Here is a 288358-nt window from a genome sequence, read left to right as displayed (position 1 = left end):
CTTTCAGTGATGACTATCTGTTTTTAAGTTTGTCCTGTAGGTTTTCACAGACCAAATACAGATTTCTAATCTGTTCCACATTCTCTGAAATCAAAAGTTTCCAGGAAGGTCATATCTTGTCTTTTACAGTTAGTGCATCATAATGGTGTGGAAAAAATCATATTTTCTTCTTAAGAAACAGACTGAGATGAAAGCGAATCGGATGAACCTAGACATTTTTCAGTAATAGACACACAGAGTTGTAGCTTCTTAATTGAGGTTTAGTTTTTGTTAGTTAGTTAGCTAGTTAGTTAGTTAGATAGTTAGTTCATTAGAAAGACTGCTCTCCAAAGAAGTGATCCATGCTGGGGCAGATTGTAAAGAACTGCAGTCCCTGGGAAGGACTCACACTGGAGAACTTTATTGAGGACTCTCGTGTTTTTTGTTTTTGTTTTTGTTTTCCTTTTTTCCTATTTCTCATTATCCTACTCCGGTAATGAATGAAATAATATTCCCCTGAGTCTGTTTTCCCTGCAACAGTAACTGCTGAGTGATCTTCCCCTCTCATCCCAATCCAAAATGATTATTTTCTCTCACAATTCAGCTAAGGAAGGAAGTCATAAAGCAGCTTTGTTGGGCACCTCTAATCCAGCCAGGGGTAACCTACCACAGCTATCCATTTACTGTTTGTCTTTTTACATCCCCATAGCAATGGATAAGAATTTGAAGGTGAGGGAGGCTATAATTTCACTCAGGTTCCTCTTAATCTGTGTGGAGCCAGGTGCAAATGGGAGCTAACCAGTTCTTAGCTCAGTTTCTGAAGTTGCTTCATTGAATCTTATGAATGTTTTCACTCCCTGAAAGATGTCTGTCTTGAAAGACACAGAATTGTAAAGACACAGAATTGTCCAGAGAGAATATTTATGCTTAGAGGATCACTATCCTCTCCTGTGACCCAAATCCTCTTGGGTTCCAAGACACAATAGAGCCAAAGCCTGGAAGCCCCCAGCAGTGTCTATTCTGTGATAGATTAGTGAGTTACTGGGTGACATGGCTGTTAGAAGGTGACTGACTATGTCTCTTTAGGGACTAAGCACCTGTTTAACCTGCTTTTTACTTTCTGTAAAAATACTGCCATTACAAGAGTCCTAGCAGACACTCTGTTCCTTAAGGACAGTCTAGAGTGGCCTCATCAGACTTGAAGAGATAAGTTCCAGGCAAACTGGATGCATCCAGCTTCTGCAATAGACAAGCTGTGGGGAAAAGAGTGAAGAGAAAATGATGCTGGCAAGGAACCAGACTGCAACAGTGACCTTGGCACAGACACAGATAGCTGTTTTGCCCTACACCATAAAGATCTTCAGCTGTGATTAGATAACAAATACATTGACTGTAAACAGAAACCATTAGAGAATGATAAAACTTCTTTCAAGGAAAAGGTTCAAAAGTCATTTAGAATAACATGAGTGCACATTATTTTAATGAAAAGGCCATGTAGTTACATCACATTTTCCCACATCAAAGACACAAAGTCATAAACTCCTGAGATGTGGGCCAAGGTTTTCAAGATGAAATTCAAAGTCCTCTTCTCATATAGAGGAACAAACTGCTCCTCTGTGGTGTTGAGATCAGAATTGTACAAAAAGGCAATTTAGCTAAATCTTTTCAATCACTGGCTAAAATAATTATTGTTTTCAAAGGATGCTAAGCTTGAAAACTATTTATTATCTTCCTGATGTCTTCTTAGGATAAGGAAGAATTTGGTTGGTTCAGAGCAATTTGCCTCATTTCTGGTGCTATGTAATGAGAAAGCCACCAGATCACTGTACAGGGAAGGACGTGACTTTCTATTTTGCAAAAAAACCCTCCTTTAGGAAAGGGGAGCTTTTCTTACTACTGACATCCTTCACCTTTGCTCCACTGAACTAATTTAGTCCACAGATGGAAGACCTCCCTGATAGCAAGTGAGATCTTTTCATTGGCAAAAACATTCAAGTCAAAAACTGAGTAATGAAAGAAAAGAACTTGAGTTCAGGCACTAAAAATGATTTCAACTGCTGTTGGAAGCCACACTGTGGAGAAGTTCACGTGAAAGACATCATTTATGTGGAAATAAATTCGGAGATTTTATTTTTGAATAAACCAAGTTTTGTATAGGATTTGAGAGCAGTTATAAAGAATTTATTCTAAATCACTTTCTAGGGGATCTGTGAAATATTCCTGTTTACATTTTGATTTGAATTGCAATGGCATACTGGTGTTAGATACACTTTAATGACCATTTTAATGGAATTATCGATCTAAAATATTTTGTTCTTAATTAGTTGTATTTTATCATGTCCCTGTGTGATTTGGTAAACAGAAATTAACATAAATGTGTTAGAACTTTGTTAAACCCTAAACTTACTTTACTTCTTGGTTACTTGTTAAATAATATGGATGGTTTCTTGAACAAGGCTTAAACAAGTAATGCTCACCTACATTATCAACTCAGAGTGAAGGAGGGAATGACTTCTTAGCTTCTCAGCTTTTTGGGAAAAAAATCACAACCAAATGTATTTGGTAGGAAGAAAGGAGCTTCAATCCATCAATCAGAAGGATCAAAAAACGGTTTGGCATTGGGCTTGTTTGTTTGTTTGTTTTTTATTTGTTTTTGTTTTCGGTTTTAGGGGTTTTATGTTTGTTTGAATAAATAACCACATAAATAAATAAGTTATTAAAAAACATTTTACCTCCAGAAATACTGGACATACAGAGGGATAAAACTGCATAATCTTTCACCATTGAGAAGGTTACTTGTTGACCTCAAGTCAATGGTTTGAAAAAGCTCTGAATTCTGCATTACAGCAGGTTACTTTAAATCCAGCCCATGGATACACCATGAGAGGTGTCAACTCAGAAGAACACTGTTTTATAATTTTTTCAATAACTATAAACAGTGATTAAAAATATATGCCTATTTCCATTAGTACTTTTTAGGCAAAATAAAACATACCTATTGAATACACATTGCATTGGATAATTTCATGTTGTATCTTTTGACTGGTACAGAAGTAAATAGCAAATTTGCAGACTAATATATCTTTTAATTCATTCTGAAAGCCGTGAGAAGGGGGAATACAGAATAATAATGTAGAACAAACAGTGTTCTAAATATAGCACTTTTTTCAACTTACGTTGAAAATTTATGTGTTTGCAATTTATAACTGATTTTGGATAAAAGATGATAAAGTCAATGATCTGTTAGATTCTGTGTTTCCAGTAAACTATCTGCCAGTTCCTTGAATGTGTTATAGCAGCACAATGTCCCCAGATGCTGGCTGGAAAGCCAACTACCATTACTTACCAAGCAGAGAAACTAATGAGACACAATGCAGCATTTCCTCTGATTTTTTTGTGGCAAATTATTAAAGGCCATAACAGAGGTAGGGGCTGGATAATAGTTAAGCTATCCAAGGATTACATGTAATTCTTCCTGTCTTTCCTTCTGGAAGATGTCCTTCATATTTATTTTGACTTTTGTAACACTGCTTATAAAACAGAATCCCTTCTAAAATATTATTTCAACAATCAGTTCCATTGTTCCAGTAAAGCCAGGTTTTCCTAAAGGTATTAGCAACTGTAAAGGCTGTAAGCAAGAAGTCTGCTCTGCACACACATGGATTTTATACTGTCTCTGCTCTAAAAGGCAGCAGGTCTTGGGTGTTGAGCTAATGAGGTCCCCAGGGTCTCTGGATACTGACTGAATAATGTCTCAGTATCTAGGATCTCTTTCTCATCTGGAAACAGAACTGAAATCACTGCTGGATTTTCTTTAAATTTCCTAATGGGTTTAATAAGTCTGTGCTACTGTACTACACTTACAGTTAAGCTGATATATTTTCAGATGTTTGTACAGTATTTTCTTTTCTGTGAAAATATTCTGTAGTGGGTCTCAATTTGAAAAAGATATTCACAGCAAGGTCATGGTATTGAAGTATGATCAGATGGGATAACGAAGGGAATATGCACTCTTGGAAAGGTCTGGTGGGTGTTGTGGCAGGTAAAGGCAAAGCAGCACTTCGTGGAAATCAGTGTAATTTATTTACTAGTACATAATCCACCTGAATAGCTCATTTCAGAGCCTGCAGAGTGCTTGGACACATTTGCTAAATACATCTTGATGTTTAAGGCTTTTGTTCCTCTTACCTTTGATTGAGGGCATTAGTCTCAAGAAGTAATTTATGGATTTTCTTCTCTAATCTAATTAAACAAAGGGAGGATTTCCATTGTTCTTTTATTTTTAAACTGAAATATGCATCTTTACTTTCCAGATGATTTTGTGTTTTGGTTCTCACAAGATACCAGCATCTCAAGAGACTTCTTATGGGACACATTCTCGGCCTGTTGAAAGCCTTCCTTATATCTTCACTTCCTACCTGCCGCTCACCAGGAGACTCCCATGGTTCTTGTTCCTGCTGAGCTACTCCCTTCCCTCTTGCTGCACAGTGCAGGGAGGGAAAGAGGTACGAGAGATGTGCCCTCCACCTGATTTGTTCATAACTTTCTTTTCAGTGAAGAAAGAAACGCCTTGTTATAGGGCTGGTTTTGACTGGGATAGAGGTAATCACACTGTTAGGTGTGATGGAGCCCTGCTTTCCTACGGACAGCAGAACACCTGCCTGCCCATGGGAAGAGCTGAATGAATCTCTTGTTTTTCTTTCTCCTGTGCATGACTTCTGCTTTACCTATTCAATCATGAATTCTCTCACTTGTACTCTTTTGGTCCTGTCACATCCCAGTTTTATGGCTTAGCAAATGTGTGTTCAGTGCTAAAAATTAGCACTTAGCAGATTAGAATACAGATTTGAAGGCAGAAAGTGATGTGACATCACAGTGACTGGACTTTGGCAGAAAAGCACTTGGTTCATCTTTGCCAATTTCTGACACTTTCTTCAGCTCGTCTCTGGTTAAAATCCACAGATGCTTCCAAAGGGAGTTTTCGAATGAAGAGGTGTCCTGGTATGCATTATGGACTTCCTGTGCAAATGGAACAGCTGATCTGCATGGCAGAACATTTATGTGTGCAATTAGAGACACATATACCGTATTTTCAACCACTTGGACAAATCTGTTCTGTTTTATCCTAAGAGGTGATGAAGGAAATGAGTTTGAGGGGAAACTATTTGGTGAAATTTTGTCTTCCTGAGTGAATGTAGAAACCTAGCAAAGCACTGGTATGGTCTGGGTATTACAGCTTTGGAGGGTAGAATTTGATCTGTAACATGAAGGCTTAAAACCTGCATAAAACCTGTCATAAAACCTCCCATAAATCTGAATGGGAAACTGTTTCTTTGGAGAAGATGATGTGTGTCTGTATATATATATATATATATATATATATATATATATTTCTTTTTTCTTAAGGAAGGAACATTCTGCAATCCAATAAAGCTGTTAAGAGTAAACTCTGATCCTTGTGATTTTCCTTTCTAGAGGACCCCAGGGAAATAATAACAATTGTTCATTTTTATTTATTATTACTAAAAGTTGCTTTTACCTTAAAATCTACTGCCTGGTAGAGATTGTGGTTGCTCTTTGTATTCCTTCGAGAATCTCAGATATAATCCAATTCCACTTCAATCTACTAAAATACTGTTAATCAAGAATTTAAAAAAGGGAATTTCTGCGATCCTTTTGATTTTCCTTCTCATTTAAATTTTCAAAGAGTCCAGTGATAGCATAAAAAATAGGATTAAAATTCAAAAGTATTTGATTTTTAAAAATACTTTTTATTTCTGTAGAGTTTTTGTTTTACATTTTATATCAGAGTAAGACTCATCTCACCTACAAATGAGAAGTCTATCTGCTTAAGTTAAGAATATGCAGAAATATACTGAGGATTTAGGAAGTTATTGCAGGACCCCATTATGTTCAGCATCCTTGAATTGGTAATTGTGGATGAGATACAGTCCTTTTTCCTGTTCACAGCATAATCACTGACACAGAGAAAGAGGATCAGTCTCTTGTCTCTGCAAATGAATTAAAATTAAAATATTCCAAAAGCTAAATCTTTCAGAGCACAGGAAAGAAACACTGGCTTTTATACACTGCTTTCATTCTCTGTTGTATTGTCTTTGTCTGGGAGCAAAGATGGTAGGTAAATCTGATGTTACCTGGAATTCCTAAGTGTTTTGGATATTTTCTGTATCACTTAATCTAGTAGACAAAAAAGTTAGCACATAGTTGAAAATTAAACCATATACTTTCACATGAAAAAATACTTCTGCAACAAAGAATTTCAAATTTCCTTTTTGAGCGTTCTGAGCAGCTAAAGTTGGAATGATAGTTTATAGTCTAGGCTTTGACACCAGCATATTTCATATTTATTTCATATTTAATTTCCTGAAACATGCATTTCTGCTCTTGATGGTATAGAATGAAAGCAAAATTAAGTACAAAGGCCTTGGACATAGCATACTGCTCCCATAGTCCTGGAGTGGTCTCTGCAGGCTCCAGGTAAGTGCCAAAATCTGCCATGATATCAGCTACAGCAATATGCAATTAATTTATTCCATATTGCTCCCTTTAATGATCTTTCAGTAATACCAAACTGATTTCATTTCTAAAGCTACTGTTCTTCCCTATCTCATCTTGATTCTTTCTCCCAGTTTGAATTAAATGAGAGAGGTGAAAGATTTATTTTTGATGGTTCATTGTTATAAAGGGGATAGCTTTGTAGCATTGTATAATATAAAATCTTCATTACAAAGAAACATTTGAGTGCATTCTTCTCTAAAGAAAGATATATAGTTGAATTAACTCTTAGTGTTCTCAACACTTAAAGTATCACTTTGATTGTGGTACAGCTCAGTAAGCACTGCTGGATGGCAACAGGGATGGAAAGGTTGCCAGTACTTTCAAAAAGGTATCAGACTAGAAGCTTGCTTCCTGTAGTCATCCTGACACACTGCAATAAAACTCAGCAGTCATAGTTCTGATTTATATTTGAGTGACCACACAGTTCTACAGAGACATTTTAATATGCAATCACTTGACCACACACTAAATTCACATTGCGAATGCTTGTGTATTGTGTCCTATGGAGATTTTGACTCAGAGGTGCCAGCAGCTCACTCCTAGACCATTAAAGCTGCTGGATCTTTTCTGATGCCATCTTCAAAGAAATATAAAGTGCTTTTGGAAGACTGTAGGGAGTAATTGCTTTTTGACATATTGGATGGATTGAGACAGCCAGGGAGTTGTATTTTTCTGGGGATAATTTTATAATTTACTTGTGTGTATATATCCAAATTAATTAATATTCTAAATCTGTAAATCATTAAGGAAAGTACGCACATCCTGTTTACAGCAATGAATTAGTGATTAGTCCAAATCACTAATAACTTTGTCCAAATTTGCACACACCAGAGCAGAGATGTAAAAAAGGGTGGGAGAATTCTGGGAAGCAAGAGGCAGGAACAGGCAGAGCAAAAGGCTGTGATTTGCCCCAGCTGCATGGATTGCTGTGAGGAGTGGCATTGCACTGACAGCAAAAGTGGGAAATAGCTCATTGCTCTCCATATTGAGCAAAGGAGGTGGAAGCACATGCCGCACTCTTCCTGCTGAAACAGTGAGTTCCAATTCCCCATTTTGGTCTACAGGAAGCATTGCAGCTGTACTCTGCCCTGTGTGCTCCTAGTGGGATAGTGTGGTCATATCACATTTCCTTCCTTGAAACATACTTTGAAAATCCCATATCAACCTTTATTTGGTTTTAATTGGAGTAAAAATTTTCTGAGCACTTGTTTCTATTATTAAAATTGCTTGTATTATCATAGGCACCAGAAGCTCATTCAAGGTGCTTTGTGGGTAAAGGATATAAGGTTAAAATGATAGATCTTTCAAACGGCTTTCAATGGAAATGCAATAGAAAATTCATTAGATGTGGATAGATCAGTGTGGGATGACACAAACTGCTGATTGAGAAAAATGAAGAAACATCTTCATGCATGGCTTTCCATGTGTGAAAGGAAACATGCAAAATCCCAGCAGTGTCTGTTCCAAAATGTAATCAAACTGCCAGATGTAGGGCCGACCTTGCTGTTATTTCAAGCCAGAGTTTGTAGAGTGAGAGTACAGCTAGAAGGACTTTGACAGTTAAGACTATCAGCTTGTGTTTGACATGAAGAAAGGACAAGTAATAGCAGGACTCAAAGGGAGAGATGAATTTATTAATCATCTTTGGAGCAATATTGCTCCACATACTGTTAGGAGAATATGGGCTGTATGACAAGGTGGGTTTCTGTGTGGAATAGAGAGATCCTAGAGATAAAAGAATGTGTAGATTATAGTCTGAAAGCTTGAATTGTCACTGAAGCTTGAGTCAAAGACAATTGACCTGAAAGACAAGCAGAAGGACAACCTCATGGAATAGATCTGAAAAATTTAAGTTGTAAAACATAAAGAGGAAGATATGAGCTCATCTGGTCTAATAAATATTTCCTGATATAGGAGTAGGAATGGAGGAAATTGAGGAAATGTCAAAGGTGAGCCGCATCTAAAAATATAAAAAGAAATACTGTAATAGGAAAGATAACTGGAAGAGTCAAGGGGGAGATTTATAGCTCAAAGGGAATCAACAGGTCCAACAGTAAAAGAGAGGAGTAGAGGAGGGAAAAAGAGAGGGGTAAAAAGGAGTGGAAAGTGGGAGATCAGGAAACATGATATGGCAAAGGCACGAAGTGGGGGGGTGAATGTCACAGGAGAAGAGTTAAAGTCATCAACACACACAAAAAAAAAGGTGTTTGGTGAAGACCAAGGGAATAACAATTTTTGGTGAATAACAAAGCTCCAGGCTGAAGGATGTGATTAGAAAGAGAAAAGGAGTTACAGGCTGAGATGATTTATGGACTGATTTTAGTAATGCTGGTACTCAAAGATGGTTTTATTTTCTACCCCAAGGATGATTTTAAATAGTTTTAAATTCAAACCAGCTTTAAGCATATAATGCATAGATAACTTAATCAGGAGCTCAATTTCTCAAAAAGACTTTAATCATACACTCCTTTTACTACTTCTGATCTCTTCTTGTTTTTTAAAATTTATTTTTAGTAAAATGAATGAAGATGGTACTTATTCAAGCCAGGCAATTCAGTGATCTTGCCTAAGCTTGGATCATATTAGAAATTCAGATATTAGCATTCCCAGAACCTACAATGTAGATGATTGTATACAGTTAGGCAAAGTCCAACAAAGTTTGGAACTAAAGAGCACAGTATCTAAATAGCTTATCTGCCTAGAGAAGGTGGCAGGCCTAGAAGGAAGGAAGGTAGGTAGATGAGACACATGATTAAGACAGCATCCCATTCAAAGTTTTTGTTGACTATTTCACATGTGATCTCAGATGGGTGTGCATGACCTATTATAAATAGTTGTGAAGTAGGATTTTGAAAGTTACTGGTTCATATATTTTTATAATTTTAATTATTTAAACAAAGAAGGAAAAGGATCATTGTCATTGAACTACACAAGCTAAGAAAGTAGTGCAATGTTATTAAGCTTTATAGCTTATAATATAAATGAATTGCTTGTGCAGAGCAGGAAGATTTTTTCTTTCTATTATTCTGAATAATAAGTACTGGCTGCTGCCCAAGGAAAGGTAATAAGCAAGATGGGACAGTGAATTTATTGGATTTGTCAAATTCAGGTTTCCTTTGAAGGAGGGAGCTCTAACCTGTGTCTCTCAACTCCCATAAATAAAAGGAGCCATATATTTAGGAACTGAGCAGTTATTTTTCTCTCCTTGAGTATACAGTATGGCATCCTTTTGACATTTTTTTCTAAATACTTAAATCAAAATGGTTGTCACAAGGTATCTGCTACTCCCTGCAGCACAGGGGGGGATTTGTGTTTTTCTGATGTGGTAAAGTTGTTAAAGAATCCCTTTTTAGTTTAAGTATATTTAGCCATATGGTGTAACAACTAAACTTTTCAAAATGCCTTGAGCTTTTAACCAAGTGAACATAAAACAAGATGCTCAGTAAACAAAGTGATCAGGTGTATATCTATACCTGTGTACATATATGAGGAGCAGCTGAGGGAGCTGGGATTCTTTAGCCTGGAGAAGAGAAGGCTCGGGAGAGACCTTATCTCTTTATAACATGCTGAAAGGAGGCTGTAGCTATGTAGGGATCTGCCTTTTCTCCCAGGCAACCAGTAACAGGAAGAGGAAATGGCCTCAAGCTGCATCATGGGAAGTTCAGGTTGGAGATCAGGAAGAATTTCTTCACTGAATGTGTAGTTACACATTGGAACAGGCTGTTACAAATGATTAGAAGCCAATCCAAAATAAAAGAATTTATATGGCAATTTTCCAAGATCAAATTAAAAAGCCACAACAAAATCGGACAACGTCGATCGAATGTTGGGTGGAAAGGGTGAGGGCAACAAAGGTGCCATCCAACCTTGCTCATGAATGCTGGGTCTCGGCGTACAGCTTCTATACAGTTTTTTTGTCCGGAGGCTAGGTCGATTGAGAGTCCAAATATTCATGTATTTATTTATTCTCAAGTAAGGTTTTGAAAGGGTTTCCCGTAAGTATGAAAAGACATCTCAAGAGTCTTCCTGGATTCTTTCTTTGGGGTGCTGATTTGATCATCCTCTGGATCCTCCACCAAGACCCATATCAGGTCTTGAGCAGCCATGAAGGGGAGGTCCATCCTTGATGAATGGGCCATCTGCAGTCCAGCCCTGTTGTTTCTGTTGCAAATTTTGTGGTTTCACAGCTGCACAATGGACTTTGAAATTCCAGAGACACCCCCGAGTAGCTTTTTAATAGTTCAAGCTTTTAATACAATATTTTATAAGTGAATTTATACATTACATCTATCACAAGGCTCTCCAGGGAGGTGGTGGAATCACCATGCCTGGAAGTGTTCCAAAAGTGACTAGAGGTGGCACTTAGTGCTACGGTTTAATTACAAGGTGGTGTTTTTCACCAAACAAAAGGCTGCTTTGTTAATTGACCCAAATATCCTTTGGAATTGATTATCTTGGAGGTATGTCTATCTATCTATCTATCTATCTATCTATCTATCTATCTATCTATCTATCTATCTTCTCAGATCAGCTAAAACCATAGTAGGTATTTTTTTTTCTGAAGACTGTCTACATGAATGGGATTTTTGTTTTACTGCGGGGACAATGAAATAGGTATGTTTCAACGTATTCTTACACTTAGTTCTTTCTTTAAATTACGATTGTGATTTTCCCTTTGTCAATTCATTTTTATTATCTTATGATTATCCATGTTTTCTTTCTTGATATGACTATCAATTCATATTCACTTATACTATCTCTGATATTCATTGCTTCACATCCTTTAGACTACAGCTATGAAGAAAAGTACCAATTGTTTTAACTTTTTTTTCTTCATCTCCTCTATATTTTTTAAACTCAGTGTTGGAGATATGAAATAAACAGTCCTAATCTCTGTTAAGACTACTGACAAGCACCATTATATTTCATACTCTTCTAATTATATTATACCCAAAACAAAGACAGAAATATTCTTTGGTTCTCTAAAAATATAGCAAATTCATAAGCAGAAATAGGATAATTATTTCCCCCTAATTTATTTGACTTTCATGTTTTAACTATTGTAGCCTTCCTTACCTTCTTTTGTAATATCTCTGCACAGTGGATGTGGATGGCTATTTTGTACAGGAGCAGTCCCATAGTCCCATGTAACACTAAGGAATCTTGGAATTGCCTCTCTTCCTACCTGCATCTCCAGTGCAACGGCAAATCTCATTACTTTTAGCAAAAAGTAATACCTTGTGCCAAATTTAATATCTCATAATCCATTCACACCGCCCCGCCCCCCCCCCCCCCCCCCAATGGATTAAAGAGCAAGTTAGGGCTGCTCATAGAAAAGTGATCAGGCTGTTGACAATTCTGAACCCCTAATGCTGGAAGTTAATCAATCTCATTACCTTCTCAGAAAGGGCCTCTGCAGGAAATGGAAGAGACTCTGCTACTCTGGTACCTGGTAGCTGTGTCTTTGGTTGTCTGAAGCACAAAAATATAGGACTGATTTATGTCCAGGCATGGGTAGTTTATCTTTTTCCACTGAAAAATTGAATTTCCTGTGAAGTTTAATTCAGCCCCTTGAACGAGACTGTGGCAAAAATGGTCTTCTTGGCAATACTGCAATGTGTAATGTCAAAATAACCGACTCAGTTTACTGCAGTAGAAAAATACATATATCTCCTTTTATTCTGGGAAAATGGTAAATAATTTTTGTGAAAATGATAATGTTTTGTGAAACCAAACCTATGTGTATGCATGTATTGGTTCTTGCATGGAATTCAGCTTTAATTCTTAATTACAGCTTCCACTACTTGTTAAAGCAATAATTATGAAATTTACTTATGTGATTATATTTCAAGGTAGAAGGCTCTTATGTAGAAGGTAGATGATTACTGACAGAGGAAAGGGAAGAATTTCCAAACAAAGGAAAACAGTGCTCCAAGCTTTATCCTGTCAAAATCTGTTATGCAACAAAGATCTTCAGAAACATGTGATATTCCTGTTGACAGTTCTGAGTGTTTATACATGGGCTGATTACTCTCCAGTGTCCTCTGCAGACAATAGTGACAACAAATTTTCAGCATTTGTTTAAGTCTCAGTCAATGTTAAATTCCATCCTTTGAGTTCAATGAATCAAAATTCAGTGCTGATAATTGTTGTATTTGCAATCACAGATATTTTACAGCTCTTGAGACCAAGCAGTACCATTCACCTAAAGAGGAATGAGACTCAGAGAGCTGCCTTTTTAGTTGACCCAAATATCATGCAGTTAATGAAGTGTTTTTAAGGATTCTGTTAGTTTATGAGATGTCTGAGTGATATTGGATGCCCTTAAAAAGCAGAGATTCTTTATCAACGCCAATGAAGGAAAATAGTCTAGGCAAAAATACTGGCACACGTTCCCGTTGTGGAAATGAACATAACCCTGATTCTCATTTTATCAGTGTCTTCATAATGTTTTATATGACCTCCTCCTTATAAATATTTTTAATGCAGCGGGGAAGGTGTGTGGCAGTAAAACCTTCCCACGGTACAAACAAATTAAATGGCTGCGGACCCTCTCACTGTTGCTTATAGCCCAGCATCAAATACAAAGATATAAAATATCAATAACTGCAGAAGACTCTCCAGCCTTGCTCTTTAAAAGATGATCTGCAATACCTCTGACTCTGGCGGTGATTGTTTGCTTTCAAAGAACGGGAATAGGTGAGACTGCAGATTTGCAAAGGGAAATACAGATGGATCTGCTTTTAATGAACAGCAAAAGGCACCTCACCAAGAAGTTTAAACATAAGAGAAAGATTGAAAAACTTGGTGCTTTGTGCTTTTGTCTACACAGTGTTTTAAAAACGTGCAACAGTTCAAAATCAACTACACAACCCCTGGTGATAACCATTGGCTAATATTATTTCTGTCTTTTTTTGGCAGGCATACTGTACAAGCGCATTTGGTGATATTGAGAATATAACCATCAGTTAAAGAGCAATTGGAAATGGTTATAAAGAGGATTACTTTTTAGCCGCTGGTTAAAGATATATGATCCATTTCCAAGAAGTAGTTTCAGTTATTGAAATGTACAGTCTTGCCTCTTAAAATAAAATCTTCCCTTTCTTAACTGAACACAACTGTAAAATACTGCATAAAACAACTTCGACAGGAAAGCAGTATTGATATAAACAAAAGAAACCATCAGACTGGTAGAATATTCCTAAACCTGTAATATCTGCCTAATTTTGCTCCCATGAATATAAATTGCAAAAATCTTACTGCCTTTTCTTGGAGGTGAAACTTATCCACCACTAAACAGCTTTGATAATCCCATCTTTTCTGCCTTGAAATTATATTATTGAAGGGCAGAAGAAATTGCTCATAATATAAAGCTAAAATTGAATAGTAAGAAAAGATGTCATTTCAAACATGGTCAAAACACTGCTTAGAAGAAAATTTGGAGTAACTTTCTGAGTTGAGGATACAAGTTTCCAATTTCTGAGTACACCAACGGTTTATGCTTATAAAATTAATTGCAATTAAAAAAAACCCCCAAAACCCAAAACAAAACAAAAAACCCCAAACCAACAACAAAAAACCAAACCCAAAACCCTAAACTAAAATCCACCAAAATGCATCCTGTAAGTAATTAAAAGTTTAGTCTATATATTGATTTTTAAAACAATGTTAATTTGAACTTTGTATCTCTGTGCTTATGACAAGTATTCATCTGGAATAATTAAACACTTTGAAATGCAATTAAAATCAATGTCTTTCTTTGACACAAACCCGTTACATGCATTTCTTTTTGTTTGTCTTAAAAACACAGTACTTTCTGAGAAGCCTCAAACAAGCATTTGCAGTTGAGTGCTGTTTGAAATGTTTTGATAGCAATAGCTTCCCTCTTACAGGAGAAGATATTTTATCATTTTCTCAATTTTTGTCCTTTTTTCATATTTAAACCTATTTTATTATTTTTTTTAATTTTGCAGCATATTTTATAGTTACTTATTGCACATTTCAATCAAATTCACAAGCTGCCCAGCTGACTGCTTAGTGAAAATTGTTATTTAATGTAAATAAGGGTGTCTCACTTATTCCAAAGTAATAAGGCTCTACCTCATAGATATTTTTTCATTGACTGTGATCTAAATCACATGTGATCTAAGGCAGATCAGCCACTTTTAGGTATTTATTGAACAGTAAACATTATTTGAACTTGCAATAAAATGCCATTTTTAAATTTTGCACCCACATAGATCAATAAATTTTGCATTCATAGATCAATAATTTTATATCAGCCCCACATATGATGAAAATTCAATGAAAAAGGCAAGACTGCGTAAATTAAAGATAAATAATTCTAGGTGAAGTGACAATCATGTCTCGCCTCCACCCCATACCATGTGGCAACCTCTAGTTCACATGCTGAAGACTAATCTAAGTGGGCACAAATTGTTCAGTTGCACAGCAGAACACTTACATTGCCTAACTGGCATTTCAGTCAGGCAAACTGTCACCTCATCAAAGTCTCTTACAAAATGTCAGCATAACAGTCTGCTTGAATGTTAGTCTCCCAGTCATTTTGGGATCAAATATGTCCTCTTTTATGCCACTTTGTGTATTGTTCCTTCACACTTCATTTTCCTATCCTGTTAGCACTTCTGAGGGACTCTTGACATTTTTGGTTTGCCTTGTGGTCTGAAAAGTAATTTTTTCCCATTTCCTGGGGCATGCTGACACTTTCCTGCAATTTTTTTTCCTTTTAATCCTGGAAGAACATTTGTTGAAAGAGAGGCTAAGTTCTAGAGGTCCCTTAGCCCCTGGCTTTAGAGGTCAGTGCTGTATATATCAAAGGAAGAAGGAATAAATCCCTGTGGACAAATACAGACTCACTTTCTGCAGGAGTAGTTTCTTCCTATTGCATCTAATGTGTACATTGAAAGAGGAAATCTATATCCCAGCCTTTTTCTTTTTTATTTTCTATTTTATTTATCTGTGTAACCAGACAATGGTTATTTTATAATGTATCCAGGCTTTGAGTAATTTTAATCCCTTGGCCTACTTTCGTGCTTGATATCTTATTTTGTTCTTTCAGTGATCTCATTATAGAGCTTAATAATTTGTGCACCTGGGTATTTTAAATGTTTTACTTCACTGCTTCTCATAGAAGAATATCTAATATAGCATTACATTAGTATTTGCAATAGGCTCAGGTGGATTTATTTATTGAAATGCAATAGAAAATTGAATTTTTCTATATAATTATGTAGAAATATAATAGAAAATTATATCTATTAGAAGAATTCAGACATAACCATCATAACAGACAGTCAGTGTATCTGTAGGAATTTTGCCCTTGCAAGGCAAGTATTCCTTAGCCAGGTATAATTTAGTCTGAAAAATCAAATCTTTATATAAAGAAAGAATGGCATTTGATTGTCTCCTAAAGAGTGGGTACAATTTCTTTCCTTCTCTCTTTGTCAGTATTCTCTAGGTCTGTTCAGGGAGAAATTTGTTAAGGTTTATTGGAGAGCTGTTTGTTAGGTGGGGTATGTTGTCGCTTTTCTTTCCAAGTAGAGGCTATTGCACTCACTGAGAATTAAAAACTTAAGAAGATTTTTAACCATTTACACAAAGTAGAGACCTTAGGTGAACAAACTGAACAAACTGAAGAATCTGAAATAAAAAAGAAACATTTTTTTCTTATATTTAGAAGACATCTGATACTTTTTGAGATAAAGCTGGGAAAAAAGGAGCCAAGACCCAGATTGGGTGATAGTTGCCTGAGAAAAAGATGTCCTGAAAAATGGCATCTTAGTAGTGGGAAGAATATCTACTAGTCTTTGCAAACAGTTCAGAGACATTTCTTCAGAGAACAAGTCAAAGGGAAATTCCTTTCAGAAAAGGACAGATTGATTTTGCTGCATCAGAAACTGGATTATGCAATAGGAGACACAAGGCAGAAACTGAAGCTAATATCACTAAATAAAAGGAAGAGGAAAATTCAGCAGCTCCGAATCATCATGAAAAGGCAGAAAACATAAGAACAAAAAGCAAACTTCTTCCCTTTGTCTTCAAGGAAAGAAACTGAAAATTGAGTCAAAATGATAGAATCACAAACACAGAAAATAAGGTCAAGCAAAATAAAAAAGTAAGATAGAATGCAAGAAGTCTCCCAAAGAAAAAGCAATATGGCAGAGCCTTATTTTAATGTATGTGATATTTCACTATTGTTGTTCAGGATGCTAAGAAACGATGCAGCATGGGAGACCAAGAACTGAAATGAATGAGAGAATAAGAACTGAACTTTGTTCAGTTCTTAACAGCTCTTTCCTTACTCAGAATGCTTCTGGGAATTGACAGCCATTTCCAAGAGCAAATCAGCCTTTCTGCTTCTGTTTACAGCAGGGGTAATGCACTTGTGTTCTGGGCTATTACACAAGCTCATGATCTTGTGATGGGTGGCTGCTGTTTTGTGCATGAATGTTTCACACCAACTTCCTAGGTAATACCTTTATTTTACAGATTTTCAAAATAAGAAATCAATGATTTCTAATGGAAAGTCTTTTCTGTCAATCCAATCAACTAAATTAAGGCACGCATTTAATTTAAAATTGGTCTTAGAAAGTATTTATATTTTTTTTTCACCGTGCCTATTTAAGTTTGCCATGGGCTAGAATCTTAAAACTTGTGTTCACAGCATTACTGTTAATGTTTTCCTACTTAAATATCAGATTTAGTGGGGAGGGGGAGTGGAGACTGCAAAGAAAGAGGAAGATCTGCATTCATTCCTATAGGCTTATACATAACTCTAGTCATATGTCCCCCACAGAAATGTACTTGTCCTTTGCCTCACTGCTGTATAAAACTTCCTGTAATAGAGATATTTTCTTGCTACTGTCATGAAAAATTCAAAATGTGTTTACATCAGTATCTCAGTTCACTGATACTCATGTTATCTATGTCATATCACAGTTTGCCATGTACCAACTCAGCTTGCATAATTCTTCATTGCTGCCTCACTGCTGCCTTTTTGAAGGCAGAAGTCTTTTCCAAGAGGCAGCGTGACTGAGAGGGAGCTTGTAGACTGAGGTCCTCTCAAAACCTGTGTGTTGCTCAGAACTGTGCTTGGTTACTGTAGGGGGTGGGAAAGAATGTAAATTCAAGTCAGGTAGAAAGTTACATGTTTTAATTATTTATTTAATGTTCTTTTTTTGGCACAGAAGGGTTCTTGAAGAATATCTGGGATTGTTTGCATGTATCTCTTTTAAATAGTGGGAAGTTATACCAAAGATGCTAAATTACCTTCCTGCTCATATGCAGTCTTCACTAATCTTGGTTATGCTCTGGCTACACGTTAAGTTGCAATTGTTTTTGTTTCCTTGACTGAACTGTTGCTACATCTTTAACAGCTTTTGGCTTATTACAGAAATTGCAGCATATTCTTCTTTCCATAGCAGGAATTCTGAGTTTTCTGAATAAGTGAATAAACTGAATAAGCTGAATAAGTATGTTCATGAGAAAAGTTGTGGACTCAGAAAATCTATTATTAAACTGTTCTCATATTGCTAATGAGGTGCTGGGGTAAAAGAGGATGCATCTGGCTGAATAACATCTCACTTGAGAGCAGTGTACAACAGCTTGTTAAGCTTACAGTCACAGATAGAGACCCACAATGCTCTCCCTGCTTCTCTTCCTCATGCTTACCAGGCCCCTGTCCATCTAGCTAAACTCTCCATTTTAGAACTGAAGAGGTCATCAGATCTGGCACCAGGATCGTGCCAACTTATGGGGCTCCAACCTATTGGCACTTGGCTCATCCACAGTTCCTTCCCATGGACTGTCAGGGAAGGCACTTTCTGAGAAGAAATTGTAGCTGGAAGGTTAAAACGTAAGGAGGTACAGCTTTGGAGGTAGGATACATTGGTAGCTTGGGTGTAGCAAACTGTGCCTTATCCTGCAGTCTGAGACCTAGCAAAATAATGTCAACTTTCCTTCTGAGTCCCTGAGAGCCCCAGCTCCTGTGTGAAAGCCTCTGTCAGTGATTGCTCTGTGGGGGATAATTTCTGAGAGAATTGTGCAAGCAGTAAAAATAGGAAGAGTTGATGTAGCCCCAATGAAAGGGAAGCAGGCAGCATCCCCTGAGGGGTTGACTTGGCCCTAACTGCAGCTGGTGGCAGAGCTGCTGATGCTTCTTCAAGCCACCTCTTGGAGCTAATGTTGGATGGAGGTGAATGAATCTGTCTTGATCTTAACTTGAACTTCCATGAAGGGTGAGGAAAATGATTAAGGAGGTTAATATTTCTCCAGCTCTACTCATCTGTAGGTAGATTTCTCACTTTTTTTTTCCCCACATTGTCTTTTATTCTATTTGAAAACACTTGCCTGGTGTCTGTTTTACACTCATCCTCACTTTTGCTGCTGAGCTGGTTCTTACCCATTTCTCAACAATTATAATTAAAGAAAATTAAGACACTTTACAACAGTCTGCCAAACAGAACTACTGGAAACAAAGGGAAACAGAAAACCAATCAGGTGTGACAACAGAGGTTTATATAAATAAATACTAATTTAAAATAGGTTAAAAAGCACACCAAATATATAACAGGCGGAGTATTACAAGTACCGATTGGATGGAGCGCTCCTAAAAGCAGTCAGTCACTGTCACTTACAATGTTAAAGAAACAGGAATGGGTTGACAGAAAAAACAAAGATGTCGCTGTGGTTACCTGGCCTTTCCTGTTCATTTTAATTTGAACTCTGGCAAGTATGTGCAGTCTAACTAGTGATGGTTCTCAGGTGGAGTCAATAGAGCATCGCTTCAACACAGCCTCAAGGGTAATGTTGGCAACCTGTTGGTAACACAATGTTCTTGCTGTATACCAAGAATTAAAAGCAGCTGATCTATGCAGAGTAGAAGGATAGATGTAAGAGAGGGGTTAATTTGAGGCTTTGACAAAGAGGTCGCATTAGTTGAGTAGACTTTAAGCCCTCAGTGGCAAGAAACAAACACTGTGAGACATGTTCATTCTCTTAATATTGATGTGCAAAACAGATTGTACCATTCTCTTAATATTGATGTGCAAAACAGATTGTACAAGTTGTATTTTAGATAGTCCTGTTTTCTTATGCTAATTATAGGAACACCCTAAGGTAAAGGTAGCTATTTGCCTTGCAGATATTAAATTAGGTGAATATGATTCTATAGATATCATCTTCAAGGAAAAGAAATTATGGTCATTGGGGGATGTCATCTGGTTAGCCGGGGTAAAGGCTTTGGGAGATCAGCTTGATTTTCCATCTTTTTATATCAGAACGCTCAGGAAGAAAATATGAAGAAGGCAGAAGACATTTCCTGTGAGGAGTAATTGAGGACCTTGGGGTTGTCTAGTTTGGAGTAAAAGAGCAGTTGAGAAAAGACGTCAGTCCTCCCTACATTTTTGTGTGGAGAGGAATGTGCTGATCTACCTGGGATCTAGTAGTGTTCCAGTCTCATTCCCTGGAACATTGCTCTGTGGACAAGTGTGAGATAACAAGGAAAAGGACAGAGCTGACCTTGTCAAAGTTATGACTTTCATGAAGTACATACTCTCCCAGCCAGGAGAGTAGAGTTAGATGCCAAGGTAGCATATATGCCAAGGAATGCTTGTCCAACTGTCTCCTTTGCCTTTGTTTCTACCCTCGCAGGTTGGCTAGGCTCCATATGCCCTTGCCTGGTTTCCCAGCAGCAGCAGGAGGTCTGCTTGTGCAGGAAAGGTGTAGTGGTGGGGGAAAAGCCGACCTTAATAAGGCATTCACTTTAGGAAACACCTGAATCAGGGTTTTCGTGGGAGAGACAGCTCTGCTGAAATGCTGCCATGAAAACACATGGGAAAAAGAGTTGGTGAGCTTGAGTTCACTTCTGCAGAACCCAGAGAATATAAATATAGCCATAAGCAGGATAAGGCAATTTTGGATCTTCATGATCTTAAAGCTGCTTCACTTATTTTGAATACTCTTAACAAGAGGAATAATGTCAAAGACTGATTCAAAACTGATTGCAATTTTATTTTTTAAACATAATGCTCTGTTTTTATAGCTGTGTCAGTCAATTTAGAACAGTCTGTGGTTTTGCTTTTGCAACAAATAAAACTAATCACTGACTGAATAATAATCTTCTAAAAGTTAGTCGCAGAAATTTCATGAATGAGCACAGAAAGATTATAGAATTTATTTCATCTAACATGTTTACGTCTCTGAGAATGGCTTCTGTGGTAAAATGAGTCCATTTTCTTTATAAAAGAGTTTTGAATATAGCTCAAATAAAAATTAAATATTCTGACAAGTGTTTTGAAAAAAGAAAAAGAAAAGAAACATACCGGAAGTGGCCCAGCAGCCACCTATGAAAGAGGCAGCTGAACTGGGAATAGGAGGTAACTCATCTACAACTCAATGACACATCTTGCCCAATCTCACACTGTAAAATATCCATGATTGTTATGCTGCATCCTCCAGAGCAGACATTGCTTTACTCCTGTCAAAATATTATGAGTCATTCTGAATTGTCTTGTAGAAAAGGTTAGTTATACAAATCTGATCTCTTTAGTTCAGGAATCTGGTACTTATATTAAGTGGTCTCCTCACCCACTCAGTCTAAACTTCATTTTGCCTGAATTAATTGAAGGAGTGGGGTTGAGGTCAGTGTAAAATATATTCCAAGATTCTTACAAGTGTATTGCAGTCTCTGGAGGAAATGTTTTGTGAAAATGCTACAGATACTTAGTACTGCCCATCATAGCCTACTCCAGGTCTACTTCTAGCCTAGTAAATACACATGAAAAAGCTGAAAACATCTGAGAAATTATATCTACAAGGGATTGAATTAAATGCACTATTCCATTTCAGTCTAATGGTTGATGTTCAGAGCTACATTCCAACTAATCCTTGGAACCTGTGAGAGAAACAGTTTTTGTGCTGCTGTTAGGATCTTTTCCTTCTTTTCCTGTATTTTCTTAGTACAGCAGGGAGCATGGGAGGCTTTGCGGTCCTCTAAAACCCAGAGTATTTCATGCAAGGAGCATATACACCATTTACAAATATGTAAGATATTAAAATTTCTATTATTTTACTACTTGTGACATAAAAGAACCATGTTAAATGCAGTGATATTTACACTTTTCTTCAACTGCTTGTAAGATTGCCTAAGCAGTAAAAGTGGAGTTGTAAACACATTTATTCATACATTAACAGTTATACCCTTGAGAATATTTCAAGCAAAACTGCATTCAAATAGGCTGTTTATTTGTTTTAAGGACTTTTTTAAAAAATCAACAATTAAATAGTCCATCTGTTCCCCAAACACTTCTAGTTAAACATTTGACTATACCGTTTTGAAATGGCAATTTTGCTAAATTAAACATTCTGTGTTGCTTGCGTACAAATCCTTGACTGCTACAGGGAAGCAACAGAGTAGACAAAAGCTTGGATTTGCCAAATTAAAATATGGTGTATATCAGCAGAATTACACCCACTTATAGTACATTAGGTTACTCTTTTTCTCTTTCTTCTTAGAAAACTATGCATTTAAAATATTCCTTTATGAAAGCTGGGTTAATCTTACAATTAATGAACACAACAAATGACTCTAAAATCACTGGGAAAGTACTTTCAGCATGTGTTTGTGGAAATAGCTTTTCAAAGTGTATCTATATCCTTAGATTTCTTTCCCCTGCATTTTATTGTTGGGCTAGAACCTGCTGATATTCCTATTAAAATGAGCCTCCACTCTAAAAACCAGTGCAAAGATTTGCTAATGTTAAAAATGCATACAGAAAAAAAAGAGTGATTAAAGAGAATTTATATTTTTCATTAAATGAATGTACATTATTCTCAGAGCAAAGTGCTTTATTATTAATGACAATTCATGATTGCCATTAATTACATATTTTTAAGTGCTTTCGTTTTAATCTGTCATCAATTCCCATAGTAAAATGATGTGTTCCAGCTTCAAATATTCTGAATTTTACTTTGCTCTTAAATTGTGTCAAGATTTTCCTTTGGACAATCTGGGTTTTGGTGAAAATTTCTTCCATTTGACAATAACATTCCTTTCAGTCTTCATTTTGCTTCCTCAGACTACTACTTTTAAGCTTGTTTTGTTTTTTTCTAGAGTAGAAATACCTTGGGATACAGAATAAAATTTTAAGCTATTATTTTATTGCTCCTACTATTATTGCTAATTGTGCAATTCGGTACTGGAGATGGATTCAATATGCTCATATGATTTCTTTGCATGCAAGTTAATTAATGAATTAAACTTTCCTTCAGGAATTTATTTTCTTTTACATGGGCTGGCAACTTCAAGAAATAATCCCTTGAAATGATTGTATTTTGATTCATCAGAATATATGTTCAAAAATCAATCTGTATATGCAAAACTGACATGGAGACTGATCAACTTTGTAATCACAGATGGCAGGACAGATGCTCCACATCAATTACACTTATAAAGAAACATTAGAACTCAGAAGAATGAGTATTTTGTCTTCAATGTGTCCTGAAGATGCCAAATAGAGGTGTTCCATCACTGTGACTAGGAATACTGTTTGACTCAGCCTGTCTTTGAATTCCAGTAGAGAAATTAAAAAATATAGGAACCTGCTCAAAAAACAAGCAAACCAATCAGAAATATTTACATAGGAAAAAAGTTAGATGGTCAAATAATATAATAACATAAAGTAATATGTTATTACTAATAAAGGAGCTGAGTTTTAAACCTGCGTGGCATCCATGTGTTTGTCTCAAACCTTCCTTCTGCCTCTGTGAAATTGTTCAAATCTTAGAATGAATACTTATTGCCAAGTACCCTTATTTAATTTTAATGTTTATTATATTTTTACATTCCCTTTCTTAAACACTCTCTTTTGTTCTGTCATGTTGTTTGGGATTTTCATTCAATGCATTTACTCTTTTGCCCTTATTAAGACCTCGGTGTTTGTTTAACTCTTTCTAGCCTGGGATTCTCTTTGCAAATAAATAGATGAATAATCCTTTCTTCCTTCCTTCCTTCCTTCCTTTCTTCCTTCCTTCCTTCCTTCCTTCCTTCCTTCCTTCCTTCCTGAAAAACCCAAAGGAATAGTCAGTCTTTTCTGAACAGAATACAGAAAGATTTGAAAGCTGAGAGGCTCTGGCAGAGGAAAAATTTGAAGTGATACACAATAAAGTAATTTGCAGTGTGAATAGGATAATTCAGATTTAGCTGGAAGTCTAGGAAGGAAAACATGTGTTTTAGCAAGGATATAAAGAAAGAAGAGGTGATTTAATGGGAGATTGCAGGCCAGGAAAGAAAGACAGAATTAAGTCCATGGGAAATCAGAAGACATTGTAAATTGAATTAAGTCTACAGAACATAGAATCTGTAGGAAGAAATATGTCTTGTATACTGTGATGACATCACCTGTTGTCATAGCACTGGATTTAAAGATGAGTCACCAGGGATGAATACTACCTTATTTGAAAAGGGTAAAATGTTAATACTGATGTCAAATGGATGAACAAAATGATCTTTATGGATCCCTTCCAGCTCAGAATATTCTGTGATTCTGTGAAATCAAGTTTAAAAAATCAGTTGCAAGCTGTTCATACATATTAAATTAAAGGATATGTTGCTGTTGTGTCTTTGGAGAATTGAGCAAAGGAAAATAAGAAGTAATTATTTTGGAGGCTTTCTTTTCTGTGTGGATTATGATTGTTTTAGAATGCTGTAATTGTTTTAGAATGTAAAAAAATGTTTTTTTACACTTTTTTTGGCTTCCTTTGTAGCAATAGTGAAATTAATTGGACTGCTGGCCAAATAGAAAAAAGTCAGCTAGCTTTGAAAATTCATTCTCCTTCTTCTTTTACTTTATTACAATGAAGATAACAGACTTGAGCCCAAACAAAAATCTAATCTCAAACTCACAGCAAAATACCTGACAATAGACAAACTACAGGTAAAAAGATGTGTTCTGACTCTTGCATAACCTACATTTATAGACCCATGTTATTTCATTGTTATATATGTTTTTATTATTGTTGTGCAAGTGCTTTATGAAGCAGATGAAAGGTACAAGGTTCCCGCTATGAGAACCTGTGGCTCTGCTTCAAGTGTGAAGCAGAAAGTGAATAAGGGAGAAGAAAGGGGATGTGAGAAGAGCAAACCAACAGAGAAGGCAGGTTGTTTGGCTGCACTGCACCTCTAAGGTCAGCTGTCTTAAGTTATGTGCAAGAAGAAAAAGTTTGCCTGTGTCCTAGACTCAAAACAGAACCAGACAGTGCTAAACTGTCCATTATATTATCTTCCTTTCTATAATGTTTTATAAATGTGCTAGAGTGTATAGGCCTTCCAAAACGTGCTACCTTGGCTAGTAGGTGTTAAAACCAATGGGCTAATATTTTGCTGGCCTATTCAGTAATGAATTAGGAAAAAATTGCTTATCTCAGTTACATAATTAGTGATCTCTTGACATGGAGCAGCCACTATCCGTGACCCACCCAGCACTTTACCTTCTTTTTTGCCATGGATGCTCTAGACCCCTGGCATTTTGCACCATTCTTGGAAGTTATCCATGCTGTTTCTGATCAATGCAGGACACAAGTTTCCAAGTACTAAGATTCTGCCTGCACCCTGATGCCAACAGACTTCTTTTGTAATGACAGGTTTGCTTTCCTAGAGTGATGAAGAGGTGTTCTCAATGGAGGAGAGATTATAGGCTGTCCTAAGTTCTAACTGTAGTCCCCAACATCAAGAGATTTGCTGCTGTGCCAGTTCCAATTTTGAGACAAGAAAGAGGGGAAGAGTCTTAAAAATAGAATATCATCATGGATTTCACAGTAAGAATTTCCTTGAGCCTTTAACATTCATAGAGAAAGATGTTAATTCTTAGTCACTATAGAGAACACAAGCTTTTCCATATCAACAGGTAAATGGAATTAAGAACTTCTTATGTTTCTTTTTTTCAAATCAGAAATATTAATGGAATGGTACTGGAAAAGTACAGGAAAAAAAGATACAAAATGAGTGTTTTGGAAAGATATTAAAAAAAAAAAATTCTGCCAAAGCGAGATTGCCGATGCTGCATCCAGAGAAGCTTTATATTAATTATCTGTGTTCATAAAGTAAGAATGATTGCATCAATAAAGGGTGATTCATAGTTAAGTGGTGCCTTTCAACCATACGACATCTATTGAGAACAAACACTGCGCTCCAGATGGAAGCCAACTAATGCACTAACAACATAATTACAATGATTGCAGCTGTGACAAAGGATATGAGTGGCTTTCAAACACAGCATACAACAGCTTACAAGAAATGCTTGTTCATGAACTTTCTTGCACTTTTGGTTATGAGAAGAACCAGAATGGAACTGGACATGTTGGCTGATACTAGACACTATAGAAATTGATAAGGAGGGAAGCAATTATTAAGAGTGCAAGAGAAGAAATAATCTAAAACCAAGATAGAATTCTGCTATTATTTTTATCATATTCTTGTGCATATATGAGTGTTCATGTGCATACATGTGCTGAAAAGAAGGATAGTTCCTCCTCTCAAATGCTTACCCATGAGAAAATAGATTCAGGGATAGGATTCTTTCTGCTGGAGTTCTGACTTTTGTCTCCCTGTACAGGCACCTGAAATGAGCAGACTTTTCCAGAGTGTACTTCATTTTATCGTATTTTAAACTTTGATTTTTGAGTGGGATTATTTTTGAAGTAACTGTTCTGCTCCGAGTAAAAGGGACTTGACTACATATGCACATATACATATTGTAAAAGTCTTTATGAGACCAGATGTATTACACCTTTGAATACAGAAAGACCAATGAAACAGCACTGACATTAATAAGACCATGCATTCACGTTAAGAATAATCATAATACCCCAATATATGTTGTCTTTTGTAAGTAGCAAAGCAAAAATGAACTTTCGGAAAGGCAAGATTGGTGATTATGTAAAGATTACTCATTCCAGAAACAAGGCAACACTTGGAAAGAAGTGGAAAATAGTGAAGATTTAAAGGTATGTTTAAATAAGTGGAAAATAGTGAATATTGCAGGTACGTTGCAAATGGAACTCTGCCTAAAAGGTGACAGTTTGTGAAGGGGTTCCAAAGCAGATGAAAATGTGGTGCTGTGTGAGTTTGCAGAAAAGTTGCTGGTGAGTAAATAGAAGAGGAAGGTTTATCCTAAAGCCCAGCACCTAGAAGTGCAACCACACAGATCTTTGAAGTTTGACATGACCCATCCATAAGTTCTGCCTCTTCCAAATCCACCATAGACACAAGTCTGCATTGCTGTCTCTGAAATCTCTGTTTCTGAGGAGACATTCACTCACAATCTGCTATCTTCATATCACTACATATACTGCAACACTACTGAGCAGGTTGAATGATAAAAAGAATAGCATTTATTAAATAGAACTTTAGGTCAGATACTTCATTAAAGACCTGTGAAAAGTTTGACTAAAACAAAACATTCTATTTTAGCAATATTGTGCTAAATTTTATTAAAAATCTGGGACCTTTGGTTCAAAGAATAACCCCCCTTCCCTCTTTCCTACCAGCAGCTATCCCCCATCCACCCCTCCTCCCAGTTAAAGAGAGGTGAGAATATCTTCTCCCCATTGGCACCACCTTCCTGTTGATCCCCTCTAAATTGTTTTTACACCTTCTAAGTTCAAAATAGATCCTTCTTCCTTTCTTTCTCCATCCTAGAGTCTTACATTTGAGCTCAGTGAAACAGAGCACTGATAGCTTATCTAGCAGTAGAGGCAAAAATTAACTTTGCTATTTAAAGCACTTTCTGCCTTATTACAGCTGGAAACCTTTTTCAATCTGCAAATTACATATTGTAACAAGAATTAGCTATGCATATGTTCTATTAAATTAATAATCTTCATTGTGGCCTTAGCGTTTGGCAGGGACTACTCATCGCAACCCATTATTACTTGCTGACACAGGCTTAAGAAATGTTCTGTCAAAACCACCTTCTCCCTCTTTTATCTCATTCTGTTATTTTCAGAGGTAACTATCAGTGAAATAAGAGGCTAGAAAAATCTAAAGAGAATTTTAGGTACTGTTTTGAAAAGAACAGAATAAATTGGAAAGCATCATTACTTGCCTGCATACATCCAGGATGTCCCTCCTGCTTTAGCATTATTTTCAGTTCTGTTCATCATATTTCTAAGGGATAGGGGATAAGTAGAAAAAGTGCAAAGAGATGTCACAAAAGTCACAAGAAACATGGAAAAACTTCTGTAAAGAAGCTGATTAGACAAAGTCTCAAAAGTCTTAAAACTGGGGAAAATCCATTAAATGTAAATTTATATAGAAGGTGGAGATATAATTTATTCAGTAATTACCAAAGGGAAAAAAAAGAGAACACTGTCTGAAATTATCGTGCAGTGTGTTTAAAGCAAACTGAAAATATATCTAGTGAAAAATCAAACTTAAGTTACTTCTCCTAAAATTTTGTGCTGTCCATGGTATAAGCATATATAAAAAGTTAAGGAAAATTCAAGAGAACAGAAGTTGCCCAGGCTTTTTGGATACCACAGTCTCAATGGTATCCAGCACAAGAATTCTCTGGATATTTGCTTTCCAGTAAATGGCAGGATTTTCATTGGAATGGAGGGAGTGGAAAAACTTTTTGTATATGCTGGTCTGCTAGCCTCCAGTTCAGCAGGCCTTCATCAGAAATTTCAGGTAAACTGTCTGGATTAAACCTGACCTGAAAAAGTTCTGCCTTATTGAATATTCTGAATATTGAAGTTCACTTGGCTCAGACAAGTTGATTTGAGTTTGTAGGTGACTCCATTTTAATCATGTTATTTTTTGTAGTAAGACTATAAGTTATACTACCTTGAATTAAAAGTTAGTATAAGAATGTCCACTGAGTGATTTCACCAGTTTATAAAATCTTTAAAACTCATTTTATTAAGTAGGCAAGATCTATGAAAACGTGAGCTCATAGAGGTTATTATATTTTTTACAAGATCACATTTTTTCAAGTTCACCAATGGGCTAGAAAGAACATGATTAGATAAAAAAGTACAGGCAGATTATATTGGAGCATTTTAAGAATAAAAAAATATTCCTCTTCCAGTATAATGTCTGCTGATGGGGACAGCTGGTGGTTTAAAGCAGAGTGAAGCACAACAAAACGCTTTTCAAGAAGGTTTTTGTACTCTTCTAGGAAATTCGTTTTTGCTATAATTTAAATCTATGATCCAGAACTAAAAGAAACCTTTACACTTCATTAGTAAACCAAATACGACTGTGCTACTAATGCCTTGAGATAACACTGATGATGAATGATTTTCTATGCTGTACTTTAATGGTACCTGGCTGCTTCAAATTTTAGAGGTGGAGATACACATGGCTAAACTGAATTTGGTAGATAGTTTACTTACCTCTGGAGTTGCCATGTTGACACTTTACTGCTTAGAGTTTTCATGCTTTCACCTGAATTTATAAGCAAAATCTTGGGCAAAAGCTTGTAAATGTGATTTGTCCATAATCTCTGCATGACTTAGATCAGGTGCCTGTGCAACAGAAGAGAATTTAAACATCAGTACCAGTGGCAGTCATAATCTGCCAAAGTGCAGAGATTTAACAGAAACCTAAACATGAAAATTCTGTCAGCCATTGGGTATGCATATGTTGCTCATTTTGGTGTTTTAGCTCTCAGAGCAGTCAAACCTGACCTCAAAGCTCAGATTATCTACAGGATGAAATGCTCATCTTGTTAAATTGAGTGGCAAAATTGCTCTTGTCAGAAAAGCCATCTTTTCAGAATAGTTTTCCTTAGAAAGGTGAACTGTTCTGAGGTTATAGTAGTCTCACTACTGAATAATTTTGTTACACATAGAGTTCATATATTTAAAATTTATTTCAGCTGTATTTTGTATATTTTCGACTTATTGTGACTTGTGCTTTATCTTTTTTTTTTTTTTTGAAACCTGTTGGGAAATAAATCACACTCCCATTTGAAATTGGTAAATGCAGGAACTCTTTCCACTTTTTTCGATGATGAATCTTTTGCTGCTTCTTATCCCATTCTTCCTTAGCTGAAAGCAACTTTTGTAACAACAGGTTTAGGGACTTTGTGTTTCTTGGCGATTTTGCTGATTAATTTTAATACAGCCTGTCTTGTACTTCATAAAACTGATAATGTTTAAGTGCTACTGTACAAGCCCAGTGTTACTGAGGTAATGTGTTTTATGTATTTGGTTAATATCTAATAGGGGTTTTTTCAACATTTATTCCCTCCCCTCAGCACATCTTCTGATTCTTGTCCTTATAGAATGAAACTTGGTATAATGTATCCCAAATAAAACATACCTCAGTTGTTTTATCTGAATTTCTGTTTGAAATTGCAGTTTTGAGAAACAGTAAAATTTATGCTGGATCCTCCTTATTCAAGTGGTTGTATTTAGACCTATCAACTATGTCAAAATTTGATCTATCAAACAGGATATTATGACTCATTATAGCCTGTTTTAAGGGAGGTATCAATTTTTCAGTATTACTGCTCTGCAACAATAACAAAAATGACATGGTTTGTTTCCTATGTACCTCTGGAGGTTCAAAATTTTCCTTCAGATAAGCTTGCTGACTTTTGGATACCTATCTGAAGGTTATCCAATTAATTTTGGATTGAATTACTTAAAAATAAGATTTGAAAAATTTTTAAAAATAAAGGTCAATATTTAAAATTATGCAAAAAAGTTGACAAAAGTGAGTAGTTTCATATTCAGAAACTGCAGGAAAAGTTTCATCTAAAGCAAGGTGCTGGGAGATGAAAAATGAGAACTATTTTCCTCTTATTCAAGAGTGGCTTTGTGATTTTTTGAAGCATCTTCATTTTCTGTTGTTAAAACTGAAAGGATGCTCCAGCTGTCTTCAGAGTCCTTGCCCAATAGCAAGTGTTATGGAAATATGTTTTTTGCTGTACTTTTATTATAAAAAATAACTGCAGTGTCTCTTACAAAATTACCTTCATTGGAACAGCTGGCAAATTCTAGTTTTTAAAAAGAGGAGCCCTGTTGAGCACTCCAGTTGCAAAGAGGATATAAATTACAATAAAAAATCATGTCACATAAGAGACAAGACATATATGATCAGTTGTGGTATATCAGAGGGCTATATCGCACTTTTCTCGATACTTAATCAATGCTAATAACTATATATTTGCACCTGTTTTCATTTAGGAAAGATTTTAAGGATACACTTGACGTTAAGCTCAAGTTAACACTCTAGCTTACTAAGTCCTCCATAATTACATAAATACCCTTTTTAGTGTAAGATGGGAAGCATAGATCAGTATTTTACTGGATTAACATATATGTTTGAAACCCAGATTCTGATGAAAAATATAATTTTTAGAATATATCCTTCTGTCTCCTGTCAATATCCTTTTGTAGGACAGTTGTTGATAGTTTACCTGAAGGTAAAAATTGCCTTGAAAATACACATGGGAAGTAGCATAACACTTTGACAATTCAAGACATGAGCCAAGAGATCTGGGGCTGTTTTGAGCATGCTATGGATGTACAGCTGCCGATACTATCAGCTTTTTGAGGTGATGCAGGGAATCTGGTTCTTCCTATGGGCCAGGAAAGACACAGAAATATTTATGTACCCATACATCCCATGGGGAGCACTGTGGCGAAACAAATGAATCCCAGACACAGAGATGGAAAAAATACTATACGGTACAAACACATGGAGCCTCTCTCTCAGTAAAGCTCTTACAATGTTAAATTGTCTCACATCTCTCAAATTTATTTTTTTTCTGCAAGATTGAAATAGTCTGACTTTTAGGCTGCAGGGTGGGAAGGCTGCCTACCCTGGTTAGCAAGGTGGAAAAAACTCCCATAGGCCATACAGGCCTTTCAGTGTGCAAGTACATTCACCCAGCGGTGCCTTCACAGTCTCTTGTTAAACCAGTTGAGCTCTTTAATCCTCACGTTTAAAAGACTGTTTTTCTGCTTGGTCCATTTTTATGTCTTTCTTTTGAACTTTTGTTTATACTTTATATCCTTCTTAATACATTGTGAGACCAGTTGCTTACTTTCTAGTGTCTTATGTCACTCATCAGGTCACATTTTACTTTTCTGCAGTCTTCTTGGGAGTGTGCTGGTGTTTCAGGACCACCTGTTTCTGAACAAGGACCCTGGGCAGGATGCTGTTAAGAGGGGTATTTTCTGCCTCCTCTATCTCTCATATGAGTCTCTTGGTTTTGCATGACCTTGTTTTTGGTAGCAGGGGGGGCCACAGAGGTGGCTTCTACAAGAAGATGCTGGAAGCTTCCACCATATCCAGCAGAGCCAATCCCTGATGGCTCTGAGGATGGACATGTGCCAATTACAGATCGTGGTAATGCTTCTATGATTACAAATTTAAGAAGAAATCACACCAAAAGTAGTGGCACAGTGTCGATTTCAGCCAGAGAAGAGGAGGAGGTGAGAACATATGAGGGAAACAACATGGAGATACCAAGGTCAGTGGAGAAGGAGGGGTGGGAGCTGCTCCAGGTGCCAGAGCCGAGGCTCTTCTGCAGGCCGTGGTGGTGACCGTGGTGAGGCAGCTGTGCCCCTACAGCCCGTGGGGATCCACAGGGCATGCAGAGATCCACCCACAGCCCGAGGAGGAGGTGCCCATGCCAGAGTGAGTGGATGAGGCTGGGGTCCAGCGGAACACCCGGTGGAGAGAGAAGACCCTTGCTTGGAGCCTCCTGTCCTTGGAAGAGAAGCCCACACCGCAGTTTCGGGAGGACTGTCTGCCCGTGGGAGGGACTCATGTTGCAGCAGTTTTGGGAGGACTTCGCTTGTGAGAGTAGAGCCCCCACTGGAGAAATTCACAGAGAACTGTCTCCTGTGGGAGGGACCCCCATAGTGTAGCAGGAGAAGAACTCATCTCCCAGAGCAGTGGAAGAAAACCTTGGATGTCAAACTGACCAAAAGCCCCACTCCCTGTCTCCCTACACTGTTGGTGTGAAGGAGGGAGGAGGGGAAGGTATTTTTACGGACTAGTTTTACTTCTCATTATCATGCTCTGATTTTTGTTAGTAGTAAATTCACTTAATATCTTTCAGTAGAGACTGTTTTAACCTTGGAGTGTTTTCTCCAGTCCAAAACTCATGAACCCTTCGTTATATCTTCTCCCCTCTGTCTAGTTGAAGAGGGGAGTGAGGGAGAGGTTTTTGTGGGTACCTGGAATTTGGCCAATGTCAAACAACAAGCAGTTTCCAGAAAGGAAGCTGAGCAAGTGCTTGTGCTTTCCTTGAGAAAAAAAATTAAGGTATAGCGGAGGAAAGTTTTCTGACAAGTGAAACAGAGGGTTTCAGCTCAGACAGTGCTAGTGAGAGGAAGGAAGGAACAATGACAGGCAGTCAGGTCTGTGGGTGCAAGGACAGAGGTGGGAGGTGAGCATCCCAGAAATCCAGAACCTGAGGACTGCTCTGCCTGACCAACACAAAAATCTGTGAAAAAAGCCCAAGAAATCCGTGATTTCAACATCCAGTCAGATGATGAACTGGATATTTATCTTCTGCACAGTCCTGGATATGCTTGCTTTTTTTTTTTTTTTTTTTTTTTTTTTTTTTTTTTTTTTTTTTTCAATCTTAAAGGCCCTCCTCCTGCTTTTTGATCACACTCCGATGTCACATTGAAGTGGTGATGTGATGTCACACATCAGCAGTCTCTGGCTTACCAACTTCTAGTCTTGATGCCAACTGTATTTAAACTTTCAGGGGGTTATAAGCATTTAATTAGGAATACAGTATTCTGAAGCAGTTCATCTTCCTGATTATTTAATGCTCCAATGAATTTTGTGTCATTTGCAAATTTTATCAACAATGATTTTATGTCATCCCTCAGCTTCCATAGCTGCTGTATTTTATAGTACAATGCAATTATGAGGCAATATTCTGTTGTGAACTACATGAAGATATTTGTTTTGATTACTTAAAATAAAATGCCCAAATTGTCATGGGAGGTTTTACAAATAGTGCAAAAGAAAGGATAAATAATGCAATAAAACTATGAAACCTGAAATTTGCTCCAAACCATGGAAAATCTGTTCTGCATTGCTGTAAAAGATACTATAAAATTCTCTTTTGGCTTCTCAAGAAACAAGAGTGTATAGCTCTCAGTGTTACTCTGCCCTCCAGATAAGCCAGAATGGGGTTCCATTAGGTCAGATGAGAGCAAATCCAAGACTGCTTTGCCACAAGGACTCAGTGAAGCACGTAGTGTTCAGTCTGAGTGCTTCTGCCACTCGTATGTGACACAAACCAGCTCACTCTAACTTTCCTGAAAAAAGCTCAAGGCCTGTGAGCACCACAAATTGGTTCTGCGCCACACACTCTAATGATTTTTCTTAAAGAGAAGATCTTTCCATGAAAAAAAAACCAAAACAAACAAACAAACAAACCTCCTCCAAAAAACCACCAAAAACCAAAAAAACCTTGCAGTCAATTCAGGACTGCTGGAGTGCTTCCAGAGTTGCCTGTGTCTTGTGGCCCTGTGCTTCACAAACCTGGATAGTGTTTGGGGTGCTGTTAGGATCATGATTCCAGGTGTATGGTGAGAGCAAGGTAGCAAGGTTTCCCTATGAAAGGAACCAAGGTTCCCATGTTACTTTGCAACTACAAGTGTTTTATGACTTACCTCAGAAGGCATGTTTGCCTGTATAGCAGGTCATTTGGGAAGGTCCTGAGAAAACTCCATATTAATAGGGAAAGGGAGATGTCATAAACCTGTGCAAGCCAATCCTTTTCCTGACTGCTAATCCATGTAAATACAAATCTAGGCTTATCTTTTCACTAAAGAAAATGCAAAATCAGGACCTGAAAACACACCAGCACAAAGGAAATAGAAGTTAAATATCAAAATTAAACTCCTAGCTTGTAAGAATCAGAAAAAAACATAATAAAATGTAGCCTGAAATGGAAAATAGTCCTCTGAGGACTGCAGGCAGTGTTCATGGGGCACCTGCACAGCAGTGAGTGGGCTCTCCATGTTCTCATAGCTGATAAACAGGCAGCATGCTCCAGCTGTGAGTAAATTCTCCCAGAAATGAGTGATAAATTGGATAATGGGAAATACAAGCAATGGGAAAGCATAAAAGCCTTTAGACCCTCCATCTGGTTGGCATGGTTGAGATTGGTGAGTTTCATTAAATGACCAATTTTAAAGGCAAAAAGCTACACAGTATTAAGGGCTTGCAGAGAGATGCACAAGCAAGAGCACTAAGGTGAGGAGCTGATTTAAAACAGTTCTGAGAATAACAATAACCAAATAAATGTCCTGAGAGGAGGCTGGATGTTTTCCTCGTCAGCTGTATTCCTCACTATGGTAGACAACCAAGAGAACATCATTTCATTTCATGGGTGTTTTCCACATCAAAACAAAACCCAGATACTTTCCAGGGCTTTCATGAAATATCCATCTTTTGATTGAAAAGATAAGGGGATTTTTATTATTCTCCTTCTTTACCCCACCCTCTGCTTCTTTTTCTCTTTTCTACTTTCAAACAAAAATTAATAGACTGCTGCTCTGAGAAGTCTCACAAAAGAGAAAAGGTGAATTTACTGTGTCCTCATGAAAAGCTTTAGCTAAGCCCAAGTTCCAGCAGAAATATATTTCTCTGAAATTGCTCCAATCAACGCAATGCTCTTCATCTAGGCCGTGTACAAAAGAGGGCAGCTCTGGCTGACCCTGCTCCAAGAAGGCAGCAGCAAGGGAGGAGCTTTTCTGCAGAACCACCTTTACAATGAGTGGAAGCCGGTCTAGTCAGCCAGAGATGTCAGTGAAAATGAGATAAGAAGGGAGTCAGAAGAGAGCTGGGACACTGCAAAATAACTGCGTGAAGACCCAGCTCTGAGACAGTTTATATTTGTTAGAACACTTGTACTTTTAACATTGTGGCATATGCTAAAATTGAAGGCAAGGCAAAGAAGCTGAAATTCCCCCATTTTACACATTTGTATCACACTATATTTGCGCATACTCATGACTATTACTTGGCGAAGGGACATGATTTGGGTGTAAGCATTCTCCAGGAAAGTCACAAGGAACTTAATTTCTGAATGTTATCTAACACTCCATGTTTTTTTTTGAATCACCAAAACAAGAATATATATTTTTCAAGTCTACATTGGGAGCCTAATCCTGAAGGGACTGTATTTACTTAAATTATACAGTTTGACTCTAATGAAAGCAGAAAATATCCTTGAGTGAATGATTAAAAATAAATTATCAGCTAACAGCATATACAGACTGTATTGTCACTGCAGTGGGAGGAACAGTAATTCACAAGATTAAATGGCTACATATCCAGCATTCAAAATTCACACAGAACCTCATTAAGATTTTGTCATGAACAAATTCTAGTGTATTTGTAAAATCAAGCAAAACCCAAGCTCTTCATGTTTGCTCTACACAAACACAACTGTTCTATTTTTTCAGTTGGCAAGGCCACAGACATTTCAGGAGATTATTTGCCAAAGTGAGGGTTTTTTTTTTTCCGATTGCCTGACAGAATGAACTTCTGGGGAGAGATTTTGAGAGGGGCATTTCCAGATCTTTATGTGCTCCTAGTGTTGCTGTGGATGCAGGACTTGACACTGACTTTTCAAAGCTTGGCTTTCCACCTCATCTGCTGTTACTTTTGACTTATAGTGAACGAAATCCAAGAGGAAAGAAAAAACCCCCACCAATTTCTCTGAGTCCAGGTGGATTCCTAACTTCTATTTTTAGAAGCAAGGCCGACAGAAACCTCTTTGCATTTTTGGTACTGGGCAACTCCACCTAAGGCCACGTGTTTGTGCTGGCAGGGTGGGAGTTGAGCCAGTGAGGCAAAAGAGAGAAGAGTGGCATTTCAACAGACGCATCTTGACAGTATTCCTTGCAGGTACAATCTTTGGTACTTAAGGTGCTGTGCATGCAACATGTCATCTCTCCTGATTTCCTTTCTGTGTGCTACAGAATAGGATGCTGTGAGTGTCCTCATTTTCCACTGAGGGCTTGGCACAGGTACAAAACACTTCCATGACTCTAACTCCATGGGAGAAGAAGCTGACAAGATACAGGACACATGCTTCCCCCTGTGAAGAAGGGTAGGCATTCAGGCCACAGCCCATTGTTGTCACAATTTTAGAAATCTAAGATCAGAGTATGATGGAAGTACAGGCAACCTGGAGGCAAAGTGGTTCCTTAATTCACAAAAGATGCATAGATAAAGCCCAAATGCATTAATTAAAAGAGTGAGGCTTTTGCCCACACCTTCTTCACTCCAAATATCTTCCTATTGCAGTTCAGGTTGCCACTCAAATAGCCACAGGCAGTATAACCATGTAGAAATTATTCATCTCAGTGTGGGAAAGAATATTCTACCTGAGCACAGAGCAGAAGCAGTAGAACTGACGCTTACACCTGCATGTTTGGTGAGCCAGAACTTCTGCCATGGTACCCAAGTTGTCCCCCAGTACATATTCAACAGTTACAGCCAGTTCTGGGTAAATGTGGTGATGCCTGTGGAAATCAAAATCTTGTAGAAATGGAGAAGAGGGAAATTACTTTTTACATTATAAATACATCTTGACATTAAATGAATTATCCTTCCATGTGTTGGTACTTATGGTTTTATATATGTGTACTCTGGTGCTGGAGAAAACTAGATTTAAGAGGATAATAAGGAGAGGCAAAGCTGCATTATGAACACCATTCTTGAGAAGAAGCAAAGCCGCTGAGGAAATCATGTCAGTGCACTGCAGACCATTTTTTGCCTTGTGAAGAAGTTAATTTGATGGATGTTGATGTTTAAAATAGAAATGCAAGTTCCATCTACACAGAGCTTTATATATTGTACTGGGAACACTGGAACCATATGAAGAAATCTTTTTCCAACCATGAAAAATAATCAAGCAGGAGAAGGATGTTTCCTTTCACTGTAGGATGATGAGGCCCACAAGCAATTGCAATGGATACTCACCAATGACATGACACATTACACCATGTCCTTTAGACATGTTCATAAAAATCCCCTTCTCATGGACTGACCTTTGCTATATGTTTTGGGCTATTGGACAGATGCATTTTGTCTATTGCTTTCACTGTCTTTATATCAAAGGACATGTTTCATAGCATTGATAAAATTCCCCTCTCACTTCTCGTGAAATGAACTTTTCTGTAATATGTTCACCTTGTGAATAGGATTGTGCTCAACAGTGCTTCATGGTCTTCAGTGGTGTCAAATAACTGTAAAAAATACACTGCACCAAGACAATCTCTATTTTGTTGCATCCTTTTCATTTTTCCTCTAGCTAACTCCCTCTTCAAAGAGAGATAACAAATTAACTAAGTGATTAAATGAAAGGTCATCCTATTGTAGACAATACTCTATGAAACTTCTCCAGTCTGCAAATCACAACCTTCTCTCTAGCAAGTGTTTTGTGCAGTGTACATCCACTCAATCTGATTATATGTGACTTTGAGCAGTGGGCGGTTTTGTGCTTGTCTTTATGCGTAAAGGTAAATGTCAGCAAAATGAATGGAGCTTTGGATATTAGTTATGTATTTGATGAAGCCCTTGTATTCTCTCTACCAAGTATACTGTAAGTGCTTGACTAGATTTATCAACTGCTTTATAAGGAGCAGCAAGAAACCCAGATTAAAGGTTGTTAAGTTACAAACCAGATAAAGCATAGGCAAATTTCCAAATGTATATAAGCACCATGGTAAATTCAAGAGGAGTGTGAGAAGTGGTTTGATCCCCAGCTGCTTTGCCCTGGAGGGAGCCAAGCTGAGGAGTTAAGAAAGAATTTCGAAACTTCACCCAGAGCCCCTAAGACAAAGACAAACCTCCTAGCCACGGCGACCTGTCCATAGACCCACAAGACCCCTCGCGAACTTATGCAGATCTGTTACAATTGATTGGTTCTGTACCCTTTTCCTCCCACCCTGGTGTCCCATAAAAACCCCTGGGTTTCCTCTGGTCGGGAGAGGTTCCTCGTCCCTGGATCCCCTTTGCTGGTACCATTCCAATAAAGTACCACCTGCGGAAATTCCACACGAGGCCTCTCTATCTCTCGCCATGGCCGGCTAAAAGAGGGGCAAACTCACAAGGGCAGGAGCTAAGAGCACTGAGCTGAAATCACTGAAAGCTGAAATCACTGAGCTGAAAAATCACTGCTCTGCCCTCCTCCTGAGAAGCCCCTCTGTCCAGCTGAGGAGCGCCCTGACCCCCCAAGGAGCTGTTTCTAGCGAGACATCCTTTGGTGTGGCTGTGGCTCTCTGGGTCCCAAGCGGCAGACCCCATCTAACAGCTGGAACAGTTTGAGCTCAAGAACAGGTTAACATGCAAGATGGATTTTTTCTCTCTATTTCTTTCCATGGTTTTACTTCCAGCAATTTTTCAAAGAGGTATTGCGGCATTCAGAACCTATTACAATATGCCAAGTATGAGAGAAGTAATGTCTAATACCGAGCATGGAGGCTTTTTAATGGTAATATAAAAATATTACAATTTATTAAAAAATCATATTATTAAATTAATGATTGATTATTTTAATAATTAACTAGTAAGTAAAAATTAGTATTATTAAAATAACATTACAATAAAAATAACAAAAAAAATAAGTACAATGTGTCAAAATGAGGAAAAAATCCTACTGTTTTCAGTTTTTCTCTTTCTGTCTCAGTGTTATAAGGTATGTCTATAAACCCACCCTCATACCTTTCTATGACAACAGATACAATGCTGTATCTGTTTCAGAAGAAACACAATAAACTATTCACACAAACAAAAATATATTTGTGAATACAAGACAGTCACTTACAGTTTGTTATACGTCCAAATTTAACACACATACAAAATGTAAAGGAATTCATCAGCTCATTCCTTTTTTCCTGACAGACTCATTCTTTACACTGACTACTAGCAGGAATCACCTAAAGGATTTAGGGCAGAACAATAGTAATAGGGAGGCTAGTCAAATCCTGCTGTAAAGACTATCAAAATGTCTAGGATACTTAATCTTATCAAAATCACGAGTCAAAATCATATTGTGAAAAAGTCTATTATTGCAGTAAGTCATGGACATTGAAGGAAGTAATTTCCTCATTACTAGCCTGTCTCCAGATCATGTCTTTATAAAGCAATATTCATAGGTGTTCTCTGAAAAGATGTCACTCTTTTGTTTCTCCATCTAAGCAGAGTGTTTTTCTTCTCTGGGAGAAGCAAGAGGGGAGATTCTACTTGTAGGTCTTCTACAATGTTTTTAAGGACTCTGTTCCCAGGAGCCACAAACTTACTGTACTAATAGCAGTAAGGAGAATAAAAATCATATCCTGTTTAGCTAGCTTGGGAGAATTATCAATGCTCTCTTTTACACACAGCTAAGCTCTAGAAACAGAAGTCTGAGTAGCAAAAAAATTGAAACACTCTAGTTCACTGCCTACTGTGTACTGAGTTCTGGTCAGAGCAGAAATAAAATACTGCATTCTTTATAAATAATGTTTTCTTTATGTGTGAAAACTTGCTGTTGGAAGCTGAAGTCTTGTGTGAACATTGGTTTTTTAACTGGTGAAATGCTGTTGGCTTGGTTAATTTTTCCCTCTTTATTGAGATATATGCAATTAAGCATTTGTTTACATAAGTTCTACTTCTTTGAGAGGAAGAAATAAAGTACTAATGAACATAATTTCAATCAGTAAGCCAGTAATCAAAACCACACTTAGGAAATTGCAGTGTATAAATCCTTTGATATAGTCATAACAGTACAAGTGTTGTGCATAAACCTTTTGGAATACAGCAAGTATCCTGCTGATCTGTATTGTTTACTGGGATTATTGGCACTCTCTGACAGAGCTTTAACAATATTTGTAATGTTTCTGTTTGTGTTTTATTACTTACCCTAAATCGTTCCTCCCCTTCCCCCTTGATATTTCTCTGTCTCTGTTCCCCTTGTTCAAATCCTTTTTCACAGTAACGTAAAAAACCACAAATGGAACCTTCTCGGCATATGACCACATACGTTTTCCTGACGAACACAATCAAAAGGATGTGGTTTGCATAGTGTTCAAAACTAGAGAATTGAACTCACATCATTCTGTGGTGGTTCTTTCCTAAAAAAAAGATAATTTTTTTAATCCTACTTTTTTATTTATCACATCTTTCTGAAATGTACTGGAGACAGGAGAGTATACATGATGCAGTTATTCCCCATATTTTCGCTCCCATATGAAAAAAGGGCTTTAAATTATTAAGCACTAAATTGTGTCACAGTATTATGCAGAAATTGTCAGGAAATTTTTTCCTGAACTCAGTCTCTGTCCTAGCCCAGGTTCTCTTTGTAGCTCATAGAATGATGGGAGGAGGTCAATCAGCTTTGCTGTTTAGGCCATGTCTCAATGTAGCTCACAGGGCTTTACATTTTCCAAACACTGTCTAAGTGTTAACAGATCTTCATGACACATCAGTTAGGTAGGTAAAGATTAGCAGCTTCCTTTTTCTAGGAGAGAAATACCTTGGGAAGAAGTGAATTTGTGATCTCATATAAGGATGCAATGACCCAGCTTTTGGAGCTGAGAAGTCCAATGCTGCTAAAACACAGTACTTTGGGCTCAAAAAAAAAAAAATCAAGCTGAATAATTATTCCACTGGTGACAGTGTTAAACCAGATAATTAATACAGGTCTGGTGTAGGATGCCAAGACATAATGATACTGTCATAATGTATTTTTTAAGGCCTTGAAATAAGTGGAGTCCGAGAAATTGTAATTATCCCTCACTTATATTTTTGTGGCCATTCTGATTTGACAAGTTGGAGATATGTTTCATTTTGTAGAAACAAATGTACTGAACTCATGGTTATGTGTGCACTGTGTCTAGACACCAGAGCAATTATAAGGAAAATCACATTTTCATTTCTATTGCAAATTGTCTTGTTAATCTGCTCAATATTTCCTTGTCTAATCATTTTGTTCTGCACTTCTCTTCCTTAGAGAAGGTCAAACAAGCTCTTTTCAATGTTCCTACTGCCTGATGCAGCTATAATATGAGCAATAAGAATCATAGTTCAATATTATCATACAAAAAAATCTCATTTTTGTACTGGATCTGGATCTAGCTGATTCATGTTTTATTTTTCCAATATTTACAACAATAAATTTATCGGGAGCAAGATCTGTTAGTTCTCTTCCCTAGAAATACATGTTGGCCTTCATGGTCACAGCTTTTCTTATACCCGTAAGAACTGCAGAAGATTACTAAATATTGCCTCCTCCTTTCTCTCCAGCTGTGGAAGAAACAAAGAGAGAATTTTGCTTTCAGGACCAAACAGAACTATTACCACTGCCAATGCAGTGCATAAAGCTCCCAATTCCAACATGGATATAAAACTTAGTGGCTTGGGAACTGAGTCTTTTAAGAAACTGGGAAATGCTGTTTTGGATCTTTGTCTGGTAATGCAAGTGAACCCCAGATATCTGCCTTCCTAGAAAGCAATATAATTGATATAATCATTGTGATGAAATCATGAACCCAATCGCCTGGAAGAAGAAGAGCGCAATTTTCATTAATGACACACAGTGTTGAAGAACACAGGTATGGAAAATGGTGCCTTGCCCTGAACAGAGCATTCAAGGAGGTGCATCATTCTAACTTCCAGAAAAGTGACCAGGTCCAAAAGCAAGACAGTGCTTTTTCTTTTATGGTTTAGGCATTTTCTGCTGGCAGTTGTAGGTGTCCATTTGTACAGCTGACTGTGAAATCCTTTTGGAGATGCCTAAACCCCATGGGATAATAATGAATTTTGGCTTTACCCCCATAGAAGGACCTGACTCAGCACTTCTGGAGCTGAGTCCCTCTGTGCACATTTATCATCACAGGACTGAGAGGTCTGAGTGTACAATGACTGAGAATAAGGGCCAAGATTTTTTCAATCTGAGCCTAAACATCTTCTACTCTTGCATAATCTTGCAGACTTAAATTATTTATTGTGAATTTTTACAGCGACTAATAATACCCTCCTTAGAAAATATAGTTTTGACTTGGGAAGTGAGAGGCTGCCTGAGAGTGAATAAAAATGAGGAAATGACCACTGAAGAAAATAGAACAGTGGGTAGGGAATAATTTAGTATGACAATTATGCAAACAAATAATAATCTGAACTACTCAGAAGGTATTTTACCACTGGAAATTGTTAGCATTGTCAACAGTTTTTGAAATCACAAGCTGTTTGCTGAATTTCTGAATTGTTCCTATTAGGGTGCATATTTCTATGTAAATGAATGCCATTAAACAACTGCTCCTGTGGCGATGATACAAGTTCCTTTCCACATTATCACAAATTCTTTCCTTAGGCAAACTGCAGGGAGAAAAAACCCTAAAAAGCCATTCATATTATTCAATGTCCTATTTGTTTCTAAGATGCAGCAAATTTTAAAAACAGTATTTGTGTCTGTATTGATATGTATAACTCTTAGGGCATATGCTTTTTCCTGATTCTTAGAGAATATGGTAAAATGAAGTCCCCATATTGGTGCTGATTCTAGTCAACCTTGTTATGCTAATACCTTGTCCTTGTTCTGTTCATGAAATTCAGGGCCTTTGTTACCCTTCAAATTAACCAAAACATGCAAAGACGTGGTTCTGAACATTTCAGGACATTTTTTAAACCATGTTGCAAGTTAAGCAAAGTTGAAACTTTCTCTGTAAGATTTTCCTATGCCATTTCAAACACAGCAGTGGTTATTTAGGAGGTCCTGAAACAGCGTTATAACATAAAGGGTAAATACTTTAGATTATGCTGTTGGCAGATTGTGATTATGTCCTGTTCATAATCTAATACCATTTATCAAAGAACACAAATTTACCATGTACAGGAAACTCCTGAGTTTCTTTAAGATACCTGGTTTCAGAATTTCAAGGTGTTATGTGCATTTCTCAGACCTAGAAATAATATGATGGGCTTGCTCTTTTTTAAGATGTTGGACCTGAGCTTAGCAGAATGTAAGGAGAGACAGACAGGAGGAAATGGGTTAACAAAAATGTTTCTAATGTTATCTGTGAAGAAATATCTTGTACTAAATAAACAATCAATGGTATCTACAGGAGAAAATATCCTACCCACATTTTCATCCTTTGCTCCATTTGGCAAAAAAATGCCTGTTGTAGAGGTTTGTTTCCTTTTGATTCAAGCACTCAATTTTCTTGATTATGGAAAAACCTACATTTTTTTACTAATGCAAAATTAATTCCAAAAATATTATTCATTCTAACTGAAAGAAGAGCTGTGAAATGTTTAGTTTAATAGGAATTAAGTAGAGAAAGTTTTAGTAGTGAAACACTGCAGTACTCAGTATTTTTACAGTATTTTTTCTGCAAAGTTTCTGTTGGATGAGGTGAATGTAAAGGCTATGATGATAGTACAAAGAATAAGAAGAATTGGTAGATAATTAATGATTCTGGAATTTTCACAGTGTAGCAAAAGATTTGGAACAAATACTGAGTCTTCTCTTACATTTGATTTGCATTCAGGGCAAACATTCAAGTAGAAAAATAAAAGGATTTCAATCAGATAGATGCCTGTTTCAACTGAGAAATTTCTGAAAGTGATTTTGTTAACATAGCACGATTAGTTTTAAATATGCATTAATTTTTTTTGAGATTTTTTATTTTCAGACTGCTTCTAATGGTACAAAATAGGATATGCAGAAGGAAAAATAAAACCAGTGTACTGTACTTTCTTGATTCCTTCCTTTTCTGCTCTAATTCTTAAAAAAGGCCTGTGTTTCAGATTTACCAGATACTGTTGATTGCATTCAGTACAACCAGAAAGTTTTTTTGCAATTACACAAAAGGTTGTGAAGTGGTCAGTCATAAAAGCAACCAATGTCCAAACAGTATGTCAACATTTATGGACTGATTTTTTTTAATAGATCATGCTGTCCTAATCTCCATCTATAGAAATCTTGGATAATCTTTCACTCAGATAATTTTATATTAGAAAGGCAAATACAACTATATGCTTTCTGTTTACCCAGCTGGAGTTTTGTGTTTATGAGGTAGAAGCAGTATCAAGTTGTCTTTTGAGAATCTGCTGAAATCTGGTTGACACAGACTGGACTTACACCTTGCTGTCTCCTGGCAAATCAGCATTTACTCCTTCTAGATGCCTTTTATTTTCAGAAAGCATTAAAGACAGCAAGCACGGAATATACCTTCAGTATATTTTAAATGCAAATGGTGAAAAAGTTTGCTTTGCTACCTCTATCACCTCCTTTCCACCACCTTTTGTCTTCACAGAATCAGTAAGGCTGTGTTTGCATCTTATGTAAACAGACATTTACAGTTGTATCTAACGGTTTAGGAAAAAAAAAATCACCCTTTGTAATTTTTGTACACTAAAGGAGCTTGGTCACCTACTCTTCCCAACAGTACTGATGTTTTTAGGGAAGTTTCTCAGCAGGAAGTGTAAGGTTTGAAAACTTAGAGGAAAGGGCAATGGCAAATATTAACTTCTAGTGAAGATGTAAAGGCCACATGAGTAAAAGAAACAAAGAAAGAACTGAGGAAGGAAATAGTTCTGTTTTAAGAATATTAGAATATCATTCTGGCCTTCACTCAGGTAATATTTGGCTCTTTCAATTTTCCTTATGTTTGTGAAGGATACACTAAGACTGAGCTACTTCTTTTATAGAGAAGTGTGCATAAGTAATTGTTTCCTTCAAGAATATATACATGGTTTTACAAAAAACTGAGGAGCTGAAGTAGATTCTAACTTTAAACATAGATAAATTTTCCCTCTTTTTGTAGTAAGGCAAGATTTCAAATGGAAGTTCCCAGTTATTATTTGTGTCCTTTCCTTTGTCTATGTGCCTTAAAACTTACTTAGGTGAGGAATTAGAAAAATTAGAAAAACAAGAAAATGTGAAAATAAATGAAGGACTACCTTAATTAGGTAATTATTTTCCTTCATTTTAATTTACCTTATTTAAGCTGCAGTTCATTCATGATTTTCACAACAAATGAAATGTTCCCCCTTTGAGACCAAGAATCAAAGAGGCATTGTCAGCTTGAATTTGGTCCTAGATTTAAATTTAACAAAAAGGAAGATTTAATTAAATCTAACAGTGACAGGAAAGCTTTTGCAATTAAAAAGACTTGAACTGTCCCATGTTGGTAAATAAAGATTTTCCTGCAGTCTTTGAGTCCCAAGTGATGCAACACAAAGAGTATGACTTTAAAAGAAAATTGCTTAAATTGAATTAAACAATAATAAATTGATTTTTGCATTCCAATGCCTCAGCTGTAGAAAATTTAAATCAATATGAAACAAAAATGAAACTATTTTTCTCTGTCTTTGAAAATCAATGATCATAGCAGATACATAGGATCATAGAATCCATAATGTTGGAAATGGCCTCTAATATTTAGTTCATCATTTTACCAAACTCTGCATTGTCAATCAAGCCATAGCGCTAAGTGTTATATCCAGTCATTAAATATAAATTAGTTTATAAAGTATTCAACAACCTAAATAGTTAAAATTCTGGATAATAATAGTGGAGAAATGGTTCTTGCCAAAGCTTATGGAGCTAGAAAAAACATTTTCAGGGCTAAGTGATGAATGTTTTTTACCAGAGACATGCAGTCTTATTTAAACATGCTGTTTAAAGCTGTCTTCTCTTGAAGTTACTGTTGCTTGCTGATAAAGGGTCATATTTCTTCTCACACTGAGCATGTTTCTAGCTTAGTCATCTTTTTTTTGTGCTTAGTTGTTTAAATATTATAGGAGTTATTTTGACATTATTTTCCATTCTGCTTTAAAAGTAGTTACATACAAGTTGACTAATTCTTCACTATCTGGTGTTATTTTCCAAATATTTACAAAATTTTCTGATGGTCTTGAGTTTTAGGCATCTTGAATGAAAAGAACAATTTTGATAAAATTTAAGTAGTAACTTGTAGTAGCATACATTAAAAAATACATGTATTATCCTTGAGAGAAAAAAATATATTACATTTCTATAATTTTATTATTATTATATTTGTTATATTTATTATAAAATAATATAATACAAATATAGTCTATCAAAGCTTTGTTTTAAAGTTTAGAACTGGCCTGACGAATCACTCTTCTAGAAAGCCTGAACACAGTGGTTTCCAATTCCCCAAACTCCCTCTAATTCTTAACTCCTAAATTCCTAAATTTCTCTAACTTGTCTACAAACATATTCACTTGCACCCCATTCTGTCTGGGACATTCAGCGTCCCTTGAGGCTGAAGAAGGAGTATCCTGTAAGATTTGAGCTTTGAAGGCTCTTTGGATTTTCAGCACTTGGACTACCAGGAATATTTTTTGAACATTAATTTACCTTTTCCTCAGGACTTTGATTGGAAAAAGAATATGAATTTTGGCCTTGCTTAGAAATGTTAAGATATTCTTTCTTCTCAATAGGCAGATTGTGCTAATAATGAGTATGCATTTCACATTGCTGTCATAATGAGGCCTAATAAAATTCATACCAGGTTTAAATTGACAAAGGCATCTATAGCCATTGCTCTCCTTGGAAGTTCTCCAATCACTGGTGTAAATTTGGGCTCCCTCTTCTCCCCATCCCAGACAAGGATCTCATTCCTGACTGTCGGTGAACTTGTAAATGAGGATTTTCACTCTCATGTAGGAGCTGCACATTCAATGCCTTTTGCACAGAGGAGAATCTAAACTCTAGTTTTCTGCCTTGAGAATGGAAACTGTGTATGATACTTTAGTCCCATAATACATATTTATCACAGTTACATTTTGGAAAACTGTATGTATTTATTTAATTATATATGTGACAGGAATCTTATTTACATTTTTTCTCCTGAAGTGAAGGATTGAAGAAATGAGGCTGGGGGCTGACTCGTCCTTCATATTCATCTTTCATCTTAAACCATTAAAAGCATTTTATAAGGCATTTATTATCACTGAGTGCTGGTCAATACACCTTGCTGGTTTCTTTTCTCTTTCTGGAGGAGCTGTGAGGAGTTCTGACCCAGCATTACTTGGAGCTTCTGTGTCCTTCTGTCCCTCTCATTCAGATACTGCTTTCTGATAAATATGTATTGTTTGAGTGATCTGATATATGATGATTCTATCTGCAATCAGGAACCTTGATATTAGGACTATATTATAAAAAATATCCAGATTAAAACCAAATTTCTGGTTTACAGATATGTGAAATAAAATATTACTGGATGTCTGAAGGGAATAAGCAAGAAACTGGCCCATATTCATTAGGTTTGATTAGAAATCCTATGAGTCCTCTGAGCTTGGTGGATTACACTTTTACTGAAGAATATGAAAATATGTCTATGTTTGGTACATACATTTGACAGAACTATGAGAAAATATAATCCTTTTTTTTTTTTCCCTGGAAAAGCTTTATAGAATTCAGGCTTTATAGAATGAACATTTACCTACCAAATGAATAATTAGTATAGCATGGACATTTTCATTTGCCTAGAGGTGAATTTTCAGATGATTTACCTGCTGAAAGATAGCTGACTCAGTTCATTGCTTAAGGCCTTTGATTCAACATCAGATAAGTTCAGTTTTACATTTGTAATTATCAAACAGTTTACCTTTGCCTAGCAATTACCTACATCTTATTTACAACATTTAAATTATTTTTTTCAAAGCTACTTTTAATAACTGGCTTTAACATCTAATTAGACTGTAATTACAGTACACATTCAGAAAAGTAAAATATACAACAGCAAAAGCCTTACCTTGAGAAGGGCAAGAATTTTGAAGTAATAGGAACAAATAGAAGTGATAGATATTTTCAATTTGCTCATTGAAATTGAGGGGATGAAGGTCACCAGATTATTTTTTTTCTCTCAGTGATAATTCACATGACACCTCCTAAGGTGTTAGAAGCCTCAGCCCTAAATTATAGTATTTTAAAGGGTAAGAGGAAGGGGGAAGTCTCAAATTAAAAAAAAAAAAATTCTCAACAATCTTGGCTGTAACTGCTGTATTCCTTCAACCCCACATTTAGGTAATGTCAAACTAAATGAAGTGATGAGTCCTCACTGTCTTAAACAGGTGCAGTATCAAGCTCTTTGTGAACCAAATGTTCTGTTCCATATGCTGGAAATGTAATGGGAGAAACAAACCCCCGGTCCTAAGCAATTCATAGTAGCACTGGATCTGTTTAATTTTTAACAATACGTGTACTAGGGCATGGATACAGTTTGAGAGACCAGGCTGTTAATGATTAATGACTCAAAATATTTATTCATTTGTGGAGGCACCAGTGTGCTTTGGTGGAGCTAGGCTTTGAGGCTGACTAGAAAGACAACAGTATGTTGCTCTTTATCCTGGTAATTGTCCTATGTGCAAATGTAAAACCTCCCCCCGACACAGGGGGCATTACTGGCTCAACTCCACTGACATGAGAGGCAGCTGTTGTGTCTTAGGTGTCCTAAACCATCAAAGACCCTTGAAGTGCTCCCAGACTAATTTCTGAGGCCTTCAACCAGAGGACCAAAATATCCTCCCCCACACAGGGGGGCTATTTCCACCTGAACCCATGTGTTTGTTAACCCATCAGGCTGTATTTCATGGACTTCTTCCCCCAGTCCAAATGGATGAAATCAGAACTTCTACAAACAGCGCCATTGTAGATCCCATGGTGGTGATCATATACCTTTTCCTTTTCTTTTTCTTCCTTTCTTTTCCCTTATGCATTTTCATAAGTAGTATTTTTGTGCACTCGTATTGCTTATTACAACAGATAATAATAACTAAAATGGATACATAGCTGCTTTCCATTGCAAACAAATTATTCCAAAATAAACCCTACATATATATATTTACTGAGATATAGATAAGCACAGACCACTCAATGTCACTTCGCTCTAATCTGCCCCAGGGCATCTACTAACAAGAACCTGGATTGCTCTTACCTTCTGGGGTGTAACACACAGCTTTTTCCCATCCTCTAGGAGGCCAATTTTTATTATCCTGTAGCCTGTGTCTCCTGTGGCATGCCTTTTCAGTTTTCCAATGGCAGATGGAGCCACTGTGGAAAGCACATTGCTGCTGCACCTTAGACAAAGAATTCCTTTTTTTTGGGCGCGCTTCATCTTCTTTGTGCCTTAGTTCCACGTGCTGTCAAAGCATGGTATTTTCCCCTGTGTTACAGCTCCCTCAGCCATGGAATGAGGCCGAGGGGAGCAACTACACTATCAACAGCTTCACATTAGGTCTTATTTTTGTTCTTTAGTGTGCTTTTATCTTTCCCTTCTGATTTGTGTGCAACAAAATAAATTTGGTCCCAAATGCCAAAAGGTACATGATGAAATGAAAAAGACATTTTTTCTGTGTTGATGTCACTAGTAGCATGACATCAAAAGATAAATTTACTCTGAGAATGACCATAAAGACAAAAAAATGTGTCATTTACTATAACTGTCAAATATATCTTGTGTCTTTTATATCTTTGTTTCCTGTTCCTACATAATAAGGAGACAAAGAGTTGCATGGAGAAAGTTGTTTTGTGAAAAAACTTGCTTACCCAGTACCATTATAACTGGGTACTGCAGTTATAATGACAATAACTGTCACCCAAAAGCAAGTAATATTGACTCCACAGTCATACACAGATATTATGAGCTTTTGTTAGGGTTTCTGCTTTTTTAATATAATTTAATTTTGGTTATGGTCTGTACAACAATAACCCTAATTTACAGTCCAGGCTCTTGACTAAGTTTTTCATTAGTGAGTATAAAAATTTAATAGTATAGTGCATACTCATAAAACCAGTTTTTATCTTTTGGAGACTAAAGATCTTAGCTGCTTACATTAATATTATATGATCTTATGATAATGATTATCTGACTTTTGCAATCCATCCAGTAGAATGAATTTAAATTTTAGTTTTAGTTGTATGCTACAAATTTATTCTCTATTCTCTCTGGTCCATTTGACACCAGTTAAAATTTTGATGTGATTTTGGATGTGGTCTTTATGGATGCCTCAAGAAGCCAGCCCTTCAAATCTAAATCTTAATCTGTCTTCAAGCAAGCAGAAAATAATGCACTGTTAGTTGCAGAGAAGTGTAATACTTCTACCAGAGAGGTTTGTATAAAACTCTAGTTAGAAGAAATCCCCACTTTCTCTGTCTGTCTTCTTTCCAATCATCTCTTTCCCTGTTTTTCTACACATGTTCATCCTAACCATAGTACACAGAACAGATTGCAACACCAAGTATATTCATAGGCAAAGGCTACAAGGTCATGCTGTCAACATTTGCAGATACATAAAGAAAAACATACTTTATTGTTATATTCTTTTCATGAGGAAACTTTCCAAAATAGAATAGATACTGTCTTACTTTTAAAGAAGCAGCAGCACTGCCCCTCAAAGTAACAACAATGTGGGTATGCACAGGAAGAGAATCGTTCTCTTAGTCAGGATACCAAAGGGGTTTGGCAGTCTTTCCATCTGTAGTCCAAGACAGAAATTTAGGCTGTTTCTCTGACTGAACTAGAGTTGGCATCTTTCTTCACGTGACAAGCCTTATGAGTGCAAAGCAGTACAATTTTCACCTTCTCATGCTAGGAGGAGTAATTCTAGCATATAAAGAAAGTAATATTCCTTTCTCTAAACACATCATAAAGGTGACATGTATGGAACATTATGAGGACGTGATCATGTTTAAATAACAGCAAAGACAAGAACAATTATGGTAATGCTTATTTCTTTTTCATTCATTTTGTGTTACAGTGGAGACAGAGGCAATCCTCTAGGACCTTTCAGACAGAGGACACATGATGATCCTAAATTTCAGTTTGAACCACATCTAAAACAGCAGGAATTTTGAGGTCAGCAGGAAAATAGTATGTGTATTTAGACTCATTGGCTAAGCTTTTCACTTGAGGTCTTCAGTTTGTCTTTATCATTCAGCTACACAAAGAACTTATAGGATCACATAGGAAGAACCTCCAGACTAGACGCCTGAAACATCGATGTCTTCCTCAGGATTTTATCTTTCCACCTTTTCCTTGTCTTTTTCTTATATTTTGTTGAGAATATATGATCAGAACTAAAGGTAGTGAGTCACATAAATATTCCACCATAAAAATAAAAAAGTATTTTATGTACAAATATTTTCAGGATATTTTATCTTGCACTTTGTATGACCTAATTTTTTTTCTTTAGCCAAAGTTAGCAATGACTTGAAGTTTTCACTGAACTATTGAAATTGATGACAGGGTACTCTTTCTGTATGTCTCCAGTTACTTTATGGCCTTCTACTGTGCATAAACTCAATATTTTATCTCCTTTCAATGTGCATTACCTTGCATTTTTTGAATAATTGAAGCCCACCTGCCAAACTTTTCAGCACTGGGATGCTGTTAAATAGTAAGAGCTAAATGTATAATTGACCAGAGCTGTAAAACCCAACAGGTTTTTCTCTTCAGTTTCCATTTGCTTGGAAGGAGGAGGAAATATTTTGATTCTGGAACTGGTACATGTGCATAATTACTTCATTCTAGCTTTCAATGCACATAATCACAGACAAGTAATTAAATAATACTTTTTATAAGTCATAAATACTAAGTCTTTTTCAGGGATATCCTTAAAGTGGTTGCAATGGGTTCTACATCTAGGGACCCCTACCTCCATGATACTCTATTCATTGTGGTGGATTTTCTTTTTGTTTACAAAACTCAGAGCTCCAGTTGGTAATGAAAATACTGAAGAAATATTTTTCCATTAAAACACACAAACAAATATTTATAACCTTCTTTCACCTCTTTTTATATCTATATTTATATCTAAAGATCATCTTTCACCTGGGGCCCAACATTAGCAAAATATTTTTGCCCATGCTTTATTCTAGTCTGAGGCATTTCTGCTCTTTCACCTGACACAGAATTAACAGGTTAGAAATGTTCAGATTTCTTAGTGTTATGTGACATGCATTTGCTTGACAAGCGGTATATTTGCACAGCTATACCACCCACAGAATTTCTGCCCTTCCCACCCTTTCTGGAAGTCAGTGGCAGAACAGAGATTGAACGACAACCAAAAGGCCCTGCCTGACCTCTTGTCTATGCAGTGGCCCTTTTCAGGTAGCCATGAAAATCAAGATCTGGAATTCGAATGATAACATAGATACAACTTCTGCATGCGTTGTCTTTAAAAGCATGAAGTCTTTACTCTGTAAGCATTAAAGACTGGATGGCTTCATTCAGGGCAAGTGCCTGAAAAGCATTTCCTATGATGAATTTCCCTGGAGTCAATTGGCATAAGGACTTCCTAAGTGAGATAATATTGGATTTAGCCATGTAATAATTTTCTAGAAAATCACATTGTTTCTACCGCATTAATAAATTTCACTACTTCCCAGAAGATTTATCTCCATTGAATTAACTCTTCTTTTATTGCATCTCTATTAAACTTCATTTTTGATGAAGCTTGCTTTTCTTTTTTTTTTTTTTTTTTTTTTTTTCCCAAAAAATATGGAAGAGATTTTGCATGACTGAAGCTTCTGGAGACATACTAAAGTACTTTTTGAGTTATGCTTTTAACAGACATCAAACAACTTTCATGGCTGAGAATAGTATTTTAATTTGAGATATATTGCCTTAGAAGTGATGATGATTTTACCACCCCACCTCCCCCAACCCCCCCAGACTATTTAGGAGGATTTTGAGTTTTCTTTGTGAATAATTGAATCTATCAATTTTCTACTTCCTGAAGCAATAGTTGATCTTTACAACATAACCTGTCTAGCACCTTGGAACCACTAAAAAATTCAGTTGATCCTGGGAGAGGAAAAAAAATTACCTTCCTTTATTCTGATTCCTCTCAACAATCACTTTAATTTTCACCCAAGGGCAAGCCATTTTTATTTAATTATACTTGTCTTTTTTAATAAATGGGCACGTTAAAAATGTCTACTAATAGAGATGATAATTTTTCCATTTTAATCTTGAAAGTTTCCTGCCAATTCATAATTCAATCAGAGATATCTTTGAGTAGTTCATAGAGTAATTTCTTTGAAAGCCAGTTTCCTTTTGCTTCAAAGAAATAAATATTTTGTATTGTGTTATCAGGGATAAATAGTAAAACACAAATACTGTTGAAGTCAAGGTGAAACACACATTTCTAATGTTACAATTCCTCATTAATATAGTGATAGATTTGACCTTTATTCCAAATAGTTTTAAAAGCTCTTTACTGTTAATAAGCTGTGTTTCTCCTTCCTGGCTCTCCATGGCAATGGAGCCACTGTGACCTCAGACACAGACGGCTGAATTCCTTTCCCACCGTCGAGGTCACCACTTGTGACGGAGGGTCACACTTGCGGCTGCTGTTAGGAGCACGAAAGGATGACGCAGGCCAGCAGGAGGTCAAGCAGGAAAGCTTCTACTTTATTTTTCTGACTCCATATATATACAAATTTACAGACAGGCCAAGATTGGCTACACAGGTAGCCACCTCTTCGACCTGGTTGGTCACCATCACCATCAATCATCATTCTCCTCCTAGAGAGGAAGAATGTAAACAATTCTAATAATATACATAGTTTACTTGAAGCTGCGTGAGAACAAAATGCAAAAAGTGAAAAACAGGCAAACTTGAGGCAACATCACCACAATAACAAGTAATGCAACTCTAAAAGGATACATCCAAACAGATACTATTTAAGTTTCTACATTCACAGTTTTTCAGAAGGTTTGCTTTGCACAGAGTTGCCTATTAATGCTGACTGCATGTTGCTACTACCATTGGTGTTCAGAGTTACCTGACCACAACTGTTTCCTTCTTGAGTATGGAAGTACCCTGGAGATGAATCTTTTGTCATTTTTTACCAGCCTGATGTATTACAGAATGTTCCCATGTGGACACAAGCCCTATTTTTATTTCTGCTTATTCTACTGAGCATTCCCTGTTGGTGACCTCCCAGTGCCTGCTACCCAAACTTCAAACTCACTGAAAAAAGGCTCAGTGTGAGGAAACTGGTGTGTTCTTAGTCCTCTGAAGCAGCTACTCTGGGAGAATACTCTGAATGATCTGACCCCTGGGCTTCTCTTAGCCTGACATATGACTTCTCAGCAATTTCAGTGTTGTGGCAGCTTTGCCTCTGGGAAGCCACAGCTTCTGTGCCCAGATTATCTAAGGCTGGTGGGACAGCATCATGCTTGGGAAGTTCAACAGCCAGCAACAGATGATAAACTTTTGGAAGTGGAGAATCATGGAAGCCTTCTGTTACCAGGAGTTGTCAGACAAAAATTCAGAGCCCAAACTGACAAACCAGTTAGTGAGGATTAGCTCCTGGAACCTCACAACTTACAGGAAGCTAACAATCCCAAGGTGTGCAAAGTTGTGACTGATGTTTCTTAGAACATCCACTGAGCCCTTTATTTTGGGTAATACAGACAGCAGATGCTGAAAAGCATGTCAAGACTCCATTCTCTATTGCTTCTGCATTGTGGACGCTCTTGTAGGATGCAGACTGTGTCTGGTGGCAAGATAGTGACATCTGTGAAGGAGACTGGATGACGACATTGTCCATATCTATTTTCCTTTCTGAATCTGATTCCAAAGATTTATAAAGCCTATTCTCTCTAAGTTCTCTCTGTTGTGCATCCATTTTTTTCCCTGACCCCTGTTCTATATTTACAGGTTTCTAGTGTAAAATGAAGAGAATAACAATGAGAAGTTATTGGAATTGAATGCAGACATGATTTCTGCAGTCATATGCCACGGTTTTAGAGGAAAAAATGTGTCAAAGTCTTGGCAGGTCCTGACTATGCAGATACAAAAGGCAGCACCTCTCTTTAACAGAATATCTGCCTTAAAAAACCTGTGATTACATCAATGGTCTCTCAAAATGATAAAGATTCGCAGGAAAGACAGACTGAAGTAGAGACAGACAGCAAAACATCTGCTTATGAGGCTGCTCAAAATCTCCCTTTTACTCATGATCCCTTTAACAAGTGTAGGATATGTTCTCAGACTTGCCAGTGCTTCTGTTCCAGAGAATTAATGAAGACAAGATAAGGCATCTGTGTCCCATTCTGTTTTGTGATGAAAATCAAACACTCAGAGTTAAACTCACCAACACATTCTTTGTAACCGCAGTGGTCACAATAGTGACACTGCTCATGAAATTTCATTGAACAGTTTTATTTTTTGCTGTGGTAAAAAGTATTGGAGTAGTGTCTGACTGTGAGACCTAAACCTACTCTTTCTGAGTTGATAGAACCCAGGCTCTTAGTAATTCATTCTTTCTATATATGATAACACTTTTTGAAAACCATGTTGCAGTTGTCTTGAATTATCTTTCTCTCTTCTTTAGATAAGTTTCAAATGTTATATTTTCTTCTTCTATTTTTCTTTTTTTTTTTTCTTTTTTTTTTTGCCAGTTTTTAATCTCTACCTAATCACAAAGTGTTTGTTAAAGAAAAATTGTCAGACCTTTATAGTTGGGAATGTATTCTGTCCATATTTATATGTGATAAGATTTTTTTTGGAAAGTTTTGGCTCAAGCCCCATTTAGATGATTTTTTTTAGATAGATAGTTACTTAGGTGGAATAAATATATACTGCATAAGGAAATTCAGTTTTTCAAAACAAGGATTGCAAGTGAACAGTGGACATTTGAGACATAGGTAATTTTCAAGACAACTGAATTCAAAACCTGAAGGAATACTTGGGACACTAGTAATTTCCTTTCCCAGAGATCCTATAATGCAAAAAAGTCTCATTCAATCAGATCAGGACAAATAAAAAGCAGATGTGTCTCTAATAACAATAATAATAATAATAATAATAATAATAATAATAATAATCCACAAATAAACAAACAAACAAAAACCCCCCCAAAAACAAACAAAAAAACGCAACAAAAACAAACAGGAAAAACTAAACATATAAAGATGACTTTGAGGGACTTTTATATTGACATTCTACTGAATGTTGAATTTTTGTTAGGTAGAATAAATCCCTTAAAAAAATTCCAGTGAAGCCTTCTGAAGTTAGAGTCCTGAGTAGGGATCCCTAATTGAAAAAACTTTGGTGAGACAAAGTGACAGAAGTTAGGAAAGATATTTAACAATCCTTGCTTTATAATACAATTAAAGTACAAATACTGGAAAGCCAGGAGGCTTCTTGCTTCAATGCACACACAGGTGAAGACATAGCATGCTATCGTTCCTTTGTGTGAAACTGTATATGTTATTACCTGAAGCACTGTTTTTAAGTTTCTCTCTATATTTTAGCCTTAGGAACACTGTCAAAATTAATTTCTCTTTTTAAACAGTATCCATCCAGTCAATGGGTCCACTTGTCCCTGTAGAGAGCTCATTTTAAATTCCTTCAGTTTAATCTACTGAGTAAATAGTTTACAGGGAAAATACTGTATTTTAGTACTCACTTTTGCTGATTTTTAGCTTTCATTTAACTCTTGTGTAATTTTGAAAACAAATAGTCTTTCCACTCTATTTCCTCTTTTTTTTTTTCCTCTGGGAAATTTCATAAGTTGTTTTTTTCATCCCTGAGAAGATATGTAGATTTCTAAAATTCTGAGACTTTGAGAAATAAGCAGTGTCTTCACTTGAAGTTGTTCTTTTCCTCAAAGTACCACCCTTTTCTGGCTAGGCACATTTCCATGTGGGCATCTGAGAAGTGACCTGAAGAGATTGTTCTCTTTGTGACTGTGAAATTCTGTGTCTGGGAGAGTAGCTTCTGGCCTCTTTACATCACTCAGTTCTTCCACCTTTACATCTGTTAAACACACCCAGCTCTCCTGGACGTTTGATAGTTGCTGAAACAAAGAGGGTTCTTGCTCTTGGCAATTTTGCCCGGCTTACCGGGACAGGGACAGACTGGAATCCCTTTATAAGGATTTGCACATGCAGAACTTCAGACTTAAATCCATTTTGAATGTTCCCTTTAACTGCCTGAGTACTTCAGAGTTTCAGTAAAGTACTATAGCAATTGTAGATGCATATAGTTATCCAAATATAATACACTTTCATATTCCTGAGCTAAGAAAGATCACCTCCACAGGCTCTAAAGGCTCTTTATTTTTTTATGCAATCACAGATAAGAATCTACTCCATGAAGGTGATTCAAAAATATAAAATAATGAGAAAAAATGCTCTTGCAGTTGCTAGGCTTTCTAGCAGTTGCTAGGAGATAGGTAGCAGTGGTAGCAGTGATTTTGGAAAATAGGTCCCACATTAGGCAACCAAGGGCTGATTTTCAAACTTCTAGCAGATTTGTTGTCTGCGTACTGTATGAGCTAATATGCTTCCTTAATGAAGTATATATACACTTATATAATGACTTTATTAGAAAAAATGTAAATGTTCTTGAGCTTATAATTTTTTTAAAAATTGTCCTTTTCCTTATTCCTTTTTCTTTGAACATCCTAGGCTTTAAGAAATATCAGAATCAGAAACAGCAGGAGGACCAGCAGCATTAGAAATAGTGTGTTTGACATTTCATTTCAAGCAAGTCAGAAAGGTTTTTTAAATCATACTGTCTGTCTTTTCTCTTTGGTACATCCTTTCCCTTTGATTTCCTTTTCATTCTCCTGAGTTTTTCATTATCTTTCCAGTACAAAACATTAGACCACCGTGCTACATAATGGAAATGAAACATTTAAGGGATACTGAATGCTGTGGCCTCACTGCAGATCAGAATGTAGCTGTGATACATGCAAGTTTTACTTCTTTGAAAATCATACTGCTTTTTGTATGAGAGCTGAGAGTAGCAGAACCATACTGAGTTCTAAATTAAATGTGTAGGATTAATGACTTGCTCAGGATTCAGTGAGACTTGTCTATTACTCTGACTGGATTTTGAGTTTATATAAATTTGTTTTTGTCTTCTTGGGAAAAATTAAAAAATATGTCAGAAAGTCTTCTGAGGTGAATTTTGAACTGCAGTGATCTAATTCCAATATTACATTGGATTTCTGTGACTCTCAGAACTTTTATAAAGTTCAGTTTATTCCAGTGAAGATCAGATCTTGCTATGTGTCCTTAACACAACTAACCGAAGAACACTGAGCATCAATCAATTAAATGTTTTTATTTTAAAATTGATTTAATGCTTTAATTACATTTTTTGTGTATACTGACTTCTTTTATAGAATAGTTTGAAAAAGCAATAGAATTGAACACTAACTCATTAACTGTGAAGGATTTTAGGGAGGAGTAGAAGAGAGAAACATAAATGATCCTGGCAATCATGAAAGGTTAAACATTATCTGATATCAGAAAGTTGCTTGCAAGTGTTTAGTTAAATTGCAGATATTTTATACTAATGGAAAAAAAGGAAAAATAAACCCCAAACCTGCTATAAACTTGCATTGGTCCAAAGGAAACTGGTTTTGGTCAACTTGCAATTAAGTTTTAATTTAATTCAGAAGTTTGTGTTTCAATTACTGTCCCTGGCCAAAACTTCTTTTGTTATAATAAAGAGAAAACACTTGGAAATCTTCCATTCTTTTCTGTGCCTTAGGAAAAAGTGGGTCAAGCTCTGACTTTTCATCTGAAGACTGGGCACTTTGCAGTTGAAAGAAGGTGAAGTGCCTACAGTTCTGGGGATCTGTGACCTTTGAATGACAGGATATAAAAGAAATCAGTATTACAAAAACTCTTGTCTCTCTGGAGTCAGGGATGCTGAAAATTTGTTACCAACCCTGAAACCACTCTTAATGCTGGGCATCTCACAAGACCAAAGGAAACTCAAGTTTATCAGACTACAGTCAAGAAGTACAGGGAAAGGAAATAATACCCCTAAGCTTGACTTAAAAGTAGTATTACAAAGTTTCTGTAACCCCCTGGAAAATTTCTGCTTCTTCCAAGCTGGGATGCAGGATTCACCTCAGGACTATTCCCTTCATGTTGCTTTTCATGAAAGGGAACTGAATTGGGATAGAATACCCTTTCATACATTTCTGTTCTCACTTGTATTTCTTCTGACGGGAACTTCTCTCCTACGCATCCCAATGTCACGTCTCTTTTATTCGAATATCAGATGGATCTCCTTTCTCACGGATCTCTTCTGCCACCACCACAATCTATGTCAGATGGGGAAACATTTCAAGAGCAGCTTCACACTACTGAACCCAGACAAACTCATGAAACAACTTGATGCTTCAAAGATTCATTTGTATAATATAGAAATATTCTTTCCCCAAAGCCAGTAACTGAGGGAAGCTTACACCACCCTAATTTTGCATATGCTTCTACATGTAGTTTCTGGTGTACCTACCTGGAACTAATCCTTCACCAACATACAGGTGAGAGTGAAATTGAAATTCTAGGCCAATTTAAGGAGAAAAAGATCCTTAACAAACTGTACATAATGCAATCCTGTTTACAAAAGCATTTCAGAGTAGCCATTTAGCTGGTGAAAATCACCAGCTATCCCAGGGCTGAGTCCAGCACTGAAAATAAGAGAACCATGTTACAAATATCATAGGCTGAGCAAAACTTTGACCTATTGTGCTCTGACATGAAAAGCAACCTTCATTTTTATAGAACATATCCTAACAGGAATCAAATCTTTTATTTCAATCTTCATATCTTCACACATCAGTGAAATGAATGCAGTATATTAGTTTACAGTGTTGACAGTAAGATGTTTGAGCAATCCATGCTGCATTATCAATCCCCTGAAAAATGCAATAGCTTTGTTTATTTGAACCATGATCTCTAGCTCCAGTATTCAGCATTGGATTGTGTATTTGCAAAAATGGGAAGCCAGAGTTTCCTCTTCTACAGAGTTGATGGGTCATGTGGTATAATCACTTAAACCTCCTTCTTCCTATATTTAAATATTATTGCTTTAGGAGGTTCATTCAGGAAACATTACATGGATTTTTCACACACACACAAAAACATTTACACTTTCATGAGCAGGAACAAGCAAATACAATAAGATTGAGGTTATTTATTCTTCACTAAAAACATTTACGAGATTATTGCTTTGCTCTCCTAGCCAAAGGTATTACATTTAAGAACAAATTTTTCCCTATTGCCATTACAAGCAAATTATAATGTTTGCCAAATTTGTAGAACACATACAAGGAAAATTATTCAGTGTAACACAGTACTAATATGTAATGAACCACATTTACATTTTTTCATTAGTTACAGTTCCCATATTTCTTCAGTGATATCTTAATTATTCTTGGAGGATAATGTTCTATTTCTGCATAAACACCAATGTGAGTTCAGAGTTACAGTGTTTTTAAAGAAACTTATATTTCTTCATGTGTTTTTGGAATTGTATTGAGCCAGTTTCACTAAATCTGTGATTATAAAGGGAGATGTAGTTGAAAGACTTTGAACACTTGAATACATGGTTTATATCCTAGCTGTTAGAAATCAGATTAATACAGAACCTGCAATGAAGTATGGGTAAAACTAAGTAGCAGTTTAAAACTGAAGCTCAGGTTGTGTGTAAGAAAGATGAGACAATCATCTATAGTCCCATCTAATCTGCCCTTTGTGCCGTGGAAAGCAGTTACCACGAACATTCAAACTGTTCTTGTTTTACTGGTTTTTTCAGGATGGAGGGCAGTGCACTGACTAAATGTTAGTCCTTAATTCCTCCTCACGATTCAAAGTTGAATTTTATTCAGCCTATTAATAATTTATTTTCCTGATCCTACAATAAGGTAGTATGCTTCCCTCTTCACACTATCATTCACCTCTGGTTTTCTTTGGAGATGAGTCTTTCTGTGCTTAGAATGCTTTCCTGAGGATAAAATGGTGTTTGCTGTTCCAGTGCACTTGCACTGGTGTTGTTGGCCTTATCTGAGCTGATTGCAGTTGGGGGGTATCTGGGAAAATAGTCTAGGGAACTATAACTTATACCTTGCATGCTTTGTTTTAAAATGGGTTCTGAGGCGTTTGTTAGTCTCTGCATTCAGACACAATGTTCTCTGTCAGGTGGGCATGTGCTTTCAGATGGGGTGATTGGTCTTCTGTAGTTCCAACAGGATGACCCAGAGATTTGTCACTTAAATATAACACTAAGTTGCTATGCATTTAGGTTATTCTTTATCCCTTATCTGTACATTGCAGGGTGAAGGAAAAAAAAAAAAAAAAAAAAAAAAAAAAAAAAAAAAAAAAAAAGAATGCCATTTCTAAGACTTTCTGATGATGTGGTTGGGTGGTTGAGCACTAGGAGAAGCTCTCCGGGGAAGATGTCACGGCACCAAGCCTGACAGATTTCACCAAGTGTTTGGACGATGGCTTGTGGTGAGATTCTTGGAGTTGCCCTGTATAGGGCCAGGAGTTGGACTTCATGATCCTTGTGGAGCCCTTCTAAATCAGGACATTCTATGATTTTATGATGTGATTAGGGGTAAAAGACTCTACCGGAGAAATTCTTTGGAGTTGGAAACTTAAAACAAAAGAAATGTTTTGTGCAGATCTTAGTACCTCTTAACAAGAGGAAGCTCTCCAGACACTTTTCTTCTGTCTACAACAGTTTTGCCACTGTCTCCTCTCACAACTTTGGTCCTGTGGCTAGCGCAGTCTGTGTCTTTCTTCACTTTAAACTCAGGAGTTTAAGTGGAGAAAGCTCCTTTTTTAATGCCTGAAGGATCCTCTTAAGCTATCTGAATTAGAAGAATCTTTAAGAAGCAACAATTTTTCCTGCTCTATCCTTAAAGATATTAAGCTCATAGGACAGGTTTTCTTCAGTCAGAACAAGAGAAAACTTCTACTATACAGTTTCTGCTTTGCGATGAAGTTGAGAAAAAAAAAATCTCAAGTAAAAAGAAGCAAAAAAAGAGACAAAGATAAGCATACCTCCCATCAAAACTCAGAAGTATCTGAGGGAATCATCAAGGTATTTCCCTTCACAGAAGATAGCTGCAGATCTCTACACTAGTGCTGGGTTGTGGATTCAGATGATAAGATTAGGAATCAGCATGCTTTACCTGAATAGATCCTATAAACAGGCTTTGAACCCTCCAGGATATTTCAGAACTGTTAAGCATAGAATTTTGTGAATGACTACACAGGGCTGAGAATATGCAGAGGGATTCTAGAGTCCACATACATACTTGGTATAGGAAAAAAGTCTTGCTTAGGATAGCTGCATTTAAAAAATATTTTTCCTAGATTTTTTTCTATTACCCTCCCCTCCTCCCCACCCCCCAAGCATGCCAAATATATGTAAAAAGAAATAACACAAGATAATCCAAAGGAGCTATGTCAGCCTATAACAATTGATAAATTTTGTTGACAGGCAAAACCTCAAAATGACTGCAAAGCTGAGTGGTTAACAATCCAAGTTACTTGAAGATCCAGATTTGATCAAAGTTCATGTAAAGATTCTTCAAGGCCAGTCTGAGATGCGGCTTTCATAGACATAAGTGTAGGTTAAGGTGAAGAGCTTTAGGGTAAATTAATCTCAAAGGGTTATTTCAGTGCATTCGCAGAGGAGGAATCTAAATAGCCTGTACAGACAGGTAGTCAGGTGAATCCCTAGAGCACTGTTCCTTTACACCTTTGGTAGACAGTAGGCCATGTAGGAAAGAGCACTACCCCTCACTGTCCCATGTTCCAGGGAGCCTCCCAGAAGGACCACACTATCTTCACTTCAGAAACTGGCAGATAAACAGCCAAAATGTTTCATTTTTCTGAAGAAATACTCCTGTGTCTAGGTTCTATATGATGACTTCTTACAGAAAGAAACTGTTTTCACAGAAGTCTTGCTACACAGATTAATCTGGCTTTCTTCCTTCAGTGTTATAATATAAAATATATGCCATTTATTAAACTCTTGTGTTGAATCACTATCATCATAAAAAGATATATATTTCAAGTAGCCTTTTATTTTAATAATTGAATTGTACCCTATTTTGATCAAGACCTAATTTACAGGGAAATTTAACAAATATTAGCAACACTTGTGCCATAATGTAATGACTAAGACTGAAATTGTCTTACCTTAAATCTGTGAAGGGCATTGAGTTTTATTTTACCTGAGTAATTTCAAAGACACATTAACACAGATAACACGAAATAAGCTAGTCATGACAGGAATACAATTCAAAACTTTGCTCACTCTTAATTTCACTGTATTTTGATTTAGTTCAAGGAAATGTGTCCTAGATTTTGCAGAAGAAGAGTAAAATCTGCTTTCCAATTAGTTTGTAATTAATTTATGATTGTATTTGTAAAACAACTCATGATAAAGTAACTGTAGCATTCCTATTTTGTCTAGCTGATACACTTTGGCCCCAATATAAGAATAGCAGAGATATAAACCTAAACAGAAATTTCTTGTCAAAGTTGACAGGTTAAGGAGATAAGCTGATGTAATTAAAAAGAAAGTAGGTAAGATATTATATATTATATCACAGCATAAGCCAAGGTTTTCAAGTTGGTTTTCAAGGGTGAAAAGATGCAACTGAGAGACCTGCTCACCTGAGTGTAATTGCCATTGGAACAAGATAAGCTATCATAAAAACATAACAAACAGCTGCTTGTTGGTATTATATAATTTGTATGAATGTCAAATATTACACCAAAATCTCATTTCCAGCCTTGGATTTTTTGCTATTTGAAGTGTCTCTTTGTATTTTGACATACTAAACATCCAAGACCTCCTTGATTTAGCTCCCAAGTGCATGCAGCATAGGAACTGAGTTCTGGCAGCTGGACAATCACATAATGGAAATCACTGCCCTGGTGCAATGGGGAATTTCTTGTCATGGCACATGATAGGATGAACACATCTTGTGTGTTGATTGCACAAATAAAAATAAGTAGTAGCAATTCTATTTCAGGTTATTAATTCATAAAACCCAACTATCTTGAACTATTCTCAGACATTCTCAATTGCCTGCCTTGCACAAGCTGTTTGTCCACAGTAGGAAGCCAACATACTTCTTTCCTATGGAAGGGCTCCATGAAAAAATAGAGTTGCACACCAAATGTAGCTAAGAGAGAACAGAATAGAAATAAATACTGGTGAAAAGACTACAGATGTGGAGACAAGTTGCAACATTCAGATAGGACTGAATGTTTGGGACACGGTATGCCACTTTACTAAAATTTTGAATTTTACTCTACATTTCAAACTCACTGACAAAAATCTCTACAGCTCTGGACTATTTAAATGAGCTAGGATCCAGGAGTTGCCAGTATGCCAGAGATTTGGTGAAACTTCTTTGCACAACTGTGCTTTTTCTCAGTAAATAGGTAACTCACCAGCTTATTCACACTTGAGTGTTAGCTAGTATGAGTATGAATTTCTTTACTTAAAGAGGCTGAAAATATCTGTGGACAAACATTTCTAGTTACTAAAAACTCTATCTTACAGCACAGTGATGTAAATTAAGATAACAAGGCAGCTCAGTAAAAAAAGAAATTAAAAAAAGCAGTAAGGTTAGAGGAGATCAACCTATTGACTGCTTCTTGTTTCTTTTACTTTTCAACCTGTTTCCTCTCAAGCACACACATACTCCAGCTTTTGAACTGGCACATCTGATGGTCTGTACTCTCTCTGTGAGGTGGTTTGGCCCTGACAGCAGATCAGCACCAACACAGATGCTCCTCCATCCCCAGCAACAGAGAAGAAAAAAAAATAGAAAGAATAAGAGAAAAACATTCAAAAGTAAAAATAAAAAGTTGGATAAGGTAAGAGTTGAAGTTAAGACAAGGAGAGGGAAAAAGCTCCAAAGCATTCACCACCACCTTGTCTAGCCAATGAGCCTCTAAAGAGTAGTCACCTCAAAAGCCACTAAAACCATCCTCTATTTCTTTTTTTAACACAGCATGACATTACATAGTATGGAACATTTCTCTGACCATATTGAATCATCTGTCTTGGGTGTGTCCCCTTTTCAGCTTATTAATGGTTTCATAGATGTATTCCCTCAGCTGAACACTCCGAGTGATTTCATAACATCTTGAAATTGTGTTTCTTCCATAAAAAGGAAAATTGATTCCAACCCAGCTAGACCCAAGAGCCTCTAGTATGAGTCCAAAGGGTCTGCATATGAATTTAAAAATGGTTGATATTGTTGACGTATCAGAAACAGTTACGAGGACATGATGGATGAAGCTCATATAACCAAACAAAGATATCTCTGTACCTGCTACATATTTATAACTGCCTCTACAGTCAATAATGTCAAAAAGGCCCCTACAGACAATAATTTGGCTGGCTGACTTTGGGAACTTCACCAGCTTAAGTAGAAGCAGTTCATGCCATTTGTGACTGGGAAGTCAGACATGAGGCCTATAAGTCACATGAGGTCTGGAGTATTAGACTGTCCTCAGAGCCCATCAGAATCAACAGCAGCTCTTTACTAAGATGGGAGCCTGCCATAACTATCCTCTGCAAACAAAGAAAGTCCCAAAAAAACTTTCTCTTTAATCTCTCAGTTCTTCAGAAATATGAATCTGGAGTTTACTTCCATACTAACAACCAGTTCCACAAGTTGCAAGTGTGAGGAAGGAAACAAAATGAAGGAATGACATCCATGAATCTGAACAAGTAGTAGGAGAGAAATTCATCCCCCTTGACTAGAGGTAGCAAGGTAGTAGGATTCCTTAGTGGCTGCCTGAAACCTTGTGAGTGCTATCTGGGACTTTGTGTCCTCAGGCTGATTTATCAGCTTCTGTCAGCAGCAGATGTCCTTTTAGGAGCCTGCAGAGACTGGAACGCAGCTGTGAATCCCTTGGCCTTGGGAAAACTTGAAGGGCAGCAGAGGACATGACATAAACCTCGTGAGTGATGGATAACAGCTGGTTTGGGAACCAGTTACAAACCTCTACCAAACCAGATGGAAATCTCTCCAGGGCATCTTTGAGTCTGTGATTAGCCATTCTCTAGCTGGCTAAAAGCATGTTTCTTCTTTCTCTCTCTCTCTTTTTTTTAACATCCTGAGAAACAGGTATGTGCTGTAAGGTTCAGTACACAGCCTGGAAAGAAAGTGAAGAAGGAAAAGCAAGGAAGCAGTAATGAAACTATAAACTGAGTTCAAAGGTTACTTACTTCCAGGATTCAGTTGAGGCTTCCCACCTGCCAGACAGAGATGCTGTGATCCCATGATGCTTGGCTTGATTGTCCTAGACTCTTCTGCTGAAGAATACAATTGTGGTTTTTTATGGCAAATCGTAGACATTTCTTGTGGAAAAATGGGAATCCTTCAATTTTAATTTTTATTTCACTTTATAAATTTTTGAATTCAATATCTTGTGTGGCAGGAATACAGCTGACGCAGCAACAGGATAATAGAATAATTTTTTCTGCCTTTTAACACTTAACACCAAATTTATATATTTTTAAAAAAAAGCAATGACATAAGCAATAAATTCAATAAGGATGTCATAAATACATCCAAAGCCACATAACAGACACTTTCCATGGTTTCTGAAAGAAAAAAGCAAGCAGAAAAGTGTAGTACTACAAAGCAATATCTGACATAGTGTACGCAAAACATGAACTGAATATAACAAGTGTTTAAAAATGTTAATTGTTCTACCACAGAAGAGGGTAATTCATTTGAGAAAGAAATTTTCCTTTTCCCCCTTGGAAAAATTCCTTAATAGTGTTTAAAATAGTAATGGACTAGAGGGAGCTCAGAGTATATTTTAAGTAACAATTTCCATACAAATATCGCTAAAGCCTATTCAGTTATGCATTTCTGTGCAATCTATCATTAATGTATTTGACTAATGCTGGTCCCAATATTTAATTTGCATTGATTAGGGGCATTTAAAACAAATGTGTTCTAAACACCGGTGGAATTATTTTCCACTGGAAGCATAAAATGTTGGAATATAAATTCAACATTTTTCAAGCCACAGCTGAGATACTGCAGCGAAGTTACCTGTTCTTGCTCTGTGAGTAAAATTCTCTTTTCCTCAAGGTGATTAAAGACTTGGCTACCCAACCTTTGTTGTTTCCATGCACTTCTTGGCAACAGAGATGTTTCTGAGATCTGTCAAGGGTCTTTCATTTTCCATAACAGTCCCAAAGAACATAAAAAGGGGATTATGGTCCTGGAGGAACAGGAGTGAATGACAAAAGAGATGGTAAGGCAGTTTCAGCTGAAGCATGCTTTAACTTTACTGTCAAACTGATTGTGCCAATTTCGGAAGTTTATCTAAAATTCAGTGCTATTTTAATTTGGGTTTGTTTGTTTGTTTGTTTGTTTGTTCAGAGGAATAAGTAATGTCATAACAGTTCCTGGGCTTAGTCCTGCTTGAAATGGAGAACACAGAGATGGATATGAATAATTCAGATAATCAGTGTCTTCTTTACTGATGGTATTGTGTATGTGAACTTACAGCTGAGTTTCCAGACTGACAGCCAGGCTGTTGCCAGTTCTGTAGGTATGATCTGGCAATAGAGAAATGCCATCCTCAGAGCTGTCAATTCAATATTTGAATAGAAACAAGACTCACACATATTTAAAGGACTGTATTCTGTATGCATTTTAAATACACTCTACTATCACAGAGTCTAAAGGGCAAGATCAATCATTTCAGCTGCTCTCACCTGATGAGCTGGAGTCAGTGCCAGGGTTTCACAAGGGCTATTCTCCTTCTCAGCATTGCTCAGTGTCTGGGTGAGATGTCTCAAGGCTAGATATCCTGTTTTGGCAAAGTTTGTTAATGAACTATGTCTATTAAAATAATACCAGCAAATAATTGTAGCATTTAGATTTTTTGCAGATAGTTTGTAAGCTGCCAAATTAAGATATGAAATTTCTAGCAAACTGTCACTTGTCATCAAAGACAACGTGACTTATGCCACTTATATTTTCTGTTAAGTGGCAAAGCTATGGTCTCATTCCAATTCAAAACCAAGTTTTATGTATATTCTTCCAATGTAACTCATATAGATTTGCTGCCAAAGTGAAATATCAATATGAAATAAAAACATCTTTATATAATTCCTGCTCTAGTTGTGTGATTCAGTCAATTAATGGGAGAGAAACTTGCACTAAAGTGTTCTCAAAGTTAATAGCAAATGAGTATTTGATTCTATCATAATTTTGAAAGTACTTGGTATATCACTCATCAAACCCATCAAGCAAATAAAAGCTGCAGTTCTTTTCTTTCCTGCTTGACATTTTAAGCATGTATTTCATTATTTAAATGTCCATAGAAGTCACTTCTTTTATTGCTCTGAAATAACACAGTTGCAACCAATATATTAAAATAATATTAGAGATACAAATTTAAACCAAAACAAGGACATCTGCAATGTAGGTTGTCACTTCAAGTGAGTGGACTGACAGCTGAAACAAGAATTTTTTTTTCTTTTGTCAGTTCTCATTAGACCCTTAACATAAAATTAATGTACTGAGAAGTAATTTCTTTGTCTTTCATTGCTTAAATGAAATATTACTAGAATGACTATGATGAATACTAAAATAACAGTAAAAGGAATATAAAGACTTCATGTAATGCCTGTCCCTCAAGACCATAGAACAAGTACCCCAACAGCTATAGCTTTTGTGGAAAACATGAGTCTTCCAAGCAAAATGTCTCTCTGCATTGCTGTTCTGTGTTTGTATGGAAGATTTCACTGCTGAATGGAAACCAACAACAATGTCATTTGTTGCAGGTGGATTTTAAATATTTATTAATGTGATAGGCACTGTGGTCACAGTTACTGTCAGCTACAATATTTGTCTTAAGTAGAATTTGTGAAGAAAAACATATACTTAGTGGTGCTGATGAAATTGTAGCAATATTGTCCTACAAAAGTGCTAGTTGGTGGTGTTATTACCTCTGTTGAGAACGAAGAGAAGTGAAGATACATATTGGAGAAATTCTTTGTGCTTAATGATGTGAAGTCACTATGAGACTTCAGTATGAGACTTTACCAATGGAGCTGTGGGTTTTTTAAAAGTCTGTGCTAATGTCCTACAATTTCTAAGTGTAAATTTAAATAACTTGCTGCATAAAGTCCGAAATGTCAATTTTCTTCATGGTTGAGAATACTAAAAGTAATGTATTTTCCTTTTGATATGCTGGTATATGTCAGACCATTTTGTTATTTCATCTTTTAATGTTTATCTCCTTCTAGTCAACAGCTGATAATCTCATTTTTAAAGCTTAAACAATCAGAGGGTTAACCTGCAGTAGTCTCTTCTTACTCTGTTCTCTTTTTCCTTCTAAGAACTCTTTTATTTTATCCCCTCCTGATTATAAATCGTCTTTCATTTTATCATGTGTGACTAGAACTGCCTCCACATTCTCGTAGGTATATTTTATATCTATCTATCTATTTATCTATATCCATATCTATATATCTAGTAAAATGCTTGGGGGTTTTTGTTATGAAAAATTCCTTTTTCTTTTTCCTTCACATTTTCTAGGTAATACATGACATCCTTGATATTGAATCACATAGACAACTGTCAGCATTAAAGCATGCTATACATTGCTGGAATGCAAACTTGTCCAACATTTTTCCAGGATTATGGCAGAAGTTGCATTACAAAAAATACTAGAGTCAGATGATAGAATAGTAAAGTGACCCTTCACATAGCAGATTTGATTTATGAGCAGACTAGCTTAATTGTATTATCATTTATTGGGTAGTGGCAGAAATAGCAAAATTTGGTTGGAATTATGTACCCATAGTTTCCATTTAAATAGGATAAACATTCTTATAAAAATATTGTCATTTCCACTATGATAAAGAAGCTATACAACAAAGATTTATTTTAATTTGCATCAAAGTTTATAGTTACTGGGAAGCTGCAAGAGAAGTGATTTTGTGCAAACACAAGAAGACATTAAAATATGTTAAATAATGTAAGATTATATATTTTACCTTTGCTTAGTTATGATAATAATTGTCTTCATACAGAGAGGAAATATTTTTTTTCACTATGAGATCACTATAAGAGTAAGACTAAATTACAGTAATTAGACTAGATAAGAAAAAATGGAGAAAAATACACTGTACCAGAGTAACTAATGTTTCGTAACCCTGAGGAAAAAAATAATGGTGTTTCTATAATTTTTTTTTACTAACTTTATAGTTGGAAAAGCAAATGAAGATAATTCATCCTTTTCTACATAGGAAGATCTATTTCATAACCTATAAGAGCTTCTGTACACACTAAAATCTTAATATCACATACTTATGCTTCCCTTAAAAATAAAAGTGTGGTTATTACCAGCCAACTTAGAAGAGACACTTCTTTGGTCATTTTAGTAAAAGGTACTGAAAGACTCTGAATACTTCTAAACCATTATTCCATTTTTCAGGATATCAGTTTCATATTTTTCAAGTTGGCACAGAACAGCACATTTTCCTCTTTGTCCCTCAGCTCTAAAAATGCACTCAGAAGTTCTGATAAAAACACCATAAGAAGAGGTGAAGAACTGAGACCAGATTTCAGTGAAGAACAACATGTGATAAATTCACTAGGTTGCTTTGAAAGTTGTCCTGCCTGCAATAGTGTTTGAATATTATGGAAAGAATTGTATGGTAAAATGATACATATATGTTCTGTCTGTATGGACTATATGACCTCCAGGGGTGCATTCAACCTGATTTATCATGTGATAAAATACATATTAAACTATCAACAAAAATATGATTATATAATTATTTTATCTTCATTCATCGATTTCACATGGTTTATATTAATAACCTTACATAGGGAATTTTAAAATGGTTAAAGACTGCATCTTACAGCTCCAACAATGGATCTTTGGTTCCCCTAAATTGTCATTTGTTAACTGTAAATACCATGGTTGACACTTAGAACTTTACTACAACATTGAAGATAAACTGAAACTGTTCACCAGCTTCATTTAGGATAATAGGATATTAATCAGAAGTGTCAATAAATTATAGAGTTGCTAAAATATTGTTGTAGTTTCTGCTGTTTAAAACACTTTTTCTCATTCCACCCCGAGGTACACTTACCTGAAAAATGTGCACCATGATTTTGACCAGAACCGGTGCTAATGATGTCAATGGAGACACAGTGGTGGAAAAGTGAAAGTGTCTGAATGCTAATTTTCAAGTTTTATTTATTTATTTCTTTATTTTCCCTACATTGGTCCATTGAGAATTTAAGGCAATAGGTTGCCTGCTGTCGTCTTTGTAGGTCTGCCAGTGGTTACCTCCGCTAAGAACGAGTGTTCCCAGGCTGACAAAAGAGGGGCAGATCCCAGCCTTGAAAGTAAACTTGATGAGATCCACCTGACAGTGCTTGAAAGGGAAGCACTTTTCCCTGCACAGACTGGCTGAACTCTGATATTAATAACCCCCTTGACAGCTGTTGAACAAGAATGACCAAGACAGTGCTGCACCGATCCAGGCAAGAGAGGCTGCTCACAGCTTGGACAGGTGCACTCCTTGCTGGGTATAAACCTGGTGTGATGGCTGATCCTGGGCAATGGTTGTGAACTGAACTACACTCAGCTGCCAGCTGGTCATCAGAGGCATTCCCCAAGGCTCAGCACTGAGGCCAATTCTGTTTAGTTTCTTTATTATTTACCTGACGGGGTGGAATGCGTCCTCAGGGAGTTGGCAGCCACTTCCAAGCTGGGCAGGAGTGTTAATCTGCTGGAGGGCACAAAGGCTTTGCAGAGGGATCTGCACAGGCTGAATTGATGGGCTGAGGCCATTTGTATGAGATTCAACAAAGCAAAATGTCGGGTCCTACACTTGAGTCACAACAGCCCCATGCGTCAGGCTTGGGGAAGAGTAGCTAGAAAGCAGCCCAGTGGAATAGGACCTGGAGCTGCTGGTTAACAGCCAACTGAACAAGAGCAAGCAGAGTACCCAGGTGGCAAATGACATCCTGGCCTGTACCAGAAATAGAGGAACAGGCTGCCTAGGAAAGTTGTGAAGTCACCATCTCTGGAAGTGTTCAAAAGGCATGTGGTTGTGGCTCCTGGGGACATGGTTTAGGGGCTGACACAGGTGTGCTGGGTTAACAGTTGGACTCAATGATTGTAGAGGACTTTTTCTAAGCATAGTTCTATGTCTCTATGTTATTAACAACATAATTCTATGTTTCCTTACATAATTCTATGTTCCTCTAATTAAGCAGGCTGGAGGGCATCATACACATTTGGGTTTTTTCCAATGAGGAGTAGGATTGTGCTTTTCCTGGTGAGATCCCATTCTGGATATCTGCATACAGATTTTCACAAATACCTCTTGTCAGTTTGCATTGTTGGCCTTAAGGTTATAGCTGTTATAAGGTGTTATAGATGTTATATACAGGCGGTTTACTTGAGGTTAGGGTTGGGTTAGACTTGATGATCTTGGAGATCTCTTCCAACCAAATAATTCTGTGATTCTGTAATAGCTTAGGTGTTCACTATGTTTCCTAAACTGTTTACTGGTATGTATGACTAAACACTCTTCTATTTCCAGAACCAAAGGTCTTCACTTCAAGAGCATTAAACAATCTAAAAAAAGTGTATAACTTTTACAGAATAATTCTGATCTTGCAAGCAAACAGCTTAATAAAAAATGAATAATATTTAATATGAAAAATAAGCATGAGAAAATATTTGTCTGAATTACTTACAATTACTGAAATACTGGAAAAAATCTATACAGAAAACTATCTGTTTGTAACTGTGCTATCAGAAATGACATAATAACACAACTGGGTTTAAATCTGAGATCGAATCTAGATGACATTAAAGTTTATATTCTCCTGACAATTACCATTTTTATAGCAGATATGACAGTGATGTCTGGTCTGCAGAGAGAAAAGGACAAATGCACATATTTCAATTTATTCAGCAAAATTTCATATTTGACATGAATATAGGACAGATATCATGTCTGATCAACATCAAATGCTTATTTCTGCTACTATGAATCCATAAAAAGTTTTCAATATGTATTGCTGTAGAGCAGATATCTGGTCAGAATTTCTGACAGAAGAGAAAGTCGTCATGTAGAGAGGTTCCAATTTTTTATTTTTCTCTTTATGGTTGTACAGTTTATGTAAAAAGATTGCTGCTGCTTCTGAAGAAATAATTGGCTTTCTGCTAGCCAGAGTACCGAGGTACTTTTAAACACAAACACGGTTAAAGAAGAAAATATCTTTATTTTAGCAAACTGAAGGCTTCATTTGTTCTTGACTATGAAATTGGAAAAAAAGCTGCAAGGCAAAAACCGCCCCCACCCAAACAAGCAAAGTACAGTTCTAGATGACTCTTAACAACAAACATTTTCTTTAGCTGCTCCAGAACACGAACTTGGCTCAGTATGTAAAGCATGAGAGTTCTCCTTTTTCTTCTTTCCCCATGAGCTACTGGGGAGCACTGGTGCACTGTTCAAGGCCACTTTGACTCCTCAGCTGTAGTCATATGATAACACAGATATTTCAGCATCATTATTAATTTTGGATGCATTTCTCCTGCAGTCCAAATCCACATAAATATAAAGGCAGCAGAAGAAGGGAGCCTGGTAGTGGCTCTCTTAATCCTCAGCTATCTCATTTTGGTAAGGCGCTATTCCTCTGTGATTTGCCGTTTCCTATTTGCAGTCCTGGAACATAATTTTTAACTTTCCAGCCCTCATTGGAAGAGGATTTGGAGCTGTGAGCATATTAAGAGCCAGACCTACTTTCAACAAGTTTCTATTAGCAACCACCTCCGTTAAATAAGGATAATTCTCTGTTTTCTTTGTTTGATGCAGAGGCAGTTGCACAGAAGCTATATTTCTTGATATTTAGAGACTTCAAACAAGTTATTGTGCTTTGTTTAACAATGCTCTGAGGCTCCTGATGTAAATGCCTTTCTTCATTTTCAGAAGTATTTGTATACACATTTGTATACAGAAATAATTGAGAAACTAAGTTAATGTAGGCTAAGTTAATGTAGCCATATGCATTCTTAACAAAGACATTCTTAATTTACACTGTTGCTTGAATATAGAGGCTGATTTTTTCTGTTATTTTCTGCAACAGTTTAGTTTTCCATGATGAGTTGTATTTTAGATTCAGCTACAAAAATTTATCTTTCTTAAATGATTCTGGTGCTGTTGGATAATTATAATATGTCTTCCCAAGCAGTAATGGGCACCACAGGAAATAAAACTGCAGTACAGACTTAATCAAATCTGAATGACAAGGTCATTGGAAAGTTACATGCTTTTTTTTTCTTATTGACAATGTGCTCCACAAAAAGAACTAAGTTCAAATGTAAGATAATGTACACAATCATTTGCTCAGTTTCTTCACTACAGTCATCTAATTGCCTATTAGTTACTTAAGAGCAGTAGCCATTCTAAAGTGTGCATTGCTGAGATCATTTTCCAGAGTGAAATCATGCAGTGTCTGCAGTTCAGTATCTGTTTACTTTCAATTTTTATCCATTAGTGCCATTTACACATTTAATATATTCAAAGGCTCTCTTCAATCACAACTCTTCCATTATTACAGTCCTAAAATTTAAATAACTGACAAAAAATTCATTCTGCATGCCTTTTACTTGTTGCATATCTTCATTTTCTGCAAACAAAATATGAAGACAGTGCAGCTCAAAGGCCTGAAGTTTTTTATTTGAACTGAAAGAATAAAAGAGAGAGTAACTTCATCAAAGGTCAGATCTCCCCTCCTACCCTTTTTGAGCTCAAGAAAAGGCTGACTTGAAGGAAAATCTCTATTAGGTTGCTATGAACTGCTTTTGATATAAAGCTATTGCTCAAATCTATAGGCTGTCCCAAAAGACTCCAGGACTCTGTATTTTTTGTCCTTCTAACTCAAGCTGCCTTTTTGTAAGTCAACTTTTGTCAAGTTGTTGTGTTGTAAGGCCTGAAGATGTATGATGTCTCCTCTCCTCTCCTCTCCTCTCCTCTCCTCTCCTCTCCTCTCCTCTCCTCTCCTCTCCTCTCCTCTCCTCTCCTCTCCTCTCCTCTCCTCTCCTCTCCTCTCCTCTCCTCTCCTCTCCTCTCCTCTCCTCTCCTCTCCTCTCCTCTCCTCTCCTCTCCTCTCCTCTCCTCTCCTCTCCTCTCCCCTCCCCTCCCCTCCCCTCCCCTCCCCTCCCCTCCCCTCCCCTCCCCTCCCCTCCCCTCCCTTCCCCTCCCCTCCCCTCCCTTCCCCTCCTGTTATGAGAGAGAGTTTTATAAACCCTGATATTCCTGTTTATAAATACTTGCTTTTTAACTTGAAATGTAAAGTCGACCTCATAGACTCAGACGTAGGTCCTCATTAATAAGGCTTCACTTGATGTCATAATATCCACAGATGTAGTTTTTTGACAGACAGGTGACCCAACATCTGAATGAAAATTTGTTTCAGCAAGGGTTGAATCCATCAGCTGTTGATGTACTTAAAGTCTGGTGGAAAAGCTGCAAGACGCTCGAAGTTTTGGTTTGGTTTGCTTTTGTTTGAGTGGAGTATTTTTCTAGCTTTTGTTGGTTTGAGTGTGTATGTAGGATTTGTTTTGGCATTTTTTTCCTTGAGAAGCATTGGGTTTTCTTTGGTAACACCAAATTGATTATAAAGTTTTACTGAAAGAAAATGTTAGATGACTATTTTTAAAAACTGGGAGTTAGGCTGTAGGAGTAACAGCATATTATAGAGATCAGAAGGTTAAACTTGACATGTACTTGCTTTCCTCCCCATAACATAATAGGAGGAATGTGTACAGAGGAAATATGCCATGATTTTCTCAGCATGACCCACAGTTCAATTCTATGATACGGGGAGAGAGAGACTCTGAATTCTTTCTCTTTGCTGTTATTTCATCCTCTGCTAAATACCTGTGTATTTCTTCATAATTTGAAGAAAGAAAAGATTCATAGGTGGCAACTACCCCGTTCAAATCCCCTTCCTTTCTGATATCCAAGGAGTCCTGGATCTTTTGGATGCCACGCGGCATTAGCACAAATGCTTTAAGAATTTTGCAAATGGCTGATAGAAACCATTTGTTCTTCAGCATTGACAGTAAGAATTGGTAAAAAATTCAAAAGTACCCTTATGTCGCTTGATTTTCCCTTTTTTATGTATATAAAAAAAGGCAATTGATCATATGCTTTCAATAACCAGCATTTATGTGCACAGGACCTGAAGAATGTAAAAATTGCTGAAATTTTACAGACTGAAATAATTTTCCAAATATTTGGAAATAAGATTTTTTTCCAATATCTCCCTAATATTAACTTATTGGACATTGAATAAAAGGAGATCCAGATGTTTAGATTAAAAAATAGCGATATATCTATGAGATGCTGTACTTGCGCTATGCAGTTGTTCCTTATACTTCTAATTGTTTTTCACTTATGTGCCGTGAATCTGCCCAAATAAGGCCTCCTGAGTGTTTTGGAAGGAAGGGTTTCTGAGTTTCTTTTTTTTTACTTATTAATTCAAGGAAATTTTGCAACATAGTTATACATCAGCAATGAAGGCATAACTTTTGGAAGGTGTGCCTGCCATGGTAACAATCTCTTCCTGTCTTCCAAAGTGTCTGCTTCTTTTTTGTAGCGTATCTGAACTGGGTTGCTAGGAAATGTGACTGAGCAGGAACACACATTGCAGACAAAGCTAAATGCAAGACATATAAAGCAAGATGAGAAGTTTTAAATTCAATTAATTTTAATTTAATTTAATTTAAATTATTATTTTATATTTATTCTTCCTGATGCAAATCAAATTAGGAAAAAATAGTTTTAGAAGTGTTATTCTTATGGAACAATTCTTTCCATCATATAATCTTACTGGTAGCACAAAACCTAAAACCTATTACTGCAAGGTAATCATTTAAGGACACAAATAAAGGCAATTTATAATTAGGATCAATAGATGTATAGAAAAGAGCTGACAAATTTTTTTGTCATGCAAACCCTTTTTGTGGCTTCCCATTTGTCTGCATTTTTCTGGTGTGCTGAAATGGTTCTCAATTCCTTGACCCATTTACAAAAATACAGTATGGATCCCACTTCAAAAGATTTTGTCTTCATTATTTCCTTCAGGTCGAGAATCGCTTTCATCTTGAACACTAAAGCTTTGTATGACACAATTCTGTCTGTCAGTAGAATAATATATATACATTTATCTTTATTCAAATCTGTGAGTAACTGCAATGCAGTAACAGAAGTACAGGTGAATATCATACTTAATTTTACTGAGAATTGTCGTGAAGTAATGTTTTATCTTGATTTTCAAAGCAAGCGGCGTGTACATGAAAGTGATAGTATAGGATTAAAAATTATTTCTGTGGCTGCAAAGCTGGGGAATAGAACCTCAGCTTCAGTGCAACCAGGATGTTGTTTCATGCTGTTTTTTTAACCAAATCAAGTACAACTTTGCCTGGGTAATCAGGAGAGGAGGGGGGATGAGAATGATTTGTACTTAGACACATAGGCCTTAGAAATAAAGCTATTCTCCACTAGGTTGGGTGGAACTGTATCCAATCAATTCACCAGAAAATCCACATGAAGAACTGTGAACCCACACAGTAAAGAACCCACACAGTTCAGATGGAAATCAAGTGTACTTAGAAGCCAAGTAAAGAAATTCATGGGCCTTTTTGTTTTTCAGATACAGAAAAAGCTTCTTGTAAACAGTCACTAATTTCAAGCAGAGTTTCTATACATTGTTTTTATTTTAATAAAGAAAATACTCAGGATTAACAATGTTGTTTTTCTACGTCTTATGATAGGCAGTAGAAAGTGAACTAATGTTATATATCAAATTATATATACTTTCTTGTTATCAAGAAATTACATTCCAATAATTTATGACTGTTTTCCATGGGTTTATTTCTCTTTGCAATTCTTAAATGAGTAAATGAATCACTTGACTCAGAATGAAGAAAAATACCAGATGGAAATGTGGAGAACAGCAATGAAATATTCAAACCTACTTTGTTAATTAATACCATTTGGCCCTACTTCAACTGATTATCAATCTACCTGATTTAAAGTGAAAGGATTCTTAATAAAACTTCTAAAGTCTCAGTTACTCTGACAACCATCTTTGTTGCAATAAAATGAGAAATGTTGTACATATATGACAGTAAGGAGCTTAATGTCTTTTGCTGATGTTAGCATCTCAACCTGAAATTCAGGCAGTACATTCCAGTTTTCCAAGTTGTGTGTCCATTTAGTTTCTTGAATTGTGGTTATATTTAAGCTGTTCCTCAGTAGTCAAGCAAAAAGAGTGGCAATTAATTTTCATTCTGAAATTACTACCGATTACAAAAAAGAAAAAAAGTTCAACACAACAAAAAACATGTTAGTGTTCCATATGTGAAGAATTTGACCTCAAACATATGAATATTTTTGCTGAAAGGGTTCTGGTACACATTGCTTAAAAATGCAGAGGCAAATGGGGAAATCTTGCATTAAAGGCCACTTCTAAGCTCTCCAAGCTTGATTTGCTTCTTTGTTAGAAATCCATCCCTGGAAAGCGCATGGCACACAGGGTTCACAGTCAGCTGCAGAGCCCAACTGCCCAGGGTGCTCCCTCTTTAAGCAGTGCTGGGACAGAGGGTGGTATAGGCTTTGTAAGGCACAACCAAGTTCCCTGCTTTGCAAATAGGGAAATGCAGTAGAGAAATGGGTCATCCTGTGCACTGTTAGGAAAGTAACAGAATATGTTAATCTAAAATTATCTGCTGCTAAGATTGGAGTATGTGTGTCTTACATTAATATTGTAAACTATCTCTAGTATATTGAGAGAGAAACCCTTAGGATTATTTTATGGATGATTTAGTGAAAGAAGTGAGTTTTGGTTAGCAGTCCTAGGGGAATAAGGGTTAAAAGGGTTATATTCACAGAGTGCAAGGAATAAACTGCCCAACAAAGCTTGTCCTGTCATGCTTATTTATTTGTTTGGGTAACACACTGGGACTTGTAAACACCAGGGCTCCAGGTGAGAAGTCATTAGTTCCTCACAGCTATCATAGCTGTGAGACACTTAACAGGAGCTGTCAGTTGTCTCACTTTTCCACACACACAGACAAAAGGGACATGTATTGCACATTGTGAATAGTGTAAAATAAGAATTAAAGCCAGGACATATCAAACCCTGCCAGAAGAGTTTATAAATGTATATGTATACATATATTATGCAAATAGGACCCTAGGAGATCAAATCAAGCTTACATCAGTTTCCCTATATGTGACACATTTACAGGAAAAGATGTGTGAATGTACAGCTTTTTTTCTTAGTTAAGTTACACTTGTATATACACTTGTATAACGTTGTCAAGAGGAAGAGCTCTGGGTGGTTTTACTTGCTCTTGCAGAGTCCTTCACTTTGTTTTATGCACAACACGTATGAAACATAAAGCAAAGGAAGTGTCCAACAGTTTGTGCCTTTGCTACAGAAGTGGGGCTGCATTTTCTTTTTGATGCAATGCTTCTGCAGGCAGAGCAGAAGTGCAGAGAGGCCAATCCAAAGGTGAGGTACAGGGAGCTTTGGCCCAGCTCAGAGACCTGTGTGCATACTGGGAGTCCAGCTCTGCACCATGCAGTGCAGCTATGGGACAAGCACTGCTCTTTAGGGAGTGGTATGGGTTCTCCCATAAGCTCTGAGGGTCCAGCCCTTGGCAGAGAAGTGGCTAAAGTCAATTAGCGAGATGGCATGATCAAGTGTGTCTTGAAAAATCAAAAAGGCTTTAATAAGGAAAGAAAATAGTACAAAACCAAAGGTGAAGCTGAATATATAGAGACAAGTCTACTTGCTACAACACCTGGAGTTTCTTTGTTCTCTCTCTCTTTAGTACTTAACAGTTCAGGTGGGCTATTTGGCTCTTTGCCCAATGAGGCCACCAGGAGGCATTGAGTTACACTCTCAGAGCCCAATCCATGCTCCTGTGCTGGCACTGAGCCCATTACAATGAGGAAAACTACAGAACTTTCTAGTTAAACTTCCTAAAATGTCTAAAGGTAAACTAAAACTCTTTCCCTATTTGGAAACACCTGCTGGGGGTGTGGGGGATGCTTTACTACAGGGTGGTGCGCACAACACTTGCTGATTTATGATACTTACAGCCAGCTTTCATAGTTCTGTAATTCAGAATACATTTGGAGAATTAATTTTTTATTGACCATCTATGCTCACATTTTATTGTAAGTTATTTGATTTTTGTTGATTTTTTTGCATTCAAACTAAATTGTATAATTTTTAAAATGAGAAAAATAAACAACAAAAGCAGTTTGTCTGCATTCTGGCAAAATTACAAGAAATAAGGCACATAAAAGAAAATTATTTGTTAGTAGTTTGTATGCTTTTAAACAGATATGCTAACTCCATTTTTAATTGTTAATTTCAAGAATATGAAAGAAGTTCTTTAAGATATGATTTGAAGAAGAAGAAATAGCATAGCTACTTGAATGGACTCTTTTGCGCTGCTGTTTTCTTAAAAATCGAAGCATGAATTTATGTGATATTTCTGCTGGTGTCCGTTCTAGGGTAGGATGTTGCAAATAAAATACACTTTAAAAGCTCTTTTGTGGTTGGATTAACAGCTAGCAAAAGATAGCACATCTGAAACTAGAGAGCGGAAATTTCAATTTGTCATTACTCAGATGGAAATAACAGAAAGGAGGAAGAGAGCCAAACAATATGGTAAATAATAAACCATCTGAAATCTGTCAGTATTAGAATCAGGGGAATATCTTCAAGTTTATGAGCCAGTATATGTGGAGAGTCTGTAAAACTTTGGATAACACGGTGATCAGTTCTGTAGATATGCTAATCAAGAAGCATAAAGTAATAAAAAGGAGATATAGAAGTAGCAAGCATGGAACTATATATATAATGATAGAAAAAGTAGTTGCAGAAATAACTAACATAGGCTACATGGTAAAACACCTGGGAGAATATTGAAGTAAAGCAGCAGGATGACTGCAAGATATATGATCAACACAGATAAACATAATAAGCTTAACATGGAAAAGAAAAAAAAAAATCTTCTCAGTCACAATTTAATGAGAAGAGGCAAACAGAGACCTGCAGAAAAGATATGACCTCATTTCATACAACCAGTAGCTTCAGGAAGCTGAAATGGTGGAAGTCTATCCCTAGTGAGTGTCAGGGGTATTGGGAATGATTTCTCCCTACTTGTAACACATGAAGGATATGAGGCTTAGCCAACACAAGTAGGAGGGAGAACTTCCGTGAGAGCAAAGGGAAATACTGTTTTCACATAAGCTACTATTACACTATGGACCTCTTTACCTCAAAGTAACAAGAAAGTCAAAGGACTTAATGGCTTAAAAATGTAATAGATCACTTTTTGGAACAAAACTCTGGAGTTTGACTGCTAAAACTGACCTACTGATTCATGGGAGCTTTTACCAGATGGAAGAGCATTCTATACTTGCCCTGTTTCTTACATTTTTTCCCCTAAATATCTGCTATTAGCTGTTGTGGGATCTTGGGCTAGACTGTCTATTGGTTTGATCCCTCACAGAAATAATGATCAAGGAAGCATATTTGGCAAGGAAAAAGGTGTTGGTAAATTGAATTAATCTTTGCTGTCTTTCTTTTTCAGGGTATATATACACCCATTAAAGTATAATTTTAGGAGGATTAAAAGAATCTCTTGTTTCTAAACATTATTTTAGAAATTTTTCATCTATTCATCTGTGTTTGAGTAACAATGGAAAGGTTGTAATTTTACATTTAAGCTATTTTATTACCCAGCAGAAAACAGAAACAGAAAAGCCAAGCTTAGTAAGCTGAAGTGTGGGAGCCAGACAACAAGTCTCTGTTTTCCTTCCCTTAAAGTGAGTATCAGCAAAATACAGCAATGTGGGCCTTCTTCAACAGCATGATGAAGGGGTAATGAACACTGCTTATGTAAAAACGGTATTTGAGTACGTAAAAAGGCCTCAGACTCAATAATATAAATCACTGTAAAGTTTTTGACATCCTTCTCTAAAGTGAAAATTCATTCAAATTATAAAGCAATAAAACTGTTTTTCTAAATAAGTTACAATAACAAAACCCCAAGCAGTGCTGTATTCTGAAATGAAAAATAATGTTTATGCTCCAGGTTTAATTTTAACCAAATATTTGAACTTAATCTCTAAACAAATCAACAATTCTATAAAGAAATCCAATTTTACCTATTCAGACAGCCGAATGAATAATGGAACAGAATAAAATCATTATTTTCATGAAAAATTAGCCTTCTAGATCTGTGTAATAAGAAATCCAGGTTGATTTTTATGTGTTTGACCTATATACTCGTGACCTGTTTATTCTTTTTGTTAAGCAAAAATAACTGAATTTTTACAGTACTGCATAAGTGATTGCTAAAGAAGCTTTATTCTTTTCCATTTTGGTCATTCATGTCATTAATATACTTGTTTAGTGAAACCTGAGTCCAGAAGGCAAGTAATTTAATTTTAGATTGGATTTTATTTAGAACTTAGGAGTTAAAACCTACAACAAATCAAGCTTCAAACTCTTGATTTATTGAAAATAACCACCATAAGCAGCACCAAACTTTTACAATAATTCTAGGATATGTTCCAGTCCTTATGGACACTGACAGTGAATACCTTTTATGAGCACATATTTCTGTATTCAGGCTTTTTCTATATGTTTATCTGCTGTCCTCAATGCCCTCTTAAAAGTCAAATGTTGCATCTTATGAGGATATCACTGGAGCAAAACTTAAGGTACTTGCCATCACATTTGGTCATGTAATGTGAAAGATATTAGTTTGCCTGTGTTGTGTGTATAATTCAATAGCAAGCTTATATAGCCTAGATTGGATTGCCTCTTGGGCTTTTAGTTTGCTTCCAATTAATGATTCTTGGCACACAAAAAAAGATAAATAATATGATAGATAACTAAAGAAATTTTCAGAGTCCAAAATTTCCCCACATTTTTAATCAAAGCCTGAACACTAGCAAAGTTTGCTTAAACAGATCTCAAATAATTTTTTTTTACAAATAGCCTGTGTAGTGCTCTCACATAGATATTTTTGACTATTCCTAGTATCCACTGAGCTTGTAGCTAAGGTTATGGAATTATAAAAAAACATCACTAGAATGATGTATATGTTTCTTATATTCCTTGTAATTCCATGAACATTTGAGTGTGTGTGCATGTGCATTTGTGTGTGTATGCATTTGCCCAAAATAGACATATGTATATATATATATATATATATATATGTATATTTATGTACATATGTGTGCATATACGTATTCATTTATATACATATGTACCACTGAAAGCAGGTGTTCAATTTCAGTTCACCACTTAATTCCAAACACAAAATCATATTTTGCAGTCCTCTTGGTATTTATTCACTGCACGCTACCAGACTGACCAAAAGGGTATAGAGAATAACCCTCCCACAACTCTGAAAGATAACTCATGTAAATCATAGCTGAGATGTACTGGGGGAAATTTTACACTATGAACTGAAGTTTCCCATTTTGTGTTTGTTCTGTGAATAGACTCCAACTCCAGGACCATTACACTAAAGTATTTCATGAGCTAAATCCAGATTAGCAGCAGGCAATGGCAGCTTCATTGTTGATGGTTGTTACTATCCAACTATTTAAATTTTTAGAGAGATATTTCTGCCTGAATCAAGGTGAAAATGAGACCATATGCCAAAGGCAAAAGTATGAATTTTATTTGACAGTAAATGTCTGTGTGAGAGAGAGAGAGAGAAAGGGAGAGAGAGATAGGAAAAGATGTGGGGGGTAGAGAAAGAGAGCAACAGAGAGATTAAGTAGAAAATCACCACTCCATGGGTCCCAACAGGCTCATGACCAGTTACTCCTCCTCTGGTCTTCTTGGTAGTGAGGGTCTTGGAAAACATGGAGTTCAACAGATTCGGTACATTTCAACAGAATTCAATACATTTGGTACAGATAGGAACACCCAAGTAACTCCCCTGGAGGGGGCAGTTTGACACTGTCTCTTGCAGCAGACCCTGAATCTGTTGCATCACTTTGCATCTCATGCAGTGCTCTGGTGCAAGGCCTCAAGAATGAGTCTGGAGGGCACCTCAGGGGCCTTTGATGAGTTATGACACCTCATCAGCTGCTTCTCATAGAAATGTCCCATATGGATGTGGCTTCCTGGGCATGGGGTGTGTGGTTACAGCTGAGCCAGTTTGTGTAAGGGAGGATGGATGTTCACTTTCTCTGACTAGAGGTTACTCCAGACACCCAAAACCTCTCCTCCTCTCCCCTTGGTTGTGGGGAAACCTAGGCTCAGAAGATGAATCAGTAGGCTGTGGCCTCCCCACCCCAAACCCAGCCAGAGATGATTTTCAGGACAGCTTCTGGATACATTCTTCTCTCTCAGCCTTGTTTACTTCTCCCCAGACCTGAGATAATTGGAAAGTAGTGTCACCTTTATCTTATGTCAAGTTCCCTTAGATGGGTTAATTCACAGTGGAAAGTTCCCCTCAGGAAACATTCAAGCAGGGGAGAGCTTTGGTGATTGCAGCCTTTTTATACATTTTTGCCATAATGGGCAAAATGTATCCATGACAATGTTTAAGCCATTAACCGTAACATTTCAGTTCTCAAAATGGTGAAATAACTTCACATTCTTACAGCATAATTTAAAATAAGCCTCTCTTGTTTCTCATGGCCATCACTTGCAGGCACTGCAGAGATGTATTTTTTCCATATCTTTTGTCCCTTTGGGATATTGCCATGGTTTAACATCAGTAAGCACCTAAGCAACACGCAAATGCTCCGTGGTTCCCCTCAAGGAGGGATGGGGGAGAGAATCAGAAGTGTAAAGGTGAAAGAACTCGTTGACTTTGGTAAAGATAGTTGAACAGGTAAAGCCAAAGCTGAAGACTCAAGCAAAGCAAGACAGGGAATTCCTTCACCACTTCCCATGGGTAGGCAGGTGTTCTGCCATTTCCAGGAAAACAGAGGTCCATCACAGATAGTGGTGACTGGGAGAAAGGAACACCATTACTCCAAAGGTCTCCCCTTTCTTCTTATTCCCCCAGATTTTATTGCTGAGCTCATCAATGCAGTCTGTGGTGTTCCTCTGGTCACTTGAGGTCAGCTGTCTTGGTTGTGTTCCTTGCAAAACTCTCAACCAGCCCCAGCCTCATTGCTGGCTGGGCAGAATGAGGAGGAAAGGAGAAAAAGACCTTGACTCTGTGTAAGCTGTGCTCAGCAATAGCTAAAATATGTTATCCATTTGGTTTTTGTCACAAATCCAAAACATAACCCTCTGCCAGTTGCTGTGAAGGAAGATAACTCTATCCCAGCCTAAACCAGCACAGGTACTTTCACATATTTGGGTAAAAAAAATTCTTCCCAAAGAATCTGAAACTTTTTCATTTTCTCCTCAGTGAAGATAGGACAGGTTAGGACCTAAACAAAATCCTTTTTGAATTTTACTTCTATTTATACGTCCTCACCACTGCAAAAGGTTTGCAAGAACTTTTGTGCAGCTCATAGTTGTTAAAATGTCTCAACTCTTTCTTTCCTCTCAGATTATCTGCTCATTACTAAGTGTTCTAGTTATCATTTTATAGGATCTTCTAGTGCTGAGATTTACAGATATGGAAAATCTTCTGCAGTGATATCAAAATATAGTGTTTCCATAACTATTTTAGTTCTTTTATCTTGTTTCTCCTTCTTCTTCTCTTCCTGAGTTTTTTAGTATTACAGGAGATAGCACCAAATCTATAAAGAATTTCTATTTCACTTCTCACTGTGCATGTGACCATTTTTTCCTTTATTTTATGTGCAAGCTATATTTGCAATTGGCTGCTGATCTTTTGCATAGCTAAAAACCAGGGTAAACAGTTTATGAGTATGGCATTGGAAAGAGGTTTGTTGTTATTGATAGATAACTTGACACAACTTCTTAAAAGAAGATTCTAAAACAAAATTAAAACTGGTGTCCCTGTTACATGCAATTGTTTCTTTTTAACTTCAGAAAATGTTGTCTCTTTTTCCGTGTTCCAGCTCTAAGCATGGTAGATTGTTGTGGAACAAGTATCAAGTTAGCCCTTGATGTCTGTAGACTAAGATCACTAGGATCAAAGGAAAGCTGGGTCTCTGGAACAAACAGAAGTGTTCTAGTCTAATGTTTGGCAGTCTTTCAGGTATAAACAAAATTATACAGTTTTTTGCTGTATTGGCCAACACAAAATACAAAAACCACAGTTGCCAGAATGACACAGCTGCTTGTTTACATCTACTAATCCACCTTATTAAGATTCAGTGCTACACACTGGGGAAAAAAATCTATTCCCATGTAAACTAAGATAAATCTGTGAATTCAAACAAGCATAAAATTTGGTTTGATTCACTATTTCTCTTTTATTTCCTAATAGTTTGCTCTTGCTTTGCAACCAAACTCCCTCAAAACAGTCAAGGTTTTTTGTATGGGTTTGTTTGGTTTTTTGAGTTTTTTATTCGTTTGTCTGTGGTATCATTTCTGCGGTCTTATATACTTTATAACCTGCTTTAGTTAGCAGTGTTAAGAAAAAATATAGTGACAATTCTCAGTATTGCATAAGAAATGACCACTACTGTGATATGTGAATGAATATTTAGCAAAATGTATATCTCAAATATAAAGCCTGTCTATGAGCTTTCAAAACTTTTCTTGCACAGAGATTTCTACTTCTCCAATTAATTGGGACTTATTTACAACACTACTTAAGCTGCATATTGTCTATCTTCAAGTATTTAGTTTTTAAAGCTCTAATATGAATTTTCATTTCAAAGTTTTTTGCTAAATGCTATGAGAATCTTCCAGTTATTTTTTTTACACAATCCTTTATTTCTAGTCTGTCTTGAGCTATTTTAGATGCCTATTTAGAAAAATAGAAACTGAAATTGCTTTGATGATGAAGATAACGTTTCCATGTACTAAGATGCTGGTCATGCAAAATGAATGTGAATAATGCTGATTGTTTTATAGAAGTGCTAAACCTTTGAAATTGTAGATTCTGATATCAAGAGAAGTTTTTGAGCAGCAGAATAGCAGAAGTGGGCATTTATCTAAAACTGTGAATCAGGAATCCTTAACTGAGGTTCAGAATCTCAGAATTATTTTTTCCAAGAAAATTGCCTGCATCTATGAAAATTAAACACTATCATTGTCAGTTATAGAAAAAAAGGCAGGTCAAGTATTTTCAATCTGTAGGGGAAAAATATTTTTAATACATTATCATACAAAGAATAAAGTAAAATGAAAAATATTTCAAAAGGCAATAAAATAAACCAGGACAAATTCCAGCAATGTCACTCTGTTCACAGAGTCCTGAATTATATATTTTCAGTCCATTCAAAACAACCAGAAAGACGTGCTTAGCTGAAAATATAATCTAGGATGTATTTTATGGAAATACTTTGATAGACAGGAGATATTAGCATCTCTTTATTTCAAAATGTGTGGAGAATCACTAAATCCAGTGTGGTTTTCACTTTTTTTCTGAAAAAGGTTAGTCATCTATGTCTTGAGAATTTCTAAGATTCTGTCCTTACATTGAAAAGGAAAAGAAAAGCAGCTTAAACAGCTTAAAATCCTGATAACTCTATTAGAACAGAAATTCAGAGAATAATTGGTCCTAAATTAAATTACATGGAGTATGCAGGGTGAAGAAGATCACTGCAAACAAAGAATGAATACAGGGGGTTAAGCTAAGGTCACAGGAGAAACTGCAACTGCACAGTGAGGGAAAAATGGTATGAAAATGTGTCTGCAGAATGTAAGTGTTGGGATAATTGTCTTGGCCTCCACAAAACTTGAAGATGTGATATGTAAAATGGCAAAGATATTTGCTGAGCTATCAATTTTATATCAGCATTTTATATAAGAAATTTATAATTGAACTTATCAAAACTGATCACAGTCTTGCTGGTGCTTACAATTTAACCAGAATATGAAGAGAATAAACACTGTTTCCTGGAAGCATAGCTGAGTGGGGAGAGATTTAAAAAATCGGGCATTCCAAACCTATTAACCACTAGTATTTTAGATTTCTGTTGGCAAAATAGAGAAAATGTAGAACAATTTTTAATGATCAGGTACATTAGGAAACTACAGAACAATGCTGTAGCCATTGTGCCATCTCCCACCTGAATAATTCACTTGGATTTCTTGAAGAACAAGAGGGTTTTACATACTCTGGCAGTTTTCAAAAAATTGGGAAATGGTGAATATTAGAATAGATTAATATAATAGAATACACTTTTGATGGAGCAAAGCAGTGGAAAACTGCAGGAAAAGAGCCAGTATTAAAGATAAATGTACTAAAGTATGAAGAAAACTCCTTGAATATCTGGCAAGAGCTGAGACAATGCCAGGTCTGCAAAGGAAAGACATTACCATTACTGTTAGACTTTGGTTTAAGATTCAAATAACAACCCAAACTGATCAGTCTTAATGAAGGCTATGAAGTAACTGCAAATGCTTTTAGCCGTGGCAGAGAATAAGAACCGCAGAAGTTTACAGAGTTGAATGCATTTTGCTTTATTTCTGCAAAGGACTCTAATTAAATGCAAAGGCAATTTCTGCAGCCCAGCTGCCAAGGGGTGAAACACTACCACTGGAAGGCACTGCATGGCCTTCACCTTTACAAACATGTTCTCAGGATATTATGCTGAAAACCTTTTTAGTTTCCTTTGCAACTAATTAATGCTACTTTCTATTTCCATATTGTGAGACCTCTCCCATGTTGCATAGGCAGAAGTGCAGGTAGTTCAGTATTGGTGCAAATGTTACAAGAAATTGTTCAAGGGAATTATTTTTGAAAGAAAAGTGCTGAAAATACACTCTTTATAAAATGGCACAATTAAATATTATTAGAAAACAGAATGGAATAACCCTTTTGAAAGCATATAAAGTGCTGCTGGTTCAAAGTCAAAAGCCAGCCTGTGAATTCAAGGTGGGACTGGAGCTCAAGAATTTTCAGCCCTTGTTTTTGTCAGGGCAGAGCCCTGGATGTGATTTTTTTGGCAAGTGCTACTTCTCCCACCATTTCTCTCTTGTAAGTGATTCATTCCTCAAGATCTCTAAGTTTAAATCCCCCATGCTTTCAAATTTTCAAGGAAATAATCAGCTAAGGTGAGCACCATACAATCATAAAAAAATAATGTTTAATATAATCTTGTTATTTTGGAACTGAAAACAGATAGTGTGAAATTGTGCTACAAAGTGTGATTTATGAGAAGAACAATCATGAGAGATTTGGGGCACTCCTTGCCTATGTACAGATAAGCAAATCCTTTTTCACTGGTATCACTGAAGTGGCATGCACATATACAAACATTAGAATGAATTCCAATCTTTTATTTAAGCCAAGGATTTTCTGTGCTACTAGAAATGTTTTAGAACAGCTAAGGCTAATCATTCAGAGCAGGCCTGCAGCACCTGAACAGCTGATGGAATGAAGATTGTATTTTTCTCTGACACAGATATTCACATATGTTGCCTCAAGTTTGCCTGTTTTTCACTGTTTGCATTTTGTTCTCATGCAGCTTCAAGTAAACAAGGTCGAATAGGTGGCTACCTGTGTAGCCAGTCTTGACCTGTCTGTAAAATTGCATATATTATGAAGTCAGAAAAATAAAGTGGAAGCTTTCCTGCTTGACCTCCTATTGCCTGCCTTGTCTTTTCGTGCTCCTAACAGCAGCCGCAAGTGTGACCCTCCATCACACACATACACACTCTCACTGTAGTCTGTGGCAAAATTCTCTTGGGCTAGAAATAGGACAAGCTAGATGGTGTTAAAGCTTATCTACATGATACTTCTGTTCTTGGGTCTTTGGTTTCCTGTTAGGAATCAACACTGGGAAAATTTTCACTGATGCTCATTTGGAGCCGGTGTTCAAATTGCCTGTGGGGAGTTAATCCCTCCTGCTGACCCATTCACTAGTTGAGCAAAGACAGAGCTGGTGTGATTCATTCATTACTTAAATTTAGAGAGGATCAAGTCTTCCTTTCTCTTGGTACCAAGAATTGATAACAAACTACTTCATTACATCACCTCATACTTTATTTCCTCTAAAGCTGATAATTTCTATAATAATTATAAACTCCAGTTTAAATTAATGCACATGCATTTTGGAATGTAGATGTTAAAAATATCTTAAATGTCAACAGTAATATGAAATTTAGGGAATGATTTTCACCTCCATGCTTTCTGAGGCTATTTTCAAAGTTTCTTTTCAAAAGTACATAAATGAAAAATACTGAAAATATTTTCTTAAAGATTTTTTCTCTGCTTTTTAAAAGAGAAAGTGTGAAAGAAACTACATGATGCCTTTTTTATTGTCACAGAGCTTGCACACTTTGCAGGATCAATGATTCAACACAGCATCAGAAAGCCATTAAGATGTGGCTGCCAAAAAGGTCTTTTGAAGCACAGCCACCAACTCAGAAAGACAGAAAAGGCCCACATACAGTGTTAGAAAAGCCATATCTGTAAAAATCTCTTAATGTAGGCTAACCAATTGACAGCCTCTGCAGGTATAGAGATGTTTTCATTTTTGTGGTCTTTTGTATTTGTATTAATGATACAACCTTTATATAGTGTAAACATGAAGCCAAGAGTACATCTATACTTTATCTGATGCATTCTGAGTAGATCATTCAAGTCAATAGATGGTCATATTGTGTCAAAATAAACCTATTTTGTAAATCTTTGCAGTAGTAGAAGTTTTTGCACTCAAATCAGGCTTTGAGTTGTAACTCTCTATTAACAACATTGATGTTGACATATTTTTTGCAGAAATCCAGGTTTATTGATTTCAGTGTATGTCAGCTAGGCTCAACTTGCATCTTAAAAATAATAAATAGAAAGCCACTAGACTTGGGAAAACTAAAAGGTTACCTAGACTGTATTTCTCTGGTTTCTTAATGACTGATAATGAAAAATTACACATTTCACACTTCTACATCATGAACTGGGAAGATCAAAGAAAATTTAAAAACCTGTAAGATCTTGTGTTTTCCTTTTTTTTCCCCTCTACTCCTGTTTTGTGGTGTACCATGATAATTTTAAAAGCCATCTCTGCAATTCTTATCTGTCATGGAAACAAATTCATTCGCTGGGTGGCTGAACAACACGAGGTGAAATAAATCTCTCAGAAGTCTATCCCCGGAAGGCTGCCATCCATTACTGTTACAAGTTTGCAATGGAAATGGCTTTACTGCTACGCAGAGAGTATGATAAAATTTAAGGCCCTGTGAAAGATGCAATAGAGCACTAAATATAGTTCAAATAATGTATTAGGGACAAAATATTGCTGAATGTGATATGTTTATTTATTCTGACAATTTTTGGGTTTATCAAAGTAAATGGAGAACTCCTTAAATCTAGAAGTTAACCTAAAGAGTAATAAAAGTGAAAAATTATGCACAAAATGATGTATTCACATAGCATGGGGATTAGCATTTTTTCATTTTATCTATATAGAGTACCTAGAGTGCCAGACTTTCTGGCAGATATGATCATCATAAATCAGAATATTCATAATAGTCAGCTACCTGATTCCATCTTGGCTCTTCCAGATGTTCATTGCCTATACTTTAAAAGCACATTATGGATAATTTTTATCTTTTCAACCAGGAATATCAAAACCTTTATATCTACCACAATCACAATTAAAGTCCAATCAAACGAGGCACTGAGTAGCCTCAGCATTCTTTACAACAAAGCACTTATTTATATCTCTGAAGATGTGTGTTGGAATACTATTGCTTTAAGTGGGACTTAAGACCAAGCTTAGATTCAGGCATTGGCTTTAAACCTGTAATGAGCTGTTGGTTAATGGCAGTTATATTGCAAGTCTGTTGTTCTTGCAGATAATTACAGCTTTATAATATTTGCATTGACATATTATATTCAAACAGCTTGATTGAATACTAAATGGATAGTACAATAAATATTCTATTGAAGCAACAACTTACCTTTTGAAAGTTTTGCTAGATTCCTTAAATTTCAATTCACCACTGTTTTTTAAATATGAAGAGAAAGAAAGTTGTCATTTGTCTGAATAAGAAAGTAAAATAATATTTCATCCATAAAAAATCCTTTAGCCTTTCTCATATTTTAGCAGAAGAAAACAAATTAAGATATTTAAATAAATACTTTAATAAAATTTTCCCCAAAAAGGGTTTCTTGCAAAGTGACTTCTTGGGATATCAGTCTGCGTCTGAGTGCAGACATTACCCAGCCTTAGGCTTTAGACTTTTGCATTATTTTGTTCCTACTTGATTAGGCCTCTCCTTGCATGACTCACCTTTCTTTTGCAGGAGGCCAGATGTTAGGTATAACATGTTGCTAACATAACATGCTCCACACAGTCTACTTTTATGCTCTAGGGTAGTTCAGCCCAGGTGGTGAGTATACATGCTCATCCAGCTGCTTTATGTCTTGAGTTCAATGCCTGGAAGTTCAGACTGCCACAGACACTTCCCCATTATGCTTCAAATGAGCCTTCTGGTGATCTGATCCTCTAATCTAAACTCTCTAGTGAGTATTTTCTGGGGGAAAAGGAAGGATGGTGGTGTGGGGAAAATATGCTTTTACATGTAAGAATGTTCTTACAATGCTCACTTTATGGCCTTTTATCCTCAGAAGTTAGGAATTCACTGCCAAATTTCAGGTCTTCTGTGATGTATTCCCTGGCCATTCTGGTTTCACCTTTTATAAATTGGATGTGGCTCAACATACTGGGATGGACAGCTCAACCTGTCCTCATTCCTCCTGCAAGGTATGACTATTTTGTTGTCTTCTATGCATAATTGTACCTCTCATGCTAGCAATATACATTCAAAATTGGTTCCCACTTTTTTTATCCCTTTCTTTCATGTGGCAAGTTTGCCCTTTTCTCTGAAAAGGGTCTTTGAGCCAACAATTCATTGATTCATGGAAATACACAAGCACCTGAAAGATAAACAGCCAATTGTCCTTGAGTGTAGCACTGACCATTTCTCAACAATAGTTTTTATTGAAGTTTTAAACCATTTTATTGGTCAGAGTAGCTGCCTGAAGTGCAATTCAATAAGCTATCCAGTGCAAGGTCTTAGCAAAAAATACAAAATGAAGTTCCTACTACAGATGCATCTTGCAATTTGTAAAATGGCCATTAGACCTGATTGCAGGGCATCAAGACTATAAATTTTGAGGAAGATCAGACAGCTCTGATTCTTTTTTTCATGCACTTGGTACTGAAACATTGCCACAAGATTAGCCTGTACTTGGCAAAGCCAGTGAAATACAGTTTCCTCAGCTTCAGTGAGCTCTGTGTGCATCATACTCTTCAGCTTAACTGTGCTTCAGAATAATATATATAATTAGGTTGGTGTTTATAAAGCTAGAATATTATTTTCTAGCTGGCCTATGTTCATGTGGTATTGGGAGGATGGCAGGGAATTACACGTTTGCAGGGAACTTCTTCCTCTCTGAAATAACACAGCTTCTGCAGGGTAGCTTTCTCAGAGTTAACATCTGCTATAAGTTATGGTAAGGATTTCAGCAGAACCAAATACTTTACAGATAATAGGATGGAATCACACTTCTGCTAACCCTCTGCTAAGAAATAAAATTCTTTATGTTCATATTTGATTTTTCTAGCCTGCCTCACCTCTCTTACGCCTCCATTTGAGTAAATTGAATATTTTGCCATAACTTACCCTTTGGCTCCAATAAAAGAAAGATGAAAAAAATATTGGCATACATTGATCTTCTCTCTTTCCATAATCTCTTTGTCAATGTCAAAAGGAATAAAAAGTTACAATAGCCTTTTTGTAGGATACTGGCGTATCTCATGATGAGAATGAGAATGAGAGATTAAATGAATGAGAGATTAAAGAAAGAAAAGTTTCCATGGCAAATTAGAAGTAGACAGGGAGTACTTACCTGCTAATGATTAATTTTTAGATATTATCTAAATCCAGTTTATCTAATCCACCTCACAGGATTTAATTACGTTTGCATTTAATTAGAATAAAAAGACACTTCTTCCATTAAACACTGCAGAACTGTTTCAACTATTCTCATTTTGACTGATTTCTTCCTCTTGTTTATTAAACAAAAATGTTCAACTTGTGCTCATCAACTAATTTTGCTATTACAAGCACCACTAAACTTTTCTAGTGGGGTACATAAATGAAGACTTGCTCTTTCCTCTATAATACCTAAATATTTTTATCAAGAGGTCTGGAATTTACATTACCATGGTTTAGCAATTAGTCAGAATATCATGGTCATGTTAGAACTAGTGAACAAATCCAGGTACAATTTAAAACTGGATAGTGGTTGTTAAAGGTCATTTTTGAATATAATAACTGAATGTAGTAGCAACTCAATCATACCTTTTTTGCATAATTTTCCTGAAGATTTTTCAGTGCAGTCTGAAAAGAGCAATGTAGGAGTGATATATGTATAGAATTTTCCTCCCAGCAGGACACAGAAATATAATGAGCAGAGGCATAAGATGTGGTAAACCTGCATGTCTTAAAGTACTGCTTCAAGATGATCTATTTTATAGGTTATCAGCATCTATATACCTCTGGTGAGGCTCCCAAAATTTTTTTTATTTGACTGGTAGGTTCCTTCAACTTGAGTGTAAATCATTTTTTCCTAGTGTATAAGTCATAATGCAAAGTGTCAATATTTTTTTTTTCGATTTCTTTCATAATATAGACCAAAATCCTTCTTGCAGAATATTTGACTTGATGCTATAATTGAAAATGGTTTCTGGATAAATACCATAGACAACTTAAGCACAATCAGCTGGAGTATCAACATCTTATGATGCATTCATGGATACTTGAGTTTGGTGTAAAAGGGCTAGAGCATAATTGAGTCAGAAGTTGCATAAGCCTAAGTCTCATTACATTATCTGACAAGGTTAGTATGGAGATTCTAAAGCTTATTACCTGTGTCTAAAATAATCTCTCTTGTGAAATATGCAGATAAGAAGGAAAGTGCTCTAAAAAACCACTAAGAAACATGTCAAAAGCAAGTCTGACAAATACCACCGAATTTCACTGTGGTTACTGAGGTAGACTTTTAATATATTAAAAATATGTAGAGCCCCCCTCCAAAGTAATTTTTATGCCCATTTTCCATTATAATGTATTATTACTCCCTCAATAACTTTTATTCAGAGCTCTGAGCTATAAACTCTGACTACAATTTGTCAGGCATCTTTAAAACATGATAAAGGCAAACCTTTCATGGATTCCAGATCAGAAGAATACAAAGACTTATTTAAAAAAAACTGTTGCCATCTTTGTCTTCTTTCATCTCAGTATGGAATTATCTGTCGAACTAGCAGTTCTTCCTTTCAAATATCGATGAAAATTGTTTCAATGATGTGATGAAATGATCAAAATATAGTAGTAGATTCCTACATGTCATCTGACCCATGAAATCTCATTGCAAATTTGACCTAATATGTTCAACATCAAGATCTGTCATTGATTTTCCCTACATTACCTTTCATGCATTTAGTTCATTGCCCTGAACTAAAAATGCCTCAAAAAGCGATCAGCTCATGATATGTGGACTGTTAAATTTGTCTCACCCTTTATGTACTGCCCACAAAAAACAAGGTGAATTGTAGATAGGTTGTTAATTCTAGTTGCTGTCATTCTGGGCTCCAGTCAACTTTTCTTTTTATGAGTGTGATTCCCTATTTAGTTCCATTAAGTCTGTTCACCAGCAGGGGAAAAGAAGATTTTAAATGAAAGCCTAATTCTTGATAATTTAGACATAGCCAGAAAAATGTAAACCACACCGAGACATCTCTTCCTCTAACTGTGTATCTGTGCAACATGATAGACATAAAGTCACAGTATATTTTGAAATCCTTTATGAGTGTTTAGATTAAAGTCTGGTGTTTGTAGTGATGCCTTAAGTTTTTGCTTTCATGTTTTTCAGATTCTGTGCTGCCTAGGGGTGTAGTTCTGAGCCTCATATTAAGTGTTAGTAAGCTCTCTTCACAGAGTAGGTAGGCAAAACAAATCCTTTTCCTGCCGAGGACCAATGACAACTTTTAGGCCCAAAAGCATAAGCAGTGGACTGAAGGGAGAAAACAAGAAGGGTGAGACCTCACAACCTGAAGCTGTAATTGGACAAATGAACCCCAATATGCAAATGGACCAAAACTTATAAAAGTGCAAGACCTCATGACTGGTTAGGAATTTTGCGACCATTATTCTAGGTCTACCTGAGTGTAGCCCTGGTCAGGCTCTTGTCCTGGCCAAGGTGTATCCTAAAGGCCTTTCAATAAATATCTACTTTATTCTCTAGCTCTGTCCAGTCTCTGGTTCAGGTCAGCCTTCCCAAGGCATCAGTACAGGCAGCTCTCCCTTAGCCCAGGAAGACATAAGGACTACCACTTATTCCTTACTGTTTTTTACCTTTGGTCTTCTAGGGACAGCTGCCTTTGTGCAGGGTGTCATTTAAATATTTTTGACCCATATAGAGTCTCTCTTGTTTCACTGGTAGTGAAACAGAATACACAAATTCTGGCATATATTTTAGAAATTTCATATAAGTATCCTGTGAAGGAAGGTCATATTGACACATATATCAGCTTGAGCTTGCAGACACTGATGGATGTTTTTGGCGGCTGTCAACACTTGAAACATCTCTCTCTGTTGCAGAAAGGCACTTGACTGAGATTGGGTAATTGTACGGTGGTTTAATCCCAAGCAAATTGCCCACCCTAACTCTACCCCACAGCTTTAAACACTCTATTACTCTATACTCATCAAGTTTCTCAGTCATCTAATCTGTACCAGGTTTCAGGCATATTTTCCATTCCTGTTCTAGATGAAAAGATTTTGCCGGCAGTGATCATCATTTGCTACATATTTCTACAAAATTTAAACACAGTAAGACCTTCATAGGTCAAGTACTGTCTCATAAAATATTAAATTAAACTATTGGCAATTTGAGAATGCTAATTTTAATCAAAACTGTGTCTGAGGTAAAAGATAAGCCTTACTCAGAAAAAGCAGGCAATAAAAAGGCCACAGAGATCTTTTTTTTTCACTTCTTGATTTTGCCTTGATTTTAGATAAACTGCACTCAAATCATTCTCCAGTAGTTTTGATGAGTGTTCTTGAACTGTAACTCTCCTAGGTCAGACTGTCAATTGAAATATATATATCTGTGGCTTTAAATTATTTAGAAAGATTCTTCACCCTTTGTGGTCTGGTTTTCTTCAGTATGACGAGGGCTGGCAATGGTGTGCAAGTTGCTCTCAAAATATACCAATTTCAATATTTCTCCAGCCTATGTGTGCCTTGTCTAGGCAGTCACTCACTCACCATAACAGATACTGATCTTTTCAAATGAACTGGAATGCTTAGATATTTGTTCTGTCTGCTGATTCTCACATATTATGAGGTCTCAGAAAATTGCACCTGGACAGCAAGTGTTTCCCATAAAGGAATGCTGCAACTCGAGGACTGGCTGACATTAAGGAGTCAAGGACCTCCTTCTCTCCAGCTACCACTCTTATTCCTGACATGGCACTAAGAACAGTGGTCACGCTGTTGGACACTCTCAAGGACAAACACACTAATACCATAATGATAAATACTAACTTCACATCTGTCCCTGTCACCCTTTCCCTTGTTAATTATGCCCTTATTTTTCCCCATTCTTTCCATCTCTCCTGCCAGTGTAGACACACAGCAAGGATTATTTCAAAGTGCTTTTCATTTCTCATGAAATATCTTTATATCTGGGGCCAAAAGGCTTCAACAGTCACTGCAGAAACAGGCTTTAAAGGATACTTTTGAGTCTTTCCTTTGTTTAAAGAGTGTGTTACTTGTCACAAATTAAGTTCCTCACAGGTTTATACTGGCTGATATTATCCAAAATCTTCACAAAAATCTTCATGATGGGACTGAATGGATATACTCATCAAGTTTGCAGATCATGCCATCCTGGAAGGAGAGGTTGATACTACAGAATGAAGAAATGCCTTGTGAACAGAATCAGAAAGTTGAAAGGCTGGGTCAACAAGAATTACACGAAGTTTAACAAAAAGAAGTTTGAAGTATTGTATGTGTAGGTAGCAGGATGCTCTGCCTGGAATGAGGGAAATGACTTGAATGATAAATATTATAAAATCCCGACTCTTTCCAGTAGATTCAGCACACAAATCATGAGCAGTGCTGTAGCCAAAACCAAAGGTAGATGTAGTTTAGTGGCCTGTCTTCAAGAGCAATTTTAAATGGATGGGTAATACAAATGAGACATATTGTGGTATATCCCTTAAATATTGTGCCAGTCCTCAGCAGTTTTCAGTACAGTGAATTATTTTCCAGTGGTGATTTCTGTATGCTTAGTAAACCTCATCACATTGTTTTATGTCCAACCATCCAAATTCCACTTTCATTTATGGAAACTTTTGCCGTTCAGAATGTTGTATGGCAAGTAGTGCTACAGCATAACCATGCACCATGTAAACACTCACATTTTTTTGCTTTTCTTAATGCAGGTCAACCATTTTTTGAGTGTATTCTGTCATGCGAAAGAGCTGCCCATTCTCCTTTAAGTTCTGCAAAGAGAAAGTTGTCATAATGCTGTGAGCATTTATTAGGCAAGCACTTCTACACCAGCCCAGAGATCTCCCAGAGTGCAGTAAAGTGTACGCTGGAGAAAGGTTCAGCTTCTTTTCAGACTGATCAGGGAGATTCAGCTGGTCACAGTTTAGGTAATATAAAGCCTGTATAAGATTACCAGCTCTGTAGCTTTCCATACCAACAACTCAGCTTTTAATTTATATCCTGTGAGATGCTTCACAAAGATATTCTACTCTAAAATTGAAGTGCTGGTGTCCAGGAAGACTTCTGCAAACCCTGGAGATATATTGAATAGAGGTTTTTTTCCAAAATAGAAAATCTCTCTGAAGACTGACAGATTCTGACAGTGTCTATTTATAAAAATACTATGGCATGTGTGTCAAAGTGGTGATGGAATTTGTTAAAAGTTTGTGTGAGAATTGAGATGTTTTGTCATTTACAGTAACCTCCATTTTAGTGTTGCCTTTCTGATGGCAAAGGATTGTGTCTAGCCTTCTGTTCCTCTGGCTGATATCCAGCTTATTGAGGAAGCTTTAATAATAGCATTTAGCTTTTATAGCATTTTTTATCTGAAGCTTTAAAGTTCTTTACAGGAGTGGGTACTATTATGATTTTTATAGACAGAAGAACAGATTGGGTTACACAGTAAATATACATATGAACTGTGAGCTGTACTTGGGTTTCTTGCTCTTTAAGCAAGTCTGCTAATCACCAGCCAAATTTATCTTTTAAGAGAGCAGTGGGAGATGGGAGGATCTAACAAAGCGAGGACATAATTTTTGAAGTTATCTTTACAGCGGTAGTAGTCCTCCTGTTGTGATGCCAAGATGAACTATGGGGAAATAATAACTGATCTTTTTTTTTAGAAAAGATCACTGCAAATCAAAGTTCAGCATGATGCATTGAATGCTTCCTGCCCTAATGAGGAGTTCTACACCACTGTTCCTAAGGATAAGCAAGACAGAGGCTTAGTGAGTGTTGAAAGAGTTGGTTACCCTTTCCAGTTACAGTAGGGAAAGGAGCTTCAAAAAGCATAAAGCAGAACTTAAACAAAGCAAGAACAGCATTTTTGAACAGAAATTAGTTCAGCATTTACAGAATTAAATGAAGAAGAAAGATTTTGTTGTTAGATTAAGTCAGAGTATATGCATATATCCAACAGGTGGAAGAAGAGCAGTGAACTCCTCAAGTGAAGATTCCTGCACAGGATCATGAGTGATGAAAACCTACCTGCCAGGTCTGCCATGAGATATTCACAACTGAAATTTTATTGTGTTGTAATTGATAATGTGTGCTTAGTCCTGGCACAAATAAAAACAAACCCTGCTTTTATTAGGGAAAATGAGAGAGAATAAATTAATTCTTGGTATATTCACTCCTTTGCACAGTATTTTTCCATATCTTTTTGTATCCCTGATCTACTACCATCTGGCTTCCATTTATTGCTTGATTATCTATGCTTAAAATCACTTTTTTTCACAGAAAGGTATTTCCTTTCAAACCACTGGATGGCATGAAATAGGATGCACTTCCCATTGCATATATTTTTCCCAAAGAAATCATCAACAATCATAGTAGAAAAGGGCAACATTTGTGGCTTAGAGTAGGGATTCTGTCTCCACTAAAGAAACATAGAAATTAAAGAGGAAATTGAAAAAGCACAGTTTGTTTCAAACCCAAGAGGAATGCGTTATTCTTGTATTAAAAACATGTTAAGCAAAAAATCAAAACATTCTATTTCTTCTGCAGGAGTACCGGCATTGTACTAAGACTATATTTATATTGTATATGTATACATAGCAGCATTTGTGTGACAAAGGGAATAAAAAAGGAAAGAATGCAAACTGTGTCAACTTAAAGTCACAATAAAGACCAAGAATGTTTTTCAATATGACTTACCAGACATGCTAAAGCTATAAGGCTCTGAGCACAATAGACACAGAAGCAAGGTGGAGACTATGCAGGGTTCATGGCTAACAGGGATTTTACTGAGGAAGCACACGCAGAAAATTAAAGTCCATTCACCACAATGTGCTACTGGGGCTTTCCCAGAACAGAGTATTTCTTTTATCTGGAAAAGTTGGAGAAACTGTGTCAAATAGAAGTGTCAGAACAAAAACATTTCTAAGCAAATTAATAAAATTAATAAAGACAATTGCCAAAACCAGATTACAACAATGTCTGAATCTAAATGGCATGTGCACAGTATTTCTGAAGGAACTCAGAAAGGAGATTATCAAATATTATCTGAGATATGTAATATATTGCTCAGTTTGCCAAAGGAATAGAAAGCAGTAAGTGTTACTATATATTTTCCTTAAGTGTCCACTTCTGTCAATTTTCAGAGATAAGACATTAGGCTATGAGGTTCTTTAGTTTTAGCTGTAATGGATATTCATGTGTTAATATCAAACATTAGTGATACAGGATTTAGCAAATGAAATTGAAAACACAAAAACATCTATCTTCTGTTTTTTAAACATAACTTTCAAATACTGATGGCAATAAGTTTGTTAGTCTTCCTCTTGATAAAGGTTTGAAATTTAGGATCTAGAAGAAAAGTCCCAGTGGCAAAATTATTGAATTAAAGTACTTTCATGCATCTGGTGCCTAAACCAAACATTCCTATAGTTGGTTACCTTTACTTCACTTTTCTCATTCCTGCTATCACAAGCATTTATCTTAAAACTCACTGTGCAATGCAACATTGTTGACGAACTATGAGTATTTTCTCAAACTAAAGATGGTTTTTGAACTGTGAAGTATAGATAAATGTTGTGAATGGGTTTGATTTGTGTTACTCAGGAGAAATTTTAAATGTTAATTGATTACATGTATTTTGGAGTCTTAACAAGTAAAAGAAAACAAATACTTCACAGGAGCCATTGCTGGTAATTAAAAATGTTCAGGTTTAACAGCAGAAACAAGGCAAAATTAGCCAGAAGATAATTAAGTAGAATTGCAGAATACCCATTCTCAGGGTAGATTTGTGAGACTGAAATTTAAATCAATAACATTATATTGCAAGAATTCCTTGGCTTCTGTAGATACAGAGATTATATGTATCTGATCAGCTGTAGCTCTTTATGTTTGATCATGTTAATCTTGTCCTGTGAACACAAATTTCTTTCCATTAATTGTAAAGGAGTTAATTTTTGCAGCACAATGATCTTTCTTCCAGAAATGTGCTGCATAGCCTACAACATTTTCTGTGGCTAGACATGTCTGTTTCCCTGACTTAAGGTGAGAACAAGCCTCTAGCAATTTAACACTCAAAGCTAGGCACTGATAAAGGTTAGGTTCATATTACATGTGAAAATAATGAAAGCCTGAAATTAAGGTAGAGATATCCAGCGAGCTTTCCTTCTGTTTTCAATTCAGATAAACAGGTTTTGAGGAGTCTATCCAAGGATAAGTTACGGATAGTATGACAGGAGTTTTGAGAACTATCATCTCATGGTGTGGTTTACAGTGTTTTCACCTGGCTCATTTATGACACGTAGTGATATGGAACACAGTGTTCTTCCCTGCATCTTTTCAGCCAGTAAGTAGTCCAATGTTAAGTGATATAGAAAATGCAAGAACAAATTGCGGGCTCTGTTTTAGATTGATTTGCATGCTATTATCAAAAATGCAGAAATTGCATGTGGTGCTCTAAATCCTGTTGTTCATAAAGACTTATTACAGCATAATTAAAATCCGGAATACACTGAGCTAGCAGTAAAAAAAACGTCTTGCCAGCTACAAATTACTGCATCTAGAATGCAGGCTGAATATAAGAAAGAAGTAAATTACAATTGTTAACCTATTTGAGAGGGTCTTTCTGTCTTCATTTGTGCCAAATATATATCTTAAATTTTGACTAATTAGAAAGTCTGGCATTTTGATTATGGGAGATATTGTATACAAAGCAGGGGGGTAATTGAGATAACTGTGGGGGAACTTCAGAGTTGCTCTAAAATATACAGGTCATCAGTAGATAAGAAACTGATTGCAATCAGAGATTAAGAAAACAGATTCTTGATGAGTCACATTGTTACAATCACAATGCGCTACTGTCCAACAAGTCAGTTCTGTTTGATCAATTCTGAACGGTCCAGGTCCTTATTCCTGATGTTTGAAAAGCTGAATATCAATCTTGCAGGGACCAGCAGTGAGAATAGGACAGGACTTACATTGATAAAACCATGGCACAATAAGAAGAGAAAGTATGGCTTTCCATAATTTCTTCTTATACATTGTTTTCCAACATGCCCTAATACTTTGGAATGACCAAAGATTGTGTCATATAAAATTATGACACATGTAAATTTTTTATCAGCAATTTTCTAACCAGTGTTTCTGGGACACAATAGAGGAAAACAAGATAAATTTCAAGTAGTTTGAGTTCCTTACTAAATAAAAACCCTAGAATTTGCAAGGAAAAAAAATTAACATTATTTTTTGATATCATCAGAAATATTCTGATATTTCTCACAGTATTCTTCTTGCTCTTTTGGATTGCTAAAGTACTTTAGACACTTAATACACTTGTATTAAAAAAAATGGAATCACTGCACACTTCAGATCCCATTTATCTATCATTTTTCGTAGTTCTCTTATCTAATAATTACAACATATTTTTCAACATTATGAAATTTATATTTGTATTTCATTTCATTCCATTAGAATGTGTCTTAGAATGTGTTGAAAAATTAGGATACACATTTATGTGTTATAAATTTCCTCTAAGTAAAACGATTTGCTAAATATTACCTTGAGTACTAATTTGTGTGTTCAGGTTAATATTTCTGCTTTGCAGAGACATAAGAATGTGAAGTTGAACTAATCCAATGATGATGTGGAGAGCACATTTTCTATTATATCCTGGAGTGCCATCTATATTTATGAGTTGTAGAGAACGAGAGCTTTTGACTTGATTGGCAATTTGCAGTGATATAGAAGCCAAATTTTTCCAAACCACTGTTACAGAATCATTATCTTATCACAAACTGTAAATATGCAAACCTACAAAATAATGTTGAGAACCCAATAAGGTGTGATGTTAACAGAGCAGTAAAAGTAGATCCATTAATGAGAATTGTTCAAGTCAAAACACATGAATTATTTATCTTTAGACTGTTCAACTGTTATTAGTTTTTTCATTGTTCTTTTTGCACCAAGATGATTTGTATGTGGAGTCTTAAATTAAGAGTTTTGTAGACTTTTTAGAAGCTAAATTTCTAGTTAATCCTATTTCATGGCCTTCTGAAATAAGTGACTGTAGACTGAGTCGGTTTTCAGCATTCCTTAGCTTTGTTCATTGCAGCTACACACAGGAAGCTGAGACACAAAAACAAATCCCTGATCCCATTTCTTCATTCAACTTCTAGGTATGGTGTAGAAAGCTCATTCTGTTTGGAAGGGGGGAAAAATAAAAGGATTCTTACTGCCTTTCTCCTTTTGAATTTGGGGCTTTTCTAAAAGCCTATGTCCCTCTTTCATTTTCAGCTCTGCTCTGACCTCTTTCCTGTACTGGATCTTGCAAAAGGATTACAAACCACGGTGACAAGATACTGTGCTTTTGTAATTCTCACCTTGCTCTGTAATAGCAGCTCTCATATACTAGATGGAGGAAAGAGTCATTCTCAAGTTGTTCCAGCTATGAGGAAGATTTAAAATAATTGATTGTGATGGTAGATACAGGTCTGAAATCATAAGTGTGAAATATTTTGCCAGCAATGCTTGAAGAGAAATAATATTGTGACAAAGAGCGAGCTGTAAATATACACCTTTTTTTTTTTTTTTTTTTTTTTTTTTTTTCTGATAGGTTAAGATCAGGAAAACTGCTCATCAGCACTATAGTCAGTCATAAAAAAGATGAATGTTTCTAAATATTCCATGTAATGGTCTGAATTTCCTCATTATTATCAATGAACATGTCACCTTATACTTCATACAGAGATAATTCCAGTTGGTAATAAGCTTTCCGTAGTTAATTGCTATGGAAATATACTGGTACTTAAATTGCCAAACTGACATTTTTCTCTCAGGTCATCTCTCCTCCTCTGCTATTGCCTTCCCTCTCTCTGCTGGTCCTGGAGGTTATTGTTTTCAAGCATATATTTTAAAGTAAGGTTCCTGGGAGTCAAGCATAGTAGGAGAAAACTGCACAATAGGGAAAATCAAATGGATTGTAAAAGATGTGTGTGTCTTTGCTTGTCTCCATAATTAAGCTCTTCTCTGAGCTGCCCAGCCATGGAGATAGCAGGAGATCTGATCTTGTTGCTCTTTACAGTGTTTGTGCAGTCCCAGACCTGATTATTACAACTCAGCCTTCATCTGAAGCCAGCTGTGACTTATAAGGGAGAGATTGCACCTAAACAATGTCAGCCCTTTGGAGCCATGGATTTCTTTAGGTAAGTTGTACAGTTGAAATTAGATTTTGTGGCAAAGGGTATCTGCCTTTGTTTTTTTGAATTTGCACATCTCCTCCCTGGATCAGCTGAATCATGTGGGGGCCTCCTTTGCTTCTGAAATGGATACAGCCTAAGAGAAAGGTTCCAGACATATGTGTTAGAAAAGGCAGGCAGAAAGTGATAGCAGGAGTAACGATATGAGATCTTGCAGATCAGGCTTACCCTGTGAGACTGAAGAGGGGAGGAGAATAGAGAACCTGCCCTTATGAGGCAGAAGAAACATTGTTAGTGGTGACTCAGAGAGCCACTGCACTATTGTCAAGTATCTTGCTGCAAGGAAAGGGAATGCTGAAAGAGAGGCATTCATATCCTTGATGTCACCCTTTTTTACCTAATTTCTTTGAGATTTTTCTATTTGAAATACTAAATATGCCAGTTTCTATTATAATACAGCTTTGCTCTCTTGACTTTTAAATCCCCCTGACCTTTAGATATGTGTTCTTAGAAGACAAAAATCTAGGCATATAGATTTCAAAACTCTGGTCACCAGGGATCTTGCTTCAGTGTATAATCTGTAATCCAGTTAGATAGTTAGGCTGTGTATCAGTATGAAACTAACTGCTAGCTTTATGCATCCATGATCTAATACCTGGGCAAACCAGGAGCTGCCACTCTAGAGCTGTGGGCTAGATTTCCTGGATAGCCATTGGAGATGCTTTTGTCACAGATAATATACAATGACATGTTCAGAGTGGTATGAATGTCAGGACTCTGAATGACACACTGAACAATCTGTCATTGTGTCAGAGTAGCAGTATGAATGGCAGAAGGGCAGTAAGAAAGGCAGGTAGTGTTGGCATCCAGATTAACAGGTTATGAAGATCACAACAAATCTGCTCAGTGCTTTACAGGGTATCCAAAACCAAAAGGCATCCTAAAACCTGGAATGCTCTTTGATCACCTTGTTATACACGTTCTTGTGTCTGAATTATTGGTGCTTTTGAGTATGTGACATGATAGTGGGAGCAAGAGACATTGATTTTGTTCCAAATATAAATACCGTCTCCTCTTTCTTTTTCCTTTCTATGCTGTACTTTTATTACCATTGTTATTAGAAATACCTCCTTGAAAGGTTGCTCGGAAATTTTATGCTTTTTTATGTCAAAAGGATAAGAATGCTTGTTCTGAATGCTTTGGTCCTGAGTCAGCAAGGACCATATAGACATGTTCACATTAATTAATTTTTTTGGCTTTTTTTTCCATTGAATGAATGTGTCAATTGAAACATTGCAAATATGGAAAAATTCCCCTATGAAAAAACATGAAAACACAGTACTGTTTCAGGAATACTGCTACAGAAAATGCTTTAACAGACAGTCACCTCCTATAATGAAAAAATATTTAGTATTTATGGGAAAAGGAATATGACATATAGCAAAAATTAATATAGCAGTCATTTGTCAGCAAGAGCCTGAATTGGTGTTCGATCTGTTTTTGAAATATGTGTCTGTGTGTGCCATATACATGCCTAACTACCTGTATACACACATATAATGTATTGCTGTATAAAACTGTGGATTGCTTTCTAAAACTGGAATTGAAACTCAGAGAAAATAGTTTTGGGTACTTAATTTTGAAAAGGCACTCACTTCAGTTTTGTCTGGGGTGTTTTTTTCCCTTTAAAATTCTTGGTGAGGAAAATTCTTAAATTAATGTACCATATTATTTGTTTTCTTCGGTGTACATTTCCCATCTCAGAAATTTTTGTTCTGTGTGTAACATAATTTTGACTGTTATGAAAAACAATATTTTCAGACTTTTAAAGTAAAAGCTGAGTTAAGCCCTTAGCAGAATCCTTGAATTGAGTTGAATACAGACTGCAAGTTACAAGAATAGGCACAAGTCAGATGAATCTATAGCAGAAAATTTATAAAAACTGTGCTTTGCTACATGGTCAGTTAGAATTTTTAGAAGCCCTTTTTTCTCATTGTTGCATATGAGTAAGTCTTCCTGTAAAAACATGAAAAATATATCCTGAGCTTCAGCTGCAAGTTGATTTAATTCAATTGGTGTTACCTTGAAAAGTCAAGCAGAGTGCAGATAAGTATGGAATTTTGAAGGACTGCAATTCTTGACATTAACTTCAATATCTAAGTGTGGCAATACTAATGTTAGCTAACAAAGTAGGGAATTTTAAGTAGCCTGAATATTGCTAAAATTCTTGATGTCAGAGGTGGACTATCTGGTCAGTAACGTCATAACTGCTTTCAGAAGTTCTGCTGAAAGCATAAGTTGAAACAATTATGTTTGTATGCCTCTCCATTGGTTGTTTCTTTGATCATCAGCTTTTCATGTTTTCCTGGTATGTAAAATGTGCCTCAAATTTTGCCCTAAAAGTTCATTCTTATTCTGTCCTTAAAAAATTTAATTTGACTAGTCTTCAGGCTGTGATAGGAAAGCTACTCAGAACCGTGATATAAATTAACCTCCAACAGTAGGTTATTTTCCATAAATTCTAAGATATTTTTCACATATTCCATCAACTTTGAATAAAAGTGATATAAAATACTTTGCAGTTGGAAATTAACTTTGAGGTGAAGCAAAGTTTGGTTAGTACAGCTTTTTTTAAGTCGTTTTAATTAACTGAAGATGCTGAAGGCATAAGTAAATGTATCATCCTGCAGCACTTGCATATCCATTTTTGAGATGTCACATCTTAATTGACCTGCTGTCCATCTATTCTAGTGTCCTATATCAGGTTAGCAGTTCCAGAGGCATTTACCAAAGATGCAAAAAAGAGCCCAAGGAACTGGATGGGATAATTTGGGCACTGGAGAAATACATTAATAAGCACTGGACATGAAGAAAATCCCTGAAGTACAGGGGAGTACTTGATTTTTGCAACACTTTAGCATGGCTTAGTTACTCTGTGACAATCCTTTCTTTTCTCTTTGTTAAAGAGAGCACCTGTTAAGAATTTATACTTATAAGTTAGTGGGAAAACAGAAGGAAACACATGGAAGAAACTTGTGCTGTCATATAAAATCCATGATTCCCCCTCCCCTTGAGTACAGTATTTAGTTCTGGATCCTCAGTCTCAAAGCAGATATAAGAGACTGCAAACAGTTCAGAGTGGGCAGCATGGCTGATGAGAAATGGACAGAGCAACCAAGCAGCCTGGGACTCGTGTGCATGAAAACATAAGGCTTTAGGATGTCTGATTATTCACTGTCTGTTCGAAAATAGAAAGCAGGGCCTTAGGATCCTCATAAATAAATTAGGCAGTTGCTCATAACATTAGAACAAATTCTGTGCAACTCATTTTTAAAGCATGTTGCCTATACTTACTTATATTTGTGTCCAAGGGCAGATCTGACAAGCACTTGAAAAAGGCATCTTTAGGGAGCGAGTAAATGGACAAGAAGACACTCAGGAAATATTAGCTGAAAACAGTAAAAAACCTAGGAAAATTATACTTAGGTGTTTAGGGTTTCTCTGGTTTCTTCTTCCCTAGAGTCCCCTTGCAGTCACTGTTGGAGGCAGAATAATGACCTAGATAGGCCTTCAATTTGAATTGGTGTGGTCTTTCAAGTATTTTTATCTTCTCCCAGTTACACCTTACAAATTAGGTATTTATCTGCTGTTTGATATCTTTATTTATGGTCTGGTCTGCATATGAGAACCCACCATTCCACATATGAAGAGAAACTGAACCTTGAATTAAAACAGTGCCCATGTATTTCCATTCTATTTGATATTTGGGGATTTTTTGGTTGGATTTTTCTGGGGGTTTTTTGGATGTTGTCAATAATCCTTGTGCATTCAGCAGGATATCTTACCTGCCTCAAGTCAATTTAGCTTGTGTGATTATCTTGCTTTTGGCTTGGTAACTTTCTCTTACTCGAGTGTCACCTCAAACCACTTTGCCCTTTTGGTGGTCACACTGAACACATACCTCTGTAAAATAATATGACTTAAGTATATATTGCATTTTGCTATGCTATCACAGTGCTAATAAGTTCTTTTGTTCTGGGTTTGATTTCACAGTTTGTAAATTACTATGTTTGGATTAAAAGCAAGATAATAATTATTCTGAGTAGTGCACATGTAATTTATAGGTGTCATAGGCATCTGCACTGGATTTACTGCCAGGTTACAAATCTACTTCTGTACTTAGGCAATTTAGTTTTAGATTTAGGTTTTTATATATAATAGATCTAGATTTTATATGGATCCAAAAGACTAGTAAAATAATCAAAATTTAATAAATCAGTTTAACCTAACCCCTCTGTCTCATCCACTGCTGGTAATAGGAGCAAATGAGGGCTAACACAACAGAACTCTATTTGACACCAGCTGCTCTTTAAAGAAACCTAATCCAGCTTTATGGTTCCCTGTATTTTTGCCAAAGATTTCTTGCACAGAGGGCTCCCTGTGTTTATAGTAGCAATTTGGCTGTTTGTATCTATCTGGTTAGTTTTCTGTGAGTGCTTCTCACATGAAAATCTGGGAATGCGCCACTCAGACAGGGAACCTAAAATAGATCTGTCTTTCTTCCTTTACCCTCCTCTTTTCTCTGTTGCACATCAGAGCTGATGTCAATCATTCATAAAAAGGAAGATTAAACTTGTCTTTGTTTACACATGACATTGTGCACTGATGTTTGAAATACATGAATAATTACTGAGAGCATGAATATCCTTGAAGAGAAAATTTCATGTCAAAATATTTAGGGCTTTTCATGCCCTAAAATTCTCATTTCTTAGGGTCCAAGAAATATGTCTATAAGCATGTTTTGATGTGAAAATGTCCTGTGTTTTCTTTCCTTTTCCCTTCCTTTCTATGTTTTGTTGTATATTTTCTTTCTCTCTATTCCTGTCCTCATTCAGTACATTCAGAAAATGCTGAATTAACTTTCTCCTACAATTTTTCGGCTCCTTCCCCCATGACTTTTGTATTTCTTTCCAAATTAATTTGCCTTGCCACCTGGTCTCCTTGGAATTTAGCAATTATTCAGTATATAAAGCCTAGCTCGTAACAGATGGGGCTTCCAAAGTACACACATCAACAATGTACATCCCAGGGCCAGAGATTGTGAGTTAGCTGCAGTTTCATTATGACTTCAATTTTCTAATGCTTGTGAACATTGTCAAAGAACATTAACGTCGTTTGTGATACCATGTCTTCTAAATTGTGGAGTTCAGATCAGGGCCTGTTTCTTTGATTTAGAGCATAAGTTTGTTTTCCAATTTCATGATCCTGATGTCATGTATTTTATAGCTACAGGGATGGGAACCAAAATATAATAATTGCCTATGCTTGTTTTCACCTGTGCTTTGCAGAAGGCATTTTAGTGCTTGCATCCAATTACGTAGATCAGCATTTGTCATTTTCTAAGACTTTCTGTGTTTTCATAGTTAACCTCATCACTCATATTTTCCAATATAAGAGAGAGTTCTGCATGTTGTTCTTTGGTTATATCAGGCTAGATAAGCAATATTGCAAGAAACTTCTGAGATGGAAATTGTTTTAAATCCCCAAAATTCCCATGAGCTACATTTGCACAGATCAGAAACTTTTAGGGCAGTTATATAATTTAGGGAGAAAAAAGAAAATGGACTAGGGATAAAGGGGGAATAATATTCTAATATTCAGACTGAGAGAGGAGGCAATACAAAATATCTAGTATTTTTCAAGTGTTCCTGTTTGAGCTGCTCCATTTTGTATAAATAATTGTTGTCCTGAGAATTGTTCCCTGTTGTTCTGGGTGTGGGCAGTAATCACACTATTGACTATTTGTTGCTTTTTTGATTTCTCCAACTCAAATTGTTCTATTTTGTATAAATAACAAATAATACTGTGGGAGCAGATGCTAACTCTGCATCCAGAGGCATTTTCAGAGAATTTGGATATGTGACATGGTGCAAGAGTGATTTGAAACTGGGTATTCTATGTATAACAGGGCATGATGTAACATATTGTAACAGCCAAACTCTTTTGAGGCCTGGAGTTCTGAGCTGAAATTTGATCAGATATTTTTCCAGAAAAATCTCTGTGCTTCTATTCTTGGAATCCCATCTTTGCTAACAGTTCATATCCCATAGAAGTGACCATAGTTATAAAAGTTATAAAAGCCAAAGCAACTACAGCAACAGTTTTCCAGCCAGCTGTTAACTTGAAGATCACATCTGCTCCTGCCTAAACCAATTTCAAACACCTGTACAATTGAGGACAGCATTTGGGCTTTCATGCCTTCTACCTCTGGCCACAGAAATCTGCAGTCCCTCGTTGACTTTGTTCCATGTCTCCTTTTGTGCTCATTTGTGTTTACACCCATGAAGATTGAGAGTGAGCTACTTGGGGTGTAGGTACTGGGTGCCTCTTTGCAATTTCCATGATCTGGGCTGCCAGCAAATGGTAAGAAGCCCATGACAGCAGCTCTGATCAATACCTTCCTGCCCTGCAGACAGTAACATCCATCATTTGACCTTGGTGTAAATGAGTGTTGCAGGCTCAGATGACTCTGGACTGTCCCCAGGGAACCAGTTCCCTTTCCTTGGCTATTAGGGCATTGTATGATTCTGCAAATTCACATCTGAGGGCAGAGAGGAACCTTTGTTCCCAATGCTATGCCTCATCCCACAGCTCTGGTACCTGTTCACTTTGTGCTTCTGACTGGTGAGGCCACCAGCAGCTCCATCTCCAGGGAGCAGCTTCAGGCACACAGTGCAGCCCCTGTCCTGCATGGCAGCCTCTCTCCTTTGGAGTGGGCCATGGCCAAAGGCTCTGACTCCCTGGGGAAGGTTCTTCCAGCCAGTCATGAGCACAGAGCCCTGTAGCTTGCCACCACCACAGTCATATAGTTCCATGCTGTAAAGGACAGAGTCTCTGGGTCTCCTTCACATTCCCAGTTGAGCTAACTGCCCTCCTAGCCACCAAAGCACCTTTCAGCTGCCTCTGGTCTATGCATGCTTGCTAGCTAAATAGGTGTTGTCTGTTGTAGATGAGCAGTAGATTATTTTTTAATTGGCAGATGGCTGCTGAACGCATTCCAGACAGCTTTGGTGATAAATGCTTTTTTGCTGCTGTATGTGGTGAATTGCCTTTTTGCATCATATGTGTATTGTAAAAGCTTGGTTATATTCCCATGATACCTTTTTAACAATCACTCTAAAAGGAAGAACTGTCTGCCAAGACTTTGTGCTAATTGTCCTACATAGCCAAGAAGAGATAAAAATGAACTAATGTTCTTTTTGTGATCCAAAGCAATCCTAAAGGATCAGTTTTTAACAGTATTATCAAACACTTAACTAAGCAAAAGTCTAAAACAAAAAAGATATTCATTCCAGGAAATAACTTCTTTCAATGGATGAATGTTATCAACTTTGGGACTTAAAATTCCAGAATTATTTGGATGTGATCCATGGGGAAGATGGGCTGCTTAAGCTTACCTCTGTTATAAAGGTATTGAAATCAATCTAGTGATTTAAACCCTATTGTAATTCAACCTTTTTCATATTATACCTTTCTCTTTGTGGAAAGGAATGAATTGTTAATGGAAAAAAAGGCAGAGGAATAAATATAGGTTGAATTATCAAGCCTCTACAGTTATGGTATCAAAACACTTTTTAATTTCCTATTAACATGAATATCGTGTGAGTTTACAATGAAAAAACTTCAGTTATCACATATGCATAGTCACTGTAGTGGATGTATAACTAAAAGCAAAGGTTGAGAGCACAGTCAGTTCTCCTGCCTGATGACGGAGGTGTGTATACCTTCAGCAAGACCTTTGGGGAAAAGACGATAAAGAAAATTAGGATACCAGCTGTGCTAAACTGGAACTTTTATTTCTTGTTGGACATCACAGAGTCATTGATCAGTTTTAAACCTGTGATTGCAAAATATTCTATTCAGTTTCTGATATCTGAAGTGATAAATTACAAACCTGTGAGAATGTGAGTCCTACTGTCCATGTGTTCACACTCATAATTTCTCTGTGATTTATATGTGCCTAAAATGTCACTGCCAAAATGCCTTTGATTTTTGACTTTATACTGAAAGTAAGTAATTACTATAAGGATATTCTTTTTCAGTTTTGATTATGCCATTATAGAGCCTTCCTTGAACCCCACCTGATAGCCACTGAAATAGTTTGGTCACTTTTTGCCCTGTGTTTTATTAGAGGCTTTTTTGCTTTGAGAGAACTAGAATATGAATCTGGGTATTGCTTTATAGATTCCTACTTATTTTCAAAACTATGAAATTTCATTTGTAGATAAAAAAAAATGTTTGATACCCCAGAACTCCTATTTTAACTATCACCATTCAGCCAAAAGTTTCGTCATGTTTAAAAACTGTGCTCAAAATTTTTCTATAATATTTCTGACCATCTCCTCAAACACACAAAACCTCATCAAAAGAGTGTTATCGAAACATTTTTACCTTTCCAGGGCTGCTGATGGACTTGTTTCTATTTTGGGGAATGATTCCTATGTTTTCAGGCATTTCTTCCCAGAAGCAGAATGATTGCACTTCAGGAGGGTGGAAAAAACTCATATGCCCATCTTTGGTAGAGCAGTAGCATTCTCCAGTGTAAAAGGAAAAGCACAAAACTTTATAAATTGGTAATACACATGATTAAACAGTTAAAAATCTGATTGCATTGAGAAGCAAAAATAGCTTAGAAAAAGTGAGTGAGAATTCATTTATTTCAGAAAATGACTAGCCACATGTTAAAAGTTTTGATATCAAGTATCTTTAAAAAAGAAAGAATGGAAAGATTGTGATTTTGACTCTGCAAACTGTAGTTCGAAGTTGCATTACTAACACAGGTTTTCAGGTCAATTGTTCAGTTGTCCTAAGAGTCTGAAAAGATGATCTTCACTAACCAAGTATCTTTCTTAGTTGTGGCTTTTTTTTTTTTCCTAAGAGAAAGGTACATTCCTCTATACTGTTCATGTGTCCATCCTAAATACAAAAACTAGCCACCATATTCCATATGCCTACAACAAATGAAATACCCATGCTGATCCATTAGACCACCATCTTCCTTCTGTGGAATTAGACTGCGAATTCAGTTTCAGAAGAACCACCCCCATTGCAAATTACTCTTTTGTCCCTCTATTGTGCTAAAAGCTTTTAGGTTACATGGCAGCGTAAAGAGCTTCGAATTTGAGGTGGAAGAACTTGTTATATATTTTATGTATGATATCTGAGTGTTTGAGGCTTAACTTTCTAAAAAACACATGTTAAGAAAGGGACTCATTAAAGTCAAGAAATAGCTAAAAAAAGGCCTAGGTTCTCCGAAAGAACCTGGTGTCTATGGGATCAAATTTATTAATAGAAGCAATTTTGTTAATGCTAGGTGGCAAGCTTTATTTTTTTATAATTTTTAAATAATTTTTTATATTTTGTACTTCTGCTTTGACACTGAGTCCAAATTAAGGAGTGATAGGGGTTTGTTTTATTTCATTTTATCAGTTTTCATCTATGTTCCAAAATAATGTATTTGTCTCTATCACCACTCTATGATTTTTGTATACATCATTTTAGGTTACTTCTGAGATTATTTAAGCAACAAGCACACCACCAGAACTGTGTTGAGATAATCAGACTATTGGACTGCCAGTACAAATTGTGCTACACACTGCAATTATTTGAGTGCTCAATTACAAGTATTGTTTACTGTGACATGATCACACTCCGTGAATATGTTACTTCCCTCTTGACTGTCATCTGCTCTTTCATTACTGAAGGTAGCAAAGAAGACTCAAACAGAAACTTTGATTGACTGATTATTTAAACTTGTCAGACTATCCAATATCCATATGGGTTTTGCTCCTCTCATCCAATGATAAGGCCAAAGTGAGAGATCCAGACAGGTACTTAGTTGTTGCAAAGCAGAGCATATCTACAGTTCAGCATCATAAGTGCAGTGGGAAATGCTGCACTTACATGTCTAGGAAACTCACCAGGGCACAGAGGGGCATGCTGGTGTGGGCTTCCAAGTAATAGTAAGTTGAAACAATTTAAGTGTTTCTGAAAATGCATTATTATTTTGGCTAAGAAGAAAAAGGTATATATAATCATTTGGAAAGTGTTTAATACTTAAAATACAGATAAACCCCAATGTGTCCTAGTTATCATTAATTTTGTGTGGAAGGATTGCAAATATTTGCCCAAGACAGTTTACTCACTGACAAAGACAATCTATTCTTGGTTCCTCTTCTAAATTTAATATATTCTGGATGTTTTCAGTAATTGCAGGAGCAGTAGAAACTGTAGGGTACCACTGAAATAACCTGCTAGAGAGCAGGTAGCAGTATCATCCCTGAATTGAAACTTTTCGACTTGACTTGACAAAATCCTAGTAAAGCAACTGTGACTCGCTGGAATAACAGTCATGGATCACTATGCTGAGGTCCATTTTGAAGGTATGGCTGCAGACAAATGATGATTATGTATTTGTCTATCACTTGAGACTTAAAAGGCATTGACTTTCTTAGTGATAACTACAGATCATGGGCAGAAGCAGTAATTAGAATTTCTGCACCTGTCTGTGCTTCATGCTGTCTTTTCAACACATCAGTTCTGTCTTGTCATGTTGTCTCTGAGACAAATTAACATCCCCAGACATTTCTAAAGAAAGGAAATGTCTGCCTTAGAATTTGAGAGAAAGAAAAGCTATGTGTCAACAGGAAAAGAGGAGTCCTAACCTTTGAACATGCACCTGCAAGGGCTACATGTACTGCATACAGACATCTGCCCAGCTTTCAGGGCCACAAGCAGATACAAGCTTAAACCTACATGTGATTCCAATTTATCTGGAATGCAAACTGGGAAATTGTATCTGACCATAAATGGTTATGTTTACTGTATCGTTGTTGTTATCTTTGCATTGAATTTGCATGGCCAAGCTTTGGTAGAGGGGAGGGCTATAGGGATGTCTTCTGTGAGAAACTGCCAGAAGCTTCTCCCATGTCCTGCAGAGCCAATGCTGAGTGACTCCAAAACAGACATGTGACTGGCCAAGGCTGGGGCAATTAGAAATTATGGTAATCCCTCTGTGATAACATATTTAAGAAGAAAAAGAAAGGATGAGAATAAGTGAGAGGAAAAACTCTGCAGACACTAAAGTCAGTAGAGAAGGAGGAGGAGGCACTGGAACAGTTTCCCATGTGGTGCAGACCATGGTGAGGCAGCTGTGTCCCTGCAGCCCATGGAGGTCTGTGGGGATGGAGAGATCCACCTGTAATCTGTGGAAAAACCCAAGCCAGAGCAGGTGGATGCCTGAGAGGAGGGTGTGACTCTGGGGGCTTGTGCTGGAACAGGCTCCTGGCAGGGACCTGTAGACCCATGGAGAGAGGAGCACCTGATGGTGGAAGTTTCCTGATATGACTTGTGACCTTTCTGGGGGACCCACACTGATGCAGGCTGTGCCTGAAGGATTGCATGCTGTGGAAAAGCTACCCACGGTGGAGCAGTTTGTGGAGAACTGTTGCCTGTGGGATGGATTCATATCGAACTCATGGAGAATTATCTCCTGTGGGAAGGATTCCATACTGGAGCAGGGGAAGGACTCCTCTCCCTGAGCAGACACAGGAACAATGGGTGATGATCTGAGCATAATTCCCATTCCCTCTCTCCCTGCACTGCCGGGGGAGGGGAGGAGGTAGAGCTGGGAAGGAGGGAGTGAGCAAGGGGGGCAAGGTGTTCTTAAGGTCTTTTTATTTCTCCCCTGCTCTGATTCCACTCGTAGTAAATTCAAGTAATATCTCTAATTCTAGCCTCTTTTGCCTGTGACAGTATTTGGTTACCAATCTCTCCCAGTCCTTATCTCAAATCATGAGCCCTTCATTATATTTTCTCTCTCCTGTCCAGCTGTAGAGAGAAGTGATAGAGGGGCTTTGATGAGTACCTAAGATCCAGTAACACATTACAATCCAAAACCTGTTAGTATTGACCATAAGCCTAGAAATGTACTGTAACCAGTAAGTTACTGTAATGCCATTCAGCACTCAAGCTTGACATTTCCTCAAGAGAAAGCTGACTGAAAAATGTATGCCTTTCAGATTTGGAATTTACCACATTGCTGCTCATCTTTCAGCAAAGGAACTAAGACCTGAAGCAGTTCTCCCAGAAATTTTCCCTGGCTTCCTACACCCTGTTCTTCTGTTAGTACACACTTTCAGGAATAGCATAGACTGATTTCTCTGTGCTCTCCTGAGCTCAATACACTTAGTTTAAATCCTTCCTCTAAAGGCCAAATTGGTCTCTTGTGTATTACATATCATACTCCATCAGCAGATTTTCAGAGTTAAGTGTTCTGTGCTCAGCAAGATCACCAGCAAAGAAATAAAATTTAATAAATTTTAGCTTCTTCATTCATATTTATCTGCTAAAATAATAATAATTTTACAGTTTTACCCCATGCATCCTTGCATTTTTCCTGCTTTTGCCTATCACAAGGAAATGACACTATCAGTGGAAACACTGCTGCTGAAGGGTATTTCAGCAACTGATACTTGAACAGAAGGTTCTAAGACCCAAAAGGAGAGAATGTTAGGCAATGTTAGGACAGGACTGGCCTCAGGAACCAATCCTTTTTGTCTTCTATCACAGCTGAAATCTACTCTACATCATTAACAGAGAGAAGAGGAATTTCTGCTAGATTCAGGAAGAAAACCATCTGACTCCAAATACAGCTTTAAAGATGACCTGGGAAGTGTGGTTTGGAAGGAAAAAAAATCTCTTTTGTGGGTCCCATGAATAATCACATCACTGCTATTCTTGTAGTTTGAGAAACTCAAAGGCCACCTTTTCACAATAGACTAAGTCATGACTGATTATTCATGCTGCCTTAGTAGGCTTCTCCATGCTGTTGATGTCAAGGGATATATTTATTAATTCTGCTGAGATTTTTAGCTATTCAAAAATTAAGTGAATGCAAATTGAAATGAAGAAACTTGAAAAGAAACTTTGAGGCATATTTGATTGTGGAATGAATATGAAACATGAGTTCTTCACTAGGCCATCACTAACTTACAAATTGATGACCTAAACACCTAATTAACTGAAAAGTAACTAAACAGCAAATGATAACTAATTATCATCAACAAATGAAAATAGTGAAATTACCATCTCTTTGTGAACAGATAGAGTATATTCCTTTAGAATGCACAAGCAAAAGGCTTTAAAAACACAGAAAAGTAGCACATGTTCAACAAGGGAAAAACACATGAAAATAATGAGAAAGTACTCCTAATATAACCTAATAAAGGAACTTAAATAGTAATTATTTTTAGCTAAAAGAAAAGCCACAAGTACTTCAACATGAAAATATCAGCTTCTAGTTTCTACTGAATAACCAATTCTCAGGTTCTGACGTCTACCTGAAGCTGTTCATGCAATATTTCTATTTGTATTTTTGATCCAAGCCAAGAGATTGCTAATCACTTCATAGGCTCTTTGTACTTAGACCACTGTGGGTCCTGCTTACAGGTGTAAAAAGAAAGCAAAGAGAATTTGCCCTTAAGTACCAAGGTCCAAAGATTATTATTTCAAGGTTATAAGCTATTTTTATCAGGGTCTTCCCCTACTCCTGCCCATGGCTCAGTATTACTCTATTTCACCCTGGCCAGGGGCCATCAGTTCTTGCATGGAGCAGGTGGGTCAGAATCTCTGCTGGTACAGGTGAGCAAAATCCTGTCCTGCCTATCCCGTGTGCAGCACTCGAGTTCATGCTTCAGCTCACCAGTCAAGATAAAATGCAAAAAGTCACAGAATTATAGAATTGGATTGGATGGGACCTGTAAAAGTCATCTAGTCCAACCCCCTTGCAATAAGCCCTGAATATCTTCCTTATATCTACTCCAAATCTATGTTTTTTTTAATTTGAAAACATTACTTATTGCAACAGACTTTACTAAAAAGTCTGTTCCCCTCTTTCATATAAGCTCCCTTTAAGTATTGAAAAGCCACCTGAAGGTGTTCCTTGAGCCTTCTTTACTCCAGGCTGAACAAATCCAACTCTATCAGCCTTTCCATATTGCAGAGGGGTTCCATTCTTCTAATAATCTTTTTGGACCTTCTGTGGACCTGCTCCAACAGGTCCCTGTCCTTCCTGTGATGGGGCCCCAGAGCTAGATGTGACCCAGACTCTCATTCGGGTGAGACTCCAGGTGAGGTCTCACCAGAGTAGAGGAGAGGTAGAATCTCCTCCCTTGAGCAGCTGGCCACAGTTCTCTTGATGCAGCTCAGGATAGAAATGGCTGGTCTGGGAGGGCACTTGGCCTGCTCATGTCCCGCCTCTCCTGCACCCCAAGTCCTTCTTGGCAGCGCTGCTCTGGATCTGTTCCTCCCCTAGCCTGTGCTGATACAGGGGTTGCCCTCACCCTGCTGCAGCACCTCGCCCTTGGCCTTGTTGAACCTCATGGAGTCCCCATGGGTCCACTTCTTGAGCTTGTCTGTGTCCTGGATGGCATTCTGTCCCTCAGGCTTGTCAACCACACCTCTTGGCTTAGTGTCATATGTAAATTTGCTGAAGGTGCACTTGATCCCTTTGTCTATGTCTAATAAAGACATTGAACAGCACTGATCCCAATTAGGACTCTTGAGGAGCACCACTCATCACCAATCTCTACCTGGATGCTGAGCCATTGATGACTTCCCTCTGGCTGCAAACATCTAAGCATTTCCTTATCTACCATAGAGTCCATTCATCAAATCCATACCTCTCCAGTCATGGGGGGACCATATGAAGGCCTCTACAGAAACTTAAAACAGCTGATGCCTGTGGCTCTTCCTTTGTCCACTGATGTAGTCACTTTGATGTAGAAGGTCAGTAGGTGGGTCAGGCAGAACCTGCCAACCAGCCCTGTTCAAGTGCTGGATGTCTTGAATCATGTCCCCATCTTCCATGTGACTTAGCATACCATTTTGGCATCAATGTCTTCTAGGAGGATTTGTTCCATTACTGTATTTCTCAGATACTCAATTTCAGACAAGATACTATTGCTCTTGGGAATTTGTTTTGCCTCTCTGCATTGGTTTTTCTTTTGTGCAAAATGGTGATAATCTTTCGTTTCCAATGATTTTTTTTTAAGTGGCTTAGTTCCTACACTGAAGCCTTTCTTTCCTGTCATGAAAAATTAAACAATTTATATCTGCACACAATTGATAAGTTGTCTACAATTCCTATTAAGCTGTTCTATTGAGGTATTAAACTGACCTGCATTCTCACATCACCAAAGCAGCTACAAGAAAAACTTTCGAGAAACAGTTTCACTGTTGTGCTGTTTTCAAAAATCTTTTTTATTATGTTTTAAAAAGAGAAAAAAAAAGTAGCTCTCCTGCTTAAACCAAAATTCATATGACAAAATAGGACATAAATGATAGAAATATCCCCCTTGAAAATGTGCAAAACTCCCCCCAAATTAAAGCCCAACCCAAATCCCTACACCAACTTGAAACTGAGCTATATACTTTTAAGAAATAAAATACAGGCTTTAAAATTTTCTGCCAAGATTTTATTATTTTTCTGACACCAGAAAAAAAAAATCAAAGGTATATTATATTTTGAAATAGACATAGCTATCTACAAGGAGAATTTTATTAAATAGCTACATTTGTCTTCAAAGGAATTCTATGTGCTAAAATAAATTTAACAGTTCACTAGCAATATTATGCAGAGGTACGAGGCTTTTCTTTTGGTTTGCTCTGAACCACTGTCACAGAACCCCTGTCAGTATAAGGCAGCCTGAAGTAGAACAAATTTCTTCTGATGCTAAAGGCCACCAAGGTTTTTCGTTCTTCATCAGTTATTTCTTTGATTCTATTTCAATAAGGAGTTACTATGCTCAGAAAGTACTTACAGTTTCTGTTCAAAATGTTTTTCAAGTAATTTGAATAATTTTGGAAGTCAAAACAGCAGAGATTTTCTGAGTGCTTAAGGCATTTGTAATTACTCTTGTGGGTATTGGACTCTTCAGACATTTATAACAGTGGCTCACAGAGAGATGGATGTGAAATATTAACTCAAATTAAATGTTAAAATTTCTACATTTTATAAAAAAAACTATGTGTATATCCTAACATCTTCATTTTACATTTCACACCTTAGCCCAATTTCAAACACCCTGGTCCTGAACAATATTTGAGCTGAACGAAAAGTTTGAAGCAGCCTTAATATTTTCCCTTAATTTTGGATTTCACCTTCTGTTGAACCCAAAGTGCAAAACAAGCCCTATTGTAACCCTGAGCTGAGCTGAACTGTCACAGTGATGATAAACAAGAATGAAATGGAAGCAGCCGTATCGATCAAGAGAGGTTGGAAGCAACCAAACTTGGACAAAAATAGACACCAAGTAGACTTACAGTTGGTTTGCTTTGAGAGCAGTGAGTTCTTTGAAGTCAATCACCTCATTGGTCATCTGGTATCCTATTTTGAAGACCTCAGAAATAACAAATTAGATCTTTTGAAACTCAGTATTTCTTCAGGCTCAACCTTAGAATTGAAGACACAAGCCAACTGCTTGTTGTGCAGCTATTTTCATATTTATGAAATTCACCTGAAAAAACAGTTTCTGAACTATTCTGAATTCATGAAAGAGGATTCACAGTCTCACAAATGCATTCTCATTGACCTGCAGATACAAAGTGAGATAAAGGTATTCATCCCAAACGAGCACCACTCTCTCTCTCTGAGAAAAGTAAATTATATTAGCTGACTCTACTTATTTCATTTTTATATATAAGATGTGTATTCTGACATCTTGTAAAACAGATTATTTCTGCTCTACTGAATTAGAAAGTTCTGGAGGCATTGAGAACTAAGGTGACCTTCCCCCTTCCTTCTGTATTTGTAGCAGCCTGGAAGGTGAGGGCTTGAAAAGCAAGGTCTACCTTCCATGTAGAATTACCTATCCAAACTTCTATTTTCTTTGAATTATCTTCTTTATGACGAATAACATGTATCAGCTATTTTTCCCCTCTCTCTTTTTTTTTTTTTTTTTTTTTTCTTTTTTTATTTCCCTCCAAACTTTGTGGCACTGTTCCCTACCAGGAGAAATAAGAGTTTTCTAGTCTGTTTGGATGAGCATTGCAAGGAGACACACACACTTCTTTAAATGAATTAATGGCTGTTACAATACAGAGCATCCCAAAAATTTTCTTGTGTCAAACAGCTACTTTAAGTTTAGGGCTAATGAAAAAAATTGCATCAATATTGCAATTACTTTAAAATATTAATTACAGAATAATTTGAAAAATTATAAACAATTTAGTAAAAAAAAAAATTGTTTTCCTTTGACCCTGATAATCCCTCTTATGCACATAGTCAGAGGTATTAATACTTCATGAGAATGTACCCTATCATCCGTCACTTATCTGCTCCCTGGAACCAAGTGTATTGTAGATTCCAGAGTACAGGATATGGTCAACACTGATTAATGAAGCTCCTTAGAGTGGAGCTCTGATTTTTTTTCAAAACTTATGACACAATTTTCTGTCTATTGATAATCTGAAAGTGAAACCATCAAACAATACAGTTTAAAACTTCATAATTATCTGCCCTGATCTTATTAGGTTGTCCTATGGTAAATGCCATATCTGATCTCAAAGAAATCAGAGAAAGTAATTAATCTCTTAATTTCATTCGTAGATCACATGTCTATCCAGTATAAAGACATAATTATACTCAAGAGAGAGAGAAATAAAATGAACATGGACTGTGAAATGATTAATTTTTTATCCTGGAGTCAATTACACATAGGATAACTTCAATTCTCTGAAATTACATTTAATGTCATAATGCACTCTAACAAAGGAGCTGGTGGGAGTACTAAAACAGTACTGCATATAAAAAAACTGGTTAAATGTGCAGTTCACCACTGAAAAGCCTCAGCAAAACATTGAATATCCTTTGAATTTATAATTAATAACAGTGCTTAGTGGATGCTATTTCTTTACTAATCTGTACTATTACAAAGTACAAAATAAGGGTAAGAGAATCAAGGTCAAATGTGGCAAATACCTAAGAGTAGTGAGGAACTTGTGTTCCTAGGCTCTCTAGTTAATGCTCAGTGGACTGAATCATGGGAGTCCCATTGCACAATAAGAGAATATGGTATGACTTCTGGCTTGTCGCTGCTTACCAGAACAGATCTAGTAGGTTGAGACATGCATAATGTCTTCTTCATTACCCACATGTATCCTCAAAAATATGGTTCTAAAAGGGTAGGCATCAAGCCTGACTATGTTAGACAAATGCAAAAATGCTGTTGTGGAAATGTTAATGCCAATAGTGAACGTACTCTACCTAAATATTCACTAGATGTCTCCAGAAGTCTGAGAATACTGACCATGCTGAAGTGTCGTATTATTGGTATAATTAATGATCAGTCTTTCCTCGATCTATAAAACTGTCTCTGGAGGTCTTATTGACATAACTTGTTGAATGAACACCCAGAGAAACAATCTACTTGAGCCAGCTAGGTGGGAGAATCTAAGTGCAGGAGAATAAATGTTTCAGAACAATAATGAAAAAAACCAGTATTAACTAGATTTTGCAATGTGCTTGATTGTGGGCCTCTAATGCTTGATCTAGAGCAGCTAGAATGGGCTGAAGAACAGATAAAAAGACAGTTTTGACAGCACTCACTTAGACATATGTACTTGGATTAGCAGTTGAGTTCCCTCACTCCAGCATGACAAATAGTAAACGTCATTGGAAAAATGGTCATTTGGGGAATGCTTGATAGATCGTATTAAGCCTTTCCCAGAAATCACCCACTTCGTGACAATCAACACTTGATGGAAAAAATTTCTTCGGTTTCGCAGATTTTACTTAGCTCTTGAAAGGCAGGAACTTTGTATATTACCATTGAGCCCATGGAATTTATCTGTCAATGTTTGTGATGCTCATGGCTACATTTTGCTGACCACCAGACTTTGAACACCATTTTATACCAACTACCACGTAGGCTGATATAAAATGAAGTGGCAATGTTTAGAAAAGACAGATGACGCTTGCTTCCAGTATGTGAACTTTGTGAAATGAAATTGTAAGAATTTGCTGTACAATTGAAGGGTGCCGATGGGAAAAGAATCATGTATGAATCAACTCTATCGAACAGGTCACAACTATTGCTATGATATGTAATTGGAAGGTCAAACTCATTCAGTTAGCTACACAGATTCATACTACTTTCAAGTAAAGGAAAGAAAAAAACCAAGAGACTTCATGGCAGAGCTTTTCTAAAAAAAACATCAAGTATAAACACAGAAGAGACAAACGTATTATAAATAGAGAATATGTCATCCTTAATGAGAAGACTTTATTCCCAAGCTCATTCCATATGGCCACTTTTTAACTGATACACAGTGAGGTAACTATATTATTAATGGCTATAATATTTTACAGACACAGTGTATACCTACCAATGGGTAATCAATCATGCAAGGTTTTTGTTCACCCTAGAAGGTCCAGTGCATGATGCATACCTGTTTTATGGTTGCTATATCTTTTATAACTCCTGAGTGCAGGCTTCTACATTCTGATTTGTTTGTCATATCACATTTCACCATTTCAGATTTCTTTTTTCATTACTAAGCCTCTACATTAGTGGTATTTATATAAATTGAAGCTCAGATACCAGTATATGTACCACTAACAATGAATATTTAAGCTTCTATAAATTATTGTTTTAATTGTTCTTGTTGAACATAAAACACGAGAAATGAACCTCTATTTGAGCTAAAGGAGTTTTTTTTTTTTCAAGAGACCTCAAACCACCTAAGATTCATATCCACTTTGGCTGCCTTATCTCCTGGTTTGGTGTGATTTTTGGCAAGTATGATCCTACACTAGAAATTATTCATCCCTTGCTTCTTCTTACTAGCGAGATTCTGCTGATTCCACGAAAATTCAACCACCATACTAAACAGCTAGCAACCAAATAGTATGAGTGCCACTGACTGAAAATCACTACATGAAAATAATAAGTCAAGTCAGTTGGCATCTACTGTCATGCAAGTGGAGTAGAGACATGAAGGACATAGAGAAACTGTTTGACTGATGACCCAGGCACTGAGTGAGAAAAATAATAGTGGCAAGTTTTCACAGGAACTTTGCTTACTTAAGCCCTGGTTTTCTTGTCTTTTTAAAAGTGATTACAAATATTCAAATTATATTGCAAAAAAATTTTTTTTTGCCTAAGTACCAGTGAAATGCCCCTTAAGAGCTTTTTTGCCTTAATCATTTATCTGATTTTGTACTACTGTTAGAGCAATACAAACTATAATCTTACAGAACCAAAAAGTGTTTTGGATTTGTAATTGCTGATAACAAAGGGATGTTTTAGGTATTGCTGAACAGTGTTCACATGGCATTAAGGTCTTTTTGCCATCTCACACTGCTGACCCCAGCTGAACATAAAGCTTAGGAAGAAGGAAAAGGTGGAGATGTTTGGAGTCATTAAATTTGTCTTCCCAACTAACTGTAATTTTTGATGAAGCCCTGTTAGCCCAGAAATGGCTAAACATCATACTATTGATAAGAAATAGTGAATTAATAAATTATTTTACTTTTGCTTTACCTATTAAACTCCTTTGGTGTCAACCCATGAGTTATCACACTTCTACCCTTCTGATTCTCTCTGCATCCCAGCTAGGGAAAATGGGTGAGAACCCATGTGGTGCTTAGCTACTTACCAAGGTTAACCCACAAGAAATAAACTCCATATTATTCCTTTCCAGAAGAGTGGGGTTTTTTCAGCTCATTGCTGAATAACAAATATTAAATATGTCAAAATTCACGAGTTGATAATTTGTGGATTACTTCTTATGAGGCCATCATCACAAAGTTGTGAGCAAGATACTGTCATTGTCTGTGAGCTTTTATAATGTTTAATTATTTTTCAATCTGTTATGACAAACTGTTTACTTTGGTGTTTTACAAATTAAATGAAAGCACATTAGTAAATTTCATTTAACAGCATGACTTCTGATGAGACACAATTAACCTATTATTGTTTAATAATTAACTGGTGCTGTTCTTTTAAAAGAACAGCTCTAGTTTTCTGGAAAGCTAAAATTCAGAAAATTAATTTCAAGTTGTTCAAATATGTGCAAACAAATCAAAATTTGAAAACTTTCTGTCCTGTCTTCCAAGTTAATGGCTACCATTAGCAATAAAATCATTTTTAAAAGGACAAAGAAGATGTCTTTACTCTTTACTGGATTAAAAGGGCAAACCGGTATTTCGAATAAAACGTTGTGGGTTTTTTTTTGAGATATCGCTATTCCTATATATTTACTAAGTATTTTCAAACTATTTCCTATTGTAAACCATGCTAGGGAGACTATTCTGCTTTTTTTTTTTTTTTTGTCAGAGTCTTTGATAAATTCCACAAAAATGTTCTTCCTGCTGGCAGAGACAGTTACAGATAAAGGACTGCCCATGATGCCTGTAAATTAGTGGATAAGCTGATTTCACTACTCTAATTAGTTTTGTGTAATTTGGCATATTGCTTCCTGAAATAATGATTTAATCTAATTAAGATTTTTTTTTCAAGATATCTTTTAAATGAATTAATTAAGGACTTTATCTCCAAAGCCCAGAAATTATTATCACTGAGAATAATGCTGCCACCTTATTTGAGAATATAATTTTATTTTCCCTGTAAACTGACTCCACTTTTAACCTATGCATAACTAAGTAATTAGGTGAAAAATATCCCGATTTGCCACCTTCCTGGTAATCCCTCCTAGACAAGGTTTGCAGTTCAACAGCTTGTGGAAATGGGGTGTAGTCTTCCTTGTCTTATGAGGGTATCTATGTACAGCAATGATATCTATATGTGAATGAGAGGATCAATGATTATTGATATTACTGATGAAATTATTTTTGTAGGGAAAAAAAGAGTAATAAATCACTTTCTTTAATATATAATGATGCACTATTAACTGGGCTAGATTGGGCATTTTTGTTGTGGCTTTTGTAATTTCTTTGTTTCCCAGTAAACCCATCATGTGGCTTGCAATGACAAAATAATGTTTCATAACTTGGATGTATCATCTATCAGTCATAAATGTTTTCTGCCTATTAAAGGGAAACCCACTGGCAGAATGAAGAATGATACCTTGCTGGACTCACTGGAGAATATGTATTCAGTAACCACGACCAGTTGTTCAAAAAACTTTCACTGATATGCCAAGGTCAGATTCATCTGACTAGATGAAGGACAGGAGGAAGAGGTAACGGTTTTTAAAAATTACTATATTAGGTGTAAAGTCTCTTTTACTTAGGTATTTGGTCTCAGGTGAAAGCTGAATGTACTTGCCTGTATACAAAGAGTGTATTCCAGATCCAGAACTCAGTGGATTCAATGGAGGAAAAAATTACTTTTGACAAACTTTGAATTATGATAAGGAATTGAAGAAGAATTCACTTTAAAAGTTCAGACTGCTTGTTTTTTAGCCCGGGAACTGAAGAGGTTAATTCTCTTGAGCAAAATGCCTGCTTCAGCAAATTAAAGAAGTTATACTCTATTTCAACAAAAGAAATTTTGGGGTTTATTGATTATTGCAGGATCCTTGAATTAGAGATACATGAAAAGAGGAAATGTGATATTTATTACACTGATAGTAGATTCCATCTGTAAAGGAGAAAGCTCTCTTATGTGAGTAATTTCAGGAGATGCAGAGACTGTGTCCCCAGGGGAGACTCAAGATGAGTTTCAGAAAGTGTAGGAAAATGGAACACTTGTGGTACCGGTAAACTCTGAGTTTCTGTACCTACGTTGGTGGCACTAAAGTGTTTGTAACAGAACAAGTGAAAGACAACAGTGGAGATGTTGCCCCTGGAGATGCTGATGAACATCAGGGCACCAGTTTCTTTTGTGGTTATTCTGTTTGCTTTGACCAGAATTGTCAGAAGGCCAAATTAGAGACTATTACTATTACTGTAAGTAACTATTCCATTTTACAATGTCATGTTCAATTGCAGTAAGTACAAGTAATGTTAAAATAAAGTACTAGTAATGCAATACAAGTACTAGTAATGTTAAAATCTATGATAATTTATTAATTTAAATGGTGAAACTATCTCTGAGTTAGACAATAGGTTTCTATTGTGGCCATCCTGATATGAAGAATGGGATTGATCTTTAAAATTATTGTAGAATTCTTTCTTCAAATCATAATATTAGTTGTATTTTTTGGTCATTTTTAGTCATTACTCTGAAAGGTATGATTTGCATTTAACTATTTTCTGAGTATATTTCTAAATATTCACTATACATTTATCTTTAGAAAGGATATTTCCACAGATGAAGTTAAGTCTCTGAGCCAATAATTAAACTTAAAAAACATATGAAGTTTAATAAATAGGAAAATAAATAATTTTATTAACATAACTATGCAACCATTAAGAGATTTTTAGATTCCACCCTGACAGCAGGATATATTCCACTCATAGCCAAAATTAATTAGTAAATTTTTGTTGGAACTAATTTACACCCATAAATAATGAACTGGTTTCTGGAAAATTGTTGACACCAAAAGCATCTACTTAGGTACAGTAGAGCAATACTGACTCAGAATCTGTAGCTGCTACATTAGTGTAATGAACATAGAGTGGCAGGAGAGTAAAACTAGAGAAATGATACTTTAATCAAGCAAAAAATTGAAAGACACCCTTTGCACACTGAATCATACTGCTAGTTCATCCTTAAGTATGTGCTGTGCTCAATGTTCACTCAGAGATTTTTAGTACTGCCCCCTTAGTTAAAGATGGCTTTGTTAGGGATAATGAAGTGCAGTCATTGCCAAAATACATCAAGTTACAAATCCCTTTAGTATTCATATCAGATTTATATCATAAAACTTACTTTCCTGATAAATAAAAGTGATGATAATCCCACATATCTCTGCTGAAAACCATATCTAGTATCTAGCTGTTATAAAAATTAACAAAAAAATCCTCAAAGACCATTGACTGCCGTTGAAACTGTGACTTCTCTAATCCAAAATTTTCACCACAAAGCACAGAAAGCTTGCTATATGAGAAGTACTAAGTACCAGAGGGCAGAAACCTCCTGAATGTTCTTCCTCATACCTCATTGACCTTATTTTCCTGGGTATGATTATGCCTTCCCTTTCTATTGGATGTGTGAGCCTCTGCATGTTCATGGATCATCCCACCAGTGGTGTATTTCTTGTCTCTGTTACATCCATTTTCTGAAAGGTCTCTGAAGACAAATTGTATTTCAGTGTGGAGTAGGTTCAGAGATGTCACAGTGAGAGCAGCCTGACCTGAAGGGTGAGGCCTAGGACTATAGATCTGTGCCTGCACAAACTCCATTGTGATAGGCAGGAGAGAAGGTGCTTGTACATTTGAAGTCTCTTGGACTTGATTGGGAATCCAGAAACACTTACAAGTTTACTTCCATATACCGCACTGTGGGTTTGATCACTGAAAAATAAGCTGAAATCTTTCAGTATGGTACCTAGGAGATACTTCTGTTAATAGTGAGCAGTAGCCAAATTTTCCTCAGGAAAAATCTACTGTTGAAATTTTAGTTTTGAGTTTATCCTTTTTATCACACACATCTGCCCACATATTTGAATAAATTGATTTTCCTGCTGCTGGCTGCATTTGCTAAAGATTTATGGTAGTTGCTTGTCAGTGGAAATGATTTTTTTAGTCAACTAACAAATCAGTAAATAGGGAAAATTAATCTGCAGAAAACATACATCTGCTATAGATCAGTTGATTCTACCTCATTTTTAGACCCTCATTTAAAGAGACCCAATCAAAGTATGCAACTAAATTGCCATGGTTACCAGACCTGTCAGAAGGCATTCATACACCTTCATATTAACATATACTTGAATTTCAGGGAATATAATCTGAAGATCTCCATGAAAATCAAATTTCAGAAACTATATACAATGATAAAAAATGGCTAGAACTTTTCTTGATTACATGCTGATTTTTATAACTAAGCCATGGAAACAGTTGCTTTCAATCATGGTTTTGTTTCATACTTCCTTAATAAAAAAGATATGTTATTAATTTTACATAGTCATTAAAGCTAATCAATTTTTATTTACTTTGAAATGTGAATGTTTTTTGGAAGTTTTGTAGGGGATTTGGAAACTGCTTTGATATTTTGTAAACACTGCTAATCATGTAAATGTTTTTCACAGGTACACATTTTTAGAAAAATGGAAATCTAAATTTAGACTCATAGTCTCCATATAAACATTTAACTATTTATTCAATGGCTCCATATTAAGATGTGATTGCTGAAAATCTTAAAGTACAGCTTATCAGTGTTTCTCCTGCTTCATCTCATTCTCTCACTCATTCAAAGAAGTCCAAACTCCTGCAAGTCCTTTTCTGAGGAGGAATAAAAGTTGTCTTGATTTCTAGAAATAATAAAATTTAACCATTTCTTATATTTTATACTTCTGGATAAATGTTTTAGATGTACAAAACCAATAATCCTCTTATTTAACATGAAATAGATTTATTTAAGTTATATCTGAGAAAAATAGTCAAGTGAAGGAGGTACATGCAGAGCAACTGCCAGTCTGCTAACTTTATAACCTCTGTGTTCAGACAGCTCTGATTGTTTGGGGAATGGTGCTTGAAATGTATAAAGCTGTTTTATTTGGTATATCGTCATTTGCACATTTTTAATACATGCCAGATTGTTATTTCCTCCATTATCACAAGTGTTCTCTTAATTTCTAGGGCCACTAAAAATTTCTCATAAGAATGAGCACAGAGATAATTAGCTGGGTTTTAGACTATATGCTGTAGATGAAAATTGATCCAAATTGTAGATGAGAAGAATAACAGGTTTCATATCATCTGCATTTTAGGAACTTAAAACAAATTCTGAGTGCATAGATTCCTTGATAACTTTCACAGGTAATACTTTTTTATTCATGGAGATCTTCAGATTATATTCCCTGAAATTCAAGTATATGTTAATATAATTTTTTATTATTTGAGGAATGTATTTCAAATAATATGTTTATTTTCAATTTCATATGACACTAAGACTTTAAACAGACTTTGAATTTAAACATGTTATCAAGAGGCAAAGGGCACAGACGGCAACACAAAATGTTGCATTTGAACATGAAGAAACAGTGGCACAGGTTGCCCAGGAGGGTTGTAGAGTATCCTCGGAGATACCTGGACATGGTCCTGGGCAACCAGCTCTAAGTAGCCCTGCTTGAGTGATCTCCAAAGATCTCTTCCAACCCCAACTGTTCTATGATTCTGCTACAGAATGTCTTATAAATTTGTATCAACTATTGTCAGATTAGCTTTAAGAAAAATTTCAACTGCCTTAAGTTAAAAATCATAAATGTATTGATTCTAGTTACAATGTAGACTGAATTTTATCCACTGTGAATATTAATAAAACAGTGATTTCTTGTTAAGATATATGTCTGACAACAGTCCATGCAATGAAATATCTGGCTATAAAAATAGTGATGCTTTTGTGTACATTAATAATGAAACTATGGACATACTACTGTAGTATTTGAGTAAACTAAGAAAAGTCTATTTTCCTATTACTGGCCATTAAAAATAAGCCAGATTTTTTATTGTCTTCAAATATCTTCCAGGACAATCTACATTACATTTTATGCTGTGTCTCATTGCTGATATAGTGTGTAGTTATGTAGGTTAATGATCACATAGGTGAAAATCAAGGAAGGAGTATTTTGCTTGAGAGCTTATATTAAAACTTTATCAAGAACAGAACTAGCTCAATGCTGCAGCACAGCAGCCAGTGAGACTCTCCTTGCAGAGTTTAGAGGAACCTTCTTGACCTCCCTTAATTACTTGAATTGAACCAAACTTCATGGTCTTTACATCTCTGAGAATCATGGGATTTTGTTCAGAGGGTTTAACTTACTAAATTGCTTTTCAGAGGAATGAATCGTGAATTGTGCTCATACGAATGCGAAACTGAACTAAAGCATAGTGCAATAAACAGACAGACAAGCAAGCAAGCAAGCAAGTAAGCAAGCAAGTAAGCAAGCAAGAAAAACCCACCAAAAACTCCAAAACCCCAAACCTCTGAACTGCAGATGTGGAAACAGAAAGGAAGAAAAGAAATGTTGTTGAATATGAACTTGACATCTTCCTATAACAGGGCAGAGCATCATGGACAAACTGAGGTGATTGAATACCCAATTTCTGTGTCAGAATATCTTTTAACTAATAAAAGACAGCAGATGTTCTACAGTAATGTATTTTCAGCAGAAAGTCACTGGAATAACAGTATATCAAAAGAAATTTAAAAAAATAGTCAAAAATACTTTCTTTTAGCCAGCAAAAGGCAAAACAAACAGGGGAGGAGCAGAGAATTTTATCTTTCAATTTTATAGCAATTGTTGGCGTACACGGCAACAAGACCTTATACCATTCCTTTGTGATTTGTGGGGCATGTCCTGCCCTTCCCTTTGATCTTTAGTGTATAAGGCCAATAGTGAATCAAAAGGGTGTCACAATTTTTAGAAAACCAACCAACAAAGAGAAAATTATGACCTATCCTGAAAGAAAGATGATTCAGGCTGAAAAGCCAAGCTGATAGCTACAGTATGGGACTTTCAGTTGTTCAGAGGCCATGCCCAGGACAGAAAGGCTTTACAAGTTCAGAATAAAATGCTTTATACAAGAAGAGCTATTTTCCTTTCATCTTTCCTTCCTGGTGCCAGACAAACTTCCTAAGATCACAAATTTGTGTGTTTGACTTTCCCAAGTTTGGTCTAGGCAAGCAAAGAGTGGTCAGATGATAATGCCACATATAATACCTCATGTTTGCAGTTTTCCACTCAGATGCTTGAAAATTATTATTTTGGCCTTACTTTTCTGTTATGAGATCCTGTCAGTGTGTATAGGTTTATTAGAGAGTGCACTGTTTCTTTCTCATATTCTGTTTTTCGAGTACCCATGGAAACCCTTTCTGGGGTAACTCTGATTACTGAAAGATATCTCTTCCCTCTGCCGTCTTCTTCAGCCAGGTATAAACATTGTCATCGGTGGGTGCCTTTGAACAGCTTCTGGAGCTATATTTACATGGAGAACTGGAAATGGTCATAGCTTTAGGGGTCATCAACAGACTAATCATCTCTCTGGATCTGCACTCCATATCTACGTGTCTGTAGCATTCATCCTGGGATGAAAGCCTGTTTACATTTCCTGTTGCAAGCTTTTGGCTGTGCTGTCCAAAATATGTCAAAGGGTCATAGGAAATTAAATTCAATAGTAACAATATAGTTGCACATAATTTCTTTAGACATAATATAAAATGTTTCCAGGGGTGATCTAGGTCCTCTTTAAAAGGTGCTATTCAAGCATGTTGAAAGAAATTGGTTTCTGCCTCAGACAGTTAAGAAATAAATGAAAATAAATAAATTTGCACCTTATAACTGTCAAGATTTGTAATGCTTTTCTAACACAAAATAAGCATCATATAGAAATAAAACTAGATATAGCCATAGAGCAACTGACAGTCACTAACCACGGTTACAACTAGGGTATTTCACAGGTGTTAAGGTTTTCAAGACTGGTGCTGACAGTTACCTTGTCAGTTATGCCGAGAAAAACTCCTAATTCATGGTTATGAGACTTAATCTTCCCTCGAAATTTCACACTTCTTGAATACTAATACCTGCAGTTGAAACCTTGTAATTACAAAGCCCTTTTCCTATTTTATAGTTCTTTAAGTGGTTAGTCCATATAAGTAATCAATCACAACTTCAATTCACTGTTCACATGGACAATTAAAACATAAAGAAAGTGAAAGGAAGTGAAATTTAAATCAGTCCAATAAATATATTTTAAGTGGATTTAAACTCTGGAAGAAGTCTCTGAGGGTGAATTTTTATGCTTCAATTAATTCACCCAATTTCCATATAATCCAGAGCCAATTTTTGCATATAAAATTGTTAACAGTTAATGGGAATGGATATGCAAGCATATGTTCTCTTTCACATATAGATATCCCGTTTTCTTTATGAAATATGTGCTATGTACACACACAAAAAGATGCATCAGTTTGTATGCATTCCTTTGTATTACTGTAAGGCTTAATAACTTCTGAAATGGATCTTTATGAATGTCAAATCAATTAACTATTTATTAAAAAAAGGAACTTTTAAGTACAAGAATAACAGAGTTTAAACATGGACACAGTTCGGTTCACGGGAAGAGTACAAATAATGTTATACAAAAGAGAAGACTTGCCTTCGTGTGACTTGAGACACAACAAAGACAACTTAGACTTAGTAAAGTTAGACAATTTTACCTGTGTTATCAGTTGAATGAAACAGGCAACTTTCAGATTTCATCTCACCTTAATGTAAACTATAGAAGAAATCAATAGACCTGTTTTTTTGATGTACTTATGCTATTTCATCAGCTAGAAAGGAAGGCCTGAGCATTTCTGCTCATATGTTGATGGTTATGATGCCATGATGACTTCAGGATTATGGTAGAAATGCAGGATGAGTAAGGTAAGTGACAATGTGCCACAGAAAATATTTACTCAGTATCCATGCTTTTACTTTTTTGAGTTATCAAGCAACATGTTTTTGCTCTCCATTTGTCTGTCCAACATTATATGGTGTATCATCACTTCTGCCATTCATTTATTTCACTGTCATCACAAGAATTTTTCCTTGCATATATTTCTTTGCACAAACAATTCTCTTCAACAAAAATAAAGCTAAAGAATGTTCCAGATGTTTTAAATAGCCACATTTGTTGCCTGATAAAAGATTATCTTCAACGAGCTAGCACAGTAGTACCTTCATCCCTCTTTCTTCTTTCTTTGACAGGTAGTATGCTCTTTCTTAGTGTCTTTCAGCAAGACCCCTGAGAAGGGTCCTTAGTCCTCATTTCATTGATAAACTTGATGATTTTCTACAGCATGTCTTCAGTCCACCTCCTGTGCAAGTTCTTCCTTCAAAGAATACAGAATTACCAGTTCTTTGTGATGTATGATTTTGGTTGATTTTTTATTCTGATCATTTTTATAACTCTGGATTAATATCTTGGCCAGTGTTCACAGGAACATCTTGACAATGAAGCAATGTAGGTACTATATTCTATGTATTAGCTTCTTACCATTGTGCTTTTATTGACTAGGGAGAAATAAATGAGACTTTCTAACTGATTCCTTTACCTTGAAATGCAACTGACACTCAATGCTCACTTTATAGCTTCTGCTGTTTTTGTCAGGTATGAGTCTTGGCCCACCTTCTTCCCACTGCTGAGTGATCCTCACCCTAGTCAGCCTCTTGCCTGGTGGGTTTTAATGCTGTGGCTGAGTGATCTTCACACTTCTGACATGTCCTTCAGTTGGACTGAACTGATATTAACTGATATTAACTGATTTTTTTACATTTTGACTCAGAATTCCTTCCTTCTTCTATAAACTCTGTATAACCTCTCTACATTTTTTACAGGTTCAGCGATGAGGCTGACCACTGCTGAAAACCTTCTCCATTTCAGTGTGAAATTCAGTGAGAATAGTAGAGCCAGCTCTTTTAATAGTATCAGAGTGTAGCTCCAAGAAAGGAGAGGCATATAGCTTTTCCTTTGGATTAAGAGAAAGAAATGCAAAGAGAAAGATCTCTTTTAAAGATGATAGGAGTCAGTTTTTACTTGGGTTTTAGTGATTATTTTCCTGTTTTTTGTGCTGCAAAATGGCAACAATGCAATGCAGAGACAGTTCTCTCAATGGAAAGCTTGATGAATAAAAAATGTTAGGACGTTTGAGTATAATGGCAGAATTTCAATACGAGCAGAATGTGAGATCCTTTTCGAAAAGCTGTTTGAGGCAGAATGTACTGACAGATTTTAAAATTATTATTTGGTCAATAAAAATATACGTGTTTTAATTCACTGAGATTTGGAATTCCTATCACTTAAAGCTGGAGTTTTTAAAGGAGGGTAAAATGCCCAAATCTGTTGAATTTCAATAGGATGTATTCACTTGACCTCCTTTGAAATCGGTTATTTTTGAAAAACACAAGCCTTTTAAAAAAGGCATCAAATCTTGGGGCCTTTATGAAAACTTTTTCAGTTTCTGAATATTTCAACACCACTGAAGTATTGTGGGAGAGGAAGGAATGGAGAGAGAATAAAGATGGAGAAAATGTTGTGGGGCTATAAAGTAAAGGAGTTAGTACATAGGAGCATATTTTATACCAGAGATATTTGTCCATGATAAATATTATTGTACTAAAAAATGAACAACCAACAATGATCTAGTATTAGAAGTAACTCTGATAACATTAGATTGTATGTGTGAGAATCAAAATGAGCAGTTTCTCTTTTTTTCATATAAAATAGAATTAGAACTTCACGGACTTAAAAGGAAATTGAACTTTAACCGTGAAAGAGAAAATTGACTCATACTAAAATTAGCAGCCTTAATATTTCTTTAGAAATAGGATAGAATAAAAAAATTCTATTAAGATCCTTACATAATTTATTTTTTAAATGTTTCTATTAAGTCATAGAATTATACAATGATTTGGGTTGGAAGGAACTTTGAGATCATCTAGTTCCAATGCCCCTGCCATTGGCAGCGAAGCAGGTTACTCAGAGCCCCATCCAACTTGGCTTTAAACATTTTCAGGGATGAGGGGTTCACAACCTCTTTGGGCAACCTGTGCCTGTGTCTTACCACCTCACAGTAAAGGTTTCTTCCTAATATCTGACATAAACTGTTGCAGAGTTTCTGAGAAATGGAGGGCATGACTTGTATTTGGAGTGAGGTATTAGCAACTCCAGACTGGGCCCTTGACCTGCAGAACTGGTGGGCCTTTGTGGCGCAGCAAAAATTCAGGTTGTGGCGCAGCAAAAAATTCACCTCTCTCCCTTAAGGTGTTCCAGGTTCTAACGGGTGCTCATATGTAGTTTTATAGTGTTAATACGGAAGCCTCCTTAAGGCAGCAAATGTGTACATTTTTAAGTGCCTTGTAGTGTCAATAAAGTCGCAAGAGTATAAATATGAAGAGACAAACAATAAACGCCACTGCTGCATGAAACACAGTCTCAGTGTGAGTGTCGTAGCTCAGCCCAACGTCTAAAAAGGGTCCCCAACTTTAATAAACCTATCTGCCTTCATCTTAAAGCCATTCCCCTTTTTTCTACCACTATACACCCTTATGAAAAGTCCCTCTCCAATTTTTTTTTTAAGCCCCCTTCAGGTATGCAGAGCGTGTTCTAAGGTCTCCTTAGAGTATTTTATTTGCCAGGCTAAACAGCCCCAACTCTCTCAGCCTGTCTTCGTAAGAGTGTCCTCCAGCTATGTGAAGAATTCCATGGCCCTCCTCTGGACACCTTCTGACAGGTCTTTCTGGTGTTGGGGACCCCAGAGCTGGACACAGTGCTCCAGGAGGGGTCTTAGCAGAGCAGACTAGATGGACAGCCCCTGATCTGCTGGTCATTCCTCTTCTGATGCAGGAATGCATTTGCAATTGACCTTCTGGGCTGCAGATGCACATTTCTGGGTCATTTTGAGCTTTTGGTTCACAAACACACCCAAGTCTTTTTTCATAGGGCTAGTCTTGATCCATTCTCCTCTCTGCCTGTATTTGTGCTCAGGATTTCCCTGACTCAAGTTCAGGACCTTGCACTCGATCTAGTTAAATATCATGAGGTTTGCACAGTGAGGCCAACTCCTCAATCTTGCAAAGGTCCCTCTTGATGTCATCCCTTTTCAACAGCTTGTCAACCACACCACACAGCAGCTGGGTGTTGTCAGCAACCTGGCTGAAGTTCTCTCAATCCCATTGTCCATGTCACTGCCAAAAGTGTTAAAAAATGCCAGTCTCAGTACTGAAACCTGAGGAAAGGCACTCATCACTGCTTCCACTTGAGCTGAAAATCTAAAATCTAGAATCTAAAATAAAAAATATCTGAAAATCTAAAAATGAAGAGTTCCTGAAACTGTTAATGAGAATTTTATAAGACAACAAACCTTTTGATGTGGGATGCAGAAGGACTTATACACATAGTTTTCTGTATGAACTTCTTTTCTATGCTTCTGGTGTTTCATCATCTTAGGAAGTCTCCTACAAAAATTTCTGCTCCTTAATTCTGAGAAGAGTTTAGAAAACATAATTTTATAACCAAGTCCACTGAGAAACACCGTTTGGAGGACTTAGCTGCTAGTTGAAGGCATTCACTCATCTTTCTTTCTTATGTCATGTAAATGAAAATCAGTGTTTATCCAATCACTCAAAGATTCTGTACAGTTTTTAATTCTTACACCTTTCTCTATCCCAGCTTTTGCCTTTGGAGGTAAAGAAAAAATAAAGTAGACAAAGTGTTCTAACTCTTTAAATAAATCTTGGTTTGGAAAAGTTAAATGTAGGATTGGAAAAATTCCAGAGGATAAAGAGAAAGATGTGAAGAATGTAAATGTTCTCACTATACTATTACTCTCTCTGCTTAAAGGATTTCTCCAGGATGTTAAGGTCTAGCATCTTAGCCTCCAGAGACAAGAAAAAGGCTATGACAAAACATGATTTGTGATAAAAGAACTGTGTTTTTTTATTGTGAGGTATGCTTTTGTCATACCTCTACTCTCATATAAGCCTGTTCATTATGATAAGAGATGTCATCTTTTTCTCCATACTGTAATCATACACACGCACCCCACTACCACTACCACCACCATGTTCCTCTATAACAAAATAACATTTGGTAAGAAGAAGTAAGAATGACTCTAGTGTAAATGAACAGGAAAATTTTCTAAAGATGTTTTCTTTCTGGTTTGTTTTCTTTCTTATCTAGGATAAGACATGAAGGAGAAAATGGACTATGGCGTAAGGCTAAACCCCCTACATATTATCAAGGCTGAATTTTTGACAGATGAGTAGGAACCACATGAACAACTTTATTCCTCACAAGATTCACAGAAATCTGCTTCAATAAATGCCCATTGTCTTCAAAAGCCTCACAAGAAATATCCAAAGATCAATTTAAAAAGAGTTTGAGATTGTTTTGGAAGGCTGCCTATACTTGGGTGTACTGAAACTCAGCCTTTTATTGTTCCATTAACCAGACAGTGCTTCAACACAGATGTCATGGCAAAGAGAGATGCATATGAGTGTAAGGAAAATGGCTCAGGTTCTGCATAGGAAAAGAGGAAAGGAGCAGTAGACAGAAAATGTTCAGGGTAACAATGCCTTCATGAGGTGTTAACAAAGTGGAGGAGAGAACAGCTTGCTGAGATATTTATGTCTTTAGGAGAACTTACTTGAACTTGGAACATAAAGCAGAAGGACTACATCTATGAACTTACTAGAGAGAAGAAAGTAGTAGAGAGATAAGGCAAAAAATGGGGCAAAATGAAAGAATAAAAATACAGTATCCAATTGCATCATCCTTTGGCACCAAAAGCTGAAGTTTTCATTGGTCCCAAATGCACACAATTCAGTTCCTATCTGCTGTAAAATTGTATGTGAAAGCAGAAGATGGTTTAGATCTTAATCAGTATTAGCAGCAGTGTGACAGATATTTTTCTGCTTTCCACTTCTGCTAATTCCTAGACTTCATAATAGCTTTGTTCCCCTATGACACAGAATACTTTTAAAATGATTGACACTAAATTTTATTATACTGTTAGTGGACTCAAAATTAATTTTAATCAAATGGGGTAGAAATGCTTTAGTTGTGTTTCCAATATGTTGCTGTAGTTACATACAAAGCTGCTAATTTTTAATTTATTGCATATGTCAATTAACATATTAATATTCAATATCTTTACAGAAAATGTATAAATAAATGTAAGAGCTCAAACAACACTTCTTAAAAATGTTAAATAAAGTATTTAAGGATGCAAAAGAAGTAAAAGAATCCCATATTGATAGGAAATGTTCCATAAGTCAAAAAGTGATTTACTTCAGAGAGTAAAATAATGGCTATTTAAATGTCTTCTGAATTCACTGGGCCAAATTTTTCGTTATTGTTAAGCGGCTCTAATTCTGGGTTAGTCAGCAACAGAAATCAGTTGCTTTATTATTTATTTTGTTTGGAATCAACTGGGATATGGAGCAACTCTTTGTTAAGCTGTTCCAGTGCTGGGTATCAGCAGGAAAATTTCCATGTGGCTTGTTTTGGCTGCATCTACTGGATAGATTCAGCAGAGATCACCACAAATTATTTTCTTATATTATCTTCATACATCAGTTACCCTTAAAACAGTGCTGTAGGGAAGGTCATTAGGATTGTCTTCATGAGTAGCTTCTTTCTTTTTCTTGTCTTATTTGATCTGGATCTGTGATCTGGGGATTCAAAATGTTCACTGATTCGTTCCATTTGGTTTTTCTGCCTTTGCTCTCCAAGAAGTGGGTTAACAAGACAGGGAGCAGGAGAAAAAAATGAGAGACTTCATTTCCTTCCTGCTCACAGAAATTATGGGTGAATTTGGGACAAGAAGTGCTCTGCCTGGTGCAAAATAATCTAAACAGATGGGAAGTGGTCCTACAGCCCTTGTCTATGCTAGAAAAGGCTCTGCTATACCAAAAGTGGTGAAACTTGCAGGAACATAACATTTTTTGAAGTGGAAACTCTGTTCCTTTGTTAAAAGAGATGAAGACTGGCAAAATTTTTAAGAGATTAAGACGAATATACAGATATTATTTAGTTCTTAAACTTCTTGTCCCTGAGAAAACAAGCTGAAGAACAACTACATACCATTAATTTTGACTGTGGTTTAGGGATTACAAATAACAATTACCTCTATCTCTCAATCACTTTCCACATATCATATTTAAAAATTTTTCCAAAGTTCTCACCTGAAAGTTGAGCTTTACATAATATGAAAAAATTAATTGGGATTTTGTGTGTCTGATTAAATTTTCAGAGACAACTTTGACTTACTCTACTTACCTTACTCTTACTTTGCTGTGTTTGGTACAATACTTTGACAGTACCATCTGGAAATACTGAGGTTACTTCTGTGAAAGTAATACTCAAATAAATGGTAAATGGAAATTTTAAATTATAATACATTAATTTACATTGATCTAAAATCTAAATTCCGTGATTTATCTATCTACATTCTAAAAATTTTCACTGTGGTAGTTATACCCTTTTAGCTATTCAGAGTTCATGTTCACTTAAATCTTTCTATAATGGTATAAAAATGCCTCCAAAAGGAGCATATGTAATTTATGTATTTTTTTATCAGTGTAAATTTGCATCCTAATGTAAATTCCCAGCAGAAAACCAACAGACCCTTGAGACTTACTGTAGAATTTCTGAAAGGAGTATTTAAAAAGATTTTCTGGTTAAGGCAAGAAAAAGCAGTTAACTACTAGTTTGACATGGTGCACACTGTTTACGAAAAGTCTCAGCATTTGAGAATAATAAGGCCACATAGAAATATCTGTGATTCATGATATATGACTTAAAGATTCTCTTTCTTTGAAGACAAACTTACTACCCCATCTCCCACAGTCTTAAAGGATTTACTGTAAACTATGATTTTCTGACATGTGAGGAGTAAATTTCATCAGAAAAGAGAAGAATAACTCAAAATATTCACCTCTGGCCACTGAATTTGGAATTTCTTGACTGAGGGGTATCTGATGAGCACCTGGCTTTATAACAGAAATACTTTTTTCAACTATTAAAGTAATGCTTTTTCAGTAGCTGAATGTAGCCTAAATTCTGAGGCTGGAATTTTTAAACAAAATAAAAAGTATACGTATGTGGCATCATAACGATTCCTTACACAGTCCAATTACAGGGATAAACTATGTAGGGCTAATCTCATTAGTGGCTTGGTACCTTCCATGGAGACCAGTCTGTAATAGGGAGAGGTGAAATGAAGAGTTCAGAAGAGGTTACTGACAGCAGGACACTGCCGGATTGAGGGATTTCTTTAAAATACTTGAAGAAAAAATACAAACCCTGAGGATAATAGACTGGAATCTGACACACTGTTCAACTAGTTCTCTCCTCTTCCAGCACATCATAGTCTTTCCTCAGAGTTCCCACTTGAGTGTCCTTCACCTGATAACCAATAGGAGTCTGTCCAGCATGTTGTGTTTTACTCATATATTTATCTGATACTGTAAGGAATTATTGGAAGTATCTTGGTCACTAATCTTGCCTCTTTATCTTGTCTATGGTAGAGAGATAAGGTTGCCATCCATATCCACAGGTAAGAATTTATTCAAAAGAGTATTCACTCTTGTGTGATGTCCTTTATAAAAATAAAACATTTTAGACCTCATTTCCATGCAGTAATTGACTTGTACTCTCATTCAATTTTCTAATGGGACTGTTCTAAACTGTGTGACTCAGGAGAATCTGGAATATTTTAAGGGTAGACATTGGAGAAGTAGATCTAGACTCACAGAGGCTGCAATAAATCTCTTCTGTTGAGTACTTCTCAACAAGAAGTCCTTCTCAAATAAGAATTTGCCAGTATGTAGAATAGTTTTCCTAAAGATCTAGGAAAAACCTGAACTGTTCAAAATTCAAAAACATACTTGAATTAATTTTGTTTGGATGCAAATTTGTTAAGTAGGCTTAACACCACACCTAGGATTTCTAATTTTACTATTAAAAATTATTAAATTACAATTATTTTCTCAAAGTTTCCTGTCCAGCTAATATAATAATATTCTCTTTCTAGCTATGGACAGTCACTTCTCCATACAATGCATTTGAAATTGGTAAAATCAACTATATTTAAAACAAAGGTTGCAATATAGGGTTGTTGGGGTTTTTTGTTTTGTTTCTGAAGTGATTTATTAGAGAATCCTTTGCCAATAATATTTTCCTTCAAAGAGACGTTTTTTGTAGGCTTTTTGAAATAGAACTGAAAGACAAACATAAAATGTTTGCTAATTTTATTTAAATAAAGTATTTTCTGGAGTGAAAGTATCTGAGCAAAACTCTGAAAGTTAATTAAACAATTCTGCAGCAAAACATTTGGAGAATCTTAAAAAAATCCCTCTGGTGTTTAGAAGTCTGAATAAGAGCAGAGGGAATTTGTGGATTGCTGTTAAACTTTCAAAGTAGTGTCTTAGAACATTTAAAAGTCTTCTGACATTTGAAACTTTTAAGACCTACCCACAAGGGTTACTTGCTGTGGTAAGGAATACATTAGACAGAATAATCCTTAAAATAAATTATGATAGTCAGTTGAATTTGATTATATTGACTGAGTTAAAATAATTAATTCAAAGAAAATATTCACTCCAGAATGCTAAGAGGAAACTCAGAATCACTATATTTCACACAACAAAACTTAGTTTGCATAAATAAAGCTGAACATTGCATAAGTAGTATATGAGGGACAATGCAGGGAGAAAAAAAAAGGGGTTCTAAAATGCATTTTAAAATTACTTTCTCAGTTGATGGATCAAAGAAATAATGATTTTTAGGCCATTTGTGTGGCTGTGGGCTTATTAGTTATTTTCCAGAGACTGAAATACTAAACGTAAGGACATTCATGTGATTTGCACACCCGAACCAGTTGCATATTTATCTAAACTCCAACACAAATATTAGCAACAAAGCATGGTTCTGGTCACTTTGCTCTTAATTAAACCCCAAGTAAGCCATTTCCTTTCTGCCCACCTCCCTAACAGTGAGAGAGGGACAAAGGTAGAGACTTTAATGTGTTAATAATGAAAGTATAACAAAAGAGAAAGTGCTTTACATGCAAAAGGTGTTCACCAGCTTGACTTAATTCTACGTGGCTGCTGAGACAAAAACAAGATAGTGGGTGCTCCTGCAGCTCAGCAGTGACATTCCTGAAACAACTACAAAGGGGCAAGGAACTCTGCTCTGTGCCAGGGAAGAGGAGAGAAATGAACTCTGCTTTATGTCAGAGAAAATACTCGGTTCAAAAAATGTGCCTCATATTACCCATCCATATGTATAATTTTCAGCACTACTGAAAGAATTTTTTTTTTACAGATAGCCTGTATGTTAGTCACATTAAAACACGGCACCTACAAGAATTCTTCATTTTGCACATATGAAGTTTAATAAAATTCAGTTACAACTGTGACTCCTAGTACTTTGCAAGTTCATACAGTAACACTTTCTCAGAAGCTTAGGGGGGAAGAAAAAGCTAAGAAACTTTAATATTAGAATGTCATTTTACGAGATTAATATCCCATGAATTTTGGAGCACTTTCTGCTTCTGAAATTCACAGAAGCTTCAAACATGACTGTATGCTATTGCTAAAAGTGGCTTGAGGAATGGGGGCCCATGCTAAGTAAATGTCCTGGGTTGGAATAAATTAGGGAAGAACCTCTAAAAGGAGTCCCCTAAACCAAAACCTCCACCACCCCTTCCCCCCCAGCCCTGGGTTTGGGCAGGAAAATGCCTTGGAGGAAAAGTGGAAAAAATCAGTTTATTGACAATGAAAAGAACACTCCCCAACACCAAGTAGGAAAGGTTACTGTGAATGAGGAGGGTGCGATGCTTCTTTCTGCAGACCCCCGGTATCCTCTGACTTCTCAGGTCAGGTCAGGTCCAGAGCCGGTTCAAAATCTTCAGGAAGCGGGGGAGGGAAGGGAAAAGAAAAGGAAGACAGGAAAGAGGGAAGAAAGAAACAAACAGAAGCGTCGAAAGCCAGCGTCAGGGGCAGGCAGCAGGCAGGCAGAGAGAGAGAGAGAGAGAGAGAGAGAGAGAGAGAGAGATAGAGAGAGAAGCAGCAGCAAAAAGCAGGCAGGCAGAGAGAGAGAAGCAGAAAGCAGCAGGTCAAGTGAGCAGCAGAGCCAGCGAGCAAGAGAGAGAGAGAGCAAGCCAGCAGCAAAATCAGCAGGCCCCGCCAGAGAGGGAGGGGGCAGCTGCCAGACACAACAAGTAGTTCAAGATATGGGATAGGAGACAGCATCAACCCAGAACATTCCACCCCTTATCCCATATCTTGGACACACAATTAAAACTTCCATCACACTTACTCAGACTTTTAGCACTTACACATTTCCGTCCGTCTTACTTGCTCAGACCTTTGACACTTATACGTTTCCTTCTGTTTTATGTCTAACTGATCTAATGCGCAGACCATGGTAGTAACATTCAGCACATATGAATCTTACCCCATATTCAGATCTCCCTGAGGTACACATCGCATTGTTCCATCTTTCTGCATTATCCACCATGTACAACCCGGTCCTTGAGCAGAGACAACTCCACGGATGGGTTTGCCTGTCAGGGTTGATCCATACTGTCTTTCCCAACAAACCTCTAACATGGGCCACTGGGACTTTATCTCCATCTACTATATTAAGGTGCTGAGACTGAGCACCTGAGAATCTTAGAGGATCTTCCCTATTTTTTTCCAAACCAGGACAGTAAGGAAGCTTTGATAAAAAGATTTTGTGTGCGTTCTTGAACTAGAAGAAAGATTTTGGTCAAGGAACTTACTCTTACATCTAAAGTAAACACCAGGATTAATTAATAGTTATAGGGTCTTACAATATTTATGGAGAAAAAATTTCTATCCCCGTAGAGTTCCAAATATGACTGATCTTTAAAAATAAATTACTGGCTAGTATTCTTAGATTTCTTCTGTAGTCAGCTTTATTTAGAAAGCAATTCAAAGGGTTATTCCTGATTTGTCATTTAAAATTAATGAATACAATGGTCCATGAATGGGGAAATAACCAGCAAAGATTTGGTAAAGGTGGATACAAAAATTTTTTTAAAAAAATTATCTCTGTAATGTATAATTGTAGGGAACAAAGTTATGATAGCAAGCTGGAAGCACAGTTAAAATAGCAGGCTATGTAAAGATCCTGTTCTGAGGATGGTAACTTAGGTGTTTGACCCTAAAGAGCTAGTAAAAATTCCCACATTCTTCAGAGAGAAAACAGTCTGTACTCAGATTCCTCTTATGTGAAAATCCTCATGAGAAAAAAAAATTCTCCAGATTGTTGTCCCCTGACACAACCAGTTACACAGCAGAGTTGACCCTTAGCAACTTGTTTGGTCATACTACAGGAACACTCATCATTATCAGGTCAGGTCAGATGTGGCTTCATGAGCAGTATCATAGGAAGGGTGATGTGGTTTGAATGGTAATATTGTTTGACAACACATTATAATTCAGGTTTTATTAAGGCAGTGAGAAAGATGAGGAACAGTGCACCCACACAGTGACTTACTGGGTCACTGACAGCAATCGTGGCAATGTAAGTGATGCCATAACTCTGGTGGACTGACAGAGACACAATGTTGGGGTCATATTATTCATCCTGATGTTGGTAAAGTGCAGAGAGGCATGGAGCAGGGTGTCAGTGTTTTAAACATATAAATATAATATAATTTTGGTCTACTGGTAGCACAGAGGGGCAGAACTCCCTAAGACCAATTCCTAGCCATCAACCCCCTGCAGATATTTTACATTGTAGAGGCCCAGAGAAGCTGACTTTAGTTGTGGGATGGATGGTGCATTCCTGCTCAACCAATAAACTTTAACTGCTCAGCATGTATTTTCTTTAATAACAAACACAGCTGGAAGGCTTAAAGAAAGATTTTCAATTTTTCAAATACCTTCAAGTTGTTATATAAAGTGCCTGGAAGATTAATGGTTTTCATGATTCATACGCTGAGAGTAAAAAACTTCTTCCTCATCCGCTGTGCTATTATCGGTTAGTTTGACCCAACTGTACTGCCAAGTTCTCCTACTGCTCAGAACTTGCACCTTGTCTCTTCCTTACAGACTGAAACGCATCCGAACTCTCCCAAAACTGTAGGCAGTTTCCAGACTGTGACTCTTTACTAGTGTCTCTATCCATTCATAACTCTGAACCTTAAAAAGCAAAGTACTTGTACTGACTCCCAAAATATAGTCCACATTAGCCATGCCTTGAAAGATTGAAGTATGGTTACAAATGCAGTGCTTAAATTATTATAATGATCCTGGCTACTGAGGTGACTGTAAAATTAACAGACTTACACTAGAATTCTGTCTATTGCAACCTCATTTATAGGAAATAAAAGCAAAAGGCAACTTTCTGATCCTTTTAATCATAATGTGATGGCAAATGCTGTTGAATTGGTGCTGCTGATAGACAGCAGAGAGGCACTAGACAATAGGGCAGCTCATCAGCTTGTCTTCTATAAACACTTTCTGTGAATGTCTCTAGAGTCTCTTCCAGGAAGGAGTCAGAAGAAGGAAGGGACAATTCGATCTTTAAGGATAAATATGGTATTGTGTGCGTTTCCTCTCAGGCTCACTCTCTCAGCTTGGACACATGGTAGTTACATCCTCCTGTCACCCTTCTTGTGTGGAGAACACAGTATAAATGTCCTGACTCTTCTATTTTAAGTATCCACAGAGGATGCTTAGAAAGACAGGCATGTCAGCAAGACTTCCCTGTACTTAAAATTGTTGCTTAAATAAAGTCAGGTGGATCCACAGCACTGCTCGCTTTCAGGCACACTTCCATAATCAGGCATGTACTGCTACAGGAACACTGAGGATCCTCTTTAAACTTTAAACCTTTGCAGTGGCACCTTAGGAGAGACAGCTGATGCTGCTGAAGCCTCTGTGCAGTGATTAGAGTGTCTGTAGGTTCAGATAGGTTGTGCTGCACAAGATACAGCAAGGTTGAATTTTCATACTTTGTTTCAAAATCTCTAAAGCAGTATTTTTTTTCCTTTATACTCAAAGTTTGAGATCTTAATATATTAAAAAACAGGATCCCCAGCTATGGACCTATCTTTCCTGAACCTTTATTAGGTAACATTTGCGTGTGCTTTTCCTTCACTTGGACAGAAATACTGAAATCAAAATTCTTGACCAGAGACCAGTGTACTCTGGTGTTAGATGATGTTCTAAGACTATCTATGGCCTAAAATGCCCACAAAATACTTCATTTTTAGCTTCTTATCTCTGTTACTGCTAGCTAAAAGCAGCATCAAAAATTTTAAGTGTTTTTATACGCCTTGTGCATTTTTAAGACTGTTGAGCACATTCCACCCAAAAGAAGCATAATCTACTCCAACTTCTTTATTCTACTAGATTTTATTGAAGTATTTCAGAATGAATAAATTTTTACACCCATCTGTAATAATTGTTTATATCATAGGAACCATCCTAAAATACATACGTAAAATTGAGTTGTCAGTATATATGGTATTACAGCATGAAGAATGTTACTTACCACTGCCGTATTCTTCTTCTCATAGTTCTGATTTCTACTGGCTTTTGAATAGCTTTTATGTTACTTCAATTATCAACTGCAAATTGAATATATATGCATATTCAAATAACAGAAATAAGAACACATGAAAACCCAAGCTATTTTTATTTTTTTATGTTTTACATTTTTATAAACATAAATATATATTTATTTAGATAAAATTTATAATATATATTTATTTATCTTTTATTTATTTATATTCTATAATTTTATTTTTTATTTATTACTTTCTTTTCCTGGTGTATTGCTTAAAAAGAAATATTTATGCTTTAAGCATAGACAGGCATAAATAAACTAGTTTATACATGTGCAGACATGTATGTTCTCTTGCAGTAATTGTAAGCGGCATTACAAGGTTGCAAGCTTTGAGAAAAGAAGGAATCTCACCAAGGAAATCTGTATTAATACCCCTTCCTTTTGTTTCTCAGAATTCACAGTCATGTAAAAAGAACTGGATAGGTAATGTACTTTTTTTTCCATTTTTTTAATGTCATTAGTAGAATTTTTCCTGCAATGAAAAAAAAATCAGTCACATTCATTATTTGAAAATTGCATAAAATTGTTTTCTTCTTCTGCACTGAGCTACTAACTGAGGCATGTTAGAGAACTGACAAGAACATCTCTTGCAACATAGTGGTAATGAAAATGAAATAAAGCTATTATTACTGCCTTATGTTTTGGTCTTTTTCTCTCATCAGAAACCAATATTGTTAAGAACACCGGTGAGGTCTAGAAAAACCTTTTGGCTTGCATGATAAGCTTATCTTTCACTTATTAGAATCACCTGTTCTTCACCTCATTTTATCTGCCTACTACTTTGCAATAGTTGCAAACAATCCAATCCAGTCATCACAATCCAGTGTTAATCCCAGTTTTCCAATGAAACAAAGCATGAAAGTGCTCACCCTTTTCTGACAGAGGATTCTGAAGCTGAAGAAAAATACTGACGAGGAGTCCTACCCTCTAGTCCTTCTTTAGAGCAACTTCAAACATAAAGACAAGATCTGTTTACTGAATGCCTGTACTCACTGCATCTATACAAAGAAATATTTTTTCCCCAAATTAGGAAGGTATGTCTTTAAATTGCATAGAAGGGTAAGAATAAATACAGGTAAATAATGCATTGGTTAATTTATCTTACATAGTAGCCACTAAGAGGGATTTATCAAGAGTTCTGTGTAGAATCAAAGTTGCTGTTTCCTAGAAAGAAAGAAGAGACTGGAGGTAGAGCACTGCCTACTGTCAGTCAAAGATTCATTCCAGCTGAACTTTATTGCCAAAGAAAGATAAAATTTTATCTTTATACACAGTAAACTCACATTGCTGCGCCTAAAATCACAAAATGAATTACACTTCTAGGCATCACCTCAGTGGCAATTTAAGCAGCTAAGCTCAGTAATGACACTGTAAATGTATCATCTTCAGAGCAATCCAATTCATATATTCCCTTTCCAGCCATTTGTTACAGCGTTCATGCATCTTATACTTCTATATATTCTATTCAAATGAAAATATTTTCCTTCTAGTCTTTCAAAGGACATTTTAGACTTGTGTTGCCATTGTGGTTTATATTCTTGCTCTGGTCCCTTAAGTTTAAACGCTCTTGTGTGTTGAATAGGGTATTACAACCCAAGACAGTTAAATGCAAACCACAACCACTTTAAAATTCAACTAGATTTAATACTTAACTCTCTGCCTCCATCACCACCCCCTCCCTTGTCTTGTTTTGTTGATTACAGAAAAAATTTCCCTTCTTAACATCTCTGTTTAAATTCTTATGCAGAATTATTTGGAAGGTAGGTGTTCTGATGCATGAAAGAAATTACATTTTTCTAAATCATACAATGAAAGTAGTCAGTAAGTGTTCAAATGTGTCTAAGCTAGAAACTTCATGCCCATATTTCAATAGTATTACTGAATCAGTAGGGGTGAAACTGCACTCTTTTTCATTAAAAATGGCATTGCTAATGAGTTGGCTGAAGACAATGTTGGTCGTTAATGCTCAGTAAGCGTTAATTGTTTTACGTGATTTGGAACATACTTTAGTACATCATTTTCATTGTTGCCATTTTAGATTTCTTTCCATTCTAATACTGCCTCCTAATGAAATTAACATCAAGATTATGTTTGTCAAGGATACAATTTTAAGGACACCTTCTGCCACAGAGGCCTCATTAGGGGCTTTTGAAATACAGAATACTAATGAAAGCCCCTTGTGGCAAGACATTTAGTTAAGAACCCATGCAGCTTAGGATGTCTCAGTTAAAGATATTACTGCTCATGATGCAGACAGACTCATTTTAAAAAGTATCTGTTCAGTTCCAGTGAACTCACTTATGGCAGTAAAGATGAGGCCCAACAAAATCACATATTCACAGGGAAAAAAATAAAAATATAAAAATTTATTTACTTTTCTTTTTATAAATTAATCAAGCAGCGAATACAGAAAATATCATCTATGCAATGGAAAATTGCAAGTTGGCAGTATTTGTTTTGAATTTCCTGTTTACTCTGCTTCAAGAAATTGCAGATCATTCTAATGGAATAAAATTTCAGTCATTAAACTACTGTGTAAACTCTGCCTCTAGCACTTCAAGCCTTGAAGGCCCATACCTTTTCATTTCAGAGCAGTACCTTGATGGGACACTCGTGTGTTTCTGGAATCTGAATTCTTGATAGGGTTCTACTGGTTTTAGATCTATAACTGGTTGCTAGAATCACTAAAGTGTAGAACTGCATGCTTATGGAGACAAGGAGAAGTTAAATGAGGATTTTGAGGATACAAGTACTGCATAAATAAAAGGCAGCTGGGATTAAGTGTCATCTAATGTGTTTCAGCCTTCCATACCATCCTCTGGCCAGCCTTCCAGCACTTCCATGACCACAGTGACTGTACCAAATCCTGTGTGACTGCATGCTTATCTTTTCTCTAACCTCTTTTCAAGATGTTTACTATCAGAGGGAGAGCACCCTCAGAGGCAGGAAAATACAACAGACAAACCCTTCATTTGAGGGCATAACTATCTCATATTATTTTCTTATGCTGGTTCTCTTTTCTGCTGTTGCAACAACTCATGCTGTTACGTATAGTGTCTCTTTATATAATGATTTCCATTGAACAGACAGTGACTACAGATAGTTCACCTAAGATGTGTTTTTTCCTTATACACAGTGAAAAAATGGACCGTGTTAAATACCATTTTATTGTACCTACTGCTTAATGCTGATAAGTGATCAACTTAAATGAACATTCTTTCTTTTGAATATTTATTTCCTTTACCTCACACACCAAGAACATTCCTCATTATATCTCAATGTTCTTTCAAGTTTTTGTTGTTTGTTTCTTTGTTTGTTTGTTTTTTAATTTTAAAATGAACCTAGTATATTGGGGCTGGCCAAATGATTTAGCTTTCAAAAATTTTCCTTAACCTCCTTAAAATGGAAATGCTTCCATGGTCTGAAAGAGAACAGAGCATGAGCAGAATGTTTTACACACAAAAGAGATTGGAAAAACTTGGTAAAAAACAGGGGGTTTTGGGACACTTGTCTAAACTGGTATCTCACTTGTGTACCTAATGATGCTGCTCAGTTTAGCATTATTTTACTGCATTATTTAACTGCTTTTTGTGCTGTCAGATTAGAAAGCATCAATCATTTCACAGTCTTACTCAAGAAAATTTTTTTCTTTTTTTTAATGACATTTATAATGAGATAAAGACATCTGTGTTGTATACTATCAGAGATTCAGTCCATATAGTTCCTTCAGTAATAAAGGACTCTCACCTTTGTGATAAAATACCCTGTAATACTTTATATCTGTTTCTGGGCACCCTGTTCCATCCGGCTTACTGTCTGTCCATTGCCTCTTTCCAGTTCTCCTCATTTCAACTAAAATTGAGTTCTAGGTCAAGGGATGTTTGAGAGAAAAGCAGTTTAAGGAGGGGGAATAAAGGATGCCTGAGAAATGGATGTGCACTGAAAAAGTGAGTGTTCGCATGACTCTTCTTCTAAAATATAATAGTCCCTGAGTAGAAATATTTTTTGACTCTGTAATTTATACTTATTTGTGGAGTCAGGAATTCTTTGCCATTCTTGCTTAGTCAGCTTGGGTCTAGTTGAAGATAATATATGCTGGGATTGAACATCATGTCTCAGTAATGTTGCTCTCTTTTTTCCCAGAAGAGCTGGAAGTTCAGAAGTCAGAAATATTAATGTTCCTTGCTGTTTCAAACCAGCCAAAATACAGACCTCTTTTGTGTTGTCTGAAAATTAAGATGGAGTCTCAGATAATTCAATCATTAAACAAGCAAATTTAAGATTTAGAGCTATGGGAATTTTTTAAAATAAGTTTGACTTCTAGCTCTGGAAATAAGAATCTGGAGCATTTTCTCAGCCCCAGCATTCACAGAGAACTTGTGAATTAGGCATGTTTATAATCATTCAGATGTGATATTATGTGATATTACAGGGCACTCGAACTCAGTTTAACAAAAATAAGTGGCCATTTAGAGCTGAATATGTTAGTCTATTTTATCATGGCAATAAATACAGAAACAATTATCTACTGATGTATCATAGTGCTCAGAACTGTGGTATATAGTTTATGACAATTTACTTACAAAATAATGTATATTGTTTTCAATTACTTTGTGCTTCCAGAAGAGTGGCAAAATGATTTTGCTTATTAGGATAGCAACAATAAGAGTTAAAGCTGGAGGGTGTCTAAAGTTTCTGGAAAGATGTATTTCAGCTTGAACCACAACAATTTCTTGTGGCATAAATGTACTAATGTGACACTTACAGACTGTGTGTGTCATTCAAAAATTCTCTGAACCACCTGAGCATTGATATTTAGATAAACTGTAAAAAAACACACAAAAAGATACAAATCTTTGCATTTAGGTGTTAATTTTCTTTATGATTAATTTGCTAGTTTTATTACTACCTTTCTGTATAGATCTTTTAATCTTTTAAGGTTTCATTTTTGAAAGGGTGTGTCTGTAGCACTGTAACTTCCACGCTTCCTTAGCAGCCTGGTGATTGGTTGTAACCCTGACCTCCTAAGAGCAGCACAGTCTCACTGTGGCTTGTGCCAAGCCATATACTTTGGAGAAGGCTTATGTAGTAACTTATTTCCCTAAATTTGCCTTTTGTGCCTCAATACTTTTACTCTCTTACTGGAGTTTCATGTGATGAGAAAGGGGATCTCTTGCTTCTTCACTCACTGGCTCCTTTCCTGTATCTGCCAGGTTCATGCTGATCTGCTGACTTTTCTTGGGGACTTGTGCTCAAAGGGAGCATGCATCAGCTCAAACTCTTTCCTTAACTGACTTAGAATGCAACCAATACCCTCCTGGACCAAAGACTCTGCCCTTTGTCACCTGCTGCTATCCACAGGGCACAGCAGGAGATCTGCTTGACATAAGCAAACTACTGCAGGGAGTTCCATCTCCCAACCTAGCTATATTGCAGGTGGGCACCATCTGAAAGATACAAAAATAAATGACAGTATTTTACAGCAGCTCTTTGGTGTTTCCATGTGAGTGCTTCGGGCCATATTAAAGTTCACTAGATTTTGCAAACACAATGAAAACTTGTTTCCCTAGACATTGCTGCTGTGCAGCAATTGTATGCTACCTCATTTGTCTTTTACTGCCTGTACTTGCCTAGGGAGCACTACATCTACTTGGTCTGTTGCAGAAAGATGTACCTGGATGGCCAGGTAGGAGTCAACTATGCAGCTGTGCAGGATCTCAGTTGACAGGTATTGAATCAGAAGCCATGCAGCTGCATTATTGTCATTGTGGTTGACTTGTTATAGCCCAAACCACATCTACTTCTAGCAGATGTCTTAGGGCTTGTTTGCATCCTTTTGCCCAGTCATACCATAAATAAAAGACTCAGATTTTAATAAAGGTAACCCACAGTCATACAGGGATATTTTCAAGACTTGTTTTATGTTCATAGCTACATATGTATGTACATCATAGAGATCTTGAGGTTTCAGAGCTAAAAGCTCTTGATAATTGAAGCCAGAAATGACTGCAGAAAAAGTAACCTGTGGGAAAAGAGTCATCAGAGAAAAAGAAATATGCTCAGTTTTTTCCCAATTTGTTATTTCTCTTTTTAAACTCTGTTATTCACCATATCTGTGGGCAAGGTGGTTTGTATTTGGTGTAATTTTTTCTTTTCACAAAAAAAAAAAAAAAAAAAAAAAAAAAAAAAAAAAAAAAAAAAAATTAATTCACAAAAATCAAGTTGAAACACCAATGGCAATGTGAGGTTTGTTTTAAGAGGGTGTTTCACTCATTTCTGTATGACTCCCAGTTCCAGCATTGTGCACTGGTGGCATAAATAGATAATTTTTCAACCACAACAAATATCTGTTTTCATTTCCATTCTATAACAAATATGATTCCTAACCATGAATTAGCTGAAATAAATTTAGAAATAGAAATAAATTAAACTTGTGGTCCACATTTTTCATTTTCAAATGTTTTCCTCATTGTTAATATATTCCTATTGCATCTGAACAGCAACACAGCAAACATCAGCATTGCTGTGCAATGAGGTTGCATTTAGTTATCCATATGGAAAATAACAACTTTACTCAGACTTCCCTTGCAAAAGAATGAGGATGACTTTATCATATAAAAGTAGAATTTGAAAAGCAGAAACTTTAAGCCCAAGTAAATTAAAGAAACAAGTTTGCAACAGTGGGTCATTATAAGTGACCAAATAAAATTGCCGAGGGGGAAAGGTACCTTGGATATCCTCTAGTCTAACTCCACAGCACAGCCAGCTAGACCAGATTGGTAAGGAAGGTATCCAGAGGGATTTTGAATTCTCCTGGAGATAGACTAGAGCCTGATATTTCTGATGTTTAAATGGCATTTCCTTTTTGTCAGTTTATGCTTCTGCCTCACTGGGCACCACAGAGAGGATTTTGTTTCCATCTTATTTAGTTCCCCATCAGGTATTTATATACATGGATAAGAGCTCCTTGAACATTAACTTCTCAGATGAATGTTGCAAGCTCTCTCTGCTGTACCTGGTATGTCAGATGCTCCAAGAATTGTTTTGTCTCTGAAGAGATTGGTTATTGTCTCTGAAGTCATCATCCATGACTCTTGTACTGGCATGTTACTGGAGTTGACTAGAGGGGAAGGGTCACCTCCCTCAAACAGCTGGTGACACTCTTCCTAGTACCTGTCAGGAGCCTTCTTTTCTCCAAGGTCGCATTGATGACTTTTAACTAGCTTGCTGTTTACAGGGATTCCCAGGATATTTTCTGTAAAAAGCTTTCCAGTTGTTTAGCCTGTACTCTGTGTATTAGTGCACCAGGCTGTTCCTACTTAGGTGCAGTACTTGGTGTTTTACTTTGCTGACCTCCACTAGTTCATTGTCAGCCCCTGTCTCCAGTCTGCTGAAGCTCTTCTGAATGGGAGAGCATCCATCAGATGTATCAGTCATTCCTCCCAAGTGTGTATCATCATTCCTGTTGAGAGTGTTGTCTGCCTCAATATCCAGGTCATTAATAAAGAAGTAAGTCAGTACTCTCCTGGAATGAGCCCCTGGAGTACACCAGCAGTTGCTGACCTATTGGCTGGTCAGAACAGTCCACACTGGCTGTTTGTATCACTCTTGGTGGTCAAACCTTTTTAATAGATTTGGAAATAGCTTCCAGGATTATTCATCCCTTTCAAGGGATCATGGTCAGGCTGATCACACTGTAGTTCCCTGGGTCTCATTCCCCTTTTTGAAGACAGAAGTCTTCAGGTCCTCAGGAACCTCCTTCAACTCCCATGAATTTTCAAGGACAATTGAGAGTGACCTAGCAATGACATAAACCAGCTCCCTTACCATGGATGTATCCTATCAAGTTAGAAGACCCATTCAGACTTTAAAGAAGGAATAACTTTCTGAAAGTATATACAACAGTCTCTGTCAGAAAGAAAATATGGAAATTAAAACAAAACATGTTTTGAAAGGAAGGATTTTATTAAATCTCAGGTATTCATGCTAAAATAAGAGTTACTATAGCATAATGATTTACAAAAATAATGATTACTTTTAACATCTAAAATTTATTCATACTTTTTACAGAAACAGGTTGTGCTTATACCACAAAGACTTAAACTGTTTCAAATTTCAGGTTAGTGTGGAATGAATCTGGCTTCTTGGTGAGAGGTCTCTGACACTGATATTGCAAGTAGTATGTGAACTTCTGACAACTTTTTCTATAAAAAATAACACTTGGCTTCTGACCCAGAAGTGCCAAAGTGATTTTGATTTCCTAAAAGAAATTCTTTCTTTGCAGACTGTACTGCTATAATTCAGATCACCGGCAGTTTTCAAGTAGGAGCATTTGAACAGAAGTGACTGTTGAAGAGAAGAGACCAAAATGGTAGTTGATACTGGTTCATTCCTTTCAAGTGGAGTAAGGACACATCTGTGAACTCCACATCTGTATCTGCCTGCTGCAGGTGTCCTGAACTTCCTGCAACTACATAGGAGATATGAATTCTTTTATTCCCTGCATGAACTGCTACCTAGAATCTGTACCCAAAACCGAAGTAACCACCTTGACATTGTTAGATCAATTCTAATAGTGTTCTAGTCAATCTACTGTCATTGACTGTCATTGCCTGTTGCAAATGTTTCCTGGTAAAATAAAAGTTTAAATATCTTGGGTCATAATGGTTCAAAATATATATGGTTACCATAATCTATATGTATTTGATATCTTATCAGCACAGTGCATGTGGAGTTTTCTGCTACCTTGGATGGTGGGAATCACTAATCTAGCACACAGGATTGTTCACAGTTCTTGAAGAGAACAGGTCTAGTTGGTGATACAAAGAGGCTTTGTGGGTTCTTTAGCACCTGTACATGGTCTATTTGATCTATTGTAAAAGTCAGAAAAAGGAATTTTTTCTCTGAATTACTTTAGTAGTTTAAAACATTTAGAATAATTACTACATCAAATACTGTTCCAAAATTTCTTTCATCCAGCTGGGAGTAATTGCCTTTTTCCTTCAGTACCATGGTCTAAGTAAGAATAACTGCCATTGAACTCGTCAATCTTATGCTAGAGCAAAAGTGGCCCAATCAATATAAATATCTTACCAGAAAGTCATTGATGCAGAACCAGTCCAGTGGAAGCACTATTGGGTTTCTAAAAAAAATACATGGATAACCTATATACCCAGCAGCTTGGCTATTTTCTAATGAATTATTTTGTGTGCAAGAAATGCTGTCACTTATCCTAGTCCTGAAACAATCCCATAGAAATGGCCTTGAGAAAACTTTAATACATGAAGATATGAACATTGGCATTATGACAGCCAACAAATTAAACAATACAATTAATATGTGGCTGTTGCTCGCCTTGCTGAACAGAAAGATAACTGTCACCAAATTACTCAGGCCTCCTTTCACTTTGATTCCAAGCATGTCTCTTGGTTGCTTTTGTTTCTTTCTACCATATGGGTAGAAAATAAATTGCACTTTCTTGATCTTCTTTCTGCTTAATATCTGAAACCCTCAGCCTACTAAGGAATCATTTTTCTCCTACACCCCAAGGAAAGAATCTGCTTGTGCTGCCAAGGTCTATTTAAGTGATGTACACCTTAGAAAACAAACACAATGCTTCCTAAAATGATTTATTCAAAGAATATCACAATAGCCACTCTGGTAATACCTACGCATAAGAGCAACACCAAACAGCCACAACATTGGACATCTGATGACAGACATGACCTCTCAGCAGTTCATTGATAGTGAAAAAACACTAGTCTAGCTGAGAAAACAGCTATACAGCTGTATATATCAGGTTAAAAAATGGCATCGCTTCTACACACAGTGTGTTGTGGTTTGTTTGCAGAATAATTATTCTGATCTCATAAAATACATGCAATTTTCATTTATTAGTAGCAGATCACCTTATACTCCATGACAATTACTTTTGAGTTACTGTTCTCTGCTGAATGCCATCTCATTTAATGACACAGTATCACCTTATTAGAATGCACCTAGGAAAGTGTCACTGTGGCCAGGGCACTTCTGAAATAGTTGAGACAAATTAATATTGTCAAACCTAAGTGAGGGATTATAAATTCCCCTTTAAACTGTCTTTGTGTCTTTCAAGGACAATTTACCCCCTGTAGATTCAGCTGATGCTTTAAGTATCTCACACTGACATGCTTTAAGTGTTTAAATTGTTTTTAAACTCAGGTTTTTTGTATACTCTTTACATACAAAAGAAAATATAATATTACTGCAAGTTTAGATTTGTTATATATAATAAATACAGATGTAAACAGAATTGCCAGGGGAATAAAATACTTTTAAAAAGTAATTTTAAAGTATAATAGTTATATCTAGCTGATATGCCTAGAGAGCAGGAATCACTTGAATCAGTCAGCATTCATAGCAAATAATTTATTTAGAAAGTAGGACACCTATAATATTGAATATTTCTTTCCTTTCAGATTCAATTATATTTCACTCTAAAACTAATCCTTATATCAAGTTCAATTCACCTTTAATGATTCTTGTGTGAGAAATTCACCATGGACATAATCTATAACATCCAAGACCCCTCCTACAGTGACACTTCTCCCAAAATTTCGTCCTCTTTGCATCAGAGAGGTGTAAATGATCTTTACATTTTTACAACATACTATTCCTCTTTCAGCTCCTCAAAGTGAGGGCTCTGCAGATTAGATCAACAAGGGCACCCTTCACACACTCTATCTTATTAAATGAACTCAACAGTTCCTTGTTTTTGCTGCTTTCTCGCAGATAAAACTCCACCTTTGTCTTCCTACCAAGCCTGCTGTGAGATTTTGACATTTTCCCTGTTCCCTATCTTGTAGGTGGGGCACCTACTCTGTGTCCCTTGCTACTGATTAGGAAGTTTGTTTGTGCATTGTTTCCAACCCTTTGAAAAGCTGACCCACAAAAAAATATGATCATTTACAAACAGATTAGACCTATAAGGATCCAGATCATTAATGAGAACATTGTATTTGTCTTCTGGATTTTTCTCCTTCAGGGTGAAATTTGATCACACAACTAATATTTATTTCACAACAGTAAGAATGTGATGTTTCTCTTTTTTATAGGTAAAATTTACATCTGATTAAATAATTTGAAGAACTGGAGCTTCAAAAAGGTACTAAATATTTAAAGACTTACTATAAATGTTTCAGGCCAAGTATCTGGAACACATTCATAGAATCAAAACATTACATAGAAATATAATAATTTAGTTCTTTAATCCTATTTCCTCAAAAATCCCTAAATTTTAAAACAAATACTTCTGCTGATCTAAGCAAATTATTTTAAAAATATTTATAAAGACATTTCAAATATTTAGCTGGGTATACAAACTCATGTTAGTTTGGGCCATCATCATGGTTGAAAATTCTAACAGAAATGAAACTTTAGATTTTGAGAGTATACTATGAAAGTATTTGGCAACATTTCTTCTTCCTTTTTCTGAAAGAAATCTGACATTATTTAAAGGGAATAAAGCAAGATTCAAGCAAGCAAGTAGAAAAGAAACCTTACCTGAAGTAAGGTAGTCAGACTTATTCTGATTACGACTGGTACAGGTACCACATTCAGCTTCCCCAAATACTTGCCTTCATCCAATATCCCATCTCTCTTACACCAATATGTATTTTCAATGCAGACTTAGAGGTCCAGAGGCTGAGCAGAAAAAAAATGCTTGGAGTTATAACTGACCATAAAAATTGTATCAGGAGAGATCACAAAGTCTAGGTATAGTGCAATTTCTTCTTTGAGCTATATTCTTTGTGTTTCAAATAATATTGATTTGTTGGGGTCATAGGTTCAATTACATTTATGGGTCCAAGTCCTCACCGTGATTCCATTTTATTTATATTCGTACTGTTATTTACATATTTCTTTGATTTTTAACCTTGTCAACCTCTTAGTCCTTTGTTATTTGAGATGTGAAATAATAATTTTAAAAATATGCACCACTGCCTCTTTTTCAAAATAATTTTTGATTAGTGTTTTCCTTTGCCTCAAAGAAGACATCCAGTTAATTTTAGTGCCACCCTAATCCTGAAGTACAGCAGCTCTAATGGACTTTGTATTAATGTTTTTAAATCCAAAATAAAGCAAACTGACAAGCTCACTCAAAAAAAGTCTTTAACATCCAGAATATGTTTTTCCATAGAGGAGAATTCTATATTACTCAAATACGAATCCTATTAAAGTAATTTTTTGTTTAGAAACACTGACTATTTTATAACTGGCTTTAAAAATAATATGGTATAAGGTAACAAAGCTAAATATTTTAAAAATCTTGGGCTCTACAGGAGTTTTGTACTTCCCAGAAGTTCACTGCTGATGTATGAGCTTTATGTTGTGCAATGTGGGTGCCATTGGGGAAAAGATGGGCTTGCAGATGGGGTAGGTGAGGGAATAGAAAGGGAAAGTACAATAATACTTTGAAAATGGCTGTTCCTTGCTTTTTTCTGCATCCCAAGCTTACTATCTGCAATAAACCTCAACATTCATTTCTATGACTTCATGGCCATTAATTTTTCTGAAAAAAGTAACAACCATATTCAGTGATTCAATATAATATCCAGTCTCTCACACTAAGCAAATCAGGATTGTTACTTTACAATATAGTAGGTGCATTTGGTTCAATCTTTTCAAGATATTTTTGAAGTCCAGAACGAATTAAGAAGAGCAAGTAACCAAAAGTTAAAAACCTTGCTGTTAAAGCCATGACTTTCAGACCAGTGAGGCAGACTTCTTCAGTGGCTGCAGACTTGTGTCCTAGGCAATCTAAAGAGGTGTTTTATAGACAGAAGTAAATTTGTTTATATAGTGAAGACAAGTAAAAAATGGTATTCACTATGCCTGGCTATCAAAAGGAAACAATCTATCTTCCTATGTATTTCAACTAATTACATAGGAATTGGAACAATTTACATAGGAAATGGAAAAGATTTCCTAACAGTTGGTTTACACAAGAAACAAGAAGCAGTGGTTTCCTTTTTAGATGAAAGAATGTGGTATACTATACATTTAGTATGATATTTAAGAAAACATCGGCAGTACGTTCTCTTTTTTTCACCCACTTATCCCGTAAAGATAATTTTAAGTGGATTTCAGTTTCATACCACTGAAAATATGTTAACACACGCTGTGTTAGAGTGAAATTGTTTATAATCATTCAAAATCAAATAATAATGGATTGGGAACCCAATCTTTTCCTTAAATATGAAGATGTTTTCTACCAAGACTTTCACATGTGTGTTACTTTCATCTTTCTTGGAGAGAGCAAAATTGAAAGACAGCCTTGACATAAGGACAATAACTGAAGAATCATCAGTGTGGATCATGAGTACCTGATGTTTTACTGGCTCTATGAGCTTGTGCAAATCTTTTATGACTAAGTCAAGAAATCAAACTTTATTTTGAACTGAAAGAGGGAATTCATAGCCCTCTATCAAGTTCACAAAATCAAGCATACTGACTAAAGTATTGTTTAAGATAATTTATGATGCTGAGTACAGAGGAATAAATCATTTACTTCCCTGCACCAGCCCACTTTCAAGACTGTACTTCTATACACAAATTTGTAATTAAATCCTTTCAGCCCAGGGAGACCAGTGCTAAATGTTTCATCCCTCCATGAAGATTGGAAGCCATAACTCCCAGAAGGGTCTTTTAATCATCAGGTAGATGAGCTGAGGTATATGCCTGCTTGGTATTGTTCCACTTTGCCTAAGAAAATATGTATCTTCCAAAAAATTGATTTAATTGCACTTGGTGGAGCACTCATTCTTGAGGAGAGAATCAGGGTTCCAGTTCCTTCTTCCTCTAATGTTTTATTAATTTGTGCTGGAAAGCAAAATCCATGTTTCCCTTCACCTCTGCACGTAAACTGACCAGTTATAGAAACAGTTTCTTATGGTCTTTGGCTGAGTCAATATTTAATTACACTGTCTAAATAGAATAACTTCAAAAGAAAAAGAAAAATGAGAATACTCAAACTTTTATCATACTTGCAGCTACAAGTTATTAGTATTTTTCTTTTCTCAATGAAATATCAAAAATCACCGAATGAGAAGGGAAAAAACCAAGATATTCTGTACCCTGAAAACACTGTTTACTTGTTAGTTGAAAGACTGTTAAGGCACCATTATCAGCTGTTTAATTTTGCTCTGTGACCTAATCTGCAGGATGTTCTTGGTGGATGTTTTGCTTAAGCTCTGCAGATAAGTACTTAGTGACATGTCTGACACAGATTTAGAAGTAAATTGGAGGTCTCTATGCATCTAAAGAAATTTAATGTTGGAAATTTACATCCCAGTAGACTTCAGTTGCCTTAGGCCTTATCATGATGTTTTGGCATTCGGTTAGGAACTTAAATACCCGAAGTTATAGAGATTTATGATCCAGTAATTTTATTTTCTGTAAAGTGCTTCAATTCTAAGGAATTCTATAAAAAGCACAAGCAGAATTTCTCCAGTGTACAGTATTGTGTAAACAAATGCTTTAAATATCACAAAATTTAAAGATCAGCTATGAGGCAGTGGAACAAAATGCCAACTAATATAGATCATTAATAAAAGACACCTGCTACTATGGTATAGCAGAATTTATTCAGTGACATTACAAAATATTTTACCTTTGCCAGCAAAAACGTCCTGAAATGAAAAAATCTTAACAGTAATAGCTAGGCTTTTATTTTTCATATTCATGAGCTCTGCAGATGGAAACTAATGTATAATCAACCCCTTAATGTAAAGTGAATGTATAGGAAATGGGCTGAAGTTCAGAAGCAGAGAGAATAAAGATTTTTCGTTTTTGAAATTAATGACTCAGTAATTAATGCTTGATTTCAGTGTAATATGAAAGTATTTCCAAGGAGGTAGAATGTAAATCTAGGGTTCCTGGGTCTCACAGAAAGTAAGTATATTCAGTTTGCTCTAAACAAGCAAGCAAACAAACAAACAAACCCTGCATTAGTCAAGTGCATACTGAAAACAATGTAATACCAGAAATTCAAAATTAGGGATAGGGTAGACCTATGACCCAAAAGGATGCTTGTCAGAGAGTGGAGATGAGCATCAGAGTTCTGCTACAAGTTTCAGCTACGCCAAAAATTTACACCTTTGTTTGCTCCGTTTGTCAACTCAGCTTACATCTGAGCTGATGAACAAAACTTCACCAGATGTGGACATTCATCTTAACTGCCCTCAGTGTTGATGTCTTGCAGCATCATGAATACTGACAATATCCAATAAGGGAAATGAGCAATATTTTTTGAACAAAAAGAGCTTTTTACTTTACACTTCAGCATCTTCATTAGAACAGATTTATGCTAACTGTAGAGACAGTACTACTGCATTTATAAACCCAAAGTAATAAAAGACAAAGTTACTTTTTACTGAATAGAAGCCCCATTGTGGAGATTTATATTAGAAAGTCACTTCATCAGCTTCTGATTAATAATTAATTAACAGCATGGACTCATTCAATTATTTCCTTCTAATATCTTCACCCTTTTTCTTTCTCCACCAAAAATGCAATTCATTATAAAATGCTGCCAAAGGTGATTAATGCAATTGAAGAAAAACCACTTAAATATTAAATCCTTGCTCAGGAAAAAGATAATGTTTCATACCCACAAACTAATTATTAATAATGAACAAAAAATTACAGTCTTAAAACAATACTTGACCGTCTACTACTGCTTCCTGGAGGCAAAATTTTTTTTCAGAACTGAGTAATTTTTTTACATACAATATCAGGTGTAATTATATAAGTTGAATTCTTGATAGCAGTAACAGGATAAAACTAAGGAGAAGAAAATTTTGTCTGAATATTGAGATAAATTTCTAAACACTGAAATCTATTATACTGTGCAGTCATTTTTAGGAGCACATTGCTTTCATATTTATTTTGCTCTCACTGTCCCACAAGTCATCCTGATTTCATGACTAAAGCACTTGGTGGAGCTTGAAATTAAACCCAGATGTTTGCAAAAGAAAACTACATATATTTCAAGTTAACATCTCTGTGATTTCTTCTGTTTACTTATTTTTCCCCTCTTCCCTACAACACCCAATTTCAAAAAATTCTAAAGCTCTGAATAAGAAGTATGCCTGCCTGTCTACTTCTTTCAGTTCCGTTTGCAAAATATTGTTCCAGGTGTTATATTATTGTCTGATACAAGATGATGACACACTTTAACTGTCCTTTCAACACAGATTTTGACATAAGAAATTTCTCTACATACTCTACTGTGCTACTTCATTGACTGATTTTTTAAAAAATCTTTAACCATGCTTTGAAAAGAAAGAGGTCAGATAGTAAAATTGCAATACCAACAGTTTCCCTGATAGTTTGAACTGGTGACATAGGGCATTAGAGAGTCTTCATGATCCCCAAAATCATGTTTCTTGAACCAATTAAAAAAAAAGAGGTATCAGAAAAAAAAATTGTTTGATTTAGGGAGGGAAACTTCACCAATGATGATCAGAAGTTGGGTTTGTTGCCTACGTGAGGCAATGGATACAGATATTGTATGTAACTATAAGTGGACTAATAAGAAAAACTGCACTAAATTTCATATTGTTTTACACTTGGTCAACCCTCATCCTGGCAGATGGTGACAGCAAGCAAATTTAGAAGCATCTTAGACACTATGAGGAATACCTCAGTTTTGTTGGTTAGTGTCACACAAAGCAGTGTGTGACCAGTGATAACTCGTACAGCCATCTGTTCTTGCTGGGAATGTGTAGACTAGATGGTATGGACTATGTTTTTATATACCAAATACTTCATTGCCTCCAGCCACCATGAGGTTATATACACCTATCCACCAGATGGGTGTAAATAGGACATAATGACGATTTTTAGTAAGTATTATTTATTAATATTTATTTTTCAGAGATTCTTCAGAGGAAAACTAGACACTTTAAATTAATAGAAAATTGGTAATAAAGAAGATTATACATAAAATGTTAAGAAACCTGAGGATAAGAGTAAAAGCTTTTTATTGAAGAATTCACTGTAGATGTAAAATTAGTTATAAGATACATTGCTTCTTACCATGCTATTCCTCCACAGCTGAGATTTATAACTTAGAGGTTATATTTTTGCTGTGATTTTTAATACACAGTATAGTGGTGCTCCCCTGTCTTTAAATAAGCATCTGTAAAAGAGGGCACATAGTGGTCAGATGGTCAATACAGCCTCCAATCACTGACAGTGGCCAGCAGGACACAGTGAAGATTAGGCAGCAGAGAGTGATCTTTTCCCCCCAGAATTTTCTCTGAACCTTCTGTGATGTGTGGCGCAGAAAGCCCCTGGGCCAGAAATGAAAGGAACAGTGATTTTACTGATCTCTGTTGTACCTTCCTTCCATCATCTTCACCTTAGCCTGAATAATCCTAATCATTCCTTCTAAGAGGCAGGTTGCCTATCAATACAATATGGAATCCTTACAAGTATATTCTGGCTTTTGATAATTCCTTCCTTTTTTTGTACATTTGCTTTCAAATCCTTTTCTAAAATTTCTCCTTTTATAATCCAAAGTTTTCTTCGAATGTAGAGAAACACACAAGATCTGGATTTGGTTAAAAGCAAAAGAAAGAGAACCCTTAAACATATAGTGGTATGCAGTAGGTTTTGTTCATAATCCCTTCTCTTTGAGACCTAAATTCTGCAAAATCCCTAGATTATAAATTATTTATTCAGTTAGTTGTTGGCAACACTCAACAATTATCTCTAGAACATTTTTTGATCTATAAGTCCTTAGAAAATCATGGTATATTACCTACTACACTCCCATGCTAATTACAAATGCAAATCAAAATTTTAGCATATATTAATATGATACCTATATACTGTTAGAATCATATAAGTGACATATATTGGAAAATCACAAGCAATGATTTATCTTCAAAGCTAACTTGTTATTATATGATAATGGTTTTGTTATTTTCAACCCTAATTTGGTCACTATGGTATGTAGGAGTTTGGGCACATTGGCCTGTCTCAAGCAGTGCATTCTGCTTGCTAATCCCCTTTCTCCTTCCTTCTGGTGTCCTACACACAGAATTGATGTAGTGGTGGTGGATGTTGGTACAACTTTTGTCATGGACCAGACCTTGTTTTCCAATGCTTTGGAGATTCAAGGGCATGAAAGAGTAGGGCTCCCAGGAGGTGGGTGGCAAGTGCCTTCACTGTGTAAGAGACCCAGTCCCTTACATGCCTGAAGGTTTTTGTTTGAAATTGTCCCTGTCATTTCCTGTTCAACCATTCTCATTATGTAATTTGAAAGACAACATAACATGATATAAAAAATCATATTGGGTGTGATGGATCACCATGGAATCTTCTCTGAAAACCAAGAAATGAAATGGTCTACTATAAAATTGACTTAATGGAAACAGTGCCTCTCGATATATAAAGAAATATATTTTTAAGAACTTTGAAACATTAAACTTTTGCATCTTGTCACACTTCACAAATTCTGGGGTTGGCTCAAAGCTCCATTTAGCTGTCATGTATTTTTACCTTTTATTTCCTTTTCCATCATTTTTGATCACCAAGTTTTGATGAATTGTTATCACAAAAACATAAGAACTGGCCACTTGAATCAACTTGCTTTTCTGTCAAGAATGTCTCAGCGGTGGCTTTCATTCCTTCTTTGAAAGATTTCTTTTCAAGTCAAATGGAGAGCATTATTTTATAAAGAAGTACCTTACTGCTTTATAGCTCAATTTTCCAATGCTTCTGGAGAGAGACAGACTTAAGAGTTGAAGGCACTTGGCACCCTGCAGGAGACACTCTGCACAGCAGAGGACTGAATCATTAAATATGGTACTTTTTATAGTGCACACACAAAAAATAGTGACTTAGAGCTCTGTTTTGTTCATCTGCACTATGTTGCATTTCCTGGTAACATTTTTTACAAGTTCTGTACTTTCTATATTTTAATTGAGGGTTAATTGTTAACCTGCTTCTGTAAGTATTGTAGAAGAGCCCAAGAATTGCAAAATATAATGTCAAATATGGCTTCATTAAGGAATTTCACTAGAAGGGGATTTCTTCTTTTATCTGTTGAGGAATGTATTTGAAGTAGAGTGAAAGTTGCTTATTTGTTTATGCATTTTCCAAAAGTTCTGTAAAGTCTTTTAAATTATAATAATTATTATTATTGTTATTGTTATTATTGTTATTATATGGATCAGAGCAAGTAGCAAAGGAGAGGAGAAATGGCATGCACTGAAGTTAGCTGCAATTCTGCCATATAGGTAAAAAAACATGGCAAAGTGAGGTAAAATTAAAGAGTGTGGGGAATGATGTGCAAGCAGGTGGGAAAGTTACATCAAGACCACCTGAGGTGCTAGGAATGAAAATTAGTGAAATGAGAGTTTCAAAGAGCAAAGATAATCTTTCCCAGGAAAGCAATTGCAGAAACTCTGTTGGGTGCATTGCACAGTCTTAGGTAGAGCAATATATAATAGTGAAAGATAAAAGAGAGTAGCCAGAGCCTGTTGAGCAGTGGACCAGAAACCCTCAACCATAGAAGTAGTGGGAACCTGGGGAGGGAGGGATGATGAAGGCAGGGAAACCCATGGGAAAACACAGGCAGTTTTCCAGCAATGGTTACCTGCTACCATAAAACCCAGTCAAGCTTTGATCAACTGTTCAGGTGCCCATAAGCATTTTGCCACATTTTTGCTTGCAGCCTCCTTTACAAGCCAACTCACATGACCCAGACATATGCAACCTTGGTACCTGTGGTTCACTGGTACTTGCATTCTCGGATATGGAGCCTAAATTTGTCAGCTTGCAAGCCTAAATTTCAGTACTTTATTGCTATTCTACAGGAAGGGAAAAAGTTTGTTATAACTGAGAACATGGTCAGAGAGATCTGAAATGTGTGGAAGGGAAGATGCAGAAAATAATGTACTGATAGAAAATAAAATAAAAGACATGAGTGGAATTAAAGAGAGTATGAAAGAGATTGAATAAACCAGTGGATTCAATTATACTGCCAAAATACTACCAAAAAGACCACATGAATTTATGTACCAGACAAGCTACTTCAAATTCAGAATTTTTCCTTATTTAAAATTATAGGGTATGTTTTTCTTTTAATTTTGAAACAAAAAGCAGAATGTTCAAACTTTATATCCTAGAGGTATTTAAAAATGCATTTTGGGGAACAAAATTAAAACATTTTAGGTTAGGAAATCTAAAACAAAAAAAGATCAAAATCTAAACAAAATAGATTAGGAAACTACTGCATTTAAAACCACCACAGCTTCTCTTATTTTCTTCAAAATATTGCTTTTAAAATACCCTCATCTTAGAGTAGTTTTCTTCATGTTTCATATTTATACTTTTTCTACTAATTTGTATCTGCAAATTTTCTAATTTATTTTTCATTTTGCAGTAGTTAAAACTAGCTTTTATTCTGGACACTAGATTTTTTAACATTATGCTTGTTTTACTTCCTTTTTGAAGATGTCGCTTTTTTGATATCACTATATAATATACTGGAGAAGAAAAGTAGGCAAGTGCTCAGAATCTACTTCATGAGTATCAAATCTTAAATTTTAAACTGAGATAGATAGGAAACTTAGCTTTCTCTTCTGTTACTTCTTTTCTTCAGTTTGCTGTTCCTCAGGGGAGCATGTGAAGATATGGCACAATGCTTGAGATAAACTGAATGTGGCTGATAAGTGGAGATATTCATGAGTAAACAGTGCAAGACCAGCGATTTTATTATGTCAAATACAATAACAGAATATGCTCAGATTCATGTTACTTCAAGATTTTTTTTGTCTTAAATTGTATCATGCATTGTTGCCATGAACTTTTAATGGGCTAGAAGCTGTAGAAAACCATTTCTTATTCAATACATCCCATAAATATCAAGAGAGATTTCATAACTGAACATAGTCTCAAAGTCCTTAAATTTTTACCATCCAAGGTATTTTAACATTTTTTTCATATGACATCAAGTTAGAGGTGCAATCCTACATTACACAAAAACACTGGGTCCACTTGAGATAATAAACACAAAGTAAAATTGGAACAGGCTTACTGAACAACTGTGCTTTGGGTGAGCAAAAGTCAGAAAGGAAAGTCTCCTGCCCTGAGCTGTAATTCTTCATTCTCAGTTCTTTTGGGATTCTGTATACACTGGAGAAAAACCTTGGGAAGATAAGTTAGTCTTCTTTCACACCTTGATTCTCCTTTTTACTTTTACTGTGATTTAACTGATGAGTGAAGAATTCAGTGTAATAAATTGAACTGAATACCATATTCAAACATATAACCTTTAAACAATAAGCAAATTCAGCTGGCTTAATTTATTCTGTAAATTTGATATTGCTGGCTATATAAAAAAATACATTAAACACTGCATTCAATTGGATTGTGCTCTATCACAATTAAGTTAATATAGCTCAATAATAATGTCTGAATAAGGACAAATACTGGAAAATTATGAGCTTTTACTTTGCCAGTTTGCTTTTAGAGTTTCATGAAGAGGTGAAATTTCATATGACAAAGAACCTATTTTGTATTAGGCAAAATAGGCCTTTTTGTATCTTCTGTTCGATATAGAGAGAAGAAACATTTAAAGATGAATTTTATATGAGTCTTGCATATTGATTTGAGTTAGAGTGAAACAAGGAAGAACGTTTCAACAATGTGATGTCCTGTTGGTATGTAGTGCCATAATCTCACCATATCTGTTAATCATCAAAATCCTAATAGCATTAATGTGAATACTTAATGTGTGCTTCTTAGAGAATCACTTTTAGCAGAAAAATTGCTCCTCTGTTGTTCTGTGTTTCCAAGTTTGGGAGCTCCCTTTTGACAAATATATGAACTTATCTTCTTGGCTTATAGTAGAACACCATGGAGATACCAGGACTCTCGAAGCTGTTGGAATGATCAGCAGGAAATATCAATGTGCTCACAGTACTGCTTTGTTTTTGAAGATGATGATTTTCCAGAGGCACGTCACCTCTCAAGATCTTTAGTCGGAAATACTGGGGTGAAAGTCTCTAAGAAATAGCTTAGCCTTTTTTTTTTTTTTTTCATTTCAGTTTTATTTATGGATAACACTGATGTATATTTATCCAAACTATTCTTAATGTTTCTTATTTCCAGAGATTAAACTGAAAAGGCTGGAGTCACTTTGCACTTTTACCCCCCAAAATGAAGATTTTACTTCAGTATTAGAAATGGCCAAAGGTTTGATTTTTTTTTTCCCTATGTACCATAAAATTACCCGTACTAAAATGTTAAAGTATGGGGAAGTACGAGGAGAAGTAACCCATACTTTATGAAATACCCTGGCCACTTAAAGGCCTTTATGAACAATACATGTTGGTAGTCACTACCCACATCTCCTCTACAAACAGTAGGTGGCTGGTTTTATTTATTTGTTTTGTTGTGGAGTTTTGTTTTGATGAGTTGTTTATGGTTGGGCTTTTTTCAGGTAAACTGGTGATTCGAAACTTGACAAGGAAACGTGAATTCCATGACCAAACACCAAACTTCACACATCACCATAACAAGTGAGTGCCAATGCCTACACCTTTTCATTTCAGTTCCATCATCCTAAATGCTTATTTCATTATTCTTTTCAACTCAGTAGATCAGAATATCAAAGACTGAAATTTTTGAACATTTCCCACCAGGCAGGGTTTATTCCTTCTGTTTACTGGTGTCAAGCAGGTTTCAGTCTCATGCTGAGCAGATGCTTTACTAATGTTTTGCACAGTGGTTAATCAAATATTTATGCAGCACATGAAAGAAATATACTTATATTTCACTGCAGATGATTGAATAAGTTCTATACCATTTCTCCAATGAATAGTCACGTCCAAACACTTTCAATTATTCATGTTCTAATTTGTAAACATTGCAAGGAGTTCTTATCTGGAAATACCTGCTAGTCCTGTAGTTGAGAAAAAATTCTTTCCAGGTACAGCAGATACATGATAAAAAATGATTCTGCTCTTTCAATATGCATGTTCAGCTCCTGGATAATTTAGAAATTAATGCTAATCCATAAACACATATAATTTTTCTTCCCTTCATTACAGCTGAAACATTCTGATACTTTGTATGCTCTTGTGGTTTGAAATGCATGGGTGGTTTAATCCTAAAGAAAATGAAAAAATCTTGGGAAAGTAGTATTGTTAATCAGTAATATATGTAATACCTTGCCTCTGCTCGCTAAAATGGGGATGAAAGCATTTTGAGAAAGTTGAAATTGAAAGACACCCAAATCAAAGTCCTGATTTAGCAGAATCCTTGTTTATAGTCCTTACTCATACAAATAGTTCATTTAATTTTTCCTGGATTAGGCAATAATCCATATTATTACTTTTGCTATTATTACACATTATTACTTTCAGTTTGATTTTTTTTTGTTGTGAGTCAGAATGCTTGATTTGCTTCCTAGGTAAATACATTGAACATTGTAATTCTTTGTAAACAATATAAATAATTAAGATAAATGAGGACTTCACTGATACGCAGTATTTTATATATATATACACACACACAAGGAAGAAAACATTGTTTCTTAAACCTGAGCTGGTATCTAACTGGGAGGAACTTCAAATCAACATGAAAAAGAAAAAAGTAATTCATCAAGGAGAAACACCAGCATTTACACACAAGTAGGAACAATGAAGTCCAATATTGTAGAATAAGAATTATACATCTGGACAACAAAACTGTAAAAACAGGTCTGGAGACTAAAATTGATCCAAACTGATCATGACTGAATAGCATTACAGTGTGGCAAACAGGCACAGAGATACTGTCAATGTGTCAAGCAGGCTTTCTGCTCGAGGCACTACTGATAGATAAGGCTTCACTAATAATATTTTGTACAGATTTTGGTCCTGTGCTCTAAGCAAGAAATGAGCCATTGAGAGAACATGGAAAAGACAACAAGAAGCAACCCTGGTCTGACCTACATGATGGACTGAAGAAGTTGTAATTTAGAGAGAAGAGACTTGTGGCTCCAGTTTCAACTTGTGAAAAAGAGCTGTGTGGTAAAAGTTAAAATCCAGCTGTGAAAGTAAAGGGCTTCATCTGTAGCAAGTGAGATTTACAGCAGACATCTGGAAAACTTTCTGGAATAGAATATGGTAAATGCTAGGAAATGTGGAAACTGAAATTTTTAGGAAAAACTTGATTAAATTCCTGTCAGAAATGACTTATAGAGTACTGATCCTGCCTTTGTCTAGAACTAACTAGCTAAAACTAATTAGCTGACTAACTAAATAACTAACTAATTGAATTCTTCCTGTTGCTTTTCTGTGGAAGTGGACATATATTTAAACCACCCATTGGAACTTTGGTGTTTTTCATTTTGTACAGTGGCAAATGCACAAACATGTCTGTCAGCACAGCTAGCAATAATGCAGAATTAAAGCCAAATCCTCAGTATGTAACTGTTATTCATGATTTTTTCTGTCTTCAGTTCCAGATCCAATGTCATATAATATACACAGTCCTCTGACACTACCCTTGACTTATGAACCCTCTTCAAGAAGTACAAGCATTATTATAACGAGCCTTTCATGTTGCTATTCTATTTCTGTAGAATTTCTGATTGACAGATGTGAAGATTTTTTTAAGTCAAAAATCTGGAAATAAAATTTTTAGGAGAAAATACTTAATTTATAATGCTTGGGCTACCTTGGCTTCTTATGTTTAGTCACTAGTGTTGCATTTGGAAAATTTTTGTGTTCATGGGAAAGAGAGATTCTCTCAGGCTCTCAGGTTCCATCACTGAGACATTTGTAGCAGGAACAAAGGCTGTTTGGATAGACCTTCCCACGTATAGAAAAACCTTTTTATAGGTTTAAGGGATCATATATTATTTGACTCATTTATGGAAGCCCAGCATGGTTTGCAAGCATATCCATGATCTCCCTAACCAGGAATTCAGTATTTCTTCAATCAAATGTAAAATCTTCCTTGATGGAGATTGGGTGGCACTTAACATATCCATGGATAGCAGTTCATCACAACTTTGCAGCCATTAACAGCTTTTACCTGATTTCTTACTTGGCAAGCAGCTCTGAAAAGGTCTTATTTCTTCCTGGATAATGCCAGCAATTCTCACACGAGCATGGAGAATGAAAATAACTTTATCTCTGATGTGACTTTTTTATAATTTTGCAGTTCCTACCTTGCATGACTCCAGTGATCTTTCTGCAACAACATCTCACAACTTTGCAAATTCCTCATCAGTCCAAGCCAAAGTTATTCAATTGAACCAAAACAATTTGGGCTTTGAACTCTTGGTCTCAAGCAGGTAAACCTCTTCGGAGAGGGCAAGTTTATGTAGAGAAGGGATTAGGGGAACATTGGTTGCATAAAGAAGAGGTTAGAGTAAGATTCCAGGCTCTTAGACAGCAAAACCAGATCCTCTATGAATTTGGAATACTTTCAGCCTGGTTCAATTGGATTGAACACCTCTCACAGGAGTGGACATGTGAAGCTGAAGCCTCACAATTTGGTTTTAAATTGCCTCTGCAAATCTGTCAGAGGGCTAATTTAAATTCTTTATTCCATACCCTTCCAACCTCTTTTGCCTCAAAGAATTAATGTGATAGGCCTCTGAAAGCAATTTTTAATGATTAAAAAGTCTCTAGAAGCCAGAAAATGAAAGGCTGAATTCTTTTATTTGCACAGTGAAGAAATCAAGGTAAATAATACACATTTCTAGAGATGACTGTACATTTACCATAATATTTTATCCAATTTGAAAAGGAAACGCACGTCTTCTAATAACATTAAAAAATATAGTAGGGAGATATTAGGGTCTTGTTTTTGAACTTTGAAGAATAAGTTCTCTTTTTATCTGAAATGCAAAATATTTTTCAAATGTGGATTTGAATGACGAAAAGGAGCAGAAACTTGTAAACTGTAACAAGTTTACATTCTTCTCATTCTCTCAATACTGGCAAAGAATTGCTACTCTGTGTGCGTGTATGGAGGCATGTGCATAAATAAATTGCTCAGGTGAAAAGTTTACATTAGCAGCAGTTGTGTGACTCACATAGTAAGGAAAATCAGAGGCTGACACAAAAAAATGCCAAATATATTGCAGCATAAAAGGTCACTTCAAAATTTTCTGACAACCTGCAACATTAGAAGGTCAAAAATCTACAGCATATTGTCCTGTTTGGTTAGATTGTGCTACTATACTCTCTCTACGGACACTTATTTTTTAAAATAATTGCATGCTCTTTTGAATCAGCCAGCCATTCAAAACTGCACTTCCCATTTTATTGAGAAATTAATGAAGTGTAGAGAACAACTCATTTTATTCCAGTAGTCCTTTTAACATGAAAATAGTGGAGTCTTTCAATGAACACACTCCTGTTTGTGCTATTAAAGGTAATGTTGGAGCAATTGATAATTGTCCAGATTAGAAAATGTGTGCCTAAAGCTTGTCAGTATTTTCCCCTAGGTAATAATGAAAGACCTGATTAAACACATATTTTCTAACTTTCAAATATTTCTTGCCTGTGTCTGGACCAGTAAGAGAATATCTGCTGATTACTGATTTATCAGAATCCCTATCCTATAATTTATAAATTCCAGTCACAAACAACTGTGAGTTTTTTCTGCTCGTCTTGTTTTGAAAAGCCTTAAAATATTTTAGGAGAAAAGGCACTGAAGAATTAGGCTGGGAAAAGTCTTGTAGATACTCACTGAAAGAGAAGATGCAAAATAAATTTTCCCAGTTCACCCTAATACTTTACGGAAAAAAAAGAACTTCCCCCACAAAACACAGAGATACCTAGAAAGTACACAAGTCTGTTCTTGATAACTCATTAAAGTAAGGATATATTTTAATCTATTTTCTCATCCTTATTTTACCAGTCTCTCCTATTTCACACCATACAGACCCTGCACCTCACAGAGACTTCTATAAATGCATTCTACTATCTCCACAAAGACACTGTGAGATCCATCTTGAAGGGTGTCAATCTCAAAAGACCTACAAGTCATGATCTTGGACCACCATTGACCATCTTTTACCACCATTGACCAGTACCTGGAAGTATATTAGTGGAAAATGTTGAAAGCTTTGTCATGAGCTTAACTGTATTTCTTAATACTTGAAAATATATGAATCTGGAATAGAGTTGTAAAGGATATCAAGAATAATTGGAGAAATTATTTTCTGCAAAAGGACATGAATGCTACTTCAAACACTTAGAAGCAAAACATGTTGAATTTGCGTGAATTCGTAAACAGTTTTCCTTTGTTGGGTATGTCATTATAGCTCTTAATATGTTTATAGAGTTATTTTAAAATAACTTGTATGAATAGTAACTGCAGCAACTGACAGATATTGTGAGTTGCATTTTGGATTCAGAGACTGGACATATTTCAGTGTGTTTCATCACTTAACATCATTTTCATTAGAGCTAAAGAGGAAATATTTTACTTCTTTTTTTCACAAGCAGGACTGCTTAGGAAACAGAAACATAAAAGATGTAAAAGCAATAACACTTAAGGGGATTGCTTACCTGGAGAAACTCTGATGTAGTCCCTGGGAGTCAGGAAAGATCAGCTTGATCCTGTTACTGAGACATCAGTCTTTAGAGGTAACAAAAAATTTCCAAAAAACCACAACAAACCTTTTAATGTAATATAGGTTATTGACATTCCTTTCTTAAAAAAAGAATCTAGCTTTATAGAAAATGAAAGGTAGAAGATAAACATTTGCCACACTAGTATTTGAGGTACAATCACTGATTTTTGTATATTCCACTCCTGATCAGTAACCATGCCATCTAAAAAGCCATCTGCTAAGATGGAAACTCCCGCATGGTTTGATCTTTTTCCAAATCCCCCAGTGTTTGTTTTTCACCTAAAAGACACAGGTGCATATCATTGGATCTAATTTTGCACATGAAGTCAGGGCAGAAAGTTGTCTCAGGTTCAGGTCATTACTACTGACAAGCTTTTAGTACAATAAACAAATTTCTGGTTTTATAAAAGGAGATTTCATCCTTGCAGAATAAGCCTGAGTTGTCACCTGTTTTTCTTTGTGATTTGTTCTTTCTGAAAAGTGTTAATTAAAATGTTGAGATAAATAAATCCTAGGTCTTCTCTTGAGGCTTTCTCTTTTTGGCATCTAAATCGCTACCCTCTCTGTTGCCACAGATTTAAAACAAAACCCAAACCTTTAATTTTCGAAGGAGATTTTATGCGGAAAACTAATTACAGCCTTCTCTGATTCCTGTGATAATAGTCCTGTCTCTATGCAAGCAGAACTGCCTGCCAGAAAATTTCTCAGATGTCAAGATTCAAAGTATAAATATTAGTGAATTTAAGTTTTCTTTAGACAACAAACCTCAGAATAATTTTGTGACCTTTCATTTAAGTCATGCATAATGTGTCTGTTTGCTCTTATCCTCAATTTCTTTTTGGCTTCTGCATGTAAACCAAAAACTTAGAATGCATTTAGCTGGGGAAAAGAAAATATGAAAAATAATGTGAAAGTTTGTTTTATGCTACTTTATAGAGCTGAAACTTACAACAACTCATGGCTCTGGCATTTATCTACAAGTTCTTATCTGTTAGGAAATACTAACTAGCATCTACTGGGTGCTTTAAAATGCTTCTGCTCTTTGCTGCTGATGGGAAAAGCCCATCATGGTCTTCTGTAAGTAAGAGTAGGCTTGTTCTCTGCTAAGAGGTATAAATAAAATATGTAAAATAATAAAAAAATCCCTTAGGAAGTATTCTGTAAATCTGTAATATTACCATATCCCATAAAAAAAAGGACTGTAATAAATTGGTTGCCAGAGGTAGGATACATTTTACTTAACTTTAGATGTTTTATGACCGAGCTGAGCTCTTCTCACTGTTGGGAGATGACTGAGCAATTTTGAAGAGTGATTTATCAGAACTCTTTTAAACACCAACTTTAGTCATTGTGTCCTGGTAGTGGCTATTTCTCTCTAGCTCTGAAGGGAGTGTATAGATGACTACTGGCAATAGGTGCTTGCATTTCTCTGATGAATCCCATACATGACTGTGTGGGATACATCCATTTGATAAAAGACTTTGGCTAATGTCCAAGGGCACAGTAGCTTACTACCAAGAAACTGTACATCTCACAATATTTTAAAATTCTGACTACACATGTCAAGCAGTCTTTAGGCAGCCAGATGAAATTGGGTTACCTACAATTCAAATTATCTTAGCAATGTAAAAATGTAATTATTAAGGACAGGTAGGGTAATCATGTCACATTGCAGCAAAGGCAGCAGATCCCACAAGATCGCTGTGCCAGGAATGGTGAGCCCCTCACCAGCTGAAAATCCCCCAAACCCATTTCTCTCTAAATGTCATCTCAGCTGACTTACATCCAAACACTGTGTATTCAAGCCAAGTGTTTACAATGCACATATTCATATCTGCCATCAGAATGATTATGTTTTTGATCTGGTTTTTTATTCAGACCTGATTTCTTTTCATTACAAGGTAACTTCCCCAGCAGACCAAGGAAAGACAGTTGATGTAATCTTTTTGGATTTCAGTAAAGCTTTTGATACCATCTCTCACAGGATCCTTCTGGACAAAGTGTCCAACACTCAGCTGGATAGACAAATGTGATGTGATGAGAGAGAAACTGGCTCATGAGTCAGGCACAAAGGGTTACAATGAATGGGGTGACATCAGACTGGTGACCTGTCATAGTGAGGTTCCACAGGGCTCCATCCTTGGCCCTGCGCTCTTCATCATCTTCAGAAATGACTTGGATGCAGGACTGGAAGGGGTACTGAGCATGTTTGCAGACAATACAAAACTAGGAGAAGCTGTTGGCTCCTTTGAGGGCAGGGAGGCCCTGCAGAGAGACCTTAATGAGCTAGAGGACTGGGAAATCACCAATTCTATGAATTTCAGCAAAGGCAAGTGCCAGATTCTGCATGAGGATTCTGCAATTTCAACAAAGGCAAGTGCATGTTTCTGGGATGAGGCAGGCCTGGATGTACATACTGGGGAATGAGAGGCTGGAAAGTTGCAATACAGAAAGAGATCTGAGAATCTTGATCAATGGTAAGTTGAACACGAGTCAGCAATGCCCTGGCAGCCAGGAGGGCCAGCCCTGTCCTGGGGGGCATCAGGCACAGCATCACAGCTGAGCAAGGGAGGGGATTGTCCCACTCTGCTCTGCACTTGGGCCGCCTCACCTCCAGTGCTGGGGGCAGTTTTGAGTGCTATAATGTAAGAAAGCTATAAAGCTATGGGAGAGTGTCCAAAGGAGGGCAGAAAAAATGGTGAGGGGTCTTGAGGGGAACCGTGTGAGGAGTGGCTGAGGTCACTTGGTCTGTTCAGTCTGGAGAAGAGGAGGCTGAGGGGAGACCTCACTGCACTTACAACTTCCTCATGAGGGGAAGAGGAGGAACAGCCTCTGTGGTGACCAGTGACAGGACCTGAGGAAATGGCCTGAAGTTGTGTCAGGGGAGGTTTAGGCTGGATATCAGGAAAAGGTTCTTCACCCAGAGGGTGGCTGAGCACCAGAACAGGGTCTCCAGAGAAGTGGTGACAGGACTAAGCCTAAGAGAGTTCAAGAAGTGTTTGGACAATACTCTCAGGCACATTGTGCTACTGTTTGGGATGGTCCTGTGCAGGGCCCAGAGCTGAACTCCATGATCCTGATGGGCCCCTTCCAACTCAGCTTATTCTGTGATTCTGCTTAGTCAAAAGAATTGCCAAAAGCTTCCAATTTTTGTCCCTTTAACAGCTGTTATTCCTCATAGCATATAGCCTTTAGAAAATCCCTATTTCAAAGAATCTTTTAACAGTCTTTTTCATAGCTTTAAGATGGATTCAAGTATTCCTCAAATCCTCACATATTGTTATATGAGACCAAATCTATAACTTAGCTCAGGTCAGTTCAGTAAAAGTAATAACATTTTGTATGCAGAATGTGTAATCCCCTTTTCACCTCAGTTGGTTTTCTGCTCTGTTATTACTGCTCATTAGTATTTTAAGATGCTAATCATTACATGCTTTTATTCTATTATTCAGGAAAATCTGAATTAATTATCTGAGAGTTTTTCAAAAATACACCACTGGACTGTAGACTGAAGTAAAGAAGTAAGTTTCAAACCCATAGTTTCATAAGCTTAATAAAACATACAACCAGAAATTATAAGGAAAATTTTAACCATATTTTTAGTGCTAAGAAAATAACCCTATAATCACAATGACAAATATGTGCACAAAACTTTGCTTACCACATTACTTATCAGTGAAATAAATCACTGCTTAGATGTCAGAAAAAAGGGTATTCAGGAAGCACCAAATCCTGGGAGCCCATGAATGACAGTTATTGACCATTTGTTGTGTAAAAACCTCATCCAGAATATTCAGCCTAATGTTGAAGCTCATATTCTAAGGGTTTGCAGATTTCAGTTCCAAGTGAGAAAGATATTTGTTTCTCTCCACAACTCCTAAGACACTTGATATAATAAAATTGTTACTTCGAGATTATAAACATTTGAAGAAACTATGTAAGTATGTATTTTTAAGAGGGCAAATAAAATGGCAGTTTAATTTTTCATGACAATGTACAAAACCCAGACATCTTTTATCTCTGAAATACCTCTTTTGTGTCCCTTAGGCTATTTTCAGCTGTATTGATAAACAGTCATAAGGTGTCTCCAAAAGAAAATTAAGCTCTTACTTTCTTACACATATAGATAGCTGGGTTTATATATATGGGTCTTTCTAGATATTTTCTAAAAGCGACCTTGAACCAAACACTCAGAGGAAAACCCGGAGCTCTGAAGATGCACAACAGATTGTTGTTATAGGAATGAGGAACTTCCACCTGGGCACTCTCTGTGTGTAATTCAAGGTGATGTTCCTTGGATTCCTGATGGACCAATACACAATTATTCTGTCAGAGAGGCTGGCTGTTACAATGTCAGATTTTGAATTTTCTGTGGGAAATAACATAGGGAGATGAAGCTGTGAAAGAAATTCCCCAAAGAAAAATAAATGTCAGTTCATGTCAGTTTCATGTCAGTTTTGGTAGTGTAGATATGTGAGTTAACTGCAACAAGAGCTTTCTCATTTATCTAAAAGATGCTGGGGATTTCATGCTGGGGGTTCTGTTCTTATCCATTAGTGTATACTTAGACAATATCTGACAGAATCAGATTAAAATTAGTCATTACCTGAATTTTTTCCACATTCAGTCCTTCAGCATCTTGTCTATTTAGCCAGAAATTCTCAAGTGACATGAATTCAGCATGAAGAGTTTCCCAAGTTGTTGTGAGAAAATGAAACCCTGCAGGGATTTTCTGGTAAGTCAGTGTAACATTTTGAAAATCTCTGAAGGAAACATGAAGCAGGATTAAAAACAGAAGATAAAAATAGAAAAAGGCAAGGACAAAAAAAAAAAGGTGAAGCAAATGTAGGACATGAAAAGAAGAGTAGATTGAGATAGTACAGCAGAACTGCAGACAAGCAAAGAATAAGCAAGCTATGGGCAGAAAGCAGAAAATGCCTTGTCATTACAGGATTATAGAAAAGCAAGAATTGCACAAAAGGACCACCAGGAGCTGAGAATACAGATGATGTTCTGATCCATTTGTGATCACTGTCAGAATTTCAGTTGACAGAAGAATTAGGCTACAAATACAGAGGAAAAAAAAGATAAACATACATATATAGGCATATATGTGCCCATGTATATATATTCATATGTTCCAGGGAAATGCAGAAAAAGACTACACATAATCTTACAGTACAGTTATAAAAATAATGCAATTATTATAAAGACACACCTGAACATACTGAATAATATCTTAATTGGATTATATAGATAGCAGTCTGCTATATATATATATATAGTATATATATATATATATAGTGTATATATATATATCTATCAGTATATATATATATATATCAGTATATATATATATATCAGTATAGATAGATATAGATAGCAGTCTGGCAAGAACTTCTTTGCTGAGTGTTTGTCACCTAGAAACAGTGTGGAATAATGAAAAGACCTTGAAAGAAGACAATGTTCTATGTTTATAGAATCATTCTTCAAGTTTTAAAATTATATTCAGCAAACAAAGTGGAAAGACTACTTTATGAATAACACTTCTATGTCCATGGATTTCTCTTAGTCTGGACACTGATGTGCTGTGCTTTTAAGTCTGAATAAATCTTTCATTGCATTTGCATGGAGGTTGTATCAAATGAAGGTTAGAAGCAGAGTTAATTTTCTGACAAGGTTTGCTGTCCCTAGTCTGATGATATGCTCCAAAATGAAAACACAAAAAATATTGTCTGTAAAGGACATGTCAAGGAACTTTCAAGGTCTTAAAAAGGTTAGAGGGATTTGTGTGTCAATGCGAATGTCTGGCAAACAGATCATCATAAACTCTACCCCACAGCAATTCCAGCATGCCACCTTGCAGCTTTAGTCTATGAGAGAGTGTCAAGCTCCTTTCAGCCTTTATTCAACTCCTGGGTGCCCAGGCAGCCTCCCTGTGCCTCTGCACACCCATGCTCCCTGTGGAACAACAATTATGGCTGTGGCAAGATATGCAGCCTTTCCAAAAATATTTCTTAAAAAGAAATTACTTCCCATTACACTTAACAGCAAAATAAAAAAATCACTCAAGCAGGATCCAATTTAGTTAGAACAGTCTCCAGAGGCAGGCTTTCTCCCCTGGGATACAGTTCTACTCGAAAATGCTGCACTGTACATGTACAAAATAAAGCTTTTGCTTAGGGATGTTTCATATTCAAAAGGTATCAGGAGACAGCTCTGGTCAACACTGTCATATCATTACATTGAAAAAAATTGTACAAGGAATGAAAAAGAATTGTCATTCTAGAAATACAATTACTTTGGTATGCTTTGCAGCAAGTAATTCAGGTAAAACAGTGTTTGCAAAAATAATATTGCCCAGACATTGGTATAGAGAGTTTGATGAAAAATGATGATTGTAAACAAAAAGAAAAACCCAAACAAACAAACAAACAAACAAACAAAAAAGACAAAAGCGAACCAATTTGATGTAGTTGCATAAGCTGTGGCAGATTGCTGATTTTCTTTTCCTTTATTGTAGTTCAGAATATCTTTCCTTCCTACTGAGATGGCCGTTATGTGTCTACACACCACAAAGAAATGATAAAAGAGATTTTTTTGTTTGTTTGTTTGATCAAGGAAGAAAGCTTTTCTGTTTTTCTGTGCTGCATTACTGGCTCAGAGTAGAAACAGACAGCAAAACAGATGTATCCTATGTGTAGCCAGCCTGAAACATACTGCAGCAGGGCAGTCTAGACCAACATGCTGTACTATCTGTAAGGGAAAACAAAACTGCTGAAGACATCAGCCAGATTTCTAAAAAAACCCCAATGTTGTCATGAGGTTTCCACTGTTTGTTCTCCACAATCTTGGTATTTGAAGTTCACCTGCAACAGCTTTAACAATTGTGTTACATCCTTGCTTTCTGTATGTACAACACACAGGTTTACTGAATTAAATGCACCCAAACATATATTTGTCTGAAAGTTCCATTTCATGTCAAGAGAGTAAAACAAGCAGAGCAAAGCACATATATCCATAATCACCCTTGGGAATCTTGCTTCAGTGAAAATTGTGTTTTGACATTTTCAATTGTTACTTTATTAACAGATTTATTTCAATGTGTGTTTACAGTGTCTATTCCTCTATATATTCCATTTGTTGGCAAGGAACCTTTCACTTGAAAAGCATTTCATAATCAACACACTTCCTTTCAACATTCCAGGGTGTAATCAAATATCTGTACATTGACTCTCTTAAAGGAAAGAAAATGTGTAAAAAAAGTAAATAAAAGGCAAAGAAATTGAAACAGCTCAAAAAGATTGGTGATGCTATCAAGTCAGGTGCTTCAGCTATTTATTTCAAGCAATTTAACCAATGAAACATTTTCATCTTAAAGAGAACTGCTCACAACAGAACATGAGTTTTTAAAATATTATCATTGTATTTGAAATGCAAATGAAAGGTGTTACCAGAATATTTGTGCTGGAGATGAAGTTCCTCCTTACAAGCCATAATCATAGACAAGGGATAAAGGATGATCTGTCCTTGGCTGTGAATATTCATGCATGTGTGGCACCAAACAGGTTTTCTAAAACCTTTTTCTCCCTTGCTATTTTCATGATAAAAAAAATGTCACCACAGACACTTTGAAGTGCAGTTTTGTTTCAGCACTTGTTCGAGGGAAATTACCTTGTTATTTGAGTACCTAAATGTCTGGCTCATGCCTAAAACTGAAGTCAAAACAAGAGTGATTATATATGCACTTAAACAAGCAGGAGAGGGTGGGTGACTGAATCTGTTCTAACAGTTGTGATAATTGATACTTTTATCCCTTTGAATCATAGCATACCATAATATATTCTACTTTCTGGTTGCTAAAGGGCACGCAGCACAGAGATAATGAAGTTGGTAATGAACTTAGGAGCACCGAATGGAAGTTGTCGCATGGAAAACCTGAATATTGTATTATTTTGAATTGTTAAATTCCAGCAAAATGTGACCATATGGAAAATTAGTATATTTTGTTATGTTACAGTTTGGGTTTTTTCCCTTCTTGCAGGTAAGAGAAAAGAAAAACTAAAACAAGGCCAGGATGGGAAAAAAAATGAGTTTGATTTTTCATCTGTTATCTGTGGCTTCAAATTTCTGAGAAAATATTTTGCTTTGAATTAAACTGACAACTGCTTAAAGACAGGCCATTTACTTAGCATTGAGGACGGATTGGACTGAGCCAGCTGGAGTGCAGAATGCTGATATTTCTGACTGATCAGAATAAGCAGAAACTGATCTGAAGGAAGAAACAGGTATATTGGAAAGCATAAAATAAATGTAAACGGGCTCAGCAACCAGGGTCCTTTAGACTTCAGCCCTTAGAATCTTCCACCAAGGCTGTAAGACCTTTCTACTTGAATAATCATTAAACAACATTGGCAATAAAGTTCCTAATACATTTTTTTCTTTATAAATCCAAGCTGTGAGGGTTTTTTTTTTTCTTTTTTCACTTTTTTGGAATAACTAAAAACACAGCAAAGTAAAACAAAAAGATAAAAAAATTGTTTTCCTTCCTGGACTCACCCAGCTGCTATACCGGTAAAAGTGTGTCTTTGTGAGGACAGAAAGGCAGGAGCCCTGATTAGCTCCTCTTGCTCATTCGGCCTGTCAATAGGTTTTAGCACCTTATATCACAAAGCAAAATGAAAATCAGGAGACCTTTTTCTGTCGCATCTTAGATCAACTAAATGCTTGTGAAGTCTCCCCAACAGAATAATAGTAACAGCAGGTCATATGAAATCTGAGGGATTTTTTCCCTTGTATTGTAAAAGATACAGATACAAATCAGAGTTTCAGAAAAGTAATACTTCAGATAGCAGCACTTAGATTCTGGGATAGACTGCATAAATATAACAATATTCTCAATTAATAATGAGCTTGCACTTCAGTGTTTTGTTGGATCAAAAACCTCAAGAATGAAAGTTTTCTGGACAGTGACTGGTAAAAGCCTAGTCACTTCATCTTAAAAAACACAGATTATGTCCACGTAAGAGCAAAAGAGAAACAAGGGAAAAACGGAATATTATTCTGAGAGTCCTGAAAATTTTGAAATTGGTGCACAGGAAAAGTGAGAAAGGCCAATATTAGGTCAATCTAAAAAGCTGAGAAACCAGCTGATCCAGAATTGCTGTGTTTACTTTAACTTAACTTTCTTGGGGCAAAGATAATGAGTAATACAACAAACTGCAGTAAACTGAAGAAAAAGTGTGATTTGCAGTGAACTGCCAAAGTGAATCTTAAAGGTCTTCATATTGTAAAAAAAATTCATTCAGGAGGCACAGAAAAGAGCAACAGAATGTGAGTTTATTACTATGTATGACATGACTGTGTAAGCTTTAGCTAGGTCAAAAAGACATTAATTAAAAATTAATTCAAAGAATTATATTTCTGACATTTTTCTGCATTACTGTTAATTATTACTGTGCCTTTGGAACTGTGTATACAGTATGATAATACTAAAAGTTTAAGTTTTTATGTAGGCTTTGTTTCACCTTTGATCCCTGCCAACCCCAAAATTTAGTATTCTGCAAGGATAATTTATAAAACTAAAAGTGCAAATGACTGAAGGAAAGAAGATGAAAATATTAGTCCAGAATGTTAAATGATGTTTCTGAACAATGTAATCTCATATGAAAATTAATGTAGAAATTATAAAAATAAATATCACTTTGATTCCCTTGTGGTTACTATATAGTATTGCAGAAAAAACCTGAGAATTTTGTTTTCAAAAATAAATCCTTAAAACTAGTCTAATGATGTGGAAAAATATTAGGATGTTAAAGCAGAAGTAGAAATCTTATCTAGGTAGCTGTGATTATTGAATTAACCCTGTCCCTGGAGCACATAACATTCTTGCACAATGACTGACAGTTGTTTTGAAATATGTCAAGGTTTGTGATGACTGTATAATTCACAATGATTTCCTTCCCCCTTATGCAAAAGAGTGAGTTATACTGTCTGTCATGTGCTACCTGTGTTTATTCCCCATATACTAATACCATTATCTCTGCTGTTTTCACACAGCTGTGCAGCATAGAGAAACTGCCACAGAACTACTTAGAGTCTTCAGGGTTATCAGTCTCAAGTCATCTGTATCTTTGCCTGCACTATCATTTTATACCCACTATCTTATTTGACTCTACTTGAACATTAGAAAATATTAACTATGACTCTCAAACTCCAAAGCCTTAATTACTTGCTCATCTTTACTATGAACAAAATATTACCACAAGGATTATTCAGTATTATGGACAGAAATAGCTAATTTGCAATTTAAAAGTATGTTCAATTGAACTGAAAATTTATAATGGAAGGCTCAATAAATTCTACATCTTTGTGAAGAGAAACTATCTAGATGAGTAAAATAGCCTCTAGAGATGATTTTACATATATGTGAACAGGAGGTTGAATGTTATGTGGAAGATTTTTGTGAATGAGAAACAATGCATTTGCTACTTTGAAATAAAAGGTTGTTCATACCTGATGCGACTGATGGCCAGATTCAAACTGAGCCACTGGTACATGTGTGCCAAAATAATAAACTGGATATAAACCTAAACATTTCCCAGAATTCAGTTTGAGATGAAGGAAAAGCTTCAGTCACTCATCTTATTGAGTGATGCAAAATTAGACTTCTGTTCAGATCTTCTTAAGCAGCTTTTGAACAATTCAAAATCTCTAAATTGCCAGTTATGTTAAATATTCAAAATATATTCACACATTCATGCAACTACTGCGATAAGCCAATACAAAAGCCTTAACTGAGGTCTTTGAATCACAGTGAAAGAGCTCTTATATTAGGCCCATTTCACTAAAGTATCAAAATAGAGATGCAAATCAGTGTTGCATGTTGTCAGATATTAATTTGCCAGACACAGATTAAAGGATTAAATTTAGGATGAACATGTAAACAGCTATATATATGCATCTCCTACCTATATCATAGAATCATAGAATGATTTGGCTTGGAAGAAGTCTTAAAGCTCATCTAGTTTCATCCCCTAGCATGGGCAGGGACACCTTCCAAACCACATCCTAACTGGCCTTGAACACTTCCAGGGACAGAGCACCCACATCTTCCATGAGCAAGCTGTTTTGCTGTCTCAGCATCCTCAAATAATAAACTTCTTCCTCATATCTGATTTGAACCTATTCTTTTTTAGTTTTAAGCCATTCAAACACCTTGTCCTATCTATTTACATAGCCTTGTAAATAGTCTCTCTTCCTCTTTCTTGTGGGTACTGGGAAGCTGCAACCAGATCACCCTAAAGCCTCTTCTTCTCCAGGCGGAACAATCACAGTTCCCTCAGACTTTCCTTGTAGGTGAGATGCTCCATCCTTATCGTGAATAAGCCATTTGTTAAGTTCTTAATCACTATGGCTATTTTCCATCTGTTTATATATTTAGAGGCCAATGGAGCCTTTCCAACAAAACCTGCATGACTGATTCATAAATGCCAAACAAGTACGCTTTTATAGGGATTTTTTTAAAATCACAGTAGTAGAAGTTTATCCAAAGTAACATATTTCCCACACACAAACTAGAAACAAATATTTGTAGCAAATGATCTGAACTGCAGGAATATACTATGTAAAGTTTGAGTATGTTTTATAAGCACATTACCAAATAGTATTAGATATTATTGACACATGTTGATTTTGAAATGAGAAATCATGCATTTTGAACACAAAAACATATCTATTGTGGGATTGGGACATTTCTGAAAAAAAAAAATAAATTGAGATTATGAATGCACACTGAGGGCTGGAGATGGAAGCTACCATTTTGTTTAGAAATCACTTTTTTTTTATTATTATTATTATTATTTTTCTAGTCTGTGTTGTTACTATGAATTGAGTTCCTTACATAATCCTTTTCTTCTTTCTGGGAGTATGTAACAGTGCTATTGTTAGTGTGCTCTATAAAGGGGCATTATTTTTAAGACTGGAGACCAGAATAAAATGCATTTGTAACTACCAGCCCACAGTGAGTATTTCACTACTATGACTGGGTATGTAGAAATCTAACATTTATTAGAGTCTCTCATTCCAGGTTCTTACTGTGCTTTATAACCACAGCTTTCCCATCCCAGCTTTCCCATTGCTATACTTCTGAAGCACAGTCATCCCAGAGTGGAGTGTAGCAGCTCCCACTTGACTGCTGTTGGTTATTATCACATGCTTCTTTCCTAGTTATTTTTTCTGGAAAATATATGAGAGAGAAATCCACCCATCAGGAATAGGCTGAGACCATCTGCTGCAACTAATTTCATATTTATTCCAGGCAGCAGTTGTACCAAAATTCCAAAATGAAAGCCCAGTTACTTTTATAACTTGAGCTAGTGAATGTAAAATGAAATAATGCGTTCAAGATCTTTCCATGATATTATCCATGAATACAGATCTCCATCAAAATTTGTAAACATTTTTGAACACCTTTCCAAATTCAAGCAAGGGTTGTTTGAAACATTTAGGGGTTTTATTCATTCCAAATGGTTGTGTTGCCTAGACAAGTGTACCTAAACTTAGAAAACTCATTAGAGAGACCTTTTCTTTATCCTAACAGACAAAACAAAACAGAATATGTGATCTGTGGCCAGAAGTGCTGATTGTTGTATCTTTAGGTACAGAAGTGCATATGATATATTAATAAAATAATTGCTTTCAGTTTCTGCAGTGTTCACTGGGAAGAAATAGATATTCTATAGGAAAAATAAGAATTATTCTCTGAAGATAACTCTCCCTTTCTTGCTTTATTGATTACAGAAGCATCATAGTGTGAGTATGTTCTTAATCTACATTTTAGCTGATATATGTTGCTATGATCAAAGTCAATGGAGAGCCAGGCTGCATAGCTCAGTGCTCTGCATTGACTTAAATAGGTTTACATGGGTCTGCCTATTTGGAGAAAGAGCTTGTGACCCTCTAGAGGAAATCCTGCTCTTTGAAAGAGATTTCAACTTCTTCCATTAACTTGTTTGGACTCAGAATTTTATATTTGTTTATGTTTTCTATAAAAACAGATGAAGAATAATTCTTGGATATACTTAAATTAACTATTCCTCTTGGAAATGCACTTTTGCATTTCTATGTTGCATAAAGTCTTAGTTTCCTTCTTACTCATGCTAGTTTAACCATTCCTACTTACCATCAAATTGTAAGAGATATTTTTAAAATTTCAGTGTGGATCTTATTAGTTTAAGTTTCTCTTCTTTGAGGCAGTACAAGCATTTGTATATGCATGTAAGAGAAAGTGCTTTGAAGACATGATCTGAATCTTACACAGCAAATTGAAAATTGATCTGTCTGTTATCCAACACATTTTATATGAAATAAATCAGATAGAGCCAAACCATAATCCATTCCAAATGCGATAACTCAGCAGCTTAGATAATAGAGGACAAAATCAATAAAAACAAGACAAAAATGTAAGGCAGGTTGTAAGGTTCAGCAAAAAATGGATTAGAGAATGATCATATTAAGAAAAGGATGAAGAAAAGGAAAAATTGACCATACTCTTCCCAACTGTAGGCCTCCTGTTTCTTTAAAACTCAGCAAGAAAAAAACCAAACATAAAAACTAGCAAAAAAAAACCCCAACAAAACCAACAAAAAAACAGATGACAAAATTAGTGCTTTCCCCTTAAGGAATTTGGGCCAACATTTTCTGCATCTAAACTTCAGGTTTTGAATTTCATTTCTCTCCCAAACCCACAAAATTCACTCAGCAGCTTTAAGACCGCAGGAAATAGTGGAAACTAGAGAGTAGATTGGGATCTAGTATATTTGCATTCACATCTCTCAAGCTTGACTTTAAATCATTCAACCATGCATTATATAGGTCTTAAAGATAGAAGAGGGCAGCACATCACACAATATTTTGGCTTCCTGGCCTTCTACAGACAATTTTTATGTAGTCCTATAGTTAGAGTTGAGCTTGAAAGGAACAGGACTGATTTCTGCTTGATAAAACAACAGCAGATTTTAGGTGCAAATTCCAAATTAAAATACTTCTGGGAAGGGACTTCTATACTTTTTCAGTTATTGGAGAAGGCTGAGGCTTCGGATTACTAGCACAGACAGAAAACACCAAATGATCTTAATAGCTGTAGTCAGTAGCTAGGTATGACAGAGGAAAGGAATATTGGAGTTTGTATATATTTTTTGCCTTCAATTTCCCTTGCTGACCAGAAGAACCAAATCTGAGTCACATCCTAACTCTTTAATTTGGCTGATTTTAGAGTGGCTACTAAACAGATTTTTATGAGAAACTTTTTTTCCAGGAGAAAACAAGCAGCATTGGATGATCCAAAAATTACTCAATTTAAATCTTTATTATGTGACAGTGAAAAGTAATGGAATTAAGCAATATTGTCTTTTATGAATGGAAATTATGCTAGATACTTATTACAGTATTCAAAATATCTAATAAATTATTAGCAATAATGTTTTAAAAATATTATTACCAATATTAATAACAACAAGCAACATAAGGAAGGTCCTTATTTAACATAAATTGAAAAATATTATAAGTACAATGAAGTAAAAAAAATTAAGATGTTACTGTCCTGATGATCTGAAAATGATATTTGAACAGCTCTGAGAACAACATATTTTTTCTGCATGGGTCTTGACTAATCACACTGTCAAACTTGCATAACTTACTTCAGTTTAAATGGGAGCATTAATAAATTTTAGTATTCATAGGAGTGTCTGTCTTTTCTGACAGAGAACTGGGTAAGATGAGTTTCTGTGATAGCGGCAGTTATCCTGAAAGCAAGACAAATATTTTAAAATGAGAAAACTTACTTAAGAAGTGATATGTATGTTGGCTTTAGAGCTAGAGAGGTGCTGAAAGAGGAAATTTATACCAAGTTTTATATGATGCAGAGTACTGAAACTCTTTCATACATGTGAAAAGTGCATGGGTCCTCAAACGATTTTATTAGCATTAATCCTCAAAGTCTGTTGCTAGAATGATGGGATCACCATAAGCATGAGAAAGAAAATATAGTTGATAAAAGAGGTAAAACTTGTAAGATAATGCAAATTGCAGCTCCCAAGGACACATTAAATAAAGGTTACTAGATCTAAGGATATTTCTTAGTCATCCATTAATTTTCACATCATCTTTCTTCACTGTAATAAGGAAATACTGAACTGAGTAATTGCACATGCAAGGAGGGCAAGGGTACTAAAAGATATTCCAAACAATTTCTGGAGGTGTAGTTTAAAGGAGCAAAAATTTTCACATAAAATACTTAGAAGGAATTGATCCTCGTCTGAGTTCAACTGTGGTGCAAAGATTACAGGTTTGAACTTGCAGTGGATGTGGAAAATATAGAGAAAAACTCTTATCATTCTTAATGCTGATGTGTAACTAACATTACTAATATATTCCATATTATTGGCAGGAGAGGGATGTGTGTGTGTGATGTATTTCTTCTTTCAGATAAAATTTTCTTTTAATGCTACAAACAGGGAAACCTGAAAAAAGTTAGTAAATGCAAGCAAAAATAGCATAGTGGACTATTTAATATGTGATCGAAGGAAGCAATATCAGAAAACCACTTTAATAAAATACAATGTCTTACCTTAAACTAGTCAGATCTTCAAGAAAATGACTCATAGGAATCTAGTCCACAACCTCACTTCCCTGATGCTAGAAAACTTTCCAACACAGAGAAACTTTCTGTTCCTGGCCAACAAATATCCATTTTATTCAAATGCTTTGTGATTCTCCCCTCCTTTTCTAGTTCTATCCTTAGGACTTTGAATTGTTTAGTGCAGAAAAACTTTTTAAGCCTTCTCTCAATAAGTCTTCATTACGTGCATTATCTGCCCATTTTATCTCACTCTTTCTGTTTCAGTACCTTTTTATTTCATACATGTGGTCAAGTTGGGTAAAGGATATTGTAGCCAAAATTCTCTTAGTGGTGTTTTGTCCAATAGCACAGTTTCCCACATAAAACACGTAACATCACGTCTACTTTTTGATAAATCCATCATAATGTCCATTTTTAATATCTCAGGAAGCTACTATTATGTCAGACTTTTCCATTTTTCAGTAATTGACAATTGATAAGTTTCCAGATAATGGTGAAAAATATTATTATTAACTCCTCTTCATACGGCTTCATGTTTCAGTTAAATGTCAACCCATTTCTATTACTTTAGTGGTTCAAGATAATCATATACTTTCTGCATGACATGCAAATTGTTCTTCATATTTACTTGCCTCTTAATTTTGCATGATAAACCTCTTTCATTAAGATTTTTATTTTTTGCCAAATTCATTAATGTAAATATTAAAGATCTGCTAGATGAATCCTTGAGGAATTCTGCTACTGACCTTCTTCTAGTCTGATATTTTCATCTTTTATTACTATTTTATCAATTTTTTCTTAGTTGGCACATATTTTTTATCAAGTCTTTTATGCTTTCAAACATAAAAAAAGGCAGAAAATAAGTCTCTATCTGGGCTTTTAAGTCCAGGTGACTTGAGTGCCTAGGACCCCTAATATTTCTAATTTTGAGACACAAATTTTTAGTTTCAGAATGAAATTTTTGCTTATATTACTATGTTAAGCCATAATAGTTTGATATAAATTTTTATAACCACAACTTATATGACCCTTAAAATTTTGTTTTCATGCATTAAATTAACCTGTATAACCATTTTGCTGCTAAAATTAGAATCTCTTTATGGACAATGAGGAAACAGGTATTATTTTTAATATTATTGAAGTCTTAATAGTCTGAAGAAATTTTATTATAGAAAAGAAAACAATGCAGAACAGTTTCAATGATAAAATAGAATAACAATAACAACAATACAATAATAACAATAACAATTACAATTATTACTCACAACAATTTTCTACCCCTTATTCTGATGTTGTGTGCACCCTCATAAGGTTTTCAAGGTCAGAAGGTTTTAAGACTGAAACCATGGTGCTTCCATACATCCCTAGGAAAATCAAAAGAAAACAACAGCCATAGACCCCCTCCAACTAGAGCTAAACCAGGTAAAGTCAATCTCCAAACAGATCAGGAGCAGTTCAGAAGGAGGAAAGCTGGCAAAGCTCAGCATCAAGTCCTTGCAACACAGTATTCAGACTGTGGCTGTCACTAGCCAGGAATACAAGATTTGTTTTGTTTATGATAACAACTAATTAACTAGACTACAACCAGAACTCCTCACTTAACTTCTCACTTCTCAGTTTAAATATTTAGACCGATCAAATGATTCCAGATGAATCCAGGAAAGCCTATGGAACGCATTCACCTGGAATGAATCCAGATGAACCCAGGTCTTCGAGACAGTCTGCATTTCTCAGAGCTGGTCTCTTACCTTGTGTTTGACCCTACTCCTCCCTCCCACCTCAACCGATGCTTCTGGGTGTATTGTGAGAAAGAATGAGTAAAAATCAGATTAAATTTGCCAGACTCTAATAATGTGGCATTCTGAAACCCCAGAAAAAAATCTATTTACGGTAAAAATCTGTAGTCTTAAATTCATGATGGTGCTTTGATTTTGATTCTCCTATACAAGACTTAAAAGAGAAAAGGCAATTTGCACCTCTTCTTTCAATATGTGATATTAAGTTGCTGCATTTTATTTAGGGTTACTTTGTTGCACATAATTTAATTCAATCAATGAATCATATCTAAACATAGCAACTTAAACACTTTTGATGTTATAAAGATATAACATAGAGTTTTGATAGAGTTATAAACTATTTAAATAACACCATCAAAATTTCATTAAATTTTTAGCCCTCATTAATTCCTGATTTGTGTGTTTCAGATGTTTTTTCACAGTGCTGACATTTTAGAGTTGTACTTACCATCACATGTTTCCTATAAAGGCACAAAATACAAAGCCAAATATATCCTTGTTCTCAAGTTTTGCAATATAAAATTGATTTAAAAAGACTGGAAAGGTTTCTTAGTTCCATGTAGCCTGATTTCTCTTTGCCTGAGATAATTTTTAGGGAAACATATCTGAAATGTTTAATATTTATTTTCAACATTTATTTAGTGCAAAAACACTCTCATACTAAAACATTTGAATGTAATAAACATTATATGAAAGCATAGACAGTTTTGCAGAAAGATCTAAATATTAAATATTAAAATTAGTTTTCCTGAAAATTGGAGTGTAAGTGTGAACAAATGTTTTAGCATTTTCACATCTGCCAATCTCTTAAATGGTCTGATCCTTTAGGAGTTGGACAAATCTTTAACAGATTTAACAGAGAGTACTGGGGGAAATGTGTGAACAGACTAACTTGGAATGGATAAGAAACAGTTTCTATGTGATTTTTTCAAGTAAATCTTTTATACATACTGTTTTGGTTGATAAGTATGGAACAGTTACATATTTCTTGGTGTTCATCTCATAATCTTATTTGGTTTTCCAGTTTTAGATTTATCAGCTATATATTTTCTTACCTATGTAATGCTTGATTTTCACTTTTGGTTTTTCAGAATTTGTGTTATAAAGTAATGTTTTAACACTGTTGCATTAAAACCTTATTTAATGGCAAAGGAGAAGCATGTTGTATATAATTAAATCAAATAACTTATTAATATAACTGAAATGTTATATCTAAACTTAATATCTAAACATTCAGAGTTTAGATCAAAAGTGTTGCAGAAATAGAAGAGCAATGCAGTTTAAGTTGTTTTATAGAGATGTGGTTCCTATGCCTTTTCCCAGTGTTGTATTCAACCTTTCTAGGCCACTGTCACCCTAAGGTTTCTGTCCTCATGGCTGTGGCTGTGGTGGTATCATTGCCAACACCTGGCCTACCCCACTGGGAGGAATATAATGGTGATGTTGATTGTTCCTCACTCTATAACCCACTTGGTCAATCCTCTTGTTGGCTAGCACCCTTTTGCACCTTTTCTTTATCTTCATTTGTCTGTAGCATACAGGTGACCTTTAAATTTGCCGTATATGCTACATTTTACTTGTGTGAAATATTATTTCTTTACTTTCTCTGCTACCCCTGAAAGTACTTTTGTCCGGCTGCAAGTCAGTATTTCCTCTGCAGACAGCAGGTGAGCTGTTTGTAGGGTCTGCAGTGCAAACTGGGACCCCTCACCTGCCATCCCATGTATACATATCTGGACCACATCCTATGTGCTTGTTTCTCAAATCCTCTGCTGTCCTTCAAGGACTGTTTTTCTCTACATTGTCATTGTAATAAGAATCATAAATATCTCATGCTGCCTAAAGTAACTGGTAGTTCCTGTTAGGTGTAGAAAACATTGTACCACACACAAGTAAACAAAAGTAAAACAAATTAACCATTGATATCTGTCCAATTAGAGAAAGTACTGTCACGGCTAAGCCAAGTTACAGATTAAGAAAATTTCAGACAGAGCAAGCCTGACAAACTTCAGACGTAAGGCCTGTCCATCTTAGCACACCACCTAAGGCCTGTTACTAGCAAAGGAAATACATGGTTTGAGGCTCCACAGTCACATCACATTTCAGTAAAGTATTCATCCATGGTACTTAGTAACTTTTTTTAATATCCTCATCAAGTTGAACCTGTGTACGGACATTTTCCCTCTCCTTTTGATTATGAAACAATTTAAATCAACACAAAATATTAGATGCAAATCCTGTGAAGCTGGCAGAAACCAGTTGAAGTATTAAAAAATAATTCTAATCACATTGACAGATGGTGTCACTTTCCTTGCAACTTAGTGAATGGAAGTGAAACAGAAAAAGGAATTTGGCATCCAGACCTGCTAGCTGCCTATTTAGCATATTATCTTTAAAATTTTCTACTGCATTTCCGCAATCTGATCCATAGGTGGTCATCAAAATGTATCTTGTGCAACATATACCTGCAAAATATGGCTCACCAGACATATGACCTAGCTCACCAGAGATATGACTCTCCCTGGTCTGCAGCAGTGCTTCTTGGCTTTTTCGATGCACTCCATCTCCAAATTGTTCCTTTTCGTGGATGAAGATGGATCTCTGCATTTGTTGCAGATGGGATGGAATGCATCTGGGTCCACTGATGGATAGAGAGCTCTCCTATATTAAGAGCTATTCCTATCTAACCTACCTAAGTAAAAATTCTTGTTTGAGACTCCTGTTGAAGATATCTTTTTTTAAAAAAAAGCATTTGAACACCATTAACAATAGGCTAAAATTTTTGCCTTACCCATACAATTTCACAGAATTAAATATTGCATAAAACTCATGTAATCAAACTGACATTTGGATGCCAGTAGTAGAAATAAAAATGTGAGCAATAATGCATGTGGGTTGTCATGACTCAAGGGCCAAATAATCCCTCCCTTCCTCTGTCTGTCTTTAGTTTATCATCTGTTTGGTGTTTCAGCTTCACTTTGGTTTTATTGAAACACTGCACATTGTTCAAGGCTCCATATGAGGACTTCAATGGATATTATGGGAGTCAGGAGCATCTGGCTGGTTTGGCTGAAGCTCCCTAACAAGCTTAGTTACTCTGGGATGTAAAATAAAATGAGAAGCTGAAGCAAAAGATAATGTTAATGAGAAAACTTCTTGGCTTTTGCATCAGTGAAACAGAAATACAGCCAATTTCACACCTTTGAAAAAAGCTAAAATATCTCAGTAAATAAGAAACAGCTACTGTATATATCATTAAAGTCACTGAGAACTACCAACCAAAATACACCTTTTTTAAATCTAAAAATTTTCTTGAAAAGCTATCATTTGTTTACCCTTTCATTAAAAAAAAAAAAAAATCTATCTAGTAAGTATTTTTAACCTGAATTTCAGGATTTCAGGTTCTGAAGTTTTAAGTGAGAAGCTTATAAGTAGACAGCCAGGGTACTGGTGGGTGTTTCAAACCCAAAGTGGACTGTGGTGATCTGTGTGTCTATTTGCACATCAACCTGACTGGGGGAGGGTGGTTACCAGAAATTTTCTGCTGCTGCAACATTCTAAGTAAAATGTGTCCCTGACAAGAGGACTCCTTCCTTCTTTCTGTCCTTTCACCTGTGTCCTGTGTATCTACAGTAAGCTAGGTTACCTTTGAGATACTCAAGCAATATGGAATGTTGAATATTCCAATACAAAATCAATCTCTGATGGAAACCTGAGAGATGCAGCCTGTCCTGTTTTGCAATGGAGAAGCAAATAAAATTCCTATCAATCTTTGTTGTGAAGATAATGTCTAGCTTACAAGTCAAAAGGAGTTATAGTCCTTTGGAAAAAGATTAATTAATTTTTTTCTTCTAACCTTCTGGCAGCAAAAATAAATTGTGATGAGAAATTCTAGTGATTCTAATGACAAGTTTGTTGGGAATTTTTTAAGATTTTCACAGAATATTGTAATATTTTTTGCCTATATGTGTGACTGTGTGCTTTGACTGTTCAGTTGTAAAACATCAGCTTGTACACAGGAAACTGAGTAGGTTTTAGTCATTATTTTCATCTCCCTGAAAGATCTCACTGGTAGAGAAGAATGAAAATAGGTAACACAAAAGACAAAAATCTGTCAGTGTCACTTGAAATCAGATTTGAATGCATGTCAGTCCTGTAACCTGTCAGCAGTGAGACAACAGCATCAACCTGTTGATTGCAGATCAACATAGTATAAGTGTTCAGAGAAGAAAGAAGACTGCTGCATCAAGCAAACATCTATACAGGACAAAGGTCCTGTATAGGTAATGATTTATACCTTAAACCATGAATTTTAATATGCCTCTTCCATGAGGTTTATTATAATTAATGGCAACTTTTAATACTGATCTTACCTGGTGTCCTTTGAACTCTGGATCTCAGACACTCTCTATAATCATACACTTCACCGTTCAGTTAGATGCTCTGATGTGTTTCAATTATTCAATGAAATTGTGATGAGAAAAATGGAAATTGTCTTAGCTTGACCCACAGAGCACTCTAAAGATATGGGAATCATGAAGCTCCACCTGGAATGGTCTCTAGAGGACAAGAAGACAAGGGACACAGGCATGGAAACTAAAAGAAGTCAGAGCTCTCTTCAAGAAATGTAAGGACTAATATTCCTGAGCTAGCTAGCCCATATTTTATTACAGTATTTTTTACAGTGTTTAAAACTCTTTACATGTACCCTTATACATGTCTCTTTTCTAGAGAAAAATAAAATTAGAGTTGCTATAGCCGCTCAGAGGTAAGTTTTTTCATGGCCTTGTCAGCCTTCTCAGAAACATTTATTTCATGCTGTCATACTTCTGACAAATGCTCAGTGCACAATTGCAATGCAAATGAGGCAGTGCTGTTGGTTTCTGATAGCACAATAATACTTCACTGTGGACATGACTTTGTTTGCATCTTTCCTACCACTTGCACATTGAGCAGAAGTGAGATTTTTTGCATTTTCCCAGATCCTCTCTGAAAAGTGACAGATAATATCATTTTCTAAAGCATACAAGCCCTTTATTTTATTTATGTGTGGTAAAAGATATTTGGAGTCCATTGATACTAAACGTCATCATTATCCTGTACCTTTGCACAAATCTTTTGTGGATATCTCAAATTCCCCAGTTGTCTCTAGTACCAGACTAACCCAAATAGATTAATTGCTCTGCAAGAGTGTCTGTTTCTCTAATCATTTCATTTTAAAGGCATTTAATAAATACACAAAACAAGTCCTTTATGAAAAGACTTACTAGCATACTTCTTGTAACATTTTTTCCTGATGGAAATCAAACATTCACCCCTATTTTCTTTTTCTACCTCCTAGGCAAGTTTGACTTTTGTTTTATTACATCTTACAGGATTCAGGGAGGCTTCAGGGAGGCTGCAGTAGGTTAAAAGTCTACAAAACTATCAGCTGGTTCTCCATTATTTTGGACTTTTCAGAGCAAGAGATTTATAAGGTTTTTGGTTTCGGGTGGTGTTTCTTTCTTTTTGTTTGTTTGTTTGTTGTTGTTGTTGTTGTTGTTGTTTGTCAACAGAGATGTAAACAGACTACATTTTTCTACCAAAATATCCAGGAGATCCTCATTGACTTTCTGGTCTGACTGTCCTCAGGAAACAGAGGGAGGAAGCCCATAATCAGCTGCCTTCTCTGCAAATGCAGATAAAGACCACAGATGTAAGTCACAGACAAAAAGCAGAACTTAATCACTGTTATTCATTGGAAACATGGTTTAACCCTCAGCAGTGGCTTTTTGGGCACCTAAAGCTGTCTTTAAAAATAAATGTCAAGCATTTTAATTAGTGCTTTCTTCAGCCATGATATCATGTTCTTAGATCTCAGCTTTTTCCAGCTTTTCTCAGACTTTGCATGCTTTTCTGAAGGAAGTGAAGCTGCAAGTCCACTAGAACACAACTTGGGCTGTTGCATACAGAAAAAGCTTTGCCATGATTTCCATAACTAAAAAATTGTGTCAGGATAAATCCAGCCCCTCTTCAACCAGTGGCTCCTGGGGCAATAGAGTGTGAGAATACCCTAAAAACATTATGTAACAAATACCAAAATTGGCTTTAAACATGGAGACATCTTACCAAGGCATTTTACCTTTAGATTAATCTCATGGAACAGTTGCTCTAAGGGAGAATAATATCAGCTTATTCTAGTCAAAACTTTTACTGATGCAATTTGTAGTCATAGTCCTTCAACAGAGTGTGAAGGAAAACTTAGAAGTGAGAAGTGCTCTGTGCGTTCTTTTCTGAATGGTCTGTACATCAAAAAATCGGTCCCCTGATCTCACCAGAAACCAGATGCTGGAACTAAAAGGCCTGAACAGGATCAGAAGCCATTAAAAAATTCCAGTTGCCACATATACCAATTAAATGAGCTTATTTTAGATACAATGAAACAGGTTTCTTTACAATCAGTTGGAAGGAGACTGTAATAATGCAAACTATATTTACATTTTCATTTATTCTACTCTTAATTTTGCATTTGCATTTTGTCCCTTTGCCCCCACACCATCATCAACACTTTCTATATGTTTGGATACATTTGGATTTTGAATTGGTGCTTACCAGATGTCTTTTTGAATGAGGAAACTCACATGCAGAGAATAGATTCATTACACACTTCTACATCTGCATGGTTAAATGGCATAACTTGTATCAATATTGGCAATACAGCTCTTATGGACTTCATTCTATTTAATCTGTCTGCAGTCTTTCAAAGATGTATAGCAAGCTATGAACATTCTCAGTAGTCATGCCCTGCTCAGTACTGGCAGGTTACTGCAAAAGGCCAATGACCTATGAAACAGTGTCTCATTCCCTGGCTAAACACACATCTACCCTATCAGGGTTTTTAGATGCTCATATATATACAGCCAATGCAAGATGGCTCAACTCCTTTTGAACATTTGCAAAGAACATAAAAATTGTTACTTAGTATTTAGGAAACTTTCTGTGCATTCACTGTGTACCTGCAACACTCATAAAAGGTGTCATTCTGATTGTGAATTAACATTGATTCAAATGAAAAAAGCTGAAGATAGTTCCTTGCAGGCCTTGGATCTGACCAACATTGTGTATCATCAGAAGAGCATGCATTGTTTTCACATTCCACTGAAAAGAGTGACCTGCAGTGATCCGTCTGAACACATTCCCCTAGTCCTGACATAAAGCTCAGTAAACAGTTGCTTTCAAAGGAATTCAAGTTTGAAAAGAGTGATGAGACTCTACATCATCTACTAATGACTATTGTTGTGAATTTTACTTTATTCCAGCAATTGGCTGATGGATGGCATAATACAGCTCTTACAATTCTAAGGGGAATTTCAGCAAAGGGCTACTTCTTAGAATAGCAGTTTATTGTAAAGAAAGGGTCCTGAAAATGGAGACAAAAGGCAGACTTTTAATCAGAGCACTAATGTGGGCTGTCAGTGATGAAGCTCTTATCATTCCACCACAAGCAGTGTATAGCACTCAAAGAGAGATTCTGTAGAACAGTAATAGAGGCTTTAAAATCATTATTTATACTTTAAACATAGGGAGATATTTGCTTGCTTCACAAAACATTACTCAGAAAGGAAAATAACTGTGAAGACGAGTTCTGACCTAATTATTTTTTTTTTCTGGACACTAGAGCCTGTGGCTATCTCTTACTAATAGCAAATCCAGTAGTTCAAGCCCAGTTAATTTAAATTCTGTCTGTGAGAAGCATTCTAATTAGTGACAATTTCATTGTTCCAAAGACATGGGTATATCTCTATAATGGAAAATAACATGCAAGGAGAGTGACTGATCTGGTAGGGGGGCTAGTCCATAATGGACTTAGAATATCAAAACTAAAAAATGCAGATAATTACGGGTCAGCCCAAGGGAAGCATAACTACCTGTGGTGATACTTAAAGGTGAAGAAATACCTAACACATTTGTCTGAAGCATAGGGATAGAAGGTTTTCACTGGCACTTTATGAATTAGATTAATCATGTTAAAAGAGTGATTACTGTAGCTTTAATGCAGAATGAAATAATTTGTAGCAATTAAAATAAGATGACATAAAATGTTAGTTTGCCATAACAAGGACCTCAGCTGCAGTCTTCTGGTCACTTTCAGTTGGAGAGAAACCTTTTTTGTCTTTTTTTTAGGGGGGTTGGCTTTTTGTTTTGTTACTCCAAAGCACTATAGAATGGAGTTCAGCTAATTTGATAGTGAGTAATGTTCACTGAAGGTCATGTTACAGAGAAAGCATTTAAGCTGCTGCTTCATTTTTAATATTTATTATCTTAGGGCTTCAAGCTATTCTAGTCACAGGTGCTGATTTTCTCTATACAGAGAAAAAGCTGAATGATGCTTGGAAGTTATTTATTTATTTATACATTCTTTCATTCCAGTTGAATAAAAAAGGAATGAAAGATTTGTAATTAACTGAAGGATTCTGCTTCTTTTGTTCTGACATCTTGTGATACAATTTCATAGAAGTCTTGGTTATATGGAGGAATACTGTATCTAGTTGAATTCCAAGGGTGAAGTTGGCAATCCTGTGCAGAGCTGAAAAAGAGTCCAAGTATTTTGCATGCAGTAACATGGTAGTCAGGACTGTTATTTCACACAAATGGAATTTCACAGGGTCAACAAAAGTGACATTGAATGCACTGACATATAAACAAAATTACTGACCCCACAAAATATCCCAAATAATATATACTTACATTGAGTAAGGCGAAATATAATTTCCTAAGTTTATTTTGCACCTGGAAAGCTGCTACTTTTAGTTACAGTGTCTAATTTCATCAACAAACATGAAAATGAAGATTAGTTGTACAGCAGCAAGATTCCATTGTTTACATACAGAATATAAAGCTATGATTTTTTCCTTGCCAAAACTTGATTAAAAAATCCATAAGATAAAATAGATGACTCTGAGCTTGAATTCTTTTCAAAATCCTTGATTTTATTTGAAGAAAAATAAACAACTTAGTTTTGCATGAATTTGCAAAACAGTTAAATTTAATGCCTGTGTCTTGAGAACTTTGTAACTAATAAATATCCTTAAATGCATCAAAGACATTGGGAGTGTTCAGAAAGATAAAGCTTCAGCCTAACATTCATTTCCTCTGTATTCACGATCATAAAAATGAATGCACTTGAAAGCACTACTACAATATAAGAAATATTCAAATGTTGACATAGATTGTTTCCATTCAGTCTAAACTTGTTTTTAATGTTACTGTATTTCAAGAACCAGAGAAAGTAATTTGAATTTTAATGCAAACACAACCAATCTATGCATTTATTAGACTCTCTTTGCCTTTAACGTTTTAACATCTATTTTAAATTTTATGTCTTGAATGATTAGTTTGCCTTACATGTGAAGTGGAAATTTCGATTTTTTTTTCTGTTGTAATGTTATCTTAAGGGCCATCCCCTCCTGCTAAGACAGTAAATTATTCGAGGAGGTGAAGAGCGTGATTACAATGGTTTTGTGTCATCACATAAATATTCCAAGAAACAGTGCTACATATTTATATCAGTATTTAATAGCAAGATCACATGACAAGGATGTGCTCACTTGAAAATAAAGTAGAAAATAGTTCTTATACAGATCACACATATTTAAGTGGTACTAGCTCTAATTTTCTAGTAGAGTAGATCAGATCAATCACCTTTCCTAGTCACATAAAATCATAGGACCTCTGTTTCTGAGGCTCACTTCTTCAAGATGTCCAAGAGGTAAAAGTGTCTGGGAAAAAATTGCCTTTTGAGTATGAATGACAAAAAAATAATTTTGTTGGGTGAAAGAGAAAGACTGAACACAGGCAAATACTGAACAGTGGCACCTCGCTTACTGCCCTAATTGTACTACTATCCTCTGTTCCCACCCCTGATGATTTATGCTCTTTGCTGATGGCCTTCCAAAACCTTTTACTTCCACTATGTGTTCTGTTTGGCCTATTTATTTCTCACATTCGCCTACAGTGTCATACTCTTGAGATCAGTGTCATATAACTCTCCTGCCCACCATCTAGCATTCCTCCTATGCCTATTCTCCCCACCACACTGCATCCAGCAGCCCCACTCTGCCTTGCTTCTCTGCCCATACCACCTCAACATCTAGTTCCCTCATCCTCTGGGACCATTTTCCTTACAACTCCAGCTAACTTCTTCCTCTTATGTTCACAACACCAAATTCTTGAATCCCGTTGCTGAAAAGTGGTGTCCCTCAGGGGACCAGTGCTGCTTACTATCTTCAGTAATGATACAGAAGAAAGGATCGACTGCACCCCCTCAGCCAAAACCACTGGATGGGATGACATCCAGAGTGACCTGGACAAGCTCAAGGAGTTGTCCAGTAGGAATCTCCTGTTGTTTAATATGACCAAATGCAACATGCTGCACTTGGGTTGGGGCAACCCCTGTATCAACACAGGCTGAGTGGAGGAACAGATCCAGATCAGCCCTGCTGAGAAGGATCTGGGGTGTATGACAGGCTAGACATGAGCAGGCAAAGTCCCCACCCAGCTCAGAAAGCCAATTGTATCCTGGGCTACATTGAAAGCAGCAGTCAGTAGGGCAATAGGGATTCTTCCCTATTGCTCCAGTCTGGTGAGACCCCACCTGGAGCCTACAAGGAAAGGCTGAGAGAATTAGAATTGTTCAGCTTGGAAAAAAGAAAGCTTCAGAGTGACCTAATTGTGGCCCTCAAGTACCTGAAGGGAATTTAAAAGAAAGATGGAGAGAAACTATTTAGAAGAGGTGATAGGACACAAGAGAATGGCTTCAAACTGAAAGAGTAGGTTTATAATAGAGAGTAGATTTATATGGTGAAGAACTTCTTTACCATGAGTGTGGTGAGGCACTGGCACAGGTTTTCCAAGAGAACTTGTGGATGCCTCATCCCTAGAAGTGTTGAAGACCAGGTTGGATGGGCTTGGAGCAACCTGGTCTAGTGGAAGGTCTCCCTGCCCACAGTATGGAAGGTTGTAACTAGATGATCTTTTAGTTTCTTCCAATTCAAAGTATTCTATGATTCTATGATCTTTTACTTGTTATTTCTCCTGCTCCAGTTCTTGAGGGGGGCAGGTTATTCTGGAAGAGTTGACATTTTTTCTAGTAACTGATTTCCTTTTAATGCAATATATTCTTTTCTTTTAGGTAAATATTCAATTTTCCTTGGCAGATTTCCCCCTCCTCCCCACAGATACTATATTCCAAATCGCAGTATATTTTTCCTAGTTGGTCTGAATCTCTGTCTTGGTTTGGAAAGACAGGTGTCTGCCAGGGAAAGCTGCAGCTTCCCTTGGAATGGAGAAGGTAAATCCCATCCCTCCAAATTATTATAATTCTGCAATTAAGAGGGCTTCAGGCAAAGATATGGTAATAGGAGTAACAGTCCTTTACTAGGAATATTAAAAATACAAATGTAGTAGTACAAAAAAACCAAGCAAACAAGCAAAATAAATCCTAGAAACAGTGACAGAATCAGAATACAACCTGACAACCTGTTGGTCAGGGTGTTAGAAGCAGTCCAAATAAGTCCTCCTGGAGTGACAGATGTGGTTCTGTTGGAACAGAGATGATCCTGTGGAACGGTCCAGTAGTAGTGAAATGGGTCCAGTCTTCCTCTGGAAAATCCAGTGGAAAACAGACTGTCCTGCAGTTCTGAAATGCAAGTTTTATCCACGTAGGAATGCTTGGCTCCTCCCACTGGGGCGAGCATCTCACAATGGGATGATGTAATGTTTCATGTCACTGGTGACTCTTAATGGTCCATTAACAGAAGATATCTCCCTGGAGGGAGGATAGGTCAGTGGAAGAGATAAGGAACAATGCTCCACCTGGTTTTAGCAGCTGGCCCATTAACAGAAGGCACCCATCCACTCCCTCATGGAGTTACGAGGAATGGGTTATACAAGAGATAAAGAAAACATCTCCCCAACCAGTATCAACAAATAGAATACACATTTTTGGTTACATGTTGCAACTCAAGACAATTTCTCTGCTTTGTATTAACAGCCTCAAAAAATGGGTTAAATTCCATTTAAGTATTTTTATCTATCTTATGCTCAGACCTTAAAGTGGACCCAAAAATGCTTTGAGACCTCAATAGCTTTTGCAAAAAATACTACTAATTATATTACTGGCTATACTGGGCTACTAGTTTGGAAGATCAGGTCCTTTTTGTGTATGACGCAATATTTCTCTACACAAGTGCATTATATTTTTTTGAAGTTAATACATAGACTAATAAAATCAACTTGGTGATGAAAGAGTACATAAAAAGTTTCTCAGTTTATATATATATATATATTTTTTTTTTCTCATGGAGAATTAACAGCATGTGAAGGAGATGCAAGGAGATATAATTCAACATTGTGTCACTTTAAACTTTGACTAAATAAAGAGAACAAATGATAATCATGTGAAAGTATGTGTTTCTGGTGGTGAGGAAAAAAATAGGAATTAATGGGATAAAAACTATCGTTAAGGATTTGTTCCATTATTCTCTTTGCAAGTAAATTTTGTGAGCCTTTGGTCAACAAATAAGTCAAGCTTTGCACGGGGGTAGGAGATCACTTAATAAACATGACAAGAAGTGTTTGATATGAACCACAGAAATCTCCACCACCTTCTACCATAAAATACAATAACATGTCTCTGTAAATATATGCTATGTAATAGCAACTATTTCCCAAATATACATTAAGGGTAGCATTTCCAAATACAGCGCTCTTCCTATATATGGAATTACCAATCTAAAGCTATGGACAATGTTTTTGAAAATTTTCACTTACACAGACTCTTGAATCACAGAGAAAAAAGCAGGAGATACTTACTTGATTTATTTAAACCTGGATTAGACAAATTCATCATAAACACTATCAGGAAAATTAGTAAGTGACTAAAAGTGTGTTTATGTGGGGTTTTTTTATTTATGAATGTATTAATGAATGAATGTGAACATGTATGTTCAGTTCTAAGTAGTTCAACTTTTTCCACTTATTTCTGTGCTATTTGTAGCTCATCAAAATAGATAAATTTTTTTGAGGGAGATGGCAAAATGTAATATATTTTAACATAATCTCACTCATAATTTCATAGTCAGATGGGAGTTTTTTCATAGAATCTTTCAGAAATATAGAAGAGATAAATCATATGACAACAACCTGAGAGGCACTAGGGAAAATGAACCAGTTAAAAAATCTGCAAAAAAATGAAAGCAGTTATTATGCCAAATTTGTTGCTCTTTGCAATTTCTTCATAATAATTTTCTCATCTAGATATCAAAATGTATTTTCATACATCTTGGAAGGGTGAGGTGTTTATTTTGGTTTTGTTGTGGCTTTTTGATTAGCATTTATCACTGTCTGCAACAGTGGCTTGTGCACTAGGCACTTACTACATTTTAAATTTCATCCACATATTCTTGTATTTCTAAGTAGATGAGTCTAATGATTCTGCCAGTGGGAAATATTTAGTTTCATTTTTAAAAAAATCAATTAGTTAAGCCTTGTACTTATGGTGAACTTCTGTCAGATCTTTGGACTGGGAGGAATTCGATTGAGAAATGCCTTCCAGCTCTTTATATGACACCTTGACTGGACTTTTATTCTATCATCCATCAGTAATAATAAACTCAATTTATGCTTAATTAGTCATGACATTTTATCATGTCTGGACAGAAATAAATGTTTAGTTATCCCCACAGAGTGATCGTTGAGTCACTGTTGAGAGTTGGGTCATTCTGAGAGACCTAGCATGAAGTATCCAGGGAGATTTTATTGCAGGATTTCAGTACTTAAAGAGGGCTTATAAGCAAGATGGGGATAGAGTTTTTAAGAGGAATTGTAGTGATACGACAAGAGGTACTAGTTTGAAGCTGAAATTTTTACAATGAGTGTGATGAAACACCGGCAGAATTTCTCAAAAGAGGTTGCAGATGGGCCATCCTTGGAAACATTCAAGGTCAGATTGAATAGGGTTTTGAGCAACCTGGTGCAATTAAAGAGATCTCTGCTCATTGCAGGTGGTTGAAATGAAAAGATTTTTTATGGTCCCTTGCAACCTTAATCATTCTAAGATTCTACAATTCTAAGAGTAAAACCTAGTTTTGTCAAATTTATGTTCTTCTGAGATAGCTTTGTGCTGAAGTGATTTGTAAAAAGGCTACCTGAGACCTCAGTGAGAGGGGAATTCCCCCCAGTGAGGGGAATCTCTCAGCTGTTCCACATCAGAGACTGCCACCAATCCTGAGGAAACTATGGACTTCCTCACTACACCTCTGAATAAGGAAGGAGAAACTCTATTCTCCATGGGTAGAAGAAAATCAGTAGAATACTGTTTTGGCTGTGATATCTTAGATGACTTGAGGAGAAGGAATTTCTTATTTATTTCTCCATATTATTATATAACCAGTGTAGAGTATGATTCATATGGATAAACTTACGCATCTGCTGACACTTGACATGCACTGTGATTTCCTGCCTGTCCTCTATCTGCTTTCTGTTTAAGCAGCACTAACATATATGGAGAAAGGCATGAGTAACATAATGTAACTCTAATGGCATCCTCAAAATCTGTGAAGAAAGGCAAGAGAAAATGTGAAAACACTGTAGAGCATAAAAGACCATGTTCCTCCCATTGTTTGGAACTTTAAAGATCTTTTTCCCCTGCTTTTGTTCAGATTAGGCCCAGTATAAATAGCTTGAGTTGAAGGAGTCCTTTTAATAGTCATCCAGTCCAACTCCTCTGTAATGAGCAGTTACAACTTCAACTAGATCTGTTATATGACTCAATAGCTTATTAAAATATATATATATGCTTTTATACTAAGTAAAATATATTAAAAAATGTTAGTCTATGGAATAAAATACAATGGAAATATCAGAAAGAATGCAAACATAACCATATGAGTAACTTGCTGACAGAGAACGTTACAGGTTGCTGAGTTGTAATGTGAAGCTACTATCACAATGACCAGCATGAATGTTTTTTAAGATATCTTGAGTTCAAGGACCATGTATTGTATGGCATGCAAGCTTCATGAAGATTCCTTTGCCTCTCTCTTTCTTTCCTCTTGTGGAATGTATAATTTTAAATAATAAAACATTATTTCGTTATTACTGGTTCCTATCAACATATTTAGCATTTCTCACATCACAAACACAAAAAAAACACGCTGAAGCTCAGCTTTTGTTATTTCCATTCTACCTTTGTATTGTCTTACTCAGAAAACATACAAATGCAGCAAATACATAAGAAATAATTAAACAACAGAACCCTATCTGGACTTCTGTCCCAAGGGCTCAGTACAGTGTCTGAAAATATTTTATTCCCATCCAAACAAGAACTACTGTGCTAATCCCCCTGGAATGCAGCATTTATTACTTACCTGGCAGGTGCAAAGCATTGCATGCTAAACGGATTATCTCCCCCTCCTTCTCTCCACCTCCTGCTTTGTTCAGGCAAAGTAGAAGAGGAGAAGGAGGAAATAATCCTCTTCAAATGAAGCATTTATTACTATTGATGTAGGCCCAAAGTGCTGCTTGCTGAGTGGGAGTTAGCACAGGAGCATCTGCTTATACCAGTGATAAACTCCAGTGTAAACAAAATAAAGCTTCTTACTAATCTGACCACTGTCTTGAGAAAGTTCAGGACTTTTTACTACTCTTTACAGTAGCTCCCAATATTCAGGACAAAGCCTTGCTATCAGATTACTGATAATGGATAACAAATAACAAATAAAACTAGCTAGAATGGTCACAATTGCGAGGTCTTTTTGTTGGTTTTTTGTGGTGTTTTTTTTGGTTTTGTTTTCCTTTGGGTGGCCTTTTTTAATTATTATTATTATTTATTTATTTTAAGCTTTCAGAGTTAGGTCCACCAAAAATATCTATCTAACGGTTGGCAGAGATTAGGGTTGGATGGATTTTCTCATTTCAAGAGCATCAATTCCACTTTCTGTTTCACAGACAACTGCTTTTGTCATCAATTCTCCATGCTGTATTTGTGACATTTGTGAACATATTCTCAACCCTTATCAAGTCCATTTGTTTAGAAGAAAGAACACACTTGGCCCTATAGATGCAATGTAAAGCTTAACCAAAAAAAAAAGGGTTTTGTTTCTCTGAAAGAGAATTTTCTGCAGAGGGCTTATGTTTCAGGGTTTTATGATATATTGCGCAGCCACTTAAAGACTACTCTCTAGGGACATAGAGTGAACCTCATGCTTCTGGTTCTCTGGCTGTAGCCAAGTTACCAAATTATACATTCAGACTGACTTCATCAAATTCAGAGCATGCACAGATCAATAAAATTTTGTGGCATTCAAGATGATCCGGAAAATGACAGAACTTCCCAACTTGTTCTGCAATCTAGAGCATATCAGAAGTTTTGGCATATTTCCTTCAAAGCAGAGAACAAAAGAATGAGAGAATGAGCTGGGAAATAAATACTGAAGCCTAAGTGTGTCAACAGATGTAGTCTTCTAAAACCATTTAATCCTTACTGCTGTTTTTTCTCTCAAATATATGGCTGTCCCATTAAGGCTCCAGCTTCTTTAGCAGTTTGTTACTCCCAGACCAGGTGGTCACTACAGATCTGCTGAAGGAGCTTTTCTTGTGAGTCATTTCAATCAGAATCAGCTGTGTCAGTTCTGGGACATGGCAGTCTGAGTCCTAAACCAACCTTGCTTGTGCCCCTTCTCTAGATCCTACCATGCAGTTCTCTCCACCCTGGTGTCATCCCTGGTTTTACTCTGCACTTATTCTGAACTAGTTTGGCTTGACAGAATGTAAAGATAAAGGAAAATGATATCACAGAAATGTTGAGTAACAACACAAGGACAGAGAACACCCATGTGGCCACAGGGCAAGAGACAGAAAGGGACTCTAGTGGCTCCTATTTAGTCAGTCTAATTTTGTATGTGACTTAAGCCTTATTTGCTGAAATAGAGCAATCATTAGAGTCTTAGCAGAATAGCAGTTCACCAATTTCCTCCAGGAACAGAGCAATTACAGGATGAGGAAAGTAGTGGCTGAAGAAACAGTGACCTCTGGAACGGGATGAGAAATGCAGAAAGCCTGCCCTCTTTCTTGGAGCAGACAGAATAACAATTACGATAACACCAAAGGCTGTGTTTTGTAATTATAATATTTATATCTAGACATGAAAGAGCAATGGCAAAATGTTCTAATAAAAATTGATCCTTGAAGCAAAGAGGTTGATAATTCTGTGGAAGAAACTTTGAGGAACATAACTGATAAATGTAATGCAGTGGTCATGTAGCCTCATGCATTTCATTGCATCTTAAAATTTCCTACAAGATATTCGGTATATCTGTCTTGCCAGAAAAATTCTTCAAGGAAAATGGTATCATTCCGTATGTTCGTGTACAAATTAAGCTGCAGGAGCAGGTTTGCCAATTAGGAAATTGGTATAGTGTCTGATAGGCACTTAATCTTCTCTTCACTACAGAAAGTTTAAGGACAAAATCCCAACGTGTCTATCCCTATTTTTAACTGTCATTCATATGTTTAAAATTCAAATAGCACAGCAGGTGTTTCCAGAATAAGAAGAAACAAGGAAAAAGAAAATTGCTACACAGACAGTATTTCCTTGTACTTACGCCAGTTGGCAATGTAGATACTGTGCTAGACTGACATTGATTAAATCACTCTCTTGGGCAGAACCTTTGATATTTTGTACTTTCTGTATCTCTCTTAACTGTGAAAACTTATGTGTTAGACTTGCTTCTATTATCTTTCTTTTGAGAGAATTTCTAATTCGTTTGCAGCACTATCAGCTTTTCACGGTTGATGTTTGCCTTTATATTCAGCCATTGGTGACATACTGCAGAAGAGAATTGAGGATAAATAGCATGCCTAGTATTGAAGTGCTTGAACATCCATTTTATTCCAGAAATGCTGTTACTCTCTCTCGCTGTGCAATCTTTTTATTCAGTTCTGAGAAAAACCTCCTCCAAGCTAATTTATGTTTGCACAAAATTTGTTTTGTACAATACAGAATGTTCTTGAGAAAAATATTTTTCCAAATTGTGCCCCTCTGAAGAACCAAAACATTCAAGAAGCTAGCATGGTTAAAGCAAAAGTAGGTTAGGATACATGCAATTGCACTCATAATGCAAGTACAAATTTAAGTTTATGTATAGGACCTTAAGGTCTGCATTTTGCTGGGTCATAGTCTCTGCTTGAATGACAAGGTGATTCAGTGCTGAGAGGATGCTGTTTGAATTCTTTATTCTTTTCTTCCCTTTTTTTTTTTTTTTTTTTTTAATTCAACAGAGTAGTTTTTGTTCCTGTGAATACTGGGTAACTGAGTATTGTTCATTAGGCTTTGAGTAGAAGTTTTTAGGATGCATATATTTCATAAGTGTACTATTCACTATTTTTTCACTATTCTCTCGTGAGTAAATTTGTCAGGCAGTAAAAGAACAGAAACAGCATAAGATCAGTTGAACCGCACAGCCAATGTAAGCTATCTGTCATCTCTGTATAACACATTCAGAACATTCAGAAAATACTTATTATGCTTACAGCCAGTCTACATGTCTCATAAATGTTTCTTAAATTAATGAAAAATCAACATTTGTCAAACTTTTCTTTGATGAATGTTATTCAGCTTGTACTTGTTTCTTCTCCAGCCTGTGATTTTCCTCTTGCCTGTCAAGGGAAAAGGAAATAGCTATAAGATCTGAACCAAATAATTGAGGATGCAAGAGGATCTTGTTATATAACTGCAATTTAACATCAGTATTGGTAGGTCATTTATATTCATTTTCAGTCTTAATGGACAAAAATATTGGGGTTTAAACAATTTATTATATGAAGTATCTTTTTAAAAGCAGACATACACTGACATTATGTAGATTTTAGTGACTTCTATGCTTACAAGATTTTTCAAGAAAGTCAGTAAGCATATTCTTCTTGTTTAGTTTGCACTGAGTTAATTTACTTCTAAATAACTTGTCTTTTGAGGTTTTTTTCTGACAGAAAAAAAAAATGCCTCAGATGGGAACTACGAGTTATCTCTGAGCCTTCCTAATTTGAACATCAACCCAACTTTTGCACCCTGGACACTATTACTCCTGTCTGCTGTGATCAGTTTAAAGTGCTGTGGGATCCACCACAGTTTACAAAAATTCTGGTAAAAGAAAGACTTAGATGTGCTTGACTGTATGATATGTGCTTGGCTGGTATATGCTATGGGAAATGGCTTTGGAATATAATAATGAAAATACAAAAAATCTAAATCTAAACTGCAGAAAGATTTTTTGTGATTTTTTGTTCTCCTTTCGACCTCTTTTTTTTTTTTTTTTTTTTTTTTTAAGTTTATTGCTAGCTATCGTCTGTTTAAAAAGGAAAACATAGGGGAGAGAGATGGGCAAATGACCTTAATCTCCTATCAGAGTGAAGATGATTTCCTTTTGTTCAGTTTAAAATACTAGTTAGTAATTTGCTTATGTAGGTCTATTGCAAAGACTTGCTCATGGAATTTTTCATTGAAGATATATCAAAATCAAGTATTCTACAGCATTTTTTCAGATTTTCACAGAAAAAGTGTTTTAGGAGATCAGTTTGGCTTGATTTCTTAGCACCTAATGCATTTCTCATACAAAATTCAATCAACTATCATCCAGAATGCATTTGGTATTTATTCTATACCATTGTTCTTTACTATTATTTCAATACAGAAAACATTTCCTTCTGTGTTTTGTGGCAGAGGATTTTAGTCTGTCTCTAAGTACATTTATACATGCTGAAAAGTAGCTAAAGGAAAAGCAAATCCTTAGTCATCCTGATGTCACAGCAACACCAGAAATGAAAATGAATGGGCTACAACTGGATTGCTGCAGTGGAAAGCAGATGAATAAAACTTGACTGGACACTTTATGAAGACTGGAGCATTCATTCATTTATCTGTAAAAGTATCACAGTACAAAATGCATCTAGAGAGATGCAAAATAATAATTAAAAAAAATCTGTGTATGCCCTTAATGACCTATTAGGCAGTATGGTTTCTTTAACTCTTTCAGTATATGACAACACAGTAATTTTTTTACTCAGCTAATACTCAGCTATTCATCACATTCATGACAAATGTGACAGCAGCAACACAATTTTTCTGTAAGAATCATGCACATAATGAGGATGAAGGAAGATGCAGATGAAGCTGGATTTTTTGTTGAGATACACCCTGTTTAAATAAACAAGCACACTTTTTATGGTGTAAAAACACAGAGGAATGAACAGGACTATTAGGATCTCCAGACAGAGGAGATATTGGCCTTCTGACATCTGGCTTTTTTAATGCAACCCACTGTTAGAAGGATCCCTGCTGCTTCATCTATAGAAAATAAACACTTCATATGAAATCATATAAATTTTAACTTGCCTGCTTTGAAAGCCTCTCTCTGTACATCATCCTCTTCCTCTGCTAAAACAAGGTCAATCAAATCAAGTAGGAGTTAAGAACAGAAAAACAAGTTAAGGGTGTTTATTAGAGCTGAGTTGGCAATGAAACTCAAAAGTGATGCCTAGGAAAGCAAAAAAATTGCTAAACTGAATTATGTAATCTTCTGAAACTGATAAAGGCAAGTGACTGAGGTTACCTTGGAATACTTCTTGGCAAGATTTTTCTGATTTTTATAGTATGTATTAAAGAAAATAACAGGAGTTATTTTTCAGCTCTGGAATTATCAGCAGCTCTTTTCCAGCTCTAAAATTATAGACTTGTTTATCAGGAGAGCTATATGCAAAAGTGAAACATATCAAATGTTTCTTCTTGTGAAAATAGTTATGTAATAAGGATGTCCTTCAAATCTGAACTAGGACTCCTGAGCTATTCATTTATACCAAAGCCTAGTTCCAAACTGAGAAGAAGGGATTACGTAATATGAAGATCAATTCAGAATAAAGAATTCAAATAAAGAGCTGAGGAACAGAAATTAAAAAGCAGGAAAATTAACTTTGTGTACCTGTAAAATTTTTGCAAACCTGTTCTTAATCACAGGATAGTTTCCTGTGGCATAATGCACTTGCTTCCTAAGACCTGCTTTTACATCCTTATAAGAGGTATAGGAAGACCAGGAGACATCTTCCTGCAGCATCTGAACAGTGCTGTGGTTCTGGATTCTTCCCAGCCAGCTCCCAGCACAAGCCCAAGAGTGGGCTGTTCCCAGAGAGCAGCACACTTTGGGATTCAGCTGTAGGGCTTTTGGTCTATGGCACAGGCTGTCAAAGCATCGAGGGCAGGAGCAAAAGGACGAGGGAGAGCTCTTCCTTGTGGTTTCTAAAGGGGTTTATTGCAAGGAAGGGTCACGGATAAAAGACCAGGAACTGGGGTGTGCAAGAACTTATAAACAGGGGAGGTCTTGGGGGAGGATACAATTCTTAACCAAGGAGGATTACAGGGTGGGATTGACAATATACAAACCAATGAGGAACACAAGGGGAGGAGGAAAAGATCAAATAAACCAGCCGGGTTTCAAATATTAGGGGATTTCCAAGGGGACTTCCAAAGCAAGGGGCAGGTACAATGTGGGATAAGGAGGAGGAACAGAGAATGTTCTATAACAAGGGATAGGCCTTAGGGAAGATAGACAATTGGGGAGGAGGCTGAACTAACTTAGGCTGAATCAACAAAGCAGAGGGGAAACAGACCACTAGGGACAAAAACACACCGCAATATCTTCCCCTTTCTTGTTTAGAGAGAGAGAAGGAGAGTTTGGGGAAAGAAAAAATTATTTATACAAATAATAATAATAATAATAAATAGCATATATTATAATATATATTATAATATATCTATAAAACAATAATAATATCTGAAAATATATTTATAAATATATATATATTTATAAACAGAGGGGTGAGGACTGCAAAGAATGGGATAGGGTGCCAGTGGTGCCACCCTTGAAAATGACTCTGACCTTGACAACCAGCATTTACTACTAAGAAGGCAATTCTACCTTACATCCAATTGTAAGAGCTTAGATAGGGGGGAAAATGTTTCTAAGTGGACTGATTTCAAAAGATCAACTATTAAGACCTCATAATTACCACACATTCAGTGTGTACAGCAAATTGAATCTTTATAATGGTTTCAGTGGTTTTCTCTTGGTCATTTCCAGTTCAATAAGACATACTTGGATTAATACTGGTATTCCCAGTCCAAGATTTATCTGAGGAATTTCCTAGAGGAGCAGAAATACAGCTACCTGTTATCTGAGTAATAGTTTCCTTCTGCCTAGAATGTTTAACTAACCCTAAGTGTGAATTCTTCTGAGAAAAGTACTATGTATATTGGCTAATATAAAATTATTTGCTGGGAGATGAATCTCTGGACATAGTGTATTAATTTCATAACAGAGAAATGAAAACCACCTAGCCAATGAACACAAATGAATCCTTTGAAGAGCTGCTCACTATTACAGTGTAATATTAGAATCCACATATATAAAGAATCCTACCAGTGACTTCATCATTTCCCAACAGATTGCAAAGAACTAAGTCAACTCCTTCAAGCAAGACAGGCTTAGGGAATGTTTACAGATAAACAGCTGTCTTGGACCCAGCCATATTGTTTCTCCAGCTGCTGGTGAAACTATAAAGTTTTCAGTTCGTTAGTTTTCAATTTTTGCTGGTAAGGAAGCCTAGGAAAAACACTTCTTGGGAAGTGGTGGGGGAATGGATGGGAAAGAGCACAAGAAAAACCTGAGCACCTTGCAGGTGTCGATTCACAGTCACAGAGGGACATGCATACGCACAACCACAGGTTCCCACTGATAGGAGTAGGAGTGCAGTCCTTTGCAGTGCTGCTCCTTTGTCTGTAGCAGGACATATACTGATAGTACTAGGGGTAATAGTTTTAAATTAAAAGAGAGTAGATTCAGAGTAGATATGAGGAAGAAATTTTTATAACCAGGGTGGTGCAGCTCCTGCACAGGTTGCCTAGGGTGTAGGTGCCCAGTCCCTGGAAATAGGTCAGGTTGGATGGGACTCTGAACAACCAGATCTAGTTGAAGGTGTCCTCACTTATTGTGGGTGGGTTTTGCTGCAAAACAAAAATGGGAGGTGAAAAATCTCCCTTATTTTTATACTGCTTTTGATCCCTCTTCATTCAACATTTTTTTTTATAGTGTCATTGATTTAAGTATGTAACAGTGGCCAGCATAACATCAATTATCTTAGAGGAAATGATGGGCAGGTTTTTAATCATCTGGCTTTGCCTTTTTACTTCTTGGTTACAAACCGCCCCCTCCCCCCCCCCTTTGTTTCTACATCCCTAAATCAGTATTGTTCAAAAGGAAAAATAGTGGGAAAAAAAGTTATTTGTTTGTGTCTGGCAAAGACTGAAGTGCTCAAACATTTAAGAAAACATTTGAATACAGAACTGTGACCCTCCATCGAGCCTCACACAACATAATTGTGGAGAGTGACTCTGACTACATGGACTGAAACTTTTAAAGACTTTTTTAATATGCTATTTCCCTTCCTTTTTTTGCAAAATCAAGTGTTGATGAAAAGCAGATGTAGATCTGCAACAGAAAGGAAGTGAGAAATTACATGTCAGTCATAAATGGAAAGAATACCAGGCCCATCAATTTTATAGAGTTATGTATATAAAGATAGGTGAAGACGTGTGCTGTAGTATGGACAATTATCCATATCTAGGGTTCTACAATAGTAAAGAAATTAAAATCAGCAAGTTTTTAATTACAGTTTCTGTTTTTCAAAATAATTGTATAAAATTTTTCGATTAAGAAGGAAAGAACTACATAGTTCTCTGAATTTCTCTAGGAAAAAAACCCAAAAAAGACAGGATTAAGATTCCCAGTTATAATCTACCTTTTTTTGGAGGAAAAAAAGAAAGAGTAAAAAAACAAAAGGGAAAACAAAACTTGAGATTAAAATTAGCAGTGCATACTGCTAATGAAAGATGTGACAATGTAGTTGAGGCAAGCATAGGACTTCCAAGAGAAGAGAGGATAAAAATTCAATTCCTCCATGAAAAAACTGTAGCTAGACAAAATTAGATGTTCCTCAGCTTAGAGAGTTCTGGCTTCAGGTCCCATTGAACTGTTTTCCAGTGAGGGATAACCTTAAGTGGTTGGTATGATTCTATGATCCCTGCTGTTCACAAGCTTAAGAGACAAAGTAGAACAAACTGATGACCAAAGAACTACATCTGTGTATTCATTTGCAAATGTCTGATTAACCAAGAGACAAATGGAAAGTTTTATTTCAATGAGTTTGAATGAGAGTTTCCATGAAAAGACTTGAGACAGATCAAATTTTCTTTTGTTGCTGTAATGGATCCAGCCAACATGAAAACTTCTACCATATTGTCAGGAAAAATGCAATCCATTTCCTAATCCATGAAAAACAGGCCTTTGAAGATCCACTTGAAACTCTGTGGAGAGATGAGACAACTTCAGGCAGCGAGGCAATTAGATACATGCAGTATTTTTACAATAGTATCATGCTGTTTACAGTGACTGAAAACTAATGTTCAGTAGCTATTATTTTTTTGGTTAACTCGCAGTTTCTCTCTTTTTTTTCTAGCATAAAGAGTATAGATGAGGATCACTAATAGGACAGCACAGAAATGTCTTTGAAGTGGTTTAATCTTCACCTCCTTGTGACCTCTGTTTTTATGGCAGAACAGGCCACAGTAGTGCCATATAATTCCATTAGTCATCCTTTCTAAACTGAATGAAATAAAATTATCAAAAGGGTTGGAAATATCACCCTTTTATGTAGCATTCTTGACAGAGATATATCAGATGTATAATCAGAACACACAAAAAACCAAAAACAAAACAAACAAAAAAAGCCCACAGAATATTCTGAGTTGGAAGGGAACCATGAGGCTCATCAAGCCCAACTCTGAACTGTAAGGCTTATTCAGGGATTGAATTCACAGCCTTGGTGTTACAAGAACACTGCTATGTCCAACTGATCCAAAGCAGTTCATATGATGAACTGCACCTCAACGGTTTAACTGAAGCATTTTTGTGGTTCTTTGGAACATAAAAAAGTATTGTTTTGCCAAAGACTTACAGACCTGTTTGTACTGATTGAGTTAACTGCAGAAATAAGAGAAAGGTCAAAGATTCCAAGAAAAGTCTGATTTTTTTACTCATTTGCTTTAAACCACCATGCAGTCAGATGTACTGACTTGCGTGACTACATTATTTCTAAAAGAAAGCCTGTAGTCAGTTCCTCTTCACATAAACTGGTAAATAGTTCTGTTTTATGAGACACTTTGTTCTTGTAACTCATGGGCCCATGAAGTACTAACCAGACCTTTGTGAATAATCTCTGTTAAATATTAAGATGATTAGAAAAGTGCAATACATGCATTCAGATGTGCCTAAATTAGTTCAAACTTAGTGAAATTAATAAGGTTTTCTGGAACTCACTATTGTACCATGCACATATTTGAGATTTTTACTGAGTGGCAGATTTTGTAATGAGTCTACGCTATTCTTGTGCCTATCAGTATATCTTTGTCTGTACATAAAGCTGATACACGTATTGAATAGTTCATTGTTCCACACCTTGTTACCTAATTGTTATTTAATGCAAGAGTGATTGCTGTGCTTGTCTTGGATCACCTCTGTATTTTTGTTCATTGACAAATGAATCTAAAGATGCATCTTTTGTTCATTCTTCACATTTGATATTGTGGCAGCTGCAGTTGCTGTTAAGCGGCTCTGTCAGTTTTTTCAGGCAGATATAATAAGAACCTGATGGGACAAATAAAGCCATACATTTCAGCTGGAGCTGGTCTCTGATCAGGGAATACGCTGTGAAAATGCTTGAAAAATCTTCATCTTCTGAAGAAGAAATCAAATGCAGCCTTCAAAGCTGATGCGATAAAAAAACAGAATCAGGAAAACAACAGGCAGAAGATGGAATTTATGAAAACTTAACGAGTATATGTATTTCAAATGATAATGAGCATGGAGAATAAAGTTTGGACTGATAATAATATTTCTAGCAGCCTTGAAGCAGTTCTTCATAAATACAAACATTTTCATGGTTTCTGAGGATCTTCACAAAATTGCATAAGATATATTTTTAAACCAGTTACACAGCCCAGAAGCAGGATACATGCACACACACACATCCATTTTCTTTTGACTTTAGTGGTTCTACACAGTGGGGAACACTGAATAATTCTATTCAGTCTGAGTCAGTTTGCATTTCACAATGCAAACTCTGACAGACAGACAGACAGATGTCATTCTTACTTTCTTGTACTTGCTGTATAGAGAGTTACAAGTCTTACATTTACAGAGGAATCAAACAATTGTAAGTTGTAAATATTTACCTGGTAAAAAGTATCTTACACCAGACAGAATGGTTACATGGCAGTACAAAGAAGTGCAAGTGTGTCTACTGCCTGAAGCTTTTCCTAACGTTGTCCTAAAGACAAACGCACAAGAATTAACTGAACCAGTGGAAGGGGCCTTAGCACTTACAACTGATACTTTAACATACAAAAGATGGAGTGATATTTGGGTAAACTTTGAATTGTAAAGAGAAATACATTAGCTTAATGAATTACTAGAGGTCATATTTTGAGAAGTTAGTCAAAAGATTTATTTTTATTAGTTGTGTCTTGCTATCAATGTCTACTATATCTGCAATTTCATGAATATTGCTGTATTGAGTGTACGTCAATAATCAATATATGCAGTAATGTGTTGCTCCTTAAATTATCTGTGATGCTTGGTATTTTGCCTCTTCTGTTTTCTAGGCTTTAGCTTATATCCAAATACACATACTTTTTCCACAGCCAGGGCTCCCCCATCTGCTGTGCCTCTCATAAACACAGATACTGAAATGGTCCCAGAAATGTGGGTCAGACAAGTTCTATGTCTGTGATACCTTTAAAAGATCCAAAGTAGGAGCTAGACATATGAATCAGCCATTAACTCTTTTGGGTTTTTTTAGGCACTGCAATACAAAGAGCAGTTAAATACAGACTACTGTTTCTGAAGCCTTGTACAGATGAACATTTTATCCTTTTTCTTATGTATTGAGTTCTTATGTTTTGATTTCTGCTAGTAGATGATCTGCAAGAGGTCAGCTTGTCTACCAAAAGAAGTGGCAGGTTCCTCAGATTCTGGAGGCATATAATGATGTTTCATTTCCTCTGCTTAAATCCTACTTTTGACCTTTGGAAAGATAGTTGCACTTTTCTAGTGTAGGTCTCAAATTTTCAAAATTTCTATTTGGGTGCTAATAAAAATAAGGTTAAAAGGTTAGGAAAGCAATTCTTGTCATTTTATTATAGACCTGGATTACACTGCATATTGTTACTCAATTATCTGAGGAATCTGTAAAGGTCTTACAGGAAAAATTACATTTATGACTTCACAGGGACTCTTGCTGAATACTGAGAAATAGAATAGCAATATATCTACTCTAATAGATACGCAAGTGAAAACATTGCCTAAGCCATTTCTCTTTAATATTTTGATTTTATACAGCTATTCTGCATTGCTGTTCCCTGATGGTACCACTTTGGTAAACAGAAGGAAGTGTGCAAGGTTGCTAAGACCAAGTATATAGAGAAGACTAAGAAAGAAAATGTACCCATCAACTTTTCTTTAAGTCCTTAGGAAAGCAAATGGCCATCATGACCTTGACTGTACTTATTTTCTTTCGAGCCATTATTCTGTGTTTTGCAAAACTAGACTTTGCAATAGATAGAATTGATAGAATCTCTTTAGAGATGCCACTTTAACATTTAGACGAACCGCCAATGTATTGCAACTCAGTAAAACTTACAATCTTGATTGCATATCTGATGTAACCACAGAGTAAAAGAAAAATCACCAGGGCAAAACATTTCATGGAAAACTGAGATGAACTCCATGTTTTCAATTCAACTGAAAATCCATTTTAAGGAATTTAGAAACAAAACAGGAATAAACCGCCAACAACACTAAGTAAACTGATCACAGGATATTTTTAATCTATATTTATTGTAATCATACTTGACATCTATGGCCCTAATAGACATAGGAAAATTCTTCCTACTCTTTCTATTGAAGTCTTCCCTGAAGTAGTTGTATTGATGTCAGCTGCAAGATGACTCAGTGGAGTGATGAGAAGGCCATGAAACAGCTAACCTGAAAGGCAGGATCCAGGAAACTCAAGCCTTTGGTTTGAGAGCTCTAGTTTGGCTAATGTGTAATAACTAATATTGGGAGTAAATCCACAGAAATAATCTGTTCCAAAGGTTATAAAGTTAATATGTTAGACAAAGTAACATTAAGTTACAATTCTAGTTACCTGTTGCTAATGATTCTATTGTTAAAATCCCTTTTCATCAGGGATTGCCCCTGCTGCTCTTTGGCAGATGGCACCCAGAACCACGAGGAGGCAAATGACATCAGAGCTTTTATGCAAATAAGAAGACACTTAGCATAGTTCAGCAATGGAAGCCCCTAAACAGCTAGCCACCAGAGAATCAAAGGATTTAAATGACACCTATGGGTAAGCAAATAGTACATCTATAGTCCCAAGACCTTTTACTTCTGATCGAGGACAGGCCTTCCTGGGCTCCCATGAGGATGGAAGCCCCAGCTCTGCCTGTGCTCCAGTGGACAAAGCTGCACACCTTCTCCTCTGTGCCACTCCTGGGAGCAGTGGTGGCGTGTGGCGACCCATCAGGCCCCCACCCCAAGATGATCCTTAATAAAGGCATATAGAAGGCGGAAAGTCTCCTGCTCTGTTCTTATCCACTAAAGTGTAATAACTAACCAATAACCCTCTGCAAGGATAAAAAAAGAAAGATTTTCAAGCTTAAATTGTAATTACCAACATTTCCAAGTGCGGAGACCACTAGAATAAACATGCAGTGCATTTAAAAAAAAGTTATCTTGGTTTATTTTCATATAACAAGCAAATTTATTGCATACAGATCACATTTCTGTACTGCTTTGCTCCTAGAAATGTGAAAATTTCCTTTGCACATGGAAATTTTCACAGTAACAGCTTATTGTAATTGCTGACTTTGGCTCTAACATAGAAAGTAACAGGCCTAGCTGGGAGTATGAAGATACCAACTATGTGCATTCACAAATGGGATCTGGCAGGAAAACAAATCATCCTTTTCATTAATCTCCTAGATATTCAATGATTGTAGTAGACCTTTTATGTCTGTAAGCATTAAATTTACATGACTTTCAAAATAAAGCACACTTCCTGCTTCAGAAATACTACATTTTCATTTTCAAGTTTGACAGGTCTCCTAGGACAGGCAGTGTCTAAGTTTGGAAATGTCATCTTCTAGGTCTGCCATCAGCTTCACAAAACAGCTATGCAGGAACTAGAAATCTGAGCTCTGGTTTTTAGTGATTACAAATATATCCTTAAATACACAAAGTTTGTTATAGGCTGTAAAAAGGTTCAATTATTTGCTTCTCTAAAGAAATTCTTCAATAAACTAACAAAACTTTAAAGAAATATTAATCTCTAGAACCTGTGAAATTCAAATATTAAGAATGTGACTTCATCTTAAAATAAATTCTCTATTTACCCGTTCCTTATCTCTGTAGCCAGAAGACCTTTATACCCCAATTTACCAATTAACATATTCATACAAGGAATGGCATGTTTTAAGTAGTTCTAAAACTCAAAGAGTCGTTCATATTCTCCACTCTCTCATTTGAAAAACACCCTTTAAAGTGCATTTTTATGTACTACTCACCAAAATTACTGTAATAGATGCTATGTAGTCTCTTGGAAACTAGTTTATAGGAAATAACCTGGCAATTAGTTTAGAGAAAGCACTGACTTTAAATAGGAGAAAACAATAAAAAGCTGAAAAAAAAGCTACATAATTTATATATATAATTTTTTTTTTGAAAAAGAATATATTTATAGTTTTACAAATCATTGTATATATACTTACAGGAAGACTGAGATGTAAAACCTGAAGGATTCTAAAACCGTGTCTCAGTTCTCTACTTTTCAGGATTTTGAATTTTGATGTAAATTATGAATATGTATAAACTCCTTTTTACCTTTAGCCATTCATAAAAAAGTCATGAGTTAATTTCCTTTATTAAACAATGGTATGCTAAACAAATATATTTTTCTAAGCAGTAATTATTATATAAACAAAGAAATGCCACCTCTTGACTAGTTATAGTAGTTATTTATTTGCATTGCCACTGTCTTACTAAAAATGAATATACTGCATGTAACCACAGGGATTTACATAACTTGCATAACTTCTGTTTATACCAGAGACCTGTGTAAATGAAAGAAATCCAAAAGTCTTTTGAGGGGAAAAAAACCCCGAAAAACTTCTTTAATATAGCTCAAAGGCTCTTTTGTGGTATCTCCAACATGCCTAGGGAGAAAACGCAAAAACATTTTTCAGTTGCGCTTGTTTCTGCTTTAACAGGCCAATTTTTGCTAGGGCCAAATTGCTGCATCACCTGTAAGAGTGACCTTCCATAACAGAGGTTGCTTTGTAAAACCCCCTGTGCACCTTGCTGGAATGCTCCAGCTGTGGATCACATGGCACTAGAGCTGTGAATGTTCAAGGATTCTTTTGCTTGGGCTTGGTTGGAGCCTGTCACGAAGCATCAGTTGGATAGAAACAAAGCAGATAACATTCAGGCCAGCTGAAAATTTTGGATCCTATTTCTAGTATATAGACTAGCCTTTGACATCTTCATCCATTTCCTGCTGGTGCAGGAAGGATTGAGTAGCTGCAGTCATGTCAACAGTAGCGCAGTGTCCCTGTGCAGCAAGCACCCAAATGCCACTGGTTAGACCAGTATTAAAGGCCCTCTGTTTTGTAAAGTCACACAAAGCCAACAGTATATTCGTGATTTTGAACTTATGAAAACTGAGACTAGGGTAATATTTAAGAACTCTTTCCTCAGGCTTTCCATGTGCTTACATACACTTCATTTGGAACAACATCTCCTTCATCTACTTAGAGATTAGCTACATTCAAGAACTGCAATCTATTGACAAAGTGTGGCGATCCATAAATTGAATTTTACAATGAATGTTTGTCTTGAGACACAGCAAAGAGAGTACTTACTAACTTCTAGCCTGTAACCAGTTCTGTTGTTGGTTTTTGTTTGGTTTTTTTTTTCTGTGAGTGCTTTTGACAGGTACAATATTGTGCCTGTAGTGATAAAATTTTGTCAAAAAATGCATAATGTTTTACACAGTGCAAACTTGTTTTTCTGTCTCTACCCATTGTATAAAGAGAATTCTTGTTTAAAAAGCCCTAACTCAGTGTGTTTGAATAAAATAACACAGAAAAAAAAATTATTGGGTTGATACATTGACATGCTGTATTCCTTAGTTATTTAAAGCTTGGTAACAAGTTAGAAGATTCAATAACACAAAGGCAAGCCTTGACAAGTAAAACAAATTCATTCCATACTGCCAACATTTCAGAACTCTGAAATGCCCACAGGGGCTCTTTTGCCTCCCATTTATTCAAGGACTCACATATTTCTATATCGTGCAGTAAACACTGTGGTAAATGAGATACACTGAAGGTCAGAAAGAATTGAGTTCCAGGTCTAAACATTAGTAATGCAAGCATGCAGATATGACTGGTTTTTATTTATTTTGGAAACACTATAGCCAAGTCCTTCAGCATTTCACAGGAAAAAAAAAATGACAACATACTTCTACTGTGACATGTTCCATGTAATATTAGGAACACTTTGAGACAGTTTTGTTTGCTTGTTTTTAAAATATATATTATTTTGTAAATATATTCTGTTATATCCAGAGCTTTCTTCTTCTAGACAAATATCCAATAATGTCACAAATATCTTTAAGGGAGCATGACGTCAGGTTTTACTTGATCTCCATTTTCTTTCCTGATATTTTGTCATTGGCAAGACTATTTTATCCCAGTTTATTTCCACTATTGAAGTGCTCAGGCCTGAACCTTGCCCGCTGAGCTCTTATTGGAATATCAGGGTTTGAAGGTTTTCTTGTATGTTAGTTATTTTTCTCACTGGAGACAGGGCTTCCAAGCTGTGAATCTTCCTATATATTTGGGTCCTACAGAGGCAAGTTATATCCAGCTTGGCTCACTGTCAAACTGAGAAAATATTTAATAAGTTTGGGACAAAACAGTTCCAGGATATAAACTGATTTCACATGAGTCTTACAGCTAATTGATCTTGTCATGTAACTGTTTTGCTATTACAGTTTCTACAGTGTAATTGCATAAAGGAATTAGAAGATATTTTTCATGATTTTGAAGAGGAAGCTACTTCTTCACAAGTTTCTTTTGCCAGTTCAGAAAAACATTTCTATTTAACATTGTATTCCTTTTTTCAGCACTTCTCACTTCAATTTCTATGTGAACTGTACTGCTCTGGTGTAACGAGCTATTGCTTTATTTAATACATATATTTTCATTAATGCCTGAAAAATTAAAGCATGCAATATATAGAAAAATCCTTTTAAGATAAGTACTAGAACAATCAGTGTAGGTGAGGGAAGACTCACATAATTAAAATACTTGAGTTGGAAAATTTCACAGGCGTATTTTAACCTGTATAGGAGTAGCTGAGTGAAAATAAAATAAAAAATAGGCATACACTGAAGTTGATTAATACTTTATTTATCTCTCTCTTTGTTATCAAAAAAGCAACAACAGTAGGATTTATACAATATTGTATTTAGATAATTTCCTGTAGGTCAAACTTTTTTTTCACATGATTTAATTTATTTGGAGGTTGTTTTGAACAAGCATGGGAGGTACAGACTTCTTTCTGGATCTGAATAAGAAATCCCAACAAATAATTAAATAGTCACCATAAAAAGGTAGAACAAAGAGTAAGACAGGTAACAAGTAAATTTTACATTCCTTCAGGTGACAAGAACCCTGCTTTCATGTGTTGTCAGACAGGCCCTAGACAAACCTCCCCGTGGAAAACCTGCCTGGGGAGGAAAGTTCCTCCTTTCTGGTTATTTGATCTATGACATGATTTTCTTAGAATAAAACAAGTTTATTGATAATTTCTACTTTTAAAAACACCCAGCAAAAATATACATAAGAAGTTCCTGTTGCCCTGTCACATAGACAAGGCCACAGAGGCAGCATAAATCCATCTTCCAAGTGTGTGAGGATTTTGGGCTCCTCTGTTTCACTGAACTTTCTGACCTTGTCCTGCAGCAGAGAATTTGTGCAGCATAAGGCAGCCTGAGGGCCAGGCTGGACACAGTACAACACAGTGAAATGTTCAGTTGTCAACCTGTCAGGATCACTACATCCCACCCCCTTCATCAGCATACAGTTTACCTTTCCTAGGATATTATCATTGCAGGTTATATAAGTCACAGGGGATTTTCAAGCTTGATGGACACGATTCAATAGATTATACCTGGCCTATCTAAATTCCCTTATTCCTTAAATACAAGGTCTTGTACAAGGCTCCCAGTAGTCTGGTACAGTCTTATCTTTGCCTATTATTAGTATAATGAATAGAAAACCCAAAACATTATGTAGGTTTTACTAAATTTTATATGTTACCGGACAAAAGCCAAAATCTTACTACAGATTTATTGTAAATAGACTGAATGCTATGACTAATAAGAGTTGATTTATGATTCTAAGGTCAGAGACTCAATACTGAAGTTCTTTGTCAAACAACTTCTTACTAAAATTAGTGATACAAATAAACCTGGAGAACAAGAATTAAAAATTATTCAACACCTTAAAAGGGATACCACAAGTTTATATTCAAACATAAATCTGAAATTAAAATACTTACAGCATTGACTTTTTTCCACCAAATTTTCTTCATTCTCTGTTATTTCATTTTACTTTGTCCTTCTTCTAGCCAGTCACTTCCCATCTCCTGTCCTAAAGACTTACTGTCTTTACAACCATTTTCATGATCCTTACTATAAGTTGTAAATAGAATGTTCTGCTCAAGCAGCAATTTTGTAATATTCATTGCCATCTACAAGTTTTAGCAGATTTGACACAGCCCACCAAATGCATACATTTGAGTAAAAATAACACAAGATCATAGAAGTTTGATTATAGTGAGTGAAAACAGTTAAAGTGTGCAAAGTTGTGGTGCTGCAAAATCACTAAGCTCTGTAGTAATTGAAATCCTGTCTGATGTAAAAAAAAAAAAAAAAAAGGAAGTCCAGTTGTAAGCAGATTGGCAAGATAGGGAAAGAGTAATTAAAAATGAAAGAGAAAGTTTCCAGACACCTTTTTTTCTAAATAAGTCATGGAGGAAATATAAATAAATGATTACTAATGACTAGGAATAGCAATAGATGCCACGTTCTGCTGCTGCTTCTTCAGTGGTGGAAGTATGGAGCAGGAAACTGCACACAGATGAGTGGGATTGTGTGTCTGCACTATGCCTGGTGCTGGACTTGCCAATGGCAAAGTGGGAATTGACAAGATAGTGTATTTATTGCCTTGACTCTTAGGAATGTGGGAGAAAAAAATTCATCTTCATGGAAGATATAGATTAACCTCCAAATATTGAAATAAATTAGGGAAACTTTGAAGTTACAAGAAATTATAACTTGTAAGTCTAGCTTATTTTCTTAGTTTAAGTCTTGCAAATTAGGACTATCTCTGCTGAAGATAATGGAATAACAATCACTGTGTCTAGGAAAGAAATCTGGATCCCTATTCTAGGACCCAGACTTTGTAAAATCAAAATATTTAGCAGCGTGTTAATTGCTTTTCTTGACAAACCAATAATTCTATCTTTTCTGTGTATTAAACATCAAAGTGTAAATGCAGTATTTAAAGCCATTCTGTTCTGAATCTTTAGTTATTTCTTGAACTAGATAAATCCTATTGGTATATCTAAAATTCTTACACTAAACCCCATAGATTACTTCATATAGGAAATTAACTACTGGAATTAATGTAAGTGCTGCATATGTTAATTGAAATTCCAGTACTATAAAACTGATAGTGATATCATGACAGGAATTCGGAATAATGGGTACTTGATGAACCTGGGTACTTTTCCTTCTAAAAGTAAGAGAAGAGCATAAATGTAAGGAATGGAAAATATTCTTGAGAACTTGGTGAATAAAAGTCAACCGACATTTTAGTCCCTAAAATTTCACAAAATATATAAAGAATGCTAGGTGTGTAGAGCACATTGTGGGTTTTGCACTGTGGGAATTTCAAATTTCTGGTATGTTAGCCTGTCTTTTAAATGTTTTTATATGCTTCAATGACCTGCTATGTATCCTCCAATAAAATTATAAAGTATACTGAGAAATTAATAAAGGAAAAAGAAAAAGTTAAGATAGCAAAATGGATAAGAAAGTTAAATTAGCAGATTATGAAGAAGCAATAAGTGATTACTTTGGATAAATAAATATAAAGACGATTACATCAGCAAGAGACAGGAAGCAGTAGATGCAAAACATCAAGATTTATGCAGAGGTTTCAGATACATTTGATTGTTTTTTGATCAATCAACTTTCTCTTTCCAAGTCTCAGAAGAGAAGGAAATTATGTCCAAAGACAGCTGTAAACCTATGACTTATTTTATGCCTGTAAACTAAGTAGTGCTAGGGTCCTTTAAGCCAACTAAAGCCAACTAGCAGTGTCTAGTGTAGGTTTATGGTATAAAATTCCCTTCTTCCCTAGAAGAGGCTAGTCTTTTGAGGAATAGTCGCTGTTTCAGGCTGAGCTCTGGATGATGCCTCAGTTTTGGGGAGAAAATACTTAATCCACAGAATAGCAAGATGGCCAGCTCAGCTGTAGACCTTGAACGTTTTGCCTAGATGTAGTGTCTATTTTTAATCATTAAATCCCCTGCCAAATGCACTTTACCATTACTTGAACCTTATTTATACTGTGGCAGATTTTTATTTCAGAGCAATTTCTTTAATTTCTTCCTTGCTATAATGCTCCTGAAAAGTTACTTAGCAGCTGAAATTAGCCATTTACTAGTATGAAATCCAGTGCCCTAAAATCCAGACTTGTGACTTAGCTTCCTATTTTTATTGACATATGCTAAGACAAAATTATCAATAAATTAGAGGGAAACCATGAAAAATGTTAACTGTGAAAATAGTTATAACAAATCTGTAGTGAAAAAGGAGTGGGAAAGGGCTAAACAACTTAAAAATATCAAGATATTTAAACACAGATAATATTTTAGCAAAGCTAAAAGTTAAAATCCTGGGATTCACAAAATTGATTGAGTCCTTTCTTGTCCATAGTCCACACACACACCATTTCTCTGGAAAAAATAGATGCTCTTGGATTTTTTGTTGTTGTTGTTTTGAAGTCATCAAAAAATATATACTCAGACTTCATACATAAAGAGTTATCAATATCAGAAACAGGTCCGGAACAAAAGGTTATTCAGGTCCAGCACACAGCTTTCAGCAAGATCACTCTTATTCTTGGTGTGTTTTGATATTTATCTTCAGATATCGACCAGACTTTTCCTTTAGCTGTAAACACATCACTAAAATTGAAACCACCAATATACTTTCTCATGTTGCCCAAGGTACTAATAATATAGAAAACCACAGTAATCAACATTTATAATTTTTCTTGCTTTTATTGTTGATAGGTGTATTAGTATATGAGTATGAAGCAATTTACAAAAATAAATGCATTATTTAATTCCTTGTGTACTGAAGCATTTGGGAACACATTCCTGAATTTTGCATGAGTGCTATATTCTCCACACACCGGCTGTGATCCCAGCACCACCATAAAAAACGTCTCCATGAGCAGCCCACTGAATGTACCTCTGATGGTTAAAAAGTTCCAGCCAGACTGATTTTGACTAGTATGATTTGACCTGATGCTGGGCAGGTAGGATTCTGCCATCATATGCTGCTTTAGCAGCACATCTTTCTGAGTTTCATAGTCTTGAAAGTGGTAAGGGAAACTAGAGCCAGGACAAGTGCTAACAGTGTCCATCTTTCCTACCAAGATCTCAATATTAAGACACAAAAGTGCACATATTACACTAAAAGTATCCTGAAAATCGTGGAACTTTCATACTGAGACATTTTAAAAAGAAGGAGGGGGAGGTTTTAAAAGGAGTATAACAAAAATGAAGAATCTTCTAAAGTTGAACTTGTATAAGAAAGGATCAAAGGAAAACAGTTTTAGAAAATAGTAATACTTTTGCTGTCATGCAGGCTTCAAATTCCATTTCCATTCTATCAGAAGAAAGTGAGCCTGGGCTGATATTTTGGAGCACAGTGGGGAAGCTATGCATTGTTTGTGCAATAGCTACTGGAATTTGTATGTAAACTTGATCAACCTATCTCCCTGAGTTGTTCTGTGTGTTTCACAGTTCTCTGGCAATTTCTTTAATGGGATCTCCTTGCTTCTACTTCCTCTTTCTCCTGTGCATAGGAAGAGAAAAGTACAAGTAAGTATTTTTCAATTATTTTTTTCACCAAGGCATTTAATATCTAGGAGTAATGTTAATTTCATTATAGACCATTTACATATTCTATTCAAGCTCTACTACATAAATGAGATGAAAGCAAAATATGAGCTATTAGGTGTTTTCAAGGTTATAAATTACAGAGGATTTCTTGTAAAATTGTTATTGGACTACAGGTATGTTTGACATCATGCTAAGGTTTTAACATGTTTTAAATCATAATGAATTTAATAGTTTCTTCAAGAGAATGAAGGAAACAAAAAATGGGGGTTTATAATGGAAATTTTAAAATGCCATTTATCAACACCTTAGTGCTAAATTCAAATTGCTTGAAATAGTTATACAGTGTATTGGAATATTGATTTAATAAATTTTTAAATTCAAGAAAAAATATTAGTTTCCTTCAGAACAGGGCCTATGTGTGATCACAAAGAATTTCATTGTCCTTATCAAGAAGCCCTTTCCCTCAGTGCCCAATTTGAATATTTGTCAATTATTTCACCCAGTAATGGTTAATCTTTGATGGACCACATATACTAAAAAATGCACATTTCCCCTAATTTTCTATTTTCCTACAGATTCAGATGTACATAAATATAATATTTTGAATAGATTATTTTTATGTGTGGGGTGTTTTTTTTAATGAATACATAATATTCACTTTCTGTTGAAGTTGGTACACTAAAACAACAAAACCCATTAGGTGATATGTGGTTTTCCTGCTCTAACCAAATCACAAAGGTTTTGTGAAGCTAAAAGCACAGCTTTTATGCAAGAAATGGGAAAAAGAGGAAACTCGGGACTTTCTCAACATTCATTTTTTTATCTAAGGATTTCAACATGGAGGAAATGAGACAATGCACTTTATTTCTGTGTTCTGTAGGTAATAAATTTGAATATTTATAATATCTATTGATTAACATTCCGGGATAAGCTGTGAAGTTTGCATGCATTTATATGAGAAACATGAAAAGTAATTTTAATCTTAAACAGCTGAAAAAGTTGATTGTATGGCACACTTACTGTGCAAAAAAATTCAAAAGACCAACACCATATGCAGTATTTTTTGCAGTTTTAGCTTTTTAGGTCTAAAAATGATTCACATAGTAAAGTTGTGGTAGTTTTTTCCTGATAATATTCACTGTCATCAATCTTGCTTCTCATATATTTATGTGGGCAGTTATTGATAAAAAATTGCCTCGGTTCTTAGAGATGCAATATCTATTCAAATTTGGATGAACTCACAATGACATTATTATTATTTTATGGCAAGCATGATTTTTCAGTGCAAGGAAAAACCTTTCTTGGAAATTCCCTATTTAGATATTTAGATTTGCTATTAATATAGCTAAAAACAGAGTTTGACATTATATATTTGTGACTCCAAATACAAGAAATTTACACAATGGGATCGCTTCTTATCCTTTGCTCTCTGCCTCTCAACAAGCAAACTCATAAGGAACACTTCATCTCCACAAGGTGTCTTAATAATATTCTTTGACATTCAACTTTGCATTCTTACACTGTTATCTGGACTGATTAATTAAGACGTGAACAAAACTAGTGATACAGTGGGTCATATAAAGGAAAAAAGAGGTGTTTTTCATTATGGACCAACAATAGTAATTTCTGGGGCTGGGATCAGAACAGTGTCATCTATTGCTTTCCTCCTGGAGTCTGTAAAAGCTTAAAGGAGGTCACATATTGCTCACTGTGCTCCTCATTTTAGGTAGTGTGAATTATCTCAATGCATGGCAAAAGCTGTCATAAAAAGTCTTTAAGTTACACTGGTCAGAAGTTTCAGGAGAAACTGAGAGATCAATAGATCAATGATTATAAAAATCCTCCCCTGTAGAAATTAGTCAATAAGACAGGAGTGGGATTAGTCCTAGAAATCTCATTTGTGTCCTTGTTGTTTCTGTCAAGATTTCCTTCTTCTGGAGGATAGGAAGAGGATGTAAGCAATGATATAGCTTACAGAAAAATTTCACTGTGAAAATAATTCAGCAATAATCCTCCCATCAGGGTCCTAATTTTAGAGGGCTGGATTGCACTTTCAGACTGCCTCTTGCACAGCAGACAAAGATCTTTAAAAGTTATTAGGAATTCAGTTCTTTTTCATGATGTGCTGTAAATTCCTGAAAATGCACTACCTTGCTGTGTCAGGCTCACATGGAACATGCGAAACTACAGACGTGCAATTGTTTTTTGGTAGTTTTGAGTTCAGGGTTTTTTTTTCTTTTGTTTGGGTTTTGTTAGTTTTGTTCTGTCTTTGGATATTTTTGTTTGGTTTGGTTTGTGTTATTTGGAGAGTAATACACATATATGCAGATCTGTGACAAAAAACAATACAGGTCCTAGATGCTATTGAAGAAAAACACAATGCGTTTTGAAAAATATTGCTTTTGGAATAAGAAATGAGGGACTTGGGAATTCTTAACTTCTATTTCTTGTTCTAAATTTTCATATATATAATTTTATTTTGTATTGATAACAAAATTACTGCAGTGTAACACTTTGTATTCTGAGAAATAATAGATACAAGTTTAATGAGCTGACTGCCAGAGGGCTGCATTAGAGTGGTTTTCAAAAAAGAAGAGATACAATAATTACAGTGAAGAAGCCCTGGATAGCTAATAAAAGACTTGACTTGATAATTACTGTTCCTGTATCTGTGTTAGAACAAGACTGTCCTTTCTCTGCAGCTTTTAGGTATAATGATATTGTGACATGATGTGCCATTTCTATGATATTTTCCTGCTCTAAAACGTACACTGGAGACAGTTTAATTGCAAGTGCCACAAAACACACATATTGGGCAACATGAAGGAGGGGCTGAAGGCTGTTTGTTCATGGTTTTAAACTGAATGGTAAACAGCTCTCTTGGTTATGTAATTGTTTTGTTGTGGGGGATCTCTTTGGGAACTCAGTGAGACCAGCTGGGATTCTCCTCCAGAAAATATTTTATGAGGCTGTGGTACAGTAAAGTGGGTGCAAGTTTCCCACTTACAAGGTTTCATCACATAGTCAAAGGGGCATAGGAATGACATGCAATGTCCATTTACCCCAGGGTTATTTCAGATTAATCTGACATCTACCTTCTAAGACAATTGTCCACAATCAGCAAAAAAAGAAGCATTTAACCCAGAGTCTCTGAATAGAAGTAATAATTTTCTTTAAGAGAATTCTCTATACAGTGATGAAGATCATGTCCATGTTTTAGGAGAAGAGAGGCAGGAGGATATCTGATCCAAACTCACAAATGGGATTGTCTGAAATCCTGCCTTTCTTACCACATTTTCCTTCCTAAATAAAACCTATGTGAAACTGTTTCACGACCTACAGTTTATTCTCTGACTTTGATGCTAAACTAACTCTCATGGATGAGGACATCAGTGAAGGGTGGAAACCACCTTTTGCATGATAACTTGTTGTTTGTAGACCTGGCCCAGCAGGTAGGTCTTGGTCGAGAACACATTTGTGCCATCTACCTCAATATTCATGTAATATAGTCTGGAACAGTAGGCTCTCGAGCCTTTGACTCCTCCTTTTCCAGCTATCTTATTATACTTGTTTGCTTGTTTGTTTTTGTAGGGGCTTTGTTTGTTTGCTTCTTTGTTTCTTTTTTTTCCCATTCTTTCCTCTCCTAGGGGCATCAGAAGGCAGCACACCTTGAAATTTAAAACACAAGGCTGAAGGCAATAAACATAGTGAAAAATTTAGATGCCATGTATGAAACCAGGAGGGAAGCAGCTAATTCATTCACGGACCTGGAATAGCTCTTACTCCAGACTGTTGTAACACGTAGTTTCTACTGAAGGGTAGTTCTACCTTATTTTCATTGCTGTTATGGAAATTACAGTTCTATGATTGCATATGATGTGAATTTCAGTGTATAAAATATCACTTCAGTCACTCCAGGAAACAGATGCTCTCTTCCTAGTAAGAAAAGAGAACTTATCTCATTGTAGGTAAATGTTTTGTTTACCATTCCAGTCTAATACTGAGTCTATTTCAATCCTATCCAGTGATTTCCTGTATCCAAGTAGGTGTTGTCTCTGGCTGAGTCTGCACAGCAGCCAGGGCTGTGCCAAAGACAGCTGTGTATATTGAGTTGAATGCACAGAATAATTTCGCAGATTAGAAGGTAGCAGAAAGCTGCTAAGGGACAGCAAAACATAGATATGTGGAGTAGCAAAACCACTTTTGGCAATGTTTTGCTTTGGCTTATTCATCCTACTTGTTTACAAATTCAGTAAGCAATTTGGTGCTCCCATTTTAGGGCAAATGTGTTCAAAGGTACTTTAAGTCCAGTGATGTATTCATGCATCATATCAACCCCCAAAGGCTTGCAAATGCACCTGCCCATGACAGTTATTTGTGAATGAATCAAGTAATGTAACATGAGGGAAATTAAAATATATATCCTCAAGCCTCAGATCATGTTTACCATTAAGAAAGTTAGTTCTTAGAAATTCTAAGTGGTGGCACTGCTGTAAATTAGAAATAAAGTCTTTATTTAAAGCTGATGTGCTTTTGGTGATGTTCTTTTCCATAATTGTGGAAATGATGGGAAAGAGGTAGCAGTGGTGTTTAAGCCTGGGGAGAGGATGTCTACTACTATATGTGTAAATATGTTTACAGTGCCATCTTTCTAAAGTTTCCATAATCCCTGATGAAATTGTGTTGCATCATGTAACAATGTATATGCTATGTAAATTCAATTTCTGCACGCTCTTACACTTGATTGAATTGCTTCCTCATATCCCTTTACACAGGTTACCCAATGTTACTGTAGTTATTTTCATGTTGTCAGCAAGGTGAACAGATCAGAGACAAAATTTTACTTTTCTGTCTTCCTCATCTTGGACAATGGTGTTTCTTTTTTGGCCTCAGATGGAAACATACTGCACTGAATGTGGAATGAGTGCCATGAGAAAATTGCTTCTTGTTTTGTAACTTGATTGCTATTTTTCTACCCACATAATTTGGGAACAAAAATGGATTGTGATTTGGAACTTAATTTTTCTCCTTTGATAATATCTTTCACTCAAGTCCTTGGCTAAATGCCCGTATATAGTCCAAATACATTAACATGTTAGCAAGGTTTCCCTAATTTTATTTTTCATCAAGCATTATCTTCTTCTGTCCTCTTCTGACCTTTCTATCAGCTGTTGCAGCTATATCAAAAGAAGTCACCTTTCTCTTTTTCTATATTGTCCTAGTAAAAATACTGGTTTTCTTCTTTATTGTGAATGTGAGTAGAATACAATTGATCCTGTTTACTTGCTCTTGGAGAAATACTGCCTTCATTTTGGTTTTCATGTCATTTTCAGGGTGGTAATATTGAAACAAACCACCTAACTAAAGAATCCCCAACAGACTGACTTCAAAAAGGATGGCTAAAAGAATAAAGATGAAAGACTGATGCTGAATATAGATATACTACAGGTGAAAACATGGTCTTTCTGTCTCCAAGAAATGAAATAAAAGAAGCTAACAAAAACCCCATTTCTTACTGTGTGAACTAATGTTCTATTAGTCATTCTGTTTTGAAAGAACATCACTGGAATTTCTTGGAATACAACAAGCAGAGATGACAACTGGAAAAATGACAATCGGAGTGGGATGGATGGTTACACACTCCTAAGTGAGCAGTGGGCTGTCCTGACCTGACACAATCTAAAATCACAACAACTTTTCTGTGCTCCTGACATTACTCCACTAAGGCTCATAGAACTTGAATGGCAACTGCACAGCCTGTAAATCAGATGGACAAATATGAAAGGGATATTTCCAGTACAAAAGTTGGAGTAATGTTGAGCTCAAATATTTATTTTTCAGCTCAATAAAATTCTACTTAGAATTCTACTTCTCATCATTAAGCATCAGAATGAAAAGTACTGGTCACCTTGAACTTCATTATTTTAATATCATAGAATTGATGTAAATACAATGTGTAGAATTTCCTATATATTTGGTTACAAGTCTTTGCTTCTCAGTTCCTTTTCCAGATTGTTTTTAATGTTTTGTTTTCCTCTCCTTTCCTGTATGGCCTTGTAAATAAGTGACTAAATAATTTAAAAGAACAGACAAATAGGCACATCAACTGTGAAAGTATCTTTAAAGTTTGTAAAAAACATTATAAAAAATCTGAAATGTCCTGTTGAATGAACTACTACAAAACACAGGGTAGAGAGATTAGTAGATAAAGGGTTTGAGAAAAAGTCCCAGATACTATGGAATTCCTTTCATGCTATAATAATGAAAGACTAATTACCAATAATATTTTAGTAATATTTCTGTTAAAATATCTCTTTTGAACTGCTTACTTGTCTTTACATCTTCTAACTTGATAAATGCTAGAAAACAGGAAAGATTCAGATTTGGCTTCCTTGTATTTAATTTTATTCAGAAAAAGTATTGGTAGAACAAGCTCCTAAAAATCTGAACAGAAGACACCTTCAACCTCAAGATTGCATTGATCAGTGGCACACGTACAAAAAAGATGACTCTTACTATTACTGTTTTTCTCTATTATTATTGAATGTATGATAGCAAGATATGTTTTTGAAGATGGAACAGAGCTTTAAAGGCCACAACGACACCTACACTTTATCAAAATGCAGAAATTTTCAAAAAAATATTTAAATTCTGTGCTCTTTCTTTAAAAATGTAATATAATTTGTTCTTAAAAGATTTTTTTTATTTTTTGTGTCTTTGTGCATGCTAAATAAACAATAAACACATAACACATAAACTGCCAGTGGATATTGAAAAGTACATAACTGAACATAAAATGAAGAAAAGAAAAAAGAAAAAAAAACCCTACAAAAATACAAAATTGCAAATTGAATTGCCCTGATGTTTTTTATATGGCATAACAAATATTTTGATTGCTATTTTGTACATCTGTGACTGTCATTCCCATTAAGAGTCTAGACAAAACAGGGCAATCAATAAAGCTATTGTGTGTGATTGTACTGTGCTAAGGTTTTGTACTTTTTGTGGGTTTCACTGTAAAGAAAATGCATGCCCAGACACTACTTGAGTAGTGTTGATCTCATTAACACAAAGAAAAATAATGAATTGTAAACTACTCTTCCCAGATTAAAATGGACACTATAATTTATACTAGCTAATGAAATCTTTCTTCTGATGTCCTTCCAGTAACTTCAGAATTTATAGTTTAGATTAGATACTTGATTTCCAGAACAATAGATTAGGTGAAAAAATATTAGCCACCAAATGCCTCATTTAGTGCATCTTATATTTTATATTTAATTACACTCATTTAACGATTTCACTGTGTGAGAAAACAGGCAGGGAAAAAAAAAGAAATGAACAATGAAAGCTTGAGAATGACAACAATTTTCCACTTGCATTATTCACAATTTCTTTGGCATATACCTACTCATGGCTCCTGTTAATATCTGAATCACTCTGGTGTCCTGGTGAGGATGGAGAAATATGTGAGGCTCATGAAACAGACTTTTGAGCAATCTCAAAAGTGAGGTTGGCTTGTACTTATTTCTCCTAGCTGCCACTTAGTTATCTCCATCTCTTTACCAGTATTTCTATAACATTTTATTGATACAGGTAGAAGCTTTAGACACTAAAGAACAAATGTGAAACTTTTAATTAATATTCCAAATATTAAATCTATTACAAATTGTCACATTTTAAAAATAGACAAAAGAGTAAAACATACTGGTGTGAATAACAAAACAAATTAAATATATTTCCAGTGGGTTTGCAGCTTAAGAATCAATTATTTCTAGTATAGCAAAAACCCTGAATAATGCCTTTCTTGCATCTGAAGTGCTGGTGTACTATGTCTAATAAGAACCAGAAATACAAGTGGGTCATAGGCAATTTCTCTTGATTTTCTCTTGACTTTCATCAGCATTTGTTTTCACATAGTTTGTATTACCATGCAGTGTCTTTGGGATAACAACCCTATGGGAATGCATGAATAAAATTGCCTATGGACTACATAACAGTATGTTGAAATAAGTAAATGGATTGCATTGTTAAATGGAATCCTGCTAAAATTGCTTTGACTGTATCAGGGCTTAGTGCTCACAGCCACTGACCTTCATGCAATCATTCATTGTGGCTGAATATCGATTTTAGAGACACCTACCTTCAAAAAAAAAAAAAAAAAAAAAAAAAAAAACCTCCAGGAAAATGAGCACAGTTTGATATAACATCAATGTGGGAAACTAAAGCAGAAAAAAGGAAAACTTCACATATTAGTTGTGTATATAGCTGCATCATAATCAGGGGGCAGAAAAACAGGGTCAGTGCAGCTGCATATATATAATGTTTTATCTAAGGCACAATATCCACTGCATTGTTTCAGCTCTTTTATGTAGTCTGACCTCTTCATGTCCCTTTGCTCATACTGCCCTTCCAACTACATGGATATTATTGTGGAGCAAACCTCCAAGCATATCCTAGCACCAGCTGATTCACTCAGAAGTCACATCTCAGAAAATCATACTTCAGTATTATAAAGAAATGTCAAATCTAGGGTGCAGTAGTCCTTGAAAATTTTCCAGAACATTTATTACTCCTGCTGTACTTCATAATTGACAGGAGGGCTTCTGCCAAAAAAAACCTCAAGAGATTAATAATAGAAAATGCACCAGAATCGAACAAGGGACAAAAATTATTAAACGAAGAAGATAGTGAAGTCCTTATACCGTGACAAATTCTAAAATGTGACTAGAACTTCATTAAAGCATCACAACTTCTTCTGAACATTGAGAAATGTGCTTTTTAGAAAAGAGGCTAAAAGTGGATGCATCATCAGAAGAATAAGATTGCTTTTAATATAAGGTGCAATTTTAGACATCTTCACAAACTAGTTACATTTTATCATCTCATGGTCTAATTATGTTCTGCTTTCTCTTAAGTAGCTATCTTTGTACTACTCTTACTGTAGCTGTCCTGCCAGTATATATTACTTTGCAAGAATTTCTTTTGAATTAGAGAAAAGCTGAATCTCCAAAATTCTTCTCTAGAAAGATAATGGCACTCTACAGAAAAAAGTGGAGGAGAAAAAGGAAAACAAATAAAATGGTACAGCCTGATATTTGATTGTGAGAACATTTTCCCATCAGCTTTCTCTGGAAAAAAAGGTTTTCCTTTTGCCTTAAAAATCAGACAACATTGCTTAGCACATATTCTTCCCTGTCAAACATTTCACTGATGCTTCATTCTGTAGACAGCTTAATAAAAGGTACTTCACCCTTAGCATGTTACTGAAGTTGTGTGTCATTTTCTTTTCATTTCAGATGACATTTGTGGAAGCAAGAGTCTCACATACCTTTTAAGTACATAGCCATTAGAACCATTAACTCATTTCTTTCCGCACTCTTTACAGCACAGAGAAAAAGGAAATTGTGAAGAGTGTTTTCTCTTGTAAAGATCTTTTGTGATAACTGGACAGGCCTTAACAGTCAGTAATATTTAAAAAATATGAAAGTTGCATCTTTTCCTCCCCTTTTTGAGGATTTCTCAGAGGATTGCAATACTTCAATACATGGAAAGAACTTATTACAAGAGTTGTCATGCTTCTTTACATATAATTTTTCCACTACCGCATAAAAAAGCAAACTCTATACATAATGGTTTATACGTAATTTTGATAAACTATGTATTTTCAATCAACCTTTTAAAAATAATGATGTGAAGCTTGTGGTATGAAGTGGTATGGTTCAGAAGCTCAGAGGAAGATGTCTCATTTAAGATTATCCAAGGACGAGCCTTTTCATTGCAAAGGGGACATTAAAGGGGGAAGCAAAAGAAAAACTTTTAGATAGATGCATCCCTAATAGATGAGGGATAATAGAGATTAAACCAAAGACGAAACGTCGCCAGTTACAAGTTGAAGAGCCATCAAAAAACTCCAAGCACAGCTCTGGAGATGATCCACCTGGACTTTCTAATTGATAAGATGGGGTAAACAAGAAGAAGATGAGGGATTAGCATACTCAAGGCTCCCTGGGCCTGTGGTATCATCAACCAGAGGCAGCATGATCTCAGTGCTAAAGACTGCAGCAGGTGGGGGTCCTGACCCAGGCACTGGGTTTGGAATAGGATGTGTTCCCTGTGTCATCTGCTGCAGAAACTGGGGTAGAGTGAGGTGAGTGAGGGGCTCTGCACTGGCAGCTGGAGACAGACCATCAGTCTCCGCTCATGTGCCACATGCTGGTTGTGTAAGTTTCTGTATCTTCCCCAAACCTGATGTGAGTCTGAGTGTGTGTTTGGTGGACTGAAAAACCTCAGGCTGGACCAGGAACAAGTAAGACACCCTGGGTCTAGAAGGGTATCAGGCAGGCTGGTATTTGGGGGAGATCTGTGATTATGAAAGTCTATCTCTTTTTTTACAGGTGAGTAGGGGACCCACGAGGCAGGAAGAGACACAGGGTCTGGGAAGGCAAGGTGCACAGGCAGAAGGGCCATGCCATACTTGGAGGATCCATGATGGTGCTTGTGAATCTAGAAAATTTTGCCTTCACTAGTGACCTTCAGTCCAGGCAGCTGAAGAGGAGGAGCTGATGTCTGTATGATGTTTTATCAGTCCTGTATGTGAATGTAGTTAAATATAGCACCCTTTCTGTGCCTGGCTGTGTTGCAGGTGCTGACATTGTCTTCTCTGTGCCTTTGCCTCTGTGTGTGTTATGTGTGTGTATGTGTGTGTCTGAGAAATGCTCTCAGTAAACCAACTGAACTTTTAAACAGAAAAAGGCTTCTCAGTCTGGCAGAGAGACCCCAGGTGCCTCCAGATGGGCTTCAGTGGCCAGTCAGTGGGAGAAAACCCCACCCCCAGAACCACCGAAAGAAGCAGCCCTCAGTACTAAACACTGATGTGCTGTCAAATGATGGCTCTATTTTTGCCTTCTGACAGCAAAAGGTATCATTGTTCTCTGTCTTTAGAATCTAACTATATGCTTGATTTTTTTTATAAAATTCGTGGAAAATTTTTGTTATTTTGACTACTTAGTATATTCTTGGTTATTTCCTCTTACTTCTGAAGCTTTTCATCCTTTTGTTCCTACCATACAATAAGACTATCTTTGCTATACTTTAGTAACTTTAGCCCTTTTACCCTCATAATATTCTGTGCTTCCGTTATTATCCCTCCATTTTTGACTCCTATCTTAAGCACAAATAATATTCATTAATGAGAATCTCTTCTATTCCTAACTTTTTAGCAGTTAATTAAGAAGGGTTCCTTCCTTGACAGATATTTGCAAATAACACAGATATTTGAGTAAATATGGATCACTACAATCAATTATATATATATATATATATAATTTTCTCCCTTTCTCTTTTCCCTGGGATCCTTACAGAAATTATGTAATAAAGGGGGTTTTGGCAGTGCATCTCCAGTAAGTAAATGATGGAGGCCTCCATATAGACTTAAAAGCCTATTCACACATTCATGTGTCTTGAATGAGCAAAATCCAGCTCCCTGTGAAACAATGATGATGGAGATATTAACTGAAGAATAATTTGTAAAGATTGCCTCCTTTTAAATTTTCATCACAAGATAGAATGACATGGACCAATTACAATAGCATTTTAATGGCAATCTAATTCTGAGTGTTTCAAGCAATTGTCAAAACCAAAAAAGCTTGGAAAGCTGAAAGAAGATGAAAATTGTTAGTTGCACTGTATAACACACTAGACAGCAGTTGTTTTAATAAAATGTTCCCTAAAAATGTTGCTTACAAGAAATCTACACTTTCATCTATCAATTAATGGGCCTAACATATTTGTCAATGGAATGGACAATTTGTTTAAGTGAAAAGTGCATCACTCTACAATATACTATACTATATTATACTATACAATATAATATAATATTTTATACTATAGTATAATTCTTTATATGCATAGAAAATCATTTGGATAAATGACATAGCAAGAACCAATTGGTAAAATGAAAATGCATAAAGTACAGAATGAACATGGAAGAAAGCAATAGCTTTGGATTTACAGGACTTCTTAAATGGGAAATGAAAAAATACATGAAATGAATATTCAGTAACACTGACAAAGTCCCTGGATTTTATAGAATTTACTCTTTAAAGCCTCTAGGAAGTCAGGTTTTTTAAAAAAAAGGAATCCATTCCACTCCTATGACAAAACTCAAAAGGATACTCAAAACTGAATCACAACACAGAAGCCTGATTATTATTTCTGGATTGAGGTTTTTGATTTTTTTCCAGATTCCACACCAGTTCCTTGTAAATTTAATGATTTCCAATAAAAAGACTGTGTTGAAAAATAGATTTGAATCACAATTTTTGTGTTTTTATATGTGGCTGTGGTATTTCCAAAGTTACCTGCTTTATTTGATTTCATGGGTGTCATTTTCCATTGTCATTATTTGTTTATATGTCAGTAGTGTTCAGAGGTTTCTGTCTCTGTCAAAATCTCTCAGTGCCAAGGATATTGCAGTGCAGGCTATTCTCAGATGAGCATAAAATTGGAATAGTCAGAAGACAGGATAAAGAGAGAGTGGATTCATTCACAAAGATCAGAATCTGAAAATAGGCAGGTTCTCTTACTGTGTAAATATGAGCACCTTGGATTCCATCATGTATCTAAATGTACATTTTTCCCAAACCCATCCAAGGATTGAGTCCTGGCCCTCAGCCTGAGTAATGTAGCATGGCCTGGACCCACTCTGCCTCAAGTGGAGGGTGCATTAGGAATACAAGGCACATGTCTCAAATCTTGCCTAGCTTCCAGGTGGTGCTCTGTGGCTCTCTGGACATACAAAATAATAGTTATTTTGTGCACACACAGAGAATAACTATTACTGTGAGCTTTCTCTAGTTCAAAGAGTTGTAATAATACATTGTGATTTTGCTGAATCCAAGTTACAGAATGGGTTGCCTGAATTCGTACCGGTCGGACTCTTCTTATGGTCCAAAGGAGCAGACACAGGAGGAATTTAGTTTTAGTCTTATTCTTAATTACCTAATAAAATATTCATTTTTAGACCAATTATCACTATAATAACACTTACATTTTATACAGGTAGTTGATATATCTACTCGAATTTTCTAGAATTCATCTTGCTATTGCTGACACCCATCACTGCCTGTTTGGCAGTTTAGATAAATGGTTTCAGGCTGTGAGGGCAGGTTATGGCAATCTTTGGCATTCCAGGTTCTTCATGGACATGGGGATGGGGATGATATTGGGTTGATGATTTTTTTTCTAACCTTTCCAGGATCTGTCTTACATTATATTTACTGTCATGCTTTACTTACTCACCTGCAAGTGCACAGTACATCAAAATTCACATCCACAATCACTGTATGCAATGTTTTGCACTTGTTGTGTATTTGTTCATTGTTCTCTGTTACCTCCAGAACGGTTTTGCACAGCTCCTGGTGTAGCACTCTTTTTGTGACTGGTTAATTGGGCATTGGTGAGTAGTTCACAGCCCAGGAGCCACCTGATTTCAGTGGAATTACATATTTTTTCCTTGAATTTATTGTACACATTTATGTGTATTCAATTTTTCTCCTGTAATAGACTACCATAGAATTACTTATCAGAGAATGTTGAAGGTTGCAGGAGCATTTAAATTGCTTAAACCATTTCCTCTTCAGTAGTCTTGATTTTTGACTGAAGCCCATCTTAAAATTAGAAGTGTTCAATGGAAACCTATAAACTACATTAAGCTCTATTAACTCATTGGAGCAACCTATTTTGGCAGATGTGCTCATCCAGAAAATAGAGAACATAAAATTCAATGGCTTCTTCCCACAGCATCAGACAAATTTAAGCCACTCATAACATCAATTTACGGAGAAGTGGCAGACTTATAAATTACTAGACCTTTATAGGCAATATGAAGCAAACATATGGTGTAAGGTATTTGGAAAGGCATTTACGAGTCCTGTAAAAATGCTGTAATAAAGTTCTAAGTAGTTATTCCAGAGTACTTTTTCAATGCTGGTATGTATTCCTAATTCTTGGGTCATCTTTCAAACACAATTCAATAGTATCAAAGTATTTCTTAACTTTCAGGACTAATTTTGTGCAGTCGTAACTTTGGTTTGATTTTAACTGATACATACAGATATTTTTTCATTTTTAATATTAATTCAAGATGACTCCATTACTAGTCACAGAAAACAATAAAATCATATTCTTGAAAGTCTATTACTTGGCTGTGTAAAAAGCTTTTTTTTTTTTTTTTTGGCTATTTGCTGCTCAATTAGACAATAATCATCAGTGAATATCCAGAAGAGTAAATACTTCAATGCAAATAATTCTGTGCAAAGAAGTTCATCAATTCTTTTTATTTTGGTGATGCACCTTTCCCAATTGTAGTCTGTTGATTCTTACTGTGCAGAGCTGCTGCTCACCTTTCACTGTGGCAGTACCTTCACTCTTTCACATTCAGTATCACTTAGGAAAGCAACTTCGTTTTTCAGAGCTGACACATAAGCTCCTTGCTTCAGGAAAATACAGTAATGGCAGTCATAAGAGTGTGTATGAGACAACAAACTATTCAGAAGGTCTTAAGTGTCATCTCCAATTCAAATCAAATTATCAGAGTCTTCCTTAGCTCTGAATTAGCCTTCAACCTTTTTCATGAAGTGACATATTAGGGGAGGATTTTTGCTATTGGTGTCTGCTAAAGTGGTACATTTTTCAGTACCCTCTTAGCTAAATATAACAACTAATGATAGTATATTCCTGAACATCAACTCCTAAAATTATATTTATAAACAACACATAGGTTCAAACACAAGGTTTGAACATAATATTTTTACTGAAGCCATTACTACTACAGAGCTACAGAATACTTTTGTGAATCCCTTAATTTAACAATGAAAGTTGTTGAAAAAGCATTGCATAGACACTTCAGTTTTCACTAACTGAAATACGCTTTTCATTTAAAAATATTATCCAGTTGGGTGTTTAATTCTCTCCTTGTACTGCTTTTTAGGTCTATAAAAGACTCTCTGGGGATGTACTGTAATTCACTGAACCAGCCTGATTTCTTAAAAGTTAGTTCACTAGCAGTATGTTGTCATTTAACTTCATTTATTTCAGAATTATATAACTAAACTTTCTATGATATGGTTTTATAACTGGTGATCTGTACCCAAATCGAAGGAAAGAAAAGAATGGCTTCTCAGTGGAGACATAGAGAGTGTTAAAGGCATCCACAAAATCATAACCAAAATTCGCCTGGTTTTACTCTGTTGAACAGCTTTTGCCCCTTCTCTCTTTTTGCTTTGATCAGCAAAATTTACTTTTCAGTGATGAGTATAAAAAGTGCAACATAATAAAAACTGCTATAGTTTTATACCCAAAAAGATAGAGCATGTGACCTCTAAACACATTCTGTGAAATTAATTTTCTTATAGTCTCTAATTTTAAAACAATTTTTGAGAAGTAGAAACTTTTTATTGTTGATTTAAGTATGAATGCTAGTTAAGTGCTAAAAATCAAACCAGAATTATTTGAAAGATAGCAAAGGAAGCAATACTTACAGTACTGAATTATTTATTGCATGAATACTGTCTGTTTTAGGTCTTTTCTGTAGACATAAAACTGCCTGCTGTAGATAGCTGTGCAGAGTTGACAGAAAATTAGTATCTTCAGTGTAGTTCCATAAAAAACCCATTTGTATAATTTTACTGTTTGCCATCTTTAAAATGTTCCCTCTTTGGAAAATTCAATCCTTAAGGACATTAAAAATAATAAAGTAGACATTTCTGTATGGCTAATAACATAAAATTAAGATATAGATTTTTCCAGTGAATATATTAAGACTGTGAAATTCATTGTTCAGGATGAAGTTGGGAGACATGAGATGGAAAAGATTACAAGAATATTAAAAGCTTATAATTATATTGAGACTTTCCAGAGTTATATCACCTAATACCATATCTATTTCAGATATCAAATTAAATATAAATTGGATTAAGACAAAAATTCATGGGGACTTATTTTGCCAGAGTGCCCTACTGATTTTGGGTGCAGATGAGTACAGCTTTGTCTTTGAGCATTTTGTATTTCTCTTCAAAGGAGATGAGATATTGAATTAAACAGAGAGTAGGTAATTGTCCTGGTTTTATCTGGGATAGATACTGTTATTTTCATCCTAGCACCTGGTACAGTGCTATGATTTGGATTTAATATAAGAATAATGTTAATAACACACCGATGTTTTAGTTGTTGCTGAGTAGTGCATACCCTTTTACCCTTAGACCTTTCCAGTTCCCCAAGCTCTCCCAGTGGAGAGGTGCACAAGAAGCCAGGAGGGAGCATAGTCAGTAGTCAGGACAGCTGACCCAAACTGGCCAAAGGGATATTTCACACCACAGAATGTCACGCTTGACATATAAACAAAGCAGTTTACTGGGCCTGCTGATCACTGCTTGGGGATATGCTGGTGTCACTTGTTTTACTTGGGTGCTGCTCCTCTTTCTTTTAATTTATTATTATTATTAATAATCATAATAATAATAATACTATTATCATAATAATAATAATAATTTTAAATTATTAAACTGTTGTTATCTCAAGTCATGATTTTGACCTTTTATTTTTAATTCTTCTCCCCACTGAGGGAAGGTGACAGAGTGAGCACTTGCAGGATACTAAGTTGGTGGCTGGTGTTAAATGAAAACAACAAAACAATTACATGCTCTTAGGTTATGCTAGTAACTTAGAGTGAGGTCCCACTAGACCACAGGTCAGGTAGGTGTTCCACAAGTCCTCTTGGTATGGAAAACTGGACCAGGGAAAAGACTCATATCAATATTTTTTTTACAGTAACATTAAAAATTTTAAAGAAATATATCTCTAGAAAGAAAAATAAACAACTCTCTCACATGTAAGAAGCTTTGTTAGCTTACTCCACAAATCCATAAGAAATTACTCATATTTAATACAATTACATTCATAAAATCCATTGGCATTATCAGAAAAAAAATAGATACACATCCAGCCAGGTCTCTTGGCCACTTAATATTCAATTATCTGTTATTAAATAAGCTATATTTTATGGAATCTTCCCAATATTTAGACTTTACAATATTATTCAAATAGTTGATAGATTACCTTGGGTATTATGATGTTTAGAAAAAAAAATTTAGCATCTATCATTAATGGGTTTATATGACAAAATGGACAAGATAAGAGGACATTCAGAGACTAATAAGGTTTCTCATTTCTTACAGTAAAATTTGGAGGCAAGCTTTTGAAATAAAATTTAAACTGATTTCTATAAGCATGTGATAAAATAGGCTATCAGGTATATCATGTTTGAAAAGGTATTAAGGGCACATTTAGCATGTGTCAGTTCCAAGAATTTAGATGTCAGGTCTTCGAAATGTTCTTTTCCTGCTCTTCCCACTACATTGCAGTGCATCCTGCTGTGTATTAATAAGAAGGGTGTTAATCAGTAGCTATATTTTTAACTAGAGATGAACATAAGCTGTCACTGTCATATGATGGGACATCTAAGAACATGTCCAAATTGAATTTTTTTAACAAAGAAAAAATATTTTAACAAAGTGAAGAAAATGTCTAGGTAATCTGATGAGTGAGCAAAGTGCAAATATGTCAGTGTCTGTTGTTAATGGGAAATAAAAGAGTGTTTTGAGCTACCACTTCTGGCTATATTTAGCCATCTGGGGTTCCCATCCTACAGTCAAAAAAAAGTCTATAAATAAATTATAGACTTCAGGTGGTTACAGTCTGATCTAAATCAGATCACCTAGGTCAGATCTACAGCTAGCAAGATTTTTTAATTAATACATTACTTCTCAAGTCACAATAAATAAACCAAAGAACTAGGGCATCTAATTTAAAAAACATAATAAAGAATATCTTTGTTTTTTCTGTCTTCAAGTGAAGCAGCTATATCCTAATAAAAGATTCAATTACACTTAAAATACCTTATCTGCATATACTTGAAACAAGTTCTTTATGTTTCTTGAGACTATTATTCATTCCTTTTCTAGCTCTGTCTCCTAAGCTAAATGAAAGTCAAAATAGCCCATAAGCTAGTAACAAAACCATCACTGTAAGTGACTTCATTTTTTTAAAGTCAACTATTTATGACAAGGCAAGCATCACAAACAACACTAACATTCTCCTTGGAAATCAGAAAAAAAGGCAAAAACCCAGAATTCATTATCTTCTCCTGGGGCATTCAATGTTAATGTGTCTGCCAATCATTTTAAAACTATGACCACTGTAGTCCCCCTAGGCAAATTTTTAATTTATATGCAATTATATTACAGATGTACTTTCCATATCTTATCCATAAATAGTTGCTATATCTCCCAAGATTTTTAACAAATTATAAAAAGACTATTTTATTAATAATTCTGTTATAATTTAATGGTTCTACTAGTCATCAGGTCATAGTTTTTCCTTCATTCCCTTAGGGAACCAGTTCTGTACAAATTCTAAGTAAATTAGTTTAAATGAAAACAAATTAACAGTGAATCATGCAAGCTGACCTTTACCTATTAGTTGTAATGCAAGATTATTATCTCTAAGTCAGTAAACACTGCAGGATAAATGATTCGTTTAAGCTTTATTCACATTAATGAGAAGTGAATTTTAAATTCAGCAGAATATCCTTAGTGGATTTCATTGTATGAATACATGAGTAGAAAGGAGATGTATGAAAGTCAAAGAGGGGAGGAGGAGATATTCTAGAAAGGGTGGAAGAGATATAGGACAGAACAAAACCACCAGATTCAAGCTTACACAGGCCTATACAGACTTTGAGGAACACAAATGCACAAGTGCCCAAGCTTCTATTTATCAACAATCAGTGATCTGTTGCAAACAAATCAGATTAGTCAGCCAGACACTTTGTGAATACTCTGTCAAAGATGGCAAATGCTAAAAACCAGTTATCTCTGGCTTTAAAATATGCCCCTACAAGCTGCAGGTCCGAGATATTGCTGACAGTTGGTGTGGCCAAGTGCATTATCGGTTAACTCCAATCCAGGGAATGCTGCTTCTGGATGAAAACATCTACCAGCGGTACCTAAAATATACAGAAAGATTTTACCTGCTGGATATATGATTTTTTTGCAAAGAAAATAGGTTGTGTGAAGATGGTAAGTATGTTTGTAATAGATATGAGAAATGAAAAGCTCATGAAAAAGTAATCCGTGCTTGCTACAGCTCATTAATATTTATATCAATAGGATTATTGATATCATGCAGAAGACATGATGGTGGAAGACAAGAGTCAGGATTGCAGAAAGTGGAATGAAGTCGAGTTGACTAGAAAGCAAAAACTGCCCTGCAGTTTTGGATGGAAGATCATGGCACAGTAAAAAAATGTGGGGCCACCTTTTCATGTCCTTTCTTACAGCGCAAAGAGGCTAGGGGCTTCTCTCTTTCCACTTTAAATTAGAAAAGCTGATAGTTCTATGAAACACTAGTTTTTGATGTTTTGTGCTTGTATAGTGCTGTCTCCAAGATCTGATTATGAGGAAAGTCCATAGGTGCCATGATAAATAATAACAAAGAGCAGTATCAGAATGAATGGTGATAATTTAATATCAATCAGGCATTTTCTCCTAAGATTCAGGAGAGAGTGTAACTTCATACTGTCAGTAGAGGGGGCTTTTTTTCATAACAAGTAACTGTTCTAATAAAAATTTGTTTCTGTGTCAGGTAAATTTTCTTCCGTGCTCCTTGATGTGCTACTGTGATCTATTACACTGGTAATTCTGAATAAACTTAGGATGTTTCTGAGACAACCTGTCTGGTTATTCAAGTGTGTTTAAGGCTTCCATTTCATTGATTTTTGATACTTGATTGATTGGTATTTGATTTTTTACAATGTATTCCCCAAAATGTGGTAGCACAGAGTTCTTAAAAAATAAATCAAAAAGTTATTTGTTTGATTTTTCTAGTCTATGAATCTTTTCTGCCAGTATAATCAGGACAGTCTTATCTCAGCCTAGCTTTCCATACTCCAGCCATTTTCACTGGATTTTTTCCATGGAAATTTCCATGATGTTTTTCATCCTCACCTCATGGTGACTGTTCTATTTTTCATCTGGTGCTGTCTTTTTGTGATTTGATTTATACTCATAGGCTCCAAAGATCTCTTAAGATCCTTGCTCATTACACTACACAGCTGTCAGTAGTGCACACCATTATGGTATTCCTAAAAAATTAGTACTGGTTAACTTGGTCCTATTTCCATGTCTAATTACTATTTTTTGCTTTTCAGAGTCCCCAAGAAAACTTGCTGTGAATTTAGCACATCAGACTCAAGATCTAAAGAAAATCTACCAGACTAGACCAAGAGAGAGCGGCTGTTTAAATCACCTTCTGCTTAATAATCAAGAGGTTTGAGTTCATCCCATCCCAAGACATGCACGCATTTCAATGTCAGAAGCCTTACAAAGGTCTTGAGTATGTCCAGATCACCTCACTGGGACTATGCAGCCTTTTTAGCTGTGCCTCTTACGCAGAGACATGCACTATATATTTATGCATGCTTATTCACAATATTCACGTGACATCTACATGATGTATATAAAAAGGGTACCTTATAAAAAGGCATTTGGGAAAATATAACTGAATGGCAGGCATTTAGTCATAAATTGAGACCTCTCTTCTTAACACAGAAAGCACCAGTTGTTTTGTCTTTTATGAATTTTGTGCTCAGAATAGTTTCAACAGCCTGGCAGTGGCCCATTCTTAGTCCTGGGATTCATTAACAGAAAGCATTTCTAGTAGCAGAAATGGATACAGGAATTTGATGATTGACATGTCAGCTGCCAACTCTGCACATGATATTGGCTATTTAACACTCATTATCAGCTTTCAGCTGCTACAGTATAAAGACAGAGATATAAAGGTCTGTCAGAGTTCTGCCTTTGCCTCATTTAACTTTACAAAGTCATGGGACAAAGCACTTGACATTTTTCGTGTATAGTTTTTATGTGCTGCAAGTATTGGAAAACATAATTTCATAGTTTCTGGCACTCCATGAAAACCAAAAGATTGGATTTTTCCAAAACCCCTAATATTTTCATATTAGACAGACCAAGTCACCACCTGATTCTTGTCGTTCTGAAAAACTGGCAGTGAGATATTTTCCAAGATTATTTAGGCAAAAATCTGGCAGATAAGACTTGGTTTTTCCTCTCAGATTGTATTAATTTCTCTGTTCTTTCCTCTAAAAAATCTAACCTCAAGGTTATTCTTGGATTTCATAATATGAAGCAAAATAAATACAAATAAAAAATTCTTCATTAACAAATTATCTTGATCAACATACTTCAATCATTTCTAAAGTAATGCTAAATGACAGCAGGAAGGTTTCAAGAATAAAACTAAAAAACATTGGAGTATAAAGCAGGTGTCAAGTCTCCTGGTTTTTCAGAAAACCTGTCAGGCTAAGATTTCATTAATTTCATGTGATTCTAAACAGTCTTTTTCACTTGAATTCCTAAACTGGGGAGACAGCTGTCTGGGTGAAATACTGGCAGGGTGTATCAGGGTACAGGAAGGGCTGGTGGATCCCTGCTCAATCCTTATGGGTTGGGCTCTGGGAGCTGCAGGAGCTGCCCATTGAGCAAGGGACTGACCGGCACAAACTGAGCTGAGATGGATTCCTGGGCTATGGGCAGGAGCAGGAGAAGGCTCGGGAAGGGTCTAAGAGAGGGTTGATCACAAAGGCCTAAATGAAGGTAGGTCTTTGCTAAGCCTAAGTAAAAGATCACTACTCCTGTCCCACAATGCCTAGAACACTCATTCCAAAAATGAAATAATTAGCATAATTGTCTTTTCTGGTAACAGAGATTTTGATCTACTTCCTGAAATTACTAGGCTGCATTGTGTTTTCAAGTACAGACTCTTCTAATGATGTGATGCCTCCCATAATTCTATTCATCCATATGGATGACACCTTCTGCTAATGGTTTTATATTGATTTTTTTCCCCTTGTCAAAGTTAGACAGTGAATTCACCCCAATATTTTTTATAGTTCTGGGAACAAACCTCATAATTTTCGTTAATCTGTTTTTTCCTTAGGAAGCCCCCCAAATCTTAATACTGTTCTTTTGTTCCTTAGCAATGTAGTGCGATAGCACTGTATCTTGTAATAGTTTACAGTACTTTAAACTCAAGAAGCTTCAGAAATCTCTAGGTCTATTAGGTTTTCACTGCAAATGAATGGAAGACAGTAGAACTAAACCCTACTGACAGAAATGGATCCACATCTAGAAGTGATTTTATTTGGCTCTAAATTTTCCTTAACATGTAATATATTAAACATATTTGAATTGTTAATAGATTGTGAGTAAACAATGACATTATATAATGAGATAAATAATGAACTTTCTCAGAATGCTTATATGTCTGATATGTATATGATGAGTATCTTGCTGGGAAAAAAAAATTAAGAGGAAATTGTAATTTCCAAAGTTTTTTAACAGGCATAATAATATATAATAACCTGACTCTTCCTATTTTCTATTAAGTCTTTGGTTGTTTTCTTTATTTCCTATAGAAAACTTCACTTAGTGATTGAAACATTAAAAAGTAAAATCCAAAAGTAACATTTAATTTATTTTATGAATTTGCATGCTAATAATACAAAGTTATACAACAAAATAACTATTGTCTCAATATGAATTCATATTTACTTGTATAAAACTGCATAAGTAATCTTTTCTGCGATGATTACACTGACTCAGAGCGAAAAAAATTGTCTTCTTGTCAACTTAAAGCTTAATGGATTTATGTCAGAAGACTGTAAATAAATGGCAGACAATGAGGGGTTGTGGAAAAAAAAGACATTTTTATGACAGCTTTCATATTCTTTCAAACTTTTATTCTAGTTACCATATTTCCTATTTCATAGAATTTTAGAATGCAAAGGGACCCTCAAAGATCATCTAGTTTTGACCCTCTGGTGTGGCAGGGACATCTTTGGTGGTTGTATGCAAAGGGTAGTGGTCATAGCTAGGGGTCCCAGTGGACATCAGAGACAAGTGGTGTCCCTCAGGGGTCTTTACTGGAAGAATGTTATATAATATCTTCATCACTGACATAGGCAAAAGGATCCCTCATAAAATTTGCAGATGACACCAAGCTGAGTGGTGCAGTTGACAAGCCTGAGGGATGGGATGCCATCCAGAGGGAGCTGGGACAAGCTCAAGAAGTGGCTGGTGGAAATGCTGATTTTTAACAGGACCAAGTGCAAGGTTGCTGCAGGTGGGTCAGGGCACTCCCTGCATCAACAGAAGGTTGGGGCTGAACAGATCCAGAGCAGCCCTGCCAAGAAGGACTTGGGGCACAGGAGAGGCTGGGCATGAGCAGGCAAAGTGCCCTCCCAGCCCAGAAAGCCAATTGTATCCTGGCTGCATCAAGAGCAGTGTGGCCGGCCACCAAGGGAGGGGATTTTCCCCATCTACTCCAGTTTGGTGAGACCCCACTTGGCCTACTAAAAGGATGCAACAGAATTTTAGCAATGTATTAAGAAAAAAAAAGTCTTAAAAATTTTAAGCACTAGAGCCCTTGAAAAAAAAAATCCATGAAGCTTACAAAATCTACATCATTGGAGATTAAAAAAAAATCGTTAAGGAAAATCCTGAGCTTCAGTTTTGCCTGCTTTCAGCCTGTGTTAGAATTGGGGTACCTTAGAAATTCCTTCCATCCAAGAACAAAACAAATGTAAATTCTTTATCTCATATCTCTCCTGTTAGCCAAAGTCATTCCTGAAGGCTGAGATCACAAAGTTCAACTGCAATTAGCAAACTCAGTACAGCAGTCTGGTACTTGCGAGATTTGCTCATTCCTCCTGCATGTACCCAGTAAGAAAATAGTTCACTCTTAAAGTCTCTGAATGTATGGGGATATAGTCAAAAAATGTTGAGAACAGCAGATTTGAATCAATCTGTTGTATACAACTTCTGAGCTTCTTGCGCCAAGAACTGTTAGGAAAATATGAAGAGTATTGTCTGATGTGCAACAAGGAATAATCTCTTTTTTGTATCTTACAAACTTGATATCACTTGATACTGGAGATCTGCAGCAATAAAACATAATTATCATGGTATACACAACATGTAGTTAAACAGAAAAGTCTATTTATAGCTTAATTGGATAGCAATTCAGCAATTGCTGCATTTGGAAATTTTAATATATTTATTTTAACAACTTTTAATCATTATTTTAAGCATTTAAATGATACTATTGTTGTATATATACATATACATATATAGTATATATATATATATATACTATATATATATATACATATATACATATACATATATATATATGTATATATATATATACACATATATATATAGCACATATATAGTATATATATAGTGTATAGTAGTATATATATATATACTATATTTAATATATTTATATATTTATGGTGCTATTATACATTTTTAATGATACTATACTAAGACTATATATCTGGAAACCTTGTCCTGCTGACTATAAATTGATGTACAGTCACAAAGAGCAGTGAAGTGAGCTGAAGATTTCACACTGAGAACAAGCTTGAGTGTAAGTAACGAAGCAGTAATTTTAATCTCTGTAGGAAGAAGTTTAGGGTATATGCATCTGAGAGTCCCCTGGCGACTGGTGTGACATTGGTGTTGGCTATGAGTCAGAGAAGCTCAGGAAAAGCTTTTTGAAAGATAAGCTCTTTAATACAGTAGAATTCTCAAAAATATTAACTACAGGGAACATGATTAAAGATGCACACTGTTATCTAAAATATGCCCAGCTCTTTTAGATGCTACAATATGTCAGAGTGTGAACAAGCATATTTTAAAGTGACAGGTTAAAAAAATAATATTCAACTAGTAGCTTTTCTCACTCCAAGTTAAACAGTTTTATTTAACTACCTAAATTCTTTATCCTATATAATTTCACCATTTTAAAAATGCAGTTTGCTTTAGTTTTTTCCTCCAACTTTTCCTCTCACCTACTCTACTTAAAACATATGGTTCTATCACTGAGAGCAGAAACAGAGATGCTGAGATTTAAGAATACCTTAGTTAAACCAAATGTAAATAATCTCCAGGAGAGGACAGACAGTACAGCATATTCAAATGTCTCTATCATGGTTTAGAAATTGTTGGGAAGGACTTTAAGTAAAATCCAGGTCATTGATGCCTGCCATTTTCATCACAAAATAGAGACCTTTGAAAGAAAAACAGTGTAAGAACTATGATCTTATGTTTTATTAAAAGGTTTGAATTTCTGCTCTTGCATGAGGGATGAGCACCGTCCCCAGAGAAAAAGCAGCCCAAAAATGTAGAAGGAGTAGAATTCTTCAGCTCTACAGTTCAAGCTATGCTTAAATATTTATATTTGTATTTATAGAATATATATTCTATAAATATATACTAAGATGTAAGAAAGCATTGGTAACGTGACACTCAAGTTCAGATATTAAAGAGAGTAAAAGGCCCTGATAAGTATAATCTCCAGGCATCTGCTGATTGATAAAGTCCTGATGTTTCCCTCACTCATGATAGGGAGAATTGACTCATGTCCCTCATGGTCTTGGAGTTAAGTCATACATGATTAGAGTGGAAAGATTGGTTCCAGTGTCCTGCTCTCAGTTATGGTGATGAAGCATCGGGCTTGGGTGATGTGTTTCTGATCATTCCTCAATTACATGATTTATTACCCTTTCTACAGCTCTTTTACAGTCCAGTTTCTTCATCTTTACTATCAGCTATTCTTATTTACTCCTTCCCCAGGGATCTCAGCTTTGCTGACTTTTTACAACCTTCTTGTTATTCATGATGTGGTTGCCCTGGAAAATTCCACCTTCGTCAGCAGTTCTGTAAGGTAATGCCTCTTTTTATACATAGTTTTTCATTTCTTCCATTTCTCATTTGTTGTCATCTTAGTTTAGTAAGGCTTGCCAGCTACACTTACTCTTTGCTATCCGTTACACCTGTAGTATTCTCTTGCTGTTCCCTTCTTAGCGCAGTTTCAGGACTTTATATTCTGGACCCTCCAAAAACTATAGCAAGCCCATAAATTCTGCTTGTGTTATCTGGCCTTTAATTTGCCCTAGATAAATATGTGTCTTTAGAAGAGGCATCAGAACATAAAATGCTACTTACTGGCTTTTAATCAACTTTTGTTGCAAAGTAAAGGGAAAATATGTAAAACATAACTCTAAGAGACCATGTCTATTATTAATGAGAACAGTTCTGAATTACCATCCCATAGTATACATTTTGTTTTTCTTTTATTTGTAGTCCTTCCAGTTTTTTGAGAAAGGGGATGGCGTGTGTTGGCTTGTATATTGAGTGAAAGTGCTGACAAAGCAGAAATGGCATAACCTGTGAGCAAATGGAATAAAGCAATTATACATATTTCTACTTTAACTGACTGTTCTAGAGATTACAAAAAATGGTATTATTAAATGATGAGAGAAAAGACAAGGCTTACATGTACATCCACTGATTGTTACCAGTGAAATGAGTAAAATAAACACAGATTTATTTTAGGCTGTACTTTCAATAACATCCAAGCCTCTCAGTAGATCAGACAAGGCCAATTCATCTTTGTCCCCTAGTTCTCGGCAACATCTGCTTTAGAGAGACAGAGCTTCAGATGGGCCTAAACATGGATCTTTCCATTGGTTCTGCAAGAGACAGAATGATTTATGACCATGAAATCCACCATTGTGTGTTTGCAAAGGGTGTAAATCAGAGTAGAGACAGATCCATTGATTTTTCCTCTCACTTCCTTGTCAATGCCTTTTACTTTGTAGTGCTTAACATTTTCTCATCATGTTCTTACAGATATCACCTGCACTGATTTTAGTCACTCCTGAGTATAACAGCTTCAAACAAGTACATAGTTAAATAATTCATTTAACACTTTCTTTCTAATCAGAGAAATAATGAACAACAAATTGAATAATAAACAGTAAAAAAGTGCTAGTATTAGCCCATTGTGTAAGAATTTGCTTACATTTGATTTACATTTTAGACAGTGAAGCTATAATCTAAAAATGTGTATATGAAATACTACTATAATAACTTTGATACTATAAAATGATTCCTCATTTTATAAAGCCCTTAGAACTCAGTTTTATTTCAAAACTGTATGAATCACCTGCCATCTTTACATCTCATATCTTAGTTTAGATTTATTCAAATGATATGATGATTTATTATGTTCTCTAATATCTAGTCGTAGTTTATGCCCTGATTTCAAGCATGAATGTTGTCAATGATTTGCTTGAACTAATAAGTTTATCAGTAGAAACAAAAACGCTGACAAACTGGGTGCTGTACTCTGTACAATTGATCTGGTAGTAGTAGAACAGAAAAAAAAGTCTGTTAAAATTCTTTGTGTAATAAGGCAATATTTACATTATGAGCAGTAAATAATACTGAAGATGTTACCCAATATACATGAAAATGATTATAATCAAGCAAACTAATGTTGAACTTGTTTGTGCACTGTATTTAATATTACGAGTAAATCCATACAATATTGATCTGCACTTAAGATGACATTGATCAATTTCTTCAGTCAGTTACAGAGACCTGTCTTAGGAGATTTCCATTTGTATCACATTTAACATCTCTTTAACTCCTTTTGCATGAAACAGTCAATGAAATACAGTGCATTCTTATGGTACTTAAACAAAAATTCTATGAACTCAAGTTTTACACTGTATGGAAAAAAGACTGCAGGATTGATTGGCTGATCAAAGGATTTTCTGTGTCATTGTAATACTGCAAACTGGGTACTTACTTCAATAAAGGAACTTTGCATGTTTTCCATTGTAGAAAAAAAAATCTTAGTACTGAATCTGTTACAGTAAATTCCTGGAATAAATTGCAATGTTTTATAATTTGGCTCATTCTCTAAGTAAGGGAAACATTCCATGAGTTTTCTTTTTGTTCAATATTTTAATACTTGTTCCTCCTGAAGATTGACAAGTCTTAAACATAGTTTCACAAATAATTAACTCATTGAAGATGCAGCATCACTTAATGCTAGAGTCAGAAAAGTATTCATAGTCCTTTGTTGCTTTAATCTGCTGAATTCTTTGTGTCCTGTCCCAAGCTGCAGTTTCTAGTTAAAGCAACTTGGACTAGGCACTCCCAGTGTCACACCCCTACCTTCCCTCCACATACAGAATGACTGGAGAGCCAAAGCGTCCTCAGAATATATCACATTTCAGATATATGGCCCTGTTCCTGGTCAGGCTTAATATATTAAGATTGTGAACAAAATTTTGTATCATCCTGAGAGATGAGTTTTCATCACACACATATTTTCATAGCTCTAGAAAAGAAAAACAGCTTTATTTCATTTAGCAGTTTTGACAATGCTGTACAAATCTTTTCCATACACAGAGGGCCTGCTCTATGACTTAGTATTGCTTACTCCAAATAAACACCATTTTGACCAGTCAAGTGGCAAATTCAATAAAATATCAATTTTTAAAACACTTGTATTGGGAAATCTATCCTTCTCTCTAACCTCCCAGAGCAGTCTTTTCTTTGGCCTAATTTTCAACTCATCCTTACATTTATAGATTTTTCTAGCACTGTTACTTGTGCTCAACCATTTCATAGCTGCTGCATAGAGTAATATTAAAGGATAGGTCATCCTGCACAGCTGCCAGTAAGGACATTTTAGGATAGTGTTGGATACATTTCTTTTCTCTTTCCAGTCAATTATTTAATCAACATGCCTAGTATAGAAAAAATAATGTGCAAAGTACAATGGGACATGCTGTAAGATCTCACTGTTCTTTAAACACCTATAGGATGTTTCATGGCATTGTAATTTTTTCATACTTAGTAAACATTACTTCTTGATGCCCACTGTACATTGGCTAATACAATGAATTAAATCTTAGTTTCCTAATAATGTCTAATTTATTTGCAATCTATGTCTGAATAATTAAAATAAAAATATTGCCCAGTCTGCTTTTTAATCTATACTTGCATGTGGAAAATATCAGTAACAAAAATAAATGTTTACTTTCAGTATTTCACTTTCTGTTATGTTGTTATTTGTAACTTATTAATAGCACTCAAGTTGCCTTAAAAAATGTTTTATTATTTTACCAAAGGTAAAAATCATACTGCTATATCAATCAGCAGTAGAAAGTTTCTTGCACCCACATTTAACTGCTGAGCACGCAAAATTGTGTGCTTGACAAGTCCAGCTCCTGCCTCAGCATCCATGTAATTCTTCATTTTAATTATATTTCTTGGCAAAGATGCAGACCAAAGCTCATACTCTCCTTTGACTGTTTTGATGAACCAGCCTTGCTGTGATATAGTGCACACCTACACGCTCACACGCTTCTTAGCTTTCTCCACAGGATAGCAAGAATTAAATTAAAGTTGCATGGGCACCTTACACAATAGAATAATGGAAAGTTTGGCATTTTCACACTTATTTCCAGATTGATATTTCACTCTTACATCTTCTCAGTGCTCCAAGTATTTAACTAGGAATTTCTTGCAAAAACTTAATATGATCCTATGAAAAGTGGAGTGAAAACACACTAGAATGGCTCAAATAGCTGTATAGATTTATTTAGAAGTAAAGAAATGATACAAGCCATTCCACTCTGGGAAATAAAGACTGAATTCCCCAAAGTGTGGTTACGCTGTTTCAGCTCGTCCTGGTCCAGCATAGGTCCTTCCCATTCAGGAACAGACTGCTCCAGTGAGGTCCCCCGTGAGCCACAGTTGCTACCAGGAGCCTGGTCCTGAATGATTCTGCATGGGTGACAGACAGACAACATAGCTGTACTGGACTGAGACAGGATTTGTTCTTCTTGCCTCTTAATGTTTAGCTCATTGTATCATGATGTATTCCATTCTTCCTATACTGGTGGCCATTAAACTATCCACAAGGAAATGTTTTTTTGAAAGCATACCAACATGTAGACTTTTGCTTTTTTTGGTTTTTTTTTTTGTTTGTTTTTTGTTTTTGTTTTGTTTTGTTTTTTTTTAACATGCCAGTCTATCCAAGTTTTAATAACTACAGAAATTCAGGAAGTGTATAAAACATACTAAAAACTTTTGAGGTCCATGCCTAAGGACTGTTTACAAATAGAACAACATACTTTAATTTCTTCTGATGTGATTTCAATTTGTCATCACAGTACAGCCTGAGCTCTCCTTACTGACCAAATCCTTATTGTTTCTCTGTTATTATGGAAAACCTTGATCTCTATTGATAAAAGTAATAGAGATCATAATGGACTATAATGGGCAAATCAAAGGTCAACCTATTCCACATGTGCTAGTAATAAAAACACTTAGAAACAAATATGAGCAGTGCAATGCTAGAGTCCCCAAGATACTCACTTTGCTTCCTGTGATTTAATGTTCTGCAGCTTTTTGGGCCACAGAGGGATTTGTGGTAGTTAATAAGTGTCAGTAGGGTGTTTCTGACACTAATTTACTGTCTTCTTTTTGATCTTGTGGAATCATTTGGCCTCTGCAGCATCCTGTCATAAAGAAATTCCAACTTAGCATAAAAAGAAGTTTTATTTTGTCTGAAATGCTAGTTCTAGTAGACTCCTTATTATGTATTGCACAAGACAATAAAACAGTTGAGGCTGATTTCTTCAAACTCCTTCTGTTTCTAAAAACTGTTACCCATGATTCTCTCCATCATCTCTTCTACATACTGAGACCATTCATCCCTACAACTACAAATCCTTCCTGCTTTTCCTTGTACCTTTTCTATTATTATTTTCTAGTTTCTTTTATTTTGTTAGTCATTCCGCATTTGACTTGCCCATTACTATGTACGTCATCGTTGTAAAGCTTTTTCACATTTATCCCATTTATTTCTATTTAATTGTAACTATCATTTGATTGTGCAACCTATTCACAATTCTTTATAGTGACCATTTATTATGCTGAATATCTTAGTGTCAACAGATATTCAGATCATATTTTATTGTTTTGCAGATCAGCTATAACTTCTTGCTTAAAAAAAGAAAAAAGAAAAGAGAAAAAAAAAAAGAAAAAGAAAAAGAAAGAAAAGAAAAGAAAAAAGGAGGAAAGGAAAAGGAAAAGGAAAGGAAAAGGAAAGGAAAAGGAAAGAAAGGAAAAAGGAAAGAAAAGAAAAGGAAAAGGAAAAGAAAGGAAAAGGAAGGAAAAGGAAAAAGAAAGAGAAGAGAAGAAAGAGAAGAGAAAGAGAAGAGAAAGAAAAAAAAGAAAAGAAAAAGAAAAAAAAAAGAAAAAGAAAAAGAAAAAGAAAAGAAAAAGAAAAAGAAAAAGAAGAGGATTTGAATCTATTTGGGGCAGTTTCTCCATGACAGAGGTTGTGAAACACACAGGTAGGTAATGTTTCTGCAGCTATAATTTTTCCTCTCTTCCTGGTGAAGGTTTTATGGTATCAGACGCAAAGGGCAATTCCTCTATTTTAACTTCAAAACAAAGCCCTTATGGCTGAGGCAGGTGTGAATAACACCCTGGTTCTTTCAGCTTGCCTGGATATCACCTGTACTGATCACCATGTTAGGGCACAATAAAGACATCTGCCCACAGAAAACTGGCAGTATCTTACCGGAGCTACCTGCTCATTCTGTAGGACTTGAGAGATCAGTCCCTGGAAGGCTCCCTACACACCACTGCACGCTGACTGGCACAGGTGCAAATTTTCCTATTAGTGTAAAGGTGAGCAAATCATGAGGATACCTGGCTGCAAGGGAAATGCAGTGTTCCTCCTAATTAAACTTACCTGTTCCTCCTCATCAACCCCAGAAGGTTGAACTGCATTGTAATTCAAACCTCTAAGTCAGTTTGGAGGGTACTTCAACATCATTTGGTATGAAAGATGCTCTGCTAAAGGCAGTAACTCTGTCATTCATTTTATGATTGCCCTGAACTATATTAAAAAATGCCCTGGAAGGAATGATCAAGGGGCTGAGAATGTAGGAAAAAATAAGACTATAAGTAAAAGGACATATGATATATAGATCAACTCTGGGTTGGGGTGAAATTGTATCACCTGGAATTCAAATGAGAAAAACAGACCCTATCTACTGTTGACATAGAAAGCAATCAGTAAATGCAAAATACTGAGTGATCCTATATGTAATATCTTTTCTTTATAATTTCTTATTTTATTTCTGATTGTCAATTTCTCACATTTTCTTTCCACATTTTATATCTCATTGTTTTGTTCTCCTTTTTGATAACACCTTTTATTTTCTCTTGTCTTGAAAATGCCTTGCTTCAAAATGTATTGTCATTACTTGTCCCACAAACATTTTTATGCCTCAAATAAATGACCTGCGCAAGGTTAAGTAATAAAAATACATTCTATTTCACTGTATTTATGATATTTCCACTCACTGATATTCTGTCTTGTCAATTAAATTCAAGTATTTGAACAGATCACAGCAAATTATCTACTCATCTGGGTAGTTTGTAACACAGTGGCAAAAAGTTACTTCTAAATTTTGAAGGAAAAGTGTTCAAAGAATTTTAGTATATAGTAGTTTTCTTTTTAGCTAGCATATACAAAGCTCTAATGTGCCTTATTATATGATGCTATAACATACCTACAATATCTCTGTACATGAAAACTCATTGGGCTGAAAAGGAACTTAAAGGGGATTGAAAACTCTGTCATAGCTAGCCTTGAGCCTGCAGTGGCAGGATGTCTGCAGCTGTACCAGTAATTGCCCAAAGACAATTTCCCCATTTCATAGTCTAATATAGAGTGGTACTACACCCCAAAGTAATTGCTCAAGCTAGAAGCTAAAGATCTTATCTCTGCCTGAGAGACAGAAATTTTACCAAATACTTGAGTGGAATACCACTGGCTGAAATTGGGCTTAACTGAATCAGTAACTTTTTGGACTGGGACCAGAAAATCACCTGCAGTGAATCACCAGCTCACATCATCTGAGGAAATTATTCATTCTTGCTGATGCCATTGTTCTCCCATTCCATCAAAGGTCATTTTACTTATCCTGCACTTTATCAACAAATCTTCAGCACAGTTTAACCCTTCAGTCTTTACAAGATCACATTTACTAGTTTGCAAATCAAGAAAATTCCTTGTTTTCTTACTTAATAGTTTCCCACTTTATCTGCAATACAAACAAACTGAGTCAAAATCATTGTCCTGCATAAAAGTGCTAGGCATCTACCAAGGAAGGGGATGACTTGACCTGAATGGCTTTTGTAGAGTGTTGACAAGCTTCTCCTATTGATTAACTCTTCATTCTGTATACAATGTCAGTATATTCTTGACATATTTTATTCTTTTATTTCCAGACACAGATCTAAAATATGTTATAAATCTAAAAACTTATTTATATCTGAAAGTGGGTGAAAATAAAATGTCATATTAGTCAACTGTGATTCTTCACCACTAAAATCAATAGGAATATTGTTATTACTTTTATTATAGCAGAATTTGCCCTCAGCAGTAATGTCTGACCTTTTCTCTTTTTGTATTTTATTAAAACATATTCAAAATCAAATCAGTACCCTTAATTTCTTTTACAAACAAGATAATTTTAAATTGGGTTTTTGAAATAACAAAGGTCAAGACACAGGTTACAAAATAGGAGAAAGAACTAAAAATTATCAACTTGCTTTTTATTATGAAGTTCAGGTCACAACTTCTCACACCAAATTTTCATCAACTTTTTGTAGTAGAGAAGTCAGCTTAGTTGTTTTTTTTTCCAGAAATTTCAAGTGCATCATCTGGTATTTCTAATCTCTGTAGTATTACAAACATTCCTCTGGGCATCAAGCAATGCTTCGTAATTTTTTTTGGGTTTTTTGTTTTTAAATAACAATTATTATTCAGAAAAGTCTTCTCATTTTTACAGGCATCTTTTTTGTGTGAAATTCAAAATTACTTACTCAAAAAGGGATATTTTGGTTTAAACCCCCATAAAATATATTTTAATAAGTATGAATAATAAAACTCTAAAATCTAACATATTTTTTTTAAATGTCAGTGAACATATTCTTCCTTTAGCTAGCACAAAGGAGCAACCTAAAGCAGAAACAGGCAAAAATACTAAGCATATATTTCAACTGCATAATGTTTGTGATTTGAATGTCAAAAATAATATGAAATTGCTTTCACTGCTTTTAAACCCCTGTTGTGGAGGGAGTGTCCCTTCTATGCCAATACCTACTTACCAGTTCACAAACTTGCTTGTACAAGGCTTTGGTGGAAGATCCAAAGATCCATGACTTCTTGGACAGGTAGAAACAGATTTTTTTTAAAATATATATATTCTTCCTTTCAGAATCATGATGTTAGTCTTCCAGTTTCATTCTGCTAGTATCAAGATTAAAGAAAGGAAAAAACCACTTTGTTATGACAGACCCAACATCAACAGCATAGTCAGAAGGCCCATGGACAGACACAGCTGGTTTTGAGTTAGTTCATTCTTTGAGGTTTCTCCTTCTACATACATAGCTAATAAGAAAACAAATCCTTGCAAAACCTGATGCAAAATCCAATCCATATGAGAAAACCTTCCACTAAGCATAGCTTCTGCTGTTGAAAACCTTGTTGTTTGTGTAATTTTATGCATAGACTCAGTTTTCTTAATTCATGACTGCAGTTTTGCCATGTGTTTCAGAATCATGTTCTGTAGAATGTGAATAGGAGGAAGGCTCCATTGTTCTTGGCTCATATAGTGAATTTGTGCTTATATTTTGTAGATTATACTGCTACTGTGCTCTAGTTATTTAAGCCCAGTGATTCTATTTTCCAAATAAAATCATCCCCTAGTACAAAGATAAGCTTAGAATAAAGGTGTATGCAAATTCTTCTGGAAGGTTTACTTGCAACAAGAACTATTTTGGACACCTCAGATGAAAGCTAGAGTTTGGCGTATTACAGGACTTTGTAAAGTGATGCAACAGTCATTTTCTTGATATTTTCTTACTAAAAAGGAAAACTGGAATTTTATTCTAAACTTAGCTATATTGACCCTAATTACTTAGTTTCTTCCCATAAATATTTTACCTCATCATAACATAATGCTATGATATTTCTAAGATATGCCCTCTTTTCTGTAATCCCAGAGGTATTTCAGAAATAACTTCTGTTGTATTTTACATACCAGGATGCCACCAGTATTTTTCTCACATCTAGAAGCGTACTATTTTATTCACTCCTGTTCATTTACCCAATTTTCCTGCTTAATCCTGCCAAACAGCCTTCACAATGTATTTGCTGTCTTGCTATCATGTTCTGACACTTTATCTGCTTCAAATTCTTACATGCATTCCCAAATTTCCATAGTGTATCAGACTGTTATCACACTGACATGGCACATGGCACTTGAAGACATTTAACAAGTGTATATTTTCATTTACATATGTTCAAAATTCTGTATGTGTTGCAATCTATATGTTTGAATGCAGAACAAGACTTCTGAAGATAATTTATGAAATTCAATTACAAAGTGATGTGATGGAAAGTAGGACAGGATCTAGATAATCTAAACCTTACTTAACCTGGAAGTTTAGAAGCCCCATCAGTCTGCTGGCTGTCCAGAAGTGCAGCCTGCCTCTCCAGATGCCTAATTTTGCTAGCTAGAGACTTCTGTGCCTGACAGAACTTTCAAATTTTTCCACATATTTTCAGAGTGGACAAGAGTATTTCCATTCTTATGACAACCTCTTTCCGTGGGTCTTGCAATTCATACGGAGAAAAATCTGACTTTTCCCAAGCACCCAAAGAATTCCTTCCCAATTATGCATTGTCAGAACTACATTTATTACATATATTGTTTGTCTCTATTAACAATACCTAGAAATTTCTGTGGTTTTTTTTCCACAACTGTCTTGTCCCAATCCCCAGCCTTAATATTTAACCTTTGAAAATGCAATAAAGATACAGCTTAATATACCAAATTTAAATTCCTAAGTAAATTAGTTTCACCCAAATGAATATTACTTCTAATATGGATGCCTCAGAGTAAATTTTTCATCCTGTCCTCTAGTGGCAACTATCTACATTTTTTCTAAAACAGAACAGTAAAATATGTAGCTTAAATACTAGTTTGGTGTTCTAATGCTAGCCAGTTAAATGGTTCACTCTTGTTCCTTCTTTCTCATGTTCCTCCTTGTTCATTGCTGGCTTATGTTTAGCTTTACATCAACAGTCACCCCCCAAGTCCTTCTCCTGCAGGGCTCTCTCCTTCTGCATCCAGCCTCTAGCCATGTCTGGGATTGCCATTGCCCAGGTGTAGGGACCCTTCATGAGTTTCATTCCTTCATTAGTTGCATAGTCTCACTGAACACCACCCTCCAGCCTCCAGTATCCCAGACTTCAAGTTTTCAACCTTCCTGCTCAGAAATGCTCAATATGCCTGCGGTTTCTTGATAGCTCATCGGTAATTTAGTGTGACTGAGGAGGTTTTCATTTTGTCCTGGTCTTATGTTTGTCTTTCAAGTCTGTGTGTCTATGTTTCTTATGCTATTTATTATCTGCATTTGCATGGAAAAAGTCCTCAATCAAATAATCTTAGCAAAGGAAATACAGATTTTCTATTCATGGAATAGCCTGAGTTGGAAGGGACCCAGAAGGATCATCAGGTCCATCTCTAAAGTGAATGCCCCATAAGGGGATTGGACCCTTGACCACCATGCTCTAACCAAATGAGCTAATCTCAGGGTCAGGTCCTACTGGGGGAACTCAAATGGGGTGACTGTAGTGCAAAACCTGTAGTAAAAGACAGAAGTACTCAGCTACTTGATCTGGTATTGTTTGATTACAGATATGCTCTGCAACTAGTAATGCAGTAACAATACAAGGAAACACACTGCAATGATCCAAAGTAATACAGAGATTTGTTTTTTGTTTAAATATAGCTCAGTGTAAGTCAGTGAATTGAGCTACTTTTGTATCAATTCAGAAACGGGTTGTTCTACCACCAAGGCACAATATTAAACACATGGGGTTTAAACACTCTCCTCTTTCCCTAAGGCAAACTCTGTCAAAGTGGTTGATCTAAGATATGGGTCAGTTAACAAGCTTGTATCTGAAGACTGCAGAGCAAACTGGGTTCAGAAAGAATCGATTCTTCTAGATAACAGGAGTCAAGGCCAAGTCATACATTAAACCAAACAATTTAAGTATAAATATCAATGGTACTTGCCTGACAGGATGCCAATAAATGTGCTTTAAAAGCAAAGGTATATAGCTTGGTCATATAATTAGAAATAAAGTACCAATAAACTAAAGGCACTTCTTAAAAATACTGAATATGTCTTAAAGCAGCAATTGACAAAAGCACTTGGGAGAAACAGAAGCACAGGCAGAACCCACTTAACTTCAGCTGAAGATCAAACTTTGCAGGAAGCTTTCAGAATCCCACAGGTTTGGTTGCAAAGCCTATTATCTCCAAGTCAGGCATAGATCAATACTAGCAACATTTGCAAGATTGAAACAGGTCACACTTAGGAAAGGAGATGGTATCATTTTAATGAGGAAATAAAAGATCATGACCAGGATCCTATTGAAGGAGACAGAGAAAAGTCATTCTCTGTACAGCAGGTTAATGGTTATCTTCTAATGAATGCTGTGAATGTAAGACAGAGGTTTGGTTTCCCCTGGAACTAAAAGATTATGGAGTTTTTTAGGCATTCAAGTTTTGTCTAAGAATTAAAAGTGAGAAAGATTCAGTGCATTCTAGCAGTATATTTTGCCCTAGTATATCTATATTAAATGAAAACCCTATATATACAGCCATCAGGGCAGAGGAAGAACAAAAACCTCCCTATAACTGATTGTCTGTCCACAGGCTGGCATGACTTTGTAGGTCTGATTTTCGTGCACCTTTTCTTGCTGAGAAATGAGGGGAAAGAGTAAGTCTTAGTACAAAGCAAATGAAGGCAGAACAGCCTGCTGCTGATCTCAGCAGAAGGCAGCAGATGACTCATTTGAGACAAATATATCCTCTACTGCTCATTCACAAATCCTGCAGTGGTGGAATTGCTTCTAAGGTGTAAAGAAAATTCTATCAATGAGTAAAAAAATATTTTTCAAGCAAAAGGGTTTTTTTAAAAGTTCAAGGTTTTAATAAAAAAAAAGCCTGTTTCATTCCCTTAGCATACCCTAATATTTAATTACTTTAACAATGCAAACACAATTATTTCTGGTTTACCTTATCTGTGGGGGATTCATCACTAGTATTGGTGATGACAGGGATCAAATCAATAAGGTAATGCTAACAGATTTAGTTCCAAAGAGATTTATCCAATTAGGTCTCAAACACACTGGGGTGATCACATGAGAGCTTTCAATAAAGACTTTATTTTTTCAATAAATTTTACTGAACTATCAGGTTGCAAGTGAGGCTATTCATCAGAAAGCTGAAGTCTAAGCAGAGGCAGAAGCATTATAGAGGTCTTTTGGACAGATGCTATATTCTAGAATTCTCTTTTTTACCTCCAAGGCAAATGAAATTCAAAAATCAGTGTACAAATGCTAAATGTAAAATTGTAGACCCATGCCAAATATGAGGTTAAATAATACCTGTATTCCGAGAACTTCTATCACTTCCCCAACTTTTCCCTTCTGCAAAGTATAGAGGAAGATTCATTACAATCTGTTTGGGTTAGAACTGAAGATGCTGCAAGTATATTATTCTCTTAAAATTTTACCTGTCACAGGAAGAGTTGCTTATTGGTCGTAAATCAAATAATTTCTGGCCCATCTGAGCTCAGGAGCACAGTCAGATGGACACTCAGCTACGTCTGCACAGAACCACAGTCTCCAGGGGAGTCAAAACCCTGTGACACAGTGTCCTTTTCCACTATGCCTCTCTTGCCCCTACATTCTGGAACTGACTTATTTTTCAATTTTCAATAATGTTCAGAGGAATAATTAATATTACTGCTTATAATAATTTGCTTTTTAGGATTGTCCAGTGATTAAAATCATGGTATAGCTCTGTAATATTTTAGTACTTTTTGTAACTCTGCAAAAAATTGCTGTGCATCTTTGGACTTATCTCTTTAAATCTAAGATACAAATAAAGACATTTAACTTTTTTCAGAAAAGATGTGACAATTGTTAATTGTGGTATAGCAGGAAAGACTGGAAGCTATAGCCAAAACAGCTTATCTCCATCTGCCTGAAATTAATTTAACAGTTATAAACACATTCCAAATCTTCATAATTAAGATTTTTCTCTTAAAATTATTATTATTAAAATTATTTTCTCCTTAAAATATTTATTTGCTTTTGAAGAATAATTTAATTTAAGCTAAAAAATGAAAAAATCCATTGAAAAAAATCTGATGATTTTAAAGCATATACTAGATGCAAGAAATTTTGCAGAAATATAATGAAAAATGTTTCTCCATGCAGAAAAACATGTAACATAGAGAGGAGTAAAAATTTTTAAAACTGTCCAAAAAAACAACAGAAGTTGCCATTTTTCAGTTTTACCATGGAAAGATAACATGTAAAAAATGAACAGAATGTTCCTGTTTAATTATCTAGAATACATGTCCTTGTTCTATTGTTAAATTTGTGAAGGAGGTTTCTCTTCTATGGAATTTAGAATTCCTTGGATTCAAATAAAGAAAAAAATTTGCATGTTTATGATCTATCTCAAGTATATTCCAAGGAAGGAAACAGGCCCAAGATAAGTTTTAATTTCTTTTCCCCATAGGTATAGAAAACCCATAATGAACAGTATGGTTAAACAAGACAAAAAGTATTTGAAGCAATCACACGAACGGTATAGGGTGTGTGGTCTTTCTTAGGCTTTGTACTGCAAAACAACACATGAATTTCTCAATTCTACAAAGGCTTAGGGTTGGTTACCATCACACTTTGTTAGAAACTTGAAAGAATGGACCCCTTGTAAGGATCCTTCCCCTCTAGGAGCTGATAAAGCTAGCAAAGCTTCAGATCCTGGGGAGTACAGCTCAATCTTTTCATGTTTGGTCTTCCTTTTTTCTCTCTTTAAAAGAATCCCAAACCAAACAAAACTGCAAAATCCTATGCAACACATATGGTAAGATAGATGTTAACTTCAGGCTAAGCTTTTAAACTTCAAGTAGTGCCAGAAATAACAGTATTCTTACATATAATGTTAGGAAGAAAAATGATCTTATGTTTAAAAAACATTTTTATGCCTGTGGGACAGAGCTCAATTTCATATTTCATTTAAAGCCTAGAGTAACTTATGGATTTGATTCATGTCACTTAATTTTAGCTTGTCTAAAAGTTAGAAATCCCATGCAAACTACAGAGAGTATCTTGGCTCTGGCCCCAGTTCAAGAAATGGATAGCTAAATGTGGAGCATGATTCATATCTTCTTAACATAGTCACTTTTCACTGACTTGATGAATGTGAAAGTCAGGTCTAAAACTAAAAATGAATTTTAAATAGGTGTAGCTCAGCTTGGTTTTGGTTAGAATACCCTTCTCTCTCATTTATTTTGCAAAATCAAGTATTGAAATATTGTCTATCCTTTGGGAAAAGAGTAGTGGGACCAAGAATTCTTGAAGGATTTAAAAGACGATCAGATACTTGTTTCTAAATTAAATGTTTGATTTTCCTTGTGTCCTACTCAAATCAAGTAATTTTTCAGAAAATATATTAGCTCAGTTGGTTAGAGCATGGTGCTAATAGTGTCAAGCTTGTGTGTTTGGTCTCCATATGAGCCATTCACTTGAGATGGACTCGATTCTTGCGGGTTCCTTGCAACTCAGAATATTCTGTGATTCTGTATAGATGTTTCTAAACACTGTGATTACTTTGAGTGTAAAGTATTACAAGAGTTCAAAAATAATTCATATTCTGCAAGCCCATTAGTTCTCTTGTACCTTGAACTATCTCCTTTTTTCATGTTGCATGCTGCAGATCCATAATGCTGTGGATCCTGCATTTCACCTTCATCTGGGGAGTAGGTTTTTTTTTCTCTGATTCTCTTTCTTTTCCCCATGATGCCTAATGACCCAGGCACATCTCAAAAGAATCCAAGGAAAATGGAAGGGCATGCACTTCACTATGACTAAGAAAACCCAGAAGTTCTAAAAGTCTCAAAGTGTTGCAGCATCCTGAGACAAGTTTCATAGAAAATAGTGATGTGGTAGTTATAGTGACTCTGCTCCTACAACTTGAAATTTTGTGATCGTATTCCATTTCATGTGAGGACAAGAATAGTAAGTTCTAAAGATATAGAATTGATTCTAGTGGTCTGGGAAAGTTTTTGTGGATTTTTTTTGAAAAGTAACTTTAGGTCCCATCATGGATAACCAAACCTTCAAGATAACCAAACTTCCAATTTGAAGCTTTTCATTCTTTGATAGTTAAAAAGCTTTAGATAAAAAATCCTTTAGAGAAGAAAATAATATGGATAATAATTCCACAGTGAATGAATTCAAGTTTTTCTTATTCTCACATTGAATTACAGCTTTTGCAATATATAAGTTTCTAATATTAATTTTTTTCTCAGAATCATACATTTGGCTGCATTTAATGTTGTTACAGTACGTCAACAATTCAAAGAAAACATGAGGCATTTCCTTTTCTATTTTCCCTTTGTTTAAATTTTAGAGTACCAAAAGAAAGTGTTGCTGACATTTTTACTAAATATTTCTGCATGGCTATGAAGCTTAATGGGGGATATATTGAAGAGTTTTATCATGAGGTATAAGAGAGAGAGAGACACAGAGAGAATGAATGCAGAAATATGAACATCCATGCTGTACAAATGGTATTAATTTCTTGCCTCTATCACCCACAATATGCCTTGTTAGTAGTGCTGCAGCTGTGATGAGAAAAATGGATGTTCTTGAATTGTGTTCCTTTCAGCTTCTACCCTTTGTAAGGTCACAATATGTAGGAGTGAAAGACAGCACAGAATATCACTTATTCTGGAGGAGCTTTAAATTTCTGGAAATTCAGTCACTTTGTAGCCAGTTTCTAACACAAAAGCTGCAAATAATATTTATTTTATTCTTTTGTCATTTTCCTACTGAGCAGATGTGCTGGTTTTTCACTGATTGACATACGCCTTTGAATTGTAATTCTATGTATCTTGATTCTGAAAATCGTGAAGATTTGCAGCTTCTTCGGTTGATTTCATATAGCAGAGTTACTAATCAGAATCTCAGCATGCCCCATCAATATGTCTCCTTTACTCACGACACTTCTCAGGTATAAACTTTCAATGAACAATCATGTGAAAGACCAAAATCATCTACATTGCACACTTTCTGTTAAGCTAAGGGTCAGCCTCTCAGAAGACGAAAATTGATGATATCATTATACTTTGACTAAGCTTATCTGCTTAGATTCAGGGTTTTTCTATTAGTTGTGAATGCTGGACTTTCAACTTTTCAAGGAAAATGTTGGTGTCACAGAGATGGTACCATGGTTAGTGTAGCTCACAAAGTTACAATCATTTCAATATGCACTGGCAGCAGCTAAGCATCTTGGTCCTTGGGGTTTAGCATAAAATAATATCAAGAAGAATAATTTAATGAATAGTACTGATTGTGAGATTAAATATGTTTGAAGACATCTACTTTCAAGCACTGCTAAGGCACTCCTGGAATACCATCCAGAGTAACAGCTCTTCACACTGGAAAGATAATGATAAAATATGCGAGCAGGAAGAGAAGGGAAAAACAGAATTAGAAATGAAAGCTGTTGAAAGATCAGAGTTATCTAAAAAGTTAATATATGAAGAAGAAATATTTAGAACCTAAAATTTTATCCTTTGGGGGAAAGTTTAAAGTTTAAAAGGAATGGAGATATAATTAAGAACAAGCAAACCTGTGGGCAAGAGGTGTATGGCTGAACTACAGAAAAGCAAAACTAAATTCAAATGGTGGAGGCTTCCAAAAGCAAAGCAATGAGACAAGATTGGTTTCATTGAGGTTGCATGAATAGAACATTCATAAAAAATTCAGGCAAGTACTTTGAAACTGAAATATCTGGCTTTGTAAATTTAGATTTCATCTAAATTTACAAAGAAGAGCAAATTTTTAGAAGAGCAAATTAAGAATATAAAGTAACTTTTCATATTCTTTCAAAGTCTCATTTTCTTGAAGTATGGAGTACTATTATAATCTAGAGCTTTACTGGTCAGATCTTGGACTTCAAAAATGCAAATAAAACCTACCTAATGGAATACATCCTTGATATTACTTTTAGCAAAGCCTTCTTTGCATTTACGCTGCATTCTGTAGGAAAAAGATCTTTTTCTTTTCCATACTAGATGAAACTGAAAATTGCAGTTGATTACAATGGGAACATTTCTTAGAAAACTTTGGTTTTACTGATAGATTCCTTCATCTTGACATCAGGCTTCTGAAGTTAAAGATGATCAAGAACACTTATTCTTCTGATTAATAACAAAATCTACTGAAAATGACCATTAAATTGTTTACCAAAAGAAAGAAAATAAGGCAGCAAAATAAGTGTTTCCCCAGCTACAAAGTTAGTAGCCATTCTAAGATAGACTTGATCCCCCTTCCCATGAAAAATTTTAAAAGGTCCAGAAGTCTTTCACTCCAGTGTAGAATGAAAACAAATGCTGAAGCCTCATTTTGTAAAATGGACTGCACCTGTTTTGCCTGAGTCCAGTTACGAAAATAGAGTCAGTACGATGAGAAAAAGAATAACAGCTAAGATACCATGACCAGAGACAATTATGGAGAGAAAAACAGACAAAAGAATTGGATGAGTCTTGGCTTTGAGTTGGATTCCATAATATCCTTGTTTAGGCATAGCTTTTTAAACTGAATTTAACATTTGTGAACAGCTGCACATGAATAGCACAGGACAACAAAATTCATTCCTTGGACCCAATCCAAAGCCAATTAAAATAAGTGGAAAACTTCCATGTGTTCTGATGAGCTATTTTATCCTCAAACTAGATTAAGTTTGGCCCCAGATAGTATAGGAATATCAAGCTTCAGTTCCTGAGACTCAATTCAAAGATTTCAGTTTCTGAGGAGATAATCTATATCCACTGAGAGGCTTCTGTTTCTTCTTTGTGTTTGTGTGACTTTTTTCATCTTTGGTTGCATAACTCAGTGATAATGGCATTAGTAGTACTTATGAAGTGACTGTGCCCAAACTCACAACGATTTGCTGTAGGACTTGCTAATAGATAAGTAGATTGAACTAAGGAAACCCATATTCTTCCATATCTGAAACAGTCTCTGGATGGGTCATTCACCCGTACATACAAGTAGAGAATGTCAGCATAAGCTGCTGTGTGTTCACAAGGAAAACAGGACTACAATGCATGAACTTGCTGTTCCTTAGAATTTTTTGTTCTGTATGTTTCTGAATTCCTATTATTCCATGGGAGAAAGAAAGTGTCCCTTGTCTCTGTTTACTAGATGTCTGGACACATACCCCCCAAAAATAGGCAATGGAGCCTCCCTTCCTCACTCCACAAAGTACTACTACCACAGGTAGCAGTATCACATAGACTTGACTAATACCCCACAGAACTGCCCCTCAGGTGCACAAGCCCCTGCTGCCTCAGCAGTCTCAAATTCTCAATAAGCAACCAATTTTCTAAAGTAGGTTTGTGCTTATAAATGGAAAACAGTGGCACTGTTTCCTAATAGATAATACTAAGATTTTCTGTGCAAAAGCACACAGGATTTGAGTTTCTGAACATGTCTATATTTTTCTTCTGTATTTATTTAATATTGTGTGTTCAGCTTAATAATGTGAAGGATTTCTTATTCAGGATTTCAGTAGGATATTGTGGATGGCTCTGATCTGTCTACATCCTGAACATGTGCTGTTTATGGTCTGATTTTACTTTGTGCTTCACCTAAGCCACTCTGCAAAATGACTTTTTTAAATAAGGTGATGATGAAGGGTTAATACTTTATACTTAAGCTCATTACTTGTGCAAATTTTTCTGACTTAAAGAAACCGTAAACATAGAGGCTATGATATATGGGCTTTTTATTAGGTATACCCAGACATAACCAGACACTGGAACTAATCAAGTAAACCCTGGGGGATAATACCACTACCAACTTCAAGGACAGTTTTTGGATTTCTTGGGGGTTTGATTTATATTGTTTCTATGCAAATGTAGAATGTTTTATAGGAAAGAAAACTCTGAAATGAATTCTGGAATTTAATGCCTGACCCTGTCTGTTCTGTGTAAATTAAAGAGCAACATGAAAGCTGAATTTTTTTAAATGCCAATGTACGTTTTTAAAATGCTAATGTGATGAAGCAGAAAGCGACAGCGGTAGGAAAGGTGGAAGACTGAGGATTGTAAATGATTACTTCCAACACAGATGGGAGTTCAAATGTATGGTGTTCTAATATGTCCTATTCAAGCACATTATTTTTCTCTTTATGGAAGAAAAAGTAGACAGAGGCTTAATGTCCCCTATTCTTTCACAAACACAAAGTGATACTAAGAGAAAATATGTCCATCTACTGGCAAAATAAAAAAAGTCTCATTGTAATTATTGACTTCTATATTGACTTTTTGAAGACAAATAAGGCCATTCAACCATGAAATGCCCTCTGGGAGGAAGAATATTGGTGGGTTTGTCTCCTGGGTTGTATGGTTCCACAGTGGTAACTGAGAGAACAGCAGAGAACTTTCTGCATGTGTTCTTCAACTTAACATCTTTTCCCTGTCAGCTGACATAGTGCAAGCTTGTGTGGTGAAGCAGTGCAGATGTATTTTCACTGTGCTTTTCAAATGCTTCCTTTGGTTTTTTGTCCAATACCTCTTGCCACCCCCCACAATCCTTTTCTGTGTTGTATCCTTATACTTCCTACCTTCTTAATGCCTAACCTGACTGTTTCCTCTTCTGTGTTAGACTTAAGTCTCTTTATTGGACTCTTTTTTTTGTATGATCATGGATGTTTTCACCTCAAATCTCATTAATTTATGATACTTGATGGTAAGTCTCAACACTATTAATTTAGTGAGGATTTTATTTGCAGAAGTCATCTTCAAATTTCCATCTACTCATCTGAATGACAGCTACTGATATTAGCTCTCCTGAAGGAAACAACATGCCAAGAAAGCCTGATGATCCAATTATCATTGTCTAACACTTTCCTTTATCAGAAAAAAACAAGTCTCTCTATCACTGATTAAAAGCATCCCTGCTTGCACCCTGACAACTTTCTTTAAGAGGACCTTGAATGAATAGAGGCTTTGAGATGGATATACCCACAGCTTTTTGTTAACTTAAATTGTGTTCTTAATATCTAAATTTATGTTTTACTAGCAGAAAAATTCAAAATAATAAAATAAGTTTTAAAAGACATAACAATCATTTCTTCTTAGGAGACAGATTAAAAAAGAAAAACTCTTTTTATAATGATTCTACCTTGGCTTGGCCATAATTTTTCCTCTGATGCTCCCTGTTCATCTTTTCCAAAGGGATCTCACCCTAGAGAGGTGCAATATTTCCTCTTCCTGAGGAATTCAGATTGCAGCAGGCAAAACAAAGCAAACAGGCAGGTTTCCTGCTGCTCGGCCATAAATATTAGTGCTACATGATTAACAATAATACAGTCAATAAGAGAAAACAAACATATTCAAAATTTCTTCCATCAGCTATGCAGAACACTGATTCAGCGTATCTGTAAGTCCATGAATTACTGCGACTTGTTATCCACAGTTCATTCTATAATGTATATTTGTGCAACAGCTGTGAGGTGCTCTGGCAGCTATGCTCTTCCTTCCAAAAGAGACTCCAATGGAGCCTGTGGTTGTCACTGCTCTGCCTGTGCAGGGCTGAGATCCATTTCTCCTGCTGCTTTATTCTGCCACCAACCAAACCTCCAGATGGAGGGGAGGCTTCACACCTCAAAAGCACAGTGTTGTTTTCTGGATCAAAGATACCAAGTTTCATGTTCATTTCAAATTGGAGGGCATGTTTCAACACTAAGGAGTTGTGAAAGCACCTTTCCTGTGCTTTCTGCGCATAACTCCAATAAAACAAAAAGGACAAGGAAGGACATGCCTCTGGAAGGGTGTTCTGGAAGAAAAAAATAACCCTCTCTATCATGCATTAGCTTGTTTATGAGTCTGTCATTATGAGTCATTAGCTGTCTGCTACATACTCTATCTGCCATTATGCTGTGTATGAAGCTTGATTCTGACGGATAAGCAAAAATAGAGATGATAATCAAGCTGAGAATAATTTTCTCATGGACTGAGTGTTCATGGACACTGTGGGGAGAGCCAGTAGAACCCTGTACATTCTTTTTCGTAAATATGGAGGCAGAGGAATTAAAACCACAAGGGTTAATCAAAATCTCAGCTACAGTAGCACATCTTCTAAGAAAATTCTCTGGTCACTGGATTTAAAATATTTTCATTTTAATAATTTTAATGTTATTACAGTAAACATTTCATTCTTTGTGTCTCATTAAAAACACTGACAAAGAAAAAACCCAATACAACCCAAAACCCTAAAGCCTAAAAATCCCATGCAGCTTCCTTGATGTAATAAGAAAATAACAGTATCCAGTATCAGTATCAGAGGAATGAAAATACATATAGGAAAGAAGGCAAGTTTATTTCCAATTCATAATTGAAAAGGGGAGGAAAAACTAAGTTAAAAGGAGTAGAAGGTTTTCCAGTCCACCATAGATGCAGAGAAGGTGGTTCACCTACCAGCACTGGAGTGTACAGCTCAAAAATGAAAATGAGTAACAGATGAGAATGCTGGAGACAGAAACTCCTGTGTAGCTTCCATACACAGATAATCCTATATTACCAGTTTACTCACAGAAATGGCGCATGATTAGGTGAAATTGCATAAATTTAGAATAGAATTTTTTTTCTAATGGAAGACGTATTTGTGAAAAGCAGTGTCTCATAACCTCTGTTAGTGTAGTATGAGCTGCTAACAAATTCAAATACAACCCTTAATACAAAATACAATCAAGTACAAAAAAAAAAAAAAAAAAAAAAAAAACTGAAGCAAAGACATATGTCAAAGAATCACACTCCAAATATTCTGTGCGAAGTAACAGAGTGAAATTAGTACAACAGCCTACTCTGGGAGACCCTCTCACACCCCAGGTGACTGCTGCCTATGTGCTATAGTATTCTCTTTTGCCATAGTACAATTGATCAAGATAGTACATGGCAGCATTAGATGCTCTGTTCACATTTCAACATATATGTGGGTATTGTAATCTGAAAACTAATCTTGCTCCTCCCCTGCCTGGAAATGGTGCCTACCAAGGATATCCACACCTTGAAGTAGAGCTGTCAAGTGTCTTCCAGCCAAGTAAGGCAGTCAAGACGGTTAAGAAAGCAGAAATATCAGGATAATTTATTAAAAACAGCAATAAATATAGCAACAAATTTCAAAAACACTCACATAAAAATATTATCAAAAGAAGGTGTACATTTTTTTTACATAAAGTAAAAAGTCATGTAAAATTTCCATTGGAAACTTCAAAAATGAAATGGATTTCCTTTTGGCATCCAGTTGTGCCAAATGTGAACCAAGAGAAAATATGAAAAGACCATTAGCTTCTGAAAATACTTTAAAATAACACGGTAAATAAGGAAATGCCAAATCTAAAGTAAGAAAACTGTCAGTCATTTTCTTGGAGTCAATGTATTCCTCTGAACAGTGTGTTGAAAACTAATCATAAGATAAATTATAACTTTCTGGATACAAGGTAAAATGGAGGGGATAAACTAATTTGAAGTAGTGTTGAAAACATATGCTAAGAAGATGCATACAAACAGCACTGCAAAGCAGAAGCTGTAGAAGTCATGCAAATCAATACAGTGTGTGGAAGGATCAAGGAGGATAAAGTCGGAACAAAACCTGTGCTGAAAAATCCTCCTCAAACACATATTGCTGCAAAAATAGAATGGATTACAGAGGACTATTGGCAACCCCAAATCAATTTGTTCAAATGTTCCCATTTATCTTAAAGGTGACAAAATATGGGAACAATTTTAATCCTATTTCTCCATTCATGGCCATGAAGTGTCAAAAAAGCAGTACCAATAATGCAGTAGCATTTTTTAACCAACAGTTTTCTTGAAACTGCTTAAATTCAAAAAACACCAGCAAAGTTTCAGCGACGTAATGGGAGCTACCTCTCCTTGCTTTTTACCAAATTGTTTGTAATTGATTTACTAGAAATGGACTGGGCCTTTTCTACATTTCCTAGTCATTCTTGCCCTTTCAAAAAGCAGCGGAACAGGTGGTATGATTTACCTAGGACAAGTAAGCGTAGGAATCAAAGAATTCTCCATTTTTTTGATCAGGGAATCATTTGTATTAGTGCAAAAACCCAACTCTTAGCTTATACTGACTATCTTCTGGTTATTACAAAAACATTGAAAATATTCTCACTAATTTAAGGATATACTATTCGTTTTTGTCTCCAGTGGTCTGGGGGCCTTATTTTAGCCAGTCTCAAGACTAGAATCTGAAAAATGACTGTAAAGCAGTAATGGTGGGGGCCTCTGTAGTCATTCAGTAACAAAGCATTCATGGCCTGAGTCAGGATATCCTCACGGTACTGTACAATGTCATTTCTCCATACCAAACTGTTTGTGAATCTGACCTGCATATTCCATTTTATGTCAATGTATAACATCCTCTGTTATAATAAATGAGGTAAAAAGAGAGATTGACAAAGAAGGTATACAAATCATGTTATCCTCGGTAAACAAATGTGTTCCCCTAAATAACCCTTATTCCTATGTTGCTTGTGAAGTTACCTTAACAAATCTCCTTGTGGGAATTCAGTCCTGGTCTGTGAACTGAAGTATGCACAGAGAACAAGAACTAAGGAAAAGCATAGACACTGTCTTTCCTAAGATGTTGCAGACTGCACTGTGGTCAGGCTGCTGAGGTGATCATCCTGAATGTAAACTTCAGTGCTGTTAATGGAAAATGCAGCTTCAGCATTTACTGAGCAGAGACAGATGTAAATGGCTTTTGGATTACTGTATATTAGTGGCTGAAGGAAGGCTTAAGCATCCAGTTCTCAGAGGGAGATTCTTGTTTAAAAATCACAAAAAAATTATAGTCCTTTGACTTCTTTAAATCAGAACTTTCAACTCTTGGAGTTTTCATCAGTCTGATGACACTAGATATTTTGTTTATGACCTACAAATGTGTGATTATGATAACGATTTAGGTTTGCTTTCCTTTACAAATATTTTTCCAAATTTCAGTTTTAGATACTGAACAAATAGCAAACAAGAAAAGCAAAAAATACTTGTGCACAATATAATTTCATAGTAGACTCCTAGTTTTGTGGCTCTGAACATGTGTCTTTCAGACACATGAACATATGTCTTTTAGAATTATATTGAAACGAAATCTAAAGATTATAAACTATTGGTCATGTAGTTAGTACCCACAACCTCCTGTAAGGACAAAGTGAGACAAACTGAAATAACCTAAAATACTTGCATTCCTTTTCTCCTGGGGAAGAAGGTCTTAGGGATCACTCTGATACTGTAAATGAAAAGACTGAAGAGGATGAAAATAATCACATTGAAATATGTTCCACAACACTTCTTTATATGTTTGCTTTTTAGCCTTCTAGTTAGGACTGTACTTTTTATCCTCTTAGCTTTCTTGAATATTATTTCATTTCAAGCAACTACTTTGAATTTTTCTTACATTTTACTTTATTGTATGTGTGTTCTGCCAATCAGTGAGATGATTTTATGTTACTTAAAATATTATCCTCCTGTCAGCAGCTAATACAATCAAAGTCTCTCAATACTGTGGATGTTAAATCTTCCATTTTACTGATTTTATAAAGAAAAAATGTCTCTGCAGGGATTTAAAAATGCCTCACAAGCAAGAATTAAAAAGTTAGTGTAGTTTAGTCTGCACTTTCCTTCTCGCTGGTTAAAAGAGCAATACTGCAAAGAGACCCTAGTCAAACACAGTAAGCTGCTTATCCTTGTTTTTCAGTAAAGAATTATGAGGATTTTACTGGATTATTTTGCAATGAAAAATTTGTTGTTGAAACTGGTATTTTCATGGGAAACTCTTAGTAGGAAAAAAAGTCTGAAAAACTAATCTCAAAATAAAAATTTAAAATCAGCTAATATGTCCTTTCTGCTAAAACAATACACAAAAATATAATGTGCATCTACATAATATACATTATTGCTATTATTATCTGGTATATCACCCTAAGAAAGAAAACAGAAAAAGTCATCTTCAAAAATATTTCAAAAAAGTGGCTGCATATTTTAGTTTTATTTAATTAAAATATTTGAACAAAATAAGTTCTCATGTAGACCCATTTCATACATGTGTGGGTTGCATTATATGAGTGCAGACTGAGCTTGAAGATACTACAGGAATCAGAATAATTTAAATGATGCACTGCAATGCTGGGGATCCCAGTTATGAGTAAAGACTTTATGAATGTATTTTAGCTTTGTTAAGTAAAGGAAAATTCGATATGTTCTTAACAGAGCTAAAATATGATGTGCTTTCTCACAATTCTCTAAAACTCTTCAAAAAGTCTGTACCAGAAGTCCTTTCTCACTTTTCCAAATTTGCCTCTCTAGAACTTGAAGAATTGCATATTTTCTACATAAGTGCAGTTGATAGAAATGAGGAAGAAAACCAAATAGTACAAAATAACCATCACAGGATTTTTGTAGGAGCGTCATCAGCCCTAAGTATAAATCTCTCATGCTATATTTTAAAAAGAAAATTAACTAGTGGACAGTAAGGAACTGAGTAAGCATTAATGCAACATAAAATTAAAAATTCTTTTTAATTTAAATTTTATTTTAGTGATAAAAAGCTTTTAAATACTAATCTTCAGGTGGAGTTGAATTATTTTAACAGGATGTTTACTTGTGTTTAACAAAAAAAATCATAAAATATTCTTACATAAAGTGTGAAATTTTAAAAATTATATAATTTTTTATTCCATTCTGCTATGCCTACAAAATTATTTGTGTCAGAAAAAAGACAATCTTCTTTGTTTATCTTTAAAACTTAATATAATTTTTGCCGGAACAGAGCTGAACCCAATGCATTGTCATGGAGTATTTGGGTCAGCTTGATGTTCACATCATGGAACAGGTAACCTGAAGGAGGCTCTGAAATTTATGATAGATTCATATCATCAGGTTTGACAGATGATCTGAAATCACAGGATATATTTTAAAAAGTCCTACTGAATTTATTTGTGCCTGGAGCTAACAACTCTATTTTGCTGCAAAAATAGATATTGAAATAATACTTACTTGTTAAAATATTTTTAATAAGATTTTCTTTATCATATAACACTCCACAAGCTAAATAGAATATTTTAATTATGAAATTCCTAAAGCAATTAATTTCAAATCTCTTTACTAAAAATCCAGAATGCAAAACGGTAAGCGAAACATATGGAACGATACAATTGCATAAGCCGTGAGTGATACTCTTAACTCGTGCAAACAAGAGAGGCAAAGGGAGTGTTAAAACTTCACTGCTAGCCCCAGTTAAGAATGAGGTTAATTACCAGAACTGTTGAGACTCTGGTAAGAAAATTAAATTATTCAAGTCCTTCATAATCCATAAGCAGAAATACATGCATTTTTTGTTAAAGAGCTATAGCTTTAGGAACATGCTGTATGACTATGTAGATAACTGCCTATTCTCTCCCTTCTCCAAGCAAATTTTGGAAATGTATAACGGGCCAATATTTTTCAGTATTAACCTCATCTGCACTGACCCTTCTGCTATTCCAGAACTATCCTGAGTGCCCAGCAGTAAAAAAGAGCTTTGATGGCTTTGGGTCTGCAGTCAGGGAAGAAAGTATACAGCTGTGTTAGGATGGCTGGCTTCCACCTGCACCTCCTTTCAAGTGAGACGATAGTTTCATTTTGTATTTTCTAAAACTGAGAGTCAGCTCTTGTCACCGGCGATGTGACACAAATTGGACCAGCCAGGGTGACGATTGAAAACAGCGATGGGAACAACTGAGTAAGCCCAAAAAATAACTTCAATGAATAACCAGAGCCAACAAAAGAACATAAGCCAAACGCAGTATGGGGAAATCTCAAAAGACAGAACAATGGGGCAAATATAACAGCATATACAATGCGATCTGAAGGCAGGGAACCAATGAACATTACATACATTACCATGCATGTCAAACACTGGTAGCCAATCATAGACAAGAGCTCAAAGCATTACCTTATAGGGCGCAACTACATTAACATACCTATTCCCACAATCCCATTCTTCTCACCATAACCTAACAAGATGTTTCCCTTCCTAGCATCCCATTTCCCATCACCTCAGACTGATGCTGACATCATTATTGGCCAGGGCCAACTCAGTGTCGGTCCCTGCCAGTCCAACTCCCACAAGTGCATCTAACAGAAAGCAACAGAAAACTCATTGTTTTCCCCTTAGCATTTATAGGGCCATAATTCTTCTTCATCTGATTTTCCTAACTAATAGACAGGAAAAGGAAGGAAATCAGTGGAAGGCTCTTATACACTGCATTGAAGAGAAAGTCTGCATTGATTTTTTACCTTCCCTTTTATGGTGTAAAAGTACACATAAATGAGATACACTCATTTTAGAAAATTAGAAAGAAGCTCACTTATTATTTTCTGCTCCAGTTTTCAAGCCAACAGATTTTGTTCAGATTCCACCCACAGAATGGACAAAGAGCACATGTCAGGAGTCTCAGCATGGCAGGCAGTGGCAGCAAAGCCACAGCACTGGTAAGGAGGTGGCCCTGAATGAACACCAAGCAACAGGAGAGGTCCTGGTGGAGGCCTGGTTCCATAGAAATGTCAATGTCAGTTCCCCCAGATGCTAGTCCTGAGGATGAGTTTTCTCGGTTTTAGACTTATTTTTCAGAAGAAGAAATACTGACCATGAAGATAATATTTGCTGAACTCTATCACTAGATAGATCTCTTGCTTTCAGAGAAACACTCACTGCACAAACAGCTGACTCTTGCAAGCTAGTTACTTAAAAAGACCATGAGATAATTGCACTTGTGAACTACGTGAACTATATGAAAAAGTAGTTTATGTAACACGACTTTATGTCTCCTGCTTTTTACTCTAGTCACTATGCATGTGTAATTTTAGGAGAATTTCCTTACCCAGGACATTGCCAGCACAAACTACAAATATATTAATATCTCCTACAAGGAAACATGTCCCAGGTCTATGTGTCACAAAGCCAAGAAAAGGTACTGATGGACCTTTATGATTCCTTTAAAATTATTTCTTTATACATAAATAGTATATCCAAAGGACAATGGATATATATTTCTGAATGCATTTTATTTTAATCTGAATGGTATATGGAATTCAAGACAAGGCTAACAGAACACATAGCAGCATATGTGAACATGTTGATGAGGATAGAGAATGAAGCTATAGAGTACACCTGTATACATCCAAGTTGATGGATGGATGTTACTGTCAGTAATTGTATTTCATAAAATTAAGAGGTGGCATGCAGCATTTATTCTGGGTTAAAGTCTTGCTAAACAGAGCCTTAGTCAAAGAAAAACTGAACCAAGTAAAAAAGGCCTTTTGAGATGTGAATAATTAAAAAACCCAAAACCATAGTATTTCTAATGTATCTATGCACCATTTTTCATTGAGTACGGACAATTCTAGAGTATATAAATGCGGAGAAAATTCTTATCCTTAACCAGATTTCTTCAACTACACAGAAAGTGTAGGAAGATGTCAATATGTATTTTATCCATTTCTCTTTAGATTTATGTTTGTTTAATCTTTACATTAAACTGCCATTGACATTTCTGCCAGACCATTTTGAGCTAATATTCTTCATTAACAATTTGATCAACAATCCAGTTAATATGCTATGCTGCATGAAGGCAAAACCCTTGTGTAAAAATTTTTACAAATTATTTTCATTAACTTTAATTTAATGTATGTAAAAAGCAGGTTTTATAGAAAAGGCTCTGAAGAGTGAAGTTAAATTAATGAAAGAACACTTTTTCAGAAAAATTTGAAGTGCCAATGACATTTGACCACTAGACCCACAGCCATGATTTTCTTCCCAGATATCACCAGAATTGCGCCTAATATTGTGTGATTGCACTATTTGAAAAAGAAAGATAAATATGTATATTCACATACAGCTGCAAATACATACATGCATATTCACATCTACATTTAAATACGTTTATGCATCTGAGATATGAGCTTGGAGTGTTTTATTTATATATGACTGCAGAATAATGGGGTCCTTCAACTTCCCCTCTATCTTCAAAAATTCTAGATAAAATTACAGATCTTTAATGAATCAGCTCACCTAAAGTTCAGCTTAAGATATATGACAAGCATTCTTTGAAGAGCCTGTGCAGCCCTTTAAAATATGGAGAAATGTGATAAATACAATTAAAATAATTTAACAAATAAATATGTGAAGTATAAGGAAGCCCTAGGGAGAGGCTGCTAACATGACCTACCCTGACTCCATTGACTGTTAACACTTTAGGTGATTCTATTGGTGAATGTGCAAACCCCAGTGTGGCTCTTTTCTCTGTGTTGACCAACAGTGTGAGATGACAGCTTGCAGCATCAGCACTGCTCTTGCAGACAGCTGCAATGCAATGGCTGAGACTGAATTAAGAAGCAGATTTTTGGAAGATGCATTACCAAGGTCAGAAGGTCAAGAGCAGCCTCTAACAATTATTTACCACAGATAAAAGTGGAAAGACTGAGTGCTTTTAACAACAACGAAACACTAACTATACAAAGATACTCTGCTTATCATGTATAGTTGAGACACCCATTGAACAAATGGGCAATGAACAAATGATACCAGGTCTTCTTTATAGTGAACTGTATAGGGTCTATCCTGGAAAAAGAAGTTGCTTGAAATACTGTAGAAAGAACACAAATTTTATCTTAAACAATGCAAAATAACAAAAACTTTGGGTTGTGGAAGGAGAAGGGTTTTCAGTTCTTTCTGATTTTTATTTTTCAGTTTTCTATGATGCAGTGAGGGATGTGTGGTGACATTTTTTCCTGATGGAGTTCAGCAGATTTTTTGTGCTTAGATAATGTATTTACCTTTTTAGGCAAAATTTTCTTGGGTCAGTTTTCTCCTTCTTTATTTTTCTACAGCTTTTCTCTCCCATACCCAGCACAACATCTTGAAGTTCCCTTAGAAATCATTCACCTATTGGCCTGATTGTTTCAATTTTCTTTCAGATGCCTTAGCAGAAGAATAAAGATTCTAATTCTTAGGCTGATACCTTCTTAAATTTTAGACCTATATTGTCTGTGAAAGCTGGTAAATAATTGGTTTACAGTTTCTGGAACCGGTTGCCCAGAGATGTTGTGGAGTGTCCCTTGCTGGAGATATTCAACAATCATTTGGAAGCAATCCTCTGCAATGTGCTCTGGATGACCCTGCTTGAGCAGGAAGGTTGGACCAGATGATCCTCTGTGGTCCCTGCAAACTTTGTCCATTCTGTGATTCTGTGCTATGAGGGATCTGGATACTGAACCATGTGATAGGGAGAAAAAGAAGAAAGGTCCTAGATCCCTTCACTTTTGCATATTTGTGCTGTGAATTCAATGAAATTCAAACAAATTACAGTAGAATGTTCCTTTTAAGTGGGGAACCACCTAAATCATACACAATAGACTACATGCATCCACTGGGTAATTCCAGTGATTTTAAAAAGATTATTTTAGGGTTTAATTTGCCGCAATACATGCAACAGCTCATAACCTTTTATGAAGATAATACTCACAAATTTAAACAGTACAGTGCCCTGAATTTCTTGGGAGGCTACAAATGGTCCCTCAGTGCTCATTAGCAGGCTATAGTTCCTCCTATCATGGGTTTCTGAATCAAGAGCATTAGAGTTCAATTTGCATATAAGCTGCTGATCTATCCAGGAAAAAGTAATATTCAGCACTAACTTATACATAAGATATGTGGAAGAAATGTTCCAAAATAAAGAAAACAAAACGGTAATAAAGCAATTTTTTTGTGTA

The sequence above is a fragment of the Sylvia atricapilla genome, chromosome 5 (genome assembly GCF_009819655.1).
Source record: "Sylvia atricapilla isolate bSylAtr1 chromosome 5, bSylAtr1.pri, whole genome shotgun sequence".
Lineage (NCBI taxonomy): Eukaryota > Metazoa > Chordata > Aves > Passeriformes > Sylviidae > Sylvia > Sylvia atricapilla.
This window is presented reverse-complemented; position numbering follows the sequence as displayed.